We start from the raw sequence: 280,495 nt of genomic DNA on the forward strand, positions 1-280,495 counted from the left end.
ATATATAAGAGGACCTGTCATGCTTTTTTTCTATTACAAGGGATGTTTACATCCCTTGTAATAGGTAAAAAAGTGGCACAATTTTATTTTATTTTTTTAAAGAACAGTGTAAAAAATAAATAAAAAATAAATTTTTTAAATTTTATTTGCGCCCCGCCAAGCTCGCGTGCAGAAGCGAACGCATACGAAAACCACACACGTGAGGTATCGCCGCGACCGGTAGAGCGAGAGCAATAATTCTAGCCCTAGACCCCCTCTGTAAACTCAAAACATGCCACCTGTAGAGTTTTTTTTTAAGCATAGCCTATGGAGATTTTTAAAGGGTAAAAGTTTGTCGCCATTCCACGAGCGGTGCGCAATTTTGAAGCGCGACATGTTGGGTATCAATTTACTCGGCGTAGGATTATCTTTCACAATATAAAAACAAATTAAAAATTGGGCTAACGTTACTGTTGTCTTATTTTTTAATTCAAAAAATGTATTTCTTTAAAAAAAAAAATAAAAATAAAAAAAGTGCGCTTGTAAGACCGCTGCGCAAATACGGTGTGACAGAAAGTATTGCAACGACCGCCATTTTTTTCTCTAGGGTGTGTGAGAAATATATAATATATATATATATTCAAGTAATTTTCTAGCAAAAGAAAAAAAAAAAAAACAAAACAAAAATAAAACAGTTAACTTGTAAACGCCAAATCTCAGAAGGAGGTTCGGTCCTTAAGTGGTTTATCGCCACTGGGTTTTTTTTTTTTTTTGGCTAAACAAACGAGAAAAAAATAAATAAATAAAAATATATAGTTTGTTATATCTTCACTGATTAGCGGCACTGTTGGGGCCGCACTGACGATCAGTTTCCCGGTTGTCAGTGCGGATGTCCCCTGTGCGGATTCGCCGGTTTTCGGCTCTCCCTCTCGCCCGGTCAGTGTGAAGGGAGGATTGCCGATAACTGGCAAATCCTGTTTACATTGTGATCAGCTGTGATTGGACACAGCCAGTCATGTGATAAAGAGCTGCTGTGATTAGCTCTTTGCCCCAGTCTAGCAGAGGCCCTAGAGGGGGGGAAAAAAAAAATAAATTAAATAAATAAAAAATTGGTGGGTGTTGCAATTTTAATGTCACACGGTATTTGCGCAGCGATTTTTCAACGCAATTTTTCTTTGTTAAAAAAAAAAAAAAAAAAAAACACACACACACACACACACACACACACACACACACACACACACACACACACACACACCACAACAATAAAATACATAACCCAATATTTTTATAAAATATAATGTTACAACTGAGTAAATAAATACCAAACATGTCACGCTTTAAAATTGTGCACATCCGTGCAACGGCGCCAAAAAGTTAATTTTTTACTATCCATAGGCGACGCTGTAAAAGTCTTTACAGGTTACCACTTTAGATGTACAGAGGAGGTCTGGTGCTAGAACTACTGCCCGTGATCATGTATTCACGGCGATACCTCACATTGCGATCGCTGTGTTGTGTGGGACCGACGCGTGTGTTCACACTTGCACGAGGAGGCGGGGGTGTTTTAGAATTTTTTTATTTTCACTGTTGCTTTTTTTTTTTTTTTTTTTAACCACTTCAATAGCGGGCACTTATACACCTTCCTGCCCAGAACAATTTTCAGCGCCATCACATTTTGAATGACAATTGCGCGGTCATGCGACACTCTACCCATATAAAACTTTTTTTTTTTTAAATCACCTCTGCGTTTTTGTTTTTTTTTTGTAGCACAAAAAATAAAGACCGAAAATTTTGGAAAAAAAAGAAACAAAAACAAAAACAACAAAAAAAAAAAACTTTTTCTTAGTTTCCGTTACCAAATGTTGTAAATAAGTAAGTCTTCTCCCTCCCAATGTGCACTGATGATGAGGCAGCGACAGGTGCCCACTTTTAGACGGCAACGATGGGCATCCTGTGTCGGCTCTAGTGGGCATCCCTGGGGGTCCCGATCACGTGGTATAGAGCCAACGTCATCGACTCCTTACCTCAAATCCGAGATGCGGGGGATTGTCAGACACCACCGTGCGTTCGCTCGCTGCTTAGCCGGCTGGACGTCATATGAGGCCCAGTCAGGATAAGGGAACCACTTTTCACCCGTCATTCTGCTATAAAAGGCGGGCGGGAAGCGGTTAATATCACCGTTACTGTAAACAGTAATAGGCAGTGACAGGTCCTCTTTATGGAGAGATCTGAGGTCTTTAAGACCCCCCCCAAAATCCCTCCTCTTCCCTTAAAAGCATTCATAAAGCCAAGATCAGCGTTTTGGAAAGGCCTTTGCTTTTTTTTTTTTTTAAATGGCGCTGTTAACATCCGGGGTAAACTGAGGTCACGTCATCGCTTCCGGGTTACCATAGCGGAGAGCCGATCCCGTCTTTGTTCGGCTCTCGGATCAGCTGGCTAACGTGCCGGGTCTGGGTCTCCAGGTGTGGGGGCGGGAGATCCCGGTACAGCCGCACGTCCCCTCCACCGCTGCTTGTAAAAGCGCTCCAGCGGTTAGCTGGTCGCTAGGATTGCTTTTACAAGAGTCACTGGCTCAAAAAAATAAATCAATAATAAACAGTACCGTTGAGGGCGATGCCGCGGCTGCAGATCATCCGGGTACAACCACTTGAAGTCAAGCGTCGTACAGGCGGACCCGGAAGTGGATACGCACAGCGTTACATATATGAATGCCGTTATACAAGTACCTAGAATGAATAAAAGTACTGCAGGTTACACTATCTGCTTTACTGCAACCGTACAGGTGTGAAGGGCCCCTCCCAAGGAGCAGCAGGTACTGACCCCCATCAGACTCCACCAAAGCTGGCTGACCCTTGACCCTTAAGCATTTTGCAACTGGTCCCCCCCCCAATCTTCCTACACACAACCCCAACATCAAGAATAACATTCTTATGGTGTACAGCTCAGCAACTTGCATGCGTACTTTTATTTTGGGGGGGGGGGGGGCGCGCATGTTTTTAGACCTGGGTGACAAGCATCAGAGGAACTTTTCTCCCTGCCCCCCCCCCCCCCCCCAAAAAAAAAAAAAAAAAAACTAAAACCCCCAAGCGTGCATACATGTGCAAAACACGTCAAGGACACGCTTGGACGATCGCTGTCTGTGGACCAACGCATGTGTTCACCTTTGCATGCAAGTATGAGGGGGGCTTTAATCATTTTAATTTCTATACACTCACTTTGTTTTTGTTTTGTTTTTTAGCACTTTTATTCGTTTTTGCATCAGAGCAACTGATGCAACAATACTAACCCCCCCCTGAGCTTGCATACATGTGCAAAACACTTCTCCTGCAGGACCAATGCATGCGTTGGCCTTTGCATGCAAGCACAAGGAGGCGGGGTGCTTTAAATGTTTTATTATTTTTACAGTCGCTTATTTTTTTTAATCACTTTTATTCATTTTTGCAACTGCCCCAATAAAAAAAAAAAAAAAAAAAAACAAACCACACACACAACAATGGGCTTACAATGTGCAAAACACCTGAAGGACGCGCATCTATGCACAGAAAAAAAAAAATTTCCAAAATGCCTAAACAATACAGAAGTTGGTGATGAATACGGCACTTTGCGTGGCACTGAAGGCATGCAAAGCGCATGCGATCTGATGTCGGCTGCAGCAATCAGGACGGCCAGTCTCGGGGGGGGGCCCCCGCGCCGCTCTCTGCGCTCAATAAGCCCGAAAACGCAGCGCCCCAAAGAGAAAAAAAAAATTCCCTGCAGGATTTGATGTGATCTCCCCCCCCCCCCCTCCCCCTTTCACATTCCCTGCAACCTGATTGGTGCTCAGAGCCGGTCTCCAGGCCTCAGGGCTGCACGGAAATAGCCGTTCATAAAAAGGACGATTTAAATAGCTCTCTCCCGTCTGCAGGACTCAATGCCGCCGCCGCCGTGCAATACAACAAAGCTTGGCTGCGCCGCACAAGTCCTGCAGAATCTCTGCCAATCCACACAGAGCCCGACTGTGCGAAAGGCAAAAAAAAAAAAAAAAAAACAAATTAAATAAAAAAAAAAAAAAAAAAAAAAAAGACTCCGTAATCCCAGATGAGGAATGCGGAACGTCAATGCACGGCTCACAGGCATTTCTCCGCTTTCAGCAACTGTGCGACCCGAGCAAAGCCGCATCCCACCGGCCTGCAGGGCTTTTTTTTTTTTTTTTTATCCCTGCCTGGAAAACGGATGTCGTCTTTTTTTTTTCTCTCCCCCCCCCCCCCCCCTTTCCTTTTCTGGAAGACCCAAAGTTGCAAAAAAACTTTTAAAACAAAGAGTTAATGCAAAACCGGGCAAAGGTTAGAAAGGAATGCAAACCGTAGCCGTGCAGGTCGCCTGCAATCCAGAGGCGTTTCAAAGCCTAAAACCTACGCAGATCCAAAAGCTGCTCTTACATGTCCTGCAGACTGCGTACGGACATGTTTTGCAGCAAAGCTCTGCCCAAAATGCATGCAAAATTAGATCCCCTGCAGACTGCTTCACACTGCATGTGCGCAAAGTTGTTGGTAGCCCGTTTGGTGCAAATTGCGCATCGTCTGCAGAAGTTCTATTTCCATGTATTACCCCCCCCCCTGCAGATTGCATGCAAAAATAAATAACTTGTGTGAAACTTGAACTGATGCAGATTGTGTGCAATCTGCAGCGCAAATCTATGCAAATCAGCTGTGGGAGAGAAGATTGCTGCAAACTGGTGCAAAACAAACTTTGCGTGCAATCTGCAAGAAAGGAATACAATCAAGTTGGTGCAAAATGTGAGCCAAGCTCTGACTAAGCTCAATCTGCAAGAAGAAATTAAATCCGGTTGGTGCAAAACCCTACCGTCCTCCATGCACAAGTGCGGCATCCGTTGCCCCCCGTGTTACTGCGCTTGATGCAACCACAAACTTTTAAAGGCAACTCGGCATATTGCAGCTGCAAATGATGGAAGCTGCTAACTTTTGCATGCTTTTCATTGCACCCTTGGCCGCATTTAAAGTAGATCTTGCCAGCAAAGTTGCAACCAATCCTTGTCTGCAGAGTGCACGGGTGGCGCAGATCCCCTGCAGGACAAGGCCGCAAGCGCGGCGCAGATCCCTGCAGGACAAGGCCGCAAGCGCGGCGCAGATCCCCTGCAGGACAAGCCGCAAGCGCGGCGCAGATCCCCTGCAGGACAAGGCCGCAAGCGCGGCGCAGATCCCCTGCAGGACAAGGCCGCAAGCGCGGCGCAGATCCCCTGCAGGACAAGGCCGCAAGCGCGGCGCAGATCCCCTGCAGGGCAAGGCCGCAAGCGCGGCGCAGATCCCCTGCAGGGCAAGGCCGCAAGCGCGGCGCAGATCCCCTGCAGGGCAAGGCCGCAAGCGCGGCGCAGATCCCCTGCAGGGCAAGGCCGCAAGCGCGGCGCAGATCCCCTGCAGGGCAAGGCCGCAAGCGCGGCGCAGATCCCCTGCAGGGCAAGGCCGCAAGCGCGGAGCAGATCCCCTGCAGGGCAAGGCCGCAAGCGCGGAGCAGATCCCCTGCAGGGCAAGGCCGCAAGCGCGGAGCAGATCCCCTGCAGGGCAAGGCCGCAAGCGCGGAGCAGATCCCCTGCAGGGCAAGGCCGCAAGCGCGGAGCAGATCCCCTGCAGGACAAGGCCACAAGTGTGGAGCAGCTCACCTGGGGATCACATTGAAAAGGTGGTGCAGCACTCTCCAGGTCTTTGCATGCACAAGCGTGTTATCAAGTTGCCCTGGGTTACTGCACTTGGCACAACTTTTAAGGCACCTCTGCAAATAGTGGTAGCTGCAAACTTTTGCATGCTTTATATTGCACCCTTGACCGGGCTGCAACACTGTGCAGCTTCCTCCAGGATTCTGTTGCAGCGGTGCTGCAGTTTTCTGCAGGAATGGGCTGCAATGATGGTGCGGCTCTCCCCAGGATTGTGTTGCAATGGTGGTGCAACTCTCCCCAGGTCTGTGCATGCACAAGTGCGGCATCTTGGTACAAACATTTAAGGCAGTGCTGCAAATGGTGAAAGCTGCAAACTTTTGCATGCTTTTCGTTGCACCTTTTACAGTCAATCCTGCCAGCAAAGTTGCAATTGCTCCCTCAGCTACAGAGTACAATGATGACGCTGCTCTCTCCGGGATCGGGTTGCATCGGTGCTGCAGCCCTCTCCAGGAACGAGCTGCAATGCTTGTGCAGCTCTCTCCAGGTCTGGGCATGCACAAGTGCGGCATCCGTTAGCCCCGGGTTGCTGCACTTGGTGCAACCGCTGTGCAAACTTTTATGGTGGTTCTGCAGATCACTGCTGTAAAACAACAACAGAAGCTGCAAACTTTTGCATGCTTTGGTTATTGCACCCTTGGCCTCCTTTTGCAGCCGATCCTGCCAGCAAAGTTGCAATCCCTCCCTCGGCTGCTCAGTACAATGGTGGTGCAGCTCTCCGGGGAATCATACTGCAATGGTGGTGCGGGTCTGTCCAGGACTGCATTACTATGGTGGTGCACATCTCGGAAGCTAGTTACCCCGGGTTACAGCACTCGATGCAACTACTGCACAAGCTTTTAAAGGCGGCTCTGCAAATTGCAGCTGCAAAGGAAGGAAGCTGCAAACTTTTGCATGCTTTTTTTGCCCGCCTTTTGCAGTCGATCCTGCCAGCAAAGTTGCAATCCCCCCCCCCCCACTGTCTGCAGAGTGCAATGGTGGTGCAGCTCTCCCCAGAATCAGTCTGCAGATCTCCCAGCAATCATACTGCTCTGGTGATGCAGGTCTGTCCAAGGTCGCATTACAGTGGTGGTGCAGCTGTCCCCAGGATCATACTGCAGTGGTGGTGCGGGTCTGTCCAGGACTGCATTACTATGGTGGTGCACCTCTCGGAAGCTAGTTACCCCCAGTTACGGCACCTCGATGCAACTACTACAAAAACTTTTAAGGCAACCCTGAAAATCGCAGCTGCAAAGGATGGAAGCTACAAGCTTTTGCATGCTTTTTTGGCACACTTGGCCGCCTCTTGCAGTCTGCCAGCAAAGTTGCAATCCCCCCCCAATCTGCAGAGTACAATGGTGGTGCAGCTCCCCCCAGAATCATACTGCAGTGGTGGTGCAGCTCTTGGCATCAAGTTTGCCGGGTTACCACACTCGATGCAACCACTGCACAAACTTTTAAGGCAGCTCTGCAAATCGCAGCTGCAAAGGGTGGAAGCTGCAAACTTTTGCATGCTTTTTATTGCACCCTTGGCTGCCTTTTGCAGTCGATCCTACCAGCAAAGTTGCAATCCCTCCCCCACTGTCTGCAGAGTGCAATGGTGGTGCAGCTCTCCCCAGAATCAGGCTGCAGATGTCCCGGCAATCATACTGCACTGGTGGTGCAGGTCTGTCCAAGGTCGCATTACAATGGTGATGCAGCTGTCCCCAGGATCATACTGCAGTGGCGGTGCAGCTCTTGGCATCAGGGTTACTGCACTCACTTTTAAAGGCGGCTCTGCAAATCGTAGCTGCAAACTATGGAAGCTGTAAACTTTTGCATGCTTTTTTTATTGCACCCTTGGCTTCCTTTTGCAGTCGATCCCGCCAGCAAAGTTGCAATCCCTCCCTCGGCTGCTCAGTACAATGGTGGTGCAGCTCTCCGGGGAATCATACTGCAATGGTGGTGCGGGTCTGTCCAGGACTGTATTACTACGGTGGTGTACCTCTTGGCAGCTAGTTACCGCGGGTTACAGCACCTCGATGCAACTACTGCAAAAACTTTTAAGGCGGCCCTGCAAATCGCAGCTGCAAACTTTTGCATGCATGCAATGGTGGTGCAGCTCTCCCCAGAATCAGGCTGCAAATCTCCCGGCAATCATACTGCAATGGTGGTGCAGCTCTGTCCAAGGTCGCATTACAATGGTGGTGAAGCTGTCCCCAGGATCATACTGCAGTGGTGGTGCAGCTCCTGGTATCAAGTTGCACGGGGTTAGTGCAGTCGATGCAACCACTGCACAAACTTTTAAAGGCGGCTCTGCAAATCACAGCTGCAAACTATGGAAGCTGTAAACTGTTGCATGCTTTTTATTGCATCCTTGGCTGCCTTTTGCAGTCGATCCCGCCAGCAAAGTGGCAATCTCCCCCCCCCCCACTGTCTGCAGAATGCAATGGTAGATCCCCCGAGAACTCATTACAATGGTGGTGCAGCCCCCCCCCCCCGCCCCAGGTTGCAAAGGTGGTGCAGCTCTCTGCGTCTAGTTACCGCACTCGATGCAACTACTGCATAAACTTTTAAGGCAGCTCTGCAAATAGCAGCTGTAAAAAGATGGAAGCTGCAAACTTTTGCATGCTTTCTTGGCACACTTGGCCGCCTCTTGCAGTCGATCCCGCCAGCAAAGTTGCAATCCCCCCCTCCCCAATCTGCAGAGTGCAATGGTGGTGCAGGTCTGTCCAAGGTCGCATTACAATGGTGGTGCAGATGTCCCCAGGATCATACTGCAGTGGTGGTGCAGCTCTGGGCACCAAGTTTCCCGGGGGTTACAGCACTCGATGCAACCGCTGCACAAACGTTTAAGGCGGCCCTGCAAATCGCAGCTGCAAACGGTGGAAGCTGCAAACTTTTGCATTCCTTTTTATTGTACTGCAATGGTGGTGCGGGTCTGTCCAGGACTGCATTACTATGGTGGTGCACCTCTCGGCAGCTAGTTACCCCGGGTTACTGCACATCGATGCAACTACTGCACAAACTTTTACGGCGGCTCTGCAAAGGGTGGAAGCTGCAAACTTTTGCATGCTTTTTTATTGCACTCTTGGCTGCCTTTTGCAGTCGATCCCGCCAGCAAAGTTGCAATCCCTCCCCCGCTGTCTGCAGAGTACAATGGTGGATCCCCCGAGTACTCATTACAATGGTGGTGCAGCTCCCCTCCCCCCAGGCTCAGGTTGCAATGGTGGTGCATCTAGTTGCCCCGGGTTACCGCACTCGACACAACCGCTGCACAAATGTTTGCAAATCGCAGCTGCAAAACGATGGAAGCTGCAAACTTTTGCATGCTCTGTTTATTGCACCTTCATCCTCCTCCTCCTCCTCTTGCAGTCGATCCTGCCAGCAAAGTTGCAAATCCCCTCCCCCCCCACTGTCTGCAGAGTGCAATGGTGGTGCAGCTCCCCCCAGGCTCAGGTTGCAGGGGGTGGTGCAGGAACTTGTGCAGCCACCATACAGGAAATGCACGGAGCAATTTCCAGCTGCAATGAGAGGGGGGAGACCCCCCTTCCCCTCCCCCCCGGGCATGCAATGTTTTCTGCATTTGCAGCAGAGCATGCACCCCTCCCCCCACCCTCCTCTCACCTCCTCCTCTGGGCTGATTCATTCTCCCGGCTCCTCGGTGGGGGAGGGGTGACTCTTCCCGGGGCGAGTTCTCCAACAAAGATGAGAAGTGCCGCCTCCCCTCCTCCTCCCTCCGCCACCGGGACTCCTCTGCTGCGACCGGCCGGGCACGGGGCGGATATTCCGGCTGGGCCCTCCGCTGCGTCCGCTCTGAACTCTCTCCGATCCCCGGGCTCCGCTCCTACATGATGGGCCAGGGCTGCCAGCTGAGGAGAGCCAAACTTGGGATCGGGAGCGGCAGCGCGCATGCGCCAGGTCTTCAAGGGCCCCGCCCAGGGGCATGCCGGGAAGTGTAGTCCGAGAGTGGGGCGGGGCGCGGCTCCGGGGGGCGGGGCCTAGGGCGGCCATAACTCAGCCAACCTGACTCATTCTTCACTCTTCTGGTTTCTCTGTTTTTATTATTTTTATTTCATTCTTAATATAATTTGTGTTCTATCTCAACTTCTTATATTTCATTTCTTTATTTTAATTCTATTATTTTGTTTATATTTATTTTATTACTTTCCTTTTTTTATTTATTTTATTATTGGTGCAATTTTAACTTTTCATTTTTATATTTTATTTCTATTTATTTCATTTTATTTTATAAGCTTACTTCTTTTTTATTTTATTATTGGTGCGATTTTAACTTTTCATTTTTATATTTTATTTCTATTATTTCATTTCATTTTATTTTATAAGTTTACTTCTTTTTTATTTATTTTATTATTGGTTCTATTTTAACTTTTCATTTCTTATATTTTATTTCTATCTATTTAATTTTATTTTATAAGCTTACTTTTTTTATTTATTTTATTATTGGTTCTATTTTAACTTTTCATTTTTATATTTTATTTCTATATATTTAATTTTATTTTATAAGCTTACTTCTTTTTTATTTATTTTATTATTGGTTCTATTTTAACTTTTCTTTTTTATATTTTATTTTATAATCTTACTTCTTTTTTATTTATTTTATTATTGGTTCTATTTGAACTTTTCATTTCTTATATTTTATTTCTATCTATTTAATTTTATTTTATAAGCTTACTTCTTTTTTATTTATTTCATTATTGGGGTCTATGTTAACTTTTCTTTTTTATATTTTATTTCTTTTTATTTTATTTTATAATCTTCTTTTTTATTTATTTTATTATTGGTTCTATTTTAACTTTTCATTTCTTTTATTTTATTTCTATTTATTTAATTTTATTTTATAAGCTTACTTCTTCTTTTTTTATGTATTTTATTATTGGTGCAATTTGAACTTTTCTTTCTTTTTATATTTTATTTGTATTTATTTAATTTTATTTTATAAGCTTACTTCTTTTGTATTTATTTTATTATTGGTGCGATTTTAACTTTTCATTTCTTTTATTTTATTTCTATCTATTTAATTTTATTTTATAAGCTTACTTCTTCTTTTTTTATTTATTTTATTATCAGTGCAATTTTAACTTTTCTTTTTTATATTTTATTCCTATTTATTTATTTTTATTTTATAAGCTTACTTCTTTTTTATTTATTTTATTATTGGTTCTATTTTAACTTTTCATTTTTATATTTTATTTCTATCTATTTAATTTTATTTTATAAACTTACATCTTTTTTATTTATTTTATTATTGGTTCTATTTTAACTTTTCATTTTTATATTTTATTATTTAATTTCTATTCATTCAGTTTTATTTTATTACTTTACTTTTTATTTTTACTTATTTTATTAATTCTTCTGTTTTACATTTTCATTTTATTTGACCTTTTCTGTTTTTTTTTTTTTTTTTTTTTTTTTTATGTGTGTGTGTGTCCTATATTCCCTTTTCATTTTATTACTTTATTTTATTTTTATTTTATTCTTTTTTATTATTGTACCTTTTTTTATTTTTATAAATTGTATTATTTATTCTATTTTACCCTTTCATATTCGTACTTTTTAATTTTCTTTTAATGTATTTTACGTTTTATTTGACCTTCTCAGCTGATACTTTATTCTTTTAATGTATTTGTATTATTTTGTTTGTATTTATTTTTATTATTTTACTTTATTTATTTATCTTATTATTGATTCCATTTTGACATTTCATTTTTATATTTTATTATTTTATTTTTATTAAATTTTATTTTATTTTACTTTTTTTTAATTTAATATATTACTGGTTCTATTTTAACGTTTCATTTTTTGTAATTTATTGCTTTATTTCTAATTATTCAGTTTTATTTTATTAGCTTACTTTTTTTTTTATTAACTTTATTAATTATTCTATTGTACCTTTTGATTCAATTTTACCTTTTTCTGTTTATTTATGTTAATGTCTTTTATTTTACATTCTATATTCTCTGTTCATTTTAAATTGCATTCTTTTACTTTATTTAAATGATATTATCTTTTTCTTTTAATGTATTTTATGTTTTATTTTACCTTTTCATTTTTACCACTCTAGCACCTGTCTCCTCCTCCCTGCAGGTCCCCGCTCTGCCACCTGTCTCCTCCTCCCTGCAGGTCCCCGCTCTGCCACCTGTCTCCTCCTCCCTGCAGGTGCCCGCTCTGCCACCTGTCTCTTCCTCCCTGCAGGTCACCGCTCTGCCACCTGTCTCCTCCTCCCTGCAGGTCCCCGCTCTGCCACCTGTTTCCTCCTCCCTGCAGGTCCCCGCTCTGCCACCTGTCTCCTCCTCCCTGCAGGTCCCCGCTCTGCCACCTGTCTCCTCCTCCCTGCAGGTCCCCGCTCTGCCACCTGTCTCCTTCTCCCTGCAAGTCCCCACTCTGCCACCTGTCTCTTCCTCCCTGCAGGTCACCGCTCTGCCACCTGTCTCCTCCTCCCTGCAGGTCCCCGCTCTGCCACCTTTCTCCTCCTTCCTGCAGATCCCCGCTCTGCCACCTGTCTCCTCCTCCCTGCAGGTCCCCGCTCTGCCACCTGTCTCCTCCTCCCTGCAGGTCCCCGCTCTGCCACCTGTCTCCTCCTCCCTGCAGGTGCCCGCTCTGCCACCTGTCTCCTCCTCCCTGCAGATCCCCCGCTCTGCCACCTGTCTCCTCCACCCTGCAGGTGCCCGCTCTGCCACCTGTCTCCTCCACCCTGCAGGTGCCCGCTCTGCCACCTGTCTCCTCCTCCCTGCAGGTCCCCGCTCTGCCACCTGTCTCCTCCTCCCTGCAGGTCCCCGCTCTGCCACCTGTCTCCTCCTCCCTGCAGGTCCCCACTCTTCTTCCTCCCTGCAGGTGCCCGCTCTGCCACCTGTCTCTTCTCTTGCATTCTTTTACTTTATTTAAATGATATTATCTTTTTCTTTTAATGTATTTTATGTTTTATTTTACCTTTTCATTTTTACCACTCTAGCACCTGTCTCCTCCTCCCTGCAGGTCCCCGCTCTGCCACCTGTCTCCTCCTCCCTGCAGGTCCCCGCTCTGCCACCTGTCTCCTCCTCCCTGCAGGTCCCCGCTCTGCCACCTGTCTCCTCCTCCCTGCAGGTCCTCACTCTGCCACCTGTCTCCTCCTCCCTGCAGGTCCCCGCTCTGCCACCTGTCTCCTCCTCCCTGCAGGTCCCCGCTCTGCCACCTGTCTCCTCCTCCCTGCAGGTCCCCACTCTGCCACCTGTCTCCTCCTCCCTGCAGGTCCCCGCTCTGCCACCTGTCTCCTCCTCCCTGCAGGTCCCCGCTCTGCCACCTGTCTCCTCCTCCCTGCAGGTCCCCGCTCTGCCACCTGTCTCTCCTCCCTGCAGGTGCCCGCTCTGCCACCTGTCTCCTCCTTCCTGCAGGTCCCCGCTCTGCCACCTGTCTTCTCCTCCCTGCAGGTCCCCGCTCTGCCACCTGTCTCCTCCTTCCTGCAGGTCCCCGCTCTGCCACCTGTCTCTCCTCCCTGCAGGTGCCCGCTCTGCCACCTGTCTCCTCCTCCCTGCAGGTGCCCGCTCTACTTCCTCCCTGCAGGTGCCCGCTCTACCACCTGTCTCCTCCTCCCAGTGAAAGCCTGTAGTTCAGCTATACGTTTTAAATATTATTTAAAATATTTTGCATCAAATGTATTAATAGCATTTTTATATATTTTTTATGTTGTTTTTTTGTCTTCCCTCAATGCTAAACCTAAAGCCCCCCTTTCTTTATAGACTTTGTATGTATAAAAAAAAAATTAGCAGAGCTATTCATCCTGCCAGGCTGCATGAACTCTCATTCTTTGTGAATGACAGCAAAATCCAATGTTATTGGGCTCTTCTCTCCAGGTCAAGTGTTCTTTATTCATAAGAATGGCGTGAATCAGGAAAAGAACAACCTTTTGGCCACTAGATGGAGCTGATAATCATAGTCATTTTTTTCTTTTTTTCTTATGATTATTAGCGCCATCTAGTCTCCATAATGCTGTACTGTCCTGATTCACTCTATTCTTGTCAACGAAGAACATTCAGCCTGGAGAGAAAATAGCCTAATAGCATCCAATGTTCCTGGCCTTTGCACAGGCCACTTGAAGACCAGGCCCAAACATTATATCATTTTTTTTAAAGCAGACACATATATTGGTGGGTGCTGCAATTTTTTTAAATGTATTTGCGCAGTGGATTTTTTGGGGCAAAACTACACTTTTTTTAATTTTATTTTATTGCAAAAAAAACACTATATATATATATATATATATATATATATATATATATATATATATATATATATATATATATATATATATATATATATATATATATATATATATATATATATATATATAGTGTTTTTTTTGCAATAAAAACATCATCTTTTATATTTTCACAAAAAATTGGGTTTATTATATATATATAACCCAATTTTTTGTGAAAATATAAAAGATGATGTTACGCCGAGTAAGTAGATACCAAACATGTCACGCTTTAAAATTGCGCACACACCTGTGCAACGGCAACAAACGGCGTGAATTTTTACTATCCATAGGCGACGCTTTAAAAGCCTTTGCAGGTTACTATTTTAGATTTACAGAGGAGGTCTGGTGCTAGAATTACTGCCCATGATCTGACGTTCGCGGAGATACCTCACATGTGTGGGACAATCACTGTCTGCGCACCTGCGGGACCCATACGTGCATTCGCCTTTGCGCACGAGCACTGGGGGGAGGGGACTAGGGCACTTAAATAATGCGGCATGATGATGATAATCACAAGATAACAATTCAACATAAGGTGCAGTCAATTCCCTAACATCCCTAGTCCCTAACTCAGGCTAGACTTGTGGCTGCCCCAGCATACCTGTTCAGTTTAAGCCCATAACTGGGTAAGTCTATAGTGGGTTTAATTCTGATTTCGGCAGTTCTCTGTTTTTTTTTTTATTTTTTGATCACGTTTATTGCTGTCACAAGGTATGCAAACATCTTTTGTTCCATCAATGGGCATGTGACAGGTACTCTTTATGGAGAGATCCATGGGTCTAGAAAGGCCCCAGATCCCGCTTTTGCCCTTAAAAGCATTCAAAACACCAAGATCGGTGTGATCAAATGCTTTTCAGCTTTAAAAAATGGCGCCACTTACATCCCGGGGGAAACCAGAAGTGATGTAAGGTCATTGCTTCTGGGTTCCTAGATCATAGAGGCGATCAGAGCGGTTCCTGTCTTTGTTGGCCTCTATGATCAACCAGCGGGAGCACCATACGGTCGATCTGGAGTCTCGGTGGGACAGGACAGCTCGGTAAAGCCGTGGGAGACCTCGGGGTGGGTGTTCGCGCTACTTATGAAAGCAATCCCAAGAACCTCAAAATGTTCCTGCAGCAGTTTTCAGGTCATCTAATGTGGCCCTGTATATTCTTCTAGGGGGTGATCAGGAGTGAAGATAGATCTTCTGGAAGTCTTACACGATATTGGCAGAAGTATTGGGACGCCTGCCTTTACACACACATGAAATTTAATAGCATCCCAGTCTTAGTCCGTAGGGTTCAATATTGAGTTGGCCCACCCTTTGCAGCTATAACAGCTTCAACTCTTCTGGGAAGGCCGTCCACAAGGTTTAGGAGTGTGTCTATGGGAGTGTTTGACCATTCTTCCAGAAGAGCATTTGTGAGGTTGGACGAGAAGGCCTGGCTCACAGTCTCCGCTCTAATTTATCCCAAAGATGTTCTATCGGGTTGAGGTCAGGACTCTGTGTAGGCCAGTCAAGTTCCTCCAAACTCGTTCATCCATGTCTTTATGGACCTTGCTTTATGCACTGGTGCGCATTCATGTTGGAACAGGAAGGGGCCCTCCCCAAACTGATCCCACAAAGTTGGGAGCATGAAATTGTCCAAAATGTCTTGGTATGCTGACGCCTTAAGAGTTCCCTTCACTGGAACTAAGGGGCCAAGCTCAGCCCCTGAAAAACAACATCCCACACCATAATCCCCCCTCCAACAAATGATTAGGACCAGTGCACAAAGCAAGGTCCATGAAGACACGGATGAGCGAGTTTGGGTTGGAGAAACTTGGCTGGCCTGACCTCAACCCGATATAAACACCTTTGGGATGAATTAGAGCAGAGACTGCGAGCCAGGCCTTCTCATCCAACATCAGTGCCTGACCTCACAAATGCACTTCTGGAAGTATAGGTCAAACATTCCCATAGACACACTCCTAAACCTTGTGGACGGCCTTCAAGAAGAGATGAAGCTGTTATAGCTACAAAGGGTGGGCCAACTCAATATTGAACCCTACGGACTAAGACTGGGATGTCATTAAATGTTCATGTGCGTGTAAAGGCAGGCGTCCCAATACTTGTGGCAATACAGAGTATGTCCTTCACTCACTGTGGTCCTTCCATGGGTTTTCTTTGGGTATTCCTGTGATCAGGAAAAGTTCACCTGGATGGCGTCTTATCTGCAGCTTGATGGCCAATTTAAGGTTGCCATACATGGCATTCATGCTCAGTTGGCCAAAATTTGAGCCTTGGGTGAAATTGTTGGTGCCAACCGGCTTGAGAAAAAGTCAATATTTCAAGGAGCTCGGTAGGAAATTTTCAACCAAACAGCACCTGCATCCAATCAGATGGCAAGCACTGTTAAGGTATCCAGACAACTGTTGGAGCTGGGAATCTTCCCTGCCAACTGTTGGCAGGGAAGATTCATCCATCTATGCCAGCCATTCTCGACTATGGTTCCTCCAGACTGGCTGACCTTCCATTTAATGGGCCCTGCATAGTTCCGGGATCATGCCCCTTGGTAAAGGGTTGCGTTCTTTCTATTGACTACCAATGTAAGGGGTCTTTTTTTCCACTGACTACCAATGTAAGGGGCATTCTTTCTGTTGGCTACCAACTTAAGGGGCACTCTTCCCATTGCCCCCCCAAAAAATTGGGTTAGTAAAAGTTTCCCAAGACCTGAAAATTATTTTAGGGATTTTTCTAGGTTAAGCCCCCCCCCCCCCCAGTCTGTTGGTCGGATGGTTACTAGCCCAGCACTTACCCCATCTATGATGCGGGCAGCGCTTCCCGACAGGCGGCAGCTTCCCCTGCGTCTCCTCCTTGGCATCACGCCGGGTTCCTCCCGTGCGTATCCTCCCTTCTCCTCCTAGGCTTCTCCTTTTGGCCAATTGGGAAACTAGTCCCGCTTCCTGATTGGCCCGGGAGGAGAATCGGTGTGACAATAGCGAATGTTCATTTGCTATTGCCACACAAATGGGTGGGCTCTGCGCCCCAAGGCCACCCTTTTTTTTTTTTTTTTTTAAGCCTTTTAGAGCCTCTGACTCTAATCATGTGCTTCACAAAAAAAAAAAAAAAAAACCCTGATTGGAATCCATGTGTCTGGCGCCCATATGTAGATTAGGGGGCCGGATGCATGGATAGGGGGGATGCATTACGGTCCGTCACTGGCCGAAACATATATGGGGTGGCTGTAATTCTAGTAGATGAGGTATGGGAAGCCCACATTTGTGCAATACAGCGCCATCTGGAGTTGGGAAAATTGCACCACAGGCTGCGGCTCTAGGATCATCTGATGCGAGGTCTTCATTTTTATTTACCGTTAGCGTTGGGCAAATAGGGAGTGGAGTGGGATTTGCCAAAACATAAATTATAATTTCAGCTCCAGTTTAAATGGTTTCGATCCTGCGCAGGAATCCACCGCAACCTATAAAGTAATAGCTGGAGGGGGGGGGCAGGAATACGCAGAGACGATCGTTCTCTTGGAAAGCTCCCAGCATGTTAGATGCAGCTTGTGCAGTCGGACTGAATATTTAATAAAGACACTGAATCATTCCCAACGTCCCGCAGCCAGATATTGTTCGCCAGGAAATCGTTCTAGTAATTGTCATTACAGCAAACAAAAGCCTTCCCAAACCGGAAGTGGCCTATCGTACCTGATATGAATGGTTGTCATATAAACAAACCGCTTTATTGTCACGACCGCCGTTCAGTGGAAGGACGTGATGACTTCATGTAATGAGGAGAGCGATGGTGATGTGCAGAGCGCTGTAACTTGTAGCAAACATTGTACCCGTGTGCGGTGACCCATTTCCAGAGGAAGGACTCATAGGCAATGGTTTGGGTCTTCACACAAGAATCCCCAAGACTGTGTATTATATGGGCTCATCACACATACTGTACACCAATAGCTCTGATTTCGATGGACTGTCCCTGATTTGGAACAAAGTCCCTCTGTCCCTCTTTCCTCCCCACCCGTCTCACATTGTGGTCTTATCTACACACTTTATTAGGTCCACCTTGCTAGTAGTGGGTTGGACCCCCTTTATTAGGTCAACCTTGCTAGTAGCGGGTTGGATCCCCTTTATTAGGTCAACCTTGCTAGTAGCGGGTTGGATCCCCTTTATTAGGTCCACCTTGCTAGTACCAGGTTGGACCCCCATTATTAGGTCCACCTTGCTAGTAGTGGGTTGGACCCCCTTTATTAGGTCCCCCTTGCTAGTAGCGGGTTGGACCCCCTTTATTAGGTCCACCTTGCTAGTAGTGGGTTGGACCTCCTTTATTAGGTCCACCTTGCTAGTAGTGGGTTGGAAATCCTTTATTAGGTCCACCTTGCTAGTAGTGGGTTGGACCCCCTTTATTAGGTCCCCCTTGCTAGTAGTGGGTTGGACCTCCTTTATTAGGTCCACCTTGCTAGTAACGGGTCCCTCTTTCCTCCCCACCCGTCTCACATTTTGGTCTGATCTACACACTTTATTAGGTTCCCCTTGCTAGTAGTGGGTTGGACCCCCTTTATTAGGTCCACCTTGCTAAGCGGGTTGGACCTCCTTTATGAGGTCCACCTTGCTAGTAGCGGGTCCCTCTTTCCTCCCCACCCGTCTCACATTTTGGTCTGATCTACACACTTTATTAGGTCCACCTTGCTAGTAGTGGGTTGGACCCCCTTTATTAGGTCCACCTTGCTAAGCGGGTTGGACCTCCTTTATTAGGTCCCCCTTGCTAGTAGCGGGTTGGACCCCCTTTATTAGGTCCACCTTGCTAGTAGCGGGTTGGACCCCCTTTATTAGGTCCACCTTGCTAGTAGCGGGTTGGACCTCCTTTATTAGGTCCACCTTGCTAGTAGTGGGTTGGAAATCCTTTATTAGGTCCACCTTGCTAGTAGTGGGTTGGACCCCCTTTATTAGGTCCCCCTTGCTAGTAGTGGGTTGGACCTCCTTTATTAGGTCCACCTTGCTAGTAACGGGTCCCTCTTTCCTCCCCACCCGTCTCACATTTTGGTCTGATCTACACACTTTATTAGGTTCCCCTTGCTAGTAGTGGGTTGGACCCCCTTTATTAGGTCCACCTTGCTAAGCGGGTTGGACCTCCTTTATGAAGTCCACCTTGCTAGTAGCGGGTCCCTCTTTCCTCCCCACCCGTCTCACATTTTGGTCTGATCTACACACTTTATTAGGTCCACCTTGCTAGTAGTGGGTTGGACCCCCTTTATTAGGTCCACCTTGCTAAGCGGGTTGGACCTCCTTTATTAGGTCCCCCTTGCTAGTAGCGGGTTGGACCCCCTTTATTAGGTCCACCTTGCTAGTAGCGGGTTGGACCCCCTTTATTAGGTCCACCTTGCTAGTAGCGGGTTGGACCTCCTTTATTAGGTCCACCTTGCTAGTAGTGGGTTGGAAATCCTTTATTAGGTCCACCTTGCTAGTAGTGGGTTGGACCCCCTTTATTAGGTCCATCTTGCTAGTAGTGGGTTGGACCTCCTTTATTAGGTCCACCTTGCTAGTAGTGTGTTGGACCCCCTTTATTAGATCCACCTTGTTAGTAGCGGGTTGGACCCCTTTTATTAGGTCCACCTTGCTAGTAGTGGGTTGGACCTCCTTTATTAGGTCCACCTTGCTAGTAGTGGGTTGGAACTCCTTTATTAGGTCCACCTTGCTAGTAGCGGGTTGGACCCCCTTTTTTAGGTCCCCCTTCCTAGTAGCGGGTTGGACCCCCTTTATTATGCTAGTAGCGGGTTGGACCCCCTTTTTTAAGTCCACCTTGCTAGTAGCGGGTTGGATCTTCATTCTTCATGGCATAGATACAACAAGGTGTTGGAGATGTTCCTCAGAGATTTTCCTCCATAGTGACATGATAACATCACACAGTTGCTGCCAATTTGTCGGCTGCACATCCATGATGCCAATTTCCCGTTTCACCAATTCCCAAAGGTGCTCTACTGGATGAGATGTGGTGAGTGTGGAGGCCATTGGAGTACAGGGACCTCATTGTCCAGTGGTGAGATGATTGGAACTTTGTGACATGGTGCATTATCCTGCTGGAAGGAGCCATCAGAAGATGAGGACACTGTAGTCATAAAGGGATGGACATGGTCAGCAACAATACTCAGGGGGCCGTGGTGTATAAACCATGATCAATTGGTACTAAGAGGACCAAAGTGTGCCAAGAAAATACCCCCCCCCCCACCATTACACCCCCACCACCAGCCTGAACCGGTGATACAAGGCAGGATGGATCCATGCGCCAAATTCTGACCTCACCATCTGAATGTCGCAGCTGAAATCCAGACTCATCAGACCAGGCAACGTTTTTCCAATCTTCTATTGTCCAATTTGTGGTGATCCTGTGCCAATTGTAGCCTCAGTTTCCTGTTCTTAGCTGACAGGAGAGGCACCCGGTGTGGTCTTCTGCTGCTGTAGCCCATCTGCTTCAAGGTTGGATGTGTTGTGTGCTCAGAGATGGTATTCTGCATACCTTGGGTGTAACGAGAGGTTATTTGAGTTACTGTTGCCTTTCTATCATCTGGAACCAGTCTGCCCATTCTCCTCTGACCTCAACAAGGCATTTTCCTCCACACAACTGCCGCTCACTGGATATTTTCTCTTTTTTCCCACCATTCTTTGTAAACCCCGAGAGATGGTCGTGTGTGAAAATCCCAGAAATACTCAGACCAGCCCATCTGCCACCAACAACCACGCCACGTTCAAAGTCACTTCAATCCCCTTTCACCCCCATTCTGATGCTCGGTTTGAACTTTAGCAAGTCGTCTTCACCACATCTAGGTGCCTAAATGCATTGAGTTGCTGCCATGCGATTGGCTGATTAGCAATTTGTGTTACCAAGCAATTGAACAGGTGTACCTAATAAAGTGGCCGGTGAGTGCATATAAAATGCACTATTTATCTTTCAAAAAAGTGTTTTCTTCTCACAATTGTGGTTTGGGAAAGGTCCGCAATGATTTGATAGCGGTGGCCCCGGAACACGAGGTCGGATCTGTCCCAGGTCGCTCGCAGAAGAGTCTCCTTGGTGGCGGTAGTTGGTGTCCTGTGTCTCCTACCTCCTCTCTGTTTTAACACTGCAGAGAAAAAAAGTATTTGACCCCCTGCTGATTTTGTACGTTTGCCCCACCGACAAAGAAACGATCGGTCTGTAATTTTATTGGTCGGTTCATTTTACCAGCGAGAGACAAAATAACAACAAAAATATCCACAAAAACACATCTATAAAAAGTTATAAATTGATTTGCATTTTAACTACTTCAGCCCCGGAAGGATTTACCCCCCCCCTTCTTCCTGACCAGAGCATTTTTTGCGATTCGGCACTGCTTCGCTTTAGCTGACAATTGCGCGGTCGTGCGACTTTGTACCCAAACAAAATTTTCCCAACAAATAGAGCTTTCTTTTGGTGGTATTTGATCACCTCTGCGGTTTTTATTTTTTGCGCTATAAACAAAAAAAGAGCCACAATTTTGGAAAAAAAAAAACTATATTTTTTACTTTTTGCTATAATCAATATCCCCAATATCCCCAAAAAATATATAAAATAACAAATTTCTTCCACAGTTTAGGCCGATATGTATTCTTCTACATATTTTTGGTAAAAAAATAAAAAAAAATCTCAATAAGTGTATATTGAATGGTTTGCGCAAAAGTTATTGCGTCTACAAAATAGGGGATAGATTTATGGCATTTTTATTATTTTTTTTTTTTTACTAGTAATGGCGGCGATCTGCGTTTTTTATCGTGACTGCGACATTATGGCGGACAAATCAGACACCTTTGACACTATTTTGGGACCACTGACGTTTATACAGCGATCAGAGCTACAAATAGCCACGTATTACTGTATAAATTACACTGGCAGGGAAGGGGTTAAAAACTAGGGGGCGATCAAGGGGTTAAGTGTGTTCCCTGGATATGTTCTAACTGTAGAGGAAATGGGCTCAATACAACATGACAGAGATCACTGCTCCCGATGACTGGGAGCAGTAGATCCCTGTTATGTTGCTAGGCAGAACAGGGAAATGCCTTGTTTACATCTCCCCGTTCTGCCTCTGCTCGCCGCAATCGTGGGCCGCCGGCGAACATCCTGACCCGCGGGCACGCAGCGCCGGCGACGCGATCTTGCCCTCTAGGTGGCAAATTCAAAGGGACGTACAGGTACGCTCTTTTGCCTGCCCGCGCCATTCTGCCGACGTAAATCGACGTGGTTAATTAGTGAAAGAAGTATTTGACCCCTTCGCAATACATGACTTAGTACTTGGTGGCAAAACCCTTGTTGGCAATCACAGAGGTCAGACGTTTCCTGTAGTTGGCCACCAGGTTTGCACACATCTCAGGAGGGATTTTGTCCTCTTTGCAGATCCTCTCCAAGTCATTTGGGTTTCCAGGCTGACGTTTGGTAACTCGAACCTTCAGCTCCCTCCACATATTTTCTATGGGTTTAAGGTCTGGAGACTGGCTAGGCCACTCCAGGACCTTAATGTGCTTCTTCTTGCACCACTCCTTTGTTGCCTTGGCCGTGTGTTTTGGGTCATTGACATGCTGGAATACCCATCCATGACCCATCTTCAATGCCCTGGCTGAGGGAAGGAGGTTCTCACCCAAGATTTGATGGTACATGGCCCCGTCCATCGTCCCTTTGAGGCAGTGAAGTTGTCCTGTCCCCTTAGCAGGAAAACACCCCCAAAGCATAATGTTTCCACCTCCATATTTGATGGTGGGGATGGTGTTCTTGGGGTCATAGGCAGCATTCCTCCTCCTCCTCCAAACACGGCGAGTTGAGTTGATGCCAAAGAGCTTGGTTTTGGTCTCATCTGACCACAACACTTTCACCCAGTTCTCCTCTGAATCATTCAGATGTTCAAACTTCAGATGGACCTGTACATGTGATTACTTGAGCAGGGGGACCTTCACGGTGTAGTGTGTTACCAACTGTTTTTTTGGTGACTATGGTCCCAGCTGCCTTGAGATCATTGACAAGATTCTCCTGTGTAGTTCTTGGTTGATTCCTCACCGTTCTCATGGTAATTGAAACTCAATGAGGTGAGATCTTCCATTGAGCCCCAGACCGAGGGAGTTTGTCAGTTATTTTGTGTTTCTTCCAATTGCGAATAATCGCACCAACTGTTGTCACCCTCTCACCAAGCTGCTTGGCGATGGTCTTGTAGCCCATTCCAGCCTTGTGTAGGTCTACAATCTACATCCCTAGGCAGCTTTGGTGTTGGCCATGGTGGAGAGATTGGAATCTGATTGATTTCTTCTGTGGACAGGGGTCCTTTATAGAGGTAACAAGCTGAGATTAGGAGCACTCCCTTTAGGCTGAGTTCACACTAGTGCGAATTGGATGCGGATTTTCTCTGCATCCAATTCGCACAGCAGGAGATTGTGACCGGCTCTCTATGGAGCCGGTTCACATATCTCTGCTGCGGCTCTGGGAGCCCTGTGCGTCTTTTGGTTTCAGATCCAAATTCAGCCAAAAATTCGGGATCAAATAGGACCTGAAACTGTGAACGAGGACACACCGGACTCCTGCTGTGAGTCGCTGCGTGGTCATATGTGAACCCAGCCTTAAGAGAGTGCTCCTAATCTCAGCTTGTTACCTGTATAGAAGACACCTGGGAGCCAGAAATCTTGCTGATTGATTGGGGATCAAATACTTATTTCACTCATTAAAATGTAAATCAATTTATAACTTTTTTTGAAATGTGTTTTTCTGGATATTTTTGTTGTTATTCTGTCTCTCACTGTTAAAATAAACCGACCATTAAAATTATAGACTGATCATTTCTTTGTCAGTGGGGCAAACGTACAAAATCAGCAGGGGGATCAGATACTTTTTCCCCTTATTGTAGTGTCATTCATAAGATGTACATTGGTCATGTAGTCCCATGGTGTCATTAATAGGATGTACATTGATCATGTAGTTTTATGGTGTCATTCATAAGATGTACATTGGTCATGTAGTCCCATGGTGTCATTTGTTGCCCTGTACACACAGCCTATAGTAAAGTAAATCTTCACATTCTTGTGTCGGCAGTTTGTGTTAAAATATGAGGCATGCAGCATGGTATTTTACAGGATAGAGTGTGACCTCTGTAGTGTGAGAACTGACACTTCCTGTGAAGAAACTACATATCCCACAATCCCCGGGTCTCTCAGTCCAGTGCTCTGCAGGTGAGAGCTACACAGTATCTAGATCTGACACAGCCACAAACAGGCAGGCCATCTTTATGTAGAGCAACAATTCTTTTTTTTCAGATCCTCAGAGAGTTCTTTGCCATGAGGTGCCATGTTGAACTTCCAGTGACCAGTATGAGAGAGTGAGAGCGATAACACCAAATTTAACACACCTGCTCCCCATTCACACCTGAGACCTTGTAACACTAACGAGTCACATGACACCGGGGGAGGGAAAAGGGCTAATTGGGCCCAATTTGGGTATTTTCACTTACTTTGACTCCAGTGACAACCTGTGAAGCTCTGGTGACCTCCATGCCCAAGAGGGTTAAGGCAGTGCTGGAAAATAATGGTGGCCACACAAAATATTGACACTTTGGTCCCAATTTGGACATTTTCACTTAGGGGTGTACTCACTTTTGTTGCCAGCGGTTTAGACATTAATGGCTGTGTGTTGAGATATTTTGAGGGGACAGCAAATTTACACTGTTATACAAGCTGTACACTCACTACTTTACATTGTAGACAAAGTGTCATTTCTTCAGTGTTGTCACATGAAAAGAAAGAAGAAAAGATTTACAGAAATGTGAGGGGTGTACTCACTTTTGTGAGATACTGTATATATAAGAATTGTAGCCGGCACGTGGATAGGAGCGAGCTCCTCTACGGCATCTGTTGGTGCTCCATTGTTCCCGGATTTTATTGTAGAGTCACTTCCTCGTAGGATATGAAGTCAGAACTGCAGGTGTTGGAAGCAGCTGACTGGCTGTAAATGCCGCCGGGATTTATCTAAATCGGAGGGCACGCCGGTCACAGGACGCGGAAACTCAGCCTATAATAAACATAAAGATACATACAAGAGATAGGAGGCAGAGGACTGATTTACAGATCTACATAAGGAGAATACGGGAGCATGCGCTGCTGGAAATGCTGGTTGACTGGCTGTGCCTGGCTTCTATATTTCTGAAAAGAAGGGTGACCCCTGGAAGTCGCACATCTATGGTGTCCTCAGCCTGGACCCCAACCAGGCCACGCCCCCCCCAACGTGTTTCACTCCGCCCCCCCCCCCCCCCCCCCCCCGGAGCTTAGTCATGAGGATATTCTATATTTATGAGTCAGAAAACTGGCACAAATGTGAAGCAAAGGTCAGAAATTCAGCGACATATTGCAGCTTACCAATCATTAGATGTGGTGGCTGCATTAGTTTTCTTTTTTTTTGGGGGGGGCTTTTTCCCCCCTCTGTTGATCTGGCCAGTAGCACACCTCTTGCAGTGGCGGTGCATCCATAAAGGGCGCAGGAGCGCCGCCCCCTCTCTCCTGTCCCCTCTCTCTCACCAATAGATAGATTCATGCATTGCATGAATCTATCTATGGTCGCCGCTGCCGCCCCCTATTTAGGTATCCGGCCACTTGTCGGGCACCAGGCATCTGAATTACAGCGGCGGGTTTCTTTTTGAAGCGCCTGATTAGAGCCGTGGGCTCTAATAGGCTTCCAAAATGGTAAACAGCGGGCGCAATGCTGTGCTTTCGCTGTTTACTCAGTGTTGTGTTAGAAAAGCGAATAAATCGCTTTCCTAACACTGACCCGCCTCTCAGCCAATCGGGTGCCCGGGTCTGGTTACCTGTCACCTGATTGGCTGAAACGTCAGGCGCTGTGATTGAACGCCTGATGGAGAGCACTGGAGACATTGAGGAGCATGGACGTGGAGGACGCCACCGTGACACGCTGCGAGACAAGTAAGTCCCGAATCCAGGGCGATGCACACTGGCAGCAATTGATGGGGCACAGTAGCGGCAATTGATGGGCACACTGGCAGCAATTGATGGGCACACTGGCAGCAATTGATGGGCACACTGGCAGCAATTGATAGGGCACAGTAGCGGCAATTGATGGGGCACAGTAGTGGCAATTGATGGGCACAGTGCCAGCAATTGATGGGCACACTGGCAGCAATTGATGGGTACAGTAGCTGCGTTTGATGGCACAGTGGCGGCAATTTATAGGCACAGTGGCTGCGCTTGATGGGCACAGTGGCAGTATTTGATGGGCACAGTGGCTGTATTTGATGGGCACAGCGGCTGCACTTGATGGGCACAGTGGCTGCGTTTGATGGGTACAGTGGCTGCATTTGATGGGCGCAGTGGCTGCATTTGATGGGCACAGTGGCTGCATTTGCTGGGCACAGTGGCTGCGTTTGATGGGCACAGTGGTTGCATTTGATGGGCACAGTGGCTGCATTTAATGGGCACAGTGGCTGCATTTAATGGGCACAGTGGCTGCATTTGATGGGCACAGTGGCTGCATTTAATGGGCACAGTGGCTGCATTTGATGGGCACAGTGGCTGCAATTGATTTTTTTTTCAGTTTGTTTGCACCCCCCAAAAAATTTTGAGCACCAGCCGCCACTGACCTCTTGTATTAGAGCGCCCCCCACTCTGAATTAAGGAGCACAGGGGGGCACCATTGGACAGCAGCATTGTCAGTCTGGGCGGAGGGGGAGGTTAGATATATTAGCAGATTTAAATACACTAAGCAATTGAAGCCACACTCCAGCTCACACTTTATAAACAGTTACAGTTTTTTTCCTTTTGGGATAAAGGTTTTACATTAATAAATAAAAGCTGATCATTGTAACCACCCCTGGCAGTGGTGAATGGTTTGTCTCATCCCTTCAACTGCTACATCTGCAGGACAGCGTGTTCTGTTGAAAAAAAAAAAAAAACAACAGACTTACTGGCTGGATCGCCAGGTGATGATAAAGGAAAGAAAGCCTAAAATAGAAAACGAATGCGGCCATCACATCTAAGCATTGGTAAGCTGCAATATAATAAATGTTTGCTTTTGTTTTTAACCCCTTCGCGCCTAAGGGTAAAACAAATCTTAATGCCTAAGAGCAATTTTGAAACTTTGACCTGTGTTAGTAAAACTGTACATATCATCACAACTACTGCATCCAGGTGGATTATACTGCGTGTTTTTTTCAGGACAAATTGGGCTTTCATTTGGTGGTAAGGGATATCTCCTACTTCAAAGGAAAACTGGTCCAAAATAGTAATATATATATATATATATATATATATATATATATATATATAGATAGATATATCTATCTATATATGTATATATATATATATTTTATTTTAGCTGTATATTATTTTAGCTGTATATTTCTTGCTACTACCATAACTCTCCACTAAAGAACAAGCCAAAAAAAATTATCCTGCTCCTGATGATCGCAGCGATACCACCTATGTGTATGTTAGTTGTTTGCGCCCGTAGTACAGCCCAGAAACAATAGTGCACATTTTTCCTTTTTAAAAAAAAAAACATAAAAAAAATACACTGACACTAATTAAAATAATAAAATAAAAAAATCCTGCCCAAAATATGCTGACCCTGACCTTGACACAAACACTAGATCAAACCTTCATCTAGGTATTTTTTAATTTTTTATTCTTTATTAATTTGTTTTTTTTTTTTCTTTACAAACACTTTTTTCCCCTCTCTTTGCAAGGAAAGAGAAAGCTACAATGTATCTCACCTCTCCATTCACAGAAAGAGAAAGCTACAATGTATCTCACCTCTCCATTCACAGAAAGAGAAAGCTACAATGTATCTCACCTCTCCATTCACAGAAAGAGAAAGCTACAATGTATCTCACCTCTCCATTCACAGAAAGAGAAAGATACAATGTATCTCACCTCTCCATTCACAGAAAGAGAAAGCTACAATGTATCTCACCTCTCCATTCACAGAAAGAGAAAGCTACAATGTATCTCACCTCTCCATTCACAGAAAGAGAAAGCTACAATGTATCTCACCTCTCCATTCACAGAAAGAGAAAGATACAATGTATCTCACCTCTCCATTCACAGAAAGAGAAAGCTACAATGTATCTCACCTCTCCATTCACAGAAAGAGAAAGCTACAATGTATCTCACCTCTCCATTCACAGAAAGAGAAAGATACAATGTATCTCACCTCTCCATTCGCAGAAAGAGAAAGATACAATGTATCTCACCTCTCCATTCACAGAAAGAGAAAGATACAATGTATCTCACCTCTCCATTCACTGAAAGAGAACGTTACAATGTATCTCACCTCTTTATTCACAGAAAGATACAATGTATCTCACCTCTCCATTCACAGAAAGAGAAAGATACAATGTATCTCACCTCTCCATTCACTGAAAGAGAACGTTACAATGTATCTCACCTCTCCATTCACAGAAAGAGAAAGATACAATGTATCTCACCTCTCCATTCACAGAAAGAGAAAAATACAATGTATCTCACCTCTCCACTCACAGAAAGAGAAAGATACAATGTATCTCACCTCTCCATTCACAGAAAGAGAGAAAAAAAAAGCAACGGCAAGCTTTACAGTGACTGATCACTGTAGTAACCAATCAAAGGCTACCACAGCAATCAGGTGACCCGGAAATTGGGAGATCCAGGTCCCGATTGTTAGTACGGGGGCCCGGGGCTCTCGTGGGACCCCAGTCTCTGTGGTGTGTGGCGCCCCCCCTCAGCATAAAGGAGATACGCAAATATGCGGCCCCACGGAAAAAAATCCAATTTTCGCGAGGCCGCATAGATGTGTTACATCGATGGGAAGGGGTTAATATACTGCTTTAAAAAAAATTCCCTCCTTAATGTAGTGTACAGATAAATGCCAGTGGTGGGTGGAGCCTAACCAAATTGTGATTGGACAGTGAAAGGAGAAGCAGCAGATTGATGAGCTGATCTCTCTTTAACATACCTCCCAACTTTTTTGAGATGGGAACAAGGGACACCTATTAGCAAATGTACATAGGCTTACCCCCTTAGTTTAGCCCCTTAACCAAATGATGGCTAATTCTGGGAGGCCCTCATATGATGACGTCCCCTGATCGCTCCCGGGAGGCACGTCTCCAGGAGTGTCCCCAGGACACCGTGATCACAGGTTGAGGTAAAGAGCCATTCAGCGGCTCTTTACCATGTGATCAGCTGTGTCAAATCACAGCTGATCATGGATGTAAACAGAAGGCGGGTATCGGTACTTCCTCACACTGAGAAGAGAGCCGATAACTGGCTTGTGTAAAAAGGAAATCGGCACTGACAATAATGGCACTGATTATCAGTGCAGTCCCAACAGTGCCCACCAATGCTACCAATCAGTGCCCATCAGTGCTGCCTACCAGTGCCCATCAGTGCTATTTATCAGTGCTACCAATCAGTGCCATTTATCAGTGCTGCCAATCAGTGCCATTTATCAGTGCTGCCAATCAGTGCCCACCGGTGCTACCAATCAGTGCCACCTATCAGTACCCATAAGTGCCACCTATCAGTGCCTCCTCATCAGTGCCCATCACTGCTGCCTATCAGTGCAGCCTCATCGGTGGCCATCAATGAAGGAGAAAAACCCGTTTGCAAAATTTTATAACAAACTACGATAAAGGGTTTTTTTTCAAAATGCTCGGTCTTTCTTCTTTTTGTTAGCAAAAAATAAAAACCCCAGTGGTGATTTAATACCACCAAAAGAAAGATCTATTTGTGTGAAAAAAAAATGATACAAATGTCATTTGGGTACAGTGTAGCATGACCGCGCAATTGTCATTCAAAGTGTGACAGCGCTGAAGTGGTTAAAGAAGAATTATACAAAAAAAAAAAAAAGGATTAGTTAAACCCATGAATGCTTTTTTTTTTTACCACTATTATTCGATTATATTGGCTTTTGGAATTTACAAATGCAGCAGGAGAGATTTTGTCCCACTCCTCTTTGCAGATTCTCTCGGTTTCGAGGCTGACGTTTGGTAACTTGAACCTTCAGCTCCCTCCACATATTTTCTAAGGGATTAAGGTCTGGAAAATGGCTGGGCCACTCCAGGACCTTAATGTGCTTCTTCTCTAACCACTTCTTTGTTGCCTTGGCCGTGTGTTTTGCGTCATTGTAATGCTGGAATACCCATCCACCACCTATTTTCAATGCCCTGGCTGAGGGAAGGAGGTTCTCACCCAAGATTTGAAGGTACATGGCCCCGTCCATCATCCCTCTGATGCGGTGAAGTTGTCCTGTCCCCTTAGCAGGAAAACACCCCCAAAGCATAATGTTTTCACCTCCACGTTTGATGGTGGGGATGGTGTTCTTGGGGTCATAGGCAGCATTCCTCCTCCTCCAAACACGCCGAGTTGAGTTGATACCAAAGAGCTCGATTTTGGTCTCATCTGACCACAACACTTTCACCCAGTTCTCCTCTGAATCATTCAGATGTTCATCAGCAAACGTCAGATTGACCTGTACATGTGATTTCTAAAGCAGGGGGACCTTGCGGGGGCTGCAGGATTTCAGTCCTTCACGGCGTAGTGTGTTACCAACTGTTTTCTTGGTGACTATGGTCCCAGCTGAGATCATTGACAAGATTCTCCTGTGTATTTCTGGGCTGATTCCTCCCATTCCCTGAGACCTTGCATGGAGGGTCCCTGGCCTTCTGGCCTAGATTGGGGCAGCTCTAGCTCCAGACAGTTTTTCGGGAGAGAACACTGGCTCACCTTTCTCCCACCGGGGGGGGGGGCGGCTAGTATTTCTCGAGAGTAATTGGGTAGGAGGGATGGAACGACGGTGAGGCCTGATGGTAAAGGGCTCTCACCAAGCTTCCAGAACTTCATGCCTTTCTGCCTGGGGTGGGGGCTGCTGTGGTCTGAGTCGGGGGTCAGGGTTGCACGAAAAGCCAGCGGTGAATGTGCCCCTGAAGTGTCAGTTCAGGGGTGCCATACAGTCACAGTGTTTCGGCACTTGATTTATGGCACCATGGTCACTTCACCACAACACACGCTTTTCGCACCTGCCTCTAGGGCCGAGCCTTTTGGCTAGGACCAGGGGAAATTTTTAGGGAGGACATCTTCTGAATGCTGTAAGAAGCTGCAGGTGATGAATCCATCGGTCTCCAGCCATTGCAGAGCGATGGGTTGTAGCCGGATGTCTCACTCACCATACAATCACCTCTCATGTCAGATGGAGATGTTCTCTTCTCCCCTATTGTGGGTATAGTGGCGGCTGCAAATCATTTCCTTGCAGATAATTACCTGACCCCGATACAAATCACCGACAAGAAACAATCTGAATGCAGAGCCTGGTCTCACTTCATTTTTAATTGTAACAATGCATAAAGGTGATAATTACATTTCATTATGAATGTTAATAGTACCAAATGCGGAACTGAAAGCTCATAATTATAATAATAATTATAATAATGCCAAAAAACATTGATTCAGCGAGGATGGAAACCGCCATTCAGCAAGGACGTTGTGTCTAATGTGTATCCAGTGTGTATCCCAGGTGTGTCCAATGTGTATCCAGTGTGTATCCCATGTGTATCCAGTGTGTATCCCATGTGTGTCCAATGTGTATCCAGTGTGTATCCCATGTGTGTCCAATGTGTATCCAGTGTGTATCCCATGTGTGTCCAATGTGTATCCAGTGTGTATCCCATGTGTGTCCAATGTGTATCCAGTGTGTATCCCATGTGTGTCCAATGTGTATCCAGTGTGTATCCCATGTGTGTCCAATGTTTATCCAGTGTTTATCCCATGTGTGTCCAGTGTGTATCCCATGTGTATCCACGGTTTATCCCATGTGTGTCCAATGTGTATCCACTGTTTATCCCATGTGTGTCCAATGTGTATCCAGTGTGTATCCCATGTGTATCCAGTTTGTATCCAGTGTTTATCCCATATGTATCCAGTGTATATCCCATGTGTATCCAGTGTATATCCCATGTGTATCCATTGTGTATCTCTTGTGTATCCAGGTTGGTTAGCAATTGTTACAATAACAGATGATCCATCTATGGCAATGCTGTTTTTACACCCATCCAAAGTGGGGGTGCTCTAATACAGGAGGTGTGTTGCTGGCCAGATCACCAAGTGAAAACAGATGAGAAAACGAATGCAGCCCCACCAAATCTAAGTATAGGTAAATTGCAATATATGACATTTTTGGTTTTGGGTTTAATACTAGTTTTGGGATTGGAGTGTGAAGCTGCTGATTGGCCTCAGAGGCCGGGTGTCAGAATTGCACAGAGACCAGATAATAGTAATCTGTGGTTGTCACAGATCAGCTGCGGAGCTGATCTGTGTCTCACCTTTACTGCTGTAGGCCGGCTGGCACCTGTTGTTCCACTAGCTTGTGTTCAGCTCTGCTGCACTCTGCAGCTATGGGTGTCGCCTCACCTGTTGCTTAATATATGATTCCTTCCTGCTACTTCCTGTCCAGCCCCTCATGTGCTTCTCTATTTAAATCCCTCTCAGATCAGCTCTGGTTTTTTCTGGGAGCAACATTTGTTTCTAAGCCCCCTTCGTGTAACCTGCCTTAACCTGACCTCTCGTGAACTGATCTCTTGTGTACAGACTCGGCTTGTTCTGATTACGTTGTCTGCAGCCCACCCTGATCTTGGCTCGCTATCCGGCTTTCCTTTGCTTCATCCATCCATCCTTGTCTGACAGTGTCTTCTGGTACTTCCCTAGCGAGCAGGGTGAACCCGGGGGTCGTGACTTGGGGTCAGCACGCAGCCCAAACCCTTGTGAGGGGGTCCCTGGCAGAATACCGGCTGGCCCTAAGACTCCACACCCTGGGGGGATCCCGTGTCACCTGCTCACCCGTGGGCTCACTGTAAGTAGTACCGTGACAGTTTGCTCAAGCCATTAGTGCGTCTGAGAATCAGCCACTGACCGAGGATCAAATGCAACATCTAGTTCAGAGACTTAACTCCCAGCAAGCAAATCAAGAGCAAATAATGCTGGTCCTTCAGGATCTTGCCTCCCATCTGGATCATCTGCAACTTGCTGCAACTTCAGCTCCTCCCATTCCTGCTTCTGCTTCAGCTGCTCCCGTGTTACCTGCTACACCTGGCAATCCCTGCCTGCATCTGCCGCCGCCACCTCATTTTTCTGGCGACCCCAAGGCTTGTCGGGGCTTCATTAATCAGTGTTCCATCCACTTTGAACTTTCCAGCCACCATTTTCCAACTGATCGCACCAAAGTCACATATATCATCTCTCTCCTCTCTGGTGATGCTCTAGCTTGGGCCTCCCCCCCACTCTGGGAATCACGCGATTCTATCACCTCCGACCTCCAGCTCTTTTTTGGAGGCATTCCGGAAAACTTTGGATGAGCCCAGCAGAGTGTCTTCGGCTGCTAGGGCCCTACTTCGTCTTCATCAGCAAGGAATGACAATCGGCCAATACGCAGTTCAATTCCGTACGCTGGCCGCTGAACTGGAATAATGAGGCCCTTACTGCTACCTTCTGGCAAGGCCTATCTGAGCGTGTCAAGGATGAACTCGCTGGACGTACCATTCCTACCACATTGGATGATTTAATCGCATTGAGCATTCAAACAGACATTCGCTTCCAGGAGCAGGCCCTGGAGAAATCCAGATCCATTCATCCTCCTGCTGGCCGTCCAGCGCAGGTAGTCAAAAGACCTGTGGAACCCTCTCCGTCTTCAACTTCTCACACATTGGCAGAACCTATGTAGCTTGGGCGAACTCGCCTCACTCCCGAGGAACGTGCCCGATGCATGGGATTGGGCTTGTGCCTTTATTGTGGCGATAAAAGACATCTTTTGAACTCCTGTCCAGTATGTCTGGGAAACTCCAGGGTCTAGGTCACTCGGAGGGAGGTGATCTAGACTGATCCTTTAATTTTGTCCGCTTACCTCGCTTCACCTTTCCCGTGGCTATCCACTGGGCTCAAAAGGCCTATCAACTCTCTGCATACATGGACTCTGGTGCTGCCGGAAATTTCATTGAAAAATCTTTAGCTTCCGAGTTGGGTATTGCCTTTGTTGCTTTGGCTATACCCCTTTCCGTGACCGCAGTAGAGGGCCCCTTCTTGCCTATGAGCCCCATCCAGTTTAAAACCCCTCCTATTGTCTTACGCATTGGGGTTTTGCATGCTGAGGAGATCTCTTTCCTAATTCTGCCTTAATCCTCCAGTCCCATCATCCTGGGCCTTCCATGGTTGCAGAAACACTCCCCACATCTTGACTGGAATTCTGGACAAGTATTGGCTTGGGGTCCTCCGTGTCAGAAACAATGTATTTCCAAGGTGCTACCTCCTCCCTCCATTCCTCTGGATGAGACCTCCACAACTCCCATGTTGCCTTCCCAATATCAGTCTTTCCGAGATGTTTTCTGCAAAAAGTCAGCTGATCGCCCTCCTCACAGAGACTATGACAGCTCCATTGATCTGTTACCTGGGACCTCTCCTCCCCGAGGCCGAGTCTACCCTCTATCTATCCCCGAGACACAAGTCATGTCTGAATACATTCTGCAAAAGGGTTTCATCAGGAAATCAAACTCACCTGCCGGAGCTGGGTTCTTCTTTGTAGCTAAAAAAGATGGTTCACTCTATCCATGCATCGACTACAGGGGCCTTAACACCATCACCGTGAAGAACCGATACCCTCTTCCTTAAATTTCGGAACTCTTTGAGAGACTGCAAGGTTCTCATGTTTTTACCAAACTAGATCTTAGAGGGCCTACAATTTAATAAGCATCCGGGAAGGAGACGAATGGATGACCGCCTTTAACACCAGGGAAGGACATTATGAATATCTTGTGATGCCTTTTGGCTTATGCAATGCTCCAGCGGTCTTCTAAAAATCGGTTAATGAGATCTTCTGTGACCTTCTGTATGTCTGTGTTATTGTATATCTGGATGATATTCTTATTTTCTCACCAGACTTACTTAGCCATCGTCTTCATGTGAAAGCTGTGCTACAGCGTCTGCGGGACAATTGTCTATATGCAAAATTGGAAATGTCTATTTGAACAAACACAAGTTCTATTTCTGGGCTACATAATCTCATCACAGGGCCTCCTCATGGACCCAGCCAAACTTCGGGCCATCTCTGAGTGGCCCCAGCCCTCTGATCTTAAAGCCACCCAACGCTTTTTGGGCTTCACCAATTACTTTTGCCAATTCATTCGTAACTACTCCACCTTGGTGGCCCCTATTACATCTCTCACCAGCAAGGGTGTCAATGCCTGGCTCTGGTCCCCTGAAGCCATTGATGCTTTCCTCAAACTCAAGGCAGCCTTCCTCTCCGCCCCAATTTTCCTACGTCCGGACATTACAAAACCCTTTTCTTTGGAGGTTGATGCCTCTTCAGTAGGAGTCGGTGCCATCCTACTCCAAGCTCAGAAGGGCAAGTCTCAGCCTTGCGGATTCTATTCCAAGAAGTTTTCTGATGCGGAGAAGAACTATACCATTGGGGACCATGAGCTACTCACTATTAAACTAGCTCTTCAAGAATGGCGACATCTTCTAGAGGATTCTCCCCATTTTATTACCATCTATACTGATCATAAAAATCTGCAATATTTACAATCCGCAAAATGCTTGAACCCACGTCAAGCTTGCTGGACCCTCTTTTTTGCCCGCTTCAACTTTAACATTACTTTTCGTCCAGGTGCCAAAAACCTTCGAGCCGATGCCTTGTCCAGGTCGTTTGATGTCAACGATTCTGACAATCACCTAGATCCTGGTCCCATCATCCCACCGCATCGTATTCTAGCCACTACTACTAGCCACTACTCAGCTCCGATCTACGCAGCCTCCTCCAGGTAAAACTTTTGTAGTTCCCGCAATTCATCCCAAACTCCTTGCTTGGGCACATGACTCCAAGTTCTCTGGACATCCTGGAATACCTCGTACTTGTGACCTTCTTCAGCGTCATTACTGGTGGCCTTCTCTTCGTAAAGATGTCAAAGAATACATTCAAGCTTGTGCGGTTTGTGTACTATCCAAATCTTCCACGTCTGCCCCTGCTGGGTTGCTTTTGCACTTACCAGTTCGAAATATACCTTGGCGTTGTATTTCCATGGATTTTATCTCAGCACTGCCCCCCTCAACAGGTTCTACAGTCATCTGGGTAGTGGTGGATCGGTTCTTCAAAATGTGTCACTTTATTCCTCTCCCAGGCCTACCTTCTGCTCCCAGTCTTGCCACAACTTTCATTAAGGAGATCTTTTGTCTTCATGGGATGCCTTCACATATCGGCTCTGACAAAGGAGTTCAATTTACTGCCCCGTTTTGGAGAGCCTTGGCTAGTTCCTTTGGGATTAAATTGGATCTTTCATCTGCCTTTCATCCCCAGTCCAATGGGCAAAGGGAACGTGTCAATCAAAATGTAGAACGTTTTCCTTGTGCCTTCATCTCAGCCCACCAAGATGACTGGGTGGACCTTTTGCCCTGGGCAGAGTTTGCCTTAAACCATCACTCCAATGCCAGTTCTGGAAAATCTCCCTTCTTCACTGTTTACGGGCAGCATCCATCTGTTCCCTTTCCTGTTCCCATTTCTCCTCTTGTACCAGCAGCAGCTGAAATTCAAAGGTCCTTCAACTCAATCTGGAATGAAATCTCTGAGAATCTTCATCTAGCTGCTTCCAGGCATAAAACGGCAGCAGATCGTCATCGCCGTCCGGCTCCTAAGTTCCTGCCTGGCGACAGAGTTTGGCTCTCTACCAAGCACATCCGACTCCAGGAGCCAAATGAAATTTGCCCCTCCCTTCATTGGTCCATTTCCTATTCACCGTCAGATCAATCCAGTTGCTTTCAAGCTCCGCCTGCCCTCTCATCTCAGGATACCCAACGCCTTCCATGTCTCCCTGCTCATGCCACTGGTCCTCAATCGCTTCTCTCGCCCTTCTTCTCACCCCGCTCCTGTGGCTGATACCACTGATCAGTATGAGATTAAGGAAATATTGGACTCCAAGTACTCCCAAGGGAGGCTACTCTATCTGATTGATTGGAAGGGCTATGGTCCGGAGGAGAGGTCTTGGGTTCCTGCCACCGATGCCTCAGCCCAACGTTTGACCAGATTCCATCAGAAATTTCCCTCCAAGCCAGCCCAGAGACGTGTAGAGGGGCCTCGTAAGAGGGAGGGTACTGTCACAGATCAGCTGCGGAGCTGATCTGTGCCTCACCTTTACTGCTGTAGGCCGGCTGGCACCTGTTGTTCCACTAGCTTGTGTTCAGCTCTGCTGCACTCTGCAGCTATGGGTGTCGCCGGCCTCACCTGTTGCTTAATATATGATTCCTTCCTGCTACTTCCTGTCCAGCCCCTCATGTGTTTCTCTATTTAAATCCCTCTCAGACCAGTTCTTGTTGCTTGAGCAACATTTGTTTCTGAGCTCCTTTCGTGTAACCTGCCTTAACCTGACCTCTCGTGAACTGATCTCTTGTGTACCGACTCGGCTTGTCTGCAGCCCGCCCTGACCTTGGCTCGCTATCCGGCTCTCCTTTGCTTCATCCATCCATCCTTGTCTGACAGTATCTTCTGGTACTTCCCTAGCGAGCAGGGTGAACCCGGGGGTCGTGACCTGGGGTCCAGGGCCGGCGCTACCACTAGGCGAAGTAGGCAGCTGCCTAGGGTGCACTACCGCCTAGGGCGCAGCCACGGCCTCTGTTTCAGTAAAGCTCCAGGCGTGTGTGAGCTCACCCCTGTTCAGTGCCAGCTGTCCCCGGAAAACAACCGCCAATGTCCCGCTGAGCGCCCGCTGTCATATCTCCTCACACAGCGCCGCTCCGGGACTCCTTTGCTCCAGCGTGTCCCTCTGCTGCGCCGCTGTGTGTCTGTGTGTGTGTGCAGCGGAGGGGCGGGGCTCGGTGGAGATAGGAGCATCGAGAGGTGCAGCGTCTGTTAGCTGACCTCCCGACCAGTGGGGACACCATGGAGCAGCTGGTGGGGACACAAAATCAATACTGCCCGCCCAGCGCTGAGGAGAACCCGGATGTTTATGACCGATGAAGCCTAGAGGTAAGGAGGAGGATTGATCCTCCCCGACTACATCGAGAAGTGTGTGGGGGATGGGGGTGATAATGCAGGAAATAGGAATCAGGTGCGTCAGTGTATGTGTCAGGTAGGTGGATCAGTGTATGTTCCAGGTAGGTAGGTCAGTGTATGTTCCAGGTAGGTGGGTCAATGTATGTTCCAGGTAGGTGGGTCAGTGTATGTGTCAGGTAGGTGGGTCAGTGTATGTTCCAGGTAGGTGGGTCAGTGTATGTGTCAGGTAGGTGGGTCAGTGTATGTTCCAGGTAGGTAGGTCAGTGTATGTTCCAGGTAGGTGGGTCAATGTATGTTCCAGGTAGGTGGGTCAGTGGATGTTCCAGGTTGGTAGGTCAGTGTATGTCAGGTAGGTGGGTCATTGTATGTGTCAGGTAGGTGGGTCAATGTATGTTCCAGGTAGGTGGGTCATTGTATGTGTCAGGTAGGTGGGTCAGTGTATGTGTCAGGTAGGTCTGTGTATGTGTCAGGTAGGTGGGTCAGTGTATGTGTCAGGTAGATGGGTCAGTGTATGTGTCAGGTAGATGGGTCAGTGTATGTGTCAGGTAGATGGGTCAGTGTATGTGTCAGGTAGATGGGTCAGTGTATGTTCCAGGTAGGTGGGTCAGTGTATGTTCCAGGTAGGTGGGTCAGTGTATGTGTCAGGTAGGTGGGTCAGTGTATGTGTCAGGTAGGTGGGTCAGTGTATGTTCCAGGTAGGTGGGTCAGTGTATGTGTCAGGTAGGTGGGTCAGTGTATGTGTCAGGTAGGTGGGTCAGTGTATGTTCCAGGTAGGTGGGTCAGTGTATGTGTCAGGTAGGTGAGTCAGTGTATGTTCCAGGTAGGTAGGTCAGTGTATGTGTCAGGTAGGTGGGTCAGTGTATGTTCCAGGTAGGTAGGTCAAGTGTATGTCAGGTAGGTGGGTCAGTGTATGTGTCAGGTAGGTGGGTCAGTGTATGTGTCAGGTAGGTCAGTGTATGTGTCAGGTAGGTAGGCCAATGTATGTGTTAGGTAGATGGGTCAGTGTATGTGTCAGGTAGGTCAGTGTATGTGGTAGGTAGGTCAGTGTATGTGTCAGGTAGGTGGGTCAGTGTATGTTTCAGGTAGGTAGGTCAGCGTATGTCAGGTAGGTGGGTCAGTTTATGTGTCAGGTAGGTGGCTCAGTGTATGTCAGGTAGGTAGGTCAGTGTATGTCAGGTAGGTGGGTCAGTGTATGTGTCAGGTAGGTGGGTCAGTGTATGTGTCCGGTAGGACACATGTTACAAGGGCAGGGCAAAGGAGGCGGAGCCAATGGGGCGGCGCCAAGGGGGCGGCAAAATGAGGTTTCACCTAGGGTGTCAAAAATCCTTGCACCAGCCTTGCTGGGGTCAGCACGCAGCTAAGCCCAAAGCCTCGTGAAGGGGTCCCTGGCCCTTAGACTCCACGCCCTGGGGGATCCTGTGTCACCTGCTTGCCTGTGGGCTCACTGTAAGTAGTACCGTGACAGCGGTGCACAGAGAGAGAATTTCCAACATTCTACATGCCCACCAACGGTACCACATAACTGCCCAGACCACTTATATGTATTCTCTCTACTGTACAGAACCTACCAGGAAACCTCCATCCCTCCCCCACCTATTCCTTCTGCATAATAATCCAAATTAAAGGTGATGGATCAAAAACTCCTTCTGGATGAGTCACCCTGACACTGATTGTGTCCCTAGGGGTGTCATAGTGTACTGATTGTGTCTCTGTAGACATCATGTTCCTGGACGTCTCAGTATGGTAATGATTGTGTCTCTGTAGACATCATGTTCCTGGAGGTGTCAGGATGGTACTGATTGTGTCTCTGTAGACATTATATTCCTGGTGGTGTCAGGATGGTACTGATTTTCCTGGTGGTGTTAGTATGGTGCCGATTTTGTCCCTGCAAACATCATGTTCCTGGAGATGTCAGTATGGTACTGATTGTGTCTCTGTAGACATCAGGTTCCTGGAGGTGTCAGTACGGTACTGGTTGTGTCTCTGTAGACATCATGTTCCTGGTGGTGTCAGTATAGTACTGATTGTGTCTCTGTAGACATTGTGTTCCTGGTGGTGTCAGTATGGTACTGGTTGTGTCTCTGTAGACATCATGTTCCTGGTGGTGTCAGTATAGTACTGATTGTGTCTCTGTAGACATCCTGTTCCTGGCGGTGTCAGTATGGTAATGATTGTGTCTCTGTTGACATCGTGTTCCTGGTGGTGTCAGTATGGTACTGATTGTGTCTCTGTAGACATCGTGTTCCTGGTGGTGTCAGTATGGTACTGATTGTGTCTCTGTAGACATCATGTTCCTGGAGGTGTCAGTATGGTACTGATAGTGTCTCTGTAGACATCATGTTCCTGGAGGTGTCAGTATGGTACTGATTGTGTCTCTGTAGACATCATGTTACTGGTGGTGTCAGTATGGTACTGGTTGTGTCTCTGTAGACATCGTGTTCCTGTATGTGTCAGGATGGTACTGATTGTGTCTCTGTAGACATTATGTTCCTGGTGGTGTCAGGATGGTACTGATTTTCCTGGTGGTGTTAGTATGGTGCCGATTTTGTCCCTGCAAACATCATGTTCCTGGAGATGTCAGTATGGTACTGATTGTGTCTCTGTAGACATCAGGTTCCTGGAGGTGTCAGTACGGTACTGGTTGTGTCTCTGTAGACATCGTGTTCCTGTAGGTGTCAGGATAGTACTGATTGTGTCTCTGTAGACATCGTGTTCCTGTAGGTGTCAGTATGGTACTGATTGTGTCTCTGTAGACATCATGTTCCTGGTAGTGTCAGTATAGTACTGATTGTGTCTCTGTAGACATCGTGTTCCTGGTGGTGTCAGTATGGTACTGATTGTGTCTCTGTAGACATCGTGTTCCTGGTGGTGTCAGTATGGTACTGATTGTGTCTCTGTAGACATCGTGTTCCTGGTGGTGTCAGTATGGTACTGATTGTGTCTCTGTAGACATCATGTTCCTGGAGGTGTCAGTATGGTACTGATTGTGTCTCTGTAGACATCATGTTCCTGGAGGTGTCAGTATGGTACTGATTGTGTCTTTGTAGACATCATGTTACTGGTGGTGTCAGTACGGTACTGGTTGTGTCTCTGTAGACATCGTGTTCCTGTAGGTGTCAGGATAGTACTGATTGTGTCTCTGTAGACATCATGTTCCTGGTGGTGTCAGTATAGTACTGATTGTGTCTCTGTAGACATCGTGTTCCTGTAGGTGTCAGGATAGTACTGATTGTGTCTCTGTAGACATCGTGTTCCTGTAGGTGTCAGGATAGTACTGATTGTGTCTCTGTAGACATCGTGTTCCTGTAGGTGTCAGTATGGTACTGATTGTGTCTCTGTAGACATCATGTTCCTGGTGGTGTCAGTATAGTACTGATTGTGTCTCTGTAGACATCATGTTCCTGGTGGTGTCAGTATGGTACTGATTGTGTCTCTGTAGACATCGTGTTTCTGGTGGTGTCAGTATGGTACTGATTGTGTCTCTGTAGACATCATGTTCCTGGAGGTGTCAGTATGGTACTGATTGTGTCTCTGTAGATATCATGTTACTGGTGATGTCAGTACGGCACTGGTTGTGTCTCTGTAGACATCGTGTTCCTGTATGTGTCAGGATGGTACTGATTGTGTCTCTGTAGACATTATGTTCCTGGTGGTGTCAGGATGGTACTGATTTTCCTGGTGGTGTTAGTATGGTGATGATTTTGTCCATGCAAACATCATGTTCCTGGAGATGTCAGTATGGTACTGATTGTGTCTCTGTAGACATCAGGTTCCTGGAGGTGTCAGTACGGTACTGGTTGTGTCTCTGTAGACATCGTGTTCCTGTAGGTGTCAGGATAGTACTGATTGTGTCTCTGTAGACATCGTGTTCCTGTAGGTGTCAGTATGGTACTGATTGTGTCTCTGTAGACATCATGTTCCTGGTGGTGTCAGTATAGTACTGATTGTGTCTCTGTAGACATCGTGTTCCTGGTGGTGTCAGTATGGTACTGATTGTGTCTCTGTAGACATCGTGTTCCTGGTGGTGTCAGTATGGTACTGATTGTGTCTCTGTAGACATCGTGTTCCTGGTGGTGTCAGTATGGTACTGATTGTGTCTCTGTAGACATCATGTTCCTGGAGGTGTCAGTATGGTACTGATTGTGTCTCTTTAGACATCATGTTCCTGGAGGTGTCAGTATGGTACTGATTGTTTCTCTGTAGACATCATGTTACTGGTGGTGTCAGTACGGTACTGGTTGTGTCTCTGTAGACATCGTGTTCCTGTATGTGTCAGGATAGTACTGATTGTGTCTCTGTAGACATCATGTTCCTGGTGGTGTCAGTATAATACTGATTGTGTCTCTGTAGACATCGTGTTCCTGGTGGTGTCAGGATAGTACTGATTGTGTCTCTGTAGACATCGTGTTCCTGTAGGTGTCAGGATAGTACTGATTGTGTCTCTGTAGACATCGTGTTCCTGTAGGTGTCAGGATAGTACTGATTGTGTCTCTGTAGACATCGTGTTCCTGTAGGTGTCAGTATGGTACTGATTGTTTCTCTGTAGACATCATGTTCCTGGTGGTGTCAGTATAGTACTGATTGTGTCTCTGTAGACATCGTGTTCCTGGCGGTGTCAGTAATGGTACTGATTGTGTCTCTGTAGACATTGTGTTCCTGGTGGTGTCAGTATGGTACTGATTGTGTCTCTGTAGACATCATGTTCCTGGTGGTGTCAGTATGGTACTGATTGTGTCTCTGTAGACATCGTGTTTCTGGAGGTGTCAGTATGGTACTGATTGTGTCTCTGTAGACATCATGTTACTGGTGGTGTCAGTACGGTACTGGTTGTGTCTCTGTAGACATCGTGTTCCTGTATGTGTCAGGATAGTACTGATTGTGTCTCTGTAGACATCATGTTCCTGGTGGTGTCAGTATAGTACTGATTGTGTCTCTCTAGACATCGTGTTCCTGGTGGTGTCAGGATAGTACTGATTGTGTCTCTGTAGACATCGTGTTCCTGTAGGTGTCAGGATAGTACTGATTGTGTCTCTGTAGACATTGTGTTCCTGTAGGTGTCAGGATAGTACTGACTGTGTCTCTGTAGACATCGTGTTCCTGTAGGTGTCAGTATGGTACTGATTGTGTCTCTGTAGACATCGTGTTCCTGGTGGTGTCAGTATAGTACTGATTGTGTCTCTATAGACATCGTGTTCCTGGTGGTGTCAGTATGGTACTGATTGTGTCTCTGTAGACATTGTGTTCCTGGTGGTGTCAGTATGGTACTGATTGTGTCTCTGTAGACATCATGTTCCTGGTGGTGTCAGTATGGTACTGATTGTGTCTCTGTAGACATCGTGTTTCTGGTGGTGTCAGTATGGTACTGATTGTGTCTCTGTAGACATCGTGTTTCTGGTGGTGTCAGTATGGTACTGATTGTGTCTCTGTAGACATCATGTTCTTGGAGGTGTCAGTATGGTACTGATTGTGTCTCTGTAGATATCATGTTACTGGTGATGTCAGTACGGTACTGGTTGTGTCTCTGTAGACATCGTGTTCCTGTATGTGTCAGGATGGTACTGATTGTGTCTCTGTAGACATTATGTTCCTGGTGGTGTCAGGATGGTACTGATTTTCCTGGTGGTGTTAGTATGGTGCCGATTTTGTCCATGCAAACATCATGTTCCTGGAGATGTCAGTATGGTACTGATTGTGTCTCTGTAGACATCAGGTTCCTGGAGGTGTCAGTATGGTACTGATTGTGTCTCTGTAGACATCATGTTCCTGGAGGTGTCAGTATGGTACTGATTGTTTCTCTGTAGACATCATGTTACTGGTGGTGTCAGTACGGTACTGGTTGTGTCTCTGTAGACATCGTGTTCCTGTATGTGTCAGGATAGTACTGATTGTGTCTCTGTAGACATCATGTTCCTGGTGGTGTCAGTATAGTACTGATTGTGTCTCTGTAGACATCGTGTTCCTGGTGGTGTCAGGATAGTACTGATTGTGTCTCTGTAGACATCGTGTTCCTGTAGGTGTCAGGATAGTACTGATTGTGTCTCTGTAGACATCGTGTTCCTGTAGGTGTCAGGATAGTACTGATTGTGTCTCTGTAGACATCGTGTTCCTGGTGGTGTCAGTATAGTACTGATTGTGTCTCTGTAGACATCGTGTTCCTGGCGGTGTCAGTAATGGTACTGATTGTGTCTCTGTAGACATTGTGTTCCTGGTGGTGTCAGTATGGTACTGATTGTGTCTCTGTAGACATCATGTTCCTGGTGGTGTCAGTATAGTACTGATTGTGTCTCTGTAGACATCGTGTTCCTGGCGGTGTCAGTAATGGTACTGATTGTGTCTCTGTAGACATTGTGTTCCTGGTGGTGTCAGTATGGTACTGATTGTGTCTCTGTAGACATCATGTTCCTGGTGGTGTCAGTATGGTACTGATTGTGTCTCTGTAGACATCGTGTTTCTGGAGGTGTCAGTATGGTACTGATTGTGTCTCTGTAGACATCATGTTACTGGTGGTGTCAGTACGGTACTGGTTGTGTCTCTGTAGACATCGTGTTCCTGTATGTGTCAGGATAGTACTGATTGTGTCTCTGTAGACATCATGTTCCTGGTGGTGTCAGTATAGTACTGATTGTGTCTCTGTAGACATCGTGTTCCTGGTGGTGTCAGGATAGTACTGATTGTGTCTCTGTAGACATCGTGTTCCTGTAGGTGTCAGGATAGTACTGATTGTGTCTCTGTAGACATTGTATTCCTGTAGGTGTCAGGATAGTACTGATTGTGTCTCTGTAGACATCGTGTTCCTGTAGGTGTCAGTATGGTACTGATTGTGTCTCTGTAGACATCGTGTTCCTGGTGGTGTCAGTATAGTACTGATTGTGTCTCTGTAGACATCGTGTTCCTGGCGGTGTCAGTATGGTACTGATTGTGTCTCTGTAGACATTGTGTTCCTGGTGGTGTCAGTATGGTACTGATTGTGTCTCTGTAGACATCATGTTCCTGGTGGTGTCAGTATGGTACTGATTGTGTCTCTGTAGACATCGTATCACCAGCAGCCATCAAATGCAGCCTCACCAGCGCCCATCAAATGCAGCCTCACCAGCGCCCATCAAATGCAGCCTCACCAGCGCCCATCAATGCAGCCTCACCAGCGCCCATCATTGCAGCCTACCAGTGGCCATCAATGAATGTTTGCTTGCTTACATTCATTCGGGACACAGTCCTCCGCCGCTGACACTATGTGAGGATGGATCGGCGGCTGCCTGCTGATGCTGAGACTAAGTTGCTTGCTGCAGAGAGAAGAGAGTAAGAACACCAGTGGCCAGGCGCCCTAGGCAGCAGAGTGCCCTAGGCGGCTGCCTAGTTTGCCTAGTGGTAGCACCGGCCCTGACCCCAATCAATTGAATTGACTGTCTTAGGCTGTTTGCAGGGAAAACACATGGAAGATGCATGTTAGCGTGATGCGTGGGTGTAAGTGGGGCTTTAGGCTGTGATGCCTTTTTTCAAAAACACATATCATGTTTTTAACACGTTTTTGGTGTTTTCTGGATTCCTGACTCCCAGCATGCACCTGTGAAACTCTTGACTCAAAAAGCACACCATAAATGCACAGCAAGTGCGTTTTTTTATGCAATGTGTTTTTGGTGTGTGTTCTGCAAAAATGATTGGGCGGTTTTGTTTTGTTTTTTAATGTTTTTTTTGAAACAGGGCACCAAAGACGCAGCATGCAGGACTTTCCGAAATGCGCCACGCCCGCCGTGCAATGATGTGAAGAGTTCCGTAGGATTTAAAGGGAAAGATTTTTTATTGCATTTTGCAATAAAATAAATGATTGCACAGCAAAAGCGCATCAGTGCGCAAGGGGCCTAACGTGCAATGTGTTAGGAAAGGACCCTGGAGGGGAACAGAGGGATTGGGTTCCAGAAGATGGACAATCCCTTTAAATGAGGACGGTTGGTGTCTATGGGGACTGTGATGAGTCACAGCGCTCCCGGCCTGCCTGCACTTCCCTGGTGTGGCCAGCAGGTGTCAGCAGTGCCCGCTGGAGATGATGATGATGATGATGATGAGGGTCCCTCCTCGGAGTGTCAGCCCGGAGCTGTGTGCAGAGCTCAGCCGGTGATCGGGAGGACTACAGCATCCCCTCCCCCAGCCCGGGGCAACCGGGACTACATCATCCCTTCCCCCACACCGGGACTACAGCACCCCTCCCCCGGGACAGACAGGTACATGTGTAATGACTGCAGAGCATTGTGTGTGCGTGTGTGTGTGGCCCCTGATGGCCGAGAGCGGGGGGCCACTGCACTGAGCACCACTAAGATCATTGCATTGTATAGAGCTGGGATCATCGCACTCAGTACCACTGACAGTATTATATTATATTATAGATCAGTGCTATAAATACATTGTATACACTGGGATCATTGTGTTGTATAGAGCTGGGGTCATTGCCCTCAGCACCACCGATAATATTGTATGTATTAGTGAAATAAATACATTGTATACACTGGGATCATTCCACTGTGCACCACTGACAGTATGATATTACATTATATTATATTATAGATCAGTGCAATAATTACATTGTATACACTGGGATCATTGTATTGTATAGAGCTGGGATCATTGCATTGCACTATGTGCATCATATAGGACTTTATATTATGGAGTGGTGTGTAATGGTTGTATTGTGTGTATACTCTCTGTGTGCTGTGTGACCATTGCAATATATGAATATAATATACATCGTCATTGCACTGGGATGATTGTATGATATTATCTGTGTGTGATTGTATAATATAATAGAGATGTGAGTGAGGTCCCTGTACAGTGTATTTGTTGATCGGTTTACTATATAGCTGTGTAGATCACTCAATGCACAACATTGTATAACATTGTAAATGATTGCACAGCATTGTATAGCCCTGTGTAGTATTGTACAGAATTGCAGACCATTATATATCATTAAACAGTATTTTAGGCCATTCTATATCATTTTGTAGATCGTCATATATCATTATATAGTATTGTAGTCCATTATATATCATTATAAAGTATCGTAGACCATCGTATTTAATTATATAGTATTGTAGATCATTATATAGTACTGTAGACAATTATATAGCATTATATAGTATTATAGACCATCATACATCATTATATAGTATTGTAGACCATCATATATCATTATATAGTATTATAGACCATCATACATCATTATATAGTATTGTAGACCATTATATATCATTATAAAGTATTGTAGACCATCATATTTATTTATATAGTATTGTAGATCATTATATAGTATTGTAGACAATTATATAGCATTATATAGTATTATAGACCATCATATATCATTATATAGTATTATAGACCATTATATATCATTATATAGTATTGTAGACCATTATATAGTATTGTAGACCATTGTATATCATTATATAGTATTGTAGACCATTATATATCATTATATAGTATTGTAGACCATTATATAGTATTGTAGACCATTAGATATCATTATATAGTATTGTAGACCATTATATAGTATTGTAGACCATCGTAGATCATTATATAGTATTGTAGACCATCATATATCATTATATAGTATTGTAGACCATTGTAGATCATTATATAGTATTGTAGACCATTATATATCATTATATAGTATTGTAGACCATTATATAGTATTGTAGACCATCGTATATCATTATATAGTATTGTAGACCATTATATATCATTATATAGTATTGTAGACCATCGTATATCATTATATAGTATTGTAGTCCATTATATATCATTATATAGTATTGTAGTCCATTATATATCATTATATAGTATTGTAGACCATCGTATATCATTATATAGTATTGTAGTCCATTATATATCATTATATAGTATTGTAGTCCATTATATATCATTATATAGTATTGTAGTCCATTATATATCATTATATAGTATTGTAGACCATCGTAAATCATTATATAGTATTGTAGACCATCGTAGATCATTGTGTAGTATTGTAGAGCGTTGTAAGGCGGTCGGTCCCTCTGCACGCTTTCCATAGTCCTCGGTGAATGAACACCCGGCTCATGTTTTTGCTTCGATGAGTTTATCCATCTTTCTATTTTTATATCTGAATGTTTTTATAAACGGTTAAAATGCAATCTGTAAATAGAATGACCCCCCCCCCCCCTTTCCTGGGAGAGCGTGTGATCTGCCATGGTACGACCCCCAGATTGCGGCCTGTTCTCTGCCAGAGTCACATGATTTGTATGGAAGCTGATCGTGTTTACTAAGTTATTTGGGTTTATTTGTTTGTTGAATATTAGTATTATATTATACTGAATTTCTGCTAAATTGTTCTTAGTTATTATTTATCCTCACTCCCTCTTGTTTACATATTTATTTATTATCGTTACTCATTTTAATTGTTGCCATTTATTATTCCTCATCCACACTCTCTTTTTATTTTTCCTGATGTCTATATATTTATTTATTATTTTTATCTGAGTTGGGACCAAACAGGCTAGGAAGTCTACTGATTGCGGAGGGTTCTTTTAGTCTGTTTGGTTGCTTTGGTAAATCTGCCAGGAGATCACTGGATTGTACGGTCAGCGTTGTACGGTCAGCGTTGTACGGTCGGCGTTGTACGGTCGGCGTTGTACGGTCAGCGTTGTATGGTCGGCGTTGTACGGTCGGCGTTGTACGGTCGGCGTCGTATGGTCGGCGTTGTATGGTCGGCGCTGTACGGTCGGCGTTGTACGGTCAGCGTCGTACGGTCGGCGTTGTGCGGTCAGCATTGTACGGTCGGCATTGTACGGTCAGCGTTGTATGGTCGGCGTTGTACGGTCGGCGTTGTACGGTCGGCGTCGTATGGTCGGCGTTGTATGGTCGGCGCTGTACGGTCGGCGTTGTACGGTCAGCGTCGTACGGTCGGCGTTGTGCGGTCAGCATTGTACGGTCGGCATTGTACGGTCAGCGTTGTACGGTCGGTGTTGTACGGTCAGCGTTGTACGGTCGGCGTTGTACGGTGGTCAGCGTTCTACGGTCAGCGTTGTATGGTCGGCGTTGTACGGTCAGTGTTGTACGGTCAGCGTTGTAAGGTCAGTGTTGTACGGTCGGCATTGTATGGTCGGCGTTGTACGGTCAGCGTTGTAATTTCAGTGTTGTACGCAGGGCTGGTGCTACCACTAGGCAAACTAGGCAGCCGCCTAGGGCGCCTGGTCACTGGTGTTCCTACTCTCTACTCTCTGCAACAAGCAACTAAATCTTAGCATCAGCAGACAGCCACCGCTCTGTTCGCACATAGTGTCAGAGGCACAGCTTCTGACGGAGGACTGTGTTTGTGTCCCAACTCCCGAATGAATAGAAGCAAGCAAACATTCATTTATGAGTGCTGGTGAGGCTGAATTGATGGGTGCTGGTGAGGCTGCATTGATGGGCACTTCATTAGAAAGGTGGGGTATACATGGGCTGGGCAAATGGGGGGGAGTTAGGGGTGGAGCCAAGGGGCAGTGGAAAAATTAGGTTTCGCCTAGGGTGTCAAAAATCCTTGCACCAGCCCTGGTTGTACGGTCGGCGTTGTACGGTCAGTGTTGTATGGTCAGCGTTGTAAGATCAGCGTTGTACGGTCAGTGTTATAGGGTTGGCGTTGTAAGGTCGGCGTTGTAAGGTCAGTGTTGTACGGTCGGCGTTGTAAGGTCAACGTTGTACGGTCAGTGTTGTAAGGTCGGCGTTGTACGGTCAGTGTTGTAAGGTCGGCGTTGTACGGTCAGTGTTGTAAGGTCGGCGTTGTACGGTAAGTGTTGTAAGGTCAGCGATGTATGGTCGGCGATGTACAGTCGGCGTTGTACAGTCGGCGGTGTACGGTCAGCATTGTGCGGTCAGCGTTGTGAGGTCAGCATTATACGGTCGGCTTTGTATGGTCGGCATTGTAAAGTTGGCGTTGTAAGGTCGGCGTTGTAAGGTCGGCATTGTACGGTCGGCGTTGTATGGTTGGCGTTGTAAAGTCAGTGTTGTACAGTCGGCGTTGTACGGTCAGTGTTGTACGGTTGGCGTTGTAAGGTCAGCGTTGTACGGTCAGTGTTGTACGGTCAGTGTTGTGAGGTCAGTGATGTAAGGTCAGTGTTGTACGGACAGCGTTGTACAGTCGGCGTTGTACGGTCAGTGTTGTACGGTTGGCGTTGTAAGGTCAGCGTTGTACGGTCAGTGTTGTGAGGTCAGTGATGTAAGGTCAGTGTTGTACGGACAGCGTTGTACAGTCGGCGTTGTAAGGTCAGCGTTGTAGGGTTGGTGTGGTGTTGTACGGTCAGTGTTGTACGGACAGCGTTGTACAGTCGGCGTTGTAAGGTCAGCGATGTACAGTCGGCGTTGTACAGTCGGCGTTGTAAGGTCAGCGTTGTACGGTTGGTGTGGTGTTGTACGGTCAGCTTTGTAAGATCAGCGTTGTACACTCAGCGTTGTACGGTTGGTGTTGTACGGTCAGCTTTGTACGGTTGGTGTTGTACGGTCAGCGTTGGTCAGCGTTGTACGGTCAGCGTTGTACAGTAAGTGTTGGCGTGCATTTGGACGGGTGTAAAGATTTCGGGCCTGATCTCAGTTTTGGGCAGAGTTTACCGCAGCGTGCCATGCCATATCCTTTACACCACATCCTCTGGATTTGCAGTCTAGAGATACCCCAAACAGTGATATTCATTCACTTCTACTATCCTCCGTTCAATCTGCTATCCTCCACTGACACACCACCAAAATAACACACTATTACATCTAAAGGAGATTGTACAATCAGGCTGTATAGTGTATAACTAGCTGTACACACACCTATATACACACAATATTGTCAAAAGTATTGGGACGCCTGTCTTTACACACACATGAACTTTAATGGCATCCCAGTCTTAGTCCGTAGGGTTAACAGCTTCAACTCTTCTGGGAAGGCCGTCCACAAGGTTTAGGAGTGTGTCTAGGGCAGTGATGGAGAAACTTGGCACGCCAGATGTCTTGGAACTACATTCCCCATGATGCTCACACACTCTGCAATGTAGTTGAGCATCATGGGAAACGTAGTTCCAAAACATCTGGGGTGCCAAGGTTCGCCATCACTGGTCTATGGGAATGTTTGACCATTCTTCCAGAAGCACATTTGTGAGGTCAGGCACTGATGTTGGATGAGAAGGCCTGGCTCGCAGTCTCCGCTCTAATTCATCCCATATCTGTTCTATCGAGTTGAAGTCAGGACTCTGTGCAGGCCAGTCAAGTTCCTCCACCCCAAACTCGCTCATCCATGTCTTTATGGACTGTGCTTTGTGCACTGGTGCGCAGTCATGTTGGAACAGGAAGGGGCCGTCCCCGAACTGTTCCCACAAAGTTGAGAGAATGAAATTGTCCAAAATGTCTTGGTATGCTGACGCCTTAAGAGTTCCCTTCACTGGAACTAAGGGGCCAAACCCAACCCCTGAAAAACAACGCCACACCATAATCCCCCCTCCCCCCACACCATATTCCCCCTCCTCTATACTTTACACTTGGCACAATTTAGTCAGGCAAGTACCGTTCTCCTGGTAATGGCCAAACCCAGACATGTCCATCAGATTGCCAGACATAAATTGTCAGTCCAGAGAAAACGTCTGCACTGCTGTAGAGTCCGGTGGCAGCGTGGTTTACAACCACTGCAACCGACACTTTGCATTGCACTTGGTGATGTAAGGTTTGGATACAGTTTGGAACCCATTCCATGAAGCTCTCCTCACACGGTTGTTGTGCTAATCTGTAGGCCACATGAAGTTTGGAGGTCTGTAGTTATTGACTCTGCAGACAATTGGTGACTTCTTCGCACTGTAAGCTTTAGCATAAACTGACCCTGCTCTGTCATTTTACGTGGCCTACCACTTCGTGGCCGTTTTTTGCCGTTGTTCCCAGCTGCTTCCACTTTGTTATAATACCACAAACGGTTAACCTTGGAATATTTAGTAGCAAGGAAATTTCACGGATGGACTTATTGCACAGGTGGCCACCTATCACGGGTACCACGCCTGAATTCACTGAGCTTCTGAGAACGACCCATTCTTCCACAAATGTTTGTAGAATCTGTCTGCATGCGTAGGTGCGCGATTTTGTACACCTGTGGCCATGGAGGTGTGTTGGAACACCTGAATCCAATGATTTGGAGGGGTGTCCCAATACTTTTGCCAATATAGTACATCTGTACATGTATTAGTGATGCGAGCACGCCCCAATTGCCCCCACCACCCTCCCATCCTCAGCACTGAGCCCGAGCTGGACAGCTCCATTTGTCAGAGTAATGATTGGGACCTGGGAGGACAGGCTTCTGATCATGTGATAGTCAATCCCAGTGATTACTTAAAGTAATACTAAAGGATCATTTTTTTTTTTTAAATAACAAACATGTTATATTTACCTCCACTGTGCAGCTCGTTTTGCACAGAGTGGCCCCAAACATCCAATTCTGGGGTCCCTCGGCGGCTCTTGCGGCTCCTCCCCACATTAGATAACCCCCTAAGAGAAGCGCTCTCCTGAGGGGGTCACCTTGCTGGCGCGCTCCTGAGTCCAGCATTTGCATCCACAGACACGAATTCCAGACTCGGCCCCGCCCCCCCCCGGCGCCCGCGTCATTGGATTTGATTGACAGCAGCGGGAGCCAATGGCTGTGCTGCTATCAATCTATCCAATCAAGAGCCAGGAACCCGTGGAGAGAGGCACGGCGGGGACGCGCCGACAGAAATTCGGGGTTTAGGTAAGTAAAACGGGGGGGGGGGGGGGGGGTGTGAATGCAAGGTGTTTTTTCACCGTAATGCATAGGATGCATTAAGTTGAAAAAACACGAACCTTTACAACCCCTTTAAATAAGACACTTCTCTTCTTTTTGAATATAAAAAAAAAACGTATCTTCATAGGGACTCTATAAAAAAAAACAAGTGATCAGAAGTGGGATTGCTCCAGGTTAGTGTCAGTGGTGGTGTCAGTGTTGGTGTTGGTGTTGGTGTCGGTGTCGGTGTTGGTGTCAGTGTTGGTGTCATTGGTGTCGGTGTTGGTGTCAGTGTTGGTGTCAGTGTTGGTGTCATTGGTGTCGGTGTCAGTGTTGGTGTCATTGGTGTCAGTGTTGGTGTCGGTGTTGGTGTCATTGGTGTCGGTGTTGGTGTTGGTGTCAGTGTTGGTGTCGATGTTGGTGTCATTGGTGTCGGTGTTGGTGTCATTGGTGTTGGTGTCGGTGTCATTGGTGTCAGTGTTGGTGTCATTGGTGTTGGTGTCATTGGTGTTGGTGTCATTGTTGGTGTCGGTGTTGGTGTCATTGGTGTAGGTGTCGGTGTTGGTGTCATTGGTGTAGGTGTCATTGGTGTCGGTGTTGGTGTCAGTGTCGGTGTTGGTGTCAGTGTTGGTGTCGGTGTTGGTTTAATTGCTGTTGGTGTCGGTGTTGGTGTCAGGGTTGGTTTCGGTGTCATTGGTGTAGGTGTCATTGGTGTCGGTGTTGGTGTCAGTGTTGGTGTCAGTGCTGGTGTCGGTGTTGGTGTCATTGGTGTTGGTGTCGGTGTTGGTGTCAGGGTTGGTGTCGGTGTCATTGGTGTAGGTGTCATTGGTGTCGGTGTTGGTGTCAGTGTTGGTGTCAGTGTTGGTGTCAGTGTTGGTGTTGGTGTTGGTGTCATTGGTGTTGGTGTCAGGGTTGGTGTCGGTGTCATTGGTGTAGGTGTCATTGGTGTCGGTGTTGGTGTCATTGGTGTTGGTGTCAGTGTCGGTGTTGGTGTCAGTGTCAGTGTCGGTGTTGGTGTCATTGGTGTCGGTGTTGGTGTCATTGGTGTTGGTGTCGGTGTTGGTGTCGGTGTTGGTGTCAGTGTCAGTGTTGGTGTCGGTGTTGGTGTCATTGGTGTTGGTGTCGGTGTTGGTGTCAGGGTTGGTGTCGGTGTCATTGGTGTAGGTGTCATTGGTGTCGGTGTTGGTGTCAGTGTCGGTGTTGGTGTTGGTGTCATTTGTGTTGGTTTCGGTGTTGGTGTCAGTGTTGGTGTCGGTGTTGGTGTCATTGGTGTCAGTGTTCAGAACTGCTGTTAGAAAACACGGGGTCTCAAACAGCCTACTTGACAGGGCATTTGAGGTCGAGGAGCCGCGGTTGAGCTGCGCTTTTACTGCCACCCAACTGCTATCCCCTTTAGCTGCAGAGGCAGCGACTGGCATTTTACACATACAGCGGCCGCAATGCTTTGTTTCTCAGCCGGTCCAGGAGTTATACTCCCTACTGAATACGACCCATTTAAGTGAATGGCGCTGCTCTGCACGTGACCCACAGCCATGGGCAATGCACGCGGTTGCAAGGTGCTGAAATGGGGTTCATGCAGGTGGTGAGAAGCTGATACGCCTCCACACCACCTGCCAAATGCAATCCAAATGCTCATAATATTTTTTATAGTTTTATTTATTTATTTTTTACCTTATTTTAGATTTGTTTTTTTATTTTATTTTTTTTTACATTTTTTAAACTGCGCTGTTGGGAGTGGCGCTCTGGTGAAATCTCAGGGGTCTAAGCAAACCCCGACATGTCACTTTTGAGACAGAGGAAGCGACTGAGACTGTAGATTCCCAATCCCTTTTTCCGCAGCCTCAGCTGAACTGGAGATAGATGGATAGGAAGTTCCGAGGCTCCCTGTTTACTAATAATCTGAAGCATAGTACTCAGTTTACTATGCTTCAGTTATGAATGAACACAATGAGTAATCAGTACTGATCACTCACTGTGTTCATTCAGGAAAGGAAGGGACTGGTAAATATGATATGTTTATGTCGCCCCCCCCCCTCCATCCTTCCACAACAGCTGCAGTCAGCAGGAGGAAAAGTTGTCAGCACTGCTGGGGGTGGGGCACATGGGGGGGGGGGGGCTGTACAGCAAGGGAAAAGGGAGTGGGGGCGATCAGAGTGGCAGGGGTTGGAGGGGTACAGATCCTGGATCCGATCCTCCTGTGGCTCCCTGCAGCGGGACATTAGGTTGGAGAAGCCGACAACGCTGCAGGAGTAGCCACAGGAGGATCGGTTCCAAGGTTAAGGCAGGTGTACCGGAGCTCCATCAGTTCAACAGGAGGATCGGCTGTACCCCCTTATCTGTCACCCTGTTAGGCTCTGTGCACACTGGTGGCAATGCGGGAAACCCCACGATTCAGTGCCGCTTCCCTATAGCACCTGAATCGCACAGTGAGATCTGCAAACCGCTGCGGGTGTCAATGTAAAGTTAATGACACCCCCAGATCGGTCCGCAGATCGCAGTGCAAACTGTGAAATGGTGCAAGAATCGGATCGATTAGGTGGGAACACCCATGTAGTCAGAAAGTAGTCAATTCACAAAAAAAAAAAAAAAAAAAACCTGCGTCTAACAAATGCGTTAAATATTTATGTTCTGCGATTTGAAGCACTTAAGCCTCGGACACATGATCGGATTTTCGGCAGGGAATTGTGTGATGACAGACCGTTTGCCTAAAACCCGATCGTTAGTACTCTCCATCAGACAATTGTTGTCCAACTTTCCTCCAATAAATGTTGGATGGCAGGCTAGTAAATTTTTGGCGGACAGCGGTCTGTTTTCAGATTTTTGTATCGTGTGTACACAAGTCCATCACACAAAAGTCCAAAGTACAAACACGCATGATCGGAATTAGTGCTCACCAAACAGGACATTGGCAGAAGGAGCCCAAAGGGTGGCGCCCAAGAGCTAAAATTCCACGTAGTACGTCACTACGTTCGTGTTTGTTGGCCGACAATTGTGTACCGTTAGTATGCAAGACAAGATCCCGACACACGCCCTTCGGACAAAAGTCTGACGCTCTGTTGGCCAACAATCCAATCGTGTGTACGAGGCTTAAGTGTTCTATGAATGAAGGCCCCCAGGAATAATGTGAATCTCTACAAAAGTGTTTGCTTCATTCCTGAGCTCAGGGCAGAACATTTCTGCATTGATACATTGTATTCTCACACTGATACATTGTATTCTCACACTGATACATTGTATTCTCACACTGATACATTGTATTCTCACACCGATACATTGTATTCTTATACTGATACATTGTATTCTCACACTGATACATTGTATTCTCACATTGATACATTGTATTCTCACACTGATACATTGTATTCTCAGACTGATACATTGTATTCTCACATTGATACATTGTATTCTCACACTGATACATTGTATTCTCACATTGATACATTGTATTCTCACACTGATACATTGTATTCTCACACTGATACATTGAGGGTTATTTACGAAAGGCAAATCCACTTTCCACTTGGAAGTGCAGTCACTGTAGATCTGAGGGGTAGATCTGAAATGAGGGGAAGCTCTGCTGATTTTATCATCCAATCATGTGCAAGCTAAAATGCTGTTTTTTATTTTCCTTGTATGTCCCCCTCAGATCTACAGCGACTGCACTTCCAAGTGCAATTTCAGTGCAAAGTGGATTTTCCTTTAGTAAATAACTCCCATTGTATTCCCACATTTGATACATTGTATTCTCACATTTGATACATTGTATTCTCACATTTGATACATTGTATTCTCACATTGATTCATTGGGGTTGATTTACTAAAGGCAAATCCACTTTGCACTGAAAGTGCACTTGGAAGTGCAGTCGCTGTAGATCTGAGGGTGACATGTAAGGAAAATAAAAAACAGTATTTTAGCTTGCACATGATTGGATGATAAAATCAGCAGAGCTTCCCCTCATTTCAGATCTTCCCCTCAGATCTACAGTGACTGCACTTCCAAGTGCGCTATTCGGCCGCTAGCCGGAAAAGGGTTAAAACCGCCCACAGCGCTTTGCTGGCGGGTTTGCGGCGATGCCCCGTTGTTTTCAATGGGAAGGGGCGCTTTAGGAGCGGTGAATAGCTCCTATAGCACTGCAAAGATGTGGCTTGCAGGACTTTTTTAAAAATGATTGTTATTTATTATTACTAATTCATTACGTTCCATTCGTTTAGATGCGGCATTTGTTGTTTCGGATAATTCGTATCTTCGGATAAATTCGTATTCATTACATTCACTAATGCCGTGTACACACGACCGGTTTAGCACCAAGTGGCCCTGGGATATGGGGCCCCAAATTCGGTTTGGAAAATGTCATTCTCTGCTGCAGAAAAGTGCTTGACATTTTCTGAACCGATTATTGGGGCCCCATATCTCAGGGCCACTTGGTGCTAGGAACCCTAGCTTTGGATATATTGTGGTGCTAGTTCCACTGAGTTTGCACAGAAAGTTTGGGGTTCCTAGCACTAAGTGTCCCCGAGATACGGGGCCACAAATTCGGTCAACTGTGTCCATCTGCAGCAATGTCATTTCGGGACCCTTTGGGTCCAGAGACCCCAAATTTTGGCTGCAGCTAGGGGGGCATCTAGGAACCCTTAACTACCGGGTTTGAAGTATGGGGGACCTGTGGCTGCAAATGGGCACAGTGAGGCTGCAAATGGGCACAGTGAGGCTGCAAATGGGCACAGTGAGGCTGCAAATGGGCATTGTTGACCCTCTTTTCCACTTACAGTAGCTGTGCATTTCTCACCCTAGGCTTATACTCGGGTCAATACGTTTTCCCAGTTTTTTGTGGTAAAATTAGGTGCCTCGGCTTATATTTGGGTCGACTTATACTCGAGTTTATACGGTATACCAAACAAATGTATTTTGGTCACTTGACTTGCTTTTGTGCTGCTGTGTGCTTCATTTAAAGTCCCACTTCTCTTTTTCTTTTTTAAACCAATGACCGGGATGGAGGCGAGCATCCCTTTGGTGCCAGCCTCATTTAAAGTCCCAAATTTACTTTTCCTTTTTTGAATTCGTAAAAATTAGTTAAACAGATTTTCGTTAATTCAGATGTTTCCGAATCAACAAATTTGTAAAAATTTGTTAAAAAAAAAAACAAATTCGGAATGAAACTAATTGCACGTGTCTAACGGCAACCTGTCATCCAAAGTAGCAACCTGGAAGCAGCGAGGTACAGCGGAAGTGGAGTTGTTTAATGAGCCGAAAGTACAATGCTTTACAAAAAAAAAACATTCTGAAAATGTATGGCACTGTGATCAACTTCAAACACAGGATTGGAACTCCGCTTCAACTTACTGACCAGTGCAGAGTTCCCCTCATTCTTATTTTGTACTTCCCTAAAATATCACCTGCCAATACCGTGAGATACAGTGAGGGAAAAAAATATTTGCTCCCCCCTGCTGATTTTGTACGTTTGCCCCACTGACAAAGAAACGATCGGTCTATAATTTTATTGGTCGGTTTATTTTATCAGTGAGAGACAGAATAACAACAAAAATATCCAGGAAGAACGTATTTCAAAAAAGTTATAAATTGATTTGCATTTTAGGCTGGGTTCACACTGGTCCGACAAACGCTCCGACATTGGGAGCTCATGTCGCATGACGTGTGAAATCCAATGTTTCCCTATGGGAGCCGTCCTAACTGGTCCGACACAAGTCGTTCCGACTTTAGAAATGCTCCCTGTACTACTTTGGTCCGACTTTGATCCTACTTCAGCCTATTGACTATCATTGAAGTCGGATCAAAGTCGGATTGCCGTCTCGCATGATCCGACTTCGGCACGTGACTTGTGCTCTGATGATCTTGAGGGGGAACTCCGCGCCAAATTTTAAATAAAAAACCGGCATGGGTTCCCCCTCCAAGAGCATACCAGGCCCTTGGGTCTGGTATGGACCTTAAGGGGAACCCCCTACGCCAAAAAAGCGGCGTGGGGGTCCCCCCAAATCCATACCAGACCCTTATCCGAGCACACAGCCCGGCCCGACAGGAATGGGGGTGGGGACGAGCGAGCGCCCCCCCCCTCCTGAACCGTACCAGGTCGCATGCCCTCAACATGGGTTGGTGCCTTGGGGGAGGGGGGCGCACTGCGGCCCCCCCACCCCAAAGCACCTTGTCCCCATGTTGATGAGGACAAGGGCCTCTTCCCGACAACCCTGGCCGTTGGTTGTCGGGGTCTGCGGGCGGGGGGCTTATCGGAATCCGGGAGCCCCCTTTAATAAGGGGGCCCCCAGATCCCGGCCCCCCACCCTATGTGAATGAGTATGGGGTACATCGTACCCCTACCCATTCACCTAGGGAAAGTGTCAATTAAAAAAAAAAACACTACACAGATTTTTAAAGTCATTTATTAGACAGCTCCGGGGGTCTTCTTCCGACTTCGGGGGTCTCTCCGGTTCTTCTCCACGCTCTCCGGATCTTCTGCCGGGCTCCTCCTCTCTCTTCTGCTCTTTTGCCGCTCTTTTGCTATAGAGGAGGAGCCCGGTCTTCAGTCTTCTGCCCTCTTCTCTTCTTCTGATGTTGACACGACGCTCTCTCCGGCTGGAATGCTCTCTGTGCGCTCTGCTATGGCTTATATAGGCGGTGACCCCGCCCCCTTATGCCGTCACAGTCCCTGGGCATGCTGGGATTGTGACGGCATAAGGGGGCGTGGTCATCGGGTGATGACGACGCCCCCTAAAACGTCACAGTCCCAGCATGCCCAGGGACTGTGACGGCATAAGGGGGCGGGGTCACCGCCTATATAAGCCATAGCAGAGCGCACAGAGAGCATTCCAGCTGGAGAGAGCGTCGTGTCAACATCAGAAGAAAAGAGGGCAGAAGACTGAAGACCGGGCTCCTCCTCTATAACAAAAGAGCGGCAAAAGAGCAGAAGAGAGAGGAGGAGCCCGGCAGAAGATCCGGAGAGCGTGGAAAAGAACCGGAGAGACCCCCGAAGTCGGAAGAAGACCCCCGGAGCGGTCTAATAAATGACTTTAAAAATCTGTGTAGTGTTTTTTTTTTTAATTGACACTTTCCCTAGGTGAATGGGTAGGGGTACGATGTACCCCATACTCATTCACATAGGGTGGGGGGCCGGGCTCTGGGGGCCCCCTTATTAAAGGGGGCTCCCGGATTCCGATAAGCCCCCCGCCCGCAGACCCCGACAACCAACGGCCAGGGTTGTCGGGAAGAGGCCCTTGTCCTCATCAACATGGGGACAAGGTGCTTTGGGGTGGGGGGTCCGCAGTGCGCCCCCCTCCCCCAAGGCGCCAACCCCCCCATGTTGAGGGCATGCGACCTGGTACGGTTCAGGAGGGGGGGGGGGGGGCGCTCGCTCGTCCCCACCCCCATTCCTGTCGGGCCGGGCTGTGTGCTCGGATAAGGGTCTGGTATGGATTTGGGGGGACCCCCACGCCGCTTTTTCGGCGTAGGGGGTTCCCCTTAAGGTCCATACCAGACCCAAGGGCCTGGTATGCTCTTGGAGGGGGAACCCATGCCGGTTTTTTATTTAAAATTTGGCGCAGAGTTCCCCCTAAAGATTCATACCAAACACAGTGGCGGGGATCCAAGTCGGATCCCCGTTCATTGAAAGTCGGACATATGCCGGCTTCATGTCGCAGGGCAAAGTCGGATCCAAAGTAGGACGGCTGTCGTGTCGCACCAGTGTGAACCCAGCCTTAATGAGTGAAATAAGTATTTGATCCCCTATCAATCAGCAAGATTTCTGGCTCCCAGGTGTCTTCTATACAGGTAACGAGCTGAGATTAGGAGCACTCTCTGGGAATGCTCCTAATCTCAGCTTGTTACCTGTATAAAGGACACCTGTCCACAGAAGCAATCAATCAGATTCCAATCTCTCCACCATGGCCAAGACCAAAGAGCTGTCCAAGGATGTCGGGGACAAGATTGTAGACCTACACAAGGCTGGAATGGGCTACAAGACCATCGCCAAGCAGCTTGGTGAGAGGGCGACAACAGTTGGCTGCGATTATTCACAAATGGAGGAAACACAAAATAACTGTCGATCTCCCTCGGTCTGGGGCTCCATGGAAGATCTCACCTCGTGGAGTTTCAATGATCATGAGAATGGTGAGGAATCAGCCCAGAACTACACAGGAGAATCTTGTCAATGATCTCAGCTGGACCCATGGTCACCAAGAAAACAATTGGTAACACACTACGCCATGAAGGACTGAGATCCTGCAGCTCCCGCAAGGTCCCCCTCCTCAGGAAAGTACATGTACAGACCCGTCTGAAGATTTCTAATGAACATCTGAATGATTCAGAGGAGAACTGGGTGAAAGTTTTGTGGTCAGATGAGACCAAAATCGAGCTCTTTGGCATCAACTCAACTCGCCGTGTTTGGAGGAGGAGGAGGAATGCTGCCTATGACCCCCAGAACACCATCCCCACCGTCATACATGGAGGTTATTATTATTATTATTATACAATATTTATATAGCGCCAACAGTTTACGTAGCGCTTTACAACTTGAGGGTAGACAGTACAAATACAATACAATTTGATACAGTAGGAATCAGAGGGCCCTGCTCACTTAGAGCTTACAATCTAAGAGGGAAGGTTAAGAGATACAAGAGGTAATAGCTGTGGGTGATGTGCTGATTGAGAAGATAAATGTACAGTTGTTAGGTGGGGGCCAGATAGGCTTCTCTGAAGAGATGAGTTTTCAGGGATCGTCTGAAAGTGGATAAGGTAGGAGAAAATCGGACGGATTGGGGAAGAGCATTCCAGAGGATGGGGGAGGCTCTGGAGAAGTCCTGAAGGCGAGCATGGGATGAGGTGACAAGGGAGTTTGAGAGCAGGAGGTCTTGGGAGGAGCGAAGAGAACGATTAGGTTGGTATTTTGTGACTAGGTTAGAGATGTAGCTAGGGGCCAGGTTGTGGATGGCTTTGTAAGTTATAGTTAGTATCTTGAATTTAATTCGGTGACTGAGTGGCAGCCAATGGAGGGATTGGCAGAGGGGTGTAGCAGACGCTGAGCGGTTTGTGTGGTGGATGAGCCTGGCCGCAGCGTTCATGATGGACTGAAGTGGGGATAGCCTATTTAGAGGTAAACCAATGAGGAGGGAGTTGCAGTAGTCAAGGCGGGAGATGACCAGGGAGTGGATTAGAAGCTTTGTGGTGTCATTGGTTAGGAAGGGGCGTATCTTGGAGATGTTGCGAAGACAGAGGCGGCAAGCTTTGGATAGTGATAGAATGTGGGGTCGAAAGGTTAGTTCAGAGTCCAGGATTACACCTAGGACCTTGGCGTGGGGAGATGGGTTGATAGTTGAGCCGTTGATCTTGACAGGGAGATCAGGGGAAGTGGCACCTGAGGGAGGAAATATCATGAGCTCGGTTTTGGATAGGTTGAGTTTGAGAAAGTGATGTGACATCCAGGCTGATATGTCTGCTAATAAGTTGGTAATGCGTGAGGAGACAGATGGAGAGAGCTGGGGGGTGGAGAGATAGATTTGGGTGTCATCAGCGTAGAGATGATATTTAAAGCCGTGGGAGGCAATCAATTGACCCAGGGAGGTGGTGTAGATTGAGAAAAGGAGAGGTCCGAGAACAGAACCTTGGGGGACCCCGACGGAAAAAGGAAGAGGAGAAGAGGAAGTAGAGTTGTAAGTGACACTGAAGGAGCGGTGGGATAGGTAGGATGAGAACCAGCGAAGAGTACAGTCACGGAGACCAAAGGAGTGGAGTTTTTTGAGGAGGAGGGGGTGGTCCACTGTGTCAAAGGCAGCAGAGAGGTCCAGGAGAAGTAGTACAGAATAGTGTCCATTGGCTTTAGCCATTAGTAGGTCATTTGAGAGTTTAAGGAGAGCAGTTTCCGTGGAGTGTTGAGGTCGAAAACCGGACTGAAGGGGATCAAGAAGTTTATTCATGGTCAGATGGTCGCTTAATCGGTTGTAGACCAGTCTTTCAAGAAGTTTGGAGGAGAAGGAGAGTAAGGAGATGGGACGTAAGTTGTTGAGATTGGTGGGATCCAGTGAGGGCTTTTTTAGTATGGGGGTGACTAGCGCATGTTTTAGAGAGTTTGGGAAGATGCCACAAGAGAGGGAGAGGTTGAAAATGTGAGTTAGAGAGCGTAGAATCGAGTCAGAGGGTGAGCGTAGCATTTGCGAGGGAACAGGATCCAGGGGGCAAGTGGTTAGATGAGTGCTAGATAAAAGTTTAGCAACCTCAGTAGTAGTAGCAGGGTTGAATGAGGGAAGTAATGATTGTATCTGTGGACATGGAGTGTTGCATGGGGGAGGTTTTTGCGCATTGGCGATCTCCTCATGAATTGTATCAATCTTAGTTTTGAAGTGATTGGCAATCTCCTGGGCAGTGAGTGAGTTGGTGGGTGGAGGCAGTGGAGGACAGAGTAGAGTGTTGAAGGTAGAGAAGAGTTGACGTGGACTGGATGAGAAGGTGTTGATGAGTGTGATAAAGTAGGTCTGTTTGGCAGTGTGAAGGCAGGAGTAGTATTTTAGGAGGGCAGATTTATATTGTGTGAAGTCTTCCTGGGTCTTAGTCTTATGCCACAGGCGCTCAAGAGCGCGGCTACGTTTTCTGAGACTTCTGGTGTCATCTGTTTGCCAGGGTTGTAGCAGTCGGGGCCTAATTCTGCGTGTAGTGAGGGGGGCCAGCTTGTCTAGGGAGGAAGACAGTGAGCTGTTGTAAACGAAAGTAGCTAGGTTGGGACAGGACAGGGGGGAGATTTTGTCATAGAGGTGATCAGTAGCAGAGTAGAGAAGAGAAGGGTTGAGGTGGCGAAGGTTTCTGCGTGTAACTGTTAGGCGGTTGGAGGGAGAAGAGGTGGAAGACAAGGAGAGAGCAAAACTAATAAGGTGGTGATCAGAGAGTGGGAGTGGATTGTTGGAAAGGTTGCACGGAGTGCACAGATAGGAGAAGGCAAGGTCAAGGGTGTTGCCATTGGAGTGGGTAGGAGCCTGTATCCATTGCTTCAGGTCAAGCGATGAGGTTAGACTGAGAAGTTTAGAAGTAATAGTAGTGTTAGTGTTGACAGGGATGTTGAAGTCCCCAAGAATAATTGTGGGGATTTCAGCAGAGAGAAAGTAGGGTAGCCAGGCAGAGAAGTCATCAAGAAAGGCTGATACCGGTCCAGGGGGCCGGTAGATGACAGCAATTCTTAGAGAAATGGGAGAGAAAAGACGAATGCAGTGTGCCTCAAAAGAGGAGAGTATCAGAGAGGGAGGTGGGTGAAGAACCTGATAGGTGCTGCATGGAGCTAGAAGGATTCCCACTCCACCTCCCTTCCGTCCACTTGGTCTGGGGGAGTGAGTCCAGAGAAGGCCCCCATGGGAGAGGGAAGCAGGAGAAATAGTATCCGATTCATGAAGCCAGGTTTCAGTAATGGCAAGTAGGTTAAAGGAATTTGTGATGAAGAGGTCGTGGAGGGCGGTGAGTTTGTTGCAGACAGAACGTGCATTCCACAGGGCACAGGAAAAGGGGGGGCTGGTATTGGAAAGAGGAATAGAGACCAAGTTCTGTGGGTTGCGGCTCCTGCCAGAGGGTGTAGGGGGATGGGAGCAATGGGCAATGACAGATGATGGTGGCCCAGGGTTTGGGGATATGTCACCAGAGATTAGGAGAAGCAGGAGGGTGAGGGAGGTAATGTGGGACTGTGATTTATGTGAAGGGGCATGTTTCAGAGTACTGGAGGTTTTATCAGTGTATGGATGTAGAATGAGCGAGAGTTGGTAAGAGCAGTAGTAGGGGGAAGACAGAAGGCAGGGTGATATGTATAAGCAGGCGGGTGGAGAGGGGGGGTGAAGGTAAGAGAGTTTGAGGAGAGAGGTCAGGAGTGTCAGAAGTAGTGGTAGAGAGTGCATGTTACAGAGTGGAAGGAGAGCTTAAGAGAGAGACAGGGTCACCTGTAGTCTGTTAGCTGCTTTCCAGTGCAGATTGCTGTAATTGTTTGCTTCGTGCAATCGCTGAAATGCAGAGAATGAAGTGCATATCACTTGTAGAAAGAATCACTTAGAGATAGAAGCCTTAAGGATAGAAGCCCCTGCAATGTGCACCCCCCAGCAATGTGCTGACCCCTTAAGGATGCTCAAATATATACTGTTATAGGGGTGGGGTTGAAGTTCGTTAATTAATCATGAGTGACTATAAGAGTGCCTGGTAATCAAAGTGAACTTTTTGCTTCAAAAGTCAGAATAGCAAGAGGCCAAGACAAGATCAACACATAAAACTTAGGTAAGACAGTCCAGAAAAACAAATAATGTCATGGTTGTTCGCACAGGGCAACAGATAGAGAAGGCCACATACCAGAGACACACACACACACAGAGACAGCAGGCAGATTCCAATTTCAGTTAACGGTGGAAGATGTGGATGAGCTGACACATACCAGAGACACACACACACAGAGACAGCAGGCAGATTCCAATTTCAGTTAACGGTGGAAGATGTGGATGAGCTGACACATACCTGTAAAGAGACAGAAGGAATGATCAGGTGAGGCAGAGAATGAAGTGCATATCACTTGTAGAAAGAAAGGTGGAAACATTATGCTTTGGGGGTGTTTTCCTGCTAAGGGGACAGGACAACTTCACTGCATCAAAGGGACGAAGGACTGGGCCATGTACTGTCAAATCTTGGATGAGAACCTCCTTCCCTCAGCCAGGGAATTGAAAATGGGTCGTGGATGGATATTCCAGCATGACAATGACCCAAAACACACGGCCAAGGCAACAAAGGAGTGGCTCAAGAAAAAGCACATTAAGGTCCTGGAGTGGCCTAGCCAGTCTCCAGACCTTAATCCCATAGAAAATATGTGGAGGGACCTGAAGGTTCGAGTTACCAAACGTCAGCCTCGAAACCTCAATGACTTGGAGAAGATCTGCAAAGAGGACAAAATCCCTCCTGAGATGTGTGCAAACCTGGTGGCCAACTACAGGAAACGTCTGACCTCTGTGATTGCCAACAAGGGTTTTGCCACCAAGTACCAAGTCATGTTTTGCGAAGGGGGTCAAATACTTATTTCACTCGCTGTCAATAACCAATGTGTGTTTTTCTAGTGATCTGACTTCAGGCTAGGTTCACACCTGTGCCAGTCATTGTCGCTGCTGGACCACACCTGTTCCCACAGCCACAACCACCCGCATGGAAATACATGCTGCTGCTCAGGAGATGCATGGGGGTGCCACTAATTCTAATGGCGCCCCCCACACACTGGAAACTGCGGTGTGGCGTCCCGCACTGCACTTGCGGTTTTCGCGCAGGCGGTGCTTTCAAAAATGGAGCAGGGACCTTCTCCCTACGTTTTTGGGTGGTACAGAAGCCCATTCAAATGAATAGGCTGCCCTGCCTGCACAAGTATGAACCTAGCCTTAATGATTTATCCATTTCTTATGCGGTATTTTCCTCACATTAGATATTTTACTTTGCTGATGGCTTTTTTTTCATTATTGCATGCAATATTAAAACAAAATTAAAAAAAAAAAAAAAAACACAAATATCGCATGTGGTCATCAGTGAACAGATCCCGGGGTCAGTATATTACGCCTCATAGACTTTGGGTATTAAGGCTACATTTACACAGAGTGGGTCCAGCAGTGATCATCGCAGGTAGTCGCTGGCTGTGCGGACACCCGTGAATAAGTGCGGCTGCCGGCGACCTGTCATTATAGTGAGCGGGGCTGGCAGGCTGGCGGTCTGGCGGTCTGGCGGTCACACATAGGTGCTCAGAGCCACAACAGGAATCTCTAATTCCTACCAATACAATTCACACCAGCCCCAATCGCCGCTGTAAATGTGGCCTTAGCCCCGGTGCCTCCGATTCTGCCGTTTTCATACAGAGGGAAGGCACAGGTGCGCCATCCAGCCCTGCTGGCAGGAAATCCGAGTCCTGAGCATTCGTCCCTCTACACACAATCCTGCCATTAGTGCCATCCAACTGCAGGAGCTTTCAGCCTCTTATAGACTTTAACAGGTTGCTTGCAGTTGGGTTGGGGCGCCCTCAAAAATGCTGCAATCTGAGGCACATTGGCTAAATGTCCATTGTGCATGAGGCCGTAGTGTCAGTGTCAGGGTCTGTGAGTGCCAGTGTTAGGGTTAATGTCTGTGTCTGTGTGCATGCGGCCACAGTGTCAGTGAGTGTCAGTGTTAGTATCAGGGTCAGTGACAGCGAGTGTCAGTAAATGTCAGTGTCAGTGACTGTCAGGGTCATTGAGTGGCACTATTAGGGTCAGGGTCAGTTAGTGTCAGGGTCAGTCAATGTTAGTGTCAGGGTCATTGAGTGGCACTGTTAGGGTCAGGGTCAGTCAGTGTTAGTGTCAGGGTCATTGAGTGGCACTGTTATGGTCAGGGTCAGTCAGTGACAGGGTCAGTCAGTGTTAGTGTCAGGGTCAGTCAGGGTCAGTGTCGGTGATTGCCAGTGTTAGGGTCAGGGTCAGGGTCAGTCAGTGTTAGTGTCAGGATCGGTGAGTGCCACTGTTAGGGTTAGTCAGTGTTAGTGTCAGGGAAAGTCAGTGTTAGTGTCAGGGTCGGTGAGTGCCAGTGTTAGGGTTAGTCAGTGTTAGTGTCAGTGTCAGGGTCGGTCAGTGTCAGGGTCGGTGAGTGCCAGTGTTAGGGTTAGTCAGTGTTAGTGTCAGTGTCAGTCAGTGTTAGTGTGAGGGTCAGTCAGTGTTAGTGTCAGGGTCATTGAGTGGCACTGTTAGGGTCAGGGTCAGTCAGTGTTAGTGTCAGGGTCATTGAGTGGCACTGTTATGGTCAGGGTCAGTCAGTGACAGGGTCAGTCAGTGTAAGTGTCAGGGTCAGTCAGGGTCAGTGTCGGTGATTGCCAGTGTTAGGGTCAGTGTCAGGGTCAGTCAGTGTTAGTGTCAGGGAAAGTCAGTGTTAGTGTCAGGGTCAGTCAGTGTTAGTGTCAGGGCCAGGGTTGGTGAGTGCCAGTGTTAGGGTTAGTCAGTGTTAGTGTCAGTGTCAGGGTCAGTCAGTGTTAGTGTCAGGGTCAGGGTCGGTGAGTGCCACTGTTAGGGTTAGTCAGTGTTAGTGTCAGGGTCAGTCAGTGTTAGTGTCAGGGTCAGTCAGTGTTAGTGTCAGGGTCATTGAGTGGCACTGTTAGGGTCAGAGTCAGTCAGTGTTAGTGTCAGGGTCATTGAGTGGCACTGTTATGGTCAGGGTCAGTCAGTGACAGGGTCAGTCAGTGTTAGTGTCAGGGTCAGTCAGGGTCAGTGTCGGTGATTGCCAGTGTTAGGGTCAGGGTCAGGGTCAGTCAGTGTTAGTGTCAGGGAAAGTCAGTGTTAGTGTCAGGGTCAGTCAGTGTTAGTGTCAGGGCCAGGGACGGTGAGTGCCACTGTTAGGGTTAGTCAGTGTTAGTGTCAGGGAAAGTCAGTGTTAGTGTCAGGGTCAGTCAGTGTTAGTGTCAGGGTCAGTCAGTGTTAGTGTCAGGGTCGGTGAGTGCCAGTGTTAGGGTTAGTCAGTGTTAGTGTCAGGGTCAGTCAGTGTTAGTGTCAGGGCCAGGGTTGGTGAGTGCCAGTGTTAGGGTTAGTCAGTGTTAGTGTCAGTGTCAGGGTCAGTCAGTGTTAGTGTCAGGGTCAGGGTCGGTGAGTGCCACTGTTAGGGTTAGTCAGTGTTAGTGTCAGGGTCAGTCAGTGTTAGTGTCAGGGTCAGTCAGTGTTAGTGTCAGGGTCGGTGAGTGCCAGTGTTAGGGTTAGTCAGTGTTAGTGTCAGGGTCAGTCAGTGTTAGTGTCAGGGCCAGGGTTGGTGAGTGCCAGTGTTAGGGTTAGTCAGTGTTAGTGTCAGTGTCAGGGTCAGTCAGTGTTAGTGTCAGGGTCAGGGTCGGTGAGTGCCACTGTTAGGGTTAGTCAGTGTTAGTGTCAGGGTCAGTCAGTGTTAGTGTCAGGGCCAGGGACGGTGAGTGCCACTGTTAGGGTTAGTCAGTGTTAGTGTCAGGGAAAGTCAGTGTTAGTGTCAGGGTCAGTCAGTGTTAGTGTCAGGGTCAGTCAGTGTTAGTGTCAGGGTCGGTGAGTGCCAGTGTTAGGGTTAGTCAGTGTTAGTGTCAGGGTCAGTCAGTGTTAGTGTCAGGGCCAGGGTTGGTGAGTGCCAGTGTTAGGGTTAGTCAGTGTTAGTGTCAGTGTCAGGGTCAGTCAGTGTTAGTGTCAGGGTCAGGGTCGGTGAGTGCCACTGTTAGGGTTAGTCAGTGTTAGTGTCAGGGTCAGTCAGTGTTAGTGTCAGGGTCAGTCAGTGTTAGTGTCAGGGTCGGTGAGTGCCAGTGTTAGGGTTAGTCAGTGTTAGTGTCAGGGTCAGTCAGTGTTAGTGTCAGGGCCAGGGTTGGTGAGTGCCAGTGTTAGGGTTAGTCAGTGTTAGTGTCAGTGTCAGGGTCAGTCAGTGTTAGTGTCAGGGTCAGGGTCGGTGAGTGCCACTGTTAGGGTTAGTCAGTGTTAGTGTCAGGGTCAGTCAGTGTTAGTGTCAGGGTCAGTCAGTGTTAGTGTCAGGGTCATTGAGTGGCACTGTTAGGGTCAGAGTCAGTCAGTGTTAGTGTCAGGGTCATTGAGTGGCACTGTTATGGTCAGGGTCAGTCAGTGACAGGGTCAGTCAGTGTTAGTGTCAGGGTCAGTCAGGGTCAGTGTCGGTGATTGCCAGTGTTAGGGTCAGGGTCAGGGTCAGTCAGTGTTAGTGTCAGGGAAAGTCAGTGTTAGTGTCAGGGTCAGTCAGTGTTAGTGTCAGGGCCAGGGACGGTGAGTGCCACTGTTAGGGTTAGTCAGTGTTAGTGTCAGGGAAAGTCAGTGTTAGTGTCAGGGTCAGTCAGTGTTAGTGTCAGGGTCAGTCAGTGTTAGTGTCAGGGTCGGTGAGTGCCAGTGTTAGGGTTAGTCAGTGTTAGTGTCAGGGTCAGTCAGTGTTAGTGTCAGGGTCAGGGTCGGTGAGTGCCACTGTTAGGGTCAGACAGTGTTAGTGTCAGGATCAGGGAGTGCCAGTGTCAGGGTCGGTCAGTGTAAGTGTTAGGGAAAGTCAGTGTTAGTGTCAGGGTCAGTCAGTGTTAGTGTCAGGGTCGGTGAGTGCCAGTGTTAGGGTTAGTCAGTGTTAGTGTCAGGGTCAGTCAGTGTTAGTGTCAGGGTCAGTCAGTGTTAGTGTCAGGGTCAGGGTCGGTGAGTGCCACTGTTAGGGTCAGACAGTGTTAGTGTCAGGATCAGGGAGTGCCAGTGTCAGGGTCGGTCAGTGTAAGTGTTAGGGAAAGTCAGTGTTAGTGTCAGGGTCAGTCAGTGTTAGTGTCAGGGTCGGTGAGTGCCAGTGTTAGGGTTAGTCAGTGTTAGTGTCAGGGTCAGTCAGTGTTAGTGTCAGGGTCGGTGAGTGCCACTGTTAGGGTCAGTCAGTGTTAGTGTCAGGATCGGTGAGTGCCAGTGTCAGGGTCAGTCAGTGTAAGTGTTAGGGAAAGTCAGTGTTAGTGTCAGGGTCAGTCAGTGTTAGTGTCAGGGTCGGTGAGTGCCACTGTTAGGGTTAGTCAGTGTTAGTGTTAGGGAAAGTCAGTGTTAGTGTCAGGATCAGTGAGTGCCAGTGTCAGGGTCAGGGTCGGTGAGTGCCAGTGTCAGGGTCAGTCAGTGTTAGTGTCAGGGTCGGTGAGTGCTAGTGTTAGGGTTAGTCTGTGTTAGTGTCAGGGTCAGTCAGTGTTAGTGTCAGGGTCGGTGAGTGCCAGTGTTAGGGTCAGTCAGTGTTAGTGTCAGGGTCAGTCAGGGTCAGGGTCGGTGAGTGCCAGTGTTAGGGTCAGTGTCAGGGTCAGTCAGTGTTAGTGTCAGGGTCAGGGTCGGTGAGTGCCACTGTTAGGGTTAGTCAGTGTTAGTGTCAGGGTCAGTCAGTGTTAGTGTCAGGATCGGTGAGTGCCAGTGTCAGGGTCAGTCAATGTTAGTGTTAGGGTCAGGGTCGGTGAGTGCCACTGTTAGGGTTAGTCAGTGTTAGTGTCAGGGTCAGTCAGTGTTAGTGTCAGGATCGGTGAGTGCCAGTGTCAGGGTCAGTCAGTGTTAGTGTTAGGGAAAGTCAGTGTTAGTGTCAGGGTCAGTCAGTGTTAGTGTCAGGATCGGTGAGTGCCAGTGTTAGGGTCAGTGTCAGGGTCAGTCAGTGTTAGTGTCAGGGTCAGGGTCGGTGAGTGCCACTGTTAGGGTTAGTCAGTGTTAGTGTCAGGGTCAGTCAGTGTTAGTGTCAGGATCGGTGAGTGCCAGTGTCAGGGTCAGTCAGTGTTAGTGTTAGGGAAAGTCAGTGTTAGTGTCAGGGTCAGTCAGTGTTAGTGTCAGGGTCAGGGTCGGTGAGTGCCAGTGTCAGGGTCAGTCAGTGTTAGTGTCAGGGTCAGTCAGTGTTAGTGTCAGGATCGGTGAGTGCCAGTGTCAGGGTCAGTCAGTGTTAGTGTTAGGGAAAGTCAGTGTTAGTGTCAGGGTCAGTCAGTGTTAGTGTCAGGGTCAGGGTCGGTGAGTGCCAGTGTCAGGGTCAGTCAGTGTTAGTGTCAGGGTCAGGGTCGGTGAGTGCTAGTGTTAGGATTAGTCTGTGTTAGTGTCAGGGTCAGTCAGTGTTAGTGTCAGGGTCGGTGAGTGTCAGTGTTAGGATCAGTTAGTGTCAGGGTCAGTCAGGGTCAGGGTCGGTGAGTGCCAGTGTTAGGGTCAGTGTCAGGGTCAGTCAATGTTAGTGTCAGGGTCATTGAGTGGTACTGTTAGGGTCAGGGTCAGTCAGTGACAGGGTCAGTCAGTGTTAGTGTCAGGGTCAGGGTCGGTCAGTGCCAGTGTTAGGTTCAGTGTCAGTATTAATGTCAGTGTCAGAATTAATGTTGGTGTCAGTGAGTGTCAGTGAGTGTTAGGGTCAGTGTTAGTATCATTATCAGGGTTAGTGTCAGTGTTAGTGGCAGTGAGAGTCAGTGTTGGGGTCAATGTCAGTGAGTGTCAGTGTTAGGGTTAGTGTTAGTGTTAGTGGCAGTAAGAGTCAGTGTTAGGGTGAGAGTCAGAGTTAGTGGTAGTGAGAGTTTTAGTGTCAGTGTTAGTGTCAGGGTCAGTGACAGTGAATGTCAGTGTTAGGGTCAATGGCAGTGTTAGGGTCAGTGTTAGGGTTAGTGTCAGTGTTAGGGTTAGTGTCAGTGGCAGCGTTAGTGGTAGTCAGTGTTAGGGTCAGTGTCGGTCAGTGTCAAGGTCAGTGTTAGGGTCAGTGTTACTGTCAGTGAGTGTCAGCGTTAGGGTCAGTGTTAGGGTCAGTGAGTGTCAGGGTCAGTGTTAGGGTTAGTATCAGTGTTAGGGTCAGTGTGAGTCAGTGTTAGGGTCACTGTCAGTATTAGGTTCAAGGTCATTGTTAGGGTCAGTGTCAGTGAGTGTCAGTGTTAGGGTTAGTGTCAGCGTTAGGGACAGGGTTAGTGTCAGTGGCAACGTTAGTGGGAGTCAGCGTTAGGGTCAGTGTCAGTGTTAGGGTCAGTGTCAGTGTTAGGGTCAGTGTCACTGTCAGTGAGTGTCAGCGTTAGGGTCAGTAAGTGTCAGGGTCAGTGTTAGGGTCAGTCAGTGTCAGTGTTAGGGTCAGTGTAAGTCAGTGTTAGGGTCACTGTCAGTATTAAGGTCAGGGTCATTGTTAGGGTCAGTGTCAGTGAGTGTCAGTGTTAGTGTTAGTGTCAGTGTTAGGGTCATGGTCAGTGTCAGTGAGTGTCAGAGTCAGTGTTAGGGTCAGCTTTAGGGTCAGTGTTATGCCGCGTACACACGACCGGACTTTCCGACAGAAAAGGTGCGACGGAATCATTCCATCGGACTTTCCGATCGTGTGTGGGCTTCATCTGACTTTTTCTTTCGAAAATTCTGACAGACCCAGAAATAGAACATGTTTCAAATCTTTCTGACGGACTCAATCCCAATCAGGAAAAGCGCTCGTCTGTATGCTAGTCCGACGGACCAAAAACGACACAAGGGCAGCTATTGGCTACTGGCTATTGAACTTCCTTTTTCTAGTCCCGCCGTACGTCATCACGTTCTAAACGATCGGACTTTGGTGTGATCGTGTGTAGGCAAGTCCGTTTCAGCAGAACTGTGTCGGAAAGACCGTCAGTCTATTCTGACGGAAAGTCCGGTCGTGTGTACTCGGCATTAGGGTCAGTATTAGGGTCAGTGTCAGTGAGTGTCAGGGTCAGTGTTAGGGTTCATGTCAGTGTCAGTGACTGTCAGGGTCAATATTAGTGTTAGGGTTAGTGTCAGTGTTAGGGTTAGGGTCAGTGTCAGTGAGTGCAGTGTCAGGGTCAGTGTCAGTGTCAGGGTCAGTGTCAGTGATTGTCAGGGTCAGTGTCAGGGTCAGTGTCAGTGAATGTCAGGGTTAGTGTCAGTGTCAGGGTTAGTGTTAGGGTTAGTGTCAGTGTTAGGGTTAGTGTCAGTGTTAGTGTTCATGTCAGTGTCAGTGAGTGTTAGGGTCAGTGTCAGTGGTAGGGTTAGTGTTAGGGTTAGTGTTAGGGTTAGTGTTAGTGTTAGGGTTAGTGTTAGGGTTAGTGTCAGTGTTAGGGTTCATGTCAGTGTCAGTGAGTGTCAGTGTTAGTGTTAGGGTTAGTGTCAGTGTTAGGGTTAGTGTTAGGGTTAGTGTCAGTGTTAGGGTTAGTGTTAGTTTTAGTGTCAGTGTTAGGGTTAGTGTCAGTGTTAGTGTTAGGGTTAGTGTCAGTGATAGGGTTAGTGTCAGTGTTAGGGTTCATGTCAGTGTCAGTGAGTGTTAGGGTTAATGTTAGGGTTAGTGTCAGTGTTAGGGTTAGTGTTAGGGTTAGTGTCAGTGAGTGTCAGTGTTAGGGTTAGTGTCATTGTTAGGGTTAGTGTCAGTGTTAGGGTCCATGTCAGTGAGTGTTAGGATCAGTGTTAGGGTTCATGTCATTGTCAGTGAGTGTCAGTGTTAGGGTTAATGTTAGGGTTAATGTCAGTGTTAGGGTTAGTGTTAGGGTTCATGTCAGTGTCAGTGACTGTCAGGGTCAATATTAGTGTTAGGGTTAGTGTCAGTGTTAGGGTCAGTGTCAGTGAGTGTCAGTGTCAGGGTCAGTGTCAGTGTCAGGGTCAGTGTCAGTGATTGTCAGGGTTAGTGTCAGGGTTAGTGTTAGGGTTAGTGTCAGTGTCAGGGTTAGTGTCAGTGTCAGTGTTAGTGTTCATGTCAGTGTCAGTGAGTGTTAGGGTCAGTGTCAGTGGTAGGGTTAGTGTTAGGGTTAGTGTTAGGGTTAGTGTCAGTGTTAGGGTTCATGTGAGTGTCAGTGTTAGTGTTAGTGTTAGGGTTAGTGTCAGTGTTAGGGTTAGTGTTAGGGTTAGTGTCAGTGTTAGGGTTAGTGTTAGTTTTAGTGTCAGTGTTAGGGTTAGTGTCAGTGATAGGGTTAGTGTTAGGGTTAGTGTCAGTGTTAGGGTTCATGTCAGTGTCAGTGAGTGTTAGGGTTAATGTTAGGGTTAGTGTCAGTGTTAGGGTTAGTGTTAGGGTTAGTGTCAGTGAGTGTCAGTGTCAGTGTTAGGGTTGGTGTTAGGGTTAGTGTCATTGTTAGGGTTAGTGTCAGTGTTAGGGTCCATGTCAGTGAGTGTTAGGATCAGTGTTAGGGTTCATGTCATTGTCAGTGAGTGTCAGTGTTAGGGTTAATGTTAGGGTTAGTGTCAGTGTTAGGGTTAGTGTTAGGGTTAGTGTCAGTGTTAGGGTTAGTGTCAGTGTGTGTCAGTGTCATGGTCAGTGTTAGGGTTGGTGTTAGAGTTAGTGTCAGTGTTAGGGTTAGTGTTAGGGTTCATGTCAGTGAGTGTCAGGGTCAGTGTTAGGGTTGGTGTTAGAGTTAGTGTCAGTGTCATTGTTAGGGTTAGGGTTAGTGTTAGGGTTCATGTCAGTGTCAGTGAGTGTCAGTGTTAGGGTTAGTGTTAGGGTTCATGTCAGTGTCAGTGAGTGTCAGTGTTAGGGTTAGTGTTAGGGTTCATGTCAGTGTCAGTGAGTGTCAGTGTTAGGGTTAGTGTTAGGGTTCATGTCAGTGTTAGGGTCAGTGTCAGTGAGTGTCAGGGTCAGTGTTAGTGTCAGTGTTAGGGTTCATGTCATTGTCAGTGAGTGTTAGGGTCAGTGTTAGGGTCACTGTGTTTAGATAGGATAAACAAAAAAGCAAAATATGTACTATTGTTTTTGGGCTGTACTTCGGGATCAGACAACAAATATCGCACACATATGTGATATCTCCATGAACGCCAGGAGTAGAGTTTTTCTTGGTTATTTTTTTTTTTTGGGGGGGGGGTGCATATGGTAAGAAATTTACAGTTAAAAAACAACTTTCCATTACTTTGGGCCAGATTTCTTTTTACAATGATCAGGAAAGGTCCATTACCCACCATGGATAGCCAATTCCTTGTAATGAACTGTCCAGGTTCACTAACGCCTTGAAGTTGCACCCTAATACATCCACTGAAGCTGCGTTGGGATGCGATTTGGAATTGCAGAATGAATGAACGTCACCGCATTTCACCAACAAAGTAACGTGTTGCCGTAAAGCACGCGTTCCTATAATGTGTGAAGCCTTAGGGCTCTACTTTACGTTTCCTGCGGTTGTCTTTAACCCAGAGGTCCCTTTTCTTGCAAAATTGATCAGAAAATATATCAGCGCTGGAGGCAGAGTCCCGGTAATAATGGCGGTTTCCTATTGATTTCACAAAGCTGTGTCCTTAGATGAATCCTCCGCTGTCATCTCACCCCGGCGCTCATTACCCATCTACCTATTTTTATTCTTGGACCAGTTGGAGTTTTGATGAGTTCAGTAAAACACAAAATTAATGATCCGTCTGGCTGCGTTCCTGAAAGTCGGGTCCATTATCGTCTTCCTGATCTGTGCAAGATGGATTTTGGCGCAGTTACTGTAACAGGAAACCATTTTTAGAGTTCAGGGCTCTGGAGACCAGAAGACGGGATACTTTGGGGCATATTGATGCTGCTTTCTGCTCCGCCCTCCGCGGTTGGTGTCACTGTGTCCGTCTGGGCTCAGAGTCAGATCGCTCACCTGAGACCCCTGTGATTGGTTGCACTCAGAATTCTGTGACTTTACAGCCAGAGAATGTACAAAGGAAAAGGAAAGTACAACCTGTGGTTTAAAGAGAGCCCAACGTCACTGGAAAATTCATAATTTATCTGGGAAGTCTGGCCGTTAAAGTAACCCTGTCACCACGCCATTCATCCCAACAACATCCCTTTCCCATAAGCTTATATGTACATTTATCATATTTTATTCATGTTATTTACCTGTGAAATCCCCCTTGTGTAGAAGTCCAAAGGACATTGGGTGCCGCCATCTTGAATGTGATGTCAGCAGCCCCAGCAGACTTAGAGCTTTCATTCAACTGACACTCTATAGCAGGGCTGTCAAACTCAGCTTCATCGCAGGCCACATCAGCAGCATGGTTGCCCTCAAAAGGCCGGTTGTATCTGGGGTGCGTTACATACAGAGTTCAGGAGTGTGATATGTACAGAGTGCTAGGATTAGGGGTGTGCTAAAGTACGTAAAGAGTGCAGATTTCAGGAGTGTGCTATGTACAGAGTTCAGGGGTGTGCTATGTACAGAGTGCAGAGTTCAGGGGTGTGCTATGTACAGAGTGAGGAGTTCAGGGGTGTGCTATGTACAGAGTGCAGAGTTCAGGAGTGTGCTATGTACAGAGTGCAGAGTTCAGGGGTGTGCTATGTACAGAGTGCAGAGTTCAGGGGTGTGTATGTACAGAGTGCAGAGTTCAGGGGTGTGTATGTACAGAGTGCAGAGTTCAGGGGTGTGTATGTACAGAGTGCAGAGTTCAGGGGTGTGTATGTACAGAGTGCAGAGTTCAGGAGTGTGTTATGTACAGAGTACAGAGTTCAGGAGTGCGCTACGTACAGAGTACTGAGTTTAGGGCTGCGCTATGTACAGAGTGCAGAGTTCAGGGGTGTGTATGTACAGAGTACAGAGTTCAGGATTGTGTTATGTACAGAGTGCAATGTTCAGGAGCGTGTTATGTACAGAGTGCAGAGTTCAGGAGTGCGCTATGTACAGAGTACTGAGTTTAGGGCTGCGCTATGTACAGAGTGCAGAGTTCAGGAGTGTGTTATGTACAGAGTTCAGGAGTGTGCTACATACAGAGTACTGAGTTTAGGGCTGCGCTATGTACAGAGTGCAGGAGTGTGTTACATACAGAGTACAGAGTTCAGGATTGTGTTATGTACAGAGTGCAATGTTCAGGAGTGTCTTATGTGCAGAGTTCAGGAGTGTGTTATTTGCAGAATTCAGGAGTGTGCAGAGTTCATTAGTGTGTATGTACAGAGTGCAGGAGTGTGCTACGTACAGAGTGAAGAGTTCAGGATTGTGTTATGTACAGAGTGCAGAGTTCAGGAGTGTGCTACGAACAGAGTGCAGAATTCAGAATTCAGGAGTGCGCTACATACACAATGCAGAGTTCAGGAGTGTGCTACGTATAGAGTGCAGGGTTTAGGGGTGCGCTACGTGCAGAGTTCAGGAGTGCGCTACATACAGAGTGCAGAGTTCTGCTGTTTCCTAAACTAACCCATGGTACTCTGGGAATCCTTTATCGTGTTTTAATGATTTATTTATAAAACAAAGATTGTTTATAATTGTATATAATACAACTGTTTATTTGCTCCCTTCTGGTCGATAGTATACAATTAGAAGAACTTCATTTATATTTGAAGGTCACTATAACCCTCACTGCTGCAAGCTTCAAAACTCCCCCTCGCCCGCGGGGGCATACTGGGGCCAGCCTCAGGAGCCCGTCCTCATTTCATGTGAATACTATGCCAGGAATGACTTTACTCGCTTTAGTTAATTTTATTCAGCCTTACAAACCATGCTGCAGGTCCCTACCTAGAGCCCCCACCCTACGCATTTCATTCTTAGTTGTATTATCCCAAGGAGCCCCCCTAGTTCTTATCTTGGACTTCAGAATGATTAACCTCAGGGCCGGATCTAACCTGTCTGATCGGGGGGTGCAGTAAAGGGGGGGGGGGGTGCAGTAAAGGGGACTGCAGGGGCCAGTACAATCCCTACATTAGTTAATTTTTTAAGGCCCCACAATAATTGCCCAAATGTTTATCAGAGCACTATTTTCACAAAAAAACACAGAGCACACATGAACACCATACGAGGCCAAGTACAAAGTCCTCACTGGGAGGAACAGCCCGCCGCTCATTAATTGGATGAAAGATTATTCGGTCTGTAGAATGAGGAGCGGGAGCCGCCAGTCCCTCATCTTTCCATTTAGGGCTTTTCCCGCGGCGAGCCCTGAGCGTTTCTTGCACCATCTGTCACTGGCAGCGTCAACCGCGAGCCGTCTTCCACATCACAATGTTTACCCACAGCGCCATTCTTACATATTGTGTTCGGAATAAACAAGAACACAGAAAAGCTGCCAAAACTCCTGGGCGATATTTCATTTATATTTAATGTACGAGGAGGCGCATTTCTCTACGGCACCGCGGGGTTAAAGTGCAACTCTTGTACTGCGCTACTGAATGTACCGACTGAGCGCCATTCTTGTACTGCGCTACTGAATGTACTAACTGAGCGCCATTCTTGTACTGCGCTACTGAATGTACCGACTGAGCGCCATTCTTGTACTGTGCTACTGAATGTACCGACTGAGCGCCATTCTTGTACTGTGCTACTGAATGTACCGACTGAGCGCCATTCTTGTACTGAGCTACTAAATGTACCGACTGAGCGCCATTCTTGTACTGTGCTACTGAATGTACCGAATGAGCGCCATTCTTGTACTGCGCTACTGAATGTACCGACTGAGCGCCATTCTTGTACTGAGCTACTGAATGTACCGAATGAGCGCCATTCTTGTACTGCGCTACTGAATGTACCGAATGAGCGCCATTCTTGTACTGCGCTACTGAATGTACCGACTGAGCGCCATTCTTGTACTGCGCTACTGAATGTAATGACTGAGCGCCATTCTTGTACTGCGCTACTGAATGTAATGACTGAGCGCCATTCTTGTACTGCGCTACTGAATGTAATGACTGAGCGCCATTCTTGTACTGCGCTACTGAATGTAATGACTGAGCGCCATTCTTGTACTGCGCTACTGAATGTACCGACTGAGCGCCATTCTTGTACTGCGCTACTGAAAGTACTGACTGAGCTCCATTCTTGTACTGCGCTACTGAAAGTACTGACTGAGCGCCATTCTTGTACTGCGCTACTGAATGTACACACTGAGCGCCATTCTTGTACTGCGCTACTGAATGTACTGACTGAGCGCCATTCTTGTACTGAGCTACTGAATGTACACACTGAGCGCCATTCTTGTACTGCGCTACTGAATGTACTGACTGAGCGCCATTCTTGTACTGCGCTACTGAATGTACACACTGAGCGCCATTCTTGTACTGCGCTACTGAATGTACACACTGAGCGCCATTCTTATACTGCGCTACTGAATGTACTGACTGAGCGCCATTCTTGTACTGCGCTACTGAATGTACCGACTGAGCGCCATTCTTGTACTGCGCTACTGAATGTTCTGATTGAGCACCACTCTTGTACTGCGCTACCGAATGTACCGTCTGAGCGCCATTCTTGTACTGAGCTACTGAAAGTACCAACTGAGCGCCATTCTTGTACTGCGCTACTGAATGTACCGACTGAGCGCCATTCTTGTACTGCGCTACTGAAAGTACCGACTGAGCACCATTCTTGTACTGCGCTACTGAATTTACCGACTGAGCGCCATTCTTGTACTGCGCTACTGAATGTACTGGCTGAGTGAGAGAGCAGAGTGATGTAGAGATGACCTCATCACCGTGCTGCTTCTCCTTTCGCTGTCTAATCACAGGCTGGGGGCGGGTCCAGGATAACCTGGACTCAAAGGAAGGGGGTTGAATGATGCTGACCATCAGACTGAGGACACCTAGTGGCCATTAATGGAAAATGTAAATAGAATAACTCTTCCTTAAAGAGACCCTGTCACCAGGCAAATAATCTCACCATAAGATTACTGTATATGTACATTTAACATATTTTGTTCTTATTATTTACCAGTAAAATCCTCTCTTGTGTAGACATCCAAAAGCCCCGAGACTGCTGCTGGGTGCCACCATCTTGGATGTGATGTCAGCAGCCCCCGCAGACTCAGAGCTGTCACCCAAGTTATAATCTGTAGTACTCCCCTGCACTCCTTACCTGCAAGTACATAAATGGTTATGTAGGGAGGTGAGAGGAAGGGCAGAGGAGCTGGGCCAGCACAGAGAGTAATTAAGATACTCCCAGGAGAGGAGGGGCTATGATGTTTAAGGAGGTAGGAGATGTGCTAGATGTGCAGACTCTTCTGAAGAGTTTAAATATTCTCGTAAATTCATGGGAACATCTAAAGAGAAAAAAACACTGCAAGTAATCATGTAATATTCTGGTATTCACTGACTTTCTTGTACAGGGGGTCCCCGGGTTACAAACAAGTTAGGGACTGTAGGTTTGTTCTTAAGTTGAATCTGTTTGTAAGTCGAAACAGGTAAATTTTTTAAGTGTAGCTCCAGCCAAAAAAACTATTTTTAAGCTTTTTGGATAGCATAGGGAAGGGTTAACACCCCTGTAACATTTGTTTTGCTGTCTGTGCCCCTGTTCAGAAGATTTCACCTCACTTTCTGTCCCAATGACAATTGGATTTTGAAAATTTTGGGTTGTTGTGGAAACAAGCCTTGGTGATAATGCATCAGTGGAGGTACCTTTTCCCCATAATTGCTCTTACAGGAGTAAATTTCCCTTCCTAGGGGTAGATTTCCTCTCACTTCCTGTTTTCTCCCTCCGTTTGTAAGTAGGAGTCATTTGTAAGTCGGATGTTTGTAACTAGGGGACCCCCTGTACCTGCAATCCTGACGGGTCTCTTTAACATTTTTGTTCTTTGTTTTTACAGGTTTTTGTAAAATGACGTCTGAGATGAAAGATGTTGGCGTTTGGGCGCAAACCAAAACCCTCCTCTACAAAAATTACCTGGTCAAGTGCCGTACGAAGAAGGACACATTGCAGGTACACCGCATGTCCTAAACTTCCTCAGGGGGTTCCAGATCTTCTCAGGTGCCTCGAATCCTCAATATTCCCATCCACACAGTGCTGTGACTTTTGAAGGGACATTGGTTGGTTGTTGTAAGCTCTTATGAGCGATCAAAGTGCATCTAAAGTCTTGAATGGGGTGGTGAGGGGTTACACCCTGTGTCTGCTTTGTATTGTTCAAAAAAATAGTTCATCAGTAGAGCGCTGGACTCGAAAGTAGAGAAGATTAGTTTGAAATCCAAATTTCAGAGGCAGCTCTCTGTCAGGTCGGGGTTACTGGTGCACCTTCTATAGTCCTAGGAGTCTTCTCTACATTTAGCACTCCATCCCGATATCCAGCGAGAAATCCTTGGCAGTCAGTGTAGAGTCGGCCATTGGACAATGTGATAGGGGTGTCATAGGGTGATGTTCAGGCTCATGAAAGGGGTTTATCTGGGTTTGGTAGACTTTACCCTATCCATCCTTAGCAGTCAGTGGAGAGTCGGCCATTGGACAGTGTGATGGAGGTGTAGCAGGGTAAAATCCGGGCTCATATGAGGGGTTTATCTGGGTTTGGTAGACTTCACCCTATCCATCCTTGGTGGTCAGTGTAGAGTTGCCCATTGGATGATGTGATGGAGGTATTGCGGGATGATGTCCAGGCTCATTAAGGTGTTGATTTGGGCTTGTAGAGGTCACACACTATCCAGTGAGGAATCCTCAGCGATCAGTGGAGGGTCACTCTTTGGATGGTTTGATGGATGTCTTGGCTTATGTAAGATGTTCATCTGGGTTTGTAGACTTCATACTATCTAGTGAGAAATCCTTAGTAGCCAATGGAGAGCTGTTCATTGGACGTGGCAATGGTATAGCTGGGTGACGTCCAGGCTCATTAAAGGTGTACATCTGGGTTTGTAGACTTCGCACTGTCCAATGAGAAATCCTTAGCAGTGAGTGGAGGTTCGCCATTGGACGGTGCAATGGAGGTGTAGCAGGGTTGTGTCCAGGCTCATGTAAGGTGTTCATTATTTGGATTTGTAGACTTCACACTATCCAGTGAGAAATCCTTAGTGGTCAGTGGACAGCTGCCCATTGGATGACGCGTTGGAGGTGTCGCAGGCTGATGTCCAGGCTTTTGTAAGAGGTTCATCTGGTTTTGTAGACTTCATACTATCCAATGAGAAATCCTTAGTGGTCAGTGGACAGCCGCCCATTGGATGGTGTGATAGAAGTGTTACAGGGTGACATCCGAGCTCATTTAAGGTGTTCATCTTGGTTTGTAGACTTCACACTATCTAGTGAGAAATCCTTAGTAGTCAGTGGAGAGCTGCCCATTGGACGTTGAAGTAGAGGTTTAGCTGGGTGACGTTCAGGCTCATGTAAGGTGTTCATCAGGGTTCGTAGACTTCACACTATCCAATGAGAAATCCCCAGTGGTCAGTGGAGAGTCACCCATCGGATGATGCATTGGAGGTGTCATGGGCTTATGTAATGGACTCATCTGGGTTTGTAGACTCCACACTATCCAGCATGAAATGCTTAGCGGTCAGTTGAGAGTCACCTATTGGACGGTGTGAGAGGGGTGATGTCCGGGGTCATGTAAAGTGTTCATCTGGGTTTGTAGACTTCACACTATCCAATGAGAAATCCTCAGCGGCCAGTAGAGGTTTGCCTTTGGACGGTGTGATGGAGGTGTCGTCTGGGCTCTGGTAAGGTGTTCATTTTATTTGGGTTTGTAGACTTCACACTATCCAATGAGAAATTCTTAGTGGTCAGTGGAGAGTCACTTATTGAATGGTGTGATAGAAGTGTTAAGGGGTGATGCCCGAGCTCATTTAAGGTGTTAATCTGGGTTTGTAGGCTTCATACTATCTGGTGAGAAATCCTTAGTAGTCAGTGGAGAGCCGCCCATTGGACGTTATGATGGAGGTTTATCTAGGTGACGCCCAGGCTCATGTAAGGTGTTCATCAGGGTTTCTAGACATCACACTGTTCAATGAGAAATCCTTAGTTGTCAGTGGAGATTTGCCCATTGGACGGTGCATAGGAGGTGTCATGGGGTTATGCAAGTGGTTCATCTGGGTTTGTAGACTATATACTATCCAGCAAAAAATCCTCAGCGGTCAGTGGAGGGTCACCCATTGGACGGTGTGATGGAGATGTCGAGGGGTGACGTCTGGGCTCATGTGTACGGTGTTCATCTGGGTTTGTAGACTTGACACTATCCAATGAGAAATCCTCTGCGGTCAGTGGAGGTTCGCCATTGGATGGTACGATGGCGGTGTAGCAGAGTGAAATCTGTGCTCAGGGAAGTTGTTAATATGGGTTTATAGACTTAACACTATCCAATGAGAGATCCTTAGTGGTCAGTGGAGAGTCATCCATTGAACGGTGCGTTGGAGGTATAGCGGGGTGATGTCTAGGCTTATGTAGGTGGTTCATTTGGATTTGTAGACTTCATACTATCCAATGAGAAATCCTTAGTGGTCAGTGAAAAGCCACCCATTGGACGGTACAATAGAGGTGTAGCGGGGTGACGTCTAGGCTTATGTAAGTGGTTCATCTGGATTTGTAGACTTCATACTAACCAATGAGAAATCCTTAGTGGTCAGTGAGAAGCCACCCATTGGACGGTACAATTGAGGTGTAGCGGGGTGACGTCTAGGCTTATGTATGTGGTTCATTTGGATTTGTAGACTTCATACTATCCAATGAGAAATCCTTAGTGGTCAGTGGAGAGTCATCCATTGAACGGTGCATTGGAGGTGTCGCAGAGTGACGTCTAGGCTTATGTAAGTGGTTCATCTGGATTTGTAGACTTCATACTATCCAATGAGAAATCCTTAGTGGTCAGTGAGAAGCTACCCATTGGACGGTACAATTGAGGTGTAGCGGGGTGATGTCTAGGCTTATGTAAGTGGTTCATCTGGATTTGTAGACTTCATACTATCCAATGAGAAATCCTAATGCCGCGTACATGCGACCGGACTTTCGGGCAGAAAAGGTCCAATGGAATCATTCCGATCGTGTGTGGGCTTCATCGGACCATTTCTTTCGAAAATTCTGACGGACTTAGAAATAGAACATGTTTCAAATCTTTCCGACGGACTCAGTTCCTATCGAGAAAACCGTTCGGCTGTATGCTAGTCCGACGGACCAAAAACGACGCAAGGGCAGCTATTGGCTACTGGCTATTGAACTTCCTACTTCTAGTCCCGTCGTACGTCATCACATTCTAAACAATCGGACTTTGGTGTGATCGTGTGTAGGCAAGTCCGTTTCAGCAGAACTCTGTCGGAAAGACCGTCAGAGTAGACTCTGACGGAAAGTCCGCTTGTGTGTGTACTCGGCATTAGTGTTCAATGAAAAGCCACCCATTGGACGGTAGGATAGAGGTGTTGCGGGGTGACAACTGGGCTCATCTAAGGTGTTCATCTGGATTTGTAGACTTCACACTATCCAATGAGAAAACCTTAGTGGTCAGTGGAGAGCCATCCATTGAACAGTGCGTTGGAGGTGTAGCGGGGTGATGTCTAGGCTTATGTAAGCGGTTCCTCTGGATTTGTAGACTTCATACTATCCAATGAGAAATCCTTAGTGGTCAGTGAAAAGCCACCCATTGGACGGTACAATAGAGGTGTAGCGGGGTGACGTCTAGGCTTATGTAAGTGGTTTATTTGGATTTGTAGACTTCATACTATCCAATGAGAAATCCTTAGTGGTCAGTGGATAGTCATCCATTGAACGGAGAAATCCTCAGCAGTCAGTGAGGGGTCACCTATTGGATGGTGCGATAGAGGTGTTGCGGGGTGACATCTGGGCTCATCTAAGGTGTTCATCTGGGGTTGTAAATTTCACGCTATCCAATGAGAAATCCTCAGCTGTCAGTGGAGGTTTACCATTGGACGGTAGGGTAGAGGTGTAGCGAGGTGACGTTGAGGCTCTTGTAAGGTGTTCATTTGGGTTTATATATTTCAGTGTGACCCCCAACACAAGTCCTCCAGAACATCAAGTACTGGTTGATATCCAAATTAAGTTTTTTTCATTTGTTGTTAATTCTTCTCTGTTGTGCGGGGGGGGAATCGGGTCGGTATAATGCGCAGTTGCAGGAGATGTTCTCGGATCACACATTAGCCGTGTGGATGTTTATAGACCATCCCCTGCCCCCTCTCGGAGCGCAGTATCGGTTACCTCCTCGTAGTATCTGGCCGCAATGCTGCACACGAGTTCATATTACACGGCTCAGTATTTCCACCGACCACACAGAGGAAACCGCAACCTTTTAAAGGGTTCATCCACTCGGAACTGATATTGCATTTCTGGGCGGAGCCCAGTGGCTTGAGTCACATGCTGGCTCTGCCTGCCAGAGGTTTCCGACTGTGTTCCCATCCGCATGGAAGTCTCACTTCTCCTGCTGCAAAATGGATATATATAGAAAATTACGTTTTCCATATTGTACATGTTACAGTCTGATTGCACAGTCAGTCTACTTTAGATCTCACAATCCTGTGCAATGAGATTCGTCATGGGTGTTTGTAGACTCCACCGGGGGGGGGGAGAGAGACAACGCAGGAGCGCAGTTGGGAGACAGTTGTCACCCTATACCAGGAAGGACTGTCATGGCAGGACCGAGGTGGGTTATTTAAATGTGTATATGAATATATTTATAGGTTGGACTTGATGGACTTGTGTCTTTTTTCAACCTCACCTACTATGTAACTATATAAGCCTGAACGTGTTATTTTAGTTTTAGGTAGAGTAGGGAAGGGATAGAACGAACCCCTGTCACTTTATTGTTTGCTGTCTGTGTCCCGTTGAGGTGATTTCCCTTCACTTCCTGTTCTGGAGACGCAACAGGAAGTGAGAGGAAATCTCTACGTTGTGATAGGAAATGCCCTGCTCAGTTCATCTACTGAACCTGTTATTTGCTCTAATTATGTCTTTTAATTCTAATTCTAATTATGACCCAATCTGAGTCCTTCCTAGTGCAAGATTAGGGCACTGAGGAGAGGGGAGGAGGGAGTCAGAGCCCCAGAACACGTTGGTTTTCCAATGACATCTTGTTATGAAAATAAAGAATTCCAGGTATGAATATATTTTACATGGATACATTGTTTCAGCTTGGATCAATGCAACTATGTATATCCCATACCTGCCCAATGCCCCTTGAAGTTGGAAATCAAGGGAAGTAGACAGCACTACTACACTGTGACTATACTGCTACTACACCACTACTATAGCCCTGCTACACCCTTTCGATAACTGCTACTACACCACTACTACACCGCTATAATACTGCTACTATACCGCTACTACACTGCTATAATACTGCTACTACACCACTACTATTACTGCTACCTTACCACTACTACACGGCTATAATACTGCTACTACACCACTACAATTACAGCTGTTACACCACTACTACACCGCTATAATACTGCTACTATACCACTACTATACCGCTACTACACCGCTACTACACCGCTATAATACTGCTACTACACCACTACTATTACTGCTACCTTACCACTACTACACGGCTATAATACTGCTACTACACCACTACTATTACAGCTGTTACACCACTACTACACCGCTATAATACTGCTACTACACCACTATTATTACTGGTACTACACCGCTACTACACCCCTATAATACTGCTACTACACCACTACTATTACAGCTACTACACCTCTACTACACCACTACTACTACCCCACTATTATTACTGCTGCTACTTCACCGCTATAATACTGCTACTACACCACTACTATTACTGCTACTATACCGCTACTACACCACTACTACACCACCATAATACTGCTACTACACCACTACTATTATTGCTACTACATCACTACTACACCGCTATAATACTGCTACTACACCACTACTATTACTGCTACTACACCACTATAATACTGCTACTACACCACTACTATTGCTGCTACTATACCGATACTGCACCACTACTATTAATACTACTACGCTGCTACTATACCACTACTCCACCACTACTATAACTGCTACTACACTGCTACTATACTGCTACTGCACCACTACTACACTGCTGCTTCTGGTGATCTCCACTAGCTTCCAGGTCCCATGCTGAGTGGCTGCCCTGCTGCATTGTGGCTGCTGGGCACAGGCAGCATTCAGGTAGTGCTTTAAGTTTTCAGAATGAATGCAGGCCACCTTCTCTGATTGGATGAGGCGGAAGCCGTGATGTCACCACCCCCTCCATCTCTTCACCTCATCCAATCCGAGAATGCTTTGCATTCATTCAGGAAATGTGAAGCATTCTCCGAATGTCTCCAGGCCGCTGACCTCCTGGGTTCACAAACGGGACCTGAAAGCTAGTGGAGATCACTGGAGTAGTGGTGTAGTAGCAGTGTAGTGGTGTAGTAGTGTAGTGCTGTAGTAGCAGTGTAGTAGTGTAGTGGTGTAGTAGCGGTGTAGTGGTGTAGTAGTGTAGTGCTGTAGTAGCGGGGTAGTGGTGTAGTGCTGTAGTAGCTGTGTAGTAGTGTAGTGGTGTAGTAGCAGTGTAGTGGTGTAGTAGTGTAGTGCTGTAGTAGCAGTGTAGTAGTGTAGTGGTGTAGTAGCAGTGTAGTGGTGTAGTAGTGTAGTGCTGTAGTAGCAGTGTAGTAGTGTAGTGGTGTAGTAGCAGTGTAGTGGTGTAGTAGTGTAGTGCTGTAGTAGCAGTGTAGTAGTGTAGTGGTGTAGTAGCGGTGTAGTGGTGTAGTAGTGTAGTGCTGTAGTAGCGGGGTAGTGGTGTAGTAGTGTAGTGCTGTAGTAGCTGTGTAGTAGTGTAGTGGTGTAGTAGCAGTGTAGTAGTGTAGTGCTGTAGTAGCAGTGTAGTAGTGTAGTGGTGTAGTAGCGGGGTAGTGGTGTAGTAGTGTAGTGCTGTAGTAGCGGGGTAGTAGTGTAGTGCTGTAGTAGCTGTGTAGTAGTGTAGTGGTGTAGTAGCAGTGTAGTAGTGTAGTGGTGTAGTAGCGGTGTAGTGGTGTAGTAGTGTAGTGGTGTAGTAGCGGGGTAGTGGTGTAGTAGTGTAGTGCTGTAGTAGCTGTGTAGTAGTTCAATGATTTCAAGCTTCCGGGGCATCGACCAGGTATGCAGTGGCGGCCCGTAATGCTGGGCGTAGGGGCGCCGCCCCCCTAATCCATGCATCCGACCCCCTAATTTACATGAAGGGCACCAGACGCATGGATTCCAATGAGGGTTTTTTTTTTTTAGATTGCACGTGATTAGAGCCTGAGGCTCTAATTGGCTTCAAAAAAGGGTGGGCGCGGGGCGCAGAGCACTTCGCCCCGAGCCCAACCAGTTGTGTGACAATAGCGAATTATTATTGGCTATTGTCCTCCCGATTCTCCTCCTGGCCAATCAGGAAGTGGGTCCTGAGACCCGTCACCCGATTGGCCCGGGAGGGGAACCGATCCTATTGGCGGCCGAGGAGAAGGAGTAGGGAGGAGTCGCAGGGGAAGCACCAGGAAGAGGAGACGCCGGCCGGTGGAAGCGCTACCACTGCAGGTATGGTATATACATAACTATATTTGTCCAAGCTGGAACAAAATATAAAATATCTATACCTAGAATTCATATTTTATATAGAGTAGGACTCTTTTGGTCTCCTTTGCCATTGGTTTGGCGCTTTTCTTAGACCATTTTAAATAATAACTTGTCAGGGGTTCTAACCCTTCCCCCATTCCTCCAGTAACTCAAAAATGAAGTGGCTTTGCTCACACAAGGCAGACATAAAAAGATTGAAAACGGATTTGTAGATGAAGACGTTGAATCTTTGGTGAGATCTCATTGACTGGATTGCTTTGTGTCTTCTCTGGCAGGAAATCCTCTACCCGCTGATCTGGTCGCAGATATGGCTGCTGTTGGTGCTGATCATGCCAAATAAATATTACGAAGCCTCCCCCAATGATATGCTCAGCGATCTGGAGATAAGTCCGCTGCCGACTATCGGCTACACGCCGGTGACCAACACCACCGAGAACATCATGGCCGTGGCGTGGGCGCCGTGTCTCGGATCAGGTAAAGGGTGTCACTCATATATATGTACAATGTATCTAAACCCAGGAACACAAATAGACACGTGCGGTTCGCTTCATTCCGAATCGAAATTCGGACTAATTTTTCGTTATTTGAAAATTCGGATGCATCTGAATTTCCGAATGACAATTGTAAGGAATTTATATAAATCCAAAAAAACGAAAGCGCAGTTTCAGACAAAATTCGAATTCGGATCGTTTTCAAATCAAATTCGAATCATTTTTAAATCGAATTCGAATCGTTTTCAAATCAAATTTGAATTTCCAAAGAGAAAAAAAACTGGATAGAAAATAAAGGAATAGAATAGAAAGAAAAGAATAGAATGGAATAGAAAGTAATAGAATAGAAAATAAAATAATAGAATATAATAGAGTGAAACAGAATACAAAATAAAACAATAGAAAAAAGTAAAATGGAAAATAAAAAGGGATAGAATAGAAAATAAAAGAGTAAAACAGAACAAAATAGAATAGAAAATAAAAGAACAGAATAAAATAGAATATAAAGTAAAGGAATAGAATAGATTAGAAAGGAAAAGAAAAAACAATAGAATAAAATAGAATATAATCATCTTCTGAAATTTGAATTTTGAACAGAATAAATCCGAATTTGAATTTCGAATTTTGAGCAGAATGAATTTGAATTTGAATAGAAAATAGAATAGAAAAGAATAGAATAGAAAAAAAACAATAGAATAGAGTAAAATAGAAAGAATATCACCTAGAATAATTTTGAATTTAAATAGAATAGAAAATAAAATAGAAAAAAAATAGAATAGAAAAGAAAAAAACAATAGAATAGAATAGAATAAATATTACCATTTCCCAAAATTCAAATAGAATAGAAAAGAATAGATTAGAATAGAATAGAAAATAAAAGAGTAAAACAGAACAAAATAGAATAGAAAATAAAAGAACAGAATAAAATAGAATATAAAATAAAGGAATAGAATATATTAGAAAAGAAAAAAAACAATAGAATAAAATAGAATATAATCATCTTCTGAAATTTGAATTTTGAACAGAATAAATCCGAATTTGAATTTCGAATTTTGAACAGAATAAATTTGAATAGAAAATAGAATAGAAAAGAATTGAATAGAAAAAAAAACAATAGAATAGAGTAAAATAGAAAGAATACCACCTAGAATAATTCTGAATTCAAATAGAATAGAAAATAAAATAGAAAAGGATAGAAATAGAATAGAACAGAAAAAAAACAATAAATAGAATAGAATAAATATTACCATTTCCCAAAATTCAAATAGAATAGAAAAGAATAGATTAGAATAGAATAGAAAATAAAAGAATAGATTAGGATAGAATAGAAAATAAAAGAATAGATTAGAATAGAATAGCACAGAAAATAATAAAATAGAAAGAATATAACCATCTTCTGAAATTTTAATTCAAATAGAATACATTAGAATAGACTAGAAAAAAAATAGTAGAATAGAAAATAAATTAATAGAATAGAAAGAATATAACAATAATAATCATCATCCGAAATTCAAATCGAATAAATTCGAATAGAATAGAAAAGAATAGAATAGAAAAAAAAAGAATAGAATAGAAAAACCAATAGAATAGAATGGAATAGAAAGAATTTACCCATCTTCCAAAATTCGAATTTTAAATAGATTAATCTAGATTTTGAATGGAATTTGAACGAAATTCAAATCGATTCCAATTTTCTGAATAGGGTCAAATGGAGTTCAATTCGACCGAATGCGGAAAATTCGAATCGATTCAAATCTGAATAAATGACACGAATTCTGAAAACAAATGAATCAAATTTATGTAAATAACAAATCGAAACAAAATAAATTTTTACCTTTTACACGTCTAAACACAAATGTCATATATTGCAGCTTACCCTTCCTTAGATGTGGTGGCTGCATTAGTTTTCTTTTTTTTTTTATGCCTTTTTTTTCCTTTTTTGTGATGATCCTGCCAGTAACACACTTCCTTTCCTAGAGTGACAACGCTAGCTCACTGTACTGTATCTATGCAGAGTAGGGTTGTCACCTTAGGCTCCTCACTCCTGATCCTGGACTACAGCACACCACACTTCACTTCCTTAACATAGGCGGAAAGGTGTTTTGTAGTCCACAGATGTGACCTGCATTGTGGCATTATAATGGTGGATGCCCCTGGTGGGAGTGGGAGTGATTATAATGGCGGGTGCCCCTGCTGGGAGTGGTTATAATGGTGGGTGCTCCTGATGGGAGTGGGAGGGGTTATAATGGCGGATGCCCCCTGATGGAAGTGGGAGGAGTTATAATGGCGGATGCCCCTGATGGAAGTGGGAGGAGTTATAATGGCGGATGCCCCTGATGGAAGTGGGAGGAGTTATAATGGCGAATGCCCCTGATGGAAGTGGGAGGAGTTATAATGTCAGATGCCCCTGCTGGGAGTGGGAGGGGTTATAATGGCGGATGCCCCTGCAGGGAGTGGGAGGGGTTATAATGGTGGATGCCCTTGCTGGGAGTGGGAGGAGTTATATTGGCGGATGCCCCTGATGGAAGTGGGAGGAGTTATAATGGCAGATGCCCCTGCTGGGAGTGGGAGGGGTTATAATGGCGGATGCCCCTGATGGAAGTGGGAGGAGTTATAATGGTGGGTGCCCCTGCTGGGAGTGGGAGGAGTTATAATGGCGGATGCCCCTGATTGGAGTGGGAGGGGTTATAATGACGAATGCCCCTGCTGGGAGTGGGAGGGGTTATATGGCGGATGTCCCTGCTGGGAGTGGGAGGGGTTATAATGGCGGATGCCCCTGATTGGAGTGGGAGGGGTTTTAATGGCGGATGCCCCTGCTGGGAGTGGGAGGGGTTATAATGGCGGATGCCCCTGATGTAAGTGGGAGGAGTTATAATGGCACATGCTGCTGCTGGAAGTGGGAGGAGTTATAATGACAGATGCCCCTGATTGGGGTGGGAGGGGTTATAATGGCGGATGTCCCTGCTGGAAGTGGGAGGAGTTATAATGGCGGATGTCCCTGCTGGAAGTGGGAGGAGTTATAATGGCGGGTGCCCCTGCTGGGAGTGGGAGGGGTTATAATGGCGGATGTCCCTGCTGGGAGTGGGAGGGGTTATAATGGCGGATGCCCCTGATTGGAGTGGGAGGGGTTTTAATGGCGGATGCCCCTGATGTAAGTGGGAGGAGTTATAATGGCACATGCTGCTGGAAGTGGGAGGAGTTATAATGACAGATGCCCCTGATTGGGGTGGGAGGGGTTATAATGGCGGATGTCCCTGCTGGAAGTGGGAGGAGTTATAATGGCGGATGTCCCTGCTGGAAGTGGGAGGAGTTATAATGGCGGGTGCCCCTGCTGGGAGTGGGAGGGGTTATAATGGCGGATGTCCCTGCTGGAAGTGGGAGGAGTTATAATGGCGCGTGCCCCTGCTGGGAGTGGGAGGGGTTATAATGGCGGATGCCCCTGATTGGAGTGGGAGGGGTTATAATGGCGGATGCCCCTGCTGAAAGTGGGAGGAGTTATAACAGTGGCTGCTCCTGCTGGGAGTGGGAGGAGTTATAATTGCGGATGCCCCTGCTGGGAGTGGGAGGGGTTATATAGGGGGCAGTACCGAGACAGATTATTCCAGCACCCAGGGCAAGGTTGTAGAACTGCTCCCCCCACATCTAAAGAGTGCCGTAGAATGGGTGTACCGCCCTGTGCCCATTCTCTGCCCCCAGCTCCATCTGCCCATAGTTGGCATGGAGTGTGCACTGCACCAATTTCTTGCTTTATAGTTGCCTGCCACTGGAGCGTGCCTGCTGCGCCTGGGGCGACTATTCCTCCTGCCCACCCCTTGTCCCAGCCCGGATAGGGGGTTGTGCCTGCTGGGAATAGGAAGGGATATTAGGGGGGATGTCCCCGCAGATGCTTTTTTTTTTTTTGCCAGTGTCACCTGAAGATAGCTTCATATTAGATCCTGTGTGTCCTGTACTGAGGGATTTGACTCATAATTCAAGAAAATGTAAAATAAAATGAACCCAACACCATTGTAATTCCCCATTCAGGACTTTTGCAGTTCCATTAGCCTTATAGATAACTGTTTGTTGGAATAATGGGCAGAAAACATCTTTATGTGACATGAGGGGGACGTTGTACCCAGAGCCTGGTGTCCCCATACAATGGAATCCGGTCACTTGAGGAAACAATGATAATTAGCAATCACACAGCCAGCGATTCTTCCCAGCATTAGGTAGAGTGATCACACCATGGATAAATTTAGAGGTGAATAATTAGCAAAAAAAAAAAAACGTTACTCGCCGCCATAGGATTACTTTACACGGAGCCTACAACTGTCCTAGGTATTCACAGCACTTCAGTTTTTCCACATTTTATTATGTTATAGCCTTATTCCAAAAAGGATTAAATTCATTATTTTCCTCAAAATTCTACGTGAAAGAAGTTTGTTTGAAATCTTTGCAAATTAAAAAACGAGTAATATCCCATGTACATAAGTATCACAGCCTTTGCTCAATACTTTGGTGAAGCTCCTTTGGCACCAATTACAGTCTCAAGTCTTTTTGAGTATGATGCTACAAGCTCGGCACTCCTATTTTTGGGCAGTTTCTCCCATTCTTCTTTGCAGGACCTCTCAAGTTCCATCAGGTTGGATGGGGAGCGTTGGTGCACAGCCATTTACAGATCTCTCCAGAGATGTTCAATCCGGTTCAAGTCTGGGCTCTGGCTGGGGCCACTCAAGGACATTCACAGAGTTGTCCCGTAGCCACTCCTTTGTTATCTTGGCTGTGTGCTTAGGGTCGTTGTCCTGTTGGAATATGTACCTTCACCCCGGTTTGAGGTCCAGAGCGCTCTGGAGTAGGTTTTCATGTAGGATGTCTCTGTACATTGCTGCATTCATCTTTCCCCTCGATCCTGACTAGTATCCCAGTTCCTGCTGCTGAAAAACATCCCCACAGCATGATGCTGCCACCACCATGCTTCACTGTAGCGATGGTATTGGCCAGGTGATGAGCGGTACTTGGCATTGCCTTTTGCCATTCGGGCCAAAAAGTCCAATCTTTGTGTCATCAGACCAGAGAATTTTGTTTCTCATGGTCTGAGAGTCCTTCAGGTGCCTTTTGGCAAACTCCAGGCGCGCTGTCATGTGCCTTCTATTTTGGAGTGGCTTCCGTCTGGTTAGCAGGAGTGCTGCAGAGATGGTTGTTCTTCTGGAAGGTTCTCCTCTCTCCACAGAGAAACGTTGGAGCTCTGTCAGAGTGACCACCGGGTTCTTGGTCACCTTCCTGACTAAGGCCCTTCTCCCCCGCTCTAGGAAGAGTCCTGGTGGTTCCAAACTTCTTCCATTTACGGATGATGGGGGCCACTGTACTCATTGGGACTGCAGAAATTTTTCTGTACCCTTCTCCAGATCCGTGCCTCAATACAATCCTGTCTCAGAGGTCTACAGGCAACTCCTTGGACTTCATTTCATGTTCTTTCACAGTGTTATTCTGTGGGATTGTTTGTAGAATTTTGAGGAAAATCATGAATTTAATCCATTTTAGAATAAGGTTGTAACATAACAAAATGTGGAGAAAGTGAAGCGCTGTGAATACTTTCCGGTTGCACTGTATCCTCATAGTTGGGATATGTGGATGATCTCCTGCTAAAGGAACAGCCAGTCCAGGTTCTGTCAGCCAATGTCCAGTAGAAAGTGCAAGCTTGGCAGAGACTCAGATGGATCCGCAATTTCTAGAAATTGACGCTGGAACTGGCTCACTGCTTGGAGTACTTGGGCTTAGTCTTGGATTCGGCCCAGTCCAGGGTCTTTCTTCTCCAGGGCAAGCTCCTCTTCCTCCGCTCATATGTTTGTAGTCTAGGGCGGCGGTTCTCAACCTCAGGGCTCAAATATCCCCCAACGGGCCATGTTTTCAGGTTTTCCTTTACTTTGCACAGCTGCTTTAAATCAATATCAATGACGTGGTATGGATCAGAGCTATTTTATCTAAGGGAAGTTCCCAAAACATGGCCCGTTGGGGGTACTTGAGGTCTGAGGTTGAGAACCACTGGTCTAGGGTCCAAGAACCTCCATTTTTTTTTTTTCCATAAGGGTTCAGGGTCTGGCTGTTCTGTTCGCCCAGTTTTACTCCAGACTGTTACACCTAAACATTCTAGGTGTGTGGGACATACAGACTCTCTTGGTCGCCCATGGGTCTAGTGATTCGCTCCTTGTTGCTTGCTACAAAACAGAGTCTTACTGGGAGTGGGAGGAGTTATTCTAGGGCTGTCCTTACAGCTTTGTTTGCTATTGTCCAATCACCTGAAGGTGGCTGCATAACCTAATTGTCAAAGATCAAGGTCCCGTGTCCTTGTACCCTGAGGAAAACGATTTTATGTTACAGGAGGAAGGGTTAGAACTTCTAACAATGTTTCCTTTGCTATCTGTTCCTTCCTGTCCCAGTGACAGCAGTTCCTCCCATTTCTTGTATGGGGGTCTCAGGGACAGGAAGTGAGGGAAAAGCTCTCCAATGGGGTCACAGACAGAAATAAAAAATCAACGTAAATGGTCACTCTTTCTCAGTCTGTAAAATTCTAAAAAAATCATTTGGTTGGCGTTGGGCTCTAAATAAATGACCTGATATATTCATGTGAATGCTTCCTCAGACTTCTGATGACAGTGAGCAACCTTCCCGCAAGGTTTTTTTTTTTAACTTCCCTTTTTTTTTTTTTTTTTTTGCAATCTCAGTTTCCTGTTGCACCTTTTAAAAATAGACAAGTGCCATAAGTCATTTGCATTACAATGATGTTTTTGCCCTTGTTTTATAAAGCATCACAAATTTTCATGTAATTGAAGGAACGGCACTGTTTTAGAAGAGACCAGATTTACTAATTTAATTCCATTTTGCATCTCAAAATAATAGTCAAATGCTGGACGGCACTGATGGCTGACGTCCCTTTTTGGTTTTGCAGATGTGGATATCGTGCCCTACCACAATGAGGAGAGTTTAAAGGCCGCCAGCTCTTCCTTTCTGCACTTTGTTGGCGTCAAATTTGAAGACCCCATGTCCTACAAGCTCATGTTCTTCCCCTTCTTCATCCCAAAGTCAACTTTGTACATACAAGGTATGGTTCATATTTACAGAGTTCCCACACTTCACCTACTAATGTCATAGAGCTGCAGGTTAATTGTGATGTCATAACAGGTGGAGCTTAGAGAAAAGGGTGGGGCTTCCCAATTTCAGTTTGTTAAGGTAAGGAGAAGAAACCTCAGGTATCTGTGGTAGGCCCCATCATAGCAGCCAACAGGAGATCTACAACATACAGAAATAAATATTGATCAGAGGGATAAGGGTGGTAGAATGGAGGATTGACAGGCTCAGCACACCAATCAAATATGTTTGCTGGGTGCTGTCAGGTTTCTTATTGGTAGAGAGCAGAGGGGATGGAGCAGGAATGTAAATGATTGGCCCTGATCGTTCTTCTATGTGTGGAAGGCAAGAAGAAGGACATGAAGGAGGGAATGCATGGTGATACCAGCTGCTGATGGATTGATGTGTAAACTTAATTCAATAATATCCAAATATAGATTGATTATTCAATCCACATACATTGTTTCATTGTTTCTAAACTCTGATGAAGGGGGCAGATTTACAGCCCATAAAAAGCATTGGCTTTGCAAACTTTCATTGGAATAAACTTGTATTTGGGCTTCAATATTGCGATGAGGTGCCTCAATTCCTAATTCACATTAGAGGGAATGACAGGGATCCAGTACTAAGTGTCTTTAGCTGACTCGCAGGACGAGGTTCGGCCTCATTTCCATATATAGCTTTAGAGCGGATGGTGGCAAAAAACTATACTATGTGTGTATACTATACTATATGTGTATACTGTTTATGCTCTGTGTTTGTTTTCTTTGTCAGAACATTGCTTCTCCTCTCGGTGTGATGCGGCTCAGTACCATTATTCTGGATTCACACACCTGCAAGCCTGCATTGATTCCGCCATAATAAAGGTAAAGGCCTTTCTCTCCCCCTTTCCTTATCTCCCTCTCTTCTTCTTTGCCTCTCTTCTCTCCTTCTCTCCTCCACTTCTGCCCTCCCTCTCTTCTTTTCTCCCCCTCTCTTTCCCTTGTTTCTTTTCTCCCTCATCTTCTCTCCATCTCTTCTTCTTCTCTTCCTCTCTCCTTCTCTTTCTCTCTCTCTCTCTGTCTTCTTCTCTTCGACTCTTTTCTTCTCTCCCTTTCTCCTTATCTTCCTCTCTGCTTTTCCCCCCTCCCCTTATCTTTTTTTTCACTCCCTTTTTTCTCTCCTTTGCCCTTCTCTCCCTTTTTTCTTCTCTCTCCATCTCTTTCGCGCTCTCTCTCTCTCTCTCTCTCTCTCTCTCCCTCTCCCCCCTCTCTCTCTCTCCCTCTCTTTTTTTCTCCCTCTTTTCTTCACTCCCTCTCTCCATGCCTTCCTTGCTTTTTCTCTCTCTCTCTCTCTCTGCTTTTCTCCCCCTCTCATTATTTCTTCTCTTTTTTTCTCTCTTTCTTCTCTCCTTCACTCCCTCTCCCTTTCTTCTTCTCTTCATTTTTCTCTCTCTCCTTTTTTTCTTCTGTCTCCTTATCTCCCTCTCTCTCGCTCCCTCTCCCTCTCTTCTTCTCTCTTTTTCCTCTTCTCTCCCTCTCTTCTTTTCTTCTCGCCCTTACTCCTTATTTCTTTCTCTACTTCTCTCCCTCTCTTCTTCTTCTCCCCCTCTCCTTATCTCCTCTTTCCTTCTCCCTTCTTTCCTTCTCTTCTTCTCTCCTTCTCTTCCTCTCTTCTTCTCTTTCTCTCTGTCTCTCCCCCTCTCTTTTTCTCCCCCTCTTTTCTTCTCTCCCTTTCTCCTTATCTTCTTCTCTCCCTCTCTGCTTTTCTCCCCCTCCTCTTATCGTTTGTTTTCACTCCCTTTCCTCTCTCCTTTGCCCCTCTCTCCCTTTTTTCTTCTCTCTCTGTCTTTTCTGCTCTCTCTCTCTCTTCCTCTTTCCTTCTCCTTCCTCTCTCTCTCTCTCTCTCTCTCTCCCCCCTCTCTCTTTCCCTCTCTTCTTTTCTCCCTCTTTTCTTAGCTCCCTCTCTCCCTTTCCTTTCTCCTTTGCTCATTCTCTCCCTTTCTTCCTCTCTTCCTTTTTTTCCTTTTCTCTCTCTCTCTCTCTCTCTCTCTCTCTCTCTCTCTCTCTCTCTCTCTCTCCATCTCTCTCTCACTCTTTTTCTTCTTCTCTCCCTCTCTTCTCTTCTTCTCGCCCTCACTCCTTCTTCTTTCTTTCTCTACTTCTCTCCCTCTCTACTTCTTCTCCCCCTCTCCTTATCTCCTCTTTTCTTCTCTTTTTTTCTCCCTTCTTTCCTTCTCTCCCTCTCTTCTTCTCTTTTTTTCTCCATTCTCTCCTTCTCTCCCTCTCTTCTTCTCTCCTTCTCTTCCTCTCTCTCCATCTTCTTATCTCTCCCTCTGGCTCTCTCTTCTTTTCTCATGACCTCAGTCTATGTTTTCCCTAAATGTAAACCAATAACAAAAAGTATTTGAGTACAGAGTCTGGTAATAAGGCTCTGTAAGGTAAGAGAAGACACAGGTTATCCCACCAGAGAGTCCATGCGGGAAGCTACAGGGTGTATGCCTGTATAGCTGCAGCACAATAGATCGTAAGCTCCTTTGGTACAGGGACTGGACTGTTCAGTTCTCTGGGAAGAGATTCATACTTTGTTGTTCCTTTATATTAATGCAGAAAATAACACTCATGTTTTTGTCTTGATTCCAGCTGAAGACCAATCACTCGGCCTGGAGGGAGCTGACGAGAACAAAGGTCACGATAATGGAGAAGCTGCCGATGGTTGAAGTGGACAGCTACTACCATGCCCTCATGTCAATATGCCTTGCCATGGCCTTCTTGCCATTTGGCTGCTCACCGGCAGCTTATATCGTAGCCGAAAAAGAAAAAAAGCTGAAAGAGTTTATGAAGATCCTGGGGCTCCATGACACAGCGTTCTGGTATGAAGATTTATGTCTCCCTGTTTATATATGTTTAGGATGTATCCATAGGATGGATTTACTAATGGCCAATAGACTGTGCACTTTGGAAGTTATGTTGCTCCAACCACGGTCCCTTCAGAGTTTGCTATAGGGGTTCCTTGAGCAATGAGCAATTTCTGCCTCCCAGATAAGTTTCCACTGAAACCATTCATCTTTTTATCTATCTGTAAGAAACATTCTTCCCAATGATCACCAATGTAAGGAACATTCTTCTCACTGACCACCAATGTAAGGGACATTCTTCTCACTGATCACCAATGTAAGGAACATTCTTCTCACTGATCATCAATGTAAGGAACATTCTTCTCACTGATCACCAATGTAAGGAACATTCTTCTCACTGATCACCAATGTAAGGGACATTCTTCTCACTGATCACCAATGTAAGGAACATTCTTCTCACTGATCACCAATGTAAGGAACATTCTTCTCACTGACCACCAATGTAAGGGACATTCTTCTCACTGATCACCAATATAAGGAACATTCTTCTCACTGATCACCAATGTAAGGAACATTCTTCTCACTGATCATCAATGTAAGGAACATTCTTCTCACTGATCACCAATGTAAGGAACATTCTTCTCACTGATCACCAATGTAAGGGACATTCTTCTCACTGATCACCAATGTAAGGAACATTCTTCCCACTGATCACCAATGTAAGGAACATTCTTCCCACTGACCACCAATGTAAGGAACATTCTTCCCACTGACCACCAATGTAAGGAGCATTCTTCCCACTGATCACCAATGTAAGGAGCATTCTTCCCACTGATCACCAATGTAAGGAACATTCTTCTCACTGATCACCAATGTAAGGAACATTCTTCTCACTGATCACCAATGTAAGGAACATTCTTCTCACTGATCACCAATGTAAGGAACATTCTTCTCACTGATCACCAATGTAAGGAACATTCTTCTCACTGATCATCAATGTAAGGAACATTCTTCTCACTGATCACCAATGTAAGGAACATTCTTCTCACTGATCACCAATGTAAGGAACATTCTTCTCACTGATCACCAATGTAAGGGACATTCTTCTCACTGATCACCAATGTAAGGAACATTCTTCTCACTGATCACCAATGTAAGGAACATTCTTCTCACTGACCACCAATGTAAGGGACATTCTTCTCACTGATCATCAATGTAAGGAACATTCTTCTCACTGATCACCAATGTAAGGAACATTCTTCTCACTGATCACCAATGTAAGGAACATTCTTCTCACTGATCACCAATGTAAGGGACATTCTTCTCACTGATCACCAATGTAAGGAACATTCTTCTCACTGATCACCAATGTAAGGAACATTCTTCTCACTGATCACCAATGTAAGGAACATTCTTCTCACTGATCACCAATGTAAGGGACATTCTTCTCACTGATCACCAATGTAAGGAACATTCTTCTCACTGATCACCAATGTAAGGAACATTCTTCTCACTGACCACCAATGTAAGGGACATTCTTCTCACTGATCACCAATGTAAGGAACATTCTTCTCACTGATCACCAATGTAAGGAACATTCTTCCCACTGATCACCAATGTAAGGAGCATTCTTCCCACTGATCACCAATGTAAGGAACATTCTTCCCACTGATCACCAATGTAAGGAACATTCTTCTCACTGATCACCAATGTAAGGAACATTCTTCTCACTGATCACAAATGTAAGGAACATTCTTCTCACTGATCACCAATGTAAGGAGCATTCTTCTCACTGATCACCAATGTAAGGAACATTCTTCCCCCTGACCACCAACGTAAGGGACATTCTTCTCACTGATCACTAATGTAAGGAACATTCTTCTCACTGATCATCAATGTAAGGAACATTCTTCTCACTGATCACTAATGTAAGGAACATTCTTCTCACTGATCATCAATGTAAGGAACATTCTTCTCACTGATCACCAATGTAAGGAACATTCTTCCCACTGATCACCAATGTAAGGAACATTCTTCCCACTGATCACCAATGTAAGGAACATTCTTCTCACTGACCACCAATGTAAGGAACATTCTTCTCACTGATCACCAATGTAAGGAACATTCTTCTCACTGATCACCAATGTAAGGAACATTCTTCTCACTGATCACCAATGTAAGGAACATTCTTCTCACTGATCACCAATGTAAGGAACATTCTTCTCACTGATCACCAATGTAAGGAACATTCTTCTCACTGATCACCAATGTAAGGAACATTCTTCTCACTGATCACCAATGTAAGGAACATTCTTCCCACTGATCACCAATGTAAGGAACATTCTTCTCACTGATCACCAATGTAAAGAACATTCTTCCCCCTGACCACCACCTCTTTCCATCCTTCTCTCATATACAGTATATCAGATGCAGTGTTGTGCCTTGTTCCCGGTTAGCCATTCATTCATGTGGACCGTTTAAGAGATACTTGTGCTGGCAAGCTTTCAGAGTCTGCTAAGCCCCTTTCACATGGGAACTGTCAGGCAGCAAAGCTGTAGTGTTTTTACCCCCAACTATTCCCCCCCTTAAACACGACCCGCTTCCTGATTGGCTGGTGGGCTCAGAGTGCAATGCTCTGCGCCTCGAGCCCATCTTTTTTTAAAGCCCATTAGAGCCTCTGGCACTAATCACGTTCTCAACCCCCCCCCCCCCATTTTCCTTCCACTTCACAATTATGAGCCACTTTGTGTTGGTCTATCACATAAAATCCCAATAAAATAAATTTACGTTTTTGGTTGTAACATGACAAAATATGGAAACTCTCAAGGGGTGTGAATACTTTTTCAAGGCACTGTGCATATATATATATATATATATATATATATATATATATATATATATATATATATATATATATATATATATACACAGTGGGGACGGAAAGTATTCCGACCCCCTTAAATTTTTCACTCTTTGTTATATTGCAGCCATTTGCTAAAATCATTTAAGTTCATATTTTTTCCTCATTATTGTACACACAGCACCCCATATTGTACACACAGCACCCCATATTGTACAAACAGCCCCCCATATTGTACACACAGCCCCCCATATTGTACACACAGCACCCCATACTGTACACACAGCACCCCATACTGTACACACAGCCCCCCATATTGACATTTTAGCAGATTTATTAAAAAAGAAAAACTGAAATATCACATGGTCCTAAGTATTCAGACCCTTTGCTGTGACACTCACATATTTAACTCAGGTGCTGTCCATTTCTTCTGATCATCCTTGAGACAGTTCTACACCTTCATTTGAGTCCAGCTGTGTTTGATTATACTGATTGGACTTGATTAGGAAAGCCACACACCTGTCTATATAAGACCTTACAGCTCACAGTGCATGTCAGAGCAAATGAGAATCATGAGGTCAAAGGAACTGCCTGAAGAGCTGAGAGACAGAATTGTGTACTATTTAGGTGACTTCTGAAGGCAATTGGTTCCACTAGATGTTAGTTAGGGGTATCAGAGTAAAGGGGGCTGAATACAAATGTACCCCCCACACTTTTTACAGATTTATTTGTAAAAAATTTTGAAAAAACATTTATAATTTTCCTTCCACTTCACAATTATGTGCCACTTTGTGTTGGTCTATCACATAAAATCCCAATAAAATACATTTACGTTTTTGGTTGTAACATGACAAAATGTGAAAGATTTCAAGGGGTATGAATACTTTTTCAAGTCACTGTGTGTGTGTGTGTGTGTGTATATATATATATATATATAGTATATATTATGTATATTATAAGTTAATTCTCTCCTGTGTCCATTCCAGGCTGCCATGGGTTCTGCTGTACATCGTTTTCATTCTGCTGGTCTCTATACTGATGGCCTGTATCACCACCAGCCTGACTCCATTCAGTCACAGCAGCTGGTTCTTGGTCTTTCTGCTCTATGCCCTCTATGGAATATCTCTGGTGAGTACAGCACTAAGACCTTGTATTAAAACAAACTATGTCCTTCGACCCTTAATTATAGGTCCATCTGCACTTACAGTTTTCTGCAAAGTCCCACAAATCTCTGTTGATCCTGCCAGCGAAGCCCGCCTAATGCTACTTCCTGTGATGGGGTGACAACGACGCTGCACTGCTCCTGAGTTCAGAGCAGAGTTGTCACTATCATGTAGGCTGTGCCTGCTTGGACTGCAGTGGGAGGAGAAGATGTTGCAGGGGGTGTGGTTATTAGCAAGCCTGTAGCTTTTCAATCAGCACCTGGCCACACCCAGCCCCGCCCACTGCTGATTTTTGGATTGACAGAACTGAAATCCTTCCACTGTGAGATGAAGTGTCTCGGGGGGACTGTAAGATTTTTATTTATGTCTTTGTCCCTTATATCAGCCGGACAGGAAGTGAGGGGCGATCTCATTAAAAATCCTTCTTGGCTCCATCCAAAACTAAAAGGAAAAATCATTAAACGGCTATTCTTATCTGCTGACAGATGTAAGAAGATTTATTGTATTTCCTAATGCTGAGCAGAATCTTTTGCTGCATAGTATGATGAAGCAAAATGTTTCCTCCGATCAATTGATGTACAAGAATCCGGGGAGTGACTTGAGTCCATCACACTGCCTTGATGAAAGCAAAAATCTGGCTTCGGTTCAGGAGCCTTCCACAAATCAGGGACACCGATTAAGAAGGGGGGGGGGGGCAGAGAATCTGTGTATATGTAGTCTAAAGAGAACGGGGAACAAAAGTTCAAGAGTCAAAAGTTTTTAATGACACATTTACACTACAGTCTTGCAGATGTATCTGGCACTATACACTATGGTCATATAGATGTATCTGGCACTATACACTATGGTCATATAGATGTATCTGGCACTATACACTATGGTCATATAGATGTATTGGGCACTATACACTATGGTCATATAGATGTATCTGGCACTATACACTATGGTCATATAGATGTATCTGGCACTATACACTATGGTCATATAGATGTATCTGGCACTATACACTATGGTCATATAGATGTATTGGGCACTATACACTATGGTCATATAGATGTATCTGGCACTATACACTATGGTCATATAGATGTATTGGGCACTATACACTATGGTCATATAGATGTATCTGGCACTATACACTATGGTCATATAGATGTATCTGGCACTATACACTATGGTCATATAGATGTATTGGGCACTATACACTATGGTCATATAGATGTATCTGGCACTATACACTATGGTCATATAGATGTATTGGGCACTATACACTATGGTCATATAGATGTATCTGGCACTATACACTACAGTCTTGCAGATGTGTCTGGCACTATATAATATGGTCATATAGATGTATCTGGCACTATATAATATGGTCATATAGATGTATCTGGCACTATATAATATGGTCATACAGATGTATCTGGCACTATACACTACAGTCTTGCAGATGTGTCTGGCACTATATAATATGGTCATATAGATGTATCTGGCACTATATAATATGGTCATACAGATGTATCTGGCACTATACACTATGGACATGAAGATGTATCTGGCACTATACACTATGGTCATATAGATGTATCTGGCACTATATAATATGGTCATATAGATATATCTGGCACTATACACTATGATCATACAGATGTATTTGGCACTATACACTATGGTCATATAGATGTATCTGGCACTATACACTATGGTCATATAGATGTATCTGGCACTATACACTATGGTCATATAGATGTATCTGGCACTATATAATATGGTCATATAGATGTATCTGGCACTATATAATATGGTCATATAGATGTATCTGGCACTATACACTATGGTCATATAGATATATCTGGCACTATACACTATGGTCATACAGATGTATTTGGCACTATACACTATGGACATGAAAACGTATCTGGCACTATACACTATGGTCTTAGTCATACAGATGTATTTGGCACTTTTGGCTTAATCTGGAATTGCTCTCTGACGCCGGACTGTCCTTTATTTGTATCTTATAGTATATTTGTGGTTTCCTGCAGATAATGTTCGCATTGATGTTGACGCCACTTTTCAAAAAGGCCAAACAAGCCGGAGGCATCGCGTTCCTCTCCACTCTCCTCCTCAGTGCTCTGGGTATTTTCATTGTGCTGAAAGAAGACTTTCCAAAGTCCTTTGTGTGGTTCCTCAGTCCGTTCTGTCAGTGTACGTTCATGATTGGCACCGCCCAGGTAAGTACTCCTTTTTAGCTTATTATTTGCCACTGAACCCAAACTAAATTACTATTGTCTAGGTCAGGGGTCTCCAAACTTTCTAAACAAAGGGCCCTTTAACTGTGCCTCAGACCTTTAGGGGGGCCAGATTGTTGTCCTTTGGAGAAGAAAATGCTTTGGTGTCAGTGGGAGTACCCCATCGTTGGTGTCAGTGGGAGTACCCCAATGTGGTGTCAGTGGAAGTACCCCATCGTTGGTGTTAGTGGGAGTACCCCAATGTGGTGTCAGTGGAAGTACCCCATCAGTGGTATCAGTGGGAGTACCCTATCGTCGGTGTCAGTGGGAGTACCCCATCGTCGGTGTCAGTGGGAGTACCCCATCGTTGGTGTCAGTGGGAGTACCCCAATGTGGTGTCAGTGGAAGTACCCCATCGTTAGTGTCAGTGGGAGTACTCCATCGTTGGTGTCAGTGGGAGTACCCCATCGTTGGTGTCAGTGGGAGTACACCATCGTTGGTGTCAGTGGGAGTACCCCAATGTGGTGTCAGTGGAAGTACCCCATCAGTGGTGTCAGTGGGAGTACCCCATCGGTGGTGTCAGTGGGAGTACTCCATCGTTGGTGTCAGTGGGAGTACTCCATCGTTGGTGTCAGTGGGAGTACCCCAATGTGGTGTCAGTGGGAGTACCCCATCGTTGGTGTCAGTGGGAGTACCCCATCGTTGGTGTCAGTGGGAGTACCCCAATGTGGTGTCAGTGGAAGTACCCCATCGTTGGTGTCAGTGGGAGTACCCCATCGTTGGTGTCAGTGGGAGTACCCCATCGTTGGTGTTAGTGGGAGTACCCCAATGTGGTGTCAGTGGAAGTACCCCATCAGTGGTATCAGTGGGAGTACCCTATCGTTGGTGTCAGTGGGAGTACCCCATCGTCGGTGTCAGTGGGAGTACCCCATCGTTGGTGTCAGTGGGAGTACCCCAATGTGGTGTCAGTGGAAGTACCCCATCAGTGGTATCAGTGGGAGTACCCTATCGTTGGTGTCAGTGGGAGTATCCCATCGTCGGTGTCAGTGGGAGTATCCCATCGTCGGTGTCAGTGGGAGTACCCCATCGTTGGTGTCAGTGGGAGTACCCCAATGTGGTGTCAGTGGAAGTACCCCATCGTTATTGTCAGTGGGAGTACCCCATCGTTGGTGTCAGTGGGAGTACCTCATCGTTGGTTCAGTGGGAGTACCCCATCGGTGATGTCAGTGGGAGTACCCCATCGTTGGTGTCAGTGGGAGTACCCCATCGTTGGTGTCAGTGGGAGTACCCCATCGTTGGTGTCAGTGGGAGTACCCCATCATTGGTGTCAGTGGGAGTACCTCATTGTTGGTGTCAGTGGGAGTACCTCATTGTTGGTGTCAGTGGGAGTACCCCATCGTTGGTGTCAGTGGGAGTACCCCATCGTTGGTGTCAGTGGGAGTACCCCATCATTGGTGTCAGTGGGAGTACCTCATTGTTGGTGTCAGTGGGAGTACCTCATTGTTGATGTCAGTGGGAGTACCCCATCGTTGGTGTCAGTGGGAGTACCCCATCGTTGGTGTCAGTGGGAGTACCCCATCGGTGATGTCAGTGGGAGTACCCCATCGGTGGTGTCAGTGGGAGTACCCCATCGTTGGTGTCAGTGGGAGTACCCCATCGTTGGTGTCAGCGGGAGTACCCCATCGTTGGTGTCAGTGGGAGTACCCCATCGGTGATGTCAGTGGGAGTACCCCATCGTTGGTGTTAGCGGGAGTACCCCATCGGTGATGTCAGTGGGAGTACCCCATCGTTGGTGTTAGCGGGAGTACCCCATCGGTGATGTCAGTGGGAGTACCCCATCGGTGGTGTCAGTGGGAGTACCCCATCGGTGATGTCAGTGGGAGTACCCCATCGTTGGTGTCAGCGGGAGTACCCCATCGGTGATGTCAGTGGGAGTACCCCATCGTTGGTGTCAGTGGGAGTACCCCCATCGGTGATGTCAGTGGAGGTACCCCATCGTTGGTGTCAGTGGGAGGAATAGCGATTCAAGAGGACTGGATAAAGGTAAGCAAAGGGGCACATCTGGCCCGTGGGGCACAGTTTTGAGACCACTGTTCTTAAAGCTCCCCCCAAAAAGTTTTCACATGCAATGGGGCTGTGCCCACACTGAAAGGGTTAACTGCTTTTTTTGTCCAAGGGTGACGAAAAAAGCATATACTTACCTGATCCTCCGCTCCACCGGCAAACAGCGCTCCCCCCGTGATCCGGCAGTGGACTGCTCCTGATGTCCTCATGTTCATAGCAGGTCTATGGGCTTGATGATATCAGGAACAGTCCACAGCTCAAGACCGCTAGACTGCCGGGTGGGGGGGGTGGGGGTGGAGGGGCTGCAGGGATCTGTCCTGTGTGGGGAGGATCAGATAAGTACTTCTCCTTTCTCCTGACCCCTAGACAAAAAAGGGGCAACTAACCCTTACAGTGCAAATAGAGCTTTATTTTGGGCGTATTTGATCACCACTGTTTCTTTTTTTGTTTTTTTTTATATCAATGAAAAAAAACAACATTTTTTTTAAAAAAGGTAATATTTTTTTACTTTCGGTGATAAAACATATCCAGTAAAAAAAATGATGAAAAAAAATCTAATTTCTTCATAAATTTTGGCCAAAAATGTATTCTGCTACACGTTTTTGATTAAAAAAAATCCCAATAAGTGTATATTGATTGGTTTAAATAAAAAAACATAAGGAGCTGCGCCTAAACATATAATAAAAATAAAAAACATGCAATTGAATAAGATCAATCGGTCCGAACGAATTGTGAAACAAATCACAAAGGATGACTACAACTACAAACAGGGCAAATAATAAGTGAGCATTAATGATAAATAAATGAGTCCACAGTCCTTGAAACCTCCAAAGAAAGGAAATGTTTGATAAGACACCGTGTGATACGATCTTCAGTGACTTCTTATAAGACAAAGTGAATCCACCACCACATAGAGTGCAAGCTTACCAGCTGCACAAGCTGTCTGAGCTTGTGGCTAATACGGCGCCCCAGGACGACGTCGGTTTAGTGACGAAACACGTAGGGAGGAGCGACGTGCCGACGTCACCACGCTGGTTTACGTCCCGCTTCTACGGGCGTGTTTGTACTATTTGCCGGACGGCTTTTTTATGAAACTTTTTTACTTGTGCATTCTCTGCTTGTTAGCACAGATTTTAATATAATAAAATACCACCCGGTTTTACTGATGGCAACTCTCTTCTATTTTTTTCTACTGGTATAATACTCACACCGAGGTCATTCTTGTGGCTGGCTACTGACCGCTGGATATACTCTAAGTCTCCAGGAACGTTTGGCTTATCGGTCACCGGAGGTAGATGGGTAGATCAAAGGCCATAGCTGGGTATTAGCAAAGAGCTCAGACAGCTGGTAAGCTTGCACTCTGTGTGGTGGTGGATTTACATTGTCTTATAAGAAGTCACTGAAGATTGTATCACACGGTGTCTTATCCAACATTTTCTTTCTTTGGAAGTTTCAAGGACTGTGGATTCATTTATTTATCATTAATGCTCACTTATTATTTGCCCTGTTTGTAGTCATCCTTTGTGATTTGTTTCACAATTCGATCGGACTGATTGATCTGATTGATCTTAGTCAAAAAAACATACCACTGGCCCCCACTGGTACTAATGACATTGGCTGGGAAGGGGGTTAACATCTAGGGTGATTCAAGGGGTTAAATGTGTGCCTAACTACAGTATCTCACAAAAGTCAGTACACCCCTCACATTTTTGTAAATCTTTTCTTCTATCTTTTCATGTGACAACACTGAAGAAATGACACTTGTCTACAATGTAAAGTAGTGAGTGTACAGCTTGTATAACAGTGTAAATTTGCTGTCCCCTCAAAATAACTCAACACACAGCCATTAATGTCTAAACCGCTGGCAACAAAAGTGAGTACACCCCTAAGTGAAAATGTCCAAATTGGGCCCAAAGTGTCAACATTTTGTGTGGCCACCATTATTTTCCAGCACTGCCTTAACCCTCTTGGGCATGGAGGTCACCAGAGCTTCACAGGTTATCACTGGAGTCCTCTTCCCCTCCTCCATGATGACATCACAGAGCTGGTGGATGTTAGAGACCTTGCGCTCCTCCACCTTCCGTTTGAGGATGTCCCACAGATGATCAATAGGGTTTAGGTCTGGAGACATGCTTGGCCAGTCCATCACCTTTACCCTCAGCTTCTTTAGCAAGGCAGTGGTCATCTTGGAGGTGTGTTTGGGGTCGTTATCATGTTGGAATACTGCCCTGCGGCCCAGTCTCTGAAGGGAGGGGGTCATGCTCTGCTTCAGTATGTCACAGTACATGTTGGCATTCATGGTTCCCTCAATGAACTGTAGCTCCCCAGTGCCGGCAGCACTCATGCAGCCCCAGACCATGACACTCCCACCACCATGCTTGACTGTAGGCAAGACACACTTGTCTTTGTCCTCCTCACCTGGTTGCCCCCACACACGCTTGTCACCATCTGAACCAAATACGTTTATCTTGGTCTCATCAGACCACAGGACATGGTTCCATTAATCCATGTGCTTAGTCTGATTGTCTTCAAACTGTTTGCGGACTTTCTTGTGCATCTTCTTTAGAAGAGGCTTCCTTCTGGGACGACAGCCATGCAGACCAATTTGATGCAGTGTGCGGCGTATGGTCTTGGTCTACCGAATATAAGACTATTAGATTACAATCTGGCTTGTTTATCGAGACATAACTTGGTTTGGCTAATATTGTCGTCAAGGTATTCTAATTTATATACAGAGACAGAACAAACCTCTCCCTGGAGTCTCTCCGCTTTAATACATTAAGATAAGGAATCCGCCTCCAGGTTTGAAAACAAATCTGCTCTATGGGGATACAACAGTTGTGTGGAGAGAGTTCAGGAAAAGAACAAGGAAGGTCTCCCGGTGTTTCATAGTGTATCACTCACTGGTGTGAACGAGCTCTTACACACATGTTTAGACTAAAGCCCCGTACACACGATCGGATTTCCCGACGGGAATTGTGTGGTGACAGGCTATTGGTGGAAAATCCGACCGTTTTGTACGCTCCATCGGACAATTGTTGTCGGATTTTCCGGCGGACAAATGTCTGTTGTCGGATTTTCCGAGCGTGTGTACACAAGTCCGTCGGACAAAAGTCCAAAGTACAAACACGCATGCTCGGAAGCAAGGAACGAGCCGGAAGCGGTCGCTCTTGTAAACTAGCATTCGTAATGGAGAATTAACATTCGTTAATCCGGCAAATTATGAAATCTGGAAATGCAGCGCACAATTCTCTTCTTCTTCAATGGGATAATAATGAAGCTGCTTTGCTGGTGACACTGATGGAGTTATTGCAAAATAATTTTCAAAGGCTTTTATTTTCTAGTGATATCAAGATTAATATTATTATGTTTTGTTTTTTTCTATTTGGGCATGTTACCACAACACCATTTTTAGTCGTTTTTAAGATCAAAGATACAACTATGTTGGTGTCCCTTGTTAATTTTACATTGTATTTTTTAAAATGTAACTGCCGACTCCCAAACTGTCATTTGAAGTAAAACACACAGCCAAGTATTATTCTACACAATTTTTTTTATTGTGCATTAAAAAAAGAAAACAAAATTAGACATGATATCTGCCAATAGAACTTAACCAAAAAGTGCATTCTATGCATCCAAAAATATAGAAAATATACCAAATCAAATCATTATTATTCAACCAAAAAATAAAATAAGAGCCTCATGCATGTGTCCTGCTTCTTTATGATAGGGGGTCACCAATGCCAAGAGTTGGTGAAAGCAGGGGTCCGTCATCCGGAGATAATTCCAAAAATCATCCAGATTATTCTCCTGGAGCTCCCACAGCAAAGGCATATGACCTCACCATTAATAAAGCAACAAATTTTTGGTCCAAGAAATCCTCCTCCTCCTCCTGTTCCTGGACTGGACTTGGGTCAAAGCAATAACTCCCAGGCCAATAATAAATAACACGTTATCTCCTCCGATTCCGCAACATGTCTGGTTGACGAACGGCCATTCAGAAACGAACTGAAAAGCGCGAAATGAAAATCGCTAAATGAAAAGCGCGAATCAACACTCACCAAACTTCTACTAACACGAAATTAGCAGAAGGAGCCCAAAGGGTGGCGCTAAAGAGCTGAAAAACCACGTAGTACGTCACTACGTTCGTGTTTGTTGGCCGACAATTCCTTTCCGTTTGTATGCAAGGCGCAATCCAGGCACGCGCCTTCGGAAAAAAGTCCAAGGTTCTGTCTGCGGAAAATCCGATCGTGTGTACGAGGCTTTACAGTGGGTATAGGAAAAAATCGCCCCTCTAACCTCTTAAGGACCAAGCCTATTTCTGGCACTTTTTGTTTATTAAAATTAGTTTGTTTTCTTTTGCTAGAAATTACTTAGAATCCCCAATCATTATATATATATATATATATATATTTTTTGCAGATGCCCTAGAGAATAAAATGGAGATTGTTGCAATACGTTATTTCACACCATATTTGCGCAGCGATCTTACAAACACAATTTTTGGGGAAAAAATAATTTTTTCAATTCAAAAATAAGAAAACAGTAAAGTTAGCCCAAATTTTTTCTATAATGTGAAAAATGATGTTACACCGAGTAAATTGATACCCAACATGTAATGCTTTAAAAATTGCGCCCGCTTGTGGAGTGGTGACAAACTACAGTAGTTCAAAATCTCCAAATTTTTTTTACAGGTTACCAGTTTAGAGTTAGGCTCGGTTCACACTGGGGCAACACGACTTCAGCGCGACTTTGCACGGCGACTTCGACGCGACTTCGACGCGACTTTAGCAAATTACAAGGCGACTTGAAGTCGCCTGCATGACAGGCGACTTCGCCTGTGGCCAATCAGCTCTCTGGGAGGGAGGGGGGGAGGGAGGGGTTTTCCCTGCAAAGTCGCTTGACTTTACAGAGAGATCCGACTTGGAGGCGACTTCCATTGATTTCTATGGTACAGGTCGCCTACCAAGTCGGATCAAAGTAATACAGGGAGTACGCTCTGAAGTCGGAGCGACTTCAGTAGCGTCTATTAAGACGCTAGCGTTAACTCCCATTCAAACTATTTCTGGGGCGACTTGGGGCGACTTGAGGGCGTACAAGTCGGATCCCAAGTCGCCCCAGTGTGAACCGAGCCTTACAGAGGAGGTCTAGCGCTAGAATTATTGCTCTCGCTCTAACGATTGCGGCGATACCTTAAATGTGTGGTTTGAACATCGTTTACATATGCGAGCGCGGTTTGCGTATGTGTTCGCTTCTGCACGCAAGGTTGGAGGGACAGGGCGCTTTAATTTTTTTTTTTTTTTTTTTTTTTACACTGTCCCTTTAAAAAAAAAATTTTTGGTCACTTTTATTCCTATTACAAGGAATGTAAATTCTAATCCCTTGTAAGAGAATTAAGCAGGACAGGTCCTCTTTAATGTGAGATCTGGAGTCAAAAAGACCTCAGATCTCATATTTACACTTAAAAGCAATAAATAAAAAAAAAAAGTAATTTTATGTTTCCACATTAAAAAAAAAAAGGACCCTTTAAGGCCGGAGGGCGGAAGTGACGTTTGACGTCGCTCTGGTCCTCCAAGTGCATAGAGTCGCGTCGGAGCCATCACTACCTCACTCGACTTCCTGCCCATCGCTCCACAGGATCGGATCGTTTCTGTCGCTGCTGATCTCTCTGGGAAGGGGGCGGGAGGGGAAGGGGGGGGGGCACCTCTCCCGCTGCCCATAAAAGTTGGCACCACTTTTTATGTGAAAGAGGATCACCCACTGCGTAAAAATATAGCAGCTAGCTGCTGTCATAGCCCCGGTATTTAATGTCAAATTTGTGACGTATAAACGCGGTGGGCGGTCCAGAAGTGGTTAAAATAATCACATTTTGCAGCCTGAAATGAAGACAGACACAGTTTTTGTTTTATCCAGCTGTATTTACTCAGTGAAACTTAGAACATCCAAGTGAAAGAGTTAATACCAACATATAAGAAAAAAAAATTCAAATTCAGAATCACTGAGTTGGAAAAATGATCACCCCCCTCCTAAAAATGACTTGTAAACTCAATCAGGTGTAGCTAATCAACCTTCTCAATGGCCCACAAAAGCCATTTCATTACAGGATCAGCTGTGGTCATTTTGATTAGCAAGGACACAGACGGAAGTAGGGGATGGCTAGAGCCCCTGTCAGATTTTTATTCTCTGGACGCAGTGGCAGCCGTCCATAAGGGGCACACAAAGCAAGGTCCACAAAGACATGGCTGAGCGAGTTTGGGGTGGAGGAGCTTCACTGGCCTCCACAGAGTCCTGACCTCAACCCGATAGAATGCCTTTGGGGTGAATTAGAGTGGAGACTGTGAGCCAGGCCTTCTCGTCCAACATCAGTGCCTGACCTCACAAATGATCATCTGGAAGAATGATCAAACATTCCCATAGACACACTCCTAAACCTTGTGGACGGCCTTCCCAGAAGAGTTGAAGCTGTTATAGCTGCAAAGGGTGGGCCAACTCAATATTGAACCCTACGGAGTAAGACTGGGATGCCATTAAAGTTCATGTGTGTGTAAAGGCAGGCGTCCCAATACTTTTGACATATTGGTACTTAGGTGCTGGAATTAAAAAAAAAAGGGTGAACTTTAAGCCCTGATGAAGAGTGGTATCGGTGCCCCTGAACCATGTCGGTTCTTTTCTGTTTTCTTGCCATGAGTAATAATAAAAGGTTTTGGACTCTCCGATCTTTGGTCTGGCGCTCTCTTTGGACTTTGTACACATAGATTTTATTTTCTGTCGGTGTTGCAGATTTTCCCTCACTTCCTGTCAGGTAAAGCTGTTGTCATCGGGACAGGAAGTAAGGAAGAACAAATCTCTTACAAAGCCCCAGAGAGCAGTAAAAACCTGACAGAGGTTCTAATCTAATAAAAATAGGTTTTGTTTTGCCATACACTTTAAAACAACGATCCGTCCGATAGAATGTAATGTACTGACCTTCTGATACGTCCGTGTGCATTTCAGGTCATGATTCTTGAGCAGAATGGAAATGGTGCCCAGCTATTCAATCTGAAGGATGGCCCCTACCCCCTCATCATCACCTATATTTTCCTGGTGGTGGACAGTGTGATGTACCTGCTCCTGGCGTCATACCTTGACCAGATTCTCCCAGGTAAGAACGCTCCATGTGAACAAGCGCATATTGACCTGGGTGGATGACCTGCTTCATTTCTGACTTCTGGCTGTCAGTGGGAAGAATAGTGCCCCATCATTGGTGTCACTGGGAAGAATAGTGCCTCATCATTGGTGTCAGTGGAAGGAATAGTGTTCCATTGTTGGTGTCAGTGGAAGGAATAGTGCCCCATCATTGGTGTCAGTGGAAGGAATAGTGCCCCATCATTGGTGTCAGTGGGAGGAATAGTGCCCCATCATTGGTGTCAGCGGGAGGAATAGTGCCCCATCATTGGTGTCAGTGGAAGGAATAGTGCCCCATCATTGGTATCAGTGGGAGGAATAGTGCCCCATCATTGGTGTCATTGGAAGGAATAGTGCCCATCATTGGTGTCAGTGGGAGAATTAGTGCCCCATCATTGGTGTCAGCGGGAGGAATAGTGCCCCATTATTAGTGTCAGTGGGAGGAAAAGTGCTCTATCATAGGTGTCAGTGGGAGGAATAGTGCCCCCTCGTTAGTGTCAGTGGGAGGAATAGTGCCCCATCGTTAGTGTTAGTGGGAGGATAAGTGCTCTATCATTGGTGTCAGTAGGAGGAATAGTGCCCCCCCATTGGTGTTAGTGGAAGGAATCATGCCCCATCATTTCTGTCAATGGGAGGAATAGTACACGCTTATGGTGTCAGTGGAAGGTATAGTGTCCCATCATTGGCGTCAATGTGAGGATAATGGCCCCATCGTTGATGTCAATGGGAGAAACAGTGCCCCCTCATTGGTGTCAGGGTAAGGAATAGTGCCCTATCATTAGTATCAGTGGGAAGAATCATGCCACATCATTGGTGTCAGTGGGAGAAATAGTGCCCCATTGTTGGTGTCAATGGGAGGAATAGTACCCACTTGGTGTCTGTGGAAGGTATAGTGCCCCATCACTGTTGTCAGTGGGAGTAATATCGTTGCTGTCATTGGGAGTAATAGTGCCCCCTTGTTAGGGAAGGAATAGTGCCCCATAATTGTGTCAGTGGGAGATATAGTGCCCTCTCATTGGTGTCAGTGACAGGAATAGTGCCCCATCATTGGTGTCAGAGGGAGGTATAGTGCCCCATCATTGGTATCAGTGGGAGGAAATCCCCTATCATTGGTGTCAGAGGGAGGTATAGTGTCCCATTGTTGATCTCAGTGAGATAAATAGTGCCCCAAGGGCCAGATAATGGAAAGTAAAGGGTCACAGTTTGGGGCCACTGGTCTAGAGAGAAAATATATTTGTTTGAAAACAAAACTGGAAAAGGGCTTTGTCAAGTGTTGGGTCTCATTTCATTGTGTTGGAGGATCTTATTGGGGGGCGTAAAGCTTCAATGTGTCTTTTGCTTTGGGAACAGGAGAGTACGGTTTACGAAGGTCACCTCTCTTCTTTCTGAAGCCATCTTACTGGTCGAAGAGGAGGAGAAATTATGGGGTGCTCAGTGAGAGCTTCTTCAGCACCAACACCGTTCTGAGCGACGTGGTGGAGCCTGTACCGCTAGGCCTGCATGGGAAAGAGGCCATCAGGTATGGCAACATTATTATACGTTGACTTCTTCAACCAGAACTACACTCTACTGTTTTCATGAGACCACACTCACAATCTGGCTGGAGGTGTTTACATGAGACCACACTCACAATCTGGCTGGAGGTGTTTACATGAGACCACACTCACAATCTGGCTGGAGGTGTTTACATGAGACCACACTCACAATCTGGCTGGAGGTGTTTACATGAGACCACACTCACAATCTGGCTGGAGGTGTTTACATGAGACCACACTCACAATCTGGCTGGAGGTGTTTACATGAGACCACACTCACAATCTGGCTGGAGGTCTTTACATGAGACCACACTCACAATCTGGCTGGAGGTCTTTACATGAGACCACACTCACAATCTGGCTGGAGGTCTTTACATGAGACCACACTCACAATCTAACTGGAGGTGAGAGGTAAATAAAGAGTAATAGATGGGGTGAAATACTTACCATGCAAAGAGAAACCAGTGTTCCAGCATTTTCTCCAGGGCAGGAATCTACCCCAGAAAGACTGTTACCATAGGTTTTTGTTGAGGTATTTTTTTGTTCTGTAGTGAGTATTTTAACTCCTTCTTCTCCCTCGTGCAGAATTAAAAATATCCATAAGTCTTTCAAAAAGGAGAATCGTCAGATGGAGGCATTACAAGGTAAGAGACTTAAGATTTCTTATATATGAGATCAAGAGAATTCCCGCTAGAGCTCTGTAATAATTTTGCTGTGGTGGGATGAAAACCCCAAATGCTAGAAGAAGCTGATGGAGGATTTTCCCCCTTTGAGCATGGGAGATGACAAATCTTAGAAGAATTTAGAAGAGCAGAAAAATATATTGGTGGGCTCAAGACTTTATAGGCACAATAATGAGGGTAGTATATAGTTAAAATATTATTTTATTTCGAACTTATTACATAAAAGAAGGGGGAAAGGAAGATATAAAAACCAATCACAGTTTACAAATTATGCACTCCATACACATTTGGTTGGTTGGTGAAAAGAGATACACAGAACTTATGAAACCAACAAGAGACATGCAACTTATTGATCTATATAGTTACAGTACATTATGTTGAACCAAGCGTTATGTGATGGTGGCAATCAGTTTCTGTATGAGCTCGACATGTTGCGCGCCGCATGCGCTTCTTCAGGAGCACAGAATTAAGGTACTGTAATGGATAATACATTTTGTAAAGGAAACAACATCATTTTATGTCTATATATGAGTTTATATCTAAACAATAAAGTAGAATGGTAAAAAAAGGGCTGTTCTAATATCATCAATGGGATATCTATCCTGCAATGGTCAGGAGAAGATGGTGGAGGATTCACCTCCTTAAAGCGTGGGAGACGCCAAATATTAGAAGAAGCTGATGAAGGATTTGCATCCTTCGAGAATGGGAGAGCCCAAATGTTAGAAGAAGATAGTGGAGGATTCACCTCCTTAAAGCGTGGGAGACCCCAAATGTTAGAAGAAGCTGGTGGAGGATTCACTTCCTTCGAGCGTGGGAGACCCCAAATGTTAGAAGAAGCTGGTGGGGGGTTTGCCTCCTTAAAGCGTGGGAGAACCTAAATGTTAGAAGAAGTTGGTGAAAGATTTGCCTACTTCAAGCGCGGGAGACGCCAAATGTTACAAGAAGCTGGTAGAGGGTTTGCCTCCTTAAAGCGTGGGAGATCCTAAATGTTAGAAGAAGATAGTGGAGGATTTGCCTTCTTAAAGCGTGGGAGACCCCAAATGTTAGAAGAAGCTGGTGGAAAAATTCACCTTCTTCGAGGGTGGGAGACCTGGTGGGGCTGGTGGGGGATTTGCCTCCTTCAAGCATCCACAAAGAATAAAATAAGGGCCTCCCATTTGACATGGGGATGGGGGGGGGGGGGGGGGGGGGATTTGAGCCTTTAATAACAGAGTGAAACCTCTTTCAGAGAGGGTGCATGTATAAACAGATTTGAAGGAAATTTCTGTTGCTGACTTACCAGTGGCCTGATTGGCATGCAAATCATTTGGCTGTACTACCTGACTCCTCACTAACCCAAGGCAAAAGATGAAGCCAGGCAACCTGCTTGTTCAGGAAGCCTGTAGTCCCTCAACGCTCTTTAAGACCTTCTGTGTACCCCTTTCTCCCCTCAGCGTGCCATAAGTAAGACCTATATCTGATAGGAAGAAGGTCAGTTTCCCCATAAACCAGTGGTCCGCAGCTGAGGCAGACCTAGCTCTGAAATCAGCAGAGCTTATGCTCCTCGCTGATTGGAGAGCTCTAGCTCTTACTGTACAGGGGGGTGGGTCAGACCTCTGCTGAGACATGACGACAGAAAGCAAGGGTCCTTCTCTGCAGCATGCTGGCAAGGGACAGACTTTCCTACTCGGGCTGTGGCTGCTCTATAAGGAAAACTACAAGAACCCCTTTTTTTTGTTGTTGCTGCACCTAAACTAATTATACTTTGTTGTTTTTGAAAATTCCCATTCTTTAAAAATCCTGGATTTTAGCTCAGAATATTTGTTTTTTCTTTTTTAATTTATAAATAGCCAGGGTTTGAGGAAATAATGTAGATAGTAGTATTGTGTCTCTGATGTCTGTGGTAATCTTATTTTTATCCGCAGGGCTCACCTTGGACATATATGAAGGACAAATAACAGCTTTGCTTGGGCACAGTGGCACCGGCAAAACAACACTGATGAATATTTTATGTGGTCTCTGCCCGCCGTCTGAAGGTGAGACATTTAGCGGTCTCTGAGAATCTTTGCTGTATGCTGTAGTATAGGCATTATACAGTCTGGAAGCAACCGTAGTGTGCTCCTGATTCCAGCTCTCATCAGAGTGTTGGAAGATTTGTACAAACTAATGAAGATGTAACTCCTGTCACTAAATCCTCATATACATTTTAACATGCTAAAGTCACTTCCAATAATTTTAAATCTGAAGCTTTCATTACAGTAATCTCTGGTGATCCTGTCCTGAGGGTCCTTGTTCAGGCTCCTGCATTGTCCCCCATCACATGGGCTCCCGATGGATACTACAATTGGCTGTTTCAACGCACATTACATTCACTTAGGGTTTAACTCTACTCTACTCTGGTGGCTCCATGGGCTCAATCTATGTCTTTTCTCCCCTGAATCTTATTCCTCTTCTGCTTTGCAGTATTCAAAAGGTGGGCATTACAGTGATCCTCCTTGTTCTGAACTGGTCCAGATGGATGACTCCTGGCAGAAGAACTTTTGTCCCAAGGGCCAATTTGCCACCCCACTTATTGGTAACTTGCTTTAACGGCATGGCTGTTGAAGCCAAGGTCCTGAGGGACAGGAGCATCTCTGAGTCTGTGATTATTGTGATGCTAAAGCTAGGACTTCTCACAAAGTCTGTCATCAGACATGGAAGGCATACGTTACTTGGTGTGTATCTCGGGGCTTCCACCCTCTGAGTTTCTCTGTGGACGGAATCCTCTCCTTTTTGCAACTGGGTCTGGACCACTATTTAGCTGCCAGCCCTATTAAGTGTCAGTTTTCTGCCCTTTCTATTTTGTTTCAGGGTTGTTGGCCTCTCACACTTTAATTAGAACCTTTGTACAGAGAGCCTCTTATGTAGAACACCCAACCCCTAGTGGCTGAGTCTATCAGTCACTGCTTTTTTTAGGAAGACTGATTCCCTCTTTGTCATCCTGGATGGTCCACGTAAAGGGGCACGGGCTTCTTGTTACGCCATTTCTAAGTGTCCCAGGCAGATCATCATCCAAGCTTATGGTCTTAAGGATCGAGTTCTTCTACACCTTCATCTCACGGCACACCCTACTAGATGTGTAAGTGCTACTTGGTCTTTTCAGCATCGAGCGATGGTTTCCCAGACTTGCCAAGATGCCACCTGGCCTCCTGTTCACGTGTTCTTTTAGTTCTACCAGACGGATGTTCAGGCCTCATCTGTTGCCAGCTTCAGGCATAATGTTCTTTAGAAGGCTCTTTGAGCTAAAGGCAGTTGCCAGTTTTTCTGATGTTTTTTCTTCAGCCCATTAGATATTGCTCGATGCATTGCCCACATCTCAGTTGAATTGCTTTTGGACATCCCAAAGGTTATAGAATTCCTGTGTTCCTCAAAGAGTATGAAAGAAAATAAGATTTTTGTACCTGCTGTAAAGTCCTTTTCTTGGAGACCATTCATGGTCACAGGTTCCACCCATTTGTGTTTATGATTATGCTCTTCGTACTGTGATTTGCTACGAAACTGAGGCATGCGGGGAGTGGGAGAGGTTATCCTGGGTACATTTTTTTTTTTTGTGTGCTATTGGCCAATTCAGCTGTAGTCAGCAGTATAACCTAAAGGTTAAATACTTCCTGTTCCCCTCAATGGACTCCATGAAAAGGATTTTATAGTGAGTACAAAAATTGTATTTTCTACCAGGGAAAGGGAGGTTCTTGATTACAGTCTTCATCATATTAAAGTACATATAAACCTTAACAATAAACTTCTATTATTTGCTCCCTTTAGTCTGGTATATGTAACAATGCCTTCCTTTAGCCACGAGACTGTGTACAGTGAGGCAAGACGTCAGACATTCTGAAAAATAGATTTTGGGTTTGCACACATTTTATGTGCAGTGGGTAGGTGAAAAGAAGTCTCCTGATTCATCATATTACTGCGTGTATGGCCAACCATAGACGTACTGACCTGTGCAAGTCAGACCCGTCACATGGCACCCTGCCTCTCTACAGTCGTACAAGGCATTCTTGTGCTTATTTATCAGGCTGAATAGACAGAAAAGATGGATTAACATTCGTCTGCTGCCAGCGAAGAGGCCGCCAGGGATTACCCAGACTTCTCTAGGAGCTAAACACCAGTTTTTGCAAGCAGTAGCATAGACACAGAGCCTCCATGAATATTAATGAGCTTTCATTCCCGGGGAGAGAAACTTGCAGTCTCTGATCATCTTTCTGTATTTTCTGATGTGCTGGATGGAGTTAAAAGTAAATCTGCCTCATATATATTCACAATCCCTTATATACTGGAACACATCCCTGTGGGGTGCATGGGATTATAGTGTGTTATAGTGTTCTAACATGAATAATTCATCTACACAAGTAGGGACAGTTGAATCGAAAAATAACTTGTAAAGGATGGAAAGGGGGCAACATCATTATTCATGGGGAGTCCTTCTTCCTTCTTCTTCTCCCTTCTTTCTCCTCCATCTTTCTTTTTCCTCCTCCTTCTTCCTCCACCTTCTTCCTCCTTCCTCCTTTTCCTTCTTCCTCCTTCTTCTTCTTCCTTCTATCACCCGCTTCTTCTTCCTCCTTCTTCTTCTTGTCATTATTATGCAGTAATATGTGTCTGTCAGCTCACCTTTCCTTCTGTGTTCACCTTTAGAGGTCAGCCACCCTCACCTGACTGTTTAAATAATCTTCCCGCAGCATAGCTTCACCCCAGTCTCTAATTGGGAACACTATATTAACCTGAGCGTTGCAAGCCAACCTTGCTGATCAACCATTGTGCATTCATTCATTGTGTGTTTGGCTTCCTGTTTCCTGCTTGCCGTGTGCTCTTCGTTTGTCTCTGTTACCGACCTTGGCGTATTCTCGACTATCCCTGTTTGCCTGTGACCCTGAACCTTTGGCATGTACGCTGTTGTTTCTGTCTGCTAGTCACCTTGACCTCTGCCTTATCCCTTTACTATCCTTGTTGTTCCAGCCTGCTGCTTCCTCTCCCGTAGTCTACCGTGAGCTTGAGCTGTGAGACCCTAGGGGCCGCGACCTGGAGCCAGACTGCAGCGCAGTCCATCCTCACCACTAGAGGCTCTGGTGAACACCTGCTGGCTCTTAGACCCCGCGCCCTGGGGAATCTATGCTCTAGCTCCCACTGGGATCTGTGTTAGTGATCCAGTAGACCTGCTTCCTGAACCTCCCTGGGTACTATCCACAGCAGTCAGTCCTAGGATCCACTATCTTAGCGGTGCACTTCCGACTCCTACAGAGTGCATGTGTCACCTGGTCTCAGGTGACCTGACATTCTTCTTCTTCTTTTACTTTCTTTCTCCTCCTTCCTCCTCCTTTTTCCTTCTTCTTCTTCTTCCTCCTTCTTCTTCCTTCTCCTTCTCCTTCATTCACCTTCTTCTTCCCCATGTTCCTTCTCCTTTCTCTTTCTTCTTCTCCCTCCTCTTTCCTCTTCTTCCTCCTTCTTCTTCCTTCTTCCTCCTTCTTCCTCATTCATCTTCTTCCTCTTTCTTTCTCCTGCTTCTTCCTTCTTCTTCCTCCTCCTCCTTCTTCCTTCTCCTTCTTCCTCCTTCTTTCTTTTTCCTCCTTCTTTCTTTTTCCTCCTCCTTCTTCCTTCCTCCCCCTCCTTCTTCTTCTTCTTTCTTTGTATTTTTCCTCTTTCTTTCTCCTGCTTCCTCCTTCTTCTTCCTCTTTCTTTGTTTTTTCTCCTCCTTCTTCTTCCTCCTCATTCTTCCTTCTCCTTCGTCCTCCTCCTTCTTCTTCCTCTTCCTCCTTTTTTTCTTCCCTCTTCTTCCTTCTACTTCCTTTTTATTCCTTCTTCCTCCTCCTTCTTCTTCTTCCTTCTTCTTACTCCTTCTTCCTCCTCCTTCTTCTTACTCCTTCTTCCTCCTCCTCCTTCCTCCTTCTTCCTCCTTCTTCTTTCTCCTCCTTCCTTCTCATTCTTCCTCCTTCTCCTCCATCTTTTTCCTCTCTCTTTCTCCTCCTTCCTCCTTCTTCTTCCTCCTCCTCCTTCCTTCTTCTTCCTCCTTCTTTCTTTTTCCTCAAACCTTCTTCTTACTCCTTCTTCCTCCTCCTCCTTCCTCCTCCTTCTTCCTCCTCCTTCTTCCTCCTTCTTCTTTCTCCTCCTTCCTTCTCATTCTTCCTCCTTCTCCTTCTCATTCTTTCTCCTTCTTACTCCTACTCTTTCTTCCTCCTCCTTTTTCTTCCTTCTTCTGCCTTCTTCCACCTCCTCTTTCTTCCTCCTTCTGCATCGTCCTTCTTCTTTTATCTCTTCATATAACCCCAACAAATTGCTCAACGCATTATAAAAAATAGCCAATGTATTTTTCCTCTTTCTTTCTCCTGCTTCCTCCTTCTTCTTCCTCCTTCTTTGTTTATTCCTCCTCCTTCTTCTTCCTCCTTATTCTTCCTTCTCCTTCTTCCTCCTACTTCTTCCTCCTTTTTTTCTTCCCTCTTCTTCCTTCTACCTCCTTTTATTCCTTCTTCCCCCTCCTTCTTCTTCTTCCTTCTTCTTTCTTTTTCCTCCTCCTTCTTCTTACTCCTTCTTCCTCCTCCTCCTCCTTCTTCCTCCTTCCTCCTCCTTCTTCCTCCTTCTTCTTTCTCCTCCTTACTTCTCATTCTTCTTCCTCCTTCTTTCTTTTTCCTCCTCCTTCTTCTTCCTCCTTCTTCCTCCTCCTCCTTCCTCCTCCTCCTTCCTCCTCCTTCTTCCTCCTTCTTCTTTCTCCTCCTTCCTTCTCATTCTTCCTCCTTCTCCTCCATCTTTTTCCTCTTTCTTTCTCCTCCTTCCTCCTTCTTCTTGCTCCTCCTCCTTCCTTCTTCTTCCTCCTTCTTTCTTTTTCCTCCCCCTTCTTCCTCCTCCTTCTTCCTCCTCCTCCTTCCTCCTCCTTCTTCCTCCTTCCTCCTCCTTCTTCCTCCTTCTTCTTTCTCCTCCTTCCTTCTTATTCTTCCTCCTTCTCCTTCTCATTCTTTCTCCTTCTTACTCCTCCTCTTTCTTCCTCCTCCTTTTTTTTTCCTTCTTCTGCCTTCTTCCACCTCCTCTTTCTTCCTCCTTCTCCATCGTCCTTCTTCTTTTATCTCTTCATATAACCCCAACAAATTGCTCAACGCATTATAAAAAATAGCCAATGTTTATTGAGAGAGTGAAGTTTCACCTAAAGTGGACCTTCAGTACTTTTTTCAACTTTCCATCTATTAAAACTTCTGCCCTTGTTGTTTTATCTTTTTTTTATCTCAAAAGAATTTATTGAAACAAACAAAAACATACAATCCAACATTGTAGGTTCCAGGTAAAACATTGTTATATACAATCCGACATGCCATCACAATCCACCTATACATACTGAAATTCTCGTACATTTCACGGTTTCTTGCCCTGTTCCTCCCTCATTTTTTATCTTTGGATAGTAAAACATTTTTTTTCTGCCAGTTAATCCCTTATACAGCCCACTTCCTGTTTCCTGTCTGGTCATTAGTCTAGGCTTATGACATCATTCACAGCTCTCTCTCTCACTCTCCTGAGAGTTTGCAAGGAAGGGAGGGAGGATGAGTCATAGGAGGGCCAATCAGAGCTGCAGAGCTGGAGGTGTGCCTCTGTGTAAATCCAGGAAGAGAACAGGCAGCAGATTCAGCTGCCCACAGTTAAAATGGTTGCAGCCAGACTCAGTGGAGGGAGATTTCTGCAGCATATTTGGCAAATACAGAATCACAGTATATATAAAATAATATGCAAAGCGGTTGGAGGGAAGCTTCAGAATGGCAAAGAGGTTTTTAATACAAATTATGTGATCAGTTTGCAGTTTCTCTTTAATGGCTTGACAGCTGTAGTACATGTGTGGAAACGTTGTGTCTGTCAAAGGATTTTTAATTCTGATCAGCCAACCTAGAGATTCACATACACCTGCCAGACCACACAGCCAGGTGTCTTTGGTCATTCTCTCCTGTTCATTGATATTAGTCAGAGACTTCATCCATCCGGTTGGGTTACAAGGGATGGCAGGAAAGGGAATGGAGCCAAAACGCTGACTTCCAGGGTGGCAATTATTGTACATCAGAATTATCTCTGTCTTTGGCCCTCCTCTCCTTTTCTTAGCTATTGGTCAGTAAGTCTGTCCATCCAGTTGGGTTACAAAGGTTGGCAGGAAAGGGAATGGAGCCAGGGTGCTGCCTTCTAGATTGGCGCTACGTGTATAACAGAATGACCCCTGCCTTTGGTCCTCCTGGAGGCTTTAATGAAATTCGGAGAATGTCCAGGGAGGTCTTGGGGGGCCTTATTATTATACTTATTATTTATGAACATCTAGTTATCTCTGACTGTTCCTCTGAATTTAGGGGTGGCCACTATCTTTGGACACCGAGTGACCGACATCGATGAGATTCTGGACATCAGGAAGATGATTGGAGTCTGCCAGCAAAGTGACATTCACTTCGAGGACCTGACTGTAGAGGAGAACCTGTCCGTCTTCGCCTCACTGAAGGGGATCAGCAAGACCTGCAAGGAGCTGGAGGTGAGGCACCATATTGTCACTGTTGATCTTATCTCCGGGCTTTTTTGATTTGATCTCCAAATTAATTCTTTTCACAATTTTTATCTAAGTTTACGAAGCTGGGGGGAGGAGACAAGCCAACGCCCAACCAGACCCCCAGAATGAATCTGCGTCTATCACCGCTTGGATTTAGATGATTAGCAGTAATTGGCGCTTTTCTGTCATTGACGGCAATGATTCGTTGATGAATGGCCAAATGATTACAATTTTTTATATTTTACTTCTTTCTTTTGTGTATGCCTCTTAGTAACATGGGGTGGGGGCAAATTAACACAGTACAGGACAGGATCATCCAGAGTCCAGGGCAAGGATCCAGAATTGCGCCCCCTTCCCCCACTGTTAATACATGCAGTAGAATGGGTGTACCACCCTGCATCCGTTTTTTGCCCCTTTGCTTCACTGCGCCCGGGGCAGCCTCCCCTCCTGACCCCCCCCCCTGTCCTGTCTCTGCATGAACATTGTCTTCATACACAGAGGGGGTGTTGTTCTGGAATCACACAGTGTTGATGTTATATCATCTCTTCAGATGGGCGGAGTTCTTCTTTAAAGTTGATGCCGGCTGACAGTGGCATTGCTAGGGGGTGGCTTTTGGGGCTATAGCCCCGAATCTGGGGCCCATAGCCCCGAGTCTCTGCAGGGGTCCCCAAGGGGGGGCTATCTGGGGACCCTGATGTAAGTGGGGGGCTCTCTGGGGACCCTGATGCAAGGGGAGGCTCTCTGGGACCCTCATTTTAAGGGGGAGGCTCTCTGGGGACCCTAATGTAAGGGGGGCTCTCTGGAGACCCTGATGTAAGGGGGGGCTCTCTGGGGACCCTGATGTAAGGGGGGGCTCTCTGGGTATATATACACACACCCACGTATATTACTGTATATACATGTGTATGCCCACCCAAGTGTATGACTTTCTTTACTACTCTGCTATGAGCTCTAGCCCCAGATCTTTTGTAGACCTAGCAATGCCCCTGCCGGCTGAAGAGCTACAATGTAACAATCATCCCTTGCTGGGATCTCCAGTCCAGAAGGTGTCGTCCAAAGCCTTCTTCTGTACCTTCTGCCATTAGAAATATATTCTGGCCCATACATCCTTCCCCCTTCCCACCACATCATCCAATAGAAGTGCTGGAATCGGAAGTCTCTGCAGTTTACTTTCATCTTCTGACAAATTAATGAATCGCAAGCACCACGTTTGCGAAATTTTACATCTAAAGCAGTATTAAACCAAAAATATCATATATTTCAGCTTACCAATTGTTAGATGTGGTGGCTGCATTTGTTTTTTAACACATCCTGTATTAGAACGCCCCCCCCCCCCACACTCTGGATGAAGGAGCACAGGGGGCACAACCGACAGCAGCATTTTCAGTCTGGGGGGGGAGTGTTAGATGGACTAGCAGATTTAAATACACTAACACACTGAAGCCAGGCTCCAGCTAACACTTAAAGTGGAACTTTAGTCATTTTTTCATCTTTCCATCTATTAAATCTTCTGCCCTTGTTGTTGTTTTATCTTTGGATAGTAAAACATTTTTTTTCTGCCGGTAAATCCCTTATACAGCCCACTTCCTGTTTCCTGTCTGGTCATTAGCCTAGGCTTATGACATCATTCACAGCTCTCTCTCTCTCACTCTTGTGAGTTTGCCAGGAAGGGAGGAGGGATGAGTCATAAGAGGGTCAATGAGAGCTGCAGAGGTGGAGGTGTGCCTCTGTGTGTCTGTGTAAATCCAGGAAGTGAACGGGCAGCAGCTTCAGCTGCCCACAGTTAAAATGAATGCAGCCATACTCAGTAGAGGGAGATTTCTGCAGCATATTTGGCAAATACAGAATCACAGTATATATAAAATAATATGCAAAGTAGTTGGAGGGAAGCTTTAGAATGGCAAAGATGTTTTTATTACAAATTATGTGAGCAGACTGCAGTTCCTCTTTAATATAATTTGCTGTGATGGTGTGTTACAGATAAATAGGATCTTGCATGATCTGGATATGGAAGCCGTGAAGCACAACCAGGTGAAGCGTCTGAACGTGGGGCAGCAGAGGAAGCTCGCCGTGGCGATTGCGGTTCTGGGAAATCCCAAGGTAAGTCCTATTAACAGCTTGTGAATGCAGGCTCCTGGGGAGACCACATAAAGGGATTGCAGGCTCCTGGGGAGATCAGATATAGTGAATGCAGGCTCCTGTGGAGATCAGATATAGTGAATGCAGGCTCCTGGGGAGAGCAGATATAGTGACTGCAGGCTCCTGGGGAGAGCAGATATAGTGAATGCAGGCTCCTGGGGAGAGCAGATATAGTGAATGCAGGCTCCTGGGGAGAGCAGATATAGTGAATGCAGGCTCCTGGGGAGATCAGATATAGTGACTGCAGGCTCCTGGGGAGAGCAGATATAGTGAATGCAGGCTCCTGGGGAGACCACATAAAGGGAATGCAGGCTCCTGGGGAGAGCAGATATAGTGAATGCAGGCTCCTGGGGAGATCAGATATAGTGAATGCAGGCTCCTGGGGAGAGCAGATATAGTGAATGCAGGCTCCTGGGGAGATCAGATATAGTGAATGCAGGCTCCTGGGGAGAGCAGATATAGTGAATGCAGGCTCCTGGGGAGAGCAGATATAGTGAATGCAGGCTCCTGGGGAGACCAGATATAGTGAATGCAGGCTCCTGGGGAGATCAGATATAGTGAATGCAGGCTCCTGGGGAGATCAGATATAGTGAATGCAGGCTCCTGGGGAGATCAGATATAGTGACTGCAGGCTCCTGGGGAGACCAGATATAGTGAATGCAGGCTCCTGGGGAGATCAGATATAGTGAATGCAGGCTCCTGGGGAGATCAGATATAGTGAATGCAGGCTCCTGGGGAGATCAGATATAGTGATTGCAGGCTCCTGGGGAGAGCAGATATAGTGAATGCAGGCTCCTGGGGAGAGCAGATATAGTGAATGCAGGCTCCTGGGGAGATCAGATATAGTGATTGCAGGCTCCTGGGGAGATCAGATATAGTGATTGCAGGCTCCTGGGGAGAGCAGATATAGTGAATGCAGGCTCCTGGGGAGATCAGATATAGTGATTGCAGGCTCCTGGGGAGATCAGATATAGTGATTGCAGGCTCCTGGGGAGAGCAGATATAGTGAATGCAGGCTCCTGGGGAGATCAGATATAGTGAATGCAGGCTCCTGGGGAGAGCAGATATAGTGAATGCAGGCTCCTGGGGAGATCAGATATAGTGAATGCAGGCTCCTGGGGAGAGCAGATATAGTGAATGCAGGCTCCTGTGTAGAGCAGATATGGTGACTGCAGGCTCCTGGGGAGACCAGATATAGTGACTGCAGGCTCCTGGGGAGACCAGATATAGTGAATACAGGCACCTGGGGAGACCAGATATAGTGAATGCAGGCTCCTGAGTTTAGTAACACTTTAACCACTTAAGGACCGCCCCACGCAGATATACTGCAGCAGGGCGGCCCTGCTGCGTGAAATCACGTACAGGTATGTGATTTCGTGCACAGGGTCTGGGGCGCTGCCCACGGCCCACTCCCACTGTATTTGGGCACAGCGGGAGCCAATCAGATATAGTGAATGCAGAGTCCTGAGGAGACCAAATGTAGTAAATGCAGGGTCCTGGGGAGAGCAGATATAGTGAATGCAGGCTCCTGGGGAGACCAGATATAGTGAATGCAGGCTCCTGGGGAGATCAGATATAGTGAATGCAGGCTCCTGGGGAGGCAGAATGGCGGTCTGTAAAAGAGGAAGGTGGAGATCTTGTGTTTGTGCTAAGCAGAAACACTGATCTCTGTCTTCCTCCAGTTACAGCATCTCCCCCCCCCCCACAGTTAGAAAGCACCCCCTAGGAGCACATTTAATCCTTTGATCTCCCCTGATGTTAACCCCTTCCCTGCCAGTGTCATTAGTACAGTGACAGTGCATATTATTTAGCTCCGATCACTATATTGGTGTCACTGGTCCCCAAAAAGTGTCAGTTAGGGGTCCGGATTGTCCGCTGCAATGTTGCAGTCTTGCTAAAAATCTCTGATCGCCACCGTTATTAGTAACAAATGAACAAATAAACAAAAATTCCATAAATATATCCCGTGGTTTGTAAATAAATAAATGTAGCGCTGTGTGTACAATTATAAATGTGATTTTATGTGATTTTAAAAGTTTTTGTCTTGTAAGTGCAACTTGTCTGTTTGGGGGCTTTGAATAAATTTGTATACGGAGAATACTTATTATTTACACGTCCTGAACTCATGGAATCTTGAGCCAAGCTGGGAGATGATCCGCTTCTTTGGGTATTAATGAGCTGAGTTACCATTAAGAAAATATCCCGTGGTTTGTAGACGCTATAACTTTTGCTCAAACAAATCAATATACGCTTATTGGGATTTTTTTTTTTTACCAAAAATATGTAGCAGAATACATATCGGCCTAAACTGATGAAGAAATTTGATTTTTTTTTTTTTACATTTTTTTAATTGGATGTTTTATAGCAGAAAGTAAAAAATATTGTTTTTTTTTCTGTTTTTTTTGTTTATAGCGCAAAAAATAACAAAAAAAAACGCAGAGGTGCCACCAAAAGAAAGCTCTATTTGTGGGGGAAAAAAAAGGACATCGATTTTATTTGGGTACAACGTCGCATGACCGCGCAATTGTCAGTTAAAGCAAGACAGTGCCGTATCGCAAAAAATGGCCTGGTCAGGAAGGGGGGTAAATCTTCCGGGGCTGAAGCGGTTAATGCTGTAATAAGGATTATAGAGCTGTATTCATTGTTGCCTGGGTTCAGCTTTTGTTGAAATATTCATTGTCCTTCTATATCCTGACAGTGATGAATGAGGTCCAATGTTTCATACAAGCTGCCTGTGCTCGTCTTTTCCTGCGCCGCACGCCGGGTATCACCTGCTCCTCATTAATATTTAACCCTTCTCAATGCTCTATTGTTGCAGCAGATCGTGTCTGCTTCCCGACCGCCCTGAATACTGGCAAGATCAGGCTTCTCATTAATGTCGATTGTTTATTGTTGCCCCATTGTGACCCTTCTGGATCTCCAGGAAGAGAGCCCCGTCACAGACTTGCAGCGGAGAAATTCAAATATTTGATCTGCTTACTGGCAGCAATACATAGAATTTTATAGATCCAGTATTTATTGCAAGGGTTACAAAATGACTTGAAAGGGTTCCTCTGCATTATAATGGTTGAGGACAGCGCCTCTAGTGGTTAATCTGCACATCTGCCTTGCAGTAGCTCTAAATCCAATCATTACAGCCTTAGGTAAGATTTACCAAGTTCATAAATTGAATAAAAGAAGAGAGAGCTCAGTGAGGAGTTTATGGAGTATTATCACTCCACATTATCATATTATCATCATATTAAAATAAAAAGCATTATACTCACATGAAGAAGGGAAAATGTTGAGGAAGTAGGCAGCTGGGGCTTCGCTAGTACAGTATCTCACAAAAAAAAAAAGTACACCCCTCACATTTTTGTAAATATTTTCTTCTGTCTTTTTATGTGACAACACTGAAGAAATGACACTTTGCTACAATGTAAAGTAGTGAGTGTACAGCTTGTATAACAGTGTAAATTTGCTGTCCCCTCAAAATAACTCAACACACAGCCATTAATGTCTAAACCGCTGGTAACAAAAGTGAGTACACCCCTAAGTGAAAATGTCCAAATTGGGCCCAAAGTGTCAATATTTTGTGTGGCCACCATTATTTTCCAGCACTGCCTTAACCCTCTTGGGCATGGAGGTCACCAGAGCTTCACAGGTTGCCATATGAGTCCTCTTCCACTCCTCCATGACAACATCACAGAGCTGGTGGATGTTGGAGACCTTGCGCTCCTCCACCTTCCGTTTGAGGATGTCCCACAGATGCTCAATAGGGTTTAGGTCTGGGGACATGCTTGGCCAGTCCATCACTTTTACCCTCAGCTTCTTTAGCAAGGCGGTGGTCACCTTGGAGGTGTGTTTGGGGTCGTTATCGTGTTGGAATACTGCCCTGGGCCCAGTCTCCGAAGGGAGGGGATCATGCTCTGCTTCAGTATGTCACAGTACATGTTGGCATTCATGGTTCCCTCAATGATCTGTAGCTCCCCAGTGCCGGCAGCACTCATACAGCCCAAGACCATGACACTCCCACCACCATGCTTGACTGTAGGCAAGACACACTTGTCTTTGTACTCCTCACTAGGGATGAGCCCGATGTTCGAGTCGAACGTTAGTTCGACTCAAACATCGGGTGTTTGCCCGTTCTCTGAACATCGAACAATATGCGGCGTTCGCGGCAAATTTGAAAGCCACAAAACGCCGTTAAAGTCTATGGGACACGAACATGAAAAACCAAAGGTGCTCATTTTAAAGGCTTATATGCAAGTTATTGCCATAAAAAGGGTTAGGGGACCCGGGTCCTGCCCCAGGGGACATGTATCAATGCAAAAAAAAGTTTTAAAAACTGCAGTTTTTTTCGGGAGCAGTGATTTTAATAATGCTTAAAGTGAAACAATGGAAAAAGAAACGTTCCTTTAAATATCGTGCCTGGGGGATGTCTATAGTATGCCTGTAAAATGGCGAATTTTCCCCATGTTTAGAACAATACCACAGCAAAATGACATTTCTAAAGGAAAAAAAGTCATTTAAAACTGCTCGCGTCTGTAATGTATTGTCAGGTCCCAGCAATATAGATAAAAATCATTGAAAAAAAAGGCATGGGTTCCCCCCCCCAGTCCATTACCAGGCCTTTTGGGTCTGGTATGGATATTAAGAGGAACCCCACACCCAAATTTTTTTTTTAAATTGCGTGGGGGTCCCCCCAAAATCCATACCAGGCCCTTCAGTGGGGAACCCTGCGCTCAAAAAAAAATGGCGTGGGGTCCCCCCAAAATCCATACCAGACCCTTATCCGAGCATTCAACCTGGCAGGCTGCAGGAAAAGCACCCTCCTTATGTTGAGGGCATGTGGCCTGGTACGGTTCAGGGGGGGGGGGCGCTCTCCCCCCCCCCTTCTCCTGCGACCTGCCAGGTTGTGTGCTCGGATAAGGGTCTGATATGGATTTTGGGGAGGGGGTCCTACACCATTTTTTTTACATTTTGGCTCGGGGATCCCCTTAAAATCTATACCAGACCTGAAGGGCCTGGTGTGGATTTTGGGGACCCCCACGCAATTTTTTTTTTAATTTGGGTGCGGGGTTCCCCTTAATATCCATACCAGACCCAAAGGGCCTGGTAATAGACGAGGGGGGGGGACCCATGCTGTTTTTTTCAATGATTTTTATCTATATTGCCGAGACCCGACAATTCATTACAGGTGCAATCAGTTTTAAATTACTTTTTTTTCTTTATAAATGTCATTTTGCTGTGGTACTGTTATAAACACAGGAAAGCCACAGGGCTCATTCCTCCAGATGAAGCCACGTGGGAGGTGGTGAAACTAGTAGAGGTGGAGCCTGGCCGTGGACTACTACTACTGAGTGAGACTGTTATGTCATTTTTAATGCTTTTAAAATTTCATTAAATGTGAGTTCAATGCTAGCTTGGGTGGAGTGGTTTCATTTTTAACCCCTCGGATACTGCACTATAGGAGGCACTTTCTCTCATTTTTTTTCATGTGCTGCTGAACTTACCGGTAGTCATTGTGGATCTAAAGTTTGAAGCAGCACAGTGGAAGGAGTACCTACCTGCTTTTGATTACTTTCATCCTTTGAGCCACCAAGATTCTCTGACGATCCCTGGAAGGGAATGTTTGCACAGGGTGCAAGGCATGTTTGACCCCTTACAGGGTCGTTTAAAGGAGTTGAACGAGTATTGCATGAGGTGGTGGGAGCACTCCGTTCATGGAGGTTGTCTGAAGATATCACACAAACTTGCATATAAGCCTTTAAAATGAGCACTTTTGATTTTTCATGTTCGTGGTCCATAGACTTTAACGGTGTTCGAGTGTTCGTACAAATTTTTTGCCAGTTCACAAGCTCTGGTGTGAACCGAACCGGAGGGCTCTACTCCTCACCTGGTTGCCCCCACACGCACCTGACACCATCTGAACCAAATATATTTATCTTGGTCTCATCAGACCACAGGACATGGTTCCAGTAATCCATGTCCTTAGTCTTCTTGTCTTCAAACTGTTTGCGGGCTTTCTTGTGCATCATCTTTAGAAGAGGCTTCCTTCTGGGATGACAGCCATGCAGACCAGTTTGATGCAGTGTGCGGCGTATGGTCTGAGGACTGACAGGCTGACCCCCCACCCCTTCAACCTCTGCAGCAATGCTGGCAGCACTCATACGTCTATTTCCCAAAGACAACCTCTGGATATGACGCTGAGCACGTGACCTCAACTTCTTTGGTGGACCATGGCGAGGCCTGTTCTGAGTGGAACCTGTCCTGTTATACCACTGTATGATCTTGGACCCACCGTGCTGCAGATCAGTTTCAGGGTTTCAGGGTCTTGGTAATCTTCTTATAGCCTAGGCCATCTTTATGTAGAGCAACAATTCTTTTATTTCAGATCCTCAGAGAGTTCTTTGCCATGAGGTGCCATGCTGAACTTCCAGTGACCAGTATGAGAGAGTGAGAGCGATAACACCAAATTTAACACAATTGCTCCACATTCACACCTGAGACCTTGTAACACTAACGAGTCACATGACATCGGGGAGGGAAAATGGCTAATTGGGCCCAATTTGGACATTTTCACTTAGGGGTGTACTGACTTTTGTTGCCAGCGGTTTAGACATTAATGGCTATGTGTTGAGTTATTTTGAGGGGACAGCAAATTTACACTGTTATACAAGCTGTACACTCACTACTTTACATTGTAGACAAGTGTCATTTCTTCTGTGTTGTCACATGAAAAGATAGAAGAAAAGATTTACAAAAATGTGAGGGGTGTACTTACTTTTGTGAGATACTGTATATATAAGGCCTCAGTATATGTAGCAGGTGGACTGAGGGGGGGTGAAAGTTTTTTTTATGGAGAAAAGTGACAACCGATACATGGCTCTTGTGCCTCTAAATGTAATCTAGTCTGGGATCAACTTTTAAGAGTAAATCCACTTTTGTTGAGAAAAAAAACCCTCCCCCTCTGGGTGATCTCTGTACATTGCATGGAATGTAACAAACTTTGTAGCAGATTTCTACCTTTTGTTGCTCTTAAGAAATCACTGTGTTTCTCTGTGTCCATGTGGAAAGTGAATTTAAAGGGAGTAATTTCATAATTATAAATCAGCCGCTGTACTTGCAGGGCTCTAAATGAGGAATGTGACGGGGTCTGCATCCCTTTAGACGTGATTTCCTATTGGAAGTATCTCACTAAAAATGATGTTTTTGTTGCAGGAGATGCCTAAAATTTGACTTGTATCTTAGTGCAGACTTCTGGGAAAATCAGTGAGCCAATCACACAAGCAGGAAAGGATGTTCCTGGGGACGTTCTGTATACCATCTGTGTGCAGAGCACCTCCAGGTGGCCATATTGCATTTTGCAGAAAATTACAGAGCTGCAGATTGAAAAAGAAAGGGAATTTTTAATAACATTCAATTACAATATGACGTGTAGCGCAAATTGTATACTCTATATATATATTTTTTTTACTTGTTCTTTTTTCCCCCACAAATGTGGAGTTACCCTTTAATTACAGTAAACATATACAGCTTGGAAAATGTGAAAGTCATCTATAAATTTATTTAACCATTTGCCGACCGTATAACTTACATATACGGCAGCAGGGTGGCATTGCTGCACCGGATCATGTACCACTACCTAGTATGTGATCTCACTCTTCCGGGTAGGAGAGAAGCGTGCCGCTGGTGGCCCGCTCCCGCTGTGATTATACACAGTGGGAGCTGATCTGTGGGTACCACGCACTCAATGTCCGCCAGCACCCGTCGATTATCCAGCACACAGGCAGAACGGTGGTCTGACAGTAGGGAAGACATGAATCCTGTGTCTCTGCAAAGCAGGGACTAGGTTCCATGCCTTCCCCTAGTAAAAGCTCCTCCCACAGTGCACATAAACCCTGGCTAGGCACAGTTAACCCTTTGATCGCCCCTGATGGTAACCCCTTCCCAGCCAGTGTCATTAGTACAGTGACAGTGCATATTTTTAGCACTGATCAATGTATAAGTCTCCCCAAGAAGTGTCAGTTAGTGTCCGTCTGTCCGCCGCAATATGGCAGTCCCGCTATAAGTCGCTGATCGCCATCATTACTAGAAAAAAAGAAATAAGGAAAAAAAATATCCCATAGTTTGTAGACGCCTTAATTTTTGCGCCAACCAATCAATATACGCTTTTTGTGTTTTTTTTTTTTTTTTTTAACCAAAGACATGTAGCACAATACATATTGGGCTAAACTGATGAACAAATGCGATTTTTTTTTTTTTTTTATTGGATATGTTTTATAGCAGAAAGTAAAAAATATTGTTTTTTTTTGTTTGTTTTTTTTTAATTTTCGGTCTTTTTTTTTTTTTTTTCATTTTTTTTAAATTTCTTTATTGGATATGTTTTATAGCAGAAAGTAAAAAAATATTGTTTTTTTTTTTTTGTTTATAGTGCAAAAAATAAAAAACGTCAGAGGTGATCAAATACCACCAAAAGAAAGCTCTATTTGTGGGGGGAAAAAGGACATACATTTTTGTTTTGGGGGGGTACAGCGTTGCACAAACCGCGCAATTGTTAAAGTAACGCAGTGATGATGGGGGGGTAAATCTTTCGTAGGTCAAGTGGTTAAAGGCCCATGTTACAAATAATCTGGGTAATTAGAACGGAGATCCACTGAGTGGCAGTGTGGAGATCCATTCATGCTAACATGCGCCACATCCGAAACGTGTGTAGTAGAGCTATAAAATGTACAAATATGGACTTTATAGGCACCACATCAGCCACATACTGGATTTTGTAAGAAAAAAAAAAAAATATTTTTATTGTACATCAAATAAAAACAGTTTAAAATCAATTGCATATCATTGGCAATTGCACCTATTATTAGGTGCAATTACCAATGATATGTAATTGATTTAAAATTGTTTTTAATTGATGTACAATAAAAAAAAAAAAAACTATTTGTAACAAAATCCAATCTGTGGTTGAGTTGGTGCCAATAAAGTCCATATTTGTAAATGTCTTGGCTCTAATGAAGACACATATTTAAAGGACCAGTCCACTCGACAGTTCTATCCCACTTGTAGGCGGAGCTTGGTTCTCCCAGTCGCCCCCCTCCCCAGGCTGAGCGATATTACGGCAACGTTTTAAAGTCAATTGGGAGCAGCTTGGTCTATTTTTATCTGAAGGAGACAGATGGCGAGGACAATGCTTTCCGGTGACCCCCCTCTTTTTTTTGTCTGGTGGTGACCTCTCGATGTCTTTGGCAGGTGCTGCTTCTGGATGAGCCCACGGCGGGTATGGATTCCTGCTCCCGCTACACCGTCTGGAATGTGTTAAAGAAGAGGAAGGCGAACAATGTCATCGTGTTCAGCACACACTGCATGGAGGAAGCCGACATCCTGGCGGGTACGCAACCTTCGCTGATCGCTCGGCATTGTGGGATTGTATAGCAAAAAGAAACTGCGCCGATGAATAAAATAATGCACAACACGGTTTCATAGGGGACAACTTGCGACTCTTCCCGGGAGGTACAATACACAGTCACTAAACAGTTAACGACATCAAGAGTCGCGCTTGTAAGTGAATTAAAAACAACTCAATATAAAAATGACATAGAAACAAGAAAATTGTTGTAAAAAAGTGTTATAAAGTCCGTAAAAAGTGTAAAAAGTCCTCTTTCAGTGGTGAGGAAAGCAAGCTAAATCACGTGATCAGCATCACCGATGAAGACGCGTTCCAATAGTATAACTACCGCCAAACGTATAAATCGCACGCTTCCCAAATAGTGTGCGACTCCCTAATTGAAGAGATGTCAAAAGGAGCCTGTGATAGGGCGCCCGCCCTGCCCTGGGTTCTCCTAGGCAGTGCTTCCGGCCGGTATCCCCCTCATATGGTATGTGAATATAAAAGACATGGCTCCAATAGCGTAAAAAAAACCCCATGGGTATGGTTTATTGAATAAAAGATATGTTACACTCACATGTTGTAGCGATGTCACGTGTGACGAAGGGCGTAGGGCGGAGTGATGTGCTGACGTCATCGTGAATTCTCGGAAGTGCAGGTGCTGTTGCTTGTTTGCCCAGTGTATTGTTTTTGTTTTTTATCTACGACATGTGAGTGTAATATACCGTATCTTTTATTCAATAAATCATGCCCACGGGGTTTTACGCTGTTGGAACTAGAAACAATAGGGGGAGCAAAACCCCCTTCAAACAGCAGCAGACAGGTGGGGTTAGGAACTTCTGTGAAATAATCACAGCAGGTGGGCGGAGTTAGGAACACCTGTGAAATAATCACAGCAGGTAGGTGGAGTTAGGAACACCTGTGAGATAATCGCAGCAGGTGGACCGAGTTATGAACACCTGTGAGATCACAGCAGGTGGGAGGAGTTAGAAACACCTGTGAGATAATCACAGCAGTTGGGTGGAGTTAGGAACACCTGTGAGATAATCACAGCAGTTGGGTGGAGTTAGGAACACCTGTGAGATAATCACAGCAGGTGGGAGGAGTTAGAAACACCTGTGAGATAATCACAGCAGGTGGGAGGAGTTAGAAACACCTGTGAGATAATCACAGCAGTTGGGTGGAGTTAGGAACACCTGTGAAATAATTAAACACAAGGTGGGTGGACTTAGGTACACCTGTGAAATAATCACAGCAGGTGGGCAGAGTGAGGAACACCTGTGAAATAATCACAGCAGATGGGCGGAGTTATGAACAACTTTGAGATAATCACTGCAGATGGGCGGAGTTAGGAACGCCTTTGAAATAATCACAGCAGGTGGGCGAAGTTAGGAACACCTGTGAAATAATTAAACACAAGGTGGGTGGAGTTAGGAACCCCTGGGAAATAATCACAGCAGGTGGGCGGAGTTAGGAACACCTGTGAGATAATCACAGCAGGTGGGCGGAGTTAGGAACACCTGTGAAATAATGACAGCAGGTGGGCGGAGTTGGGAACACCTGTGAGATAATCAGAACAGTTGGGAGGAGTTAGGAACACCTGTGAAATAACCACAGCAGGTGTGTGGACTTAGGAACACCTGTGAAATAGACAGGCAGGTGGGCGGAGTTATGAACTCCAATTTAGAGGGATTTCTTAGTCTCTAGTAGATATGAGGACAATGGTTCAGCCCACTTTTGATCACATGACTGGAACCTTCGCTTCCATGGGACTTCTCCTTTTATGAAACTAATATTACAAAATATACAAAATATAATCCTCTTTCTAATTTGTATTTCAGACAGAAAAGCCGTCCTCTCCCAGGGAACCCTGAAATGCGTTGGATCCTCTCTGTTCCTCAAGAGCAAGTGGGGTGTCAGCTACCGCCTCAGGTATAGTGCAATGCCATTGGCTGATAACAGATTCCCATCCCATGGAACAGAAGGTGTGCAAAGTCCTTCAGTGTGTATTCTGTGGCCACAGCCTGAGTAGAAAAGCCTGTCCCCTGCCAGCAGAGAAGGACCCCTTGCTCTACAATTACCAATGCTCATGCTCCCTATGGACTTGAGAGCTCCAGCTATGACCTCTGCAGAGAGGCCGCTGCTTAAACACAGACAGTTATTGTTAGACAGAAGTAGGTAATGGTTAAAAAAAGCATTCCAGGTATGGAGATTTTTATAGTTACATTGTTCCAGATTACCTGTGGGATTCTTGTAGAAGCGGGAAAGCACTGTAATAGACACTGCTACTACACCACTATTACATCACTACTACACCACTACTACACCGCTACTACACCACTAGTACACCGCTACTACACCGCTACTACACCACTACCACACTGCTAGTACACCACTACTACACCGCTATTACACCACTACTACACCGCTACTACAGTGCTAGTACATTGCTACTACACCACTACTACACTGCAATTACACCACTACTACACCGCATCTACACCACTACTACACTGCTACTACACTGCTTCTCCAGTGATCGCCAATGTCTTCCATGTCCTGTGCTGTGCGACTGCCCTGCTGCATTGTGAACACAGGGGGTCGGCTGTTGGGCACCAGTCAGAGTGAATGCAAAATGTTCTCTGATTGGATGAGGTGTAAAGTGGGAAAAGTCACCAACCCCCCTCTCCAGCTCACATTGCATTCATTCAGAAAATACAAAGCGTTCTCTGAATGGCGCCCAACTGCCGACCTCCTGTGTTCACAATGCAGCAGGACAGCTGCTCGGCACAGGACCCGGACGCTAGTGAAGATCATCAGAGTGGCAGTGTAGTAGTACTGTAGTAGTATTGTAGTGGTAGTAGGGTAGTAATATTGTAGTAGTACTGTAATAGTGGTGTTGCAGTAGTGGTATAGTTGTATTGTAGTAGCAATGTAGTAGTAGTAGTATTATAGTAGTGGTGTAGTAGTACTCTAGTAGTGGTGTAGTAATATTGTAGTAGTACTGTAGTAGTAGTGGTGTAGCAGTATTGTAGTAGTGGTGGTGTAGCAGTCTTTTGTAGTACTGTAGTATTGGTATAGTAGCTGTGTAGTAGTAGTGGTGTAGTAGCTGTGTAGTATTATTGTAGTAGTGGTGTAGTAGTATTGTAGTAGTACTGTAGTAGTATTGTAGTAGTATTGTAGTAGTGCTGTAGTATTGGTGTAGTAGCTGTGTAGTAGTGGTGGTGTAGTAGTTTTATAGTAGTGGTGTAGTAGCTGTGTAGTATTATTGTAGTAGTATTGTAGTTGTGTCTACTTCAGTGATTTCTAGCTTCCAGGGGCGTTGGCCATCTATGGTATATACATAGTTACATCCAAGCAGGATCAGTGTAACTATGTTGAAAATATCCATACCTGGAATTTTTCTTTAAAATTTCTCTCATGGTTTATTTATTTTTTTGTCTGTCTTTGCCCCATGGGGGACTTTTTCCTTCACTTCCTGTCTTGTATACAAAGCAGGAAATAAGAGGAAATCTCTCCGAAGTAAGATAAATCCTTTCTTAGTTGTCACCAGAATAAACCTCCTTTCCCCTCGCCTCCTGTTTTGGTGACAACTAAAGATTTTGGATTTCCCATCAATTTTTGTCCCACTGTCAGGGGTCACCAGGACGAATAGAGGGAATGACCCCCCCCCCCAGCGGGGACACCAACCTCAAACACCCAGCAAAGGTTCTAACCCCCCATTACCACTTTATCCAAGACTAAAAACATTTTCTCTATTAGATACACTGTGATGGTTGATGTCATTGGGGTCGGTCTGGTGGGTCTTTGTGATATATTCTCTTTCAGTGACCAAACAAATGTGTCTTTTTTCCGTTCAGCATGGATATAAAATCCTCGTGTAACATGGCGTCTGTATCTGCGCTCGTCTCACAGCACATTCCCGGGGCGCGTCTGATGCTGGCCACTGAGAACTCCCTCATCTACGGCTTACCATTGAAGGATGTAGACATCTTCCCAGGTAATTGGCAATGGTCTGTACTCAGCCCTCTGCTCTCCCCACCTATCAGTAGGGTCTTCATCGGCCCCCATGTACATGGTTTGTTCACCTGTCAGAGTTTTTCTTTGGACTGGCTCTATTTTGTTACTTTATGATCCAGTTGAATTGTCTCTATTCTGGATTTTGTTACGTTGTGGTCCAGTTGAGTTGTCTTTATCCTGAATTTTCCTAAATTCTGGTCCAGTTGAGTTGTCTTTATTCTGTATTTTGCTACATTTGGTCCGGTTGAGTTGTCTTTATGCTGGATTTTGTTACGTTGTGGTTCAGTTGAGTTGTTTGTATCCTGGATTTCCTAAATTTTGGTCCGGTTGAGTTGTTTTTATTCTGGATTTTGTTAAATTGTGGTCCAGCTGAATTGTCCTTATTCTGGATTTAGCTGCGTTTGGTCTGGTTGAGTTATATTTATTCTGGATTTTGCTAAACTGTGGTGCGGTTGTGTTGTCTTCATCTTGGATTTTGCTACGTTTGGTCTGGTTGAGTTGTCTTTATGCTGGATTTTGTTACTTTGTGGTTCAGTTGAGTTGTCTTTATCCTGGATTTCCTAAATTCTGGTCCGGTTGAGTTGTTTTTATTCTGGATTTTGTTACATTGTGGTCCAGCTGAGTTGTCCTTGTTCTGGATTTAGCTACATTCGGTCTGGTTGAGATTTAGCTACATTCGGTCCGGTTGAGTTGTCTTTATTCTGGATTTTGTTACGTTGTGGTCCAGTTGAGTTGTCTTTATCCTGGATTTTCCTAAATTCTGGTCTGGTCGAGTTGTCTTTATTCTGGATTTAGTTACAACATGGTCCGGTTGGGTTGTCTGCACTCTGGAGTTTGCTACCGTTGGTCTGGTTGAGTTGTCTTTATCCTGGATTTTCCTAAGTTCTGGTCTGGTTGAGTTGTCTTTATCCTGGATTTTGCTACGTTTTGTCCGGTTGAGTTGTCTTTATTCTAGATTTTATTACATTGTGGTCCAGCTGAGTTGTCCCTATTCTGGATTTAGCTATGTTCAGTCGGGTTGAGTTGCCTTTATTCTTGATTTTGTTTGATTTCCATTTTCTAGGATTGTTTTCAGCTTTAGACAATGATTGCAGCCTGGGAATCCTGACCTATGGAGTGTCGGTCACCACGTTGGAGGATGTCTTCTTCAGACTAGAAGCAGAATCTGATGTGGACCAAACAGGTAATGATCTCCTGATCCCACCGATTGATCCGAGATCCGTTGTCTTGCTCATCTGGAAATGCTATGAAAGACAGAGACATGGTCACAACTCCATTCCCAATCCTTTATATCCTGGGAATCCATATTAGCGTAAGAATTATAAATAGTTAATGTTGATTGAGAGAATTAAAAAATTAAAATCTCATAGAACCTTTAAAATGTTGGATTTTTTAATGTAGTTTTCAAATCTTTTAATTAACCACTTCAATACCGGGCACTTTTACCCCCTTCCTGCCCAGGCCAATTTTCAGCTTTCAGCGCAGTTGCACAATTGTGCGGTCATACAACACTGTACCCATATGACATTTTTATCATTTTTTTCACATATCACTGGAGTTTTTTTTTTTTTTCTAAACAAACAAAAAAAGATCGAGAATTTTGAAAAAAAAATTTGGCAAACAGGTAATTTTTCTCCTTCACTTATGGGCACTGATGAGGCCGCACTGATGGGCTGCATTGATAGGTGGCACTGATGAGGCGGCACTGGTGGGTACTGATCAGGAGGCACTGATGAGGCTGCACTGGTGGGTACTGATCAGGAGGCACTGATGAGGCTGCACTGATGGACATTGAAGGCCACTGATAGAGGGCACTGATAGGTGGCACTGATGAGGCGGCACTGGTGGGCACTGATCAGGATGCACTGATGAGGTTGCACTGATGGGCACCGATGAGTGGCACTGATGGGCACTGATAGGTGGCACTGCTGGGCACTGATAGTGGGCACTGCTGGGCACTGATAAGCACTGGTAGGTGGCACTGATAGGCAGCACTGATGTGACACTGATAAAGGGCACTGATTGGCAGCACTGGTGGGCACTGATTAACAGTACTGATGGGCACTGGTAGGTGGCACTGATGGGCACTGATAGGTGGCACTGCTGGGCACTGATAGTGGGCACTGCTGGGCACTGATAAGCACTGGTAGGTGGCACTGATAGGCAGCACTGATGTGACACTGATAAAGGGCACTGATTGGCAGCACTGGTGGGCACTGTGAACAGCCGAATCCCAAGGACTTGGCGATCACAGAGCGTGCCGCCCGCGCACCGCAGGCATTTCAATCCTACGCAGTTGCCGTCTTTCATCTATAGCGTGGGGGCCAAGTGAGTTAATGTAGATGGGCCCAAGAACAGAAATCTCAAATCTTAGGCTGCATTCACACCTGAACGTTGAATTTTTTTAGCGTTTTTTTTGGCCCATTTGTATGCGCGTTTTTGTACAGCATTTATAAAGCGTTTATGAGCTTTGGTGTTTTTTTATTAGCCAATAGAGAGAAATATCATCAGTTTCATCATTTGTTGCTTTGTTTTTCAGAGTTTTCATCCGTTTTTAATTATTTTTTATTTATTCATTTTTTTCCTTTTTTTTAAGGAGTTAGGGGTTAGGGGTTAAAGGTTATATATAGTTATATAGTCTTATTGAAAAAAGACACAAGTCCACCTAGTTCAACCAATAAATGGTTATGGTTAGGGGTTAATTTATTACGTTGAACAAGGGGTACAGTAAAGGTAAAAGATGTCTACCAATCACAATCGGCTTTAGGACCATAATGCGTTTTGAGTGAATTTTACGTCCTTGAATCATATTATTCTATGTCTGTGTTTTATTACAGACAGCAATATTTTCACTCATCAGAAGATAGACGATGACAGGAAGTGGAAATCCACCGAGGATATTGACCAGGGCCTACTGGCCCTTCCAGAGTCCGATCCTTGCACCGTGAGTGGCCGTGCTCTGTGGAAGCAGCAAGCCCGGACCATAGCCAAGCTACATTTCCGCAACTTGTACCGAGACCGGAAATGTGTCCGAAACGTGTGAGTATTTATCTGCTGAGAGAGGATAAGGAACACCCAAAAAAAAACCTATGGGGTGGGCTAGCCATGTTAAAGGATCAATCCACCCAAAATGTTGGGGGTTTTTTTCATTTTTTTTTCTTACTTCACTTGGTTGTGCATTTGCTCTGCATCCCATATTCAGAATCCCCACACTTACCATCTGCATTTAATGCTAGGGAGAATCCATTTAAAGGAGTGTGAACACCCTGAGTTGGGTTAGATGCCCCAAAATTCCAAAGTGAGAGGAAAACGAGCCAGAAGCTAAAGAGGGGATTTCATACCACTGGGATCCCTAGTAGATAAAAACACCTTTAGATGACCCATTGCCACGGGCATCAACATTTATGTGAAATGTTTTTGGTTGGACTAAGTACTTTGGCTGGCTATCGGTCTGAGTAGAAACCTAAGATCCCCAAGTTCCTTATAAAGGAAATGCATGATTGCCTTGTGACTTCCTCCCTTTGCCTTGTGACTCTTCCTGCTGTTGCCTGAGTCCTTCTTTTGGCCAGTGAGTCTACCCATCACATTCCTAGCTGTTATGGTGCCCCCTGGCAGATGATGTGGGCTCACCCATGGGCACAAGGTCTGAGTGCCAGTTGATCTTCAGCAGAGCCCTTGAAGGTGTAACCCTAGTGGTGCCAGTTTTCTTTGGTTCAAACTGGCACCAGGAGGTCACAGTCCTCAGGATCACCCCAACAATGGCTGGTGCAGAATAGCTATGATGCAGAGACTGTTCAAGATGAAAAAGACAGTAGAAGAAGAGAGTAATCGGGACTGGACAGGGGTAATGACAGGCAAGAGAGCATCTAGGACCAGGCAGAGGTCATGGCAGGCAAGAGAACAGCCAGGCCCAGGCAGAGGTCATGACAGGTCAGAGAGCAGCCGGCCCAGGCAGAGGTCATGGCAGGCAAGATAGCACCCGGGCCCAGGCAGAGGTCATGGCAGGTCAGAGAGCAGCCGGGCCCAGGCAGAGGTCATGGCAGGCAAGAGAGCAGCCAGGCCCAGGCAGAGGTCATGACAGGTCAGAGAGCAGCCAGGTCAAGGCAAAGGTCATGGCAGGCAGGATAGCAGCCAGGCCCAGGCAGAGGTCATGGCAGGCAAGAGAGCAGCCAGGTCCAGGCAGAGGTCATGGCAGGCAAGAGAGCAGCCAGGTTCAAGTAGAAGTCAAGGCAGCTGGCAGGCAAAAGGGTAGTCTGCTACAGGCAGGGGTCATAGCAGGCAATAGAGTAGTTAAGTCAATCCAGATCAGGAACAAGCACGTAACTAGCAGGTAAGTATTTTAGCTCCTTAGTAGCTGGTGAGAAGACACAGCACCTACAACTTCTAAGGCTGGAGCCTAAATACCCTTCTGGTAAGAAGACCCATCCCCAGCATTGTTACTGGGAACTGTAGTCTTGGCAGGGATTCTGAGAGTACCATAACACCAGTCAATAGAAATGTGTGGGTAGAAGGATGAAATGCGGTTGAACATAATGTGGCTGTGTTGTTCCTTATATAGCTCCCTGGGATCTGAGGCTACTTTGGTGATAGAAGTAAAAAAGGGACACAAGGGGGCACCAGCTAAGTGTACCATTAATGAATGTTTTATTAGCATAAAACAGCCAAATGCAGACTCGCATGACCGTAAACCAAACTTGCTTATCTGCAGCTATATACAGGATGCTAAGGTCACAAAAATAATTTTACTAAAAAATTTCATAAAGTGGGGCATGATGCCAAAACATTCTGAAACTAAATTTATGTTTTACACTTTAAATCCTTCTGTTCCTTCTCTTCCAGGTGTCTGTCTTTATTCCTTTTCCTGGCTGCCCAGGTCGCAGTAAACATTCTTCACTGGTACAACCACAAGCATTCCGTTCCCATCAAGCTGTCTCCGGATCTGTATTTCCTGCGTCCGGGACAGAAGAGTCAGAAGGACCTCACCAGCCTTCTTATCCAGAGCTCCACAGGTAGCCTTTGGATCCCTGATGTTACTTAAAGGGGAATACCAGGCACAGCACAACAATTAGTAATTTATATGTAATGTCAAAGCTGCATGCCCACATCCCCTTTATTTAGTTGGATGCACCATTTGGAAGAAAAAGCTTTGGGCTTTTAGCAGGAAATAAACCCAAGTCTTCAATAAAGTCTTACTTTGGTGGGTTCAAAATGCCAAGGAACCCTTACACATAGTCACCCTTACCCATAGTGACCCTTACACATAGTGCGGTTCATATGCACATCCACACTGTACTCTAATCCTGGAAAAACACACCAGAACATTCAGTAGCTCCAAAGGCACAAGCAGACTATTTTTTAGCTTTTGCTGTGAGGGTTAAGGTTCCACACCTTCTTCCTAAGTATTGGTCCTTTAGCGTGGTTTGTCGCCTTAGTGACCAATAGTAAAGCTTGAACAGCAGAAGATGGTGGTGCCAAGCTGTTGCAGGAATGTAAACCGCATGGTTACCAAGGATGGGTGAAAACTTCACCACCAGTGGCTCTTGGTGAGCCACCCTAAGAATGTTCTCCCTTCTCCTCTTCCGCCAGTGTCTATCGGTGGACCACCATTGTAATGTTCTACCTTTTCATTTCTTTCCACTGCTTACACTTTTGGTGGACCACCATTAATTCTCTTTTCTCTTCCGCTTCCACTGATGCCTCTTGGTGGACCATCGTAATAACGTTCTCTTTTCTCCTCCTCTTCCACTGGTGCCTCTTAATGGACCACCATTGTAATGTTCTTTCTTCTCCATCTCTTTCACCAGTGCCTCTTGGTGGACCACCATAATAATAATCTCCTTTCTCCTCCTCTTCCACTGGGACCTCTTGGTGAACCACCATAGTAATGTTCTCCTTTTCCTTCTTTTCCACCAGTGCCTCTTGGTGGACCACCATAATAATAATGTTCTCTCTTCTCCTCCTCTTCCACTGGGGCCTCTCGGTGGACCACAGTAATAATGATCTCCCTTCTCCTCCTCTTCCACCGGTGACTTTTGATGAACCACCATAGTAAGGTTCTCCCTTCCTTTCTTCTTCCACTGGTGCCCCTTGGTGGACCACCATAGTAATTTTCTCCCTTCTCCGCTTCCACCAGTGCCTCTTGGTGAACCACTATAGTAATGTCCTCCCTTCTCCTCCTCTTCCACCGGTGCCTCTTGGTGGACCACCATAGTAATGTTCTCCCTTCTTCTCCTCCTCTTCCATCTGAGCCTCCTCGTGGACCACCATAGTAATGTTCTCTCTTCTCCTCCTCTTACACCAGTGTCTCTTGATGGACCAGCATAGTAATGTTCTCCCTTCTCCTCCTCTTCCACCAGTGTCTCTTGGTGGACCATCATATTAATAAATAATATAATTCTCCTTCTCCTTTTCTTTAATTTCTGTCTTGCTGACAATGATTATATTTAACACAAATGCAAACTATCCATCGTAAAGCTTCGGCCTTTTTTCTCCGCAGGTGCCAGTATAGATGAGATAATTGACCACCTGCACAGCCAAAGAATAAAGGTGGAGCTGATGAACGGGACCGACTATATGTCTGTCGCTCCTCACAGTGGCGGTTTGGATGTCATTAGTTCAGAAAAGGTAGGAGGGTGTAAGTAGTGAGTAGAGTACAGCATGCGCCACATTTATCCAATCACTGGTGGGAAAATGTGTAGTGGGCCAAAGGAAGCATCCTGTTTAATTCAGCTCTCCCCCTATATAGCCTTTATAGACCAGAACAACTTTCACATTTCCTGTGTAGGCCTCTTTATTTGGCGATAGTTATTAAGAACAAACTAGGCTTTCCTTTGGCAATATTACATAGTAAACATTTTCTTAATTCTATATTCTATAAGCATAAAGACATAAAAACAAAACAAAAAACATACATTTTTTTTTCCGCTTTGAGCGCTCTAGTTGTTTAAATTGTTTTACTATAAAGAAAATGTATACATTTTATTCTATAGTGTGTCCTGTGTAAAATGACATGACAAAAATGCCAGGAATTAGGGCCTCCCCCAAACCACACCAGGCCACATTCCCTCCACATAAGGGGGGGGGGTGGGTGCTTTGGGACCCACCCCAAAGCATCTTGTCCCCATGTTGATGGGGATGAGGGGCTCATCCCCACAACCCTGGGCTGTGGTTGTCCAAGTCTGCAGGCAGTTTTTGACAAGTCCTTTATTAAAAAATAAAAAATGAAAAAACAATGCCCTCCCCCCATGTAAATTCATTGTCAATCATGACACCCGCTGCACCGCTGGACCCCAAAAAGAAAAAAAGCTCAGCCGTCAACTAAGGAAAACCGCTGAATGCCTGGCTTGCTGTATGACAGTTCTTATATAAATAAGGGCGGTGGCCCCGCCCCCTTGTGATGTTGCCGACCCAGCATGCACCGGTCGGTGATGTCACAAGGGGTGCGGTGCCACCACCGCTGCATCCTTTCCCGGCCCGCTCCTTAACAACCAGCTATTCACTGTGTCCTGATTGGGCGAAGCTTTGCCCAATCAGGGCTTAGAATGCACTGTGCCCCCTTCAAGGGGTGAACAGGCGATGTTCGGGCTGAAATTTTGCTCGGCCCGAATGAAAGAATAAATACAATAGACAATAGATTGTTACAATGGCTAAAAAAAACGAAAAAAAGCCATTATTAATAGTAAAAAAAAATGCTGGAAAATTATAGCTAGGAAGATAAAAGAATTGAGGGTGATTAGGATTAAGACTTCAAATAGGAATACACGTAAATGAAAAACATTTTATACTTGCAACATTCCTTTAACCGATATGCAGATAAAAGGTCACAGCTTATGATCTGCGTATGAATGAAAGAGTAAATACAATGTAACAATAGATTGTTACAAAGTATTACTATAGGTTTGGCTGCATTTTGGCAGTTTGCAAGCAATTGCTCTAAAGTGTTACTAAACCCACAACACTAAAATCAGTCTGTATATGCAGTAAAGCATGCTTGTTATAAAAGGCTGTTTGATCCTGCCTTCTCTGATCCTCCCCTTTTTCTACTGTCCCCAATCCATCTCTTGATAGAAGAGAGTCTTGGAGTCACTCTGCACATGCTCAGTTTGTTGCGTATGGCTAAAGAGGTTTTTTTTTTTTGGAGGATGCATGTGATCAGCACAGCGCCAATCAGCTCTGTCCAGACAGAGGTTCAGGAGTCATGCAGCCTCATAGGACAGTCAGAGGAGCATGAAAACTCCTCCTAAAAGCTTTAACCAGACACTGATAGAAGTCACAAGACTGCTATATACTGTTGATAAAAAAAGGTATTTAGCAGTTTATATTTACTAAAATAATAGCATTACCATGTTCTGTGTACTGTGGGGTACCAGATATAGTAAATGCAGGCTCCTGGGTTCAGTAACCTTTTTAATAATGGTGGCAGAAAGTCAGTTGAATGTAGGAGATACCTTTGTTGAAGTCCTTTTAGGACCGATCTCCTACGTTTAAAATTCTCAAATGCTTAAAGTCCATCTCCAGTTAGACATACGAGTAAGGGTTGGATCCTCTGTTAGGTTCTTGGTCACCCCCTTGGGGATATTTCCTCCTATCCAGGTTGCATCACATGACTTATTCCAAGATGGAGGATCTGCGGTTGATGAAAAAATAAGGGGGAAGGGCAGAAGTTGGGTGTTTATTCAGTGCAATAGAAAAATCTTCCACTGACAACTGTAACGAGAAAGCTGGAATCTGGTGAAAGGACTCCCTTCCTGTCCTAGTGACACCCCCTATCCCTTATTTCTAGTCTTGGTGTCACTGGGTTGAATCTCTGCCCTCCTGTTTAGTCCTATAGAATCTGCATCAGTGCATTTTACATATAATGAGCAGAACGGATTACTGCACGTCTAGAGGGGTCATCACTGCACCATCTTGTGTTTGTGTCTTCCAGTATTTCATCTATGAAGTCGTGTTCAATAGTACCATGGTGCACACCCTACCGGTCCTTATTAACACCATCAGTAACACTCTGCTGAGACAGCTGAATGTCAACGAGAGCATCCAAGTGTGGAGCAGCCCTTTCCCCAAGGTGAGAACTCATTCTAATACTATACACCTAAACGGGGCCATTTCCCCAAAAGAGGTATTTTAGTTGCAGGTGAAGCCTGGTGGGCTAAGTAGGCTCTTCCTTCTTATGTGTTTTGGATGCTCCAACATCACACTTCCCCTCTTATAATTTCTGACTCTGCTACTGTCCACCTGGGAAACTTTGGGTGTTCCCACCTTTCTGTGTCTCAGCAACTCCTGTTACATTCTCCATAAAACGAGACCACTAAAAAAAAAACCCCAGGGATGGTGGCAACAGTTCCTAATGGGCACAGCATGTGTACAGACCCGAGAACTCAGCACAGGGATGGTGGAAACCCCTCATAATGGGCACAGCAGGTGTACAGACCCGGGAACTCAGCACAGGGATGGTGGGAACCCCTCATAAAGGCAAAGCAGCTATACAAACCTGAGAACTCAGCACAGGAATAGTGGGAACTCCTCAAAATGGGCACAGCAGGTGTAAAGACCCGGGAACTCAGCCCATGGATGGTATAAACCCCTCATAATGGCCAAAGCAGGTGTACAGACCCGTAAAATCAGCACAGGGATTGTGGGAACCCCTCATAATGGCAGGCATACAGACCCAGGAACTCAGCACAGGGATGGTTGGAACCCCTGATAGTGGGCACAGCAGGTGTACAGACCCAGAAAATCAGCACAGGGATGGTAAGAATGGTAAGAACCTCTCATAATTGGTGCAGCAGGCATACAGACCTGGGAACTCAGCACAGGAATGGAGGGAACTCCTCATAATGGGCACAGCAGGTGCACAGACCCGAGAACTCTGCACAGGGATGGTGTAAACCCCTCATAATAGGCACAGCAGGTGTTCAGACTTGGGAACTCAGCACAGGAATGGCGGGAATCCCTCACAATGGGCACAGCAGGTGTACACACTTAGAAACTCATTGCAGGTATGGTGGGAACCCCTCATAAAAGGTACAGCAGGTGTACAGACATGGAAACTCACACATAGCACATTAGTCAAAAAATTACTCCTTCAACTTCCCCCTCCTCTGTTCAGAAGGCCTTGTATAGTATCAGTTAGAGAGAGAGACAGTCTGAAAGTAAACAGCATCTGCCGTGCCTTCTCTTTAGAAACCCAACAGTGCAGCTCCACCTCAAAGGGTTTATATGATTATGGAGCTCCGCAGTGAAAACTGTTCTAATCTCTTTTATATATCAATGAGATAAGCCTGATTTGCATGAATTGAAGAAAGAGATTTTCTTCTGCCCATGCGAGCCATTAAATCACACTTAGAATAATTGTATATTTTATGTCTTCAGGAATACTTGGATGTATCATACAAGATCACTCTGTACTTCCTGGTCATATATCTGGGAATTTTAGCTGCTGGGATGTTGCCTTATTTTGCCATGGAGAACATCTACAACCATAAGGTAAGAGCTGGCATGCCGTTTGCCCAGCTTCAATACCCATACACCCTTCGTGCCATCCTGTCCATAGTTCTGTAGTGACGTTGTTCCTTTAGTAGGTGTGTGTAGGGTTGCATTCCCACTATTCTCTATCTCTGGAAACAGTAGAGAAGGCATGCCCAACCCTACTCACCTTACGTCGAATCACATGCCACTCCAGAGAAGCGTGAATTGACCAGTGCTCTGGGTATCAGGAGCATGCGATTCTGTCCTCTTCCTCCCACAATGCAGTGTTCAGAACCAATTGCCAAACACCAGAATTGTCATATGGGGTCAGAGGGAGAGTCCTTAGCCCTGTGTAAGCTCAAAGCAGAATGACTTGGAGCATACATAAGGTTTTTGCTCCTCAGGATGGAACAGAAGACGAGTGTAAGGGCAATTAGGTCAACATGCTGCTTTTCTCTTATTAAACAAATCAGCTAAAATGTAGCAACCCCTCCCTGAACAGGGAAGGAAAAACCCCCAGCAAAGAGGCAACTGACATTACCCCAGGTTGAATCCATGACCGCAGTGGAGAAATTCAAGAATGGAGAGTGCTAGTCACTTTAGTCTTTCCAAGTTTTTATTCCTCTGGCTCACAGGGAGAAGGGGTTAGGGTTTCAGATACCTCTTCTGAGGGCAAACCTAATCCCCCTTTAGCAGGACTTCTCTCCCTGGCTCTCCACTTTGGGAGCTGTACGCTCCTCAACCAGTCAAGGCAACTGGAGGAATCTGTCCTAGTCCTAAAGGACTATTGGCCTACTCAACACAGCTCTACTGCACACACTTCCCCAAAACTCTTCAGGCCACTCCCCAAATACTAATACTTTCATCAATAGATCACTTCTAAAAAACAATTTTCAGATCTTCCAAGTGCTAGTGTGCGGTCATCCACCTTTTTCCATTCCACAAAACACAGCAGCAACCCTGTGCTTTGGGGAGAGCAGAACTAAATTTACTAGTCACCTCTGCTTAAGGCAGGGTGGCTACATTAATATTTCTTATGAGGGGATGGATGATTAGTCTCACCTCCCCTTCCATTCCCCAAAGTGTTTTTCCCGGGGGTTTTTTGTATCTGTTGGTACCCCAAGTCTTTATCCATTATACATCAGCAGTTAATGGATTGATAATACTTGTCCATCTCTTTACACTAGGTGAAGGCCTACACCCAGCTGAAGATGTCGGGCCTCTACCAGTCTGCCTATTGGGTTGGACAAGCTTCGGTGGACATGCTTTTTTTCCTGTTGATTCTCTCCATCATGCTGGGAATTTTGTTCATCTGTAATAAGGGAATTTCACTTTATGTGGGAACATTCGTTACCTTGGTGAGCTTCTGTATTTCTTGATTTCTGTCATATACCGTGAAATCTCATTGTCCATTGGATTATAGATATTGTATGTTTATATTCACTGGAGGACTTGACGGGCACGCTGCCTTTAAAGCTGGCCATACACATACAATTTCATTAAGAGATGAAACTTTTTTATTCCTTTTTTTTTCAAACTCTCAAGGAATGGGAGACATAAATTGGTGGCTTCGGTCAACTGCAAGGAGATGGCATCAAAACTACCCTGATCGAACAAGGAGGAAAAGTCTGTGCACTTACTATAAGATTATCCTAGGTTTTTTCCTTTCCATTTCAATTGGATTGCAATTTTCCTCTATTTCAATAGACTTTATGGAAGCTGTCATTAAACCTATACCATAGACGGAAATGTTGGTGCTACCTAAAATTAAAAGTCTATCTAGATTGTGTTGGAGACCATGCTGGACTGACTGGATTGGTCACTGGTCCTCAGTGGGTATTCGTGTGGGCAAAAAAAGAAGAAATGTCTTCCGGTGGATAGTGCCCAGTGATGGATGATGGCTATGGGCCCTCTTTGGGATTGGGCTGCTGTCTTTTCTGTGTGACCTTAAGACCATTTCAGCATGTGGACTTAAATAAAAAGAAAGGAGCGCCGGTGTCAAGAGAAATGTGACCTCTAAAATATGGTTTGTGGGCGATTTATTAAAAATTGGCAACATGTACTGTGCATCAAGCCTACATGTTTCAGGGGAATAGACTCCTCTTCTTTAGGGCTGTTCCTGAGTACTATTTGGTGGGAACAATTCCCATGAGTGGTTATGTTGGATCAAGGTTTCTGAATGGTAGGATGCCGGCTTTAGTTGTATAGGTAGCAATTGTCCTGAAGAGGAGGGGAGTCTGTTCCCCCGAAACACGTTGGCTTGATGTACATGTTGCTAATTTTTAATAAAGGTTCATAAGTCATATTTTAGGAGTCCCATTTCTCTCGACACCGGGCGGTTCTTTTCTTTCAACCTTTTATCTTTTTAAGTCTACATGCTAAAACGACGCTAAGGTCGCACAAAAAAAAGGCAGCAGCCCAATCTCCGAGAGGGCCCATCACCAAAATCCATTACTAGGCACTATCCACCAGAAGGCATTCCTTCCTTTTTGCCCACACAGATTTCCACTCGGTTTAGAATTCACTATTGACCGAGTTCTGGCAGTCAATTAAACCCTTGGCTAAATTGTTAGTTTCTGGTGATTCAGAACCCAAAATTAGTTTCTTTATTTTTTGACCTTTCATGATTCATTTTTGCAATTCCTGGTAAATCGAATGTGAATGAAATTGACATGTCTGTGGCTAGCAAAACCAAAAACTATGATAACAGAGCTGCTAAAAAAGATTCCGCCCGGGGGGGGGGGGCGTGAGCCGTGTCCCTCAATGAATATCGGAGAAGAGGAATTTCCCCATGAATCAAGCAATGCTTTCTATTTCAGGTCTTCTGCATAATCGGCTATGTTCCTGCAGCGGTGCTGCTAACCTACGTGGCTTCCTTTATGTACAAATCCATCAGTGACACCCGGCAGTGGTGGTCCATTTTCTTTTCTATGGTATGTACTGTGGGCCATGACTAGGTGACTTAAAGGGGGATATTTACTGTATTTTCAATCATCTTTAATATTAATTACATTCAATCACTGTTATGGAGTTATTGTACAAATACAGTGACTATTTGTTTATGGTAATATTGCATTGTTTGTTCTTCCCGTTTCCTGTTCTTTCCTTTGACCTGGATGTAATTATATAGTTCAACATGACTCTTCAGACTAACAGCTTGCAGTGTCTTCATTTCTTATACTTGAAACAATCATTTTCAAGGGAATATATTTTTTCAATCATTTTTAAAGCGTATATAAACCCTCACCTTGTAAAAAAAAAAAACCCATTCAATTTAAAATATATTTAAAAACATTATAAATACCTTTTTTAATAAATGTATACAAAATTCAGTTTAAAATTGACTTGGTCAAGTATTTAAAATTAAAAGTTACAAATTTTAAACTAAACCGTATATTGCTATTTGGACCATTAAATAAAAGAAAATCTCGGGTTCTAATATTTGGCAGTTTATATTTAGATACACCTTTCCTCCTAACGCCACTAACCTTGTAAAGAAAAGAGGAAAGGTGTATTTAAATATAAACTGCCCAATTTTAGATCCCAAGATAGTTTTATTTAATGATCCAAATAGCAATAAAGGTACACAAAGTTCAGTTTAAAATTTTGTAAATTGTGTTCTGATAAAAAAAAAAAAATTAAAAAAAAAAAATAGAAATTTGTAATTTTAATTGTAAACACTTGCCAATGTCAATTTTAAACTGTATTATGTGTACATATATTGCTATTTGGATCATTGAATATAATCATATCTTGGGTTCTAATATTTGGCAATTTACTGTATATTTAGTTACACCTTCTCTCCTAATGGCGCTAACCTTGTCAAGAATAGAGGGAAGGTGTATTTAAATGTAAACTGACAACTATTCGAACCCAAGATATTATTTTATTTAATGATCTAAATAGCAATAAATGTATACAAAATAAAGTTTAAAAATTGACTTGGGCAAGCTTTAAAATAAAAATGACTAATTTTAAACTGAATTTTGTGTACCTTTATTGCAATTTAGATCATTAAATAAAATCTACTAGTATAGTTGAAATTAAAAATGACAAATTTAAAAACGGAATTTTTGTGGTGGATCATTAAACAAAAATATCTTGGGTTCTAATATTTGGCAGTTGATATTTAGATACACCTTCCCTCTTGATGCCACTAACCTTGTAAAGAAAAGAGGGAAGATGTATTTAAATATAAACTGCCAAATATGAGAACCCAAGATATTTTTGTTTAATGATCCACCACAAAAATTCCGTTTTAAATTTGTCATTTTTAATTTTAACTATACTTTCCCATGTCAGTTATAAACTGTACTGTATATTGTGGACTTTTATTGCTATTTGGATCATTGAATAAAATCATATCTTGGGTTCTAATATTTGGCACTTTATATTTAATTGCACCTTCCCTCCTAACGTCACTAGCCTTGTAAACAAAAGAGGGAAGGTTTCATACAAACTTCCAAATATTAGAACCCAAGATAGTTTTATTTAATGATCCAAATAGCCATAAAAGGTACACAAAATTCAGTTTAGAATTTTGTAATTTTACATTTTAAATTTTAAATACTTTCCCAAATCAATTTTAAAACTGTGTATTGTATACATTTATTGCCATTTGGATCAATAAATAAAAGAATATATTGGGTTCTATCATTTGGCAGTTTATGTTTAGTTACACCTTCCCTTTTAATGCCACTAACCTTGTAAAGAAAAGAGGGAAGGTGTATTTAAATATAAACTGCCAAATATTACAACCCAAGATATTATTTTATTTAATTTTCCAAAAAGCAATACAGTTGCACAAAATTCAGTTTAAAATGTTTAATTTTAAATTATAATTTTAAATACTTGCCCAAGCCAATTTCAAACAGTACTGTATATTGTATACATTTATTTCTATTTGGATCATTAAATATCCTGGGTTCCAATACTGGCATAAATATCTTATTTGGAATATTAGCTAAATATAAGTTACCAATATTAGAACCCAAGATATTTAATGATCCAAATAGAAATAAATCTATACAATATACAGTACAGTTTGAAATTGGCTTGGGCAAGTATTTAAAGTTTAAATTTTAAAATAAACATTTTAAACTGAATTATGTGTAACTATTGCTTTTTGGATAATTAAATAAAAGAATATCTTGGGTTTTAATATTGGAAATTTATATTTTAGCTACACCTTCCCTCTTTTCTTAACAAGGTTAGCGGAAGCACTATCTGGAATTGTTAGAGCTTTGCCTGATGTAAATGGCCCGGTTTTTGGGCATCTACGGAGCATTAAAAACTAAGTGAAGGTGCATCTAGTTGCCCAAACTTTCCCCCTGCTAGAAAATATATATATATTTTTTTTAGTTTGAAACGCTTTGGTTATACAGTAGTTCAGGGAAGCTTGTTTCTTGCTATAAATGTTATTATATCTCTGCCCCCGTTAGTCACCTTCTTTTTCCTCCTTCTACGTCCTTTAGATGTGTCTGATCACCATCACCACGGTCGAGCTTGTCTCCGTCATCGGCAACGATTTGATATTTACCCTCTGCCATGACCTGTTCTCTTTATTTATCCCCATCTACCCCCTGATTGGATGTTTGATCTGCTTCCTAAAGGTAAGAACGGAGCGGGGTTAGGCAGGTTTGGCTCTTCTGATTCTTCGGATCTTGACATTTATTTGATGACCAGCAGAGATGGTTCATTGCCAGAGCCACCCTACAGCGCCTGATGGAAGTAGACAGGATATGCTAAAGTCTGGTATGACTTCATTGGATGTTGGTGCTTCCATGAATTAGCCATAAGGTTGGCGGGATGCTTCCTAACCGCCTATCCTCCCATCAACCTCCATCAGCTGTCACGGTATAGGATCAGGCTCATGGCCAATGGCTGTAGCAGTAGAGAGATTCACAAATAGTCAGCAGGAAATATACAGGTAGATCCTCCCAGCAGATGACATGGGTTCACCTGAGGCATGGGGTCTAGGTACTAGCGGGTATTAACCAGAGCTCCCGATGGTGGAGATTTGGTGCATGCTAGTACCAGGTCGAGGTGAGCAAGCCGGGGTAAGGTATCAGGTAGGGATCAAGCAGAAGTGTAGTCAGTAAACAAGCCAAAAGTCAGTAGTAGCTGGATGGGATCAGATAAAAGCGCAGTTGATGAAGAAGCCAGGGGTCGATAACAAGTAACAGCGAAGATAAGGACAGTGGCAGAAATGCAGGGATTGTTTTTTTTTTCTGTTTTCTGTTTCAGAAATCCTGGAAAGTTTCAGGGGATGAAAACAGCTACACACAACTCGGCCGGGTGTTGGTGGCAGTTTTAGCTGTAAGCCGATCTATGTTTTATGTATTTATTGTTGGTATAGTGACTTTTTTTTTTTTAATGACTCCTGTTGAGGTCATATTTTTTTGGTGATATTTCATATCTGTAGTGTAGCCACCAGAGGGCAGCAGACAGTGCAGCTGTTGTTGTCCTTGCTGTTAAAATATATCAGTGAATTTCCCTCGCTTTTTGACCCTGTGACACCCATGAAAAGGATGAAAGGTGCAGTAGTCACCGGGCCAGCAAGGCACAGACAGTAATAAAAATGTATCAGAATTTATAATCCTTCCCCACTTTGCCAAAAATGTGTGCTCACATCCTGTCCCAACAGGAAGTGAGCTTTCTCCTCACTTCCTGTCCCAACAGGAAGTGAGCAATCTCCCCAGTAGAAAATGGGTGACAAAGACAGCTTGCCATAGGCTCTAACCGACCCCCACTCCATCCAGAACAAAAATATAAATTAAAGGCTGGGGGTTGGGCTTCCTAACAGGCTTATGTAATCCTCTCCGTGGCACCGCTATGACTTCTGGGCTATGCAGTGTAGATGCTCCCCATTGCACGATGCCGTGCCTGAACCCCATACACCTAAGCCTGGGCACTGTCCTATGGAGAAGGGCGTTTCCATACTAATTCCAACTTTCTGGAAGTCATTATCTGCACTTTGTATTCTGGGGACCACAATGGTGTTTTGGAGAGACTTACAGTAGGGTACACAAATACACATTATTATTATATAATAATAGTTTTTAGGTGTACCCCAACTAAAGTTTTGGTTTATATCAGATAAATACATTCCAGGTATGTACAAAAGGTGACCAAAAACATACAGTTGGTTTTCTTCAGAAAACAGCCACAGCCTGAGTAGAAAAACCTGTCTCCTGACAGCAGGCTTCCAGAGAAGGACCCATACTCCCAGCGGGGAGGCAGTGGTGCCTATGCAGAGGTCTGACACCCCCCCCCTTCTGGGTTGGACCTAAAGTACATGCTCCCTACTGATTGGTGAGCTCTGGCTCTGACCAGCAGGGGGCGTGTCACAGGGTACAGCATTTTTTTGGGGGATGTATTGCAGCCTATTGCTCTTCCATGATGGCTGCTTTAGTGAAATGTTTTTTTGGGAGAAGCGGTCCTAAATATCTGAATATCACAATTCTTCTTTCTCTACAGCCATACATACAGTGCGTTATCCTGCTGCTTCTCCTGCGCCACCTAGAGGTAAAGAATGGAGGAAAATCAATTAGAAAGGATTCCCTGTTCAGGTAGAATTCATTTTTTGTTTGGAAATTAATTGAACACATTGAATGCAATATACAGTGATCACAAGGAGGGGGCGCTGTGACTCCTGGCACTACTCTCCTCCCCCACTAACCTGCTGCCACAATTTTCCTCCTCCGATCAACTGTACTGGCCTACTGGTTACGTTTCGGATAGATTAGATATGTTATTATTTTCATTTAGTTTAATTTTGTTTTGTTTATCAATTTTCTACATTTTTGGAACGATTTGAATTCAGATCGGTCGAAAAATGATCGACCGATTCGAATTCTTTGTGAAGAATAGCTGGTTGTTATGGAGCAGACTGAGAAGCCGGCCGCCGCCGCGTCCTTAACAACCCGATGACTCATCAGCTGTCAGCGGCTTCCCCACTGACAGCTGAAATGTAAACAAAAGAATTCCGGCAATGAAAAATGTAGAAAAAAAAAAAAAAACAGCGGGGGTCCCCCCCAATCCATACCGGGCCCTTCAGGTCTGGTATGAGTTTTAAGGGGAACCCATTCAAAATTAAAAAAACACGGCATGGGGTCCCTCCCAAAATCCATAGCAGACCCTTATCCGAGCATGCAGGTCAGGAAAGGGAAGGGGCAAGCAAGTGCACCCCTCCCCCTCCTGAACCATGCTAGTCCACATACCCTCAACATGGGGGGGGCACTCGGCCTGCCCCCCGCCCCAAAGCACCTTGTCGCCATGTTGATGCAGCGGCCTGCTGCAACCAGCTATTCTTCACACAGAATTCTAATTGGTCGATCATTTTTCAACCAACCTAAATGTGAATCGTTCCAAAAATGTGGAATTCTTTAGAAAACAAATAAACAAAGTGAAATGAATTTCAACAAAATTCGTTACTATTTCATTTGGAGATTCGGATACATTCGAATCTTCGAACAACCAAAAATTGGTCCGAATTCACATTCGGACCGAAACAAATTGCACATGTCTAATCAGCCGAGAAGTTCCAGCAAATGCACCATGGACGGGGGTTATCAACTTGAACCTGTTTTCTCGGATCTCCTGTCTGATAGGACTGTGGATACATCATGAACATCAGAAGACTGGATGGAGCCCGGAGTCTTCCTCTGCAGTCACTCGTTTCCACTTTTTTGGGCTAGCAAATGAAATAATGTCTTTGTTGATGATGGCGGCCAATACAGTTCCCTCACATTTGACTTAATATCCGTTTTTGCTTTCTCTGGGCCACAGGACGAAAGACAAGAAAGGCAAAGCATGGAAGTTCACCGAGGTCCCGGAGGATGAAGACGAGGACGTCCGGACAGAAAGAGCGCGGGTTGGCGAGTACATGGCATCCGACTCTTATGAGGTACGGACATCCTGGACAGACACCTGGACAGTAGTACCTCATTTGTAGTGCAGTTTAACCCATTAGGTCTCAGTGTGGTGTTACTGGCCATCGTCCAGAGCCGTATCCATGGGTTGTGTGCCATCTGGTTACATTGTTCGTTCTATTATATTTGTGATATCACAGTGATGATGGATAGAGGTCCCATGGAGGGGTTTATTTAAAGGAAAACTATAATGGGTTTTGGTCCATTTTTAATTATATAATTTATCTCTTTTTACTATATGCTATAAAAAGTGTGCCCCTTCTATAATAGGTAAACTTGTAGAGCAGAGACAGTTGTCTACACTTCTATACATGACAAATGCTTCCAACAGATTTATGAGTTAGCTACAGAGAAGATTGCTTTGTAGCTCCCTTTGTCTAATTGAAAACTTTTACTGAGCCGCCTGATAGGGAGATGGAGCACAGCGCTAACGATATGAAAAGAAGACAAGTGCGACACCTGCTGGCTTTATAGAAAACTGCATAATATTGATATTATTAATTACTATTAATATTATAATGATATTAATATTAATGTCCATATTCATATGTCCAGAAAAAGTATATTATAATATAATTGAGCTATATATATATATATATATATATATATATATATATATATATATATATATATATATATATATATATTTATATATATATATATATATATATATATATATATATATATATATATATATATTTATATATATATATATATATATACACACAAAAACACATATATACTTTTTGTGGACATATATACTGGTATGTGGACATTATTATCATTATAATGTTAATGTTAATATAATTATTTATGCAAGTAACCAGGTAGATCCCCAAAAATAAATCGCCAAACTAATCAATATGTAATAAAAGGGGTTGCAGCACAGTTAGCATAATCTTATAGCCAGTAATAAAGGTAGCAGTAGACGGTGTCAGTAGGGCAGAGGAAGGTGTCAGTAGGGCAGTGGACGGTGTCAGTAGGGCAGAGGAAGGTGTCAGTAGGGCTGTGGACGGTGTCAGTAGAGCAGTGGACGGTGTCAGTAGAGCAGTGGATGGTGTCAGTAGAGCAGAGGACGGTGTCAGTAGAGCAGTGGACGGTGTCAGTAGAGCAGTGGACGGTGTCAGTAGAGCAGGGGACGGTGTCAGTAGAGCAGAGGACGGTGTCAGTAGAGCAGAGGACGGTGTCAGTAGAGCAGAGGACGGTGTCAGTAGAGCAGAGGACGGTGTCAGTAGGGCAGTGGACGTGTCAGTAGAGCAGTGGACGGTGTCAGTAGGGCAGAGGAAGGTGTCAGTAGGGCAGTGGACGGTGTCAGTAGGGCAGTGGACGGTGTCAGTAGAGCTGTGGACGGTGTCAGTAGAGCAGTGGACGGTGTCAGTAGAGCAGAGGACGGTGTCAGTAGAGCAGAGGACGGTGTCAGTAGAGCAGAGGACGGTGTCAGTAGAGCAGAGGACGGTGTCAGTAGGGCAGTGGACGTGTCAGTAGAGCAGTGGACGGTGTCAGTAGGGCAGAGGCCAAAGACGATTGAGATGCAGGAAGACGGAAGAAAGCGCACCAATGGTCCTTTATACTCAGAGCTTCACCCAACTAAATGTCATCCATTGAGGGTTTCCATCTACTTTAACCTTTGTCTCTCCCAGAAACCGGCCATCATGGTGAGTGGATTACACAAAGAGTACAATGAGAAGGGGAAGACCATTGTGGGGAAGACAATGAGGAAGCTGGTGGTAAATAACATCTCCTTTTGTGTAAGGAAAGGTAAGTCCCCCCCCATCCATCTCTGTACACGGGAAGTGGTTGTCACCATGGTAACCTTGCCTCCAATTCCAGGGGAGATTCTCGGGCTGGTGGGGCCCAATGGATGCGGGAAAAGCACAATCCTGGACATGATGGTGGGACAGACGGAGCCGAATGCCGGGAAGGTCAGCCAATGTTCTGATTGTTAGTATTCTGTGTTATATGGAAAGAGAACCTGTCATAGTGCAACAGAGGAGGGGAGTTTGAGGCTTGCCCAAAAACGCAAAAAAATCCCAACCCCAAAAAATGTACAGGTAGAAGAACAGAAGAATACAGAATATTAAATAGTTGCAGAGTTTTTCCTTTCCTTAGAGCTCTCTCTTCTTCTGAGCTAATCACTGTCTGTGCTGGCCCAGCTCTTCCACCCCTCTCTAAAACTTTTATGTTGCATTCAGGAGAGGAGTGAAGAGGAATAATGTAGAGTGACAGTTTGGTGACAGCTCTGAGTCTGCCGGGGCTACCGACATCACATCCAAGATGGCTGCACTGGACATGTGCAGAACGAAAAAATTTGTTTAGTTTTGGATTGATACATTAAGTTACTAATTTTTGTTTTGTTGCATTCGTAACAAAATTTGTTTCATTTAGTTTGGTTTCTTATATTCGCTTGCAACCAGATTCGAATTTCTCCAAAGTATTTGAATCGACTGTGCATCGAAAATATATCAAATCGATCCAAATTCATTGTGAAGAAATACCTGGTTCTACATTTTTCTACATTTCAATTCAAGAGATGGTTATATTCTTTTTATTCTATTCAGTATTTTTATATTCTATTTCTTTATTCTCTATTCTATTTTTATTCTATTCAATTCTGTTCTGTTTTTACTCTATTCTTTTTTTTTCTTTTCTATTTTATTCTGTTTTTAAATCTATTATTTTCGAATTTCAGAAGACAGCTATATTCATTCTATTCTATTATATTCTATTCTATTCTATGGTAAGAGTTTGTTAGAGGGAGGGCCTTTAGCCTCGTTCACATGATCCGATTGTTGGCAGGGGATTGTGTGATGACAGACTGTTGTTCTAAAATCTGACCGTTAGTACGCTCCATCGGACAATTGTTGTCCAACTTTCAGCCAACAAATGTTGGATGGCAGGCTGGAAAATTTTCTGCGGACAACGGTCTGTTGTCTGATTTTCGTATCGTCTGTACACAAGTCCGTCACACAAAAGTTGAAAGTACAAACACGCATGCTCGGCATCAATGCTCACCAAACACGAAATTAGCAGAAGGTGCCCAGAGGGTGGCGCTCAGGAGCTGAAATTCCTCGTAGTACGTCACTACATCCGTGTTTGTTGGCCAACAATTGTGTGCCGCTAGTATGCAAGACAAGATCCCGGCACACTCCCTTTGGACAAAAATCAGACGCTCGGTTGGCCAACAATCAGATCGTGTGTACGAGGCTTAATAGAGAGGAAAACCCATGTTTCACACCTAGGGGGCACCAGCCCGGTATATATTAGAAAGAAAAAAGTATTGTAGAAGATAGGCTTTTTAAAGTAGTCCCCATGTTTAAGATATATATATATATATATATCTATATATATATATATATATATATATAGAGAGAGATATATAGAGATATATAGAGATATCTATCTATATATACACACACCAATCATTATTATAAAGATAAAAAAGGCTAAATATATATATATATATATATATATATATATATATATATATATATATATATATATATATATATATATGTATATATATATATGTATATGTATATATTGTTCATAAAAAGAGAAACAAAGGGGCAACCAAAGCCCAAATATATGCAGAGAACATATATAAAATATGGTATCACGTGACTTGTATGGGATCTGCCAACATGTTTCGTAATGTTTGGTAATTTGGTAATTACTGCTTCATCAAAACATCTGGTATATATATATATATATATATATATATATATATATATATACACACACAAACAAGACATAATCATTCCATATTAACATACAATTAAACATTTTATATATATATATATATATATATATATATATATATATATATATATATATATATATAAAAATACATTTTCTTTTCTTGCACATGCGCATTTCTTTTTCGGTTACCTTTCTCGCACGATTCTCCCATCATTGATTAGAAAATTGTTTGTTTTTCCAAAAATTTCCAACATGTCCGATTACTCAAATTTGATTGCCGCAGGAAAATCGGCTGTTGCTGCAGCCCACTAATGGTGCGAAATACGAACGAAAATTCTTCGATAAGATTTTCACAAAAAAAATTCTTTCGAAATTTGACCCATGTATGGCCTGCCTAAGCAAGAGAGACAAAAAAAAAAAAAAACACTCCACACAACAAACACCTGCTCGACCATCCAACACTAAAAAAAAAAGAGCCTGACCATCCAACCCACATATAAAAGATCACACCACAAAAGCATACCTATATGTTGGATGTGTTCAGGCTAAGGGGAGACCAAGAAAGGGAAAAACACTTGACCTCACTGATATGGAGCATACTGTATATGAGACTTGGTCGCTGTATATGGTGTAGATTATAATAAAAAGCACACCTAATGGGAATAAATCAAGAAAGTGTATCAGTGGTGGACCAAGGTTCCCATTTCACTAGCCATATAGCCGTGTTACCAACAACACTTGAGATGGTCAAAAAACCCCGAATACTGCTGCACTCACCTGCATAGAGGGGTGGCAAAAGCACATTGGTTCAAACTCTAATGGATGAAAAACGAGCTGGGCGAGCACGTCTGGGTGCAACATCAATCAGAATTGATGCACCTGAAAACGATATCCAAGAGGAGAAAAGGTAAATATACCCTCACCAGATAAGCCATACACACAATCGACCTTAAACAAAGCAAATAATGTATATCTCACCCCAAAACAGGAAGTGTTGGATGGACCGGACATTGAATTGAACACTTCCTGTTTTGGGGGGAGATATACATTGTTTGCTTTGTCGATGGTGTGTCTACATAAGGAATCAAAAGCCATAAATAAAATACAATAAATAAAAATATAATCTTATGGGAAGATTGTTGGTGGAGTAAGTGGTCTGGTGACAGGGCCTCTTTAAAGGCAATAAAGGACCCAGCATTTGGTGGATGGGAACACAGTAGAGGAGCACTGTGGATATTGGAGGAGCACCTCTGATACTGGCTAAACAGAATCAGAGGTGCTTTGCTATAACACATGTTATGGGCTTAGTGGCCTGCTGCCTTCTCATTGCTCCAGCAGCTTTGCCTATGTGTATGGGGTAACTCTGTAGAGTCCTAGAGTGGGGGGAATTAACATGATAGCAGATTGTATTTTCTGAGAGAATCTGTGTCACTCCTGATCGATTCTCTTATGTCCTGAGGCCCAATGAGAAGGATGGTGATGTCAGTGCTGGGGGGGGGGTATACAATCTATGGGGAGGCGAACTCTCTATACTGATGTCATCTCTATACATGTGTTTTCAGATCTGGGTTGGAGATCCGGGCCCCACGGAGACAGCAGGGGGCCCCATACGATATGTGGGGTATGCACCTCAATTAAACCATCTATGGCCGGAGATCAGAGTGCAGGAACACCTGGAGACCTACGGCTCCATCAAAGGCATGAGCCAGAGTAGCCTGAAAGAAGTCATAGACAGGTGAGTTCTATGGGGTCTCATCAGACAATGTCATTCTTTAACAGAAGGATCCAGATCTAGGGGCCCAGAGATCATGAATTCCATGTACATTATATCTTCTTAGGGGCCACTCCACTCAAAACTTGAATGGTGAGGAGTGGGAACCCCTCATAACGGGCACAGCAGGTGTACAGGCCTGGGAACTCAGCATAGGGATGGTGGGAACCCCTCATAACGGGTACAGCAGGTGTACAGGCCTGGGAACTCAGCATAGGGATGGTGGGAACCCCTCATAATGGGCACAGCAGGTGTACAGACCCGGGAACTCAGCATAGGGATGGTGGGAACCCCTCATAACGGCATAGCAGGTGTACAGACCCGGGAACTCAGCATAGGGATGGTGGGAACCCCTCATAACGGGCATAGCAGGTGTGCAGACCTGGGAACTCAGCATAGGGATGGTGGGAACCCCTCATAATGGGCACAGCAGATGTACAGACACCTCAACCTTCTCTGCTCACACACACCTGAAGTGGACTGGACCTTTATGTTTGCTAGGATTCTCACTATGACCTTGTTTTCAGAATAGTAGAAGCTCTGGACATGAGAGAGGACAGGCAGAAACCTACCAAGAAGCTGTCAGCGGGAGCCCAGAGAAAGGTGATTTCTCCCATTAGATATGCACCTTGCATTTACATTCTTCTGTTTCTGGATCCTATGGATAATTTAATGTCATTCCTCTTCACATAGCTATGTTTTGCCCTGAGCATGCTGGGTAATCCTGATATTGTGCTTCTGGATGAACCTTCCACAGGGATGGACCCTAAAGCCAAACAACAATTGTGGTGGGTACCTTGGATGAACAGTAGAAATCTCTCCTGCGCTCGGGTGTCAAGTATCTTAGTATGTGGTGCTACCAACTTTATAAAGCAATGCCTGCCGTCTTGCAGCCCTCCTCAGAATAATGGGTATTCATAGACTAAAAAGATAAAAGAAAAGAAGGAGGGCGCACCGACCTAGTGCATTACCACTGGTAAGGCTTTATTAAAGCATAAAAACAGCAAGATATATACTCACAAACGAGCATTTGTACAAGGCTTTGACAATGGAGCAGGTACGCTGTTCTGAAGACCGACACCAGGACCTGATGTCGAGAAGGTCAAACCGATATATTGACCTTCTCGACATCAGGTCCTGGTGTGTCGGTCTTCAGAACAGCGTACCTGCTCCATTGTCAAAGCCTTGTACAAATGCTCGTTTGTGAGTATATATCTTGCTGTTTTTATGCTTTAATAAAAACCTTACCAGTGGTAATGCACTAGGTCGGTGCGCCCTCCTTCTTTTCTTTTATCTTTTGAGTACCTTGGATGTACAGTATTACCTTTTTTGCTAAAGCATATTCCACAGCACTGTGTATAGCACCATGTCTACTTGTTCTCAGCCTGGAATCATCAATATGCCATTGTAAAGGGGAGCAGCTCACCTACTAACTCCAAAGTAGGCATCATTCTTCCCACTGACCACCAATGTAAGGGGGAATTTTGCCCATTGACCCCCAACCTAAATGTCATTCTTCCCACTAACCCCAAACTGAGCATTATTCTTCCCACTCACCACCAATTTAAGAAGACACCCCACTCTGACCCTAAAGTAAGGGACATTCTTCCCATTGACCACCAATGTAAGGAACATTCTTCTAACTGGCCTTCAATGTAAGGAGCATTCTTCTCACTGATCACCAATGTAAGGGACATTCTTCTCACTGCCCACCAATGTAAAGGACATTCTTCCCACTGATCACCAATGTAAGGAGCATTCTTATCACTGATCACCAATGTAAGGAACATTCTTATCCCTGATCACCAATGTAAGGAACATTCTTCCCACTGATCACCAATGAAAGGAACATTCTTCTCACTGATCACCAATGTAAGGAACATTCTTCTCACTGATCACCAATGTAAGGAACATTCTTCCCACTGATCACCAATGTAAGGAACATTCTTCTCACTGATCACCAATGTAAGGAACATTCTTCCCACTGACCACCAATGTAAGGGACATTCTTCCCACTGACCAACAATGTAAGGAACATTCTTCCGAATGATCAACAATGTAAGGAACATTCTTCCCACTGATCACCAATGTAAGGAGCATTCTTCCCACTGATCACCAATGTAAGGAACATTCTTCCGAATGATCAACAATGTAAGGGACATGCTTCCCACTGACCACCAATGTAAGGAGCATTCTTCCCACTGATCACCAATGTAAGCTGCATTCTTCCTAATAGCCAGCAACTTAAGGAGAATGCTTCCCTCTGTTGTGGATTTTATAAGCTTGTCTATAAGCAAAAAAAAACTTCCGTTGCGCTGAAAAGCACATAAATAGCTCTCTTGTATAATGCCGGGAAAGCGCGCTTTTATCTCTCCACGTAACACAAACAGATGCTGGTATCACGTTAAGCTTAGCCAAATCCTCCTGAATAGGACCTGCTGTCTTTATTTATAGTATAAAACATGAATAAGAAAGGAAGGTGGTGGCTTCACAATCAGCCAATCAGACACTTGTATTCCTTCAAAAGAACCAGACACATGTGTATATGGCTCTGCGAGCCATAATTTTGTATGGGTACACTATGGTTCCCATGTACACAGATCTGTTTGCTAGTTTTGCTGTTTCCGCAACCAGTAGTCTTCCGACGTCTGTAGGTGCGGACACGCTCACATGAGCGTATTGCAGCAAAACTGACACTGGGGGACATCTGATAACATACAATAATAAAAATTTCCACAACACCACTGACCACCAATGTAAGGAATATTCTTCCCACTGACCACCAATGTAAGGAACATTCTTCCCACTGATCACCAATGTAAGGAACATTCTTCTCACTGATCACCAATGTAAGGAACATTCTTCTCACTGATCACCAATGTAAGGAGCATTCTTCTCACTGATCACCAATGTAAGGAACATTCTTCTCACTGATCACCAATGTAAGGAACATTCTTCCCACTGATCACCAATGTAAGGGACATTCTTCTCACTGATCACCAATGTAAGGAATATTCTTCCCACTTACCACCAATGTAAGGAATATTCTTCTCACTGACCACCAACGTAAGGGGACACGTTGTCCACCATTGACTGCCAAGTAATTCTGTATTTCCCATCGCTTTTTCTCAAGGCCAAGAAATCAGGTGATGGTCCAGTGTCATTCTAACCCTTCAAAGTTCTGCCTCCTATTGTCTATTCTGTGGTATTCTATCTTCTCCTCTATGGCCTCATACAATGGAACTTGTTAATAATGAGTTCTGCTGGGTCACGATTCTCATGTGTAGTCCTTTGTGTAGGAAAGTCATCAGATCTGCGTTCAAAGGGAAGGAGCAGGCCGCTGTCCTCACCACGCATATCATGGAGGAGGCCGAAGCCGTCTGTGACCGGGTGGCCATCATGGTTTCTGGACAGCTGAGGTGGGTGATGTTCTTACATAGTTGCTCGGGTTAAAAAAAAAAAAAAAAGACACAAGTCCAAAGTCCACCTAGCTCTGACATCACAATGCTGAATTTGGATCTAACAATCCAACAATAATCGGTATTTTAACATTTAGTATTGGGGTATTTTTTAAAGAGTATCTGTCATTTGGTTGACATGGAATAATACTCCGTTTATCATCTCTCTGAACTCCTATAAACCATGTGTACCTCTCCTCAGATATATCGGCTCAGTGCAGCATCTGAAGAGTAAATTTGGTCGGCACTACAGTCTAGAGCTGAAGCTGGATGCAGACGCCGGGACCCAGCAAATGGAGATCCTACACAGGGAGATTCTCAAACACTTCCCAAATGCCTGCCGCCAGGAGAGGTATGTCATTAAATAAATCTATATAATAATAATAGAATATACATTTATTTATTGTATTGTGCATGATGTCTGCATACACATTTATGGTTCTGTATTTGGTAAAGTAGTTCAAAGACCTTCATGGGTTGGTGCCATCCAGTGTGTGTTGTATCTTTCTAAACGGCTTCCTATAGTACATTGGTTCCCAGTCCTGGTCCCCAAGTACCCCCAACAGGTCATGTTTTCAGGTTTTCCTTCACCTGGTGCAGGTGCTTTATAGCAATGTCAGTGGTTTGGTATTTATAATAGATATTTTATCTTAGGAAAATTCACAAAACATGGCCTGTTGGGGGTGCTTGAGGATTGAGGTTATTAAACACCCTCTAAGGTCACTTGGTCCTCCAAAGCAAAATGTCCTGTCCCACCCCTAGAACTGGCTCCACCCAATGCCATGGCACACGCTAATCATACGGGTCCTTCCCTCCCCTGTAAAAACTGTTGCTTAGAATGTGACATTCCCAGCAGTATCATTAGGTTTACTGCCCTGTAAGTCTCATCTGTGGTAGGTTTCTGAAGACCTAAACTTACTGTTCTTCTGTCTTCCAGCTTTGCTTCATTGATGTCATACAAAGTTCCAAAGGAGGACGTCCAGTCCCTATCACAGGCCTTCTTTAACCTGGGACAAGGTAGCGGCTCTTCTGTTTTCCATATATTCCAGTCATATTATATTAATGGCAACATAAGGACAATGTACTATAATAGATGTTCTATTTGAAACTCAACCCCCCCCCCAAAAAAATGGAAGCTGAACGAACATGGTGTGCAACTCTGTAACTCTGCAAGCAATGCCTTGGCCTCCAGTATATCAGCAGTGTTTGGTCAAGGACACGCTCCTAACTTGCTGATTGGGCAAAAAAAGAGTGGCACGCTAATGGCGCACCCCTCTGCTTTCTTGTATTGCCAACACATGTGCTCAGCTGTAGAGTCTGATTGGCTGTTAGTACTGGCCCCACCCTCACTACATCATAGTGCTGCTGATCAGGAGATGGCTTATGACAAGGCAAATTCCAGCACTTATACTTGATGGATTTAAAAATACTATAGATTTGATCTTTAAAGGTAATAGTATAGTTCATTCAGGTTTTATAAGCGCTGCGTAAACTGTCGGCGCTATATAAATCCTGTATAATAATAATAATAATAATTCTGATACATGTGTACACTGTATGGCCAGAAGAGTGTGGACACCTCACCATCACACCGACCATCACACTCTACTGTTCCTTCATCCATCACATCTGTATGATTTTGTTGGACACCTCATTCCAAAACCATGGGCAGTAATATGGAGTTGTCCCTCTGTGTTTAACATCCTCAACTCTTCTAGGAAGACTTTCCACAAGATTTTGGAGGGTGTTTGAGGGACGTTGTGCCCGTTTGTAAGGTCAGGTACTAATGCTGGATGAGAAGACCTGGCTCATTCATTGCTGTTCTATTTCATCCCAAAGGAGATCAGTAGGGATGAGGTTGGGGCTCTCTGCAGGACACTTATGGCACTGCTTTGCAAATGTAATGCTTTATATGTGCTTTTTAAGTATGTATTCGCAAATGGAGGTGAGAGGAAAGCTCTCCAAAGTAAGGGAAAATCCTTTCTTGTCGTTAGAGAGGTTGACCCCATTGGAAGATTTCCCATCCTCTTGTTATGGTGGCCTCTGTAAAATTGTGAAATTCCTATTACTTGGCAAATGAATACCAGGAGCTTGTTGGTTGTTCCATTCCAAAACCATAACCAATATGGAGTTGCCCATGACCTCTATGGCCATTATTATGGAGTTCCCCATATGGCCATTTATATGGAGTTGGCTGACCTTTGTAGCTACAACATCCTCCACTCCTCTGGAAAGGCTTTCCATAAGATATTGGAAGGTGTCTGTGAGAATTTGTCCATTTGTGAGGTACTGATGTTGGATGAGAAAACCTGGCTCACCCTTGGCATTCCAATTCATCCTAAAGATGTTCGGGAGGGTTGTGGTCAGTGTTCTGTGAGGGACACTCCTGTTCCTCCATCCATCACATCTGTATGAGCTTGTTGGACATCCCATTCATGTCCATTAATATGGAGTTGCCCCCTCTATGAACATTAACATGGAGTTGTCCCCTTTACGTCTATAATATCCTCCACTCCTCTAGGAAGGATTCCACAAGATTTTGGAGGATGTCTGTGGGAATTTGTGCCCATTTGTGAGGTCAGGTACTGGTGTAGGAGACCTGGCTTACCATCCTACATCAGTACCTGACCTGGCTTACCATCAGCTTTCCAATTCATCCCAAAAGTGTTTAGTAGGGTTGAGGTCAGGGCTCTGTACAGGACACTCAAGTTCCTCCATACCAAACTAGTCATACCATGTCTTTATGGAGGTGGCTTTGTACACAGGGACACAGTCATGGTGGAACAAAAAAGGGTCTTCACCAAATTGTTGCAACAAGGTTGAAAGAGCACAATTCCCTACAATGTACACATACATTACAATTCTTATATAAGTTCTTATTCAACATTAATATTTGTATATAGGTTTTTTTTTCAAGTGGCACGCTGTATTACAGGACAGTAAGGAAAAAAGTAGGATTTCTGTACTCCCCGTAAAATCCTTTCCTCGGAGTTCATTGAGGGACACTGGTCTCACTGTGTTTATAAGATCATGCTCTTGGTACTGCTTTGCTATAAAATGGAGGCATTTTGGGCAGGAGTTTTAGGCGCTATCCTGAGCCGGTCTACAGTTTTTCATTTGCCAGTGTCCACGTCTCCTGTAGACGGCAGTATAACCAGAAGCGTTCAGAGTTTCCTGTGTCCCTCAACGGACTCGAACAAAAGAATCTTTTCATGAGTACTTAAATCCTGCTTTGTCATTTTGTACTGGCTTATCAAACAGAGTACCACTGGAGTAAGAACCTGCAAATCTATATATCAAATACAGTTATGATAATGAGGTCTAGTAAGCAGGTAAAATGTAATTGTGAAAAGTAACACACTGAAACCGATTTTCAAGAGAACAGCACAAAAACTCAAAATGTGCAAATAGAATATCATCTCTGTGTTGGCTTCTCTGTTGCAGTGAAACGTACCTTCAATGTAGAGGAGTACAGCTTCTCCCAGTCCACGCTGGAACAGGTAACAGTTCTGAACATGTTTTGAAGGGGGAGGGGGGACCGAAGGACTATTGGGTCTCCTTTAATCTCTTGGGGCCCATTCACACCATACGGTCTCTGGCATAGACAAAGCCCAATGTAAACATAAAAAGTAGAGCTTCTTCACGGCCCAGCCACCAATCAATTTCAAACCTGCCTTGGACATTTCACAGTCTTTAGGAAGTACACCCCCATGGACCCTGTGAGGAGCTCTGTGTACTTTTGCTGCTGTGGATAATCCAGTTTAAGGTAAAATGGCAGACCTGATTTTAGTGTGGCTGCAGTATATGTTAGAGGGTATTAGTGGATCACCGACTGGTTACTAGTACCAAGTGCTTTTTTATTTTATTTTATTTTTTTCAGAAAATAGGTACAGGTTCTCCCAAATCCCCCGCTCCTTGTCTCTACCCCTACCCAACTTTAAGCACCAGCCTTTGTCACCGCCCTGTACCCACCTCCCTTGTATCACCCCTTACAGTTCCAGGTATCATGTTGTGGCGCTGAGTAATTTGTATGTAAACGCAGAAAAATCGATCCCCTGTAATTTGCATCTATAGATCCCCCTCCCCCCAGCATCCAAAAATTCCCCTTAGCAACAATAGATCCTTTTCAGCAAAAATAGATCCCCCTAGCAACAATATACCCCCCCATCCAATAACAAATTACCCCTCCCCCCCAGCAACAAAAAATTCCCCCCTAGCAACAATAAATCCCCCCTAAGAACAAATCAACTCCCCCCTTGCAACAATAAATCCCCCACCAGCAACATTCCCCCACCAATACAAGAACCCCCCAGTGACCATGGATTCTTCTGTAGTCAGCAGTAATAGACTCTCCAGCACACCCCAGCACCCCTTGCTAACACATATACTCAGTGCTGGAGGTGCGGGAACTGTGTACCACCACGTTCCCGCTGAAGAAGTGGTGACATTTTTTGGTCCCAGTCCTTCCTTGTTTGCATTAGGTGGTCATCACCTCATCCAAAATTTTCAGCAGAATTATAAAGATTGTGACACCCTGGCAGCCGCCCTCCAGATAGTTCTGGGGGAAGGTCTGTTGGGCAGGTTGGCTTTACCATCAGAGTGCCACTGTACAAGTTAGCTAACCAGCAATGCCTGAATGTCCCTCAATCAGGACCTCAATCATCAGTCAGATGTCTGCCCTTCCTCTGCCATTCTGTCTGTGGGCCTCAGTCTCCGGTAATGCCTTGTCTTCCCTATTTCAGGTTTTCATCGAACTGGCTAAAGAGCAAGAGGAGGAGGACAATTTTGCAACCATGAACAGCACGCTCTGTTGGAACCGGAGACAGGAAGACTCGGTGGCCTTCTAAATGCTGCACCCAGCCGTTGTACGCAGCTGGGACATCCACCACTTACTCCATACGAGAGGGGGCGTCACCACACTGCCCGCTATAAGGCTGCAGAATGGTGGAGCAGCAAAGGACTGAGGACTCCCAGGTTGTGCCACGCTTTGTGTTCTAGACTGCCGACTTTATAGGCAGAGATTATGGGAGCGCTGCAGGAGTTAGGTTCATGTACAAAGTCCTGAAATTCAGGTTTTTAGGGTTTATAAAGCACCTCATAATTTATTTAGCGCTTTAACGTGTTACAGTCCTCACCCATCGTCATGACCTCCATTCTATCATGAGCATACTCTAACAGAAATGCATTGAAGAATCATCAGTCATATTATCAGTTTATGGAGGTGTCCCACAGATAGAGCTTTTGTGGGACTGAGCGTAAAGGAGCCGGAGCGTGCTCTGTGATGACATTCTGGGATATCTTCTCGTTGCTAGAAGGCCTGTCCTTAGGTGGACGCCTGTCATTGTATTGACTTAAAGGGGATGTCCAGTTCTAGAAGAAAGCCGTCCTTGCTTGTAACCCCCCCCCCCCCCCCGAGACAAAAAAACAGTTAAGAGAACCTCAATGACTTGAGTAGGTCAGACCGAGAAGTTCAATGGCTTCTGTAGGTCAGACCAAGAAGTTTAATGGCTTTCCTAGGTCAGACCAAGAAGATAAGTGGTTTCCGTAGGTCAGACCGAGAAGTTCAGTGTGTTCTGTAGGTCAGACCAAGAAGTTCAATGGCTTTCGTAGGTCAGACCGAGAAGTTCAATGGCTTCCCTAGGTCAGATCGAGAAGTTCAGTGGCTTTCCTAGGTCAGATCGAGAAGTTCAGTGGCTTCCGTAGGTCAGACTGAGAAGATCAGTGGCTTCTGTAGGTCAGACCGAGAAATTTAGTGGCTTCAGTAGGTCAGACCAAGAAGATCAGTGACTTTTGTAGGTCAGGCTGAGAAGTTCAGTGGCTTCTGCAGGTCAAACTGAGAAGTTCAATGGCTCCCATAGGTCAAACCAAGACGTTCAGTGGCTTCCGTAGGTCAGACCGAGAAGCTCAATGGCTTATGTAGGTCAGACTGAGAAGCTCAGTGGCTTCCTTAGGTCAGACTGAGAAGTTCAGTGGTTGCCGTAGGTCAGACCGAGAAGTTCAGTGGTTGCCGTAGGTCAGACCGAGAAGTTCAGTGGCTTTTGTAGGTCAGACCGAGAAGTTTAATGGCTTCCGTAAGTCAGGCCGAGAAGTTCAATGGCTTCTGCAGGTCAGACAACGAAGTTCATTGGCTTCTGTAGGTTAGGCCAATAAGTTCATTGGCTTCCGTAGGTCAGACTGAGAAATTCAGTGGTGTCTGTAGGTCAGACCGAGAAGTTTAATGGCTTCAGTAGTTCAGATCGAGACGTTCACTGGCTTCAGTACGTCAGACCGAGAAGATCAGTGACTTTTTTAGGTCAGGCCGAGAAGTTCAATGGCTTCAGTAGGTCAGACCAAGAAGTTCATTGGCTTCCGTAGGTCAGAGCGAGAAGTTCAATGGTTTCCGTAGGTCAGACCGAGAAGTTCAATGGCTTCCGTAGGTCAGACCTAGAAGTTCAATAGCTTCCGTAGGTCAGACCGAGAAGTTCAATGGCTTCTGTAGGTCAGACCTCATTCAGAAATGGGTTCATCAGCCTGGAGGAGCATGCAGATCGGGGATGTTGGAGACAAAAATCCATCTCCTACGTGTTCCTGGTCCAGAGATTAAAGCAGCATTTAACCCAAAAATGTAATATATTGCAGCTTACCTGTCCCTAGATATGGGGGCTACATTTTTAATTTTTTTGGCTTTATTTTATTTATTTTTACCTGGTGATCCTGTCAGTTAGTTTTTTTTCCAGAGTGGGGTCACCCTAGGACAGGAAGTGCGCTACTGCCAGGATCACCAGGTGAAAATAAAGGAAAAAAGTCAAAAATTTATGTCGCAATCAGCATGAACCCTTCAGATAGACGTGGGGCCTTCATGTAAACTGGATATCCCCTTTAAAGCATTGTTTTGTATTACCTCAAGTCTTCCGTATCTGTACGTCTACCATTGCAAATACAGTGGTGGAGGGGCTCGTCTTACCATGGGGCCCCTTCCACGGTTCTTGAATGTTTTCTTGTGTTTCCAGGTAGAAACACAAATCTCTGCACTGAAATTTTTCTTTTGGATTTTATAAATTGCATATCATGTGACCACAGCGAGGGGAAATTGATAAACCCCTCCGTTCATTTTTTGTCCCGATATTGCAGAAGGACTCCACCAAAAAACAGGGATCCCCAAAGCGGAGCATAGCTGGTCATGGCAGGTCAGGCTATGCTTGGAGGACACTCAGACTTTATTATCTGTGCCTGCAAGGCTCCACTATGTAAGATTGCTGGTGCAGAATGAGTCCCTCTATGAGCACATTGAATGTATACTAGAGTGCCCCCTACTGACCAGTGAAAGCACTGTAGGCACCATTGACTAAAGAGACACTCCTGCCTGCAAACAAGTTGCAAAAATGTTCTTCTAAAGGCAGCCTGTCATAAAAATGATTTTATCCACCAATACGTTTCTCGAAGTGCCTGCATGAATGTATAAATGTGTCCGAGTCGCGTGTGGAGCCCGGCCATGGTCCAGACTAGGACATCGTCCCCGTGCGCACTTCACGTATAGAAGCATATTGAAGTATATTGTGAATATTGTGAACAGAACCCAACAACACAATGCACCTCAGTGCCCAATGTGCAAATCTACATGTATGTTGTAATGTCTTCGGGGCCATTTCTAAAAATATTCGTTGGATGAATCTCAAATACATTCATGCATGCTGCACCAGCTGAGGCTGTAATGTCTCTGATTGATTGATCCCTTAGATCCGGGGTCTTCTAACTTTTTAAATAAAGTGCCAGTTTACTGTCCTTCAGACTTTAGAAGGGGCCAGAATGTGGCCAGCGAGAGTAGAAAATGTCCTCATGTCAGTGGGAGTAAAAAATGCCTCATCTTTGGTGTCAGTGGGAGGAATAGTGCCCCATCAGTGGTATTAGTGGGAGGAATCATGCCCCCTCATTGCTGTCAGTGTGAGGAATAGTGCCCCATCGGTGTCAGTGCAAGGAATAGTGCCCCATCATTTGTATCAGTGGGAGGAATAGTGCCTCATCATTGGTGTCAGTGGGAGGAATAGTGCCCCATCATTGGTATCAGTGGGAGGAATAGTGCCTCATCATTGGTGTCAGTGGGAGGAATAGTGCCCCATCATTGGTATCAGTGGGAGGAATAGTGCTTCATCATTGGTGTCAGTGGGAGGAACACTACCCCATCATTGGTGTCAGTGGGAGGAATAGTGCCCCATCATTGGTATCAGTGGGAGGAACAGTGCCCCATCATTGGAGTCAGTGGGAGAAATAGTGCCCCATCATTAGTGTCAGTGGGTGGAACACTGCCCCATCATTGGTGTCAATGGGAGGAGCACTGCCTCATCATTGGTGTCAATGGGAGGAACACTGCCTCATCATTGGTGTCAGTGGAAGGAATAGTGCCCCATCATTGGTGTCAGTGGGAGAAACACTGCCCCATCACTGGAGTCAGTGGGTGGAATAGTGCCCCATCATTGGTGTCAGTGGGAGGAACACTGCCCCATCATTTGTGTCAGTGGGAGGAATAGTGCCTCATCATTGGTGTCAGCTGGAGGAACTCTGCCCCATCATTGGAGTTAGTGGGTGGAATAGTGCCCCATCATTGGTGTCAGTGGGAGGAACACTGTCCCATCATTGGAGTCAGTGGAAGGAATAGTGCCCCATCATTGGAGTCAGTGGAAGGAACACTACCCCATTATTTGGTGTCAATGGGAGGAACACTGCCCCATCATTGGTGTCAGTGGGGAGAATAATACCTCATCATTGTTGTTAGTGGGGGAAATAGTGCTCCATCATTGTGTCAATAGTGCTTCATCATTGGTGTCAGTGGGGGAAATAGTGTCCAATCATTGGTGTCAGTGGAAGGAATAGTGCCCCATCATTAATCTCAGTGGGAGGAATAGTGTCCCATCATTGGTGTCAGTGAGAAGATTAGTGCTCCAAGGGCTGGATAAAAACAAGCAAGGGCCCGCAGTTTGGAAACCACTGCCGTCAGCTCCATCTAATGGCCAAAATGCTTTTTTTCTGAAATTCCTCAGTGAGAAAATATACCATATTTTGGCCACTAGATGGAGCTGACGATCTGAGGGGTAATCTAGGAATTTCATGCAGAATTCATGCAGAGTGCATAGATATGCTTGACATTCATCCAACAAATCTTCTATAAATAGACCACTTAGTGCATTGGGGTGCTATGCTATGAGCTGCCCGAACCGGCTGGTAATGTACACCTCTAAATGAAACAAAAGTCATTCATTTCATCTATTTTACATACAAAATTAAACGTGTTCTGAAAAGCAAAATATATTCACAAGAAAACAACGGTGTGGGAATGTCTGAAGGATTCTTGCAGGCTTTAGTGTTTTGTATAGAAAGCTTAGCCAGACTTTTCCACACATTTGACATGTTAGGGCCAGAGCACCAAGTATTCCCCCCCCGATACCAATATGCCTATACAGTCTCTTTAAGTGTCTGCTGTGCCCAATACTAGATGTTCAGAGGTTGCTCATTGCTATAGGCGAGAAGTGAAAACAATTCTGTAATAACTGAAGGTCAATGGTTGTCCACATGCATTGGTTCTGTTGTGTGGTGCTACAGAAGACTGTCAGAGACTGCAGACATCCTACAGGAGATGGTCAGAAACTGCAGACATAGTACAGCAGATGATCAGAGACTGCAGACATACTACAGGAGATGATCAGAGACTGCAGACATAGTACAGGAGATGATCAGAGACTGCAGACATAGTACAGGAGATGATCAGAGACTGCAGACATAGTACAGGAGATGATCAGAGACTGCAGACATAGTACAGGAGATGATCAGAGACTGCAGACATAGCATGGGAGATGGTCAGAGACTGCAGACATAGCATGGGAGATGGTCAGAGGCTGCAGACATAGCATGGGAGATGGTCAGAGGCTGCAGACATAGCATGGGAGATGGTCAGAGACTGCACACCCAATACGGGAGATGGTCAGACTGCAGACCTAATATGAGAGATGGTCAGAGAGTGCAGACATAGTACAGGAGACTGTCAGAGACTGCAGACATGGTACAGGACACGGTCAGAGATTGCAGACATTGTACAGGAGATGGTCAGAGACTGCAGACATAGTACAGGAGATGGTCAGAGACTGCAGACATTGTACAGGAGATGGTCAGAGACTGCAGACATAGTACAGGAGATGGTCAGAGACTGCAGACATAGTACAGGAGATGGTCAGAGACTGCAGACATACTACAGGAGATGATCAGAGACTGCAGACATAGTACAGGAGATGGTCAGAGACTGCAGACATAGTACAGGAGATGGTCAGAGACTGCAGACATAGTACAGGACACGGTCAGAGATTGCAGACATTGTACAGGAGATGGTCAGAGACTGCAGACATAGTACAGGAGATGGTCAGAGACTGCAGACATTGTACAGGAGATGGTCAGAGACTGCAGACATACTACAGGAGATGGTCAGAGACTGCAGACATAGTACAGGAGATGGTCAGAGACTGCAGACATACTACAGGAGATGATCAGAGACTGCAGACATAGTACAGGAGATGGTCAGAGACTGCAGACATAGTACAGGAGATGGTCAGAGACTGCAGACATAATGCAGGAGATGGTCAGAGACTGCAGACATAATGCAGGAGATGGTCAGAGACTGCAGACATAATGCAGGAGACAGTCGGGTTGGTCACCATGGCTGTAGACAGATTCCTATAGTGAGAGGCAAACTCCTAACGTTTCCTGGGGTACGGTGGATCCTTCAAGAGCCTGTACAGGGCATACAGAATGGAATACGATTGTGTTACTTACATATTCCTGACGTTACCTTTGTTGGAAATGTGAGTGACCCCTCTAGATGGTATTTGGAAATGCTGCCCCCTTGTGGAATGTGCAGGTCACAGGCAGGTTTGAAGAATAGTCTGGACATACACATCAGACATATATATATATATCTATATCTATAAGAAACCTATATACTGTAATAGAGTCTAATGTCATACTACCTATTTTATGCTGCCAGTTGGGCATGAGTAAGCCCGTTAGGTTGAAACTGACCCCCCTCGTTACTACTAACCAATCAGGTTAAAGCTGTCATTTTACTGGTCACCTCCGACTATTAGAATTTGGTATGATACCTGCACACAATGGGGTTAATCCTGTAATTGGTTGCCATAGCCATTACTGGGATGTTTCCATTACATATAAGATGTTATACCTTGCTTAGGTTTCCTATAAGATTCAACCCCAAAAATATAGCAATGTCTATGTCCCAAATCTTACAATGGCAGCCAATCAGAACCCATTTTTTTGCTGATGACTTTGGTAAAGAGAAGTTTGGTTGAGGTCACGCTTTACATCATTGCTGTCACCCTTCACAATGATGCAAAGGATATGTGTGTACCAATCAATGTCTCCAGCCACGTCTGATATTTCAGCTGAGTGGAGTCTGACAGACTGAATTTGGGTCTCCATGCCGAATGGTGGTGAACCAAATGGTGCTGAAGCAAAGTGCTGCTGGAATTGGCTCCTGGTGCCTTCTCAGGGTGGGAGGAGCTGGGAACCCTTCTAGGGAGGGAGGAGCTGAAAACCCTCCTATGGGTGGGAGGAGCTGGGAACCCTTCTACGAGTGAGAGGAGCTGGGAACCCTTCTATAGATGGGAGGAGCTGGAAACCCTTCTATGGATGGGAGGAGCTGGAAACCCTTCTATGGATGGGAGGAGCTCGAAATCCTTCTCAGAGTGGGAGGAGCTGGGAATGCTTCTCAGGATAGGAGGAGGTGGGAACCTTCTTCAGAGTGGGAGGAGCTGGCAACCCTTCTCATAATGAGAGAAGCTGGGAAACCATCTCAGAGTGGGAGGAGCTGGGAACCATTCTCAAGATGAGAGGATCTGGGAACCCTTCTCAGGATGAGAGGAGCTGGGAACCCTTTTCAGGATGGGAGGAGCTGGGGTCCCTTCTATGGGTGGGAGGAGCTGGAAACCCTTCTCAGAATGAGAGGAACTGGGAACCCTTTTAGGGATGGTAGGAGCTGGGATCCCTTTTACGGGAGGGAAGAGCTGGGAATATTCCTCAGGGTGAGAGAAACTGGGAACCTACTTTAGGGTGGGAGGAGCTGGGAACCCTTCTCAAGATGAGAGGATCTGGGAACACTTCTCAAGATGAGAGGAGCTGGGAACCCTTTTCAGAATAGGAGGAGCTGGAAACCCTTCTCAGAATGAGAGGAACTGGGAACTATTTTCAGGATGGTAGAAGCTGGAATCCCTTTAATGGGTGGGAGGAGCTGGGAACCCTTCTCAGATTGGGAGGAGCTGGGAACCCTTCTCAAGTTGGGAGGAGCTGGTAACACTTCACAGATAGGGAGGAGCTGGGAACTCTGGTGTGAAGGTCTCCCCACATGACAAGCCGAACATTCTTCCCACTGATCACCAATGTAAGGAACATTCTTCCCACTGATCACGGAATCCACCCAGAACTGACCATCTGTATATAATAAAGGGCTGATCCTCTGTTGTAGATGGCAGTTTATGAATGACCCAATGTGATCAAGTGGATCCCATAGGACATAAGAAGGGACTCCGGGGGGGGGGGCCTCTCGTAATGGTAGTGCAGTCAGCCAGTAGCAGATGCACATCATTGGTCCTTGTTGTAACATTGTGGCACTTCTGTGTGTTCACCAATAAACATGGATTGCACTGACAATACAATGCTGTTCGTGTCCTCTGTGTGTCACATTTCATCTCTGAGAAAAGTGTTGGTGTGATATCTTTGTGTTTAGCATATTTCACTTCAAAGAGACTCTGTCATCACACCACTGATTCCATCAACAAACTTCCCATGAGATTATATCTTCATATAGAGTATAGTATTTATTCCTGTTCTTTCCATTTAAAAAACCCCCCTTGTGTGACATCCAAAAGCCCAGAGACTGCTGCTGGGTGCCGCCATTTTGCTACCAATTTACTTTTTAACTATCTAAAGGTTGGCATTCTTCCCACTGATCACCAGTGTAAGGGACATTCTTCCCACTGATCACCAATGTAAGGAACATTCTTCCCACTGATCACCAATGTAAGGAACATTCTTCTCACTGATCACCAATGTAAGGAACATTCTTCTCACTGATCACCAATGTAAGGAACATTCTTCTCACTGATCACCAATGTAAGGAACATTCTTCCCACTGATCACCAATGTAAGGAACATTCTTCTCACTGATCACCAATGTAAGGAACATTCTTCTCACTGATCACCAATGTAAGGAACATTCTTCTCACTGATCACCAATGTAAGGAACATTCTTCTCACTGATCACCAATGTAAGGAACATTCTTCCCACTGATCACCAATGTAAGGAACATTCTTCTCACTGATCACCAATGTAAGGAACATTCTTCTCACTGATCACCAATGTAAGGAACATTCTTCTCACTGATCACCAATGTAAGGAACATTCTTCTCACTGATCACCAATGTAAGGAACATTCTTCTCACTGATCACCAATGTAAGGAACATTCTTCTCACTGATCACCAATGTAAGGAACATTCTTCCCACTGATCACCAATGTAAGGGACATTCTTCCCACTGTCCACCAATGTAAGGAACATTCTTCTCACTGATCACCAATGTAATTTTCTAGCAAAAAGAAAAGGATTGTTACATGTGGAAAAAAAAAGTGCCAGAAAACGCCTGGTCTTCAAGTGGATATTGCAGATCACAGAGAACAGAGAAATCATTAAATCTGAAGACCTCAGTGAAAGCTTGAATCCATATTCAATATTCATTCTTGGGCAATGGTCATCTAAAGACAAGTTAATGTAATGATGTGTGACCATTAGGGATGAGCCGAACACCCCTCCCCCCCCGGTTCGCGGCAGAACATGCGAACAGACCAAAAATTTGTGCGAACACGCAAACCCCGTTAAAGTCTATGGGACTCGAACGTGAAAAATCAAAAGTACTCATTTTAAAGGCTAATATGCAAGTTATTGTCATAAAAAGTGTTCCAGGGGACATGTATCAATGCAAAAAAAAGATTTAAAAACTGCCGTTTTTTTCAGGAGCAGTGATTTTAATAATGCTTAAAGTGAAACAATAAAAGTGTAATATTCCTTTAAATATCGTACCTGGGGGTGTCTATAGTATGCCTGTAAAGTGGCGCATTTGTCCGTGTTTAGAACAGTCCCTGCACAAAATGACATTTCTAAAGGAAAAAAAATCATTTAAAACTGCTTGCAGCTGTAATGTAATGTTGCCCCCCCCCCCCCCCCCAGCCCATTACGGGCCCTTTGGGTCTGGTATGGATATTAAGGTGAACCCCACACCCAAATTTAAAAAAAAAAGGTGTGGGGCCCCCAGGCCCTATATACTCTGAACAGCAGCAGTATACAGGTGGTCCCCGGGTTACAAACAAGACAGGGACTGTAGGTTTGTTCTTAAGTTGAATCTGTTTGTAATTTGGAAAAGGTACATTTTGTAAGTGTAGCCCCAGCCAAAAAAATCTATTTTTAAGCTTTTTGGATAACATAGGGAAGGGTTATCATCACCCCTGTAACATTTGTTTTGCTGTCTGCGCCCCTGTTCAGAAGATTTCACCTCACTTTCTGCCCCAATGACAATTGGATTTTGAAAATTTTGGATTATTAGGGAAACAAGGATTGGTGATAAAGCATCAGTGGGGAGAAACCTTTTTCCCATATTAACTCTTACAGGAGAGAATTTCCCTTCCTAGGGGTAGATTTCCTCTCACTTCCTGTTGTCTCCCTTCGTTTGTAAGTAGGAGAAGTTTGTAAGACGGATGTTTGAAAATAGCTGACCGCCTGTATATACTATACGGCCTGCCCTATACACTCTGCGGAAAATTGGGCCTTAGGTGTTGGTGGTACCAGAACACTGTAAACCCTCACAGTTACTCTTGGTGGGCGCTGGAACGGGCCCTGCTGTGAAATATTATATCAAGAATTGTAATGACATGCCCCTGTTAAACAGGGGCAGAAAAATTGGGCCTTAGGCGGTGGTGGTGGTGGTTGCACAACACTGTAAAGCCTCACAGATACTTTTGTTGAGTGCAGGAACAGGCCCTACTGCAAAATATTAGATCAAAAATTGTAATTATGTGCCCCTGTTAAACAGGGGTAAAAAAATTGGGCCTTAGGCGGTGGTGCTGGTGCCACAACACTGCAACCCCTCACAGATACTCTTGTTGAGCTCAGGAACGAGCCCTGCTGTTAAATATTTGATCAAAAATTTTAATTACACGCCCCTGTTAAACAGGGGCAGAAAAATTGGGCCTTAGGCAGTGGTGGTGGTGCCACAACACTGCAACCCCTCACAGATACTCTCGTTGAGCGCAGTAACGAGCCCTGCTGTTAAATATTTGATCAAAAATTGTAATTACGTGCCCCTGTTGAACAGGGGCAGAAAAATTGGGCCTTAGGTAGTGGTGGTGGTGCCCTGAACCGAAAATATTCTTAGAAGCTATCATCATGAAAATTCAGGAGGAATAGGATAGTCACTCAGCATAATAGGATAGTCACTCAGCATATGCAGTCTTCAGGGGATTCCACATCCATAGAAAACTCATTCGGTTACATCAGCATCAGGCGCTTGGTAGCTGGTGATCCAAGACCGATTCATTTTTATGAATGTGAGCCGATCAACAGAGTCTGTGGACAGGCGCACTCTGTGCAAAAGCCTCCAGCAGCACTGAATGTGCGTTCAGAAATAACGCTGGATGCAGGACAGGCCAGTAGCTTAATTGCATATTGAGCAAGCTCTGGCCAGTGGTCCATCCTCAAGACCCAGTAACCCAGTGGATGTTCTGGTGGAAAGGTCTCCAAGTCTGATCTTGCCCCTAAATATTCCTGCACCATGTAATTCAGACGCTGGCGATGGTTGCTGGAACCGATCAGACCTGGACGCTGAGGACTGAAAAATTGCCTGAAGGCATCGGTCAGCCGGCCACCTTCTCCACTGCTCTGTGACTGAACGAAGCCTCAGCAACATGTTGTCTAGCACCAGGAAATTGTAACCTCCTAGGCTCTGGAAACGCATTGCACAAACCTTTCTGCAAGGCCTCCCGAAGATGTTTCATCCTCTGCTCCCTCTGCGAAGGCTGGTTAAGTTCTGCAACCTTACCCTTGTAACGTGGACCAATAAGGGTTGCCAGCCAGTAATGATCCCTCTCCTTGATACCACGAATCTTAGGGTCCTTTCGCAGGCTTTGCAGGATCAGGGAGGCCATGCAGCATAGGTTTGCAGAGGCATTCTATCCTGAGTCCTCTGGGTCACTAAGGATTACATGATCCTCAACCACCTCCTCCCAGCCACATACAAGTCCATGGGTTTCTAGGGACTGCAAACGATCCCTTGAAGACTGCTGCTGATGCTGAGTGTTATCCTCCACCTCCATGCCGACACAATCACCTCCATGCTGAATAAAGGGGGCTTTGAGAGGTAAGGAAGTCCTCCTCTTCCTCTTCTGCTTTAAGTGCCCTGTCCATTATTCCACAAAGCGTGTGCTCCAACAGGAAGACAAGAGGGACAGTATCACTAATGCATGCACTGTCACTGCTCACCATCCTCGTGGCCTCTTCAAATGGTGACAGGACAGTGCATGCATCCTTGATCAGTAGTCACTGGCGTGGCGAAAAAAGGCCAAGCTCCCCTGACCCTGTCCTGGTGCCATACTCACACAGGTACTCATTGATGGCCCTCGGCTGCGTGTGCAGCTGCTGCAGCATTGCCAACGTTGAGTTCCACCTGGTGGGCATGTCACAAATGAGGCGGTTCTTGGGCAGGTTGCATTCTCTTTCAATGTCAGCCAGCCGAGCACTGCCATTATATGACTGGCGGAAATGACCACAGACTTTCTTGGCCTGCCTCAGGAGATCCTGTAAGCCCGGGTACCTGCTCAAGAACTGCTGCATCACCAAATTCAGGATGTGAGCCAAACAGGGAACATGGGTCAAGTGTCCCTGTTGGAGGGCGGAGAGGAGGTTGGTGCCATTGTCGCATACAACCATTCCTGACTGACACTGGTGTGGCGTCAACCACCTCTGAGCCTGCCCTTGCAGAGCTGACAGAATCTCTGCCCCAGTGTGGCTTATGTCCCCTAAGCAGACCAACTCAACATGGCATCTTATTGCCTGAGTGCTTGCGTAGCCCCTTGAACGCCTACGGAGCACCGCTGGTTCAGAGGAGAAATCTGCAGAGGAAGAGGCCATAGAGGAAGAAGAAGAGGAGGGGGTGGAGGAGAGAGCTGTGGCAGAATCACCACTAGCATTTTGGAGGCGTGGTGGCAGAACAAGCTCCAACAATCCTGAACCCTGTCCTGCATTCTTCCCAGCTGCCAGCAGAGTTACCCAGTGCACCCTGAAAGAAAGGTAACGTCCCTGTCAATGCCTGCTGGACCATGAGTCAGCAGTAATATGCACCTTACTGCTGAATGCCCTGTCCAACGAGGCCAAGACATTGCCTTCCACATGCTAGTAGAGAGCCAGAATGGCCTTCCGTGAAAAGAAATGGCGTTTGGGAACCTGCCACTGAGGTACCGCACATTCCACAAATTCACGAAAGGGGGCAGAGTCTACCAGATGAAAAGGCAGCAGTTGCAGTGCTAGCAATTTGGCCAAGCTAACATTCAGACGCTGAGCATGTGGATGGCTGGGACCTAATTTTTTTCGACGGTTTATCAACTGGGGTAGGGCAATTTGCCTGCTAAAATCCGATGTTGGTGTACCGCTAGCAGATTGGCCGCAAGTACTTGGGACAACTATTTCTATACCTTCATTCCTCTCAGTGCAGGTTTCTGAGAGGACTGGAGGTATAGTGGGGTTGGAGATCCCAGCTGATGAGGAGCAAGGAGAGGTCCGCATTGTTCTTTGATGTGGGTCTTTTAAGTGCTGTTGCCAACGGACTGCATGCAGTTGTCATATGTCTGGTCAAGCATGTGGTGCCCAAGCGGCTGCTGTTGTGGCCACGCTTGATACGCTTCAGACATATGTTGCAAACAGCAATGGTGCGATCTGCTGCACACGTGTCAAAAAAGGCCCACACCAAAGAACTTTTCAAAATATGCGGGGGGGTCAGCAGTGCCCTGCACCTGCTTAGCTCTGCGGTGTGATGCAATAAGGTGGCTGCCCTTAAGCTGCCTCCTGGAGGGTATCCTACCTCATTGGAGATGTGCCTCCTCCTCCTCCTCTCTTCTATCAGGCACCCAAGTTGAGTCAGTGACCTCATCAACCCCTCCCTCCTCATCACTGGAGCAAACTTGGCAGTATGCTGCAGCTGGGGGAACATGACTGCCAGTTTCTTGACCTTCTTGGGCACCCCTCTCTGTAGGCTGACGTTACTCCCTTCCTCAACCTGGGTACCATCATTAGAGCCTTTAAATTGCTGCGCATCCTCCTGCAGCATGTACCCAACACTGTGGTCGAAGAGTTCGGGGGACTCCACCGTGCATGATGGTGGGGCTGGGGAAGGAGTGACTGTTGACATGGAGCCGATGGAATAGGCCGCTTTGGCAGCTGCATTGGCAGGCAAACTACTCTGAACCTGGGTGACAGAGGATGAAGAGGATGAGGAGGGCTTTGTTATCCATTCCACCAACTCTTCTGCATGTTGTGGCTCAATAACACGGCCAGCTGCAGGAAAAAAGGACAAGCGTGTCCCGCGGCCACGTGCTGAGGATGCACCGTGTCCACGACCAGCACTGCCGACTGTAGACACAGAGCCTGCTTGCCCTCTTTTAGTGGCCTGTGAGCGTCTGCCTCTCCTTGGTGGCCTTCCGGACATTCTGTAAATTTTGTTTAGCAAAAAAACACTACACTGTATTGTGTACTGTGTACACCACCAGGAAAGTAGTAGCAACTGCACTAGGGGAGCACGGTACTATGTACACCAACAGAAGTTTAATAACAACTATGGGTGCACTGTATATATTGTGTACACCACAGGAAAGTAGTAGCAACTGCACTAGGGGTGCAAGGTACAGTGTACACCAACAGAAGTTTATTAACAACTATGGGTGCACTGTATTGACAACCAGAAAAGTATGAGCAACTGCACTTTGGGTGCACAGCACTGTATACTGTGTACACCGCCTGAAGTATATTAGAAACAGTACACCAGAAACGGACTGCTGTCAGATCTAGCTAAACTGGATAAAGTGGATATATATATATATATATATATATATATATATATATATATATATATATATATATATATATATATATATATATACGAGACTGACTGTATATATTTATTAAAGCTCATCCCTAGTGACCATGTGGGAAGGGTGGGTAATATACACCGGTAGGTGATTAGCCGCTTGAGAACCTTCTACTATGTACAGTATATATACAGTATCTCACAAAAGTGAGTACACCCCTTACATTTTTGTAAATATTTTATTCTCTCTTTTTATGTGACAACACTGAAGAAATGACACTTTGCTACAATGTAAAGTAGTGAGTGTACAGCTTGTATAACAGTGTAAATTTGCTGTCCCCTCAAAATAACTCAACACACAGCCATTAATTTTGTAAACCGCTGGCAACAAAAGTGAGTACACCCCTAAGTGGAAATGTCCAAATTGGGCCCAATTAGCCATTTTTCCTCCCCGGTGTCATGTGACTCGTTAGTGTTACAAGGTCTCAGGTGTGAATGGGGAGCAGGTGTGTTAAATTTGGTGTTATCGCTCTCACTCTCTCATACTGGTCACTGGAAGTTCAACATGGCACCTCATGGGAAAGAACTCTCTGAGGATCTGAAAAAAAGAATGGTTGCTCTACATAAATATGGCCTAGGCTATAAGAAGATTACCAAGACCCTGAAAATGAGCTGCAGCACGGTGGCCAAGACTATACAGCGGTTTAACAGGACAGGTTCCACTCAGAACAGGCCTCGCCATGGTCGACCAAAGAAGTTTGAGTGCATGTGCTCAGCGTCATATCCAGAGGTTGTCTTTGGAAAATAGACGTATAAGTGCTGCCAGCATTGCTGCAGAGGTTGACCACAATACCCTGGTCCCTGGCAGAAATAATCAAAATTGGGGTTTTCCCAGGGATTCACGGACAGCCAAACGCCCCGTAGAACGAAAAGAGGAGTCAGAGGGGGGAGGCGGGTCCAGGCATCCAAAAAGAAAAAGGACCTAGGAACTGGCATTTTCAATTTATCCAAACAGACTCTAACTGATCCCGAGAAGAGACTGTTGGATAAAGGTTTGAAATTTGCTCCACCTAGGAGCTTGAGCAAGTTTCAAACCTTTATGGATGTGCACAAATTCACTTGAAAGTTGCACATTAAATGTTATATGTTATCTAACCCTATAAATGGGGTGGATAATGTAATGAGAGGAGAATACCAACATTCCAACCTCTCTAATGCCTCTCTTTTCAATCCTCCTGACCCCGTGGCTCCGGCCATTCGGGTATTCAGAGATGTTGTCCTTCGCGACCTTGAGCAGATTAGGGTCAAGAAGGCAATTTTGCATAAGGATCTACAAGTTGGATTGGAATCCCTTTGTCACAACAAATCCCTCGTCATTAGACCAGCTGACAAGGGTGGGGGGATTGTAATCCTAGATCGTTGTGACTATCAGAGGGAAATGCATCGGTTGGTTGATGACACCGAGACTTACACGGTTTTACAAAGAGACCCTCTGGTCAGATATAAAAAGGAGCTTGAATCTATCGTAGAGGTTGGTTTCCGGAGAGGTATATTAAATAACGACGATTTCTGGTCCCTAGTGCACCTCGCACTCAGGTCATTTACTACCTCACGAAGGTCCATAAGGATCCTGTTTGCCCCCCGGGACATCCCATTGTGAGTGGGATAGATTCTATCTCGTCCCGGGTGGGCAAATATATCGCCAATTTTTTGCAACCTTTGGTCTCTAGGATACCTTCATTTATCAAGGACACCAAACATGTGATTAATTTGCTTTCCAACATTTCCCCTAAGGAGGGACTTTGGATGGTGACGGCCGATGTGTCTTCATTGTACACTATTATCCCTCACCACCTGGGTTTCCAAGCGGTAGAGCTGTTTCTCATCCGTGACTCTGGCCTACCTCCTGCACAAATTAATTTCATCATGGAACTTTTGTATTATGCCGCTAGCCATAATTATTTTTGGCTTGAGAACCAGTTTTACCGCCAAGATCGTGGTGTGGCCATGCGGGCAAAATATGCTCCGAGCTTGGCCAACCTTTTCATGGCCAAGTGGGAGGAGGACGTCGTTGATGCACCCAGGAGATCGGAGGTGCTCCTGTGGGCCAGATACATTAACGACATCCTCCTCCTGTGGGATGGTTGTGAATCGGAGCTACAGAACTTCATGACATCTTTAAACGATAATAACAGGGGTATTAGGTTCAATTTTGAGGCCAGTCGTGACACTATCCACTTTCTGGATCTGAAGATCCAGATAGTGGAGGACCACTTTGTGACATCAACTCACTTCAAGGTGACCGACAGGAACTCTTATATCCTGGTGGATAGTTGTCACCACGAGCCTTGGCTCAGAGCTATCCCCCAGGGCCAATTTTTACGTCTGAGACGTAATTGCTCAGACATTACTACCTTTGATGAACAAGCATCCATTCTTATGGATAGGTTCATCGAGAAGGGATATGACCGTGCATCTCTGTCTCTGGCCGTGAAAACGGCACGAGACAGAGACAGACTCTCCCTTTTGTCTGATATACCCCAACATAATGCCATTGTATCAGATGCTGTGCCGTTTATTACCACCTATTCGGTACAGCATCGCGATATTAAACAATTGATACAGAAACATTGGCATCTGCTGGGTAGTGACAGAGTTCTGAGCTCAATCTTACCAGTTAGACCTAGAGTGGTCTTTAGGGGGGTGGCCTCCCTTGGGAGTAAGGTAGCTCCCTCTGTCCAAGATCCTCCATGTGAGAATCGCAACTTTCTCCAAAACCTCACAGGATATTATAAATGTGGAAGATGCCAGGTTTGCTCTCTAAACGCCAATAGAGCTAGGCGAATTACCCAGTTTACATCTACTAGCACTTTAAGATCATATGATATCAAACCCTTTATTACATGCACCTCGGTAGGGGTGGTCTATCTCTTACAGTGCCCCTGTGGGCTTCAGGATGTGGGGAGGACCAAAAGGGCATTGTGGGTTCGTCTAAACAAACATATAGGGAATATTAAGAGAGGTTATGACAAGCACCCTGTGTCCAGACACTACGACCAGGTACATAACAGGGACCCCTCCAATACCCTGTTTGTGGGTATTGATAAGTATAAACCACACTGGCGAGGTAGCCTGTTGGTCAGGGAGATCTCTAAGAGTGAGATGTCCTGGATCCACAGGCTCAAAAGCTATGTACCACGCGGGATGAATGTCGATGTGGACGTAAATGCCTTTATTAATAATTCCTAAGGAGGGATACAATTTTTTGCCATTAATCAATATACATGAAGTATGCAGCTCAATTTCTAGGTACTTGGATGAGCTGCGTTTGAGAGATGGTATTGTATTTTGATGTTCAAACTGTGCCCTTGGTGAATTTTTTGAAGGCCTATGCTTTGACTTCCCATCTAGACCATCTACATAGCCCCATTAATGAGGTGGCGGGGTAAACATACCGTCCTTTATTATCTTTCCATGGCCCATCCAACTTTTCTTTTTAAAAAAACTAAAAAATCTAAAAAAACTAAAAATAAAGATCCATTTAAAAATATCAATATTATTAATAAATATTGTTTATTTGTCTTTTGGGATATATTCTTGGAATGTTTTTCTATCAATATTTTCCTCAAGACGAATTTGTGGGACTATGGTCCTATTACAGTCACGATTAGGTTTATTGGTTCCATTTGATTTAATATATCCATTGGACATGGCTCTACAGTGCTGTGCCTATTTAAATATGGCCACTAGGTGGCCACTGTGCTTTCTATTGACATGTCTCCTTATGTCTTTTATAAGCCAGTTTCGGTCTGTGACACGGACCGTGCTGCTAGATAGGACCTATTTGTTTAGGATTACTTTGAGGCTTTTTTGCCTTTATTTTATTTATACAATATAGGTATGACTTCTATGTGTTCGCAAGGATACACAGCTCTATTACCTATAGTTTATTTTATTTTATTTCTATTTCTATTTTTATTTATATATCTTTTTGCAATTTTTAATATGGCCACCGGGTGGCCTTTGTTTATTTTATCTTTAGAATGTCCCCTTATGCTCAAGTCAATTTAAGTCCGGTCTGTGACACTTATCGCACTGGTTGACTTGATAATTTTAGTATTTTGCTGACATTTTATAGCTTTTTTGGGGTACCTATCTCCATATAAGTTTTATGGTTCCCAGATACCTGACCTTATACCCCCTTCCAGCCAGCGGTTTATTGCAATTCATGATGAATTCTTTCTCCGGTGATTGTGCACACACTTGCGCACCTGACACCACTCAGTGTTTGGGATTATCCGACCTGGGTAGGCTCGCTGATGATTCGGCATTCACAGTGAGGCTTGGTTTAGTGAGGCACCAATTAGCGCTTGGGACTTTTCAATCTTTTTGTGCAAGTCTGCCGATGGAGTGGAATTCAAAGCGAGGCTTGGTCAGGCTCTTAGTACTATAAGGGGAGGTGACGAGACGCGCCGCCCGTGCCCCTGGATGATGTGACTCTATGACGAAACGCCGCATAGGGCAGAGCGACGTGTTCTCGTCACCTCCCATTGCTGCTGTTGTTTCCAGTAGGACGGGCTGTCTGTGAGCTTCCGGCCAGACTACACTACATGCCTACTATTGTCTACTAACATGTGAGTTTAACTTTTTACTTATCCAATAAAGTCAATGATTTTACACTATATGGAGCCTTTTTTCCTTCTATGACCGTATCTGCAATGCTGTGGGCTGATGTCTGAGTACCTGTCAGTGTGAACATCTTTAGCCTGACCCTGCAGTCTTTGATGTCCGATCTCGGTATAAGGTCTCTGATCCATTGGTCGTGGTTCGAAGCAGTATTAACAAACAGCTTTCTCTGATCCTCTGTAACGGGGGATCATGAGTTTCTGGTAAGCGGCTAGTCTGATTTCACGGTGGTGGAGCAAGCACGCTTTTTTCTTCTCACAGCAAGAATTTATGTTTTTTGGGACTTTTTTAAGATATTTTCATATCACTTGGGTGATTTATTTTTTATATATGGACTTTTTATTACCACTCTGAACATTTTTTTGGATTGATTATTCATTTGACATGTGTTTTGTGTATTATGTATACACTAAAGGGGAACTCTTCATTTAGTTCTAAATATTTGGTTTGGTGATGATGTGTATGATCACCAATTTGTTTTAGCGCGATTCAACCCCCTTTTTTTCTCATTTAATTTCACTGTGTTTGTGTTACATAGAGGAATCACAGCTTTAATTGTTATTGTTTATGTATTTCACCGTAGCGCAGTTATTCCCCTCATTTTTCTGAAGGGGTGGGGGGGGGGGGGGTCAGCCTGTCAGTCCTCAGACCATACGCCGCACGCTGCATCAAATTGGTCTGCATGGCTGTCATCCCAGAAGGAAGCCTCTTCTAAAGATGATGCACAAGGAAGCCTGAAAACAGTTTGCTGAAGACAATCAGACTAACTGCATGGATTACTGGAACCATGTCCTGTGGTCTGATGAGACCAAGATAAACTTATTTGGTTCAGATGGTGACAAGCGTGTGTGGGGGCAACCAGGTGAGGAGGACAAAGACAAGTGTGTCTTGTCTACAGTCAAGCATGGTGGTGGGAGTGTCATGGTCTGGGGCTGCATGAGTGCTGCCGGCACTGGGGAGCTACAGATCATTGAGGGAACCATGAGTGCCAACATGTACTGTGACATACTGAAGCAGAGCATGATCCCCTCCCTTCAGAGACTGGGCCGCAGGGCAGTATTCCAACATGATAACCACCCCAAACACACCTCCAAGATGACCACTGCCTTGCTAAAGAAGCTGAGGGTAAAGGTGATGGACTGGCCAAGCATGTCTCCAGACCTAAACCCTATTGATCATCTGTGGAACATCCTCCAACGGAAGGTGGAGGAGCGCAAGGTCTCTAACATCCACCAGCTCTGTGATGTCATCATGGAGGAGGGGAAGAGGACTCCAGTGACAACCTGTGAAGCTTTAAACAGGGAAATTATTTGACGGGATTTTTAAGGGTGCCAACAAAGAAAGAAAGTCATAATAATGCTCTACAGTAAGTATGTAGAATTACAAGATTTTTATTGTTACATACAAAACATAATTAAAAAGTTTCAATATAGGTTATGCGCACATGTTCAAAGATGCATCTTATGCTGCGTACACACGAGCGGACTTTACGGCAGACTTTGCCCGGTGGACTTTTCGACGGACTTTACGACAGACTTTCTGAATGAACGGACTTGCCTACACACAATCCACCAAAGTCCGTTGAATTCGTACGTGATGACGTACGACCGGACTAAAACAAGGAAGTTCATAGCCAGTAGCCAATAGCTGCCCTAGCGTGGCTTTTTGTCCGTCGAACTAGCATACAGACGAGCGGACTTTTCGACCGGACTCGATTTTGACGGATTGATTTAAAACATGTTTCAAATCTAAGTCCGTCCAACTTTTGAGAAAACAAAGTCCGCTGGAGCCCACACACGATCGAATTGTCCGACGAAATCCAGTCCACCGGGCAAAGTCTGCCGTAAAGTCCGCTCGTGTGTACGCAGCATAATAATTTAAAACAGATAATAAAATATAATCACTCGGTAGCAGCGTTGGAGTGGTTGTCCCGACATGTTTCGCCACTCTGGGCTCATCAGGGGATGTTTTAAAAACAATTCGATGTAACGCTGCATAGAACAGAACAAAAAAAGCATTACATTGACTTGAAGTATAATACATAATAATGAAATAATAAGGTAAAGGTACAGTAGGGTATACTGTCGACCGCCAAGCCCATCAACAAACCCTCACCCATATGAAGATCTTATGCCTGCGACTCAAGAGGGGAAACCCTCACTGAGTGGTGCACATAAAAGGTGCCGAATGAGGCCGAGAAGAGCTTTTCAGCTGGAATCTAGCCAGAGAAGTGATACAAGTGTGGGTGATAATTGAATTAAAAATACTTAAATAATAGTGGGTAAGGTGAATGAAGAAGAGGAGGGAAAACAGGGGATGGGCTAAGGGGAGGGGAGGTAAATGAAAGAGAAATGACAAAGGGGTAGGGAGAAGGGGGGGGGGGGAGAGGGGAGGGAAAGGGGATGTAGGGGAAAAGGAAGGTAAAAGGGGGGGGGGGAGGGGAAGGGGGAAGTGGGGAAGGTAAGGATGGGGTAAGGGGGAGGGGGGGGGGAGAAGGAAAGAAGGAAGGGAGGGAAAAGGGAAGGGGAAGGGAAGAAAGGGGTGTGGGTTAAGGTAAGGGGAGAAAAGGAAGGTGGGTGTTAGAATGGGAAGATGAAATGTGAGTGAAGGGTGATGAAAAGTGTGGAAGGTAGGGAATAAAGACATAAGGGTCTGAGATCATCAACAGAAGGTGCTGGGACTAAACACAAACAGGTGTGGAGTATTTAATATATATATCAGAAAGAAGAAGAGCTTACTTACATTCAAAAGGACAATTAATAAAGAGATACAGTCATAGGTGTGCACTCTTAAGCTCAAACATATGTATCTACATATATATGACCCCAGCACATTGATCTCCCTGCTAGCACAGTGAAAGAGAAAAGGATAAACATTTCTCTTATGGCAGAGCCGGTAAGAGGGAGATCTTTCCCATGTTCCTGTTGCTACACAGAAAGATAACACTAATGCGCATGGGGGGATTAGGGTGTACCTGGGCACACCCGGCACACCCTGTGCGCAGGCCTATGGATACAGTATCAAAAGGTGCCAGGATTTGCAGACCAAAGTCTGTCAGGAAACTGTATAAAGAATAACTGCAGGGTAAATTAAAATTTATTTTTTTTAGAGGAAATTTTCTATAGGGGCAAAGCTATATAAATCAAGATTTGAAGGCAAGGATGAAAAAAAAACACAGTTCATATTATAAACTAGTATAAAAAGAGACAGGTCATCTTATTTACGAAGGTGACCAATGCCTGCTGCAGATCACCTGCCCCCCTCAAATATGGGGGGGTAAAGTTACCAACACGACAGCAAGTAAAGAAATATAAAAATAATTAAGAAAGTAAGCTGGGAAATAAAAGATAATAGGGACTATGGTAATATACCAGAGCGTAAGAAATGAAGGAGAGGAGTTTCATATAGAGCTTTACCTTATGTATAGAAAATTTCTAACATGGCTACCCTTGGAGTGCCTGGCAATATAGTGTGGTGTAAAGGCGCTATATATAGGCAGGTGAATGTTATACAATTGGCGTCTGACGCAGGTGCACCGCACGGCGCATGTGCGAATCGACACAAGGATGACACGAGGCTTGGGACACTACAGTTCCCATGTTGCAACACGGTCCGGGGGCGGGGAGGGAGACGTTGCAAGAGGAGCTGACATGCCCCAATCAGTGGGCGCGTGTCTCTCTCTCCTCCGCACACAGAGACACACTGAAGCAGAGCAACCAGGTGAGGAGTACAAAGACAAGTGTGTCTTGCCTACAGTCAAGCATGGTGGTGGGAGTGTCATGGTCTGGGGCTGCATGAGTGCTGCCGGCACTGGGGAGCTACAGATCATTGAGGGGACCATGAATGCCAACATGTACTGTGACATACTGAAGCAGAGCATGATCCCCTCCCTACGGAGACTGGACCGCAGGGCAGTATTCCAACATGATAATGACCCCAAACACACCTCCAAGACCACCACTGCTTTGCTAGAGAAGCTGAGGGTAAAGGTGATGGACTGGCCAAGCATGTCTCCAGACCTAAACCCTATTGATCATCTGTGGGACATCCTCAAACGGAAGGTGGAGGAGCGCAAGGTCTCTAACATCCACCAGCTCTGTGATGTCATCATGGAGGAGGGGAAGAGGACTCCAGTGGTAACCTGTGAAGCTCTGGTGAACTCCATGCCCAAGAGGGTTAAGGCAGTGCTGGAAAATAATGGTGGCCACATAAAATATTGCCACTTTGGGCCCAATTTGGACATTTTCACTTAGGGGTGTACTGACTTTTGTTGCCAGCAGTTTAGACATTAATGGCTGTGTGTTGAGTTATTTTGAGGGGACAGCAAATTTACACTGTTATACAAGCTGTACACTCACTACTTTACATTGTAGACAAGTGTCATTTCTTCAGTGTTGTCACATGAAAAGATAGAAGAAAATATTTACAAAAATGTGAATTTTGTGAGATACTGTATATACATCCAGTCCACTCCAATATTGTTTCAGGACGATGTCACCAGCATTCACCCATGTTGCTTTATTTTTCTCAGCGTTTTCTCTAATACTATGACTACCTATGATCCTCATCTCCATTTAGCAGGCAAACTGAGGTACATTTTCCTGAGTTACTTCAATCAGAAAATGTACCGAATTCTGACCACTAGATGGAGCTGGCGATTTACACCAATCAGCCATAACTTTATGGCCACCCACCTAATATTGGGTAGGTCCCCCTTTTGCGACCCTGACCCGATCCAGGCATGGACTCCACTAGACCTCTGAAGGTACGCTGTGGTATCTGGCACCAAGCTGTCAGCAGTAGACCTTTTAGGTCCTGTAAATTGTGAGGTGGGGCCTCCATGGATCGGACTTGTTTTTCCATCACATCCCACCAGAAGCTCAATTGGATTGAGATCTGGAGAATTTGGGGGCCAGGTCAACACCTTGACTTGGTTGTTGTGTTCCTCAAACCATTCTTGAACCATGTTTGCAGTGTTGCGGGGCATATTATCCTGCTAAAGAGGACACTGCCATCAGGGAATACCGATGTCATGAAGGGGTCCAATTGGTCACCAACAATGTTTAGGTAGGTGGTACGTGTCATAGTAACATCCCCATGAATGGCAGGAGCCAAGGTTTCCCAGCAGAACATCGCCCAAAGCATCACATTGCCTCCTCTGGCTTGCCTTCTTCCCCATACCACATCCTGGTGCCATCTCTTCCCCAGGTATGTGACGCACCCGGCCATCCACATGATGGAAAAGAAAACGTCATTCATCAGGCCAGGCCACCTTCTTCCATTGCTCCATGCTCCAGTCCTGATGCTCACTTGCCCATTGTAGGTGCTTTTGGCTGTAGTCACGGGTCAGCATGGGCACCCTAACCGGTGTGACACTACACCGCCCCCCCATACACAACAAACTGCAATGAACAGTTTTTCTGCTTTCAACACATCAACTTTAGGGACAACATGTTCACTTGCTGCCCAACCTGCACCCACTTGCAGATGCTATTGTAACAAGATAATCAATGTTATTCAGTTTACCTGTCAGCGGTTATAAAGCTATGGCTGATTAATCTCCATTATACTGCCTGTGGGAACACACAATGGCCACAGGAGGGCAGCAATTACCCAATAGATCGGTGTGGATCCTCTATGGCTGGAGACGGCACTCGGTCAATACCTGACTCCAAGGGATTTGCAATGTTACTGGAAATGAACAAATTCTTCAATGCCGTCCGCTCTGCCGATATATTCAAATATTAAAATGGAATTTATCCCGCAAAAAGGATCAATCAGGTTAATGCGTTTCCAGGATTGCGGCGCACCAAAAGTAGAATGTTCATGTTCCGGGGGATTCAATAAAAAGGTAAATCGAGAAAAATATGTAAGAGAAGATATTTAAAACACAGGAGCAAGTGATATCACAAGGGATCTGATGACTTGCTGTATCGTGGCCTCATACAGTGCCTTGAAAAAGTATTCATACCCCCTGAGATTTTCCACATTTTGTCATATTGTAATCAAAAAAACGTATTTTATTGGGATTTTATGTGATAGACCAACACAAAGGTGTCGGTCTATGAAACAGATATAATCGGGGGGAGAGTACGTGATGAGATCCGCACACAGAGAATCCTCATGGACTGACACAGAAACGGACAGTTTACGAAGCTGCGATCGCAGCGCTTCACTGGCGATCCATGTCAGAATTCACCCTCCCCGATTCACCAGCTCAGAGGTGGAGAATCAGGGAGTGAAGAGAGAATCCTGGGGGATCTGAGGGGGAAGGAGGAAGATTATTAACTTCTTTATATCTCGATCAGACCCCCCAAGACAGCAACCATGCCCCCCTGTCATATTTATCTGTATATATATATATATATATATATATATATATATATATATATATATATATATATAATGTGTGTATGTATATATATATATAATGTGTGTGTATGTATTTATGTATATATAGCGTGTGTGTATATATATATATATATATATATATATATATATATATATATATATATATATATACAGTGGGGACGGAAAGTATTCAGACCCCCCCTACATTTTTCACTCTTTGCTATATTGCAGCCATTTGCTAAAATCATTTAAGTTCATTTTTTTCCTCATTAATGTACACACAGCACCCCATATTGTACACACAGCACCCCATATTGTACACACAGCCCCCCATATTGACAGAAAAACACAGAACTGTTGACATTTTTGCAGATTTATTAAAAAAGAAAAACTGAAATATCACATGGTCCTAAGTATTCAGACCCTTTGCTCAGTATTTAGTAGAAGCCCCCTTTTGATCTAATACAGCCATGAGTCTTTTTGGGAAAGATGCAACAAGTTTTTTACACCTGGATTTGGGGATCCTCTGCCATTCCTCCTTGCAGATCCTCTCCAGTTCTGTCAGGTTGGATGGTAAACGTTGGCGGACGGCCATTTTTAGGTCTCTCCAGAGATGCTCAATTGGGTTTAAGTCAGGGCTCTGGCTGGGCCATTCAAGAACAGTCACAGAGTTGTTGTGAAGCCACTCCTTCATTATTTTAGCTGTGTGCTTAGGGTCATTGTCTTGTTGGAAGGTAAACCTTTGACCCAGTCTGAGGTCCTGAGCACTCTGGAGAAGGTTTTCGTCCAGGATATCCCTGTACTTGGCCACATTCATCTTTCCCTCGATTGCAACCAGTCATCCTGTCCCTGCAGATGAAAAACACCCCCACAGCATGATGCTGCCACCACCATGCTTCACTGTTGGGACTGTATTAGACAGGTGATGAGCAGTTCCTGGTTTTCTCCACACATACCACTTAGAATTAAGGCCAAAAAGTTCTATTTTGGTCTCATCAGACCAGAGAATCTTATTTCTCACTATCTTGGAGTCCTTCAGGTGTTTTTTAGCAAACTCCATGCGGGCTTTCATGTGTCTTGCACTGATGAGAGGCTTTCGTCGGGCCCGACTGGTGGAGGGCTGCAGTGATGGTTGACTTTCTACAATTTTCTCCAATCTCCTGACTGCATCTCTGGAGCTCAGCCACAGTGATCTTTGGGTTCTTCTTTACCCCTCTCACCAAGGCTCTTCTCCCCCGATAGCTCAGTTTGGCCGGACGGCCAGCTCTAGGAAGGGTTCTGGTCATCCCAAACGTCTTCCATTTAAGGATTATGGAGGCCACTGTGCTCTTAGGAACCTTAAGTGCAGCAGAAATTTTTTTGTAACCTTGGCCAGATCTGTGCCTTGCCACAATTCTGTCTCTGAGCTCTTCAGGCAGTTCCTTTGACCTCATGATTCTCATTTGCTCTGACATGCACTGTGAGCTGTAAGGTCTTATATAGACAGGTGTGTGGCTTTCCTAATCAAGTCCAATGAGTATAATCAAACACAGCTGGACTCAAATGAAGGTGTAGAACCATCTCAAGGATGATCAGAAGAAATGGACAGCACCTGAGTTAAATATATGAGTGTCACAGCAAAGGTCTGAATACTTTCCGTCCCCACTGTATATATATTAGGGGTGCGCATCTTCACTGGCCTCACGATTCGATTCTATTACGATTATCAAGTCAACGATTCGATTCGATTTCGCGATGCATCACGATTACAGCGCAAGTCCGCAAGTGCTCATGGTTTTCATCAAAAAAAATTCAAGTAGTCAGGAGAACTCCATTTTTTTTATTCTATCTGTTCTTAAGAAAAAAAAGAGACAGCAGAGGAGCTCCAGGCTCTCTTCCAAAATACTAAAGGAGATGGTCAGAGCCTGCGGACATGCTACAGGAGATGATCAGAGACTGCAGACATGCTACAGGAGATGATCAGAGACTGCAGACATGCTACAGGAGATGATCAGAGACTGCAGACATGCTACAGGAGATGATCAGAGACTGCAGACATGCTACAGGAGATGATCAGAGACTGCAGACATGCTGCAGGAGATGATCAGAGACTGCGGACATGCTACAGGAGATGATCAGAGACTGCAGACATGCTACAGGAGATGGTCAGAGACTGCGGACATGCTACAGGAGATGGTCAGAGACTGCGGACATGCTACAGGAGATGGTCAGAGACTGCGGACATGCTACAGGAGATGATCAGAGACTGCAGACATGCTACAGGAGATGATCAGAGACTGCGGACATGGTACAGGAGATGGTCAGAGACTGCAGACATGCTACAGGAGATGGTCAGAGACTGCAGACATGCTACAGGAAATGGTCAGAGACTGCGGACATGCTACAGGAGATGGTCAGAGACTGCGGACATGATACAGGAGATGGTCAGAGACTGGGGACATGGCACAGGAGATGGTCAGAGACTGGGGACATGGCACAGGAGATGGTCTGAGACTGCGGACATGACACAGGAGATGGTCAGAGACTGCGGACATGGCACAGGAGATGGTCAGAGACTGCAGACATGCTACAGGAGATGGTCAGAGACTGTGGACATGCTACAGGAGATGGTCAGAGACTGCGGACATGCTACAGGAGATGGTCAGAGACTGCGGACATGCTACAGGAGATGGTCAGAGACTGCGGACATGATACAGGAGATGGTCAGAGACTGCGGACATGGCACAGGAGATGGTCAGAGACTGCGGACATGGCACAGGAGATGGTCACAGACTGCGGACATGGCACAGGAGATGATCACAGACTGCGGACATGGCACAGGAGATGGTCACAGACTGCGGACATGGCACAGGAGATGGTCACAGACTGCGGACATGGCACAGGAGATGATCACAGACTGCGGACATGGCACAGGAGATGGTCAGAGACTGTGGACATGGCACAGGAGATGGTCAGAGACTGCGGACATGGCACAGGAGATGGTCAGAGACTGCGGACATGGTACAGGAGATGGTCACAGACTGTGGACAATAATGCAAAGTTGTGGTGTGATGAATGCACATAGAAGACGATTCTATGATATGGACTTGTGTCGCAGCGCCCCCCCCCTCCCCCTCTGTACTTACATGCTGCTCTGCCGGTGCTGGTGGCAGCCTGTAATGAGCAGGGTGATCTGCCTGCTCACCAACTCCCCCCGATCTCCATTCCAGCCGCCGTTGTTCCACCGGTTGTCACATCTCTCCTGAGGTTAGCAGGGAATTCTTCCGGGAGAGCGCTCCGTGCGTAAAGCTGTTATTAGTGTGTGTATATCCCGCTCATGTGACTCTCGGCCACGCCTCCCTCCTCTCACGTCTCTCCTGATGTCAGCTCCACCCGTCTCTCTTCTGACCTGATAGCTCCAGTCATTGGGCGGGGCTGACATCAGGAGAGACTGAGAGGAGGGCACGGCCGAGAGTCACATGAGCGCAATATACACACACTAATAACAGCTTTACGCACGGAGTGCTCTCCCGGGAGGGGGCGGGGCAAGAAATCGATTTTTCGGGTCGCATGCATCGATGCCGCATCGGGGACACCCGAATCGCGATGCATCGATGCTGCGATTAATTTCAGCAGCCCTAATATATATATACAGTATATATGTGTGTCTGGGGGACTCTTTCTTTTATAAGCATTACCCATGCCATCTGTCGGTGTACTGATCAGTGTAGAGGTCGACCGATATATCGGCCGGCCGATATATCGGCCGATATTTGGCGTTTTTTACTTAATCGGCATCGGCCGATTGTGCTGATAAAAAAGGCCGATTATAACTTCAGCCGTGACTTGCAAATGACTTCTGTAATACAAGTCAATGCAAGTTGCCTGAAAGTTATCTTCTCTCCTTCTCTGGGCAGCCTGCCAAGTCTGATAAGAAGATACATTTGTATCTCTTCAAGTTCTTTTTTATCAATACACTGAACTCCGTGGAGAAGTTTTCAGTTTAACCATTTAAAGACTAAATCTTTTCTGACACTTGTTGCTTACAAGTAAAAATCCTGTATTTTCTGCTAGAAAATCACTTAGAACCCCCAAACATTATATATATTTTTTTTAGCAGAGACCCTAGGGAATAAAATAGCGGTTGTTGCAATATTTTATGTCACACGGTATTTGCGCAGCGGTCTTTCAAACGCAATTTAAAAAAAAAATACACTAATAAATTAAAAAAAAAAACTAAGCAGTAAAGTTAGCCCATTTTTTTTGTCCAAAAGTTTTGATTACCTGTTTTTGTGTATTAATTTTTAAGATATAGTTTTTTTTTTATATTTTTTTTAATCTAAATTCTACATACAAGTGAACTGATTGGAGGTTTGTTTTGTTTAATAAATGTTTAAATGTAAAAAAAATTTCTGTATCACTTTAGGTTGCTTTCACACTGGAGCGGGCATGCGTTGACGGTAAAACGCTGCTAGTTTTAGCGGCGCTTTACCGTCATTTTAGCGGCGCTATTCGGCTGCTAGCGGGGAGCTTATCACCCAGCAGCAGCCGAGGAAGAGGTTAAATGCGCGCCTGAAGCGCCGCTGCCGAAACGCTTTGCAGGCGCTTTGGCAGCGGTGTGCATTCATTTCAATGGGCAGGAGTGGTGGTATACACCGCTCCAAAGATGCTGCTTGCAGGACTTTTTTTTAACATCCTGCCAGCGCATCGCCTCAGTGTGAAAGCTCTCGGGATATCACACTGAGACTGCAGGGGAGCCCTTTTACAGGCACTTTACAGGCGCTATTTTTAGCCCAAAAGCGCCTGAAAAAAGCCCCAGTGTGAAAGGGGTCTAAATGTTAGATTTTATGAGATGAAGGGGAAAAAAAAAAAAAAAAAAATCGGCCTAATATATCGGCCCAAAAAAATCGGCATCACATATCGGCCATCGGCCACTGCGATTTCTAAATATCGGCATCGGCATCGGCCAGAGAAAAACCCATATCGGTCGACCTCTAGATCAGTGATAATTTATCACGGCTTAATAAACTGACTTCTCGGTGTTTCAGTGACTTTCTGGTACTGTAATCTCGTAAAGTCTCATAATATTCCAGTATCGAGGGCCGTTCTCCACTGTTTAAAGCATTTGTAGATCACTTCACTCCTCCAAAGGAAAAGCGATCTACACTGCTTCATAAACTGGCACACTGAGGAGAACGATCTCCTCTGAGAATGCCGGGGAATGAAGCAGTGAAATTATTTCTCTGCTTCATAAACGGACACCAAAGTGGCACATAGTGGTGAAGTGGAAGGAAAATGATAAATGGTTTTCAAAATTTTTTTACAAATAAATATGTGAAAAGTGTGGGGGGGCATTTGTATGGCGCCCCCCGGAGTCAATACTTTGTAGAACCCCCTTTCTCTGCAATTACAGGTGCAAGTCTTTTTTTGGGGATGTCACTACCAGCTTTGCACATCTAGAGAGGGACATTTTTGCCCATTCATCAGATTGGATGGAGAGCGTCTGTGAACAGCAATTTTCAAGTCTTGCCACAGATTCTCAATTAGATTTAGGTCTGGACTGTGACTCGGCCATTCTAACACATGAATGTGCTTTGATCTAAACCATTCCTTTGTAGCTCTGGCTGTATGGAAAGCCATAAAGACATGGATGAGCGAGTTTGGGACGAAGGATCTGGAGTGGCCTGCGCAGAGTCCTGACCTCAACCCGATAGAACGCCTTTGGGATTAATTAGAGAGGAGACTGCGAGCCAGGCCTTCTCATCCAACATCAGTGCCTGACCTCACAAATGCTTTTCTGGAGGAATGGTCAAACATTCCCATAGACACACTCCTAAACCTTGTGGACGGCCCTCCCAGAAGAGTTGAATCTGCTATAGCTGCAAAGGGTGTGGCTGCACTACTGCTGCTCTCCTGAGCTCTACTGATCCAAGGAACTTGATTACTTCCTATACCCAGAGTGGATGCAGGAATCTGGGGTGGACCCATGGGAGGATCCCCCCCGATGGCCAGAGTACCGGTCCTCCGATACCAGTGTTTGAGGTCCTGGGAAATGGCCCAGCTAAAAGTGAAAGCCTGGCACCCTACAGAAAGAAGGTTTGTGGGAGGATTGCGAGAATCAACAAGGAGGAAGAAGTACTGGCAAAGTTAAAGTTTGACTTCAAGCATAAAAAAAAATCCAAGTGACCGGCTTCACGGTTCTAAGAGAAGACAGATGTGGCCTAAGTTGATGGCTTTGGAGGCCAAAGTGGAAAAGTAGAGTCTGCTGGTGGCCACATTGAAAGGAACCAGCGGTGCTTTCAAGGAAAAGTATGGCTACGATGATCGCTTCTGTGCAATGCGCAGAGGGGCCATAGAGCCCAGTAGAGTGCAGGCATCACCAGAGTGCGAGAAGCCAAGGTCAGTGCAACGCAAAAAAGTTTCTGTGGGATTGGACTGTGTTTCTGGCCAGCACGCTGGAAAAATCTTTGCATCCTGTGGCCAAGTATCAGTATGCCTGCAGAAAGTGGAGAAATCTCTGGCAGACAGGCTGCGGGTGATCAGCAGTCAGGTGTTTTGACTGCCAGTATGTCATTGGGCCAAGGAAGTTCTGTGTCCTTGTCACCGCAGCAGGGGGCTATGGGGCAAGATGATCCATCTGAGCCTGTGATGGGAGCAGTATGCTAAAGTTAAGTACAGAAATGGAATCACCTTTGCATGGTCGCAAGTTAGCCGTGTCTGGATCATCTGAGGACGAAGAAGAGGATAATGATGTCCCCCCAAAACCTTTGAAACATAGGGTGACAGAAAAAGCTGTTTTTGTTCAGGACTTGCCTATACAATATAATGGAGGCGTAGTTCCTATGGATGGTGCAGTAGAGGGCGGCAGAGAGCAAGCTCATCTCCTGGCTGAAACTCCCACCTGTGTACAGAAAGCCAGTGAAGGGTGTGCAGACTCTGCTGTGAAGAGTGCTGATAAGGAAATCTCCACTGTTTGTAACCCTTTAGTTACTGGTAATGAAATAAGAATTACCAAGGGTAATGTAAATTGTATTTCTGTGTCAGAAGTCTCTGCTGCATTTGTTCCTGACAATAATGTTGTTTCTATCTTATCTAAAGAGGAGTCTGTAACCAGGGCTGGTGCAAGGATTTTTGACACCCCAGGTGAAACCTAATTTTTCCGCCCCACCTGGCTCCACCCCTGACTCCACCCTCTTTTCCCTGCCCATGTATACCCCACCTTTTTAATGAAGCGCCCATCAAATGCAGCCCACCAGCGCAGTACCAAATGCAGCCTCAATAGCGCCCTATCAAATGCAGCTTCACCAGCGCCCTATCAAATGCAGCCTCACCAGTGCCCTATCAAATGCAGCCTCACCAGCACCCATCAAATGCAGCCTCACCAGCGCCCTATCAAATGCAGCCGTACCAGCGCCCTATCAAATGCAGCTTCACCAGCGCCCCATCAAATGCAGCCTCACCAGCGCCCTATCAAATGCAGCCTCACCAGTGCCCTATCAAATGCAGCCTTACCAGCGCCCTATCAAATGCAGCCTCACCAGTGCCCTATCAAATGCAGCCTCACCAGTGCCCTATCAAATGCAGCCTCACCAGCACCCATCAAATGCAGCCTCACCAGCGCCCTATCAAATGCAGCCGTACCAGCGCTCTAATAAATGCAGCCTCACCAGCGCCCATCAAACGCAGCCTTACCAGCGCCCAACAATGAATGTTTGCTTGCTTCCATTCATTCTGGAGTCGGGACACAGTTCTCCGCCGCTGCTGCGCCTCTGACACTATGTGCGATGGCTGCCTACTGATGCTGAGACTTAGTTGCTTGCAGCAGAGAGAAGAGAGTAGGAACACCAGTGGCTGGGAACCCTAGGCGGCTGCCTAGTTTGCCTAGTGGTAGCACCGGCCCTGTCCGTAAATAAAAGTGATGTGTGGGATGTTGCAAGGAGTGCGGTTATTTACTATGCTGCAGCAGTGGCTGCACCTGTCCCAAGGGTGAGTAGGGTCAGTTATTCTGCGGTCACTAGGAGTGATGTGAGTGAAGGTCAGGTCAATCTGACATCATCTGGTAGCTCCTTTAAATGGCGCAATGTGGTCCAATTGAGGTGGACTGAAGAAGGCCCCCCCCGCCAAATAGGAGAGATGATATGATCATATGAGTATGACCTCTCCTTTGTCAAGGCGGAAGGATTAGATTTATTTTCGGAGAGGTATGAGCAGAGGTGGAAGGAGTCCCCCAAGATGGGCAGGTTTGTCACCCAAAGTAGTCTCTCGTCAGCCATTATACAAAAACGTCACCATTCTAGTACATAATGAGTCCATTCCTGCTGCGGATCTGGTGGTGTGGTTGCGGAGATATGCTGATGTCCAAGCCCCCTTGAGGAAAGTTGTAGATGATAGGGGGATATGGACAGTGTTAGTAAAACTGCATGTCACGGGTAATGTTGTTAAGCACATCCCTTCGTCTGCCTTTATAGGTCGTGACAGGATTATTACTTTTTATGCAGGGCAACCAAAGCTGTGTCATCGCTGTGGTTAAAAGGGGCATTTTTCAAGCTCATGTTATTTGCAGAAATGTTCCTTTGTCAGGGCTCAGGGCATATTGCAAAGGACTGCAATAGTATTCGTTGTAATCTCTGTAACAAGTTAGGTCACCCCTACAACCTTTGCCCTGAAGTCCTCCATAATCAGCCGGAGGTGGTGGAAGAACTGCTAAGGATGGAGGAGGAGGAACGTGGGGGGCAGCAAAGGGTTGGTGGAGCTGTTTTAGCTAGTCCTGAGGGCCTCCCCCAGGTGTCAGTTTCCCAATCTGAAGGTGTGACCCCTCTTGTGTCTGCTCCCCAGTCTGTGCTCCCTACTGTGTCGGTGTCTACTTCTGTTGTGTGTTCTTCCACAGTGTTTCAGGTGCCAAGTGTTCCAAATGTAACTAAGTCATCCAGATTGGCTGAGGCTGCCAAAGATTCGTGCAGAGCTGAGGTGGCAGCTTCATCTGGGCCTTCCCTGAGGCAACGTAAGACCTCTAGTGGAGGTTCTAAGGTGAAGAAGGGGGAAGTTGCCACTGGAAATGATGTAGATGAGGTCTTTCAGGGTATTGTTTCAGGGGAGGAGGGAGAGTGGACCAAGGTGGGGAGAAAGAGGAATAGGGTAGTCCTGACCTCTGCCTCTTCGGTTTCATCTTTAGAGGTAGATGATCTACCGCTGGGAAACAAGTTTGGGTCCTTTTCTGAGGGGGAGGAGGAGTCTTCTAAATCCCTGTCTCAGATGGAGGAGGGTGAGGTAGAGTGTTCCCTAAAGAGGTCAAGGTTTCCAGTAAGGGGGGGGGGCTCAGGCTAAGGAACGCCTACCTCAATCATCCTGATGGCAGTTCCCACTCCCATAAAGGTGGCAACGATTAATGTTGCCAGCATAAAATCTGTAAGGGCTCCTTAATATGGCCTTATTTTTGCTCAGCAAGATGGATGCTGTTATTTTATTCTATTTTTGCAAGAGACCCGATGTCCCCCTGGCAAAGAGGGAGTGGAGTCGTGGGCCCTCCTCCTGGTCTCTTGCGGCTGAGCCTTACAGCGGAGTTGCAGTACTTTTTTACTGGCATGGTAACGTGTCGGCGGGTCATCGAGGTAGAGATTGGAAGATGTATGGTCCTGGACGTCTCTGTGAAGGGGCATGATTTACGTTTAATAGTAGATGGGAGAGGAAATGCCTCTTTACAAAGATTAAGCCTTTCCTTTTTACATCTCGGCAAGTTGTCTTTGGAGGTGATTTTGACACCGTCACCAGGCCCAAAGACAGGAAAGGCTCCACTGACAGCCTGAGATATGATAGTGTCTTTCTTAATACGATAGCCAGGGAAGCAGGTCTGGAAGATGCGCATATTAAGCATTGCCCAGGCAGCACGGGGTACACATTTAGGTGAGGCAGTTGTGAGAGCAGGATAGATAGGTTTTTTTGTTTTTTTTTAAGGGGGACTCTGCCTTTTCGGGTCTTGAGTGTCGCATGGTGGAGTTCTCTGATCACCTTATGCTGTCTGTTATTCTCAATACTTCAGATATGCCACCTAAAGGAAAGGGTATTTGGAGGATAAATTCAGCTCTGCTGGATGACGAGGAGGTAAGACAATCTTTTGAGGATTTTTTTTCAGGCTCAGGTGACCATCCTGGATTTCTGCAGCAGTAAGTCGGAGTGGTGGGAGCTTGCCCAAAGCCGGATTAGTGGGTTTTTTAAGGCCATAGGAAAAAGGAAACAGCTTGGTAAGTACATTGCCTACCAGCAGCTGCGAAGAAAACTTGATCACCTTGTCTCGAGTGGTGGAGATTCAGGGGCAATCTCTGGAGGTGAAACTTCTCCTTAGGAAGTATCAGTATGACAGGCACGCTTCTTTGGTTCTGGAAAGGTACTACGGTAAATATCAATCGCCCGAGCCTTAACTGCTGCGCTTTGTTTGCAGTTCTGATAAGACGGTTGTTGGGCTAGTACGGGCTCTTTGACAAAATCCAGGTCAGGGATCATGGAGGTCTCAAGGTCTTTTTATGTTGATCTTCTGGGGGAGAAGTACCTCGATCGGGCAAAGATGTCGAGTTTTCTGGATTCTACACCAGGTCTGGGAAATAACATTCCCCTGGCAAGTTTGACGGGGGAAATCACGGCAGAAGAGGTAGTCAAAGCTTTAGACAATTAAGAAAACACCTGGGCCAGACAGATTGACGGCTGAATTTTATAAGACTTTCAAAGTCAGCTTGGTACCTTTTATCTTGTGTAGGTATTTAACGGCTGTCTGCAGGAGGGTTCGCTCCCTCCCTCCATGAGACAATCTGCTGTGATTCTGTTGTCAAAAGGCAAGGATCCCTCGATGATTGAGAATTGGCGCCCCATTAGCCATCTTAATGTCGATAGAAAGATTCTGGCGAAGATAATTTTCTGGCGCTTGTCGTCAGTAGCAGACAGATTGCTTTCTCGTCAGCAGCACTGTTCGGTCCAGGGCAGGAGCACTTTATCAGCGGTGTTAGCTATCCGGGAGGCTCTGGAACGTTGCAGGGCTGAAGGTTGGGGAAAGTATTTGCTGGCATTGGATCAGGCGAAGGCTTTTGATCGTGTCAGTCATGAGTACCTCTGGCTACTCCTTGTCAAGTATGGCCTGGAGGGTGGGTTTATTGGATGGCTTAAGACTTTATACAGAGAGGCAGAGAGCTTCATGCTTGTTAACGGTTGGGTTGGACGGCCCTTCAGGGTTGGATCGGGGGTAAGCCAGGGGTGTCTGCTGAGCCTTTTGCTATATGTCTTCACAAATGACTCCTTCATCAGAAGGCTAGAGAGCGGACCGTTGTGCGGGGTGCCGGTGGGCATTACTGCTGAGCCGCCCTTGAGGCTTGTAGCCTATGCTGATGACGTTTCTGTCTTTATCTCTGGGACAGAGGAGGTGCAGGAGGTGGTCTCAGTTATAGAGCAGTATTCCGAGGCATCAGGCTCCAAGGTCAACCGTGATAAAAGTGGCGTTTTTTTGGATGAGCGAGGGAGGCGAGAGCTTTGCACCTCCGGAAACCTTCCTGAGGCCTCAGCAGAAAGTCAAAGTTTTAGGCATCGAGTTTGGCCCTGATGAGTACAGTAAGTCAAATTGGGAAGCCAGGCTGAATGATGCTGATGTCAAGGTGAAATGCTGGAAAGTTTGGCGGCTCTCCTTGAGGGAAAGGGTGGACTTGATTAAGACCTACCTGATTCCTACCTTTCTGTTTGTCAGCTTTGTTTGCATCTTGCCAGAGTCCTGCTATACCAGGATTTATAGTGGTTTCTTCCAATTATTATGGGGGAACAGGCTGAATCTTGTGAAGCGGAATGTGACTTGCCTATCTAGGCGGAGGGGTAGCCTAGGGATGGCCAACCCTGTTGTGTTCTTCTCTCTGGTGTTTTTGAAACATAATTTTGGTAACATGCTAGCAGAGAGACCGCCTAGATGGGTAGGTTTTTTCCAGATCTGGCTTAGACCTTTTCTTGGGAGAATGGCGGGCCAGTGAAAAGCCTAAGGATCAAGCATGGTAAGCTCCCGACTTATGTTGCCCCGTGCCTGAAAATTCATAAACGGTGGCATGTGACAGTGAAGGATATCAGGTCCCTCCCTAGGAGACTAGGAGACTCCTGGGTGAGAAGATCATGGGTACTGTCTTTCATGTGCCACTGGCCTAAAGGGATTGCCCAGGTCATATTATGAGGGAGGGTTTACATTTTTTAATAAATTCTGAGCGGATTCCCTTGAAATTTAGGGACCAGGCCTGGCTCGCTTTCCACGGTAGGATCTATGTGAGGGGGAACGTGAAATGCCGCTCTTTGGACATAAAGCTAATAAAGGGTCTGGAGGATCTTAGTTATGGGGAAAGGTTGGGAGCACTGAACTTATTCTCTCTGGAGAAGAGACGCTTGAGAGGGGATATGATTTCAATTTACAAATACCGTACTGGTGACCCCACAATAGGGAGAAAACTTTTTCGCAAGAAGAGAGTTTAACAAGACTCGTGGCCACTCATTAAAATTAGAAGAAAAGAGGCTTAACCTTAAACTACATAGAGGGTTCTTTACAGTAAGAGCGGCAAGGATGTGGAATTCCCTTCCACAGGCGGTGGTCTCAGCGGGGAGCATCGATAGCTTCAAGAAACTATTAGATAAGCACCTGAATGACCGCAACATACAGGGATATACAATGTAATACTGACACATAATCACACACATAGGTTGGACTTGTGTCTTTTTTCAACCTCACCTACTATGTAACTTTGTAACATTCATGGTTGTCCATAAGCGGAGTGTCACGGTGAAGTGGAAACCATGAACCACTTCCTGCTTCAGTGCCCTTTCAATGTAGAAGTCTATAAAAAGGTGGGGAGGGCTCTGAATATTCCTTTCTTGCCTAGCATGTCTTATGCTGAGGTGGTGTATGGAGCATTGCAGAATCGCAAGGGATTTGATTTGGGCACTCTCTAGTCAGCTTAGTAGTCCGATATTACACCTGGAATGAGTGTCAGGTATCCCTTCGGCAGAAAGTCCTTCCTGGTGGTGGTGTGTGAGATTCTTGGTGAGGTAGGGAAAGTTTGGGGTCTCGAGAAAGACAGATGGCGGCAAAGGGTCTGGATAAAGGCGTGGAGGAATATCAAGCCTGCAGCTGCTGTTTGTTGATCTCCGGGTGTTGGGTTCTTTCCCTGTTTTCTCTCTGGACACTCCCTTAGGTTTTGAAAGATAAACATAATTTTGAAGAAAGGCTACATACACATGATAATCTATGTTTCTTGGTCTGAATGTTAATCAAACATATAATAATATGAAGAATTTTTGAAGATGTCCGTGCTAATTAGTGATATATATGTGTATATATATATATATATATATATATATATAATGTGTGTGTGTGTGTGTGTGTATATGTATGTATATATATATATATATATATATATATATATATATATATATATATATATATATATATATATATATTATAATATAATACAGTTATATTTCTTTTGGTTGGGAAAAAAAAACCTTTTGTTCATATATTATAGGTTGCAGTAAGCCTTTATTATTATGTTTAGTCGTGTATACAATATGTTATGCATACATTAAAAATAAATAATTTTTAAATATTTATTTTTTGTATTTTTGTAAAGGGAAAAAAAAAAAGTGTTTCTTGTTTGCAAGATTCTCAAAATAAAAAATTGCCAACTCAATATTGAACCCTACGGACTAAGACTGGGATGCCATTAAAGTTCATGTGCGTGTAAAGGCAGGCGTCCCATACAGGTAACGTATGTCCCCCCCCCCCCCACACACCCCCTACAACATGGTCCATAGTGACATGATAGCATCACGCAGTTGCTGCAGGTTTGTTGGCTGTACATCCATGATGCCAATCTCCTCTTCCACCACATAAGGCATAGCTCCCAACTGTCCCCAGATTTCGAGGGACTGTCCCTGATTTGGAGCAATGTCCCTCTGTCTCTCATTCCTCCTCATTTGTCCCTCATTTTGGTCTGATCTATATAGATGTATATAAAATGCACTTTTTAGCTATGAAAAAGTGTTTTCCAGCGCTAAACCTTTCAACCAATTTCTAAATTGCTGCATTTGTAAATTCCAAAAGCCAATATAAAGTAATAGTAGTGGTAAAAAAGCACTTAACCAATCTTGTTTTTTTTTTGTACAATTCTCTTTTAAGGGGGCGTGGCAAGGGGTGTGTCCTACGCCTGCATACTTTTGCTGAGAGGTGTCCCTCATTCCCATCTCAGAAAGTTGGGAGGTGTGCCAAAGGTGCTCTATTGGATGAGATGTGGTGAGTGTGGAGGCCATTGGAGTACAGGGACCTCATTGTCCAGTGGTGAGATGATTGGAGCTTTGTGACATGGTGCATTATCCTGCTGGAAGGAGCCATCAGAAGATGGGGACACTGTAGTCATAAAGGGACGGACATGGTCAGCAACAATACTCAGGTAGGCCGTGGTGTATAAACCCCATCCCCCACACCATTACACCCCCACCACCAGCCTGAACCGGTGATACAAGGCAGGATGGATCCATGCGCCAAATTCTGACCCCACCATCTATATGTCGGAGCTGAAATCCAGACTCATCAGACCAGACAACGTTTTTCCAATCTTCTATCGTCCAATTTGTGGTGATCCTGTGCCAATTGTAGCCTCAGTTTTGCTGTTCTTAGCTGACAGGAGTGGCACCCAGTGTGGTCTTCTGCTGCTGTAGCTCATCTGCTTCCAGATTGGATGTGTCGTGCGTTCAGAGATGGTATTCTGCATACCTTGGATGTAATGAGTGGTTATTTGAGTTACTGTTGCCTTTCTATCATCTGGAACCAGTCTGCCCATTCTCCTCTGACCTCAACAAGGCATTTTCCTCCACACAACTGCCGCTCACTGGATATTTTCTCTTTTTCCCATCATTCTCTGTAAACCCGAGAGATGGTTGTGTGTGAAAATCCCAGAAATACTCAGACCGGCCCGTCTGCCACCAACAACCATGCCACGTCCAAAGTCACCTAAATCCCATTTCTTCCCCATTCTGATGCTCGCAGCAAGTCGTCTTCACCACGTCTAGATGTCTAATTGCCTAAATGTGTTGAGTTGCTGCCATGTGATTGGCTGATTAGCAATTTGTGTTACCAAGCAATTGAACAGGTGTACCTAGTAATAAAGTAGGCAGTGGGCGTATGTTCCACGCCGCACTCATCGATGTCGGTTTTCTTTAGCTGCGCTCATCTATGTTCTTTGCCCTATTTGTCCGTGTCATCTTTCCTCTTTAGCTCTGTTCGTCAATGTTCTTCACTGCACTCATCTATGTAGTTGTTTGTTCTGTGCTGCATTTGTAAATGTTCAATGTTGCGTTCACCTAAGTAGTTTTTTTTCTCGTCACGTTTTTGCCCGTCTCCTTGGGTCGCTCACAGGTGAAAGTCAGCAATCATTAAACCTTGGGCGGCTCTCTGCAGGAAGTGGTTGGTACAGGAAGGTGGCCGCACCTTGTTGGGGTTTCTCATCTTTCTCTGAACTCTGAACAGGTGACACGAGAGCTCAGACGGGTTGTGTTCGCAGTCTGGAGTCACGGCTTCATCAGTTAAAGGTGGAGAGATGGACGGCTAGAGGCGTTCTACATATAATTATACATACGCTATTCATCACCAAGGCTGCTGTTAGAAATCATGGGGGCCCCCGTAGAGCCTACCTGACAGGGCCCCCACCCCTTCTTGCCCCAAAAACAACAAAATATCAAATGATATTTTAGCTAAAAATACGCTAAAATCGTTATTAGTGGAGACAAACACAACAAAATTCCTGCTAAAGCTCTGTGTGTGAATGAGGTATTGGGGCTCATTGACATGACTGCTGTGGCCTGTACAGTGTGAATCAGTGTGGCTAATTCACACATGAGGTTGGGGGGCAGTAAAACCCTGTGCTACGCTATTTAGTAACAGAAGCAGTGGATAAGGGTGTACACACATGCCACAGCCGCAATGCTATCCTTTACAGCTATGGCAAAATTATCCTGAAGTCTGGGGGAGTCTGTGGTCTTTGAGGTTTCCTCTCCCCTTTCCCCCACCTCATGGGTCTAAGTGAGAGCACTCATACTTGGTGGACCTTCCCTAAGGATCCATATCTGCTTAATCAGGTAGCTCCACAGTACCTTGCCCCTTCCACCCTTGGGGGTTTAATGGGAGACAGGGTGCAGGTTCTGCAGGCCTATCCTGAAGTCTGGGAGAGTTTGTGGTCTTCAATGTTTCCTCTCCCCTTTACCCCACCTTATGGGTCTAGGTGGGAGCACTCAGCCAGTACTTGGTGTACCTTTCCCAAGGATCCATATCTGCTAGACCAGGTAGGTCCAGATTACCTTTCCCCTGTCAGGAGCCCCTTTCACCCTTGGGGGTTTAATGTGAGACATGATGAAGGTTCTTCGGGCCTATCCTGAAGTCTGGGAGAGTTTGTGGTCTTCAAGGTTTCCTTTCACCTTTACCCCACCTCATGGGTCTAGGTGGGAACACTCAGCTAGTACTTGGTGTACCTTTCCCAAGGATCCAGATCTGCTAGACCAGGTGAGTCCAGATTACCTTTCCCCTGTCAGGAGCCCCTTTCACCCTTGGGGGTTTAATGTGAGACATGATGAAGGTTCTTCGGGCCTATCTTGAAGTCTGGGGGAGTTTGTGGTCTTCAATGTTTCCTCCCCCCTCATCCACCTCATGGGTCTAAGTGGGAGCACTCATCTAGTATTGGGTGAAGTTTCTCTAAGGATTCAGATCTGCTTGACCAGGTATGTCCAGAGTACTTTGTCCCTGTCGGGAGCCCTTTCCACCCTTGGGGGTTTAATGTGAGACAGGGTGCAGGTTCTACAGGCCTATCCTGAAGTTTAGGGGAGTCTGTGGTTTTCAAGGTTTCCTCTCCCCTTTACCCCACCTCATGGGTCTAAGTGGGAGCACTCATCTAATACTTGTTGAACCTTCACTAAGGATCCAGATTTGCTGAACCAGGTAGGTCTAGAGTACCTTGCCCCTGTCAGGAGCCCCTTCCAACCTTGGGCGTATAATGGGAGACAGGGTGCAGGTTCTTCAGGCCTATCCTGAAGTCTGAGGGGGTCTGTGGTCTTTAAGGTTTCCTCTCCCCTTTACCCCACCTCATGGGTCTAAGTGGGAGCACTCATCTAGTACTTGATGAACCTTCCCTAAGGATCCAGATCTGCTTAACCAGGTAGGTCCACAGTACCTTCCCCCTGTCAGGAGCCCCTGCCACCCTTGGGGGGTACATCGGAGATAAGATGCAGGTTCTTTGGGCCCATTTTAAAGTCTAGGGGGAATTGGGGGCTGCAGTCTTCAGTTTTCTGAAACCTCCTCCCCAAGCTTCCCACGTCAGAGGTCTCTGTACATGGAAGCCTTCTCCTAGTATTTGGTTGACCTACCCTAAGTATCTGAATCTGCCTGGTCAGGTGGATCAGAGTACTATGCCCCTGTTAGGTTCTTTGCCTCCCTGGGGGGTCCAGGGATTAAGGCCCTTCCTCTTCAGAGGAAGACGTGGCTCCCTTTGTACTCTATATTCCTCCCACGGTTTTGGTTTGGCAGGCTTGGAATAAAATCTGTACAATCTGATCTCAGCATATGTGGCCGGCTTGATGTGGGAATATTATACTCTTCAAACATTGTCAGAAATCGAAAAAAAAAAAAAAAAAGAGTGATTTTCAGTGAACTTTGTGGTTTCTTATTCCTGGGAGTTCTCTTGGAAGGATGAGTAATGGTTGGCTGGAGAAATGGCGGCACTCTCGTGGTTTATTTTTTAGCGAAGGCCGCGGCGTCCTCTACAAACCATTTTAAAGTCATGAGCAATCAGAGCGGCCAGTTCCAGGAACGATACTATAAAAGCATTTCCAGAAATAGAATTGTATAAACGTTTTCACTGCAGATTTCTCTTTTGTTTTCAGAGAAATGACATTCGAAGGAATTCGCTTTCTGGAGAACAGTAAACAGAGGTGGGGAGGAGAGCAGCTGCAGATCAGATAGATGGTGGCAAAGATCACCGCGCTCCTCGCTACGAGTGTTGTCCAAGAACAATTACTGGGGGCTCATGCTCTATACAGATGTGACCAGCTCAGTGTAAATCTCATCAATCGATGTTGAGGTTTCTATGTATAGATAGTAATTACAGTATATACACGGGGGGGGGGGGGGGGGGGGTAACAAGGACTGATCGTTATTAGACTTCTCTTTCCGCTCACCAGCTCTGCACATTGACCTGTCCACAGAAGAGCAGATCTGTGTTCAATGAGCATTTTGTTCCTAATCTCTTGTTCTGCACAAAAGAGCCCATGACCACTTTGTTATTAGGATACAGGGAGTGTCGGGCAGCACAAGGGGGCAACAGATAGGAAAGACAAGCAAGCAAAAGGCAGGCAGGCAGCACAAGCAATTGAGAAAAAGACTGGCAGGCAGCACTAGCAAGCAAAAGATAGATAGGCAGTGCTAGCAATCATAAGACTGGCAGGCAGTGCTAGCAAGCAAAAGACTGGAAGGAAGCACCGGCAAGCAAAAGACTGACAGGCAGCGTTAGAAAGCAATAGGCAAACAGGCAGCTCTAGCAAGTAATAGACAGGCAGCACTAGCAAGCAATAGATAGACAGTCAGTGCTAGCAATCATAAGACTGGCAGGCGTGGATAGCAAGCAAAAGACTGGCAGGAAGCACTGGCAAGCAAAAGATAGACAGGCAGCGCTAGCAAGCGACAGACAGGCAGCGCGTGCAAGCAATAGAAAGACAGGCAGCGCAAGCAAGCAATAGATAGACAGGCAGTGCTAGTAAGCAAAAATAGACAGGCAGTGCTAGCAAGCAAAAGACTGGCAGGAAGCACTGGCAAGCAAAAGATAGACAGGCAGCACTAGCAAGCAATAGACAGGCAGCGCTAGCAAGCAATGGATAAACGGGCAATGCTAGCAAGCAAAAGATAGACAGGCAACGCTAGCAAGCAATAGATAGGCAGGCAGTGCTAGCAAGCAATAGATAGGCAGGCAGTGCTAGCAATCAAAAGATAGACAGGCAGCGCTAGCAAGCAATAGATAGGCAGGCAGTGCTAGCAAGCAATAGATAGGCAGGCAGTGCTAGCAAGCAATAGATAGGCAGGCAGTGCTAGCAATCAAAAGATAGACAGGCAGCGCTAGCAAGCAACAGATAGGCAGTGCTAACAAGCAATAGATAGACAGGCAGCGCTAGTAAGCAATAGATAGACAGGCAGCACAAGCAAGCAATAGATAGGCAGCGCTAACAAGCAAAAAATAGACAGGCAGCGCTAGCAAGCAAAAGATATACAGGCAGTGCTAGCAAGCAACAGATAGACAGGCAGCACTAGCAAGCAATAGAAAGACAGGCAGTGCTAGCAAGCAAAAGATAGGTAGCGCTAGTAAGCAATAGATAGACAGGCAGTGCTGGCAAGCAAAACACTGAAAGGCAGCGTTAGCAAGTGATAGACAGGCAGCGCTAGCAAGCAATAAAAAGACAGGCAGCGCTAGCAAGCAATAGAAAGACAGGTAGTGATAGCAAGAAAAAGATAGACAGATAGTGCTAGCAAGCAATAGAAAGACAGGCAGTGCTAGCAAGCAAAAGATAGGCAGTGCTAGTAAGCAATAGATAGACAGGCAGTGCTGGCAAGCAATAGATAGACAGGCAGTGCTAGCAAGCAATAGATAGACAGGCAGTGCTAGCAAGCAATAGATAGACAGGCAGCGCTAGCAAGCAATAGATAGACAGGCAGTGCTAGCAAGCAAAAAATAGACAGGCAGTGCTAGCAAGCAATAGATAGACAGGCAGCGCTAGCAAGCAATAGATAGACAGGCAGCGCTAGTAAGCAATAGATAGACAGGCAGCACAAGCAAGCAATAGATAGGCAGCGCTAACAAGCAAAAAATAGACAGGCAGCGCTAGCAAGCAAAAGATATATAGGCAGTGCTAGCAAGCAAAAATAGACAGGCAGCACTAGCAAGCAATAGACAGGCAGTGCTAGCAAGCAAAAATAGACAGGCAGCTCTAGCAAGCAATACATAGACAGGCAGTGCTAGCAAGCAACAGATAGACAGGCAGCGCTAGCAAGCAAAAGATAGACAGGCTGTGCTACTAAGCAATACATAGAACGGCAGTGCTGGCAAGCAAAAGACTGAAAGGCAGCGTTAGCAAGTGATAGACAGGCAGCGGTAGCAAGCAATAAAAAGACAGGAAGTGTTAGCAAGCAAAAGATAGACATGCAGTGCTAGCAAGCAATAGATAGACAGGCAGCGCAAGCAATAGATAGGCAGCGCTAGCAAGCAAAAGATAGACAGGCAGCGCTAGCAAGCAATAGATAGACAGGCAGCGCTAGCAAGCAATAGATAGACAGGCAGCGCAAGCAATAGATAGGCAGCGCTAGCAAGCAAAAGATAGACAGGCAGCGCTAGCAAGCAATAGATAGACAGGCAGCGCTAGCAAGCAATAGATAGACAGGCAGCGCTAGCAAGCAATAGGTAGACAGGGAGCGCTAGCAATCAATAGATAGACAGACAGGCAGCGCAAGTAAGCAAAAGATAGACAGGCTGCGCTACTAAGCAATACGTAGACAGGCAGTGCTGGCAAGCAAAAGACTGAAAGGCAGCGTTAGCAAGTGATAGACAGGCAGCGGTAGCAAGCAATAAAAAGACAGGAAGCGCTAGTAAGCAATAGATAGGCAATGCTGGCAAGAAAAAGACTGAAAGGCAGCATTAGCAAGTTATAGACAGGCAGCGCTAGCAAGCAAAAGATAGACAGGCAGTGCTACCAAGCAAAGGACTGTCCAAAAAAAAATGCTGGTAGGTTAACTGGATCCGGGCAGCGCTAGCAAGCAATAGATAGACAGGCAGTGGTAGCAAGCAATAAATAGATAGGCAGCGCTACTAAGCAATACATAGACAGGCAGTGCTGGCAAGCAAAAGACTGAAAGGCAGCGTTAGCAAGTTATAGACAGGCAGCGCTAGCAAGCAAAAGATAGACAGGCAGTGCTAGCAAGCAGAAGACTGGCAAGAAGTACTGGCAAGCAAAAGATAGACAGCCAGCAAGCAAAAGACTGACAGGCAGCGTTAGCAAGCAATAGACAGGCAGTGCTAGCAAGCAATAGATAAACGGGCAGTGCTAGCAAGGAAAAGATAGACAGGCAACGCTAAGAAGAAAAATATAGACAGGGAGCGCTAGCAAGCAAAAAATAGACAGGCAGTGCTAGCAAGCAATAGATAGACAGGCAGCGCTAGCAAGGAAAAGATAGACAGGCAACGCTAAGAAGAAAAATATAGACAGGCAGCGCAAGCAAGCAATAGATAGACATGCAGCGCTAGCAAGCAATAGATAGACAGGCAGTGCTAGCAAGCAAAAAATAGATAGGCAGCGCTACTAATCAATACATAGACAGGCATTGCTGGCAAGCAAAAGACTGAAAGGCAGCGTTAGCAAGTGATAGACAGGCGGCAGCGGTAGCAAGCATAGCAAGCAATAAAAAGACAGGCAGCGCTAGTAAGCAATAGATAGGCAGTGCTGGCAAGAAAAAGACTGAAAGGCAGCGTTAGCAAGTTATAGACAGGCAGCGCTAGCAAGCAAAAGATAGACAGGCAGTGCTACCAAGCAAAGGACTGTCCAAAAAAAAAATGCTGGTATGTTAACTGGATCCTGTCTAAATTGGCCCTAGTATGTGTATGCATGAATGTGAGTAAGGGACCTTAGAGTGTAAGCTCCTTGAGGGTAGGGACTGATGTGAATGTACAATGTATATGAAAAGCGCTGCATAAATTGACGGCGCTATATAAATACCTGAAATAAATAAAATAAATAAATAAAAACTGGCAGTCAGCGCAAGCAACAAATTGTCAGGCAGTGCTAGCAAGCAAAAAATAGACAGGCAGCACTGGAAAGAAAAAGATAGACAGGCAGGCAGTGCAAGCAAGCAAAAGGGCTGGCAGGCAGCGCTGGCAAGGAAAAGATCGACAGGCAGCGCTAACAAGCAAAAGATAGACAGGCAGTGCTAGCAGGCAAAAGACTGACAGACAGTGCTAGCAAGCAAGCAAAAGACTGGCAGGTAACTCTAGCAATTAGAAGTATGTTAGGCAGTGCTAGCAAGCAAAAGAATAGCAGGCAGCACTTGCAAGTGAGCGGAAGACTGGAAGGCAGTGCTTGCAAAAAATCAGAAGCTTGGCAGGCAGTACTAGCAATCAAAAACTCCAGATATCACTATTACTCCAACTGTTTTTAGAAATATTTTTAGAACTGAAACCGTCAATCAGATACTACTTCCTTCTTCTTGCCGGTCAAACAATATTGAGTGCTCATTTGCACGTGTCACTATTGGCTCAGAACTTCCTGATTCTCCTGGTGGATTTTGGGTTTGCGCCATACCCTGCAGAAGTGCGCACGAAGGAGACCCAATGAGTTTTGAAAGATCTGATTTCCAAACATAGGAAATAAGCAATCGCCCCACAGCATTCTACAAGTTTCAGAGATTGAATCAGCTGAAGGAAACTTGGCTCAGTCTTGTGTTAGTTACTACATTCCACTGACACAACTGCAGGGGGTCACACCCTGGCTAAGGGGTCCTCAACACACATTGTTGTACCTGGAGGCGGCCGGGAAGAGCCGTTTAATCACTACAATGGCCATTTCTGACCAATACGGGCATTCAGCCCGTCTCTCTCCTCCTATCAGCATTCTCCTTGCACTGCAGCATATCTGATTGTGGTTCTTCTCTCTCCTTACAGGGGCTGCCAGTGGCTGAAACCAAATCAAATTCAGGTACTTACAGCTTGGAATTAAAATTAAAAAAAAAATGAATGATGTATTTATGATTACAGAGCTGAATTCCTTTGCCTTTTATACACTCACCGGACACTTTATTAGGCCCCCCTTGCTAGTAGTTGGTTGGACCCCCTTTGGCCTTCATTCTTGGTGGCATAGATACAACAAGGTGTTGGGAACGTTCCTCAGAGATTTTGCCCCATAGTGACATGATAACATCACGTAGTTGCTGCAGATTTGTGCACATCCATGATGCCAATCTCCCGTTCAACCACATCCCAAAGGCCCTCTATTGGATGAGATGTGGTGAGTGTGGAGGCCATTGGAGTACAGGGACCTCATTGTCCAGTGGTGAGATGATTGGAGCTTTGTGACATGGTGCATTATCCTGCTGGAAGGAGCCATCAGAAGATGGGGACACTGTAGTCATAAAGGGATGGACATGGTCAGCAACAATACTCAGGTAGGACGTGGTGATTAAACCATGCTCAATTGGTACTAAGGGGCCCAAAGTGTGCCAAGAAAATACCCCCCCCCCCCCCACCATTACATCCCCACCACCAGCAGCCTAGGGTGACCATGGGCCCCTTATCTATTTAAGAAATGTCACCCTGAGAGCTTACGGGGTTGCGGCGCTTCCCTCTTTCATCTGGGCATGCTCGGCTGAGTACTGTGGGTGGTGTCTGTCGCAGTCCAGCAGCGCTGTAGGTGATGGAACTCTTAGAGCAGGGATCCTCAAACTACGGCCCTCCAGCTGTTGCAGAACTACACGTCCCATGAGGCATTGTAAAACTCTGACATTCACAGACATGACTAGGCATGATGGGAATTGTAGTTCCTGAACACCTGCAGGGCCGTCGTTTCAAGACCCCTGTCTTAGAGATTGTGAGGAGCTTCAGGTCAAGCGTCCATCTTGCTGGGCTGTCCCCGGGACACTGTATTATCCCGGAATGAAGGTGCCCAGGACCCAGCACAGACCTGCAAAATGCGGGACTGTCCCGGGCAATCCGGGACACATGGTCTCCCTACACCAGCTTGAACCGTGGATACAAGGCAGGATGGATCCATGCTTTCATGTTGTTTACGCCAAATTCTGACCCCACCATCTGAATGTCGCAGTTGAAATAGAGACTCATCAGACCAGGCAACGTTTTTCCAATCTTCTATTGTCCAATTTTGATGAGCCCGTGCGAATTGTAGCCTCAGTTTCCTGTTCTTAGCTGACAGGAGTGGCACCCAGTGTGGTCTTCTGCTGCTGTAGCCCATCTGCTTCAAGGTCGGATGTGTTGTGCGTTCAGAGATGGTATTCTGCATACCTTGGGTGTGACGGGTGGTTATTCGAGTTACTGTTGCCTTTCTATCATCTGGAACCCATTCCGCGCCCTCTGACATCAACAAGGCATTTTCCTCCACACAACTGCCGCTCACTGGATATTTCCTCTTTTTCTGACAATTCTCTGTACACCGGAGAGATGGTTGTGTCTGAAAAATCCCACTAGATCAGCAGTTTTTGAAATACTCAGACCAGCCCATCCGGCACCAGCAACCACGCCACGTTCAAAGTCACTTAAATCCCCTTTTCTTCCCCATTCTGATGCTCGGTTTGAACTTCAGCAAGTCGTCTTCACCACGTCTAGATGCCTAAATGCATTGAGGTGCTGCCATGTGATTGGCTGTTTAGCATTTTGTGTTACCAAGCAATTAAACAGGTGTTCCTAATAAAGTGGTCGGTGAATGTAAATGCCCAGAGTTTCACTTTAAGAAACTATGGAGACCTGTAGTAGCTAACATTTAATATTATTACAGGGTTCTCCTTCTAATATATACACAGCGATACAGTATGTCAAACTCCTAAGGGAGTAATAATTGAATTATTATGAAGGTAATGGCTGAAATGATGAGATAGGGGGCGCTGTGAGCCTGTGTAGCTGTGCACCTGACATTGACCTGCACCACGTGTCACCAGCAGTACCAGATAACGGATTGCACATAACCTTCTGCTGACGCAATGAACTTCCTCACATCGCTCATCGTGGGAACCTCTCAGGGCGAATATTTGTGCATTGATAGATTGCAGCAATGGCCAGCGCTCCACCTGAAATGTCACTTCTGCAAAAAAAGTGAGCCTGGCCGGAGGATGTGGAGTAAGATACGGTGGGGCGTGGGTCCAAAGGTTTAAAGATCCCTATCAAACGTGCGGCCTTCAACAGTTAACATGTCAGTGATATGCGATCCTGATCACTACAATCCCGTATAAAACGTGTTCATGGAGCGCTCAATTGTTAAATCTGCAACTTTTATCATAATCAATCCCGGGGGACCCTGCCATGACGGTCCTCGTTCGGGCACCTTTTCTTATAGCGGTACACCGTACAGAAGGAATATCAAGTCTGCGGTCACTAGGGTTGCCACCTGTTACCCGGACAGTTCTGGTTTTGAATCATGTGTCCGGGTTTCAGTCTGTCTGAAAACCCGGACACAATCTTCAGACAGGAATGTGGCTCAGGACAGGGCCTGAGAGGGTGAGAGGGCACTATGCATGCCACATGACTATTCTCTTTGGAGCGCCCAAAGGTGTCCCAGGTCTGTTACAATCCTATAGTGTATATTAAAATAAAAATTTTTTTTTGCTGTGCGCCGCTAAAGTGTTTCGGGTTTGGCTTGAAGAAAAAGTGGCAACCCTAGCGGTCGCTGACCTCTATGACCTCCGGTGGAGGGGGTCTGGGTGGTGTCAATACTTCGAGTCACTGAGCCGGAACAAGCACACAGGTATAAGAATTCTAACTTTTTCAGACTTTCACATGCTGTATACTTTTTCCAGCTCAGTGACCCAGAAATACAGAAGCAAGACACAGCCAGACAACAGCATTTCCCGTATTGTTCTAAGGATGAATACACATTTCTTACACACAGGATCATGACCTAATCTATGGTCAATTCCTGGATGTTTCGGTGGAACCTGGGGCCCCTGGAGTTCACAGTACAGGAGGCAAGGGCCTCAGGGGTTCACAGTGCTGAAGGTAAGGGCTCCGAGGTCTCAGAGTGCAGGAGGTGAGGGCCCCAGGAGCTCACAATGCAGGAGGTGAGGGCCCCAAGAGATCAGAGTGCAGGAGGTCAGGGCCCCAGGAGCTCACAATGCAGGAAGTGAGGGCCCCAAGAGATCAGAGTGCAGGAGGTCAGGGCCCCAGGAGCTCACAATGCAGGAGGTGAGTGCCCCAGGAGCTCACAATGCAGGAGGTGAGGGCCCCAAGAGATCAGAGTGCAGGAGGTCAGGGCCCCAGGAGCTCACAATGCAGGAGGTGAGGGCCCCTGCAGTTCACAGTGCAGGAGGTGGGGGCCCCAAGTGCTCACAGTCTAGGAGGTGAAAGCACCAGGAGCTCGCAGTGCTGAAGGTGCGGGCCCAAAGAGCTTACAGTGTTAGAGATGAGGACGCCAAGAGCTCGCAGTGCTAGAGGTGAGGGTCCTAAGTGCTCACAGTGCTGGAGGTGAGAGCATCAGGAGCTCACAGTGATGGAGATGAGGGCCCCAGAAGCTCACAGTGCTGGCTGGGGTTGAGGGCCCCATGAGCTCACAGTGCTGGAGGTGAGAGAATCAGGAGCTCACAGTACTGGAGGTGAGGGCCCCAGGGGCTCACAGTGCTGGAGATGAGGGTCCCAGAAGCTCACAGTGCTGGGGGTGAGGGCCCCATGAGCTCACAGTGCTGGAGGTGAGGGCCCCTGCAGTTCACAGTGATGGAGGTGAGGCCCCCAGGAGCTCACAGTGCTGAAGGTGAGGACCCCAGGAGCACACAATGCTGGAGGTGAGGGCCCCAGGTGCAGTGTCTTATACCAGACACCAAAAAACATCCAAACCGATTCTCAGATAACCTCCTGCCTGCACCTGAAAATAGATATTCAGCCTCTTCTGTTAGAAATAAGCTTGATCAATGAAACATATATATTTGTAGGAAATAGATGCAATTAATATATATATTTAAAATGATATGTGAGCATTGATTGAGAGACGCCTATGAACATGAACTATGTATATGACCCATGGTGGAACTGGTCCCTCAAGAGAACCGGACTTTCCTGTTGGCACCCTAATTAATATGCTAATGCCAAGTGTTGTTTATTATAATTACAATTACCCCTTTGTTGTCATGGGGCGGGTGAATCCGGCTGGGGAAGACCTGTCAAAGAAGCCTTTTGGCTAGGATTAAGTGTAGTATTTGTTCTCATCAGTTTCCGGGAAGGAGATTTTTGTCTTCAGATATACCAAAACCATTGTAGTGCAAGGGCCTGCCTCACCGCATACAAATTGAAACTCTTAAGGCAAAAATCTGCAGAAAATCTAATAGCGCGTATGGGGTCTTAGAATGGAGGGAGTTCCAGTTAGTAATCGCCTGATTAATTAGGTGGGAACAAGTAGAGGGTTCCTTTTCCTCCCGGGATGAATCTGGCCTGGTTTACCAAGCTTGACATTGGTTGAAGGCAGGGATCTCCTTAAGTTCTAATGCCTTTCTGACTTGAATGGGGCTGCCTTTGTCTAGCCTGGGAGTAGGAGGTGCAAGGAGCTGCTGGTGATGTGCTCCTTGGGGGCTGACATCCCAGGGGTGCCAAAAGAGACGCTTTGGGTTGCACCACACCATAGTGTTTCATCCTTGACACTAGCTCACATCACTCAATGCCTTGGCATATTTTTTGTTGTTTGTCACTTATTTATTTACGAGCACTAGCACTGCACGTATGTTTTTTTTTTTTTGTGTGTTTGCACAGAGATGGAGGGTGCAGGTCATTGGGAGGAATGCACTGATGTTGGGGGAAGGTTCTGTGGCCTTTAAGTCTTTTTCTTCTCCCCATCCGGAGGGGTCCGGAGACCGGAGGGACCTCTCTTCGGGAGAACCTCTCACCAAGTACTTGGTGCACCACCTTTGGCTGACCCCTAAGGAGTAGGGTCCACCTTGCTTTGGTCTAGTTAGACCATGGTGTAAGTACTTCCTATTGTACCCTCTGTGCACCTTTTTTTGTGCTGTGATTTGTGACGGTTCACTTTTTCTGTTCACTGGGGTTCGACAAAGCACCGCACCGAGGAGCTCCAAAAAAAGACCTGACAGAGGGACACCTAGGGGACACTTGGACAGGCTCTGAGAGATCCGTTATCATTAATCCCCCCAGGAGTGGTAATATTTTGTATGCTTGTTGGTCAGGAATCTATCTCGTTTATAATAAAAGAAACTCTAGATCTCTATACGAGCAGATCCAGTCCATCCAGTAACTAGTGGCACTCGCTTTCCTCTAGCAGCAGGCACACTTGAGAGTCCTAAAACCAGGTCTTAGTCACAATGTCCCAGGAGCTGTCTGCCACCGAGCTTCCATGTGACACTCTTCAGTGAGAGACATAAAAGATCCTTCTCCAGACCAGAGCTCCAGAACGATGCCCTCCAGGAAAAGTCTTTTACCAATCTTCTCCAGGCCCTCGGCCCATTACCTGCTGAGGCCCAAACAGCAATCAAGGGGCAGCAGCCCTAGGAGAAGTGGAACCTTCCCTGCCACCTTCTGGACATCCCCCCCCTGCAGGGATTGGCTAAGGTATGAGAAATATTCATAACAGAGTGGTTGACCCTCCTGCTCTATCTTCTGGAAGCTTCTTCCAGAAACAGGCAGGAGTAATCAATCACCCAGCCTGACCAGTCCAAAAAAACTGATGCTTGCTCCACTAACTACAGTGATTCTAAAAACTACATTTTGCCTAACAGAGGCAGGGTGCTACATGCAGATCCAACACACAGCATTTGTGTTGTATTGTGTAAACCTGAAAAAATAGCTGCAGGTTCAGTTTAAGTCTGGCCCTGGAAGACGTCAACTCTGATGAAATGCGTAGGACGGAGGGGGTGGAGCTCCAATTGTGTTTAGCTGGTTAGTGGGCATGGAGGAGGAAGGGAGTGGGCTGTCATTAAACCACTGTGTATAGGCCCACAATTGTGACTCTAAAGTCAACAGTATTGGGGACATGGAGAGGAGAGAAAGATAGAGAACAGCCGGATCAACCAGGTTTTTCGCAGCATATAGAAAACAAATCCCATAGTGACGCAGGTCGAATGTTAGGATGGAGGGAAGTTTGGAGGACACCTGAGACATGATGCCAATCATACTGAAAAATATCCTGAGGGTTCCCTTGCACTACTTAGGACATTTATTTTTTATTTTTATTTCCTGAAGCGGGGGTTGTTCTGTACTTTCCTGTACATTGCAGTGGCCAAAAATAGTGCAGGGGCATTTTTTGTGCATTGAAATCTTCCAAAGGGGACACTAGTTCTGGTGACAACCGGGGATTCCCTTGCTTCCTGTTTTGAATATGGACTGGAAGTGAAGGGAAATTTTCCTAATGGGACATAGATGGCCAAAAAACCTGATGGGGGTTATAACCCTTCCCTACTCTAAAAAAGAAAGGTTTTGTTCCTAAGTTGGGTTCACACAGAGGAACGGAGCGGCTCACAGCAGGGGGTACGGTGCGTCTCCATTCACCGTTTCAGGTCCAATTTCAGCCCGAATTTTTGGCTGAATTTAGACCTGAAACTGAACAGAAAACACACAGGACCCCTGTGCAATTCGCACTGAAGCCGCTCCGGAGATGTGTGAACCGGCTCCATAGGGAGTCACAATCTCCTGACATACGAATGGTATGCGGATAAAACCCACATCCAATTTGCACTGAATTATTTGTGACCATTGGGGATTATTAGAGATTTTCGGAGATCATTGGGGATTATTTGGAACCATTTGGGAATATTTGGGCTCATTTGAGATTATTGGGGATCATAGGAGATTATTGGAGATCTTTGGAAATTATTGGAGATCATTGGGGATTATTTGGGGCCATTGGGGATTATTTGGAACCATTTGAGATTATTGGGGATCATAGGAGTTTATTGGAGATCTTTGGAAATTATTGGAGATCATTGGGGATTATTTGGGGCCATTGGGGACTATTTGGAACCAATGGGGATTATAGGAAATTATTGGAGATCTTTGGGAATTATTTGTGACCATTGGGGATTATTGGAGATTTTCAGAGATCATTGGGGATTATTTGGAAGTGAAGGGAAATTTTCCTAATGGGACATAGATGGCCAAAAAACCTGATGGGGGTTATAACCCTTCCCTACTCTAAAAAAGAAAGGTTTTGTTCCTAAGTTGGGTTCACACCGAGGAACGGAGCAGCTCACAGCAGGGGGTCCGGTGCGTCTCTATTCACCGTTTCAGGTCCAATTTCAGCCTGAATTTTTGGCTGAATTTAGACCTGAAACTGAACAGAAAACACACAGGACCCCTGTGCAATTCGCACTGAAGCCGCTCCGGAGATGTGTGAACCGGCTCCATAGGGAGTCACAATCTCCTGACATACGAATGGTATGCGGATAAAACCCACATCCAATTTGCACCGATTAGAACCCAATCTCAGTTCTACTTTTAAGCACACTAGTGAACGTGAGAAAGGCACAAAGGGGGCGTCTCCTGACCTATGCAGGCCATTTTTCCCAGCCTGATCATTGGGGATTATTGGAGATCATTGGGAAATATTGAGGATCATTGGAGATTATTTAGGACTATTGGAGTTTATTGGGACTCATAGGAGATTATTGGAAATCATTGGGGATTATTGGAGTTAATTGAGGATTATTTTTGACCATTGGAGATTATTGGGGATCATAGGAGATAATTGGAGATCATTGGGGATTATTTAGGACTACTGGAGATTATTGGGGATCATAGGAGATTATTGAAAATCATTAGGGATTATTGGAGATAATTGTGGATTATTTTGGACCATTGGAGAATTTTGGGGATCATAGGAGATTATTGGGGATCTTTATTGGGGACCATTGGGAATTATAGGAGAATATTGGGGATTATTTGTGACCATTGGGGATTATTGGGGATCAGGGGAGATTACTGGCGATCACTGGAGATTATTGCAGATCATTGGGGATTATTTGGGACCATTGGGTATTACTGGAGTTTATTGAGGATTATTTGGGACCATTAGGGAATTTTGGGGATCAAAGGAGATCATTGGAAATCATTGGGGATTATTGGAGATAATTGGGTATTATTTTGGATTATTGGAGATCATTGGGGATTACTGGAGATAACAGGGGATTATTTTGGACCATTGGGGGTCATTGGAGCCTATTGGAGATCATTGGGGATTATTTGGGACCATTCGGGGACTATAGGAGATCATTGGGGATTATTTGAGACCATTGGGGATTATTGGGGATCATTGGAGAACATTGGGGATTATTTGGGACCATTGGGGATCATTTGAGACTATTGGAGATCATTGGGGATTATTTGGGACTATAGGAGATCAGTGGGGATTATTTGTGTCCATTGGGGATTTATGGGGGGCATCAGGGGAGATTAGTGGTGTTCACTGGAGATCATTGGGGATTATTTGGGACCATTGGGGATCATTTGAGACTATTGGAGGCCAATAGGGATTATTTGGGACTATAGGAGCCCAGTGGGGATTATTTGTGATCATTGAGGATTTATGGGGGGCATCAGGGGAGATTACTGGTGATCAGCGGAGATTATTGGAGATCATTGAGGATTATTTGGGGCCATTGGGGATTATTGGAAATAATTGGGAAATCGGGACCATTGGAGATTATAGGAGATTTTTTTTTTTTATTTCCTCAGGTTGCAGGTTTTCTAGTCATGCTACGGGCGGGGATATGACCCTGCCCGTAGCATGTAACCAGGTAGGAAACCTTGGCCCTCCAGCCGCGGTGAAACTACAAGTCCCACGAGACATTGCAAGACCTTGACAATCCCAGGCATGACTCCTAGAGGCAGAGGTATGATGGGATTGGTAGTTTCACCACAGCTGGAGTGCCGAGGTTGCCTACCTGGTTACATGCTACGGGCGGGGTCATATCCCTGCAGTGTGTCTACTTGTCGCTTCTGCGATAAACATACCAGGAGTCATAAAACTGTTACTTCTCATGCCACAGGTAAAGAGTTTGCTCTACGTGATTTTGTAAGCTGTAACAGTAACAATGTCATTCATTTGATAGAATTCACGCAATGTAAACTACAATATGTGGGTTGTACATCCAGGCCCCTTAGAAGAATCAGTGAGCACTTTCATGGGGCCTCTTATACAAAGGACAGGAATTTATCTCATATCTCTAGACATTTTAAATATGAGTATTCTGAAGACATATCTTTTGTCTTTTGCGGCCTGGAGAGAGTCAAAAAATCACCAAGAGGAAGGGATGTCCATAAGCTTCTAGAAAGAGAAGTTTGGTGGATTTTCAGTTTACAAACTAGGACCCCCATAGGCTTAAACTATGCTTTCCGTGGTCTCTGTCGTTCTTTCTTTTACTTTTTTGCTACTTTCCTATACATTTTGTTGTATAGATACTAATCCTATATATACATATATTTATTGTAACTAACACTGTTGTTTTTTGTTGTACTGTGTTTCTTGCCACACCTGACTTGGATTATAGAAGATTATTGGAGATCATTGGGGGTCACTGGGGATTATTGGAAATCATTTGGAAATATTTGGGACCATTGGAGATCATAGGAGATTATTGGAGATCATTGGGGATCACTGGAGATGAATTGGGGCCATTGGGGATTATTTGGGCTCATTGAAGATTATTGGGGATCATAGGAGATTATTGGAGATCTTTGGGGATTATTGGGAATTATAGGAGATTACTTGAGATCTTTGGGGATTATTGGAGATCACTGGGGATTATTTGGGGCCATTGGGAATTATTTCGAACCAATGGGGATTAAAGGAAATTATTGGAGATCATTGGGGATTATTTGTGATGATTGGGGATTATTTGGAACCATTTGAGATTATTGGGGATCATAGGAGTTTATTGGAGATCTTTGGAAATTATTGGAGATCATTGGGGATTATTTGGGGCCATTGGGGACTATTTGGAACCAATGGGGATTATAGAAAAATATTGGAGATCTTTGAGAATTATTTGTGACCATTGGGGATTATTGGAGATTTTCGGAGATCATTGGGGATTATTTGGAACCATTTGGGAATATTTGGGCTCATTTGAGATTATTGGGGATAATAGGAGATTATTGGAGATCTTTGGAAATTATTGGAGATCATTGGGGATTATTTGGGGCCATTGGGGATTATTTGGAACCAATGGGGATTATAGGAAATTATTGGAGATCATTGGAAATTATTTGTGACCATTGGGGATTATTGGAACCATTTGGGAATATTTGGGCTCATTTGAGATTATTGGGGATCATAGGAGATTATTGGAGATATTTGGAAATTATTGGAGATCATTGGGGATTATTTGGGGCCATTGGGGATAATTTGGAACCAATGGGGATTATTTGGAACCAATGGGGATTATAGGAAATTATTGGAGATCATTGGGAATTTTTTGTGACCATTAGAGATTATTGGGGATTATTTGGAACCATTTGGGAATATTTCGGCTCATTTGAGATTATTGGGGATCATTGGAGATTATTGGAGATCTTTGGAAATTATTGGAGATCATTGGGGATTATTTGGGGCCATTGGAGATTATTTGGAACCAATGGGGATTATAGGAAATTATTGGAGATCATTGGGAATTATTTGTGACCATTAGGGATTATTGGAGATTATCGGCGATCACTGGGGATTATTTGGGGCTATTGGGGATTATTTGGGATATGTTCATAGTGATCAACCAAATTACCAAATGACATCCAGTAGTCGTGAGTGACTTGTACTCACAATGCTAAAAATATGGACCATCAACAGCTTCTACTACTCCATAGGAGGCCATTTGTTTATTCTACATATTGATCAATTGACACCCTTGGTGATTTGAAGAGCTCAGTGAAGGCTGCGAGGGTGCTACATGTCGCATTTTAGGAGATCTACGCCACGCAATGCACCTCATCTGTCACATATGTGGCGGTGGGATGTCTTGTGTGAGTTGCTCGTTTTTTGGTTTTCTGGTTCATGCAATAAAGAGATTGGCGCTATGTCCGGGGCCCTTATCTTATCACTTCTTCGTTTTCTGTAACCCGCTTATCTGATATGCTGCAAATTGCAGCAGGTTCACTCTTTTCCAGAAAAAGAGAGAGTTCAGATGAAGCTTTATTGCAGCCAGAGATTGTAGAGGTTGATAAAATGTCTAAAAATCAATTTCCCAGAATTCACTTGAGCGATGGCTGACCCCCACATGCGAGGTGTTTCATCTGTAATTCCTCTGTAATTCCTCAGTAAGAGCCGACCCAGGGTATTACAAGTAAATTTCTCTGTAGTGGAGTATTAGCAGGTACATGAGTCATCTAGAAATGATTGTTTCGCTTTCCATTTAACAACTAAAAAGAGAAGAATCGCAGAGCAGAGGAACTCCGAAACCAAAAGGTGGAAGAGGAGCAAGGTGGGGGGAGGGGGGAGATGGTCAGGGGTAGAACACGCGAATACACGAAGCACCAGGGAGCAGGGGGGGGGGTTAACAGGAGCACTAGTGGGATGTTTAAGAGGAGCACTGGGGGAGGTGGAATAGGAGCACCAGGGGGTAGAGAAGCAGCACTGTGGGGGGGGGGGGTGTAAGAGGAGCACTGGGGGATGTGCAATAGGAGCACCATGGGGAAGGATGAAGAGGAGCACTGGGGGAAGTGTAAGAAGAGCACTGGGGAACGTGGTAGAGGAGCACCAAGGGGGTGTAAAAGGAGCACCAGGGGGGTGGAATTGGAGCAAGGGGGGGGGTATCAGGAGCACTGGAGGATGTGTATAAGGAGCACAGGGGGGGTGTAAGAGGAGCGGGGGGGTTGAAGGGGAGCACTGGGGGAGGTGTACGAGGAGCACTAGGGGGAGGTGTAATAGGAGCACTTGGGGAAGTGTAAGAGGAGCACCAGGGGATAAGGAGCAGCCTGGTGAAGGTAAGAGGAGCACTAGGGGGATGTGTAAGAGAAACACCAGGGGGAGGTGGAAGAAGAGCAGGGGGTTTGTAGGAAGAGGACCACTGGGGAGGATGGAAGAGGAGCACCAGGCGGAAGGATGAAGAGGAGAACCTGAGGGGAGGTATAAGAGGAACACAGAGGGAAAGGTGGTGGAGGAGCAACTTGGGGGGTGAAGGGGGGCACCAGGGGATCGATGAAGAGGAGCACTGGTAAGAGGAGCATTGGGGGAGATGGAAGACGACCATGGGGGTGTGTAGGAAGAGGACCACTGGGGAGGATGGAAGAGGAGCACCAGGGTGTGCAGAAAGAGGACCACCGGGGGTGGAAGAGGAGCACCAGGGGGAAGGATGAAGAGGAGAACCGAGAGGAGGTATAAGAGGAACACAGAGGGAAAGGTGGTGGAGGAGCACCCGGGGAGGTGAAGGGGAGTACCGGGGGGAAGAATCAAGAGGAGCACTGGGGAGGTGGAAGAGGAGCAGCACCAGGGGGTGGAAGAGGACCACTGGGAGATGGAAGAGGAGCACCGGGGTGTGCAGGAAGAGGAGCACTGGAGGGGGATGGTAGAGGAGAAGTGGAGGGGGGGGGGGGGGGGTGAAGAGGAGCACTGGTGGGTTATTGGAAGAGTTCACAGAAGATGAGTAGAGCTGGAAGAACTCCAGCTAGAGGGAGAGAAAAAGAGATGTATGACTAGACAGGTTCACCATGATGTGGAGGCAAAACTCAACCCTTTCCAAAAAATCCCATTCAAAGTCTTGGTGTGTGTGGGGGGGGGGGGGTTAGAACTCTTATCAGGATTTTATTTATTTGTTTATTCAAACTGTAAGGAGCACCAAACACAGGTGATGAGAGTCCAAATATGGTAAAATTATAACCACAAGAAGCCAACACGTTTCGGGGCCAAACAATCCCCCTTCATCGGGGCTGTAGCATCAACATATCAGCATTCTTCAAGGCTGTGTGAAGGCCTGAGTGTCCCGTAAAGACTTCTGCATTGCTGACGATGGCAAAAAACTGAAATAAATATAATACAATATGTACAAAAAAGTAAAATGTAACAATCCGAACGGCGAGTTTCATTGAGAATTCTGTTTTCAAAACAACGGGTGCAAATGTCATCCAGGGACACGGCTCAGGGGACATCCTGGGGAGGAAGGGAAGGTTGCCACATTAATAAACTGTACAACATACAGAACTTACACCATTGGGGGAGGGGGAAAAAAAATCAAAGTACAAGATTTCTAACCGAGAAAGGCTGCTGAGAACCACAGAAAATGATTTCCCAGAAAGACACTCAGTCTGATCTTCTGAGGGGGGAGTCAAGATCCAGTTCAAAGGTTTGGTGGAACGGTTTATTGGGTATTATTGCATTCCGAGAGAGGCTGCTGCTCAAAGTCCACCGCCTGAGGCAGCTCAGGACAAGATGGTGCTTTTCAGCCACCGGGAGTGCAAATATATAAACTATATTACCAAAAGTATTGGGACGCCTGCCTTTACACGCACATAAACTTTAATGACATCCCAGTCTTAGTCCGTAGGGTTCAATATTGAGTTGGCTCCGCCCTTTACAGCTATAACAGCTTCAACTCTTCTGGGAAGGCCGTCCACAAGGTTTAGGAGTGTGTCTATGGGAATGTTTGACCATTCTTCCAGAAGAGCATTTGTGAGGTCAGACACTGATGTTGGATGAGAAGGCCTGGCTCGCAGTCCCTGCTCTAATTCATCCCAAAGCTGTTCTATTGGGGTTGAGGTCAGGACTCTGTGCAGGCCAGTCAAGTTCCTCCACCCCCAAACTCGCTCATCCACAGACTAAGACTGGGATGCAATTAAAGTTCATGTGTGTGTAAAGGCAGGCGTCCCAATACTTTTGGTAATATATAGTATAACGGCCACCCCAACTGAATAATATACTGTATGTTCTGCAACTTGTGGATGTCAAAGCTTTTCTATTATAATAATAATAATAATAATAATAATAATAATAATAATAATAATAATAAAACGAATAATAACAACACAATTATTATTAATAATAAAACTAATACTAATAATAAGAAGAAGAATAAAAATAATATACTGTATCTGTATGTTCTGCAACTTGTGTTGAAGGGTGATTGGTCACTGTAAAGGTCTTGTTCCTCCCTTAGCCTGTGATTGGATGGTGAAAGGAGAAGCAGCACAGCAATGAGCTTATCTCTCTGTCACTCTGCTCTCTCCTCCTATCAGCATGCCCACTGCTAGCATATAAGCACTGCAGCATAGCTGATTGGTCCCTGTGCAGGTCTTCTTTCTCCCCCCAGCCTATGACTGGACAGTAAAAGCAGAAGCAGTGGAGTGATGGGCTCACCTCTCTGCTCACCTCTCTGTCACTCTGCTCTCTCCACCTATCAGCATGTCCGCTGCTAGCACATAAGCACTGCAGCACAGAGGATTGGTCCCTTGTAACACTTCTCATCTGATATACTAAAGTCATATTTAGGTTAAAAAAAGGTAATTTTATTGATCTATTATTGAATACAGAGCTTAGTAAATGAATACCCAATCACATGCAAGGGGAATAGAAAACAGTATTTTTTCTCACATATGATTGGATGATGGGAGTCAGCAGAGCTTCCTCTCACATACTTATCTCTGGGGTGATTGAACTTTGCCTTCGGTAGATCGGGAAATCAGCTGAGGTGACGGTTACATGAAGAGGAAGAAACAAAAGTGTCAGCAGAGCCGTCCAATCAATGACATGCTGGGAAATGGAAACCTTCTATTATCCTATTCATGGCTCCCTTCCTCCGGGTACAATGACATAACGATCGCCTGTCGCTGCCTGGAAGGCGGGGGGGGGGGGAATCAATGGAGATAACGTGTATTGATCTGTACAATTCTACATTCACAGATTCTACACTAAGATCACAATCATGTCATAGTGCCAGGCAGGGCTGGGATGGGGGATGGGGGGGGCAGGAGGGGCAGCTGCCCTGGGCACTGCGGTATCATGTGAGATGTGAGGTGCAGGGGGGGGGGGGCACTATGAGGAGATTGGGGGGATATGTGTTGGGAGGGGGGATTTGAGGGGCAGCAGGGGTTAATAATTGTCCTAGGGGGGAAATTAGGGTGTGTGTGTGTGTGCTAGGAGTGGTGATTTAGGGGGATTTGTGTTTGGGAGGGGGAGGGGGAAAAGGGTGTGTGCTAGGAGGGGGAATTTGGGGGGTTTGTGCTAGAAGTGGTGATATGATAGAGGGGGAGGGGGATTTTGCTAGGAGGGGATTTTTTTTTTGTGGGGGATGGGATTTGTGCTAGGAGGGGAATTTTTTTGGGGCAAGGGATTTGTGCTAGTAGGAATGAATGGGGGGGGGGGGATTTGTGCTAGGAGAGGAATTTTTTTTGGGGGGGGGGATTTATGCTAGTAGTGATGAATCGGGGGGAGGGGGATTTGTGCTAGGAGAGGAATTTTTTTGGGGGGGGGGGAATTTATGCTAGTAGTGATGAATCGGGGGGAGGGGGATTTGTGCTAGGAGAGGAATTTTTTTTTTTTTGGGGGGGGGGGGGATTTATGCTAGTAGTGATGAATCAGGGTGGAGGGGGATTTGTGCTGGGAGGGGAATTTTTTTGTGGAGGAGGGATTTATGCTAGTAGGGATGAATCAGGGAGAGGGGGATATGTGCTAGGAGGGGAATTTTTTTTTGGGGGGAGGGGATTCATGCTAGTAGTGATGAATCGGGGGGGGGGATTTGTGCTAGCAGGGATGAATGAGGAGGAGGAATTGTGCTGGGGGGGGGGTGAATTCATGCTAATAGGGATGAATGGGGGGGATTTGTGCTAGGAGGGGACCTTATCCCAGCACTGCCACCAGGAGCAATGTGTAAAGCATCGGAACCAATCAGAAACCAACATTTACTGAACTGTACTGCTGATTGGTTTTATTCCGAAGGATTCTGCATACAATGTAGCAATGTGTTTCTAGTCTTCTATACTCTCTATTCAGGAGCGCGGAGTGCTGCAGGGAAGCGTCACATTGTTACATTGTATGCGGAATCCTACAGAATCTCACTTTAAGGCCGTATTCACACCACGTTTTGTTTTTAATGCATTTTTTGGAGTGTTTGTCATGTGACAGCCCAGGACAGCCCATTCTTTGTGCACGACAGATGCGCCAAACTAGCTCATGTAAAGAACAAAAGGAAGGCACGCCCTCCTAGTGCGTTATCTTCAGACATCGTATGTTAAAAGAGGAAGTAAGAGATACTCACCGACCAATAAAAAGGCCACACTCATCATAATACTCCAACTACAGGACCGCCAGAACTGCTAAGCATTCCTCATGATCCCACATGGATCTACAGGTGTTAACACATTTCGAGGTGGGTCCCCTCTTCATCAGGGGAAGATGCTACATGTATCTACAGATGCTAATGCATTTTGAGGGGGGTCCCCTCCTTATCAAGGCCATCAGGGGAAGATGTCACGAGGATCTACAGATGCAAATGTATTTTGAGGGGGGGTTCCCTCTTCATCAGGGCCATCAGGGCTCTGATGAAGAGGGGACCCCCCTTGAAACATGTTAGCATCAATAAATCTGTGTGGCAGCGGGTGGAAGGAAAGAAAATTGCTCAGTTCCCCCATAAACACTGACTGTATTCATCAGGGGAAGATGCCATGCAGATTTGCAGATGTTAATGCATTTCTAGGGGGTCCCCTCTTCATCAGGGCCATCAGGGGAAGATGCTATGCAGATCTACAGATACTAACGCATTTCGAGGGGGTCCCCTCTTCATCAGGGCCATCAGGGAAAGATGCCATGTGGATCTACAGATGCTAACACATTTTGAGGGGTGTCCCCTCTTCATCAGGGCTCATCACAATAATCCTACAACAGATGCATTTCTAGGGAGTCCCCTCTTCATCAGGGCCATCAGGGGAAGATGTTACGCGGATCTACATATACTAATGCATTTCGAGGGGGGTCCCCTCTTCATCAGGGCCATCAGGGGAAGGTGCCATGTGGATACAGATAAACATTGACTGTATTCATAAGGGGAAGATGCCATGCAGATTTGCAGATTTTAATGCATTTTGAGGGGTCCCCTCTTCATCAGGGCCATCAGGGGGGATTCCATGCGCATCTACAGATGTTAATGCATTTCTAGGGGGTCCCCTCTTCATCAGGGCCATCAGGGGAAGATGCTATGTGGATCTACAGATACTAACGCATTTCGAGGGGGGTCCCCTCTTCATCGGGGCCATCAGGGGAAGATGCCATGTGGATCTACAGATGCTAACATATTTTGAGGGGTGTCCCCTCTTCATCAGGGCTCATCACAATAATCCTACTACAGATGCATTTCTAGGGAGTCCCCTCTTCATCAGGGCCACAGGGGAAGATGTTACGCGGATCTACAGATACTAACGCATTTCGAGGGGGGTCCCCTCTTCATCAGGGCCATCAGGGGAAGATGCCATGTGGATCTACAGATGCTAAAATATTTTTGATGGGTGTCCCCTCTTCATCAGGGCTCATCACAATAATACAACTACAGAACCGCCAGAACTGCTAAGCGTTCCTCTTACATCCTGAGAAGATGCCGCATGGATATACAGATGCTAACACATTTCAAGGGGGCCCCCTCTTCATCAGGGGAGGATGCCACACAGATTTACAGATGCTAAGTGGATATTGTAACAGAGCCATTCATTTCCTCCCCAGCTATGCAGATAAAAGTATTGGAGGAGACAGCAAAGTGACAGAGAGATGAGTTTATCAGTCTCCTGCTTCTCCTTTCATTGTCCAATCACAGATAGGGGGGGAGGACAAGACCTGTAAGTGTTACCTAACTGCAGCAGAAAAAGATGGGGTCTTCTGCCCTGCTAGACAGGATCATGCTGAGTGGCAGAGCTGTGTAAATCTCAGGACTGGATGGACAGAAATGTCCTTAGCTGCAGGGAGCTCGGCTGACGGTCAGTCAAATGTTCCCAGCACTGACACAACAGGCAGAGCGAGGGACCTTCTCGGCACAGAGAATGAAATGTGGCCAATGGCAGACAACCTTTCTGGGAAACCAGCCGGCCTCACCCGACCAACCAAACTTGTTTTGCACCCCTTCTGGAAAGTGTTGTGAAGGTGCTCCACTTAGAACAAGGCTCGGGGCGGTAATGGGTCATTCTGTTATTAGTACAGTAAGTGCTGGCTGCGGCAGGTCATACTGTAATCGGAGGGGATCTGCGGAATCCCCGCCCTCGTTTCGTCATTTGCCGTCAGGGTGATGAAAGTTGATGCAGGCGGCGGTGGTACTTTTGTGCCTTTAGGCCATGTTATGTTTGGTTGAGAACGCAAATATTTTTTTCTGAACGAGGACAAAAGCAAAAACATTCCGTTTTACGACATCAGATATTTGGAATGAAGTTCACAGCCCGGCGGCGTCAAGTTTTATTTCAGAGACGGTCACACAACCAGTTCCCTTAAAGTGATATTAAAGGCCATGTTATACCTACGTGCTCTGTGTAATGGTTTTGCACAGAGCAGCCCCGATCCTCCTCTTCTCGGGTCTCTCGCCGCCTCTCCTGGCCCCTCCCTCCTGCCGAGTGCTTGATCTGGGGGCACTACTTTACTACTTTTACTTATTTTTTCTTTTACACTACAAGGTCGGGAAGTTTTGTTTATTAGATGTGATGTTCTCTTTTTATATTCTTATTACTTTTCTTTTACTACCTTTATTGCTGCTCATTGCATACAATCCTAAATCGTTGTAAAGGGTGTTTTTTTTTTTTTTTTTTTAACTTACTGCATTCTCTGTGTTAAAGTAAAAAATACCTTTTATGAGCAGCTCCTGCAACGCTGGACACAAATTAAATTTATACAATTTTTTCATATAATCTCTTCATGTTCCGCATTCTAGCGAAGCCTGAAGGTTTTGTGCCAATATTGACTGGTATCTGGAACTGGTCATAATTCCCTCTACCTTGACTAAGGCCCCTCCTTGTTCTAGCTGAAGAAAAACAGCCCCAAAGCTGCCACCACCATGCTTCACGGTGGGTATGGTATTCTTTTGGTGATGTGCGGGGTTGTTTTTGCACCAAACATACATCTTTTGGAATTTTGAACAAAACAAAAAGTTCAGCCTTGGTTTCATCAGACCGGAACACATTTTCCCACACGCTTTTGGGAGACTTCAGATGTGTTTTTGCCAAATTTAGCCGAGCTTGGATTTTTTCTTCGTAGGAAAAGCCTTCCGTCTTGCCACTCTACCTGACATCACTTCCGGTTTCCCCACGGACGTCAACGGCGCCATTTTTAAAAAATCGAAGGCATTCAAAAACACCAATCTTGGTGTTTTTGCAATGGTTTTCAGTGCAGAGGAGGGATTTGGGGGAGGGGGGTCAGATGGTCCCCGGAGTCTCTATGATCGTTCGGAGGTTGGGTGCGATGTTATGACTTCTTCCCACTTATTGACCCCCATATCTTATTGTAAAGAGGACCTGTCACGCCCTATTCCTATTACAAGGGATAGTTACATTTCTTGTAGTAGGTATAAAAGTAATTTAAAAAAATGTAAAAAAGAAACCATCAAACTAGAAAAATAAAAGCAAAATTAACAATAAAAAAAAAAAATTAAAGCGCCCCTGTCCCTGCTCGCAGAAGCGAACGCATACGTAAATCACGCCCACATATGTAAACAACGTTCGAACCACACATGTGAGGTATCACCGCGAACGTTAGAGCGAGAGCGATAATTCTAGCCCTAGACCTCCTCTGTAACTCAAAACTGGTGACCTGTAAAAAATGTTAAAGCGTCGCCTATGGGGATTTTAAGGTACTGAAGTTTGGCGCCATTCCACGAGCGTGTGCAATTTCGAAGCGTGACATGTTAGGTATCTATATACTCGGCGTAACGTTATCTTTCACAGTATGCAAAAAAATTGGGCTAACTTTACTGTTTTTTTTTTTTTTTTTAAATGCATGAAACTGTTTTTTTTTCCCCCAAAAAAACGTGTTTAAAAAATTGCTGCGAAAATACCATGTGAGATAAAAAGTTGCAATGACCACCATTTGATTCTCTAGGTAGGGTCTCTGCTAAAAAAAAAAAAAAAACACATACAATATTCGGGGGCTCTGTGTAATCTTCTAGTAAAAAAAAAAAAAAGATTTTTTTTTTCTTTATGGTACATAGTAGTTGTAGTGGACTGTAGTAGTTGTAGCAGTCTATGGTAGGGGTCTGTAGTAGTAGTAATGGTAGTGGTTGTGGTCTCTTTGTAGTGGTCTGTAATAGTTATAGCGGTCTGTGCTGGTGGTCTGTAGTGGCTGTAGGGATATGTAGTCATTGTAGCAGTTCTAGCCATATGTGGTAGTGGGTTGTTGTAGTTGGTCTGTAGTAGTGGTAGCAGTCAATAGTGGTCTGTAGTACTGGTAGTAATCTGTAGTTTCCCCCCCTCCCAAAAAAAACGCGTTTAAAAAATAGTTTCGCAAATACCGTGTGAGATAAAAAGTTGCAACGACCACCGTTTTATTCTCTAGGGTCTCTGCTAAAAAAAAAAAAAAAAAAACATATATAATGTTCGGGGCTCTGTGTAATCTTCTAGCAAAAAAAAAATGATGATTTTTACATGTAGGAGAGAAATGTCAGAATTGGCCTGGTAGGCAAGTGGTTGAAGTGTGACATGTTTGGTATCTATTTACTCGGCGTAACATCATCTTTTATATCTTACAAAAAAATTTGGGTTATGTATTGTGTTTTTTTTTTTTTTTTTGCATTAAAATTTAGTTTTGCCCTAAAAAACCTTGTGGCATTAAAAATTGCAAAACCCACCAATTTATTCTGCTTTTAAAAAAAATATAATGTTTTGGGAGTTCTAAGTACTTTTCTAGCAAAAAAAAGAAAAAAATACTGATTTTTACATGTAAACAAAAGTGCCAGAAAAAAAGCCTGGTGCTGAAGTGGTTAAAATATAAAAGGGTTCAAATGAAAAAAAAGAACAGCCCGATGACAGGGTCTCTTTAGGCAGATCCCTAACCAGCCCAGGAATGTTTCAGATGACCCAAAGCTCGCATCATGCATGTCACAACAGGACCTTCCGTTCTGGGACTTTTTTTTTTTGATGTCGCATGAAGCCTCGGCTAAAGTTATGTGTATATATATATATATATATATATATATATATATATATATATATATTATACAGTATAAATATATAGATGTATCCAGCACTCTGGCATCTGCTTATTACAGACATTACACATTACTCCATCCAGACCCGCCCTTTATAATGCCTTACTAATCATTTAAAAAAAGCACCTAAATCTTTAGTTTCGGTCATGATCAATGGAAATTACTTTTTTTTTTTTTTTTTTTTTAAAAGCAAAACTCCAGCCAAAATTTACAAGATAAACAATGAATAATCCTTTTAAATGATAAAACAAAACCAGTGTTTGCTGCAAACTTCACCTTTGATCCAGAGATTTCCCCTGCAGTCGTTTTTTTTTTTTTTCCCTGCCACTAGATGTCCTCAGTCTGAGCCCTGGTTGTCCTGGACCCGCCCCCTCCAGCCTGTGATTGGACAGTGAAAGAAGAAGCAGACCAGTGAGCGTGCTTCTGGTCAACTGCTGCACACCAAGGTCAATAGAGGGGTGAATCTCCCCTTCGTGGCCACAGATACGGTAGTAATGAAAACCTATTTCTAGAAAAAGCCAGCAAGCCATTAGCCAACATGGAGATCCATATGAGAAGTGTATTAGGGTATCAAATCAGAATAAACCCCCCCCCCATTAGTGGTCAATAGTGGTCGCGTGGCAATGCTTGTTGTAGTTTTAGCGGTCTGTGGTAATGGTCTGTAGTAGTGGTTATAGTTGTGGCAGTCTGTGGTTGTGGTCTGTAGTAGGAGTCTGTGGTAGTGGTCACGGTTTGTAGTAGTCTTTGGTAGTTGTAGCAGTCTGTGGTACTTTATGGTACTTAGTAGTTGTATTGGACTGTAGTAGTTATAGCAGTCTATGGTCGGGGTCTGTAGTAGTAGTAGTGGTTGTGGTCACCTTGTAGTGGTCTGTAATAGTTATAGCAGTCTGTTCTGTAGGGATATGTAGTCATTGTAGCAGTTCTAGCCATCTGTGGTAGTGGTAGCAGTCTATAGTGGTCTGTAGTGCTGGTAGTAATCTGTAGTACTGGTAGCAGTCTGTAGTAGTGGTCTGTAGTAGTTATAGCAGTCTCTGCTGGTGGTCTGTAGTAGTTATAGCGATCTGTTGTGTAAGGATCTGAAGTAGTTGTGGCGGTCTGTGGTAGAGGGCTGTTGTAACTGTAGGGGTCTGTAGTAGTTGTGGCAGTCTGTGGTTGTTGGCTGTTGTGGGAGACTGTAGTACTTGTGGTGGTCTGTGGTAGTGGGCTGTTGTAGCTGTAGGGGTCTGTAGTAGTGTGCTGTTGTAGGGGTCTGTAGCAGTTGTGGTGGTCTGTGGTAGTGGGCTGTTGTAGCTTTAGGGGTCTGTAGTAGTTGTGGCAGTCTGTGGTTGTGAGCTGTTGTAGGGGTCTGTAGTAGTTGTGGTGGTCTGTGGTAGTGGGCTGTTGTAGGGGTCTGTAGTAGTTGTGGCGGTCTGTGGTAGTGGGCTGTTATAGGGGTCTGTAGTAGTTGTGGCGGTCTGTGGTATTGGGCTGATGGAGTTGTAGTGGTCTGTGTTAGTGGGCTGTAGTAGTTGTAGAGGTTTGTAGTAGTTGTGGCGATCTGTGGTATTGGGCTGTTGTAGTTGTAGGGGTCTGTGGTAGTGGGCAGTTGGAGTTGTAGGGGTCTGTGGTAGTGGGCTGTTGGAGTTGTAGGGGTCTGTGGTAGTGGGCAGTTGGAGTTGTAGGGGTCTGTGGTAGTGGGCTGTTGTAGGGGTCTGTGGTATTGGGCTGTTGTAGGGGTCTGTGGTAGTGGGTTGTTGTAGTTGTAGGGGTCTGTGGTATTGGGCTTTTGGAGTTGTAGGGGTCTGTGATAGTGGGCTGTTGGGAGTTGTAGGGGTCTGTGGTAGTGGGCTGTTGGAGTTGTAGGGGTCTGTGGTAGTGGGCTTTTGGAGTTGTAGGGGTCTGTGGTAGTGGGCTGTTGGAGTTGTAGGGGTCTATGGTAGTGGGCTGTTGGAGTTGTAGGGGTCTGTGGTATTGGGCTGTTGTAGGGTTCTGTGGTAGTGGGTTGTTGTAGTTGTAGGGGTCTGTGGTATTGGGCTGTTGTAGTTGTAGGGGTCTGTGGTAGTGGGCTGTTGTAGGGGTCTGTGGTATTGGGCTGTTGTAGGGGTCTGTGGTATTGGATTGTTGTAGGGGTCTGTGGTAGTGGGTTGTTGTAGTTGTAGGGGTCTGTGGTATTGGGCTGTTGTAGATGTAGGGGTCTGTGGTATTGGGCTGTTGGAGTTGTAGGGGTCTGTGGTATTGGACTGTTGTAGTTGTAGGGGTCTGTGGTATTGGGCTGTTGGAGTTGTAGGGGTCTGTGATAGGGGGCTGTTGGGAGTTGTAGGGATCTGTGGTAGTGGGCTGTTGGAGTTGTATGGGTCTGTGGTAGTGGGCTGTTGGAATTGTAGGGGTCTGTGGTATTGGGCTGTTGTAGGGGTCTGTGGTATTGGACTGTTGTAGGGGTCTGTGGTAGTGGGTTGTTGTAGTTGTAGGGGTCTGTGGTATTGGGCTGTTGTAGATGTAGGGGTCTGTGGTAGTGGGCTGTTGGAATTGTAGGGGTCTGTGGTATTGGGCTGTTGTAGGGGTCTGTGGTATTGGACTGTTGTAGGGGTCTGTGGTAGTGGGTTGTTGTAGTTGTAGGGGTCTGTGGTATTGGGCTGTTGTAGATGTAGGGGTCTGTGGTATTGGGCTTTTGGAGTTGTAGGGGTCTGTGGTAGTGGGCTGTTGGGAGTTGTAGGGGTCTGTGGTAGTGGGCTGTTGGGAGTTGTAGGGGTCTGTGGTAGTGGGCTGTTGGGAGTTGTAGGGGTTTGTGGTAATGGGCTGTTGGAGTTGTAGGGGTCTGTGGTAGTGGGTTGTTGTAGTTGTAGGGGTCTGTGGTATTGGGCTGTTGTAGATGTAGGGATCTGTGGTATTGGGCTGTTGGGAGTTGTAGGGGTCTGTGCTAGTGGGCTGTTGGAGTTGTAGTGGTTTGTGGTAGTGGGCTGTTGTAGTTGTAGGGGTCTGTGGTAGTGGACTGTTGGGAGTTGAAGGGGTCTGTGGTAGTGGGCTGTTGGAATTGTAGGAGTCTGTGGTAGTGGGCTGTTGGAGTTGTAGGGGTCTGTGGTAGTGGGCTGTTGGAGTTGTAGGGGTCTGTGGTAGTGGGCTGTTGGAGTTGTAGGAGACTGTGGTAGTGGGCTGTTGGACTTGTAGGGGTCTTTGGTAGTGGGCTGTTTGAGTTGTAGGGGTCTGTGGTAGTGGGCTGTTTGAGTTGTAGGGGTCTGTGGTAGTGGGCTGTTGGAGTTGTAGGGGTCTGTGGTAGTGGGCTGTTTGCAGTTGTAGGAGACTGTGGTAGTGGGCTGTTGGAGTTGTAGGGGTCTTTGGTAGTGGGCTGTTTGAGTTGTAGGGGTCTGTGGTAGTGGGCTGTTTGAGTTGTAGGGGTCTGTGGTAGTGGGCTGTTGTAGTTGTAGGGGTCTGTGGTAGTGGGCTGTTGGGAGTTGTAGGGGTCTGTGGTAGTGGGCTGTTGGAGTTGTAGGGGTCTGTGGTAGTGGGCTGTTGGAGTTGTAGGGGTCTGTGGTAGTGGGCTGTTGGAGTTGTAGGAGACTGTGGTAGTGGGCTGTTGGAGTTGTAGGGGTCTTTGGTAGTGGGCTGTTTGAGTTGTAGGGGTCTGTGGTAGTGGGCTGTTTGAGTTGTAGGGGTCTGTGGTAGTGGGCTGTTGGAGTTGTAGGAGACTGTGGTAGTGGGCTGTTGGAGTTGTAGGGGTCTTTGGTAGTGGGCTGTTTGAGTTGTAGGGGTCTGTGGTAGTGGGCTGTTTGAGTTGTAGGGGTCTGTGGTAGTGGGCTGTTGGAGTTGTAGGAGACTGTGGTAGTGGGCTGTTGTAGTTGTAGGGGTCTGTGGTAGTGGGCTGTTGGGAGTTGTAGGGGTCTGTGGTAGTGGGCTGTTGGGAGTTGTAGGGGTCTGTGGTAGTGGGCTGTTGGGAGTTGTAGGGGTTTGTGGTAATGGGCTGTTGGAGTTGTAGGGGTCTGTGGTAGTGGGTTGTTGTAGTTGTAGGGGTCTGTGGTATTGGGCTGTTGTAGATGTAGGGGTCTGTGGTATTGGGCTGTTGGGAGTTGTAGGGGTCTGTGCTAGTGGGCTGTTGGAGTTGTAGTGGTTTGTGGTAGTGGGCTGTTGTAGTTGTAGGGGTCTGTGGTAGTGGACTGTTGGGAGTTGAAGGGGTCTGTGGTAGTGGGCTGTTGGAATTGTAGGAGTCTGTGGTAGTGGGCTGTTGGAGTTGTAGGGGTCTGTGGTAGTGGGCTGTTGGAGTTGTAGGGGTCTGTGGTAGTGGGCTGTTGGAGTTGTAGGAGACTGTGGTAGTGGGCTGTTGGAGTTGTAGGGGTCTGTGGTAGTGGGCTGTTGGAGTTGTAGGGGTCTGTGGTAGTGGGCTGTTGGAAGTTGTAGGGGTCTGTGGTAGTGGGCTGTTGGAGTTGTAGGAGACTGTGGTATTGGGCTGTTGGGAGTTGTAGGGGTCTGTGGTAGTGGGCTGTTGGAAGTTGTAGGGGTCTGTGGTAGTGGGCTGTTGGAAGTTGTAGGGGTCTGTGGTAGTGGGCTGTTGGGAGTTGTAGGGGTCTGTGGTAGTGGGCTGTTGGAGTTGTAGGGTCTATGGTAGTGGGCTGTTGGAGTTGTAGGGGTCTGTGGTAGTGGGCTGTTGGAGTTGTAGGGGTCTGTGGTAGTGGGCTGTGGAGTTGTAGGGGTCTGTGGTAGTGGGCTGTTGGGAGTTGTAGGGGTCTGTGGTAGTGGGCTGTTGGAGTTGTAGGGGTCTGTGGTAGTGGGCTGTTGGGAGTTGTAGGGGTCTGTGGTAGTGGGCTGTTGGAGTTGTAGGGGTCTGTGGTAGTGGGCTGTTGGGAGTTGTAGGGGTCTGTGGTAGTGGGCTGTTGGAGTTGTAGGGGCCTGTGGTAGTGGGCTGTTGGAGTTGTAGGGGTCTGTGGTAGTGGGCTGTTGGAGTTGTAGGGGTCTGTGGTAGTGGGCTGTTGGAGTTGTAGGGGTCTGTGGTAGTGGGCTGTTGGAGTTGTAGGGGTCTGTGGTAGTGGGCTGTTGGAGTTGTAGGGGTCTGTGGTAGTGGGCTGTTGGAGTTGTAGGGGTCTGTGGTAGTGGGCTGTTGGAGTTGTAGGGGTCTGTGGTAGTGGGCTGTTGGAGTTGTAGGGGTCTGTGGTAGTGGGCTGTTGGAGTTGTAGGGGTCTGTGGTAGTGGGCTGTTGGAGTTGTAGGGGTCTGTGGTAGTGGGCTGTTGGAGTTGTAGGGGTCTGTGGTAGTGGGCTGTTGGAGTTGTAGGGGTCTGTGGTAGTGGGCTGTTGGAGTTGTAGGGGTCTGTGGTAGTGGGCTGTTGGAGTTGTAGGGGTCTGTGGTAGTGGGCTGTTGGGAGTTGTAGGGGTCTGTGGTAGTGGGCTGTTGGAGTTGTAGGGGTCTGTGGTAGTGGGCTGTTGGAGTTGTAGGGGTCTCTACTTCCCATCTTAATAAAGATGGTTGCTTCACCCTCAAAGACATTGGTGATTTTTATTCTGATAGGTCTCCTCTATGGTCACCCTAATATCGGGTCGGTATTCTTCGGATGATCTGGGCGTTGGCAGGTCTCTGACCTTCTCACCGATATACAGAGGCTTGCACAGTGTTCTTGTACTCTGATTAGACTTCGGGAGAACACTCTTATCAGGGGATCGGACCATTGCGCATTGTGTGTGTGAAGCAATGGTTACATTGTTTGTGAGAAGAGACATTTCTGCTGAATTACTTCATTGCCTCTCGTTCCTCCGCGATGTCTGTGAACGCGGATTACACAACAACAAAGAATATTACTGAATAGAACGCGGCTCGATTCCTGATAAACTTATGTCACCCGCATTTCCTGAAAGGCGACCTTTCATCACACTCAGCTTTACGTAGAACTCTGCGATGTTTGTGTCATTCTCTAGGTGTTGTCCGCATCCTTCAGATCAGCGGTGGTTCCTTAAAGGGTAACTCCACTTTCATAAAAAAAAAAATAAAACATAACTACACACACTGGATTACCAAAAGTATTGTGACACCTGCCTTTACACGCACATGAACTTTAATGGCATCCCAGTCTTAGTCCGTAGGGTTCAATATGGAGTTGGCCCGACCTTTGCAGCTATAACAGCTTCAACGTTTCTGGGAAGGCTGTCCACAAGGTTTAGGAGTGTGTCTATGGGAATGTTTGACTATTCTTCCAGAAGCGCATTTGTGAGGTCAGGCACTGATGTTGGACGAGAAGGTCTGGCTTGCAGTCTCCGGTCCAATTCATCGGGTTGAGGTCAGGACTCTGTGCAGGCCAGTCAAGTTCCTCCACTCCAAACTCGCTCATACATGCCTTTATGGACTTACTTTGTGCACTGGTGGGCAGTCATGTTGGAACAGGAAGGGGCCGTCCCCAAACTGTTACCACAAAGTTGGGAGCATGAAATTGTCCAAAATGTCTAGTTATGCTGACGCCTTGAGAGTTCCCTTCACTGGAACTAAGGGGCCAAGCCCAACCCCCGAAAAACAACCCCACACCATAATCCCCCCTCCACCAAATGGTTTGGACCAGTGCACAAAGCAAGGTCCATAAAGACATGGGGGTGATATGGTGCTCTTCAAAAGTGATCTCATGGGTAGATGAGTGTAAAGGGAAGTCCTGATGGGGACTTGTCTACAGCCTCGCAGTTAGTGACGTCAAATCACTCCGTAAGGTAAGTGTAGATGAGATAGGAGACGTGCTTAATATCCAAGGACATCACACCACAGGCTTTTATACATTGTATTTATTGAAGTTCGTAAGGGTACAAATGGAGTCAACGTGTTTCAGGGGTACACCCCCCTTCATCAGGGCTAGTATGCAATAAAATATTAAAACACATCGTAAATATTTCATACCCATAATAATAATAAAAGTAAAAAATGTTGTGACGTCCCTGCATATCGAGCGCGAATCCTATCTCATCTACACAATGGTTAACGGGGTCTCACTTACTGAACGGGGGGGGGGGGGGTTGTTAGCTGGCTGAGCTAAAGCACCAAGTCAGGGCCCAGCAAGAAACTACAATCAGAGAGGAGCACAGAAGAGGCCGGTCTACATACTAACATGGGACCTCTGAGCTTCCGTCATTAAAAGTTAAAAACAGAGTGCAGGTTCACTTTCATGTGATCGTTCTTATCAATGGTTTATAGTCACCTGCGTACACTCCACTAAATCCGCTCCTCACACCACAAAGCCTTATCAGCCCGGCTCTACCGGTAACTCTGCCATCTGTAATGAGGTGACGCACCCATAACGACTGCAGCTGAAAACAATGCGATCCAAGTATGGATATTATTACATACAGTGCCTTGAAAAAGTATTCATACCCCTTGGAATTTTCCACATTTTCTCATGTTACAACCAAAAATGTAAATGTATTTTATTGGGATTTTATGTGATAGACCAACACAAAGTGGCACATTATTGTGATGTGGAAGAAAAATGATAAATATTGTTCAATTTTTTTTTACAAATAAATATGTGAAAAGTGGGGGGGGGGGGCATTTGTATTCAGTCCCCTTTACTCTGATACCCCCAACTAAAATCTAGTGGAACCAATTGCCTTCAGAAGTCACCTAATTAGTAAATAGAATCCACCTGTGTGTAATTTAATCTCAGCATAAATACAGCTGTTCTGCGAAGCCCTCAGAGGTTTGTTAGAGAACCTTAGTGAAGAAACAGCATCATGAAGGCCAATGAACACACCAGACAGGTCAGGGATAAAGTTGTGGAGAAGTATAAAGCAGGGTTAGGCTATAAAAAAAATATCCCAAGCTTTGAACATCTCACGGAACTCTGTTCAATCCATCATCCAAGTATGGCACAACTGCAAACCTACCAAGACATGGCCGTCCACCTAAACTGACCGGCCGGACAAGGAGAACATTCATCAGAGAAGAGCCAAGAGGTCCATGGTAACTCTGGAGGAGCTGCAGAGATCCACAGCTCAGGTGGGAGAATCTGTCCACAGGACAACTATTATGCCCCGTACACACGGTCGGATTTTCCGACGGAAAATGTGTGATAGGACCTTGTTGTCGGAAATTCCGACCGTGTGTAGGCTCCATCACACATTTTCCATCGGATTTTCCGACACACAAAGTTTGGGAGCAGGATATAAAATTTTCCGACAACAAAATCCGTTGTCGGAATTTCCAATCGTGTGTACACAAATCCGACGCACAAAGTGCCACGCATGCTCAGAATAAATAAAGAGATGAAAGCTATTGGCCACTGCCCCGTTTATAGTCCCGACGTACGTGTTTTACGTCACCGCGTTCAGAACGATTGGATTTTCCGACAACTTTGTGTGACCGTGTGTATGCAAGACAAGTTTGAGCTAACATCCGTCAGAAAAAATCCTAGGATTTTGTTGTCGGAATGTCCGAACAAAGTCTGACCGTGTGTACGGGGCATAAGTCGTGTTCTCCACAAATCTGCCCTTTATGGAAGAGTGACAAGAAGAAAGACATTGGTGAAAGAAAGTCATAAGAAGTCCTGTTTGTAGTTTGTGAGAAGCCATGTGGAGGACACAGCAAACATGTGGAAGAAGGTGCTCTGGTCAGATGAGACCAAAATTGAACTTTTTGGCCTAAAAAGCAAAACTCTATGTGTGGCGGAAAACTAACACTGCACATCACCCTGAACACACCATCCCCACCGTGAAACATGGTGGTGGCAGCATCATGTTGGGGGGATGTTTTTCTTCAGCAGGGACAGGGAAGCTGGTCAGAGTTGATGGGAAGATGGATGGAGACAAATACAGGACAATCTCAGAAGAAAACCTGTAATGCCCCGTACACATGGTTGGACTTTGTTCGGACATTCCGACAACAAAATCCTAGGATTTTTTCCGACGGATGTTGGCTCAAACTTGTCTTGCATACACACGGTCACACAAAGTTGTCGGAAAATCTGATCGTTTTAAACGTGGTGACGTAAAACACGTACGTCGGGACTATAAACGGGGCAGTGGCCAATAGCTTTCATCCCTTTATTTATTCTGAGCATGCGTGGCACTTTGTCCGTCGGATTTGTGTACACACGATCGGAATTTCCGACAATGGATTTTGTTGTTGGAAAATTTTATATCCTGCTCTCAAACTTTGTGGGTCGGAAAATCCGATGGAAAATGTGTGATGGAGCCCACATACGGTCGGAATTTCCGACAACAACGTCCTATCATACATTTTCTGTCAGAAAATCCGACCGTGTGTACAGGGCATAAGAGTCTGCAAAAGACTTGAGACTGGGGAGGAGGTTCACCTTCCAGCAGGACAACGACCCGAAACATACAGCCAGAGCTACAATGGAATGGTTTAGATCAAAGCATATTCATGTGTTAGAATGGCCCAATCAAAGTCCAGACCTAAATCACATTGAGAATCTGTGGCAAGACTTGAAAATTGCTGTTCACAGACGCTCTCCATCCAATCTGACAGAGCTTGAGATATTTTGCAAAGAAGAAGAATGGGCAAAAATGTCCCTCTCTAGATGTGCAAAGCTGGTAGAGACATCCCCAAAAAGACTTGCAGCTGTACTTGCAGAGAAAGGAGGTTCTACAAAGTATTGACTCCGGGGGGCGCCATACAAATGTACCCCCCACACTTTTCACAGATTTATTTGTAAAAAATGTGAAAAAACCATTTATCATTTTCCTTCCACTTCACAATTATGTGCCACTTTGTGTTGGTCTATCACATAAAATCCCAATAAAATACATTTACTTTTTTGGTTGTAACATGACAAATTTGGACAATTTCAAGGGGTATGAATACTTTTCCAAGGCACTGTAGTTCCAGTGCCTCCGTCCCCCCCCCCCGATGCTAGTGCACAAAGGTAAACGCGCACGTCGGTCCCGAACACAGAAAGTCCCACACATGTGAGGTATCACTGAGAACATCAGACCATGAGCAGTAATTCTGGCACCAGACCTCCTCTGTGCATCTAAAGTGGTAACCTGTAAAGACTTTTAAAAGTCATCTATGGATATTAAAATTTACATCGTTTGACGACGTTGTGCAGGCTTGCGCAATTTTAAAGCGTGACACGTTTGGTATCCATTTACTCGCCCGTAACATCATCTTTTATATTTTCACAAAAAATTGGGTTACCGTATATACTCGAGTATAAGTCGACCCGAATATAAGCCGAGGCACCTAATTTTACCACAAAAAACTGGGAAAACTTATTGTCTTGAGTATAAGCCTAGGGTGAGAAATGCGCAGCTACTGTAAGTGGAAAAGAGGGTCAACAATGCCCATTTGCAGCCTCACTGTGCCCATTTGCAGCCTCACTGTGCCCATTTGCAGCCATAGGTCCCCCGAACTTCAAACTCGGTAGTTAAGGGTTCCTAGATGGCCCCCTAGCTGCAGCCAAAATTTGGGGTCTCTGGACCCAAAGGGTCCCGAAATTACTTTGCTTCAGATGGACACAGTTGACCGACTTTGGGGCCCCGTATCCTGGTGCCACTTGGTGCTAAGAACCCAGTGCAAACCCAGTGGAACTAGCACTACAACATATACAAAGCTGGGGTTCCTAGCACCAAGTGGCCCTGAGATATGGGGCCCCAAAGTCGGTTGGGAAAATGTCAAGCACTTTTCTGCAGCAGAGAATGACATTTTCAGAACCGAATTTTGGGCCCCGTATCTCGGCGCCACTTGGTGCTAGGAACCCCAGCTTTGGATATGTTGTAGTGCTAGTTCCACTGAGTTTGCATACCCAATCTGGGGTTCCCAAAGTGGTCCCGAGATACAGGGGCCCCAAAGTCGGTTCGGAAAATGTCATTCTTTGCACCAGAAAAGTGCTTGACTTGAGTATAAGTCGAGGGGGGCACTTTCAGCACAAAAAAATGTGCTGAAAAACTCGGCTTATACTCCAGTATATACGGTATGTATTGTGCTTTTTTTTTTTGCTTTAAAATGATATTTTTCCCAAAAATTGCATTTGAAAATTCTCTACGGCCTCTGCTTTAAGAAAAGTAAGTCATTTTCTAGCAAAAAAAAATATCTTAGTGCAGACTTCTGAGTAAATCAGTGAGCCAATCACACAAGCAGGAAATGACATTTCTGGGGGGGGGGGGGGCACTCTGTATACCATCTGTGTACTGAACGTCTCCAGGCGGCCATATTGCATTTCACAGAAAATGACAGCGGCTGCAGATTGAAAAGGAAAAGTCGTTTTTAATAATATTCAATTACAATATGACTTGGTTATATTACTATTATTATTATATTTTTTTTCAATTTTTTTCCTCATGAAAGTGGAATTACCTGTTAAGTTCAGACGAGGAAGCTGAATAAGCTGTAGGTCTTCCAGGTAAGCTTTTTTTTTTATTTTATTAATTCCACATAATAATGTGATTTACATAAAGTGTGACTTTTTCACAATTTGTCCAGTTTAACAAAATAAATACATAAAAACGCGACAGCGTTTGTTACAAAGCAGAATTTTAATGGCTGTAGATAAAGTCTTTTTTTTTTTTCAAGCATCTCTCAGAGTAAACAGCAACAAAAAGAGCCTTCAGACCGACACTTCTGACAGCAGCGATTCCGCCAATGTTTATTGGTGGCGGAGGTTTTCCTGCAAACCACATGGCATTCCGCCCAGGCTTACCGCTAATTACCTTAAACACAGCGCCATTGTGTGATTTGTTTTATTGACTTACATGCATTGCAGCTCATAATGACAGAGGTGTCACTTAGCAGGAAGTTCTATGGATAAAAAGAAGGTCTTAAAGGAGATTAGGAAGACTTAAAGCAGCAACTTGGAACTTAAACATCGGATTCCTCTTCCTCTTCTGAGTGTCCGGTAAACAATAAGCCAACCTGGATCCCAAGGATATCCAAGAACCTGTTCTTCCAATATACATCCCGCTGTTCAGTAGTGTCCTATCTGGGAAAAAAAAATGGCAGAATAATTAGCAAAGAGCAAAAAGCTGTCTATTCCCCACCCCCCCAACACACTCACACTCCAAACCGCATAAAATAGTGGGTGTGGTCAAATTTCAGGGGTGTGCTACATGCAGAGTTTAGGGGTGTGCTACGTACAGAGTGAAGAGTTCAGGGGTGCGCAACGTACAGAGTCCAGAGTTTAGAAGTGAGCTATGTACAGAGTGCGGAGTTCAGGGGTGCGCTGCATACAGAGTGCAGTGTTCAGGGGTGTGCTACGTACAGAGTGCAGTGTTCAGGGGTGTGCGACATACAGAGTTCAGAGTTTAGGGGTGTGCGACGTACAGAGTGCAGAGTGAGCTACGTACAGAGGGCAGTGTTCAGGGGTGCGCTACGTACAGAGTGCAGAGAGTTCAGGGGTGTGCTACGTGCAATGTTCAGCGGTGCGCTATGTACAGAGTGCAGGGTTCAGGAGTGCACTATGTACAGAGTGCAGGGTTCAGGAGTGTGCTATGTACAGAGTGCAGGGTTCAGGAGTGCGCTATGTACAGAGTGCAGGGTTCAGGGGTGCGCTATGTACAGAGTGCAGGGTTCATAGGGGTGCACTATGTACAGAGTGCAGGGTTCAGGTGAACGCTGTGTACAGAGTGCAGGGTTCAGGGGTGCGCTATGTACAGAGTGCAGGGTTCATAGGTGTGCTATGTACAGAGTGCAGGGTTCAGGGGTGCTCTATGTACAGAGTGCAGGGTTCAGGTGTGCGCTATGTACAGAGTGCAGGGTTCAGGTGTGCGCTATGTACAGAGTGCAGGGTTCAGGTGTGCGCTATGTACAGAGTGCAGGGTTCATGGGTGCGCTATGTACAGAGTGCAGGGTTCAGGGGTGCTCTATGTACAGAGTGCAGGGTTCAGGTGTGCGCTATGTACAGAGTGCAGGGTTCAGGTGTGCGCTATGTACAGAGTGCTGGGTTCAGGGGTGCGCTATGTACAGAGTGCAGGGTTCATGGGTGCGCTATGTACAGAGTACAGGGTTCAGGGGTGCTCTATGTACAGAGCGCAGGGTTCAGGTTGTGCTATGTACAGAGTTCAGGGGTGCTCCCCCATATACTGAGCACCAGCCGCCACTGTAGCCGATAGTGACCACATCGACCATGTCTGAGCAGTGCGTGTCAGCACAACCAATTGTAATCTCCAGCAGGGGAAGAATGTGACAGGGTGACAATGCTAGAGCAACCACTGGGAGTTGTCACCCCATAACAGGAAGTGCCTGCTCCCGAGGAAGTCACACATTTGATGATGAAACGCGTAGGGTGGAACATCCAGCGACATTACATTCGCTTGTTGGATGCAATTAGCGGCACTTCCTGTTTTGATCTCAATACCGACATATGTAAGCGCATTGGCTTTGTGTTTTTTCTTAAAAAAATAAACTTTATTACACTATGAGAGGCTCTCTTCCGTTTATCTTTGTGGACTTTCCATGTGGTTTATGAGCGATACCGGTGAGAGGTAAAAGGGCCGTTGGAGTAAATAGGTTTTTTTTCCGACTGGAGCCTTATTATTGAAAATACTCGGGGCGCCTTGTAACTCTCTTGCTTACTCGAGGAGTCACCGCCATCTGGTGAGGGGGGGGGGTGGAGAGATTTTGGGCGCACCGAGTGGAGGACACCGATGTGGAATTGACCACGAACGTGGCACTTATTCTGGACGGAGTTGCACAGAGCACAGTGGACAGTTCACAGTGGGACTTTTATGTGTTTTGTACTATTATACAGATTTATATCATTTTGGTTGAGTTTGCTTTAATTATTTCAGCGCTGTGTCCCCTAAAATAGAGGTTTATTTGTATGAAAAAAAAAATACTCAACAAGTCCTCCACAAAACAGTCCTGACGCCAGAGGACAGGATTCCTCCCTGATCCGCTCGGAGACATATTAATTCCTGGATTAATCCTCTGCTGGTCAATCTATTTATAGCCGGAGACATCACTGCCAGCGGGAACGGCGTCCATATTTAAATCGCCGGCCGTCGCCGGCAGACAAGAGACACAAACACTATGAGCGCAGGCCGCGGAGGGGTTCGGTCTATTTTAAGGACGTAAACATTTCTGGAGTCCACAATCCGTGTCAGGAAGAAATAACATTGGTGACGGTTATATAGGAGCGTCACTTTGCCGGCTCCATATGCCTCTATGAGCTCGTATAACTCGCTTTAGAATGTGGCATTGAACACGCTATTATAAAAGCGTTCTACGTTCCAATCAAAGCTCCTCCCACTGGTCACCTTACAGTCCCCATCACGCGCTGCGTTTGATTTGCTTTAAAAATGACACTCACCGGCCACTTTATTAGGTACACCTGTTCAAGCGCTTGGTAACACAGACTGCTAAATCAGCCAATCACATGGCAGCAACTCAATGAATTTAGGCATCTAGACGTGGTGAAGACGACTTGCTGAAGTTCAAACCGAGCATCAGAATGGGGAAGAAAGGGGATTTATCGTGAGGGGGGAAAAAAAGTAATTGATCCCCTGCTGATTTTGTACGTTTGCCCCACTGACAAAGAAATGATCGGTCTATAAATTTTAATGGTCGGTTTATTTTAACAGTGAGTGCTAAGGTGATATAACATCTCCTCCAGCATGGCGGTCTCTCTGTTCATTGCTCTGCTTGTTTGTGGCTGTGTCAGATCTAGATACTGTGTAGCTCTCACCTGCAGAGCACTGGACTGAGAGACCCAGGGATTGTGGGATATGTAGTTTCTTCACAGGAAGTGTCAGTTCTCACACTACAGAGGTCACACTCTATCCTGTAAAGTGCCATTTTGCATGCCTCATTTTTTTTAACACAAACTGCCGACACAAGAATGTGAAGATTTACTTTACTATTGGCTGTGTGTACAGGGCAACAAATGACACCATGGGACTACATGACCAATGTACATTTTATGAATGACACCATAAAACTACATGATCAATGTACATCCTATTAATGACACCATGGGACTACATGACCAATGTACATTTTATGAATGACACCATAAAACTACATGATCAATGTACATCCTATTAATGACACCATGAGACTACATCTTATGAATGACACTACAGTGAGGGGAAAAAGTATTTGCTCCCCTGCTGATTTTGTACGTTTGCTCACTGACAAAGAAACGATCAGTCTATAATTTTAACGGTTGGTTTATTTTAACAGTGAGAGACAGAATATCAAAAATATCCAGAAAAACACATTTCAAAAAAGTTATACATTTTTTTGCATTTTAATGAGTGAAATAAGTATTTGACCCCCTTCACAAAACATGACTTAGTACTTGGTGAAGAAACCCTTGTTGGCGATCACAGAGGTCAGACGTTTCTTGTATTTGGCCACCAGGTTTGCACATCTCAGGAGGGATTTTGTCCCACTCCTCTTTTCAGATCCTCTCCAAGTCATTAAGGTTTCGAGGCTGATTTTTGGTAACTCGAACCTTTAGCCCCCTCCACATATTTTCTATGGGATTAAGGTCTGGAGACGGGCTAGGCCACTCCAGGGTCTTAATGTGCTTCTTCTTGAACCACCCATTTGTTACCTTGGCCATGTGTTTTGGGTCATTGTCATGCTGGAATACACATCCACCACCCATTTTCAATGCCCTGGTTGAGGTAAGGAGGTTCTTAACCAAGATTTGATGGTACATGGCCCCGTCCATCATCCCTTTGATGCAGTAAAGTTGTCCTGTCCCCTTATCAGAAAAACACCCCCAAAGCATAATGTTTCCACCTCCATGGTTGACTGTATGGATGTTTTTTTTTTGGGTCATAGGCAGCATTCCTCCTCCTCCTCCAAACACGGCGAGTTGAGTTGATTCCAAAGAGCTCGATTTTGATCTCATCTGACCACAACACTTTCCCCCAGTTCTCCTCTGAATCATTCAGACGGACCTGTACATGTGCTTTCTTGAGCAGGGGGACCTTGCAGGTGCTGCAGGATTTCAGTCCTTCACGGTGTAGTGTGTTACCAATTGTTTTCTTGGTGACTATGGTCCCAGCTGAGATCATTGAGAAGATTCTCCTGTGTAGTTCTGGGCTGATTCCTCACCGTTCTCATCGTCGAATCTCCACGAGGTCAGAGCTTGCATGGAGCCCCAGACCGAGGGAGATTGACAATTATTTTGTGTTTCTTCCATCTGCGAATAATCGCACCAACTGTTGTCACCCTCTCACCAAGCTGCTTGGCGATGGTCTTGTAGCCCATTCCAGCCTTGTGTAGGTCTACAATCTTGTCCCTGACATCCTTGGACAGCTCTTTGGTCTTGGCCATGGTGGAGAGATTGGAATCTGATTGATTGCTTCTGTGGACAGGGGTCCTTTATACAGGTAACAAGCTGAGATTAGGAGCATTCCCTTTAAGAGAGTGCTCCTAATCTCAGCTCGTTACCTGTATAGAAGACACCTGGGAGCCAAAAATCTTGCTGATTGATAGGGGGATCAAATATTTATTTCACTCATTAAAATGCAAATCAATTTATAACTTTTTTGAAATGCGTTTTTCTGGATATTTTTGTTGTTATTCCGTCTCTCACTGTTAAAATAAACCGACCAATAAAATTATAGACTGATTGTTTCTTTGTCAGTGGGCAAACGTACAAAAGCAGCAGGGGAGCAAATACTTTTTCCCCTCCCTGTAAGTGACGGGGAAAGTGGAATGGTTGTTGGTGGCAGACGGGCCGTTCTGAGAATTTCTGGGATTTTCACACACAACCATCTCTCAGGTTTACAAAGAATGGTGGGAAAAAGAGAAAATATCCAGTGAGCGGAAGTTGCGTGGAGGAAAATGCCTTGTTGATGTCAGAGGAGAATGAGCAGACTGGTTCCAGATGATAGAAAGGCAACAGTAACTCAAATAACCACTCGTTACACCCAAGGTATGCAGAATACAATCTCTGAACGCACAACACATCCAACCTTGAAGCAGATGGGCTACAGCAGTAGAAGACCACACCGGGTGCCACTCCTGTCAGTTAAGAACAGGAAACTGAGGCTACAATTGGCACAGGATCACCAAAATTGGACGATAGAAGATTGGAAAAACATTGCCTGGTCTGATGAGTCTGGATTTCAGCTCCGACATTCAGATGGTGGGGTCAGAATTTGGCGCATTGATCCATCCTGCCTTGTATCACTTTGGGTCCCCTTAGTACTAATTGATCATGGTTTATACACCACGGTCTACCTGAGTATTGTTGCTGACCATGTCCATCCCTTTATGACTACAGTGTCCCCATCTTCTGATGGCTCCTTCCAGCAGGATAATGCACCATGTCACAAAGCTCCAATCATCTCACCACTGGACAATGAGGTCCCTGTCCTCCAATGGCCTCCACACTCACCACATCTCATCCAATAGAAGACCTTTGGGATGTGGTTGAATGGGGAGATTGGCATCATGGATGTGCAGCCAACAAATCTGCAGAAACTGTGTGATGTTATCATGTCACTATGGAGCAAAATCTCTGAGGAACGTCTCCAAAACCTTGTTGTATCCATGCCACCAAGAATGAAGGCCAAAGGGGGTCCAACCCGCTACTAGCAAGGTGTACCTAATAAAGGGGGTCCAACCCGCTACTAGCAAGGGGGATCTAATAAAATGTCCAGTGAGTGTAGATTTATATATATATATATATACACACACACACACACATACACACACACATACATATACACAAACCTTGCATTTCTATTTTAAACTGAATGGTTTGTTTCACTGGGTGGGGATTTACATATACCGTACTTTACATTTTAAATAGCTCTAAAAAAGAATAAAAGGATCTGCAGCTATTGACTTGCTGTATGTAAAAGAGTTATAAATTCCATTGACAGATACGCAAGTGACCACACCTGTGCAAACAATGTCATCAATGAGACTGCAGTCTGCTGCACAGCGATTGCTGTGCGGTATGTATGACACCAATTTATGCAGCGAGCTGTCATTGTTCATTTATGAGAAATTTGGACAGGAAGTTAGCCATATACTGGAAAATACAACCTCCCCTCCCCTCCCCCTCTCCCAATACACCTCTCAAGTTCCCTAAACATTTTCATATCTATATATAAATTCCAGTAAAAGTTTGAAGAGCCGAGTTCCAAAAAAGAACATTCAAATACTTTTTACTATTACTATTCTTTTTTTATTATATAAGATGCTGATTCTCAGGCCAGCATTGCCTGCCGCTTTGCTCTGGTTTTCTATCCTTCCCCAGTCACTGCCCCGTAACTTCTGGGGGGGCTCCTTGGCTTGCTGGGTCCTATGATTTCCCCCCCGCCGGAGACCCCCTCCATGGAGAGGACTACCGGATGACATACATGATGCTGCCTGCGCAGGCAGCCAGAGATCTATAGACATGCCTCTGCGAGGAGGCTTGCAAGGGCCACGCATGCACAGTAGTGCGATGAATTATGGGATACGTGGTCCAAAGAAAGGTTACTGTGAATGCAGCCATGAGTACAGCGCACTCCCTGACCAGGGATGCACTGCACTGTGGGCATCCTGCCAAAGTCTATGGCAAGCTGCAGTGTGACAGGGCTGAACACTGTACTAAGTGGTACCCGCATGGTGTCAGTCAGTAGAGCAGAGGACGGTGTCAGTAGAGCAGAGGACGGTGTCAGTAGAGCAGTAGACGGTGTCAGTAGAGCAGTGGACGGTGTCAGTAGGGCAGTGGATGGTGTCAGTAGAGCAGTGGACGGTGTCAGTAGAGCAGAGGACGGTGTCAGTAGGGCAGAGGACGGTGTCAGTAGAGTAGTGGACGGTGTCAGTAGAGCAGTGGACGGTGTCAGTAGAGCAGTGGACGGTGTCAGTAGGGCAGTGGACGGTGTCAGTAGGGCAGAGGACGGTGTCAGTAGAGTAGTGGACGGTGTCAGTAGAGCAGTGGACGGTGTCAGTAGGGCAGTGGATGGTGTCAGTAGAGCAGTGGACGGTGTCAGTAGGGCAGAGGACAGTATCAGTAGAGCAGAGGACGGTGTCAGTAAAGCAGTGGACGGTGTCAGTAGGGCAGTGGATGGTGTCAGTAGAGCAGTGGACGGTGTCAGTAGGGCAGTGGATGGTGTCAGTAGAGCAGTGGACGGTGTCAGTAGAGCAGTGGACGGTGTCAGTAGGGCAGAGGACGGTGTCAGTAGAGTAGTGGATGGTGTCAGTAGAGCAGTGGACGGTGTCAGTAGGGCAGTGGATGGTGTCAGTAGAGCAGTGGACGGTGTCAGTAGGGCAGAGGACGGTGTCAGTAGAGTAGTGGACGGTGTCAGTAGAGCAGTGGACGGTGTCAGTAGAGCAGTGGACGGTGTCAGTAGGGCAGAGGACGGTGTCAGTAGGGCAGAGGACAGTATCAGTAGAGCAGAGGACGGTGTCAGTAAAGCAGTGGACGGTGTCAGTAGAGCAGTGCATGGTGTCAGTAGAGCAGAGGACGATGTCAGTAGAGCAGAGAACGGTGTCAGTAAAGCAGTGGACGGTGTCAGCAGAGCAGTGCATGGTGTCAGTAGAGCAGAGGATGGTGTCAGTAGAGCAGAGGACGGTGTCAGTAAAGCAGTGGATGGTGTCAGTAGAGCAGTGGACGGTGTCAGTAGAGCAGAGGACGGTGTCAGTAGAGCAGAGGACGGTGTCAGCAGAGCAGAGGACGGTGTCAGTAAAGCAGTGGACGGTGTCAGTAGAGCAGTGGACGATGTCAGTAGAGCAGTGGACGGTGTCACTAAAGCAGAGGACGGTGTGAGTAGAGCAGTGGACGGTGTCAGTAGAGCAGAGGACGGTGTGAGTAGAGCAGTGGACGGTGTCAGTAGAGCAGTGGATGGTGTCAGTAGAGCAGTGGACGATGTCAGCAGAGCAGTGGACGGTGTCAGTAGAGCAGTGGATGATGTCAGTAGAGCAGAGGACGGTGTCAGTAAAGCAGTGGACGATGTCAGTAGAGCAGTGGATGATGTCAGTAGAGCAGAGGACGGTGTCAGTAGAGCAGAGGACGGTGTCAGTAGAGCAGTAGATGGTGTCAGTAGAGCAGAGGACGGTGTCAGTAGGGCAGTGGATGGTGTCAGTAGAGCAGTGGATGGTGTCAGTAGAGCAGAGGACGGTGTCAGTAAAGCAGAGGACGGTGTCAGTAGAGCAGAGGACGGTGTCAGTAAAGCAGAGGACGGTGTCAGTAGAGCAGAGGACGGTGTCAGTAAAGCAGTGGACGGTGTCAGTAGAGCAGAGGACGGTGTCAGTAGAGCAGTGGATGGTGTCAGTAGAGCAGTGGATGGTGTCAGTAGAGCAGAGGACGATGTCAGTAGAGCAGAGAACGGTGTCAGTAAAGCAGTGGACGGTGTCAGCAGAGCAGTGCATGGTGTCAGTAGAGCAGAGGATGGTGTCAGTAGAGCAGAGAACGGTGTCAGTAAAGCAGTGGACGGTGTCAGCAGAGCAGTGCATGGTGTCAGTAGAGCAGAGGATGGTGTCAGTAGAGCAGAGGACGGTGTCAGTAAAGCAGTGGATGGTGTCAGTAGAGCAGTGGACGGTGTCAGTAGAGCAGAGGACGGTGTCAGTAGAGCAGAGGACGGTGTCAGCAGAGCAGAGGACGGTGTCAGTAAAGCAGTGGACGGTGTCAGTAGAGCAGTGGACGATGTCAGTAGAGCAGTGGACGGTGTCACTAAAGCAGAGGACGGTGTGAGTAGAGCAGTGGACGGTGTGAGTAGAGCAGTGGACGGTGTCAGTAGAGCAGTGGATGGTGTCAGTAGAGCAGTGGACGATGTCAGCAGAGCAGTGGACGGTGTCAGTAGAGCAGAGGACGGTGTCAGTAAAGCAGTGGACGATGTCAGTAGAGCAGTGGATGATGTCAGTAGAGCAGAGGACGGTGTCAGTAGAGCAGAGGACGGTGTCAGTAGAGCAGTAGATGGTGTCAGTAGAGCAGAGGACGGTGTCAGTAGGGCAGTGGATGGTGTCAGTAGAGCAGTGGATGGTGTCAGTAGAGCAGAGGACGGTGTCAGTAAAGCAGAGGACGGTGTCAGTAGAGCAGAGGACGGTGTCAGTAAAGCAGAGGACGGTGTCAGTAGAGCAGAGGACGGTGTCAGTAAAGCAGTGGACGGTGTCAGTAGAGCAGAGGACGGTGTCAGTAGAGCAGTGGATGGTGTCAGTAGAGCAGTGGATGGTGTCAGTAGAGCAGAGGATGGTGTCAGAGGGGCAAGGGATGGCATAGTTACATAGTTACATAGTTAGTCAGGTTGAAAAAAGACACAAGTCCATCCAGTCCAACCATAAAAAAAAAAAAAAACGTACAATCCAATATACCCAATACTATACCCACAGTTGATCCAGAGGAAGGCAAAAAACCCCAGCAGAGCATGCTCCAATTTGCTACAGCAGGGGAAAAAATTCCTTCCTGATCCCAGAGAGGCAATCGGATTTTCCCTGGATCAACTTTACCTATAAATGTCAGTACCCAGTTATATTATGTACATTTAGGAAAGTATCTAGGCCTTTCTTAAAGCAATCTACTGAGCTGGCCAGAACCACCTCTGGAGGGAGTCTATTCCACATTTTCACAGCTCTTACTGTGAAGAAACCTTTCTGTATTTGGAGATGAAATCTCTTTTCCTCCAGTCGTAAAGAGTGCCCCCTTGTCCTCTGTGTTGACCGTAAAGTGAATAACTCAACACCAAGTTAGTGGATGGTGTCAGTCAGTAGAGTAGGGGACGGTGTCAGCAGGGCAGGGGGTGGTATCAGGAAATTAGTGGATGGTGTCAGTCAGTAGGGCAGGGGAAGGCATCAGCGGGGGAAGGGGACGGCGTCAGTAGGTTAGTGGATGGTGTCAGTCAGTAGAGCAGTGAATGGAGTTAGCAGGGCAGGGGGCAGTGTCAGCGGGGCAGGGGGGCGGCGTCAGCGGGGCAGGGAGTGGTGTCAGTAGGTTAGTGGATGGTGTCAGTCAGTAGAGCAGGGAGCGGCATCAGCGGGGCAAGGGGTGGTACAGTAGGTTAGTGGATGGTGTCAGTGAATGGAGTCAGCGGGGCAGGGGACGTCGTCAGCAGGTTAGTGGATGGTGTCAGTCAGTAGAACAGTGAATGGAGTTAGCGGGGCAGGGGGCGGCGTCAGCGGGGCAGGGGGTGGTATCAGTAGGTTAGTGGATGGTGTCAGTCAGTAGAGCAGGGGACGGCAGCAGCAGGGCAGGGGGCGGCGTCAGCGGGCAGTTTGTATGTACAGGCACTCCTTTACCTGCATAGGCAGGTTTCGGTAAAGGTGAGCTAAGCTTTAACTGTTGTAGAGAAAAGTCAGGTCACGGTCCTGGCTGTGCTGTCTGTCAGGGCTGTGTTGGAGCCAACAGTCTGGAAATGGTTAGTTGGCCTTTCCAGAACTAAACACTGAAAGCACGATGGTGAATTTTCCAAACTTTGCTGTACTGCAGCCAACCCTCATAAAGACACAACCTGCCCATCGAAAAATCATTTGTTTTCCTGTAACTCGCAGAAGAGAAAACCATGTTTATATTTAGCTGTAAATTTGGAGGGGGCGACTTCAGAAATCTCAGAATCGCAGCCTGTGAGAGCCCCACGAAAGGGGCAAACTCGTGAAACCGGCTGATTTGCATAAACTCACCGATGTGAAACTTGTGCGGGAGTTTGTCAGAATCCTCCCCTTCTGGCTCCAGCTCACCCCCCCCCTCCCCGTTTAAAATTTCACGCACATAAAGAGGAAGTGTGACCTCAGCGCTCGTTTCTGCTGAAAAAACGATGACTTTTCTAAAGAGTGCAGAGAAATGCATTTCACAGGAACAGAATGACAGAGCCATCCGAGCTTTTCATTGCAAAAGTCAAATGACTCACGCCACTCAGAATAAGATTTAGAAGAAAAAAAAAAAAAGCAACCTGCGAGACCAATAAAAGGCTGACAGCATGGTCAGGACTTCCTCTTCTGTGAACGGCATTGTGAAACCATCCTGCGATCGCACGTGGCACGCTGCCAGCTGATAAAGCCAGACACCTTAGGTCTGTAATGATGGATGCAAAGATCCGGACAGCTGCACTCCGAATAACATCCGTCTTTATTGCCATTTGTAAAAACACTCCAATACAGCAATATGACACTGCGGGCAAAGTGAACGCATTTTGCGCTAGCCCTGCTCTTATTCCTGACACGGGCAACACGTATCGTGCCATCGCCGCGTTTACTCATGACAAGGGCAACACGTTTCGTGCTATCTCTGCACCAACTCGTGACACGGGCAACACGTTTCGTGCTAGCTCAGCACCAACTCGTGACACGGGCAACATGTTTCGTGCTATTACATTTACTCGTGACACGGGCAGCACGTTACATGCTATCTCCGCACTTACTCATGACACGGGCAGCACGTTACGTGCTATCTCCGCACTTACTCGTGACATGGGCAACACGTATCGTGCCATCGTCGCGTTTACTCATGACACGGGCAACACGTTTCTTGCTATCACTGCACCCACTCGTGACACGGGCAACACGTTTCGTGCTATCTCCGCACTTACTCGTGACACGGGCAACACGTTTCGTGCTATCTCCGCACTTACTCGTGACACGGGCAACACGTTTCGTGCTAGCTCAGCACCAACTCGTGACACGGGCAACACGTTTCGTGCTATTACATTTACTCGTGACACGGGCAGCACGTTACATGCTATCTCCGCACTTACTCATGACACGGGCAGCACGTTACGTGCTATCTCCGCACTTACTCGTGACACAGGCAGCGCGTTTCGTGCCATCGCCACATTTACTCATGACAAGGGCAACACGTTTCGTGCTATCTCTGCACTCACTCCTGACACGGACAACACTTTTCGTGCTATCTCCGCACTTACTCTTGACACAGGCAACACGTTTCATGCTAGCTCTGCACCCACTCGTGACACGGGCAACACGTTTCATGCTATTACATTTACTCGTGACACGGGCAGCACGTTTCATCCCATCTCCGCACTTACTCGTGACATGGACAGCAAGTTTCGTGCTATCTCCGCACTTACTCGTGAAATGGGCAACATGTTTTGTGCCATCGCCACGTTTAATCATGACAAGGGCAACACGTTTCGTGCTATCTCTGCACTTACTCCTGACACAGGCAACGCGTTTCATGCTAGCTCCGAACTTACTCGTGACACGGGCAACACGTTTCATGCTATTACATTTACTCGTGACACGCGTGCAGCACGTTTTGTGCTATCTCCGCACCTACTCGTGACACGGGCAGCACGTTTCGTGCTATCTCCACGTTAACGCGTGACACGGTCAACGAGTTTTGTGCTCTCTCAGTACCTACTCATGACATCCATTAAAATAAAGGGCCTCAATGAGAGAACACTGCCATTGATGGGGCAATACACAACAATACAATAACATCTGGTGCAGCTGTTCATGGTAGCCAATCAGCTTCTAACTTCAGTTCGTTCAATTAAGCTTTGAAAAAAAAACAAAAACTAGAAGCTGATTGGATTCTATGCAGAGCTGCACCAGATTTTGCGCTCTCCAGTTTTACAGCAATACTAGCAATAGTACAATACTTGTAGTACATTCCAATACAGCAATATGATGCTGTGGGTACAGAGTAAAAGACAACGCATTTCGCGCTAGTGCCACGCTTACTAGTGACATGGTCAAAACGTTTTTTGTAATGCTATCTCCACGTTTACTCATGACACGGGCAACACGTTTCGTGCTATCTCTGCACTTACTCGTGACACGGTCATTGCGCATTATGCTATCTCAGTACCTACTCATGACATGGTCAACGAGTTTCATGCTTTCTCACTGTCTGCTCATGACATCCATTAAAATAAAAAGCCTCAATGAGAGAACGCTGCCATTGATGGGGCAATACACACCAATACAATAAAATCTGGTGCAGCTGTTCATGGTAGCCAGCTTCTAACTTCAGTTTGTTCAATTAAGCTTTGACAAAAAAAAAAAAAGCCAATTGGTTTCTATGCAGAGCTGCATCAGATTTTGCACTCTCCAGTTATAGTAAATCAACCCCAATATGTTCTGTTATGTGTTCTTTTGAGATTGGTGACCAATTAAACACGGCACATCTTGGTATATTCTATATAAGTTGGGAATCTTGGGAATATCTTCTCTGGATATAAATAAAACCCTGGCACGTTGATCACTTATTAATATAAGATTACGGAATAATTCACTTACCAGAGCGTCAGAAGAAATTTTTTATTAGGGGAGTCACCAGTTTCACCCACAGCTTGACATAACGGCTCGGGTGCTGGAAAGTAGAAGGAGTGACTTCACTTGATCGCTTGTACAGGCTTTGCTGCTCCTGAAACACATAAGGAAATTGTTTTTAGAACCATTCAGAACAGCCTGTAGGAGGAATAGAAATCAAGACTGGACTGGTCATCTGGCCAATAGCAGTAGGGCTAAAAAGCCTCAAAGTATGATGTCACATTCAGGGGTCTGAATTTAAAGAACAGGTATAGGTTTTTATAGCTTTTTTTCACCCTTTTATTTATGCTTTAATAACTTTCTTTGTGTAGTTGGCTGAAAGTTTGTGCACAGCTGACCATCACATCTATATGATCTTGAGGACATTGCATTCCAAAATTTTAGTCATCAATATATGGTGGTTCCCCATATCTCCCCCCTTACACCCATGGTCATTAATATGGAGTTCCCCTACCCAATGGCCGTTAATATGGAGCTGCTCTTTATGTGGTCATAACTGTCGCCACTATTCTGGGAAGAGTTTCCACTAAATTTTTGAGGCTGCCTATGGGAATTTGTGCCCATTTGTGAGGTCAGGTACTGATGTTGGATGAGAAGACCTGGCTCACAATCAGCATTTTTAATCCCAAAGGTGTTCCGTATGGTTGAGTACGGTTCAGGACACTCGAGTTCCTCCACACCCAACTGGTCAAACCATGTCTTTATAGACTTGGAATACCTTGTGGCTACAACCTCCTCCACTCCTCTGAGAAAGCTTTCCCCAAGATTTTGAGGGGTGTCTGTGGAAATTTGTGCCCATTTATGAGGTCAGGTACTAATGGGCAGCACAGTGGTGTAGTGGTTACCTCTCTCACCTAGCAGCAATAGGGTCACTGGTTCAACCATTTGCCTGGAGTTTGCATGTTCAATGTGCCTGCGTGGGTTTCCTCTGGGTACTCCGGTTTCCTCACACACTCCAAAGACATGTTGGTAGGTTAATCAGATCCTGACTACAAATTGGCCCTAGTATGTGTATGTGTTTGTAAGCGCGTCGGGACCGTGCTGGGTAAAGGACTGCACTATGTCAAGATGCAACTCAACTCAACTCTCAACTCAACTAATGCTGAATGCGAAAACCTGGCTCAGAATTAGTGTTCCAATTCATCCCAAAAGTGTTCAGTAGGGTTGAGGTCATGGCGCTGTGGAGGACACTTGAGTTCCTCCACATCAAGCTGGTCAAATCATGTCTTTATGGAGCTAGCTTTGTACAAAGAGGCACAGTCATGCTGGAACAGAAAAGGGTCTTTCTCCAAAACTGTTACCACAAGGTTGGAAGAGCAAAATTGTCTACAATATCTTTGTAGGTGTAGTATTAATGGGAACCTTCACTTGAGACACCTGAACTCTATCATTTGAAGAAGTGTCCACATCGTTTAGGCCATATAGAGTATCAGTTCAGAGTGGGATGACCCTGTTATTGGCTGAGTTCTTTAATCATGAATTTCCAAGGACAGCAGTGTTGAGGTCAGGTAATTATGTGAAAACTTGGCACCCAATTGGCATTCCAATTCATCCTAAAGGTGTTCAGTAGGGTTGAAGTCAGGGCTGGGTACAGCACACTCGAGTTCCTCCATAACCAATTGGTCAAACCACGTGGCTTTGTACAAAGGGGCACAGTCAGCTGGAACAGAAAAGTGTCTTCACCTGTTACCACAAGGTTGGAAAAGCACAATTGTCTACAATGTCTTTGTATGATGTAGTAGGACCAGGACCATTCACTGGAGACACCTGAGCTTGATATTTCACCACTATTTATGGAGGCTCTGTTTCCTGTGCTTTGATGATATCCTTCTCCCAAGGCAAGTCTACCAGATCAGGCTGGTCTGATTGCAATTATTAATTCACAGCAAGAAAGAGGTACTCTAAGACCCCTTTCACATGGGCCGGATCAGTTTTTCTCAGCAGGTGATCTGTTCACTGATCTCCTGCTGAGCAGAGCGGGCAGATGACATGTCTTGTCCAGTCCGCTCTGCTCTAAGGGCAGCCGGACGTAAATGGACCAGCTCTCTGTTTACCTCCGACTGTCCTCCAATCCAATGTGGCCAATTGGCAGATTGGATTGGAGGTAGGCGGGTGTAAACGGACACAAGTGCAAGGGGCCTTACTCATAATAATAATAATAACAATGTGAAAATGCTGACATGTGTCCTTCTGATTGATGTGAATCATATACATCTTGATACAAAATATCACAACATGAACATTTCTTGCAGCCCGTTCAGTATTTGTCCTGTACTTATTCCCTAAGGCCTTACAGACTGAAAAAAGTGATAATTAAAAAACATTACAGCTCCATTGGGCTTAGCAATATTCGCCAATATGCTTTCATTCCTACTCCCAGTTCAGTACTGATATCATAAATACAGGTACAATAAATAGACACTTCAATCAAAGTAAATGTTTTGAAGCAGTCATAATAGCCATTGTCTTACGGTAATCTCTTTTTACGTGCAGCTGGTTCTTGATACTATCAGGGGACTCTGATCTGTTCAGGCTACAATTATCTGTAAGTACATTTACTATGGGGAGTTTCAGCTCTGCCACCTGACCTCTGTTAAGCACCTGCCCTTTCAAGTTGGAGAACAACCCCTGAAACCGTTCTGTCACAAGAATTAGAGCAAATACACCTTGATCCAGAAGACCCACTAGGGCAGTGGTTCTCAACCTGGGGGGTCAAATGATGATTTGCCAGGGGGTCACCAAATCCTTGGCTGTTCCTGAAGCCTGTACGGCTCTCCCAAGGGAGAGAAAGAATAAGAGAAAGAACAAGAAAGATGGCTAGAAAGAGGGAAGGGGGGAAAAAAACAAGAAATTAGGATAGAGAGAGATAAAAGGGAAAGAAAGGAGAACAAAAGAAAGAGTCGTACATCCTAAAATGTACCATAAGGGGTTTTAATACTGTACGAGTGTTAGGGACTCAGGGAGCGCTAAATGTCCATGGGTTAGGGTTGCAAATTACTTGTCTTGCCTTGGGTGCTGACAACCCACGCTATGAAAATAATTTTACGGTTGGGGGGGTCTCCACAACTTGGGACATTTTATCAAGGGGTCACGGCACTAGAGAGGTTGAGAACCACTGCACTAGGGCTACCTGGAGATCTGCTAATCTGTTCGGTGACATAGGAAAGTTGATGAACCGAGAGTGAAACCAACTTGTAGCTCCTGGAAACCACCTTCTGCACCTAAGCGTCTGAGATGCAAGCTGTCCAAATGGCCACAAAGACTAACAGATGTCCTCCACACTTTGGAAAGTGGGAAAGCACCCTCATGCTAAAAATATTTTTTTTTTCTAAGGACATAGAGGCCTTAGCGCTCCAGGCCTTGTGGATGGGCTGGAAGACAGTCTTGGGTTTAGACTTGGAGGTTACATGAATGAAGTAATGAAAAGAAGTGTTTTTTGCCTCCAGCAGGTAATAAGTCTTTGCAGATTGCGCTTTAGACTTTTTTGAGTGAGGCAGATGGATGCTCTTGCCACCTGTGACATTCTTGATAATGGCATCCAAGGCAGGTCCGAACAGGCATTTCACCTTTGAAGGCCAAGCAGAGGCAAATCAGGTTCCCAGCTAAGACAGGATAAAGAGCAATACTTTTTAGCGACTGCTTGCAGATGGGGTCCTTAAAGTCAGATGCCTCAAAATGGTGATTGCTGGACACGGCCAGATACACAGTGCGGGCAGACCACATTTTTTGAACAAAGTCCCCTTCAAACATATTCATGGCCAATAAGCACTTGGAGGGGAAAAATCATCAGGGCATTTCTAATCCCCAAAGAAGAAAACTTGGAACAGCGGGTGAATCAGAAAAGTCTTAAAGCAGAACTAAACCCTCCTATCCTTTATAGCCAAGGAAGCTGCCATGTTTGCCTCTGTTTTATCTCCAGTTGGCATGGTTCTGCACATGTGAACAGTTATGACATTGACCATTAGATGGCTTACAAGTTGTGTTGATTTCACCAGCATCTGTGACAGTTATCCTTCATGGCATGCCTTGAATGCAACGGTTTTGGGAAAACGGTTAAATCAGGGTGTTTATTTACGTGTTTCAAGAGCTCCATTGAACCCCAGACTGGAAACAGAATGAGTAGAAGCAGCAAGCTGATAATCTAATTTTAAGGTCACGCACACCACATCAGAGTCCTAACAGTCTCTTTCAATTTAGAAGACTGGACTCTTTTGAGACAAGCTTGTCCAGTGAGAACTGAGGAGACAAAGTTTCAGTGGCTGATGGCTCAGAGGAAGCTGGCAGATCGGAAGTGGAATCTGGGCCATAAAAGTCCTGTATGATTGTAGTACACACCGCCTGGGAAATGGCCAAGTAAGTGGCCAATCTCAACAGAGCTAGAGAAGACTCATAAGACTCAGAATGGGCATAATTCCAGGCTGCAAACATCAGCCAGATCAGTGGACATGCTGCAGGCAGCACCAGAGCCATTATTACAGTTTCATTTTGGGGCTTCGGGACAGCAGAACTGTCCCCAATATCTAGAATCAGACATGGTAACAACCACATTGTGGTATGGCACTTGAACGTAGGGTATGAGGCAAGGCCTTAGATACTCACAAAACCTAACCGCTGTTAGGAGGTGAGAATCAAATGGCTGGAGATGACTGCGGTCACTGCCAGGCAGCAGGAATGGACTAGAGTGTAGTTCTATGTGGCTCTTTGCAAAGCAGGACAGCAGTGGGGGGGGGGGAGCGTCCTTGAGGTTGAATGGCAGAAACGAGAGTACAGAACACGCAAGTCTGATCCTCCACTTGGTGGATGGCGTCAGCACTCAGTCCCTTCTTTACTCCTTCTGTTATAAGAACCCCGTGAATAGTCGGAATTTTTAAGGCGTCCAGCGATCCAAGTGATTGAGCTATCTCTCAGTGCTCAGCAAGATGAGAGTGAGGGCAAGTGCTGAGGCAATGCCAATGCCAAGCTCTAGGCCTGGAAAGAGCTCCAAAGCCAACTGGTTACCAGAATAGTATCTGGAAAGGCCCTTAAGCCAAACCCTTTGCCCAAAGGTCACTTTCAGGCTAAACCTACGTGTCCAGCAGGGTCCAGTCACAGCCCTCCACGCCGGATAGCAGAGCCCAGATCTAGCCACGATGTGGACAAAAGCCTTGATTGAAGCAAAGAATTGAAAAAATCTAAATGGGTTTGAATTGCAAGAGCAGAGCTGAAAAGAAGACATCCATTCAAATAGGATACTAGCAAAAAACTGGTAGTAGGAGGGTTTATATTGGACACTGGGCAAAAAAGTTTTTTGTGCCCGTGTCCAATCCTCCTGCAGGTGGCAGTATAATGTAAATGCTTAAAGAGGAACTGCAGTCTGCTCATATAATTTGTAATAAAAACATCTTGGCCATTCTAAAGCTTCCCTCCACCCACTTTGCATATTATTGTATATATACTGTGATTCTGTACTTGCCAAATATGCTGCAGAAATCTCCCTCCACTGAGTCTGGCTGCAGCCATTTTAACTGTGGGCAGCTGAAGCTTTCTGGATTTACACAAGACACAAAGAGGCCCACCTTCAGCTCTGCAGCTCTGATTGGCCCTCTTATGACTCATCCCGCCTCCCTTCCTGGAGAACTCTCAGGAGAGTGAGAGAGAGAGCGGTGCATGATGTCATAAGCCTAGACTAAGCCTAGACTAATGACCAGACAAGAAACAGGAAGTGGGCTGTATAAGGGATTTACTGGCAGAAAAAAAATGTTTTGTAATCCAAAGTTAAAACAACAACAAGAGCAGAAGATTTAATAGATGGAAAGATGAAAAAATGACTGAAGGTCCGCGTTAACCACTTGCCGACCAGCCGCCGTCATTATACTGTGGCAGGTCGGCTCGTTCCCGCAAATTGCCGTAGGTGTGCGTTGACTCCTTTAAGAGCCATAGCAGGTGCGTGCTCGCTGCACGGCGGGGGGACACGATGCACGTGGCCGGCGGCCGCGATGTCCGCCGGCCACCTGCAATCATGGGAAAAAGAGCCAGAACGGGGATCTGCCAATGTAAACAGACAGATCCCCGTTCTGACAGGGGAGAAGAGAGAGATCTGATGTTCCTAGTGATCAGGAACAGTGATCTCTCTCCTCCTCCAATCAGACCCATCCCCTATACAGTTAGAAACACCTCCCAGGGAACACACTTAACCCCTTGATCTACCCCTAGTGTTAACCTCTTCCCTGCCAGTGACATTTACACAGTAATCAGTGCATTTTTATAGCACTGATCGCTGTATGTCACTGGTCCCAAAAAAGTGTCCGATCTGTTCACCGCAATGTCACAGTCCCGCTAAAAATCGCAGATCGCCGCCATTACTAGTAAAAAAAAAAAAAATTAATAAAAATGCCATAAATCTATCCTCTATTTTGTAGACACTAAAACTTTTGCGCAAACCAATCAATATACGCTTATTGTGATTTTTTTTTTTTTAATACCAAAAATATGTAGAAGAATACATATTGGCCTCAACTGATGACTTTTTTTTGGATATTCATTATAGCAAAAAATATTGTTTTTTTTCCCCCAAAATTGTCGCTCTTTTTTTGTTTATAGCACAAACCGCAGAGGTGATCAAATACCACCAAAAGAAAGCTCTATTTGTGGGGAAAAAAAGGACATTTGGTCATAACGTCGCATGAACGCGCAATTGTCAGTTAAAGCGACGCAGTGCCATATCGCAAAAAAAAAAATGGTCTTGTCATTAAAGAGGGAAAATCTTCCGGTCTGTAAGTGGTTAACCTTTCCTGGTACTTCAAATAACTAGAAAAAAAAAAGGCATTTTCAAAAGTATCCCCCCCCGGTTCCCCCTCCAAGAGCATACCAGGCCACCCCCTGCCGCAAAGCACCAACCCCCAGGCATGTGGCCTGGCATGGTCCAGGAAGAGGGGGGGGGGCAGCTCACTTGTCCCCTCCCTTTTCCTGACCTGCCCGGGTTGCGTGCTTGGATAAGGGTCTGGTATGGATTTTGGGGGGGGGGGACCCCATGCCGTTTTTTTTTGTATTTGGCGTGGAGTTTGCCCGAAACATTCATACAACACAAAGTGCCTGGCATTGTCGGGATCAAAGTCGGATCCCCGTTCAATGAAGTCAGACGGATGTCGCAATTCAAGTTGCAGGGCAAAGTCACCGACAGAGACAGGCACCCCCTCGTGAGATCCATATTTTTGAAGGATTTGGCTTTGAGCCAACCAGCATGGGACTGTCCTTGGATATTTCTCCTCCCGGCATGCAGCCGGCATACAACAGGTCCCCTTGAATTGGTTTTCTCCTAGTTGGCTTGCTTACTACTTTGTTTGACATTATTTTTTCAACATATATACTATTCTTATATAATTCCGGTCTGGCACGAATGAAAATACAATATTTGATCTGAGGGGCCATGGGTGCTACATGAACACAAGGTCATTCCTAAAGAATCCATACATGTATACCATATTTACAACTCTCAAAGCCCTGATGAAGGTACCAGAGCTACCGGAAACGCGTCGGGTATCGGGGCATACCACCCCCATGAGAGTACATTAACCATTGTCATCTTGTAGTTTTTCTCTGTTCTTGATTTTGTTTCTATGCTGTATGGAATGATTTTTTTTGATTTTTTTTTGTTTTTTTAACACACTGTATATTATAGACGCTTTTACGTAAATAAATCAATAAGATCAATAAAATATATTTTTACTTGAATGGGTCTGGTGGTCTGTCAAAGTCCTAATCCTAGGGGGATTCTCTGTTCAATGACTTAATACGTAAGGGATGGGACCACCACACTCCATATTTGGTATGATGGAAGCCCCCTTTCTTGCAAAGTCGGATCCACGGTCGTGTCGTACCGGTGTGAACTAGAGGTCGACCGATATATCGGCCGATATTTGGCTTTTTTTACTTAATCGGCATTAGCCGATTGTGCTGATAAAAAAAGCCGATTCAGCGGGACTTGCAAATGACTTCTGTAATAGAAGTCAATTGCAAGTTGTCTGAAGTTTTCTTCTCTCCTCCTCTGGGCAGCCAAGTCTGAAAAGAAGATACATTTGTATCTCTTTCAGGTTCTTTTATCAATAGACTGAACTCCGTGGAGAAGTTTTCAGTTTAACCATTTAAAGACTAAATCTTTTCTGACACTTGTTGCTTGCAAGTAAAAATCCTGTATTTTCTGCTAGAAAATCACTTAGAACCCCCAAACATTATATATATATTTTTTTTAGCAGAGACCCTAGGGAATAAAATAGCGGTTGTTGCAATATTTTATGTCACACGGTATTTGCGCAGCGGTCTTTCAAACGCAATTTAAAAAAAAAAAATACACTAATGAAATAAAAAAAAAAAAAAGCAGTAAAGTTAGCCCATTTTTTTTCGTCCAAAAGTTTTGATTACCTGTTTTTGTGTATTTAATATTTAAGATATAGTTATTTTTTTTAAATCTAAATTCTACATACAAGTGAACTGATTGGAGGTTTGTTTTGTTTAATAAATGTTTAAATATAAAAATTTTTCTGTATCACTTATTACTTAAGGCTGCTTTCACACTGGAGCGGGCATGCGTTGACGGTAAAATGCTGTTAATTTTAGTGGCGCTTTACCGTCATTTTAGCGGCGCTATTCGGCTGCTAGCGGGGCGCTTATAACCCAGCTAGCGGCCGAAGAAGGGGTTAAATGCGCCCCTGAAGCGCTGCTGCCGAAACGCTTTGCAGGCGCTTCGGCAGCGGTGCGCATTCATTTCAATGGGCAGGAGTGGTGGAGGAGCGGTATACACCACTCCAAAGATGCCGCTTGCAGGACTTTTTTTTAACATCCTGCCAGCGCATCGCCTCAGTGTGAAAGCACTCAAGCTTTCACATAGACTGCAGGGGAGCCGTTTTACAGGCGCTGTTTTAAGCCCAAAAGCGCCTGAAAAACGCCCCATTGTGAAAGGGGTCTAACTGTTAGATTTTATGAGATGAAGGGAAAAAAAAAAAAATCGGCCTAATATATCGGCCCTAAAAAATCGGCATCATATATCGGCCATCGGCCACCACAATTTCTAAATATCGGCTTTGGCATCGGCCAGAGAAAAACCCATATCGGTCGACCTCTAGTGTGAACCCGACCTAAGGGTTGAGTTACTAAAACCGGAGAGTGCAAAATCTGGTGTACCCGTGCATGGTAGCCAATCAAGTCAAAAAATTTGGAAGCCGATTGTTTTCTATGCAGTGCTGCACCAGATTTTACACTCCCCAGGTATAGTAAATGAACCCCCATATTGCTACATTCTCCATAATGTACAAATAAAATATCCAGAAGGGATGTTGGAAGGCCCTCATAATGGGCACAGCACATGTGCAGTCCTGTGAACTCAGCCCAGATTTTATCAATACAAAAATACAATATAATTTATTCAGCAAGGTGTACATATATACAAATACAAATTTTCAAACCAATAAAAAAAATTGCCGACAATGGTGATGAATTCCCATGTGATTTCAGACGGCCCGACGCGTTTCAGGACACAATACGTCCCTTCGTCAGGGGAATTAGTCAGGAAGGAATCACACTGTACAGTAAAAATCAAATACGTTAATGAGTAACAATATAATCATTTGAAATTATTCACATTTTCAAATTATTATATTGTTACTCATTAACGTATTTGATTTTTACTTTACAGTGTGATTCCTTTCTGACTAATTCCCCTGACGAAGGGACGTATTGTGTTCTGAAACGCGCCAGGCCATCTGGATTCACATGGGAATTCATCACCATTGTTATCAATTTTTTTTATTGGTTTGAAAATTTATATATGTACACCTTGCTGAATAAATTATATTGTATTTTTGTACTTTGTTGCCATTAAAAGTCCCAGTTATTATGGGGGGGGGGGGGTACCGCCTTTTCTATCTAACTGTATAAGGGACGTTGGCAGCTTAAAATTGGTATAACTGGATGTTCTCTTTTTATGCCGATCTTATCAATACAGTCCCCAAGAGTTAAATGGAACCTGTTATATGGCTTAACTCTCCGGTATCTACCCAAAGCCGGAATCATCATTCACTCATTCTCTCTCACATTACCAGTCAGACCACTAGGCCCATTGATTCTAAGCTCATCCCTTGTCCACGAGGTAAATAAAAGCCTTTATACCACAACTCTCTAATGGATTGCAAAATGTCCTGGGATAGCAAACCATTGCCAGTAAGTGCACAATGCAGGGTGTGTAATGAGGAAGCTTAACCAAAGCCATCAGGGCCATAAACCACATCACAAAACACATCCCATAGTGTGTAAAAATATAAAACTGCGGCACAGTAACATTTCCTGACTTACTGTAAAACCGCACGAGGGGACATTAAGGGAAAAAAAAAGCTGAAGCAAGTGACGTGATGACAGCAATGGCCTTGCAGGGGCCGCCGGGTTCGGTTTTCTGCAAATAAACCTTCTTACGCCATAGTCTGCAATTGTCCAAACCTCGCCATCACACGGGAGGAAATGGATACTCATCGAGTGGCTCGTTTTACAATAACTGACACAGCAATTCTTTCATGATAATGTGAACTGTGGTAAAACTTCACGTCTGGCTTAAAATAGACCTTTCGGGTCATGTACCAGGCTGACATATAGGAAGCCGAAACAAATGAGTTTTATCATTGCACCACACTAGTTCCTATGGATTGGCATTCGTGGTTTTTTTTTAACAGCCTGGGGGAGCTTATAGTTTCTTTCCCAAAGAGCCTCTTTTACCTGTTCACTGAGTTTAGGGCAATAGTAAGGTCAAGTTTTTATTGCTTTATGGGTCCCTTATTGCTTTATGGGTCCCCTAATCAGGAGATCCAACCTCTCCTGGTGACCCGCACCTGCTTTTCGAAGATATCTTCTAACTTCATGTTGTGTTTCAAGACAGGAAATGAAGGAAAAAAACTTTCCAGAAGGTTGACACCAAAACCAACCAAAGATCCCGAAATGTCTGAAACACAGTTGTTGTTTTTGAAAGGACATCTTTTTTTTTTGTCCTCCATTTTTAGATCGTCTAAGACAGCGGTTGCCAGCCAGTGGTCTATGGACCACTAATGGTCCACGAGAAAATCTTGGTGGATCCCAGGGGTTCTGCGGCAAGTCAACATTGTGGTTGATGTATACCGCCCAATGTTGTTTCCAGAGTGGTTCTCATGCGTGCTGACAGTCAGCGCATATTGATAACCCGATGCCTCCTCTGTAGTGCCGTCTCCTGTGAACTCAGAGGGAAGCGCCCATAGTAGTGCAGAAAGCGGGATCTGAAGAAGATGGGGACTTCCAATGGCAGGACTGATCACAGACTGTGGGAGGAAGCACGGAGCTTGATCACATGACTGGATAAGGAGGGGGGATCCAAAGGGAGTCTGTTTAAGGCAGCAGTGTGATGCAGAGTGCTGGGGGGAAGAGCCGGAGCATTGTGTGTACAAGCAGCAGTGTTATCCAGGGGCAGGAAGGCAGAGCATTGTGTGTACAAGGCAGTAGTGTGATCCGGGGGGGGGGGGGGCAGAGAGCCAGAGCATTGTGTGTACAAGGCAGTAGTGTGATCCGGGGGGGGGGGGGGGCAGAGAGCCAGAGCATTGTGTGTATAAGGCAGCAGTGTGATCCAGGGGGAGGGGGGGGCAGAGAGCCGGAGCATTGTGTGTATAAGGCAGCAGTGTGATCCAGGGGGAGGGGGGGGGCAGAGAGCCGGAGCATTGTGTGTATAAGGCAGCAGTGTGATCCAGGGGGAGGGGGGCAGAGAGCCAAAGCATTGTGTGTATAAGGCAGCAGTGTGATCCAGGGGGAGGGGGGCAGAGAGCCAGAGCATTGTGTGTATAAGGCAGCAGTGTGATCCAGGGGGAGGGGGGGGCAGAGAGCCGGAGCATTGTGTGTATAAGGCAGCAGTGTGATCCAGGGGGAGGGGGGGGGGCAGAGAGCCGGAGCATTGTGTGTATAAGGCAGCAGTGTGATCCAGAGGGAGGGGGGCAGAGAGCCGCAGCATTGTGTGTATAAGGCAGTAGTGTGATCCAGGGGGAGGGGGCAGAGAGCCAGAGCATTGTGTGTATAAGGCAGCAGTGTAATCCAGGGGGAGGGGGGCAGAGAGCCAGAGCATTGTGTGTATAAGGCAGCAGTGTGATCCAGGGGGAGGGGGGCAGAGAGCCGGAGCATTGTGTGTATAAGGCAGCAGTGTGATCCAAGGGGGAGGGGGGCAGAGAGCCGGAGCATTGTGTGTATAAGGCAGCAGTGTGATCCGGGGGAGGGGGGCAGAGAGCCAGAGCATTGTGTGTATAAGGCAGCAGTGTGATCCAGGGGGAGGGGGGCAGAGAGCCAGAGCATTGTGTGTATAAGGCAGCAGTGTGATCCAGGGGGAGGGGGGGCAGAGAGCCGGAGCATTGTGTGTATAAGGCAACAGTGTGATCCAGGGGGAGGGGGGCAGAGAGCCGGAGCATTGTGTGTATAAGGCAGCAGTGTGATGGGGGGGGCAGACAGAGACCTTGTGGACAGCCTTCCCAGAAGAGTTGAAGCTGTTATAGCTGCAAAGGGTGGGCCAACTCAATATTGAACCCTACGGACTAAGACTGGAATGCCATTAAAGTTCATGTGTGTGTAAAGGCACAATACTTTTGACAACATAGTGTATATTTAAAGCTGTATC

At 45.5% G+C, this 280,495-nt stretch overlaps 3 protein-coding genes across 3 annotated transcripts in view; 1 reads left to right on the forward strand and 2 right to left on the reverse strand.

The window, feature by feature from the left end:
• Positions 1 to 10,354, reverse strand: part of MAP2K6 (mitogen-activated protein kinase kinase 6) — a gene marked incomplete in the record, with an annotated part of 21,525 nt that extends 11,171 nt beyond the window's left edge. Inside the window, 1 exon segment of the mRNA XM_073606909.1 lies at positions 9,275 to 10,354. Coding sequence (XP_073463010.1) covers positions 9,275 to 9,296 — 22 coding nt within the window.
• Positions 10,355 to 45,860: 35,506 nt separating this feature from the next.
• On the forward strand, positions 45,861 to 176,090 carry ABCA5 (ATP binding cassette subfamily A member 5). Its single transcript, XM_073606910.1, has 39 exons — positions 45,861 to 46,136; positions 80,537 to 80,649; positions 88,500 to 88,698; positions 95,641 to 95,793; positions 96,594 to 96,685; positions 98,441 to 98,670; positions 102,502 to 102,643; positions 104,724 to 104,912; positions 113,967 to 114,114; positions 115,488 to 115,656; positions 116,258 to 116,316; positions 118,260 to 118,370; positions 124,680 to 124,855; positions 126,851 to 126,970; positions 136,244 to 136,382; positions 138,221 to 138,311; positions 140,240 to 140,379; positions 141,463 to 141,582; positions 143,237 to 143,438; positions 145,239 to 145,408; positions 146,896 to 147,023; positions 149,326 to 149,463; positions 150,771 to 150,884; positions 152,054 to 152,224; positions 153,686 to 153,799; positions 156,341 to 156,478; positions 157,113 to 157,184; positions 158,346 to 158,437; positions 159,657 to 159,774; positions 161,440 to 161,557; positions 161,630 to 161,721; positions 165,061 to 165,233; positions 165,797 to 165,872; positions 165,963 to 166,057; positions 168,569 to 168,688; positions 168,930 to 169,079; positions 169,665 to 169,744; positions 172,172 to 172,227; positions 173,470 to 176,090. The coding sequence occupies exons 2-39, from the start codon at positions 80,548 to 80,550 to the stop codon at positions 173,572 to 173,574; spliced, it is 4,902 nt and encodes a 1,633-aa protein (XP_073463011.1). The 5' UTR covers positions 45,861 to 46,136; positions 80,537 to 80,547; the 3' UTR covers positions 173,575 to 176,090.
• Positions 176,091 to 253,924: 77,834 nt separating this feature from the next.
• The window catches only part of PGS1 (phosphatidylglycerophosphate synthase 1), a 116,239-nt gene continuing 89,668 nt past the window's right edge, over positions 253,925 to 280,495 (reverse strand). The window contains exons 9-10 of the mRNA XM_073606912.1: positions 267,820 to 267,946; positions 253,925 to 254,656 (exon numbers count right to left, since the gene is read on the reverse strand). Of these exons, the coding sequence (XP_073463013.1) occupies positions 267,827 to 267,946 (120 nt within the window). The 3' untranslated portion in view covers positions 253,925 to 254,656; positions 267,820 to 267,826. The remainder of the gene's footprint in view (positions 254,657 to 267,819; positions 267,947 to 280,495) is intronic.

The sequence above is a fragment of the Aquarana catesbeiana genome, linkage group LG12 (assembly GCF_042186555.1).
Source record: "Aquarana catesbeiana isolate 2022-GZ linkage group LG12, ASM4218655v1, whole genome shotgun sequence".
In the NCBI taxonomy this organism is placed as follows: Eukaryota; Metazoa; Chordata; class Amphibia; order Anura; family Ranidae; genus Aquarana; species Aquarana catesbeiana.

What these genes read in the sequence shown, in the direction of transcription:
- ABCA5 (XM_073606910.1), top strand. Translation starts at nt 80,548, where the DNA reads ATGACGTCTGAGATGAAAGATGTTGGCGTTTGGGCGCAAACCAAAACC. An exon ending in TGGGAACATTCGTTACCTTG is followed by an intron (nt 152,225 to 153,685) that starts GTGAGCTTCTGT and finishes TTTCTATTTCAG; the next exon opens with GTCTTCTGCATAATCGGCTA. An exon ending in TGGCATCCGACTCTTATGAG is followed by an intron (nt 159,775 to 161,439) that starts GTACGGACATCC and finishes TGTCTCTCCCAG; the next exon opens with AAACCGGCCATCATGGTGAG.